Source organism: Prionailurus viverrinus, chromosome B4 (assembly GCF_022837055.1).
Source record: "Prionailurus viverrinus isolate Anna chromosome B4, UM_Priviv_1.0, whole genome shotgun sequence".
Taxonomy (NCBI): domain Eukaryota; kingdom Metazoa; phylum Chordata; class Mammalia; order Carnivora; family Felidae; genus Prionailurus; species Prionailurus viverrinus.
The window spans coordinates 77059451-77330043 of NC_062567.1; the positions used below are offsets into that span (position 1 = coordinate 77059451).

Sequence of the window (270593 nt, forward strand, 5' to 3'; positions counted from 1 at the left end):
TTTTTTTTACCTAAGTGGCTCCCCAAAGATGTGAACTCCTGACACGGGTAATGCCCATCTTTGGCCCACGGTACAGTGATGGCTGCTATGGAGGTTGAAGGTCTGTGCAGTGGAAACTTCCCCTGCCTTCTGAGACATGCACCTGGGCCCAGAAGCTTGGGTTCCACCCTGCCCACCCCAGGACTGAAATCCTGAAGTCCTGTCTCACGTGGACCCATACGTTGCTCCCTCGCCCACCGCAGTCTTCTCCAAGCCAGCCGCCCCACCACAACCCGAGACAAAGATCCCTCCCTCCTCCTCTGCCCACCAAGAGGCATAGCGAGGAGACGCTGCTGGGCACCCTCCCCAAGAAGGCAGGGGGAGTCCCCTCCGTCCCAACTCCCCTCCACTATGGTCTATGAGCCAGCTGTCTGGACCTGCGTTGCTCTAGTCACACCTCATGGTAAGAACACATTTTATTAGAATCGTTATACGTATCATATAAATATATTTGTCCAAACTACAGATCGGGGGAGGGATAATGAGGGAAAGCTCTTATTGCTGGGGGGGGGGGGGGGAACCTGGAGAGGGAGGAGGGCTGAGAAACGGGGACACCTGGGACCCTGTGTTCTCCCCATCCCTCACAGAAGGCACAAATGCATTATTTCTTTCCATGTGAGGACACTGGGGGGTGGTGGCAGGGTGGAGCAGGAGGTAAGAGTACAGAAAACCTCAAAAATACAAAAGAAACATCCAAATTTCATATCTAATGGTGTGGAAAAAGCTGGGGTGGGGTGCAGAAAGCAATGGTGGGGGGGGGGGGGCGGGAACAGAAAGAACCACTGAAGCTCAGAACTGAAAGAGACCTGAAGAGGCCGTGATGTCCATGCTGCTGCCTCCATGCAGGCCCCAGAGAAAACTCAGATAAACCAACAAAGACCCCCAATAAGAGAGGGTGGGGTGCCCCGGAGAATTGGCTTTGGGGCATCAGAGAGTGTGTGTGTGTGTGTGTGTGTATGAGTGTGTGTGTGTGGCTGGTGTCCGTGACAGAAGCAGTCTGCCCCTGGGGAAGTTCTCCTCCATCCTGGTTCCTCCAAAACCGCTTTTAGGGGGTAAGGTCAGCCACCGCTTCCAAAAAGGACCCCTGCTTGGACAAAAGAACCAGGCAGGAGAGGATGCCGGTGAGAGCTTGGGATGAAAATGGCTCAAAGGCAGGGGCGGTTCTTAGGGAACAGAATATCATGGAACCCAGAATATCATGGAGCCCAGAATATCATGGAGCCCAGAATATCATGCCAAGTCTGTGCATGAGTATGTGTGTGTGTGTGTGTGTGTGTGTGTGTGTGTGTGTGTGTGTGTGAGTGCATCTGTGCATGTACTGGGGAGGGGTGAGATCACTCAAAGGTAAAGGGGTCCTGGGTGCTGAAAAAGAAGTGTCCATCCATGTGGTCCTCCAGGGCATCCTTATCACTCTCAGCCGGAAAGCGCTCCTTACAAATAGGGCACTCCTTCCATGGGGGGGTGGCAGGGCCCCTGGTGCTGGCCTCTGACAAGGGACCCACTGCAAAGCCACTGAAGGAGACAGAGGGGAAGGAGAGGGTCAGTGTGCTCCGATGCCTTCTTGCCTTGTGGACCTCAGGGACAGGGACCCATGCACCTGGCCTTCCAGATTACCCTGTTCCTGGCAGCTCTCTCTCCTAGTCTCACCCCCAGCATCGTTCTCCCCACACTACTGGAGCCTTAGTTTCCCAGCTCTCCAGGCCCTCTCTTCTTTAGTCCCCGCTGGTCGCCGCAGTAGTGCACAGCCCATCCCCCACCCCTGCGCTCCTCCCTCCATCTCCGTCTGCTGCCTAATGAGGCTGAAAATGAGTCTGACATCGTCCTTCATCTTCCTGCTCCAGCCGAGAAGGATGACAGCATCGCCCCCTCCCTGCCCTGAGCCCATCTCACATCGAGGCAAAGCTGGGGGCTAGATGATAAAATCTCTCTTCCCCCTGCCTTCCCCTCTTGACCTGCAAAAGAAAAGGGAAGGCAGAAGGGGCGATCTGATACCTGAATCCCCCACCCCTGCAGCTGCATTGCCCAAAGGGTCTCCCAGGAAAGTCAGGGAAGAAGGACAACATCTCAGGGGTGGTCAGATGCTGGATCCCGGTCTTCTCTCTGTTCCCATCCCTGGGGGCACTGGTCACCTCCCTTCCTCCCCAGATGGAGCCTAGGTACCTACCTGGTGGTTGGGGAAGGGGGAGGGGCAGGAGAGAGGGGATGCAGGGCAATTTGGGCTCCACGGAAGATGGTGCTAGAACGACACAGAAGCCAGTTAAAGGCAGGGCCTCTGAGTGCACGTGTGCATTGATAAGATGGGGGGAGGAATTACCTGATGGCACCTGGGACTTGGGGTGGTGGGTGGTTTTCTGTGTCAACCACTCCTATGTTGGCTGGGGCCAAGAAGAGGGAGCTTGGGGGAAGGGCACGGGGACTGTTCACCCGGATGCCCTTTCCACTGGCATGCTCCCACCTCCCTCGTGTTCTCCCCCTTTTGCACTCACCTGGCCACGTCATAGAAGGCATTGCCCAGCTCAGGAAGCAGCAGGTGGGCCTCCTCACCTCCACTCTGAACAGCTGCCATGAGGACTGACTTCTCATCCTCGGCCTCCTGGGTACCAAAGAGATAGGGATGGGTTTGGGGGTAGCGTCCCAAGATAGGGGAGCAGCATGCTGGGGGAGGTAAGAGCAGTCCAGGCCCAGACAGTAGACTGTGGGCTGTAGTAAGAGTGAGGCAGGACAGGAGTTTTGATGGGGGCTAGTGGGTAAGAAGAGGAGGAGTATGGGGGGCAGGGGCTGGCAGCATTGGGGTTACTGGGTCGGACTGGATTTTGGGGCGGTGGCCCTGAAGAGAGGCTGGGCCTGCCTCCTCTCTCCCAAGGGGAAAGCAGAGCCCTGTACGGCTAAGATTAACACTTCCTTTTCCGGACACTGGGCCATTGGGTGTGGCCGTACCTGCCCCTTCCTCCCTAACCCTGCTCTGTCTCCCACCACCGCCCCCATCCACACACAGCTCACCGAGTCAGAGCTACTCTCTTCAGCTGGCCCTGAGAGGTGGGGAGCGATGGGAGCCGGCTGGCTGATGACGACCAGGGGAGAAGACTCTCGTGGCCCAGCAGGAGAAGAGCCTGTGTCTCCACGCTCACACAGGCCATAGGGAGGGACCCTCATGTCTTCTGGGGACTCGTCCTCTGAGTCTGTCAGAGCCGCTGGGCAGCCTGTGGGTGAGGGAGAGGACAGAGAAGGATGAATTGTTAGAGGCTTGGCTCAGCTATCTCCCTTTGGATGAGGGATATGGTTAAACTAGACAGGGGCCAGGGTCTGGGAAGGAAAAAGGCAAAACACAGAGGGCAGAGGCAGCTCCCAGAGGGGTCACATGCAGCTTTCCCCAACGGGGGAAACAGGCGGGGGAAGAGGTGTCACAAGACTGGGGGTGTACAGACTCGGGCCCACAGCCGCCTCCTCGTCCTCTGTGACAGCATCCTCGTTCCACTTCTCGTCTGCCACCTTCTCCAGGCGGGCCTCCAGCTTTCGCATGTACTCTAGCAGTTCCTGGAGTTGGGAGCAAAGACGTGAGGGAGGCTGGGAAGATGCCAACCCCGCTGCCTGCAGAGCCTTCCTTGACCCAAGAGGAACTCTGAGCTCCTTGGGACTGGATGCCTTCCCCAAAGTGGGCTGTGGTGGGGGAGGGGTGGGGTGGGGAGGCAGATCAAAGGAGAGCCTCACTCCCACCCCCACCCCCAGGAGCCCTCCTTCACCTCTTACATCCCTCCCTCGCTCCCACAGTCCTCCCCTGTTCTGCCAAGTCGACCAGTGAGAGGAGCCACGTTCCCATTTTTAGCCTCCGGGCCCTCTTAGAGTTAGCAGTTCTTAAGCCAAGAGATGACAAGACATGAGGTTCCCCCCTGAATCCTCAGCTCTGGCATCCAAGGGGCCCGAGTCCTAGGTTCTCACCTGCTTCTCCTCCTGCAACTGTTCCTTCTCCTTCTGGAGCACGCGCAGGGCTGACCGCAGCTCTGTGAGCTCCCGCTTGCTCTCCGACAACTGCACCTGAGGGAATGTGGAGCCTAGAATGTACCTCCAAGAACCTAGGCTCTGCGACCTGGAACCACCAACCTAGAATCATGCTCCTCTGTGCCCCTGTCCCTCTCTTGCCCTGACACACACAGGGGAAGCCCCAACACTCTTCTTTGATGAGTCCCTTGTCTTGACCACAGGAGACCGTCTCCTGGGTCCCAGTCTCTGCCTCTCCAGTGTGGGCCTGGGTGATTGCCTTTGGCTGGGACACAGAGGCCCTGGTCACAGCCGGGGCATTCTAGAATTCCCTTACGTCATCGCTATGAGGCCCAGAGTATTTGCCATGAGAAGAGAAAGGGACATTGCACATTTCAACCCAATGAGACCTGGGATGTGTGCAAGTAAGATGCCATTCAACATGTAAGTGAGCACCCAGCACTTCTGAGCTGACACCCAGGACAGAGAGAAGGGCCACTGATGTCTCAGGAGGTGACAGGAGCAGGACTCATGGGTGGCTGGGCTTCTCACCAGGCTAGAATCCTTTTCCCGGGCTAGTTCAGTCTTGAACACTTGATTCTGGGTCTTCTCCTCCTGAACTGCCTTTTCCAGTCGAAGTATCTCTGCACTTAGCTTCAGGATCTTATCTTTCTCTGCCTGGGATGCGGCCGAAAAGGAACATGGGAGGGGAAAGGTGAAGGAAAAGGGACACCACTGGCATCAGCCCCATCCCTCGCTGTGTCCTTTCCTTTATTTCAATGAGTATTTTGGGAGCAATTTCCCCTTCTTGGCTTCCTCATTCCTGATACTTCTCAATGAAGGAAGGGACATGCCAGCAAGGTGCCTTGCTGATCAGAAATGGGCATCACGACAGGGCCCGGTGCCTAGGGCAGTAAACGTTTCTGAATCAAGGTGGTAACCAAGGAAGGTGCTACGAAGATCAGGACTGGGACACCCTACTTACGGATGGGTCATACTTGGGACAGTGAATTGTACCTCCCTCAGAGCCCCTCCCCACTCCTGAGTCCTCTAAGCTTCTCATCCCTGTCTCCCTTCCCAGGGGATCTGACTCCATGGAGGTGGGGGCAGTGGCTGTGAGCCTGCCAGGTCCCCCCGTCCCTCTACCTCCATACTCTGCAGCAGCCCTGCCCGCTCCTTGCTCCATTGGCTTTTTTCCTCCTTCAGGTGCAGGCTGAGCTCAGCCAGCCTGCCATTGACTCCAGCCACTTCCAGGCGGCTGCGGTGTAGCTCCGCCATGGTGCGGTCCCTGGCTCCCGCTGTGCTGGCCAACTCCTCCCCAAGAAGGGTGGCTTTCTGCTGGCTTGAGGCTGCGAGCTCCTGGGCTCCTCGAAGCTGCTCCTTTAGGGGCTCCAGCTCAGCCTCAGGAGAAAGAAGGAGATGGAGATTAGGGCTCCCAGTGAGTCATTCTCGAACCAGGAAGGTAACTAGGGTCCCTCTGACCCCGCACCACAACAAGGCTCACGATTTATATTGTTCAATCTTTAGCCATGTCTTTTCCCTAGCTAGCCCTTGGTACTTCCTCTACTTCCCGCTGCCTAGGGGCTTCACTCACCACGCGCTGCTGGGCCTGGCCTAGGGTGTCCTTCATCTGGGCCACCTTGTCCTTCAGTCGCTGGGCCTGGGCACTCTGCTCCTCCTGCCGGCCCTTTGCTTCCTGCAGCTCCAGATTTAAGCGGCGGTTCTCCTGTTGTGCCATTTCGAGCTCAGCCTGATGGGAGGTGGAAAATAAGTAAGGAAAGGGGTATATGTATTTGGGGTGGCTGGCAGGGGCTGAACCACTGCGATGAGAGAGATCAAGGTTCCGCTTCCCAGATTTAACACAAACTCAAGCATTCAGCTCTCGTCAGCCCTTCTTGGGGTCTCAGCTCAAAGGGACTCAGGCCTGAACATCCAGTCTCCAGCTCCCATAATGAGGTACCGGCATCACAGCCTTGATGGGGTCTTACACGAATCTAGGTATCCCATGTACCATTTCTGCTTCTCCGCTCTTCCTTTCATTATTATTAATTTTTTAAAGAAGGTTTTATTGATTTTTTAGGTAACCTCTACGCCTAACATGGGGCTTGAACTCACAACCCCAAGATCAAGAGTCGCTTGCTCCACCAACTGAGCCAGTCAGACGCCCCTCTGCTCTTCCTTTTAGATCAAAACTCAGTCTGGATGTCCATGAGGCCCTCAAACTCAGCATATTCTACTTCCCAGTCCACTCCTTTCCACTCTTATTTCTGCCCATGCTACTAACTACTTCCTAAGCCACTCAGGCTGGATCCCTTGGTGCCGGGCTTGGCTCTGTTCTTTCCTTAGTGACCCCAAGAAAAGCCTTTTGCTTCTCCATCTTCTGTCTTGTTCACAGCCATTTTCTCTTTTCTACTATCACAGCAACCATGTTGACTCAGGATCTGGTCATTTCTGACTTGGATTATTGAATAATCTCATAACTAGTTCATCTCCCAGGAAGAAATCACATTAATCTTCTGTTAAGTCCGGCCTAAGTACATGTCACCCCCTTGAAAATCACGGATGCCTCTCATTTGCTTACAGAAGAAAGACTAACTCCAGATCCTCTCCAGTCTGACCTGGGCCTCATCTCAAACCCTCCACCCACACTTTCAAGTGCCCTGAGTGTTCTGGACTCTCAGCCTTTGCACGTGTCTTTCTCAGTTCCCAGAATGGCCTCCCTCTCATCTCTGTCTACTCAAATCCTACCTACTCTTTACTGCTGAACAAATGGCTTTCAAATACCCTTCCACGGAAGCCTAGGGTTTGGAGGAAGCTGCTGAGAGATTCTGCGAATATGTGATGTGAGCTCCTTCTAAATAATTCAAAAAATATGTGAGAAAAACAACATACAAGCTCACAAATTAACACAATGGGGATCATCAATCCACTGACATGTGCTTCTGAGTTAATTCACTTTTTTTTCAGGTTAATTAATTTTTTTTGTACAAACCTCAGAATAAAGTTCCTATTGGATTTTCTTTTTGTTTGAAAAGCAAACTGAGATGGCATGGTGGACAGTTTAAAAATTGCTGTCATTTGCACTTACTTATTTGGAGACTCAAGGTGTTCTTAGTATTGTACAACCAAAACTCAATACGGAAACATATTAGCTGCTGATGCTGACAGAATAGTTACCTGTAACCTCTGATTTCAAGGTTTGGCATCCATCAGAATTACCTGATTACTTTTGTTACCTTATAAGTTAACATTGTACATTTGAATTTTTAAAATTGGGGTGCATGGGTGGCTCAGTGGGTTGAGCATCTGACTTTGGCTCAGGTCATGAGCTCACGGCTTGTGAGTCTGAGCCCCACATCAGGCTCTGTGCTGACAGCTCAGAGCCAGTATCCTGCTTCGGATTCTGTCTCCCTCTCTCTATGCCCCTCTCCCACTCGTGCTCTGTCTCTCCCTCTCTCAAAAATAAATAAACATTGGGGCGCCTGGGTGGCTCGGTCGGTTAGGCATCCGACTTTGGCTCAGGTCATGATCTCACGGTCTGTGAGTTCGAGCCTCGCGTCGGGCTCTGTGCTGACAGCTCAGAGCCTGGAGCCTGTTTCAGATTCTGTGTCTCCTTCTCCTGACCCTCCCCTGTTCATGCTCTGTCTCTCTCTGTCTCAAAAATAAATAAACGTTAAAAAAAAAAATAAACATTAAAGAAAATAAATACTTGAATTTATAAAAATATATTTATAGTAATAAACTATTGGTTTTATCTATTCAATGAGGTTCCACCTAAGATGTAAAACTTTATTGTGGGGTGGAAAGGAGAGCTAAAAAAGCTGGAAAATACTAGGCTACTTTATGCCCCTCTTTTGCTTTTTTTTTTTTCAGTACACTCTATGCCCAACGTGGGGCTTGAACTCACACCCTGAGATCAAGAGTCACATGCTCTACTGACTGAGCCAGCCAGGCATCCCTGCCCCCTTCTAATGACCCTAATAAGACGTGCTTTTGTCCACTTCTGTGGAGCATCTTAACACTTTATTATTCTTCCCTGGTGATGCTGAATATATTCCACTTTGACTAATCCTGACTTGGGTATACATTTTGTTTCCTAGGAGAGCGTGTGTACAATGTCCTCTTTACATTTTTTATCGGCTTTGGTGCCCGGCACTCAAAAAGGCCTCAACGCAGTGGAAGAACAATTGAGAAAGCAAACCGACTCTGAGCCCCTACCTCGCTCTGCTCCTTGTCGGCCTGCGCTTCTTTCAGTTGACCAAGAAGCTTCTCCTGTTCCCGAGTCAGGGCCTTCACGGTGTCTCTCACCCTGTACGTGGGGACATGGAACATCAGATAACCCGGCTGGTCACCACAGAAGATACGAAGGACGTGGACTTTTGTCTTTAGCACTTTTTCTGGTGCCCCTCTGGGCCCACACCTCCTATTGTCTCTGGGATGCCCAAATCCCCAGACCAAGGTGATCTCGCTAGAAGCCCTGAGTATCCAAGATTCCTGGTTCTAGAGCACAATCCAGAAATAAACAGTTTGTTCTCTTTATGTGTCATTTTAAGGAATGTTCTGCTGATGCCTTCCTAGTTGTTTGCATTCAATCAAGAGACCAGAATCCAGTCTTTTTTTAGACAAGGGACAGCCACGATCAATTATAAACTTTGGATCTAGATCAGAAGTTGGAAGACTTTTTCTGTAAAGGGCCTGATAATAAATACTTCAGGCTTTGCAGGCCATGAGGATTCTGTGGTGACTATTCAATTCTGCCACTGTAGTGTGAAAGCACCACAGACGTGTAAATGAATAAGCACGGCTGTTCCAATAAAACTTTATTTATGAACACTGACATTTGCATTTCAGATAATTTTCACATCACAAAATATTTTTCTTCTTTCGTTTAACCGTTAATTCATCATTAAAACCATTTAAACTCACAGACTGTACAAAAACAGGTGGCCAGGATAGATCTGGCACATGGGCCATAGGTTTACTGACCCCTGGGCTAGACAGTCCCTAATCTTTTCCAGATGCTCAGTCTGATCCCTGCTTTTCTATTCCATGATTTAGAACCTAGACATTTACTATCTCCGTAGGGCAAGACTAACATATCCTACACTGGAGAAGCCTCAGGGAGTAACTCACTTTTTTACTCTGGACCTTGGCTAGAATGCCTCTTTCCTTTAAGGAGTTTAAAAATATACATAAAATCTACTGGTGACGAATGAAAGAGACTTAATTACACGATTTGATGAAAGAAAGAACCAGAGTGTTTCTCCTGGCGAAAATGTGACGGACAGACACGGGAAGTGGTCAGTGTTTGTGCCATTTGGTAAAAACGACAGTGGTCTGGTGGAGGAAAGAAATTCATCCTGTGCAACCCCAGAGGTCTAAACTAGCACTAATGGAGGCAAGTTACAGAAGGGAGGTGTTTAGTTCAATACAAGAGATACAAAAGTGACAGCTGTCTGATATTGAAAGAGGCTGCCTTCTGAGGTAGTGACCCTCTCAATTACCTGACAGTCCTCTGAGGGCTAAGATTCTATGACTTATACCTTTTTTTTTTCAGAGGAGAGATCCCGTAACATTCCTGGATCACCGGTTCAGACATTTCCTAACAGTGAGAACGGAGTCTCATCTTCTTTGCTGTGATAAAATCTGAAATCCATCCTCTCTTATCTTGTCTTGACTGTTCTATCTACTCTTTTCTTCCAAATCCTCCACTCCTAGCTCCTGCTTAGCCTTTGTTGCAGCATAAATAGTAACTATGATTACTTCTGAAGGTGAGGAATACAGAATAGGCTTAGGAAAGACGGAAGAGAGCTAGGCAGGAAAGAAAAGCCGGGGAAGTGGAATACCCTAAGTCTGAAAGGGGAAAGAACCACACCAGACAGAGTGCAGGTTTGCCCGTCTGAAACAGGAGGCCGGAGTCTGGGGGTGACAGGAAATGAAGGGAAGTGATGGGGGTAGAGGGGTCGCCCTCACCTGTCCAGCTCCACCTCTTTTGTCAGCACTTTCTCACTGATGGCCTGGATGTCATCTTCTAGCTCCAGGATGCGTGCCACATGGTCTCCCTGTTGCCGGCTCAGGATGTCCCTCTCTTCTGTGAGCTCCCCGTGGGACCGGGAAAGCCCCTGGAATCAAGGTTCCCCCCAGAAGAATGAAGTTGAGACTCACCTCTCAAAGCACAGAACAAGGGCTTGGGAGGAGCACACGGGGGTTAGCCTGTTCTCACCTTCCTACCCTGTCACCTTCCTTGAAAAAGAAACTGCCAGAGAGCATTCCCTTACTGGCGAATATGGCCACATCCCCCCGTCCCCCAGCACTCCTGTGTGCAAAGAACTGAGTGTCATTACATTTGGGGATGTGTCTCCTGTCATGTCAAGTTTAATCCTACTTGTTACCCCTTAAAGCTATGTTTTTGATACCGGAACCATCTTAAAAGCCCACTAACATCTTTCCTTTCCCATCTTCGCTGGGTTCAGACTTTGGACCCTGGGTGAGCAGTCAGGCCCCGTGCCCCACCTGGCCCGACTCCCACCTTGTACTGCTCCATCAGCTCCGCATGCTCCTGCCTGGCTGTTGCCAGAGCCGTCTCGAGCTCCTGTACTTGACTCCTCAGCTCCGTCACCTGTCCCTCCAGCTGCAGCTTCAGCTGCATCAGGTCATTTCTCTCTTGCTGGCTCTCATCCAGCTGGTTCTACAGGGAGCAGGATGAGGAGGGGGGTGTGCTCGTGAAAGTCCCGTCCCCATCACGCTGCAGGTGCATTCGGGGCCGGAAGGTTACATCGGTACAAGCTATAAAGAGCTGAGTAAGGGGAGGCTTGTGTGTTACTGAATCCTGCCCACCACCAGTCAGACGCACCAGCTCTCGACGCTCTTGGAAGAAGTCTTTCTCGATCCACATAGACAAAAGGAATGGCTCCCTGAATTTTACCTTCTCTATTCTGGAACCTGACAGAGGTAGGTTTAAATCTCCAATATAATTTTTGCTAGCTCTGTTACTTGTTTTAAAAAAAAAATATTTACTTATTTTTGAGAGAGACAGAATGCGAGTGGGAGAGGGGCAGAGAGAGGGAGACACAGAATCTGAAGCAGATACCAGGCTCTGACCTGTCAGCACAGAGCCTGACACAGGACTCAAACCCACGACCTGTGAGATCATGACCTGAGCCAAAGTCAGGCACTCAACCAACTGAGCCACCCAGGTGCCCTGCTAGCTATGTCACTTTGAATGAGTTACATAACTTCTCTGAGTCTCTGTCCTCATTTGGAAAGTGATCTCTTAGCCTAGATTTTTGAAAGGTAATTATAATGAGAATAACAAATGCAAAAACAGAACATGGAAAATATCCAGATGGCCAACAGACACAGGAAAAGGTGCTCAACATCACTCATCATCAGGGAAATGCAAATCAAAACCACAATGAGATACCACCTCACACCTGTCAGAGTGCCTAATATCAAAAACACAAGGAACAACAAGTGTTGGCGAGGATGTGGAGAAAAAGGAGTCATTGTGCACCAATGGTGGGAATGCAAACTGGTGCAGCCACTGTGGAAAATGGTGTGGAGATTCCTCACAAAGTTAAAAATAGAACTACCCTACGATCCAGTAATCACACTACTGGGTATTTAGCCAAAAATATGAAAACACTAGGGGTGCTCGGGTGGCTCAGTCAGTTAAGCATCCGACTTCGGCTCAGGTCATGATCTCCCAGTCTGTGGGTTTGGGCCCCGTGTCGGGCTCTGTGCTGACAGCTCAGAGCCTGTAGCATGTTTCAGATTCTGCGTCTCCCTCTCTCTCTGCCCCTCCCTGCCTCGTGCTCTCTCTCTCTCAAAAATAAACAGCAAAAAAAAATTTTTTAAATATGTGAAACACTAATTCAAAGGGATACATGCACCCCAATGTTTATAGCAGCATTATCTACAATAGCCAAATTATGGAAGCAGCCTAAGGGTCCATCGACTGAAGAACAAATAAAGAAGATGTGGTACATATATACACAATGGAATATTACTCAGCCATGAAAAGTAATGAAATCTTGCCATTTGTAACAACATGGATGAAGCTAGAGAGGGTAATGCTAAGTGAAATCAGTCAGAGAAAGACCAATACCCTATGATTTCACTTAAATGTGGAATTTAAGAAACAAAACAAACGAGCAAAGGAAAAAAAGGGATATAAACCAAGAAACAGACTCTCTACTATAGAGAATAAACTGATGGTTACCAGAGGGGAGGTAGGTAAGGGGATGGGTGAAATGGGCGATAAAGATTAAAGAATACACTTATGATGAGTACTGATTAATATATATGGAACCGCAGAATCACTCTATTGTACATCTGAAACTACCAAAACACTGTATGTTAACAACATTAGAATCAAAATAAAAACTTAATATAAAAAAAAAACCCAGAACACAGGGTAGGAGCTCACACATCTCTGACTTATGTAAGATATAGACATCTTCCTATTCTTGTGTTGATCCCGTGTGTTTAGAGGGTTCTAGAAGGCAAGAGTTTATCTAAATCACAGATCAGGTACCCATTCTCACCCTCTGAGCACTTCCTCAAGTCTGTCCTCTTGTCTGGGGAATGTACTTCCTCCCCAGTTTCCCTATCCCTGATCTTCCTTCAGGAAGTCCTTGCCAACATCTGCCCCCACTCTCTAACTCTTCTCTATTTGGTCTATTTGGTCCCATAGAAAAATACAAGCCACATATATAGTTTTTTAAACTTCCTAGTAAATACTCAAAAAAGTAACAAGAAACAGGTGAAATTTGTTTTAATGGTATTTTATCCAACTCAGCGTATCCAAAGTATTATCATTTCAACATGTGACCAATATAAAAAACCACTGAGATCTTTTACTTTTTTTTTAACACTAAGTCTTCAAAATCCTTTGTGTATGTTCCCCATACAGTACATCTCAATTTGGACCAGTCACATTTCAACTGTTCAAGAGCTTTTTGTATTGGATCGTGCAGGTGTGGGGCCCTACCACCTGCTCTCACTGCTCACCTGTCCTGGAAGTGGGTCTCGTACTCCCCTTCCTCTGAACATTCCTTCCCTGGAGTGGCCTCCCTCTACCCTTTGGATCATCCTCTAGGGCCTAGGACAGGATGTAGCACTTGGGAGAAGGAATGTTTGAAAAGTACTTATGAAATCTTGAGTGACATGGGCCTGTGGGTAGCTTGCTTTCCTGCCCTACATGTTTGTGTCTATGTTAGATCAAGACTTTCTTAATGGCAAGACTGTGTAAGTCCTGGTGAGGTGCTCAGTTGAGGCCACAGCCCAGGGGAAGGTAAAGTGAGAAGCAGTCCCTTGCCATGCAGCCCTCCCCCTCCCCTGCCCCTCCCACTCCGCTGCCTGGGGGCAGCTCTGTTGCTCTGTCTCACCTGCAGCACAGTGGCCTTGGGGACGACCAGCAGGATGTCAGAGCCGCCATCGGCCTCCTCTAGGGTCACCAGTTCGTCCATGGGCCTTGGCTCTCGGAACTGGAAAGGGGGGCTCTGCCCACATACCCGGCCCTGGCGGTTCACATACCGGAACTGGTAGAGCTGGGCTCCAGGTTTGGGCAGGTAGCTGGCTGTGGGAAGAGGAATGGACCCAGGACCCTAATATGATCCCAGGCCCTCAAGTGCCTGGCAGTCTTCCTTTTCCTTGACGTGTCTTTTTAAAAAAATTTTATATATAGAGAGAGAGAGTGAGCACCAGATGGGGAGAGAGGGAGCAGGCTCCACGCCCAGCACAGAATCCTATGTGGGGCTTGATCCCACGACCCCCGGGATCATGACCTGATCTGAAATCGAGAGTCGGATGCTCATTGACTGAGCCACCCAGCCGCCCCCACCTTGATGTGTCTTATCACCCACTGTCCTTGGTTCCAGTCCCTCGTTCCCTGTTCCACATACTGTTTTCTTTCCTCTTTACCTCCCATGGGCTATTTCTGTTCCCTGAAATACTCTTCTCCCTCCTTTCTGCCTAGGCCTGTCCTTCCTCTCTTTCCCAAGCCTACCTTCCCTAATAATAATAATAATAATAATAATAATAATAATAGTTAGTTATCACTTACTGAGTGGCCACCCTGAACCAGGCACTATGCTAACCCTTTACCTGTATCACTTTAAACCTTCATATTGTCCCTATAAGCCATGCATCCCCTTTTCCTGTTAAGATAACAGAGACAGGGAAATTAAGTAATTTGTCCAAGGTCTAATAGCTTGTATTAGAGTTGAGATTTGAGCCTAGGTCTTTCAGAATCTAAGGACTACCTTCTTCTCAATTTATGACACTACCTTTCCCTCCTTCCTACCCCTAGTTCCCTGAGAGGACTTCCTCTTTTTTGGGGGGTAGGTGGCAGGATTACTGGCCCTTGACAGGTCCTTCTATCTCTAAGTCCCTGATTCTGTAATAATCCCACAATTCTATGTCTGCTGAGCCCTACTGGATATAGTTCTTATTTTATTTATTTGTACTTATTTTTTCTTGTTGCCTGTGCCTAACTTTGGTTTCTGAGCCCACTATCTTCCTCCAAACCTCTATCCCCTAGGTTCCTTCCTCCCAGACCTTCCATGTTCCCTCGTACCTTGGAACTGGACACTGGCGTGGACAGGGGAACCATCAGTTGCACTGTCAGGCACCGAAGACCACACAAAAGTGTGGTAATCCCGAACACAGGCAGCCTCCACCTGTGAAGGCCCATGGTGGGAGAGGGGTACGGTGATGGAACTGTGAGCTAGGGATGGCAGAAAGGGCTGAGGGACTGAATGGGGGCGAGGATGCTGTTACAGTGACAAGGATGATGACAGACCGGGAAAGTGGAGGGATCCTTTGTGGCAGGAGAGGGCAGGGCTAAGATGGGGAGGAGATGAGCCTTGGCTTACACAGATGGCTTCTGTCACCTGTGACATCTCTGCCCTTCTTCTCTATCAACATGCGGTTGAGAACCCAAGGACTAAGTCATTCCCCTGATTCCAACCAACCCATGGCTCACAAATCTGAGCCAAAAGGGGTTTCAGGGATACCTTGAAGATGCCAATCCAGTCGCTGGCGCTGGGCATGGCGCCTGGGGGAAGGGTATAGTGACATTCCACCTTGGTGTTGGGGATGTAGGTCCGGGCTACATTCAGAAAGTTGACTCCACCCCGGGAAGGTGCCCGGCTTAGTGATGATTCTTCCATCTTGCCCTCAAGGTATCTGCCCTATGAAATAAAGGGTTAATATCCTAAAACCTCTCCCATCCATCTCTTCTTCTCCCCAACTCCATCCCCACCCACTCACAGCTCCTGCCACTACACTCAGAGATGGAGGCATATTTCGTTCCTAGCCCCTAAGGGCTACAGGACCCTCTAGAGGTATCACTTTTAGTCTCCAGGACACAGGTCTGACCTTCTGAGTCAGTCCCCATCCTGTCTCACATCGTACCCTCTCTGAGTCACAGACTCTTCCTAGAGTTAAGATCTCTCTCATTTCTAATCCCCTTTCATAGTCCCATTGACCACGTCTCAGTATCCCAGGCTCTACCCGCTCAGTTCCTCCTTTCCCACCTCTTAACATACTTGAACATTCCAAATTCTTCAGCCTCCACCTCCCCATCCCATCCCGCTTGTCTTTTTGGCTCTTGAATTCAAAATCCAACTGACCTGTGGGGCCCCCTCATTCCGAGCAGGTCTCTTTGCCCACTCCAGCTGTACCCAGGAGTAGCTTATGACACCTGAACACTCTCTGAAAGTAATGACTGAGTCTTCAAAGCAGGAATATGGCTGGAGGCGGGGACCAACAGCCCGATCCTCAGGCCCCCGAGGTCTCAGTTCTCTCCCCTCTCCCCTCATGAATTGAAAAAAAAAAAAAAAGCTTCTGCTCTCATTCAAGAGACAAAGGGAAAGGGAGGATATAAGGAAAGACAGGTTTTGCCTCTCAACTTCAGGAAGTCAAGAATTCTGGAGGCGGCTGCTTCAAGGGTGGGGTGAAACATTCAGCAGGAACGTGGTGGTGTGGGGAGACGGAATGTGGGAGCCTGGAACCAGGAAAAGTCCCACCCCTGGATAGGGGGTAGATTGGAAGGTGGGAAGTAAGGGGCCCTAAGAAGGGGAAATATATATATGATGTTGAAAGAAGGGAGGATTAATTCAAAAATAACCTAACGTTCTTTTCTTCAGGTCTCGCCAGGAACAGAACTAGAAACCTACTGGTTTGACTATGTTAACCCAGCTGTAGTGTTTTCTCTCTGCCCCCTTTAGCCTCAATTCCAAGTGCCTGGATGTGTAGTTGGAGGCATGCTATAAGATGGGATTGACAGGGAGGGGTGTTCCAAGTTAGGGTGGGGAGAGTTAATTAGGAAACATGGGGATGGAGTGAGGAACAACAACAATAATCAACACAACTCCTCAGCCCTGGGCTGTGAGATGGCTCTCGTCATCGCTCCTCTCCATCCCACTAATCTTCATCCTGTGTCAACCACAGAGGATGGTGTCCAATCAGCCATGGCCAATAGTCATGGGCACACCCCCAAACATCACAAACCCACGCGAGGCTGAAGTCTGGGGCTAGCAACTTTAAAAACAACAGGAATTCAGTAGAGAAGGAAAGGTGGGCCAGCTCTACAAAAAGAAGCAACTTCTCCTTCCAAAATACGGATTGAACTGGGGACAAGAGGTTTCTTTGGGATTTCATCGCTGAAAAATCCCTCGTTAAAATTCGTCCATGTTTTCTCCAAATACAATTCTTCCGGCTTTTAAAATGGGGGATGCATCATCCCCCACAGATCTAAGCCTGTGGAATCCCAAATACTCCCCACAAATAAAATCCTTCACAGCTGGAAACATTCACCAGACTTGAAACAAAGCTCTGGGCACCTAAAGTGTATGTGTGTAGCTAGATTCAAGCGTTCGCGCGGGTGGGGGGACTCCCACCCCTCAACTCTGTAGGCCTCTAAGAGTTCCTTAACATTCTGCCACTTGTAAGGCTTCCCTCCCGGGACTCGGCGTAGTAAAAGGCCTTTGGATTGGGGCGGGAGGGTAAGGAGAAAGGGAAGGTTTGTGAGGCTCAAGTCTTGCGTGGGAGAGAATGAGTAAATAATTCAGTGTCTCCCAACTACCTTAGGCATAACAAGCTTTATAGAGAAGAACTGAGGGGAAGGGGAGAACAGTGAGGGGGCGCACCCCTGATCAGAGCCCCCTCGAGACCAAGAACTCTCAAAACAGAAGGGGTGGCTTTTCCAGTACGGAAAGTGTTAAAACCCAAACGCTCCTGCATCCCCCTTCCACAGTTCCCTTAGATTATCCTTTCACAGACTGGAAATTGGGGGTGACCCCCGCATTAGATCGCCCCCAAATTAGGCCAAGTTTCTTACCCCACACACGGATCAGCTGTTCCCTCACCTTCCACCAACAACAAAAACAGCACTCCGACTCCTGGAGGGGGAGGGAGAAAAGTGGACGTGAGGACTTCTGGGGTTTGTGGTTTCTCTGCCCTCTTTTGTCGGCGAGCCGGCTTGGATATGGAACTACACATCCCAGGAAGCTGTGCAAGAGGAGGGCGGAGCAGAGGGCGGTCGCGGCGGCGGCCTCACCACGGCATCCTGGGAGGCGTAGTTCCCACTTCCATGACTGCAAACGAGGGTGTGGCCACCAAAGGACTTCACGGCCCATGATTCCTTAGGAGGGGCCCGGCTGTATTGGTGGTGACTGCTGGTCTGTAATGTGCGTTGTGGGTTAGGGGGTGGGGAGGAGTTGGGGCTCTAACGTCTCCTGTTTTATGCTTCCCAGGGTACGACGCGTTGCGCTGCACCCTCATGTTTGCTTTTCACGACGGTCTGTGGGATAGATAGTATGGTTATCCACACTTTACGGATGAAGAAACCAAAGCCCAGAATGTTTAAGGAACCGGTCTAAAGTATCAAAGCTATGCGATGGTAGAATTCCAGGGCTGCAAGACTCCAAGTGAAGTGCTCTTGCCGCTACATCACGGGCTGCCCACTATTTAGGGACAGGGAGCTACTGGCTGTGGTGGCAGTTTCTTCTTTGCTTTGACCTCGGGGACAGCCCCTGTAAAACCTGTGTACTGTGCACCGCTATTTCCCCCCTCATCCCCCCCTCCCCCCCACTTGAGGATTTCAGGGCCAGGGGGCCTGTCAATACTCACACACCCGGACTGGGCTCTCCCTAGAGTGGTCTGTGGGTCTACGAAGAAGACCCATTGGCTGAGGTGGTGGTAATGGGGAGGTGAAGGAAGGATGAAGTTGAAAGGGGAGGCTGACATAATTCAGGACTGGTCAGAACTCACAAACAAGCCACTTAGAGGGGGCCGGTTTGCCCAAGCCTTTCAATGAATTAATATAACAATACATGTTATTGCTTCTGTTTCTATTTAGGAGAGGTTTGAAAGAGTAACACTCCTCCCACAACCTAAGTCAAATTAAAGACTTGGGCATCCTTCTGTCTCCCCTTTCCCGCACCGTCCAGGAGTCTCCAGGTAGTCTGAGGCATTCAAAATGATCTCTCTCCGGGTCTCGGTGTTCAGGGATTACAGTCTAAGGATTGATTTGCTCTTCCAGAGTGCCTGCTTTAATACTCTGCTCACTAAGTTACGGAGCCTCTGCCTTTTCCAAGTTTTTTGGTAGTATTTTGCTTTTATGGCTGAATAGGGTGTCTGGTGGCTGCCCTTGGGTGCCTTTCATCTGAAGATCTCCAAGCACTTAACAATAAGTCACTGGGCTTCACAAACATTAAGGTGACATGTCTGTGTCATTAGTCAGGATTTATGAGTTAGGGAATAGCTGCTGGCTGAGGAGCTGGCTCAAGGTCCTGGGGTGGGTTAAGAGTGGGGTGATCCAGGTCTCCAGTGTTCTTGGTTTTTGTCTTCCACCAAGAATAAAGGCTTGGAAAAAAAAAACCCTCAGTCTCAGTGGAGCTAAAAAAATAACATTTTCCACTTTTTTTTTTTTTTGGTGCTTACAATGTGTTTTTGCCAAGAATTTTTCTATTTAATATAACAGGCTTATATAGAAAGCCCTAGTATTATTCTCATTTTATATATGATAAGGATTGAGGCACAATTAAAATGACTTACCTGACATAATCTAACTAGTAAGTGGTGGAATCAGGATTCAAACACAAGCGGAGTATACTAGGCTCCCACCCCAGAAACTGCTGGCATGTGATACTAACTCCCATTGTTCTAAGGAACAGTGCTATTAATTAATCAAGGGAGCATTTATGTGCAAGACACAGGGGATGTGAAACAGGTTCACTCAACAGATACGTGTTTGAGATACTATGCTAGGTATTCTTTTGTGGAAAGAATGAATATAAAATATAGATATTTGAAGGATGGATTGGATTTGGATAGCCTGGCAGGACAAGGTCTAAGAAGGCTAAGCTTATTCCAGCCTGAAGCAAAGATTCAGAAGTGGGTATTTGTAATGTATACTGGAGCCCAGGTGGTCATATAAGAACAGCATATAAATTTCAGCTTTCTTTTTTTCCAGACTCAGATTATTGGCAATGACTGTCTGAAGTGTGTTGAGAAGGATTCTGAGGAAAGAGTGCTAGGATTGACTAGTAATGTCTATCATGTATCCTAGCTGGAAGATGGCAGTTATAATAGATTGACTTATTGTTTGAAATTATTTACTTTCTCCTTCCTTGCCCATTGCTATGGGACTTGAAGTACCTCCTGTAGAAGAGTATACATGTCTCATTTCATCGACTTTGGACTCGATCATGTTTCATATTTTGGCAATGGGATGTGAACAGAGATAACCGATGCTGTGTTTGTGCATGTGAGTTTCCACTTTCTTCTCTGCCACTAGCATGGGTATATTCCACGTGAGAATTATTCCTTTTGCCTGGGTCCTGAAATGAGAAGCCCCATGGAGCAGAGCTGTAGCCTGCCCACAGCCTGCATGAACATAAGTCAGAAATAAACCTTTGTTGCTGTGAGCCACTGAGAGTTTGGGTTTGGTTGTTAATGCAGCAATGCTGACCAATAGTCATAACTATATAAAGGTATCAAGTTTGAAAGGTAAGTTTAAGTCAGAGTGTGGAGAATCTTGAATGCCAGGTGAGGCAGAGACTGACATGTATTTATCAGAATCTCTTTCTTTTTCTTGGACACGCAGCTGGACCCCATTTTTCAGTTTCCTTTTAAGTAATGTGTTCCATTTCCAGGCTTGGCCCATGAAGTCTCCCAAGGGAGATCTCCTTCATTTTGTTTCCTTTGTGGTTTGATGTATATGACCTTAAGCACAGTGACTTCGAAGGCCAAATGTTAAAGATGGTAGGGCCACATGGAAGGAAGATAGAAGGAACCTAATTCCCTGAATCACCACTTGGCAGCAAACTCCCTGCTCATCGGGAGCATGTGTTTGGACTTCAGTTGACCAATAAATCAATTTCTATTTGTTATAACACTATCATTTTGGGCTTTATGTTTTATAGTAGTTAATGTTTTCCTAACCAATACATCAGGTTAAAAGGTTTGAATTTGATTCCCATCAGGAATGGGAAGTTAGTCGCAGAGGATTTTAAAAATATTTATTTATTTTTGCGAGGGAGAGAGTGTGGGTGGGGGAGGGGCAGAGAGAGGGGGAGACACAGAATCCGAAGCAGGCTCCAGGCTCTGAGCTGTCAGCACAGAACCTGACGTGGGGCTTCAACTCAAGAACCTTGAGATCATGACCTGAGCCATCATGACCTGAGCCAAAGTCTGATGCTTAATTGACTGAGCCACCCAGGCTCCCCAGATGATTTTTTTTAAAGAAGGAAATTAATACTGTAAAGACCAGTGGAAGTGACAAGAGTTGAGGAATAGTTTCTTTTTTTACGTTTTTTTTTTAACCTTTATTTATTATTGAGAGACAGAGAGACAGAGCATGAGCATGGGAGGGGCAGAGAGAGGGGGAGACACAGAATCCGAAGCAGGTTCCAGGCTCCAAGCTGTCAACACAGAGTCCGATGTGGGGCTCAAACTCACAAACCACGAGATCATGACCTGAGCATAAGTCGGACGCTTAACCGACTGAGCTACCCCAGGTGCCCCATGAAGAATACTTTCTGAGTGAGGTTGTGAGGTCTTGGGACTGTTGGTGGTGTTAGAATATAAGTGAACTCCTGCCGGGGGCTGGGGGAAGATTGACATGACTTTGACAGTCTCTCTAGAGGCTGTGGAAGGAGCTGCTGCAAAATGAATCCTATCTTCCGGAAGATTAAAGCCTCTTTTCTCTTTCGTAAAAGTCCTGACTCCAGTACTGCTTCATTTAGCCCAGCGCCTGATACATAATAAATGGTGAATGGAAGCTGGTCTTAGACTCTTGGACTCTTGGAAGGCTTTCAGGAGCTACCACGAGCTGAGTGCCTAAGGTGTGGAGAGGGCTCTTTCAACACACTGAACCATCAAAACAACCATGGAAGGTGCTAGCAAATTGGACAGATGAAAAACTGAAACTCTAAGAGTAACTTGCTCAAGGTGTCTTGGAACAGTCTTACTCTGATACCCATACCTTTTCCAATATAACAGGATGCTTTCTCAGAAAATCACAACGGCTAGTATTTACTGAGTGCCCTCCATGTGCCAGGAACTCTGCTGGGTGCCTTACAAACATACAGAAGCAGCTGGTGTATCAGATATTGTAGGCTGTTACTAGTGTTTCCAAACTGCAGACTCTGTGGGAAGTGGGTGTCACAGTCGGCTCAGGCTGCCATCACAAAATATCATAGACTGGGTGGCACAAACGACAGGAATTTATTTCTCACATTTCTAGATGTTGGGAAGAAAGCCCCAAATCAAGGTGCTGGCTGATTGGGGTCCTGATGAGGACGCTCTTCTTGGCTTGTGGACACTTGTGTCCTGTCAAGGAGGACACAGAAAAAGCAACATCTCTGGTCTCTGCTTGTAAGGGCACCAATTTCATCACGATGGCCCCACCCTCAGACCTCATCTAACCCTCATTACCTCCCCAAAGCCCATCTCCAAATCCCATCACCTTGTGTTTTAGGGCTTCAACATATGAATTCTGGGTGGACACAGTCAGTCCACAACAGTAAGGAAAACGTTTAGATAATTTCAGGGCAAAGTTTGATTCTTTTAGACTTTTCTTTAAGGCCTCTGCCCCATTTTCTTTTGTCTTCTTAGTTCTTTGGCTCCATTTTCCTCAGACTGGGTGGAAGGGTGGTTTAGGGTTCTCACTAATACTCAGGTCTCACAGCTCCTGCTTCACTCCACGGATCCACAGACCCACTCTAATCTCACAGTGTTCGTATTGCCTTGGTCCTTCCTCTGGTAGGGAGCAAGATATGTCTCTGAGTACTCCTCCCTCTGTTTATTCATCAGAGTTTTTAAAAATATGTTTTTATTATTATTATTTTTAATTCATTATTTACTATTTTTTAAAGTTTATTTACTTATTTTTGAGCGAGAGAGAGCATGAGCAGGGGAAGGGCAGAGAGAGAGAGAATCCCAAGCAGGTTCTACATGGTCAGTGCAGAACCCAACGTGGGCTTGATCTCACGATTCGCAAGAGACCTGAGCCCACATCAAGAGTTGAGCCTTTGACTGAGCCACCCAGGTGCCCCTTAATTTTTAAATTTTATTATCTTTATTACCTTTATTTCTTTATTATTTATTTTTTAAGTATGCTCCACGCCCAGTGTGGGGCTCGAACTCACCACCCTGAGATCAAGAGTCGCATGCTCTACTGACTGAGCCAGCCAGGCGCCTGTATTCAACAGATTTTTAAATAAGCATTATCTGTCACCTGTTGGAATAATAGCCAATGACATTTGCAGCTCTCTGCTACCAAAGGTTTTTATTCTTGGACTCCTTTGATCCTCACGACCAATCCAATGAAGTGGTATTGTAATAATAGTAATACATATTATTACTATGTGATTTAAATCATTGAAGAAACCAAGGTTCAGAAATATTTAATTTAATTTAAAGACCAGGAAGTACTTCAGACCTCCTGTATCCAGAAGTAGAGGGCCAACCTCCCCCATCCCAATCCCACCCAGAGCCACCCTAAAACCTCCCACCAAGGTCCCCATCTCAAGGACGAAACACTGTCAGCGTAGTCAGGAACCTGGGATCAGCCGTGACTCTTCCTTCTCCCCGGGGTAGAGATGGGACAAGGGACTCCAGTGCAGGTATTAAGTGACTTAAATGACAATTTGCTTCAAAAGCTAAAAGTTGAACTTTTTAAGGGTCACACATCCACAGGCATCAAAATGACTGCACAAGTCAAAAGGTCCTGCCTTCCTCTCCCTCATTGTCTCCACACCCTGTACTTCTGGATACAGAAGGTCTGAGGTACTTCCTGGTCTTCAGAAAGTCATTCCTTGTACCTTGGAGCTCAGCCTTCCAGCCATCTTTCTTTTCTTTTTCTTTCTTTCTTTCTTTCTTTCTTTTTCAATATATGAAGTTTATTGTCAATTGGTTTCCATACAACACCCAGTGCTCATCCCGAAAGGTGCCCTCCTCAATACCCATCACCCACCCTCCCCTCCCTCTTTTTTTTTTTTTTTTTACTTTAAATTTAAATTAAATTTTAAGTAGGCTCCATGCCCAACATAGTGCTTGAACTCATGACCCCGAGATTAAGAGTCTCATGCTCTACTGACTGAGCCAGCCAGGTGCCCCCCTCCAGCCATCTTTCTGTAGCTCCAAACTTGGTCTTAAAGAAAATGAAGGGTGGTTCAGAAATTTAGGTGCTGGGAAAAACAGAGGAGCCAAACATAGGTAAGATATGTAAAGACTGTGTGTGTGTGTGTGTGTGTGTGTGTGTGTGTGTGTGTGTGTGTAAATACCGTCAGGAGCAGGTTGGGATTGTAAAGACAATAGATGTTCATTTGCATTGTGCATAACATTTGCACTCTAATTAGCACACATAAAGATGCATGGAACCCCCCCCCCCCACCCAAGTCTCAGCCCCTCTCCTAACTGAAGAATCATCTTTCTCCTCTTTTCTAGTTATACCCCAAACCTCCTAGTTCCTGTTGTTTAAAGTTGGGTTGGCTATACTTTTTTTTTTTAAGTATAGAAGTTTTTTTTTTTAAGTTTATTTATTTATTTTGAGACGGAGAGGGTGAGCAGGGAAGGGGCAGAGAGAAAGGGAGGGAGAGAATCCTAAGCAGGCTCTGTGCTGCCAGCACAGGGCCCAACTAGGTCTCCATCTCGCAAACTAAGAGATCATGACCTGAGCCAAAATCAAGAGTCCCATGTCCAACTGACTGAGCCACCCAGGTGCCCCTGGGTTGGTTATACTCAAAAAGAAACAATGGGTTGGCTTCCTCCTGTCAGTACTGGGTGACTTCCCTTTGTATCTGGGTCAGAGTTGTGGAGGAGGGAGTGGCTGTTGAGGGGCCAAGATGAGGACAGAGATTAGCTTAGTCTGGTCTCAGGGGATGTCCTTGTCTTTATCTATCTGAGACCTTCTTTCTGTCTCTTTCCACTCACAGATTGCATGGCATTTTGGAGGGTGGAGTGTCTGGGCAACTGGCCCACTACTTCCCGCCCCAATCTGGCCCTGGGCACAAGCCACATGGTGCTGGCCATCAGACTGGCCTCTTGCCCGTCCATTATAGCCTCAGCTGCCAGGCTGGCACAGGTATTAAAAAGAACTTATACTAGGTTCTGCCCTCCCCCCAGTTCTGTTCCCGAGGCCAAAGTGGTGGAGAGTCACATGAAGGGAGTATGCTCCTGCGAGGGAAATCAATGCCCACACCAACCCCTGGATGCTGGAAAGGGGTGCCCGTGCCTTGGGGAGGACTGCTGAGGCATGAGGCTATCGTCCATGGAGGAGGAGCCCCCTAAGCGTGCACTGGGGCTCTGGCAGTGTTGGGAGGAGGCAGCAGTGGTTGCGATGGTGTGAAGGCAGGAAGACCCCCTACTAGATCCTAAGGGATGTTTCTTCCTCTGCCTCCATGCATGTGCAAAGCCTGAGGACTTGTGCACGTTTCCTACTGTGGTTGAATCCCCAGGTGGGAGTGTGGGCGGGGCGCCGAGACCGTGGGGGAGGGGCCTTAGCTGTGCCCCCCCCTCTCCACCCCCACCCCCCCCACCCCCCGCAGTGCCTAGGTAGGCCTGCAGTGAATACTGCCGGTCAGGCCATCTGAATGTGTCCTGTGTGGGCGTGACAGCCGTGAGACTCAGGGCACAGGAGCATAAGCATGGCTGAGGCATGGGTCCTTTCAGTCCCACGGCAGGGACCCCTGTATCTGCTCTATGGGGCACCCGAGCACTAGACACGTGGGCCCCGGCTGCGAAGACGTGTGCCCTCCTCCCAGAGAGCAGCGGCCCAGTCCAGGAGTTGACCGCATCAGTGCACGAACAGTGAGGGGTGGTCTTCCTGAGTGGTATGTCCCTAGGGGGTGCCGGTCATGCCTTGCCTTGACATGTGACTTGTATGTTCAAGCATGTGAATCCCCCCGGAGAAATGTTGGGTGGTGAGGGGGCGGGAGGTCTGAAAAAGATGGAGAATTTATGAGCTGCTTTTGTCGGGAGACAGTCGTAATGAAGAAAATTCAATTTTCTGCAGCTCGGAGAGTCAATATGTTAAATCTCAGAGAAGCCGTGGAGTGACAGCGGAATGGCAAAGTCAATGGGACGTGTGTGGGGGGAAAGCTGTCTATCTGTGTCTACAGTGAGGCTGCCTCCTCTTTGTACCCTTGAACTGCAGCTGGGGGACAGGATGGAGCCAGATACCTGAGTTCCTGGAACCACCCCTTTCTCCCTTCCTCCCTCACCCCAGCGGCCATCTTCTCTTGCCTCTTGGTTATAAGGAGACAGGCTGCTCTCTCCCAGCCCAACCCTACAGTAGCAACACCTCAGGAAAGTCCTTCTCATGGTCTAACCAGTGCTCCCTCTTGCTTCAGTGGCTAATTTCAGAAGGGCTGTTTACAGCCCAGAGTGATTGGTAGGCAAATCCTCTCTTCTTCCTAACTTTTCATTCCCACTCTCCCCTTAGCTCCTCTACGGCTGGCCTCCTGTTTCGCAGCAAGTTTCAACTTTTCCCTAACCAGTTTTCACCTCCTCCCTCTCAGCATCCCGGTCTATGAGGCAGGAGTGTGGGGGCTGGGGTGGGGGGATGGGGAGAGGGAAGCTGGGGATTCCTCTGTGAGCCACAGTGTCACCAGGAGCGGTGATTAGCCGAGCTGCTGGCTGTGTAATTGGTGTGTGCCCGCGTCCCCGGGGGTCTGGTGTGTTAACAGCGGGTCCCTGCGGTGAGTAACGAGATCGTGCCTATGGCTGGTTGCACACGCTAATTAATTAGTTCTCCTCTGGTGTCGAGGAATGAGGAGGATCTGGGGGAGGTGGTGGTGGGGGTGTCTCAGAGCCCAAGAGCCGAGCTCTTCAGAGGCCAGAGGTCACTTAAGATTCTGCCAGAATGGGGGCGTTCAGGTTGGTGTGCAAGGTTAGCGGTCACAGATCTGGGAGCCCTGACCGAAGAGAGGGTATGCGTGTGCCGCAGGGTACAGTGTGGCCTGGGCTCTTGGTGGTGGGTGTCCTGAGCTGGGCTGGGTGGAGGTGGATGGAGGGGAGGACACCCCGCTCAGCTTAGGGAGGACTCCAGGCTCAGGGCCTGTGTTAGAGCGTATTCTCTCCAGGTGGCCCGGAGGGGAAGGGAAGAGAATGGGGAACAGACATTTCAGATGGATCCAGCCTTATTCCTGTCCCCTCTACCCTGGCTCATCTCGCTGAACCCAGCTTCCCCACCGGCCATGTCACGCTCACTGTGTGCACAGAGCTCCAAAGTGCTCTTTGGCCATTCTCACCTCAACAATCACGGCTTTCCTCAGACTCCTTCAGCCCCTGGGTCGATCTTGGAGCCCAGAAGCCTCCACGGAAGCCTGGGACCCCGAAGGAACCTAGATATTCGGGAGATACCTTGGAGAACGCGAACAAGTGGCGGTGGGAGGGGGGGGGGAATGGGAGGGTTGGGGGAGGACCCCACGATTTCCCCGGACAGTATGATGGCTTATAGCAGCAAGAAAGATTCAAGCGAGGGAAGAGGAAGAACTGCCCGTGAGCGAGCAGCCCGTGCTATTTTTCTGCAGCACAAATCCTGTGCCTCCTACACGGAGGGATCAGGATGAAAAGGCACCCACAGAGGGAGGGCCTCTCCCCTCGAGGGTCGGGATTCGGCAAGGTGGGGTGGGGGAAGGGGAGACAAAACAGAGGAAACAGGCCGAGCAGAAGATGAGACTGCGGCGGGGAATCTTTGGCTTCCATGTGGAGGCGCGAGTCCCGTTCCTGCACACGGTAATTGCTAAATTACCCGCCATCTGCTCGGCTCTCAGACATAAATTATCTGCGAGGAGCAAAGACGCAGAGGCTGCGCACTCTCCTTTCTCTCCCCCAAACCCGCGCTAGGAGCCGAGGGGGAGCCTTCCCTCCAGCCGGAGTGGAGGCGGCGGTGGTGGGACGACCCGATGGGCAACAGTCACTAGTAGCCTCTGTCCTCTCCTGGGAGGGGGTGGCTTTGGAATGCCGGAGTAACCAGGCCCGCCGAGGTCCCACCGAGGCCCAGAGGCCGCCAGGGGTCCGGGGCAGGGCGGAGCTGTGGGCTGGCCAGGCCCCGCCCCCGAGGCCACTCAGGAGGGGGCGGGGCTCGCCTCGGTGGGCGGGGCTTCCCCCAGGTGTGACTGACTGGCCTCGAAGGTTTCCCCCCTAGTCGCCCAGTTCCTCCGCGCACCCCCGCCCATCACTTTGCTGATGAGGAGAGGTCTCTTCAGCTCTCGTTAACACCCGTCCGGGTCTGCCGGAAGGAAGGGGGCAGGGAGGGCAGGCAGAGGGCATGAGGGGAGACAAGGGGGCAAACTTCCTTTCATTCGGCTCTGAACCCCGCTCTTCCTTCCCGGATTCTGAAGGGGGGCGGGCAGAGGTGTGAAAGCAGATGTACAGATGAGTTGAAATGGGGCAACGTGGTAGGATGCAGCAGGTTGGCGAGATGGAGACATGGGAAAGTGGAGCCCGCTGCGGGGTGGGGGTGGGGGGGGAGGTTGTCTGGGGAGATGAGCCAGGAGGGGAGGGAGGCAGCCCGGATGGGGTGTCGGGTTGTCAAGGTGGGAGGGGACAGAGTGGGAGGTGGGCAGCGGAGGGGGTCAGAGAGATGGGGGTGGTGGAGGAATCAGGATGGGGCAATGCCAGATGGAAACTCAGAGATGGTCAGGGTGGTGGGTTGTCTGGAACGAGGGCTGGAGGAGGATCTGAGCGAGAGAAGGGGAAGACAGACAGCAGTCACGAGGCAGGTCAGAGCCCGGGAGGAATGTAGGGAGTAAAGGTTGTGGCAGGGGAAGCACGGGTGTTTGTGGGTGTGGTGGGTGTTTGTAAGACCTCCAGAGCCACTTCCCACCCAGGTTGGGGCCTGACTCTGGAGGGGAGCCGAGGAGACCACCTGAGCCGCGGAGGCAGAGGTGCGACCCCTCCCCCAGCAGCCCAAGGCACCTGCAGGGTGTGCCCATGGGGGTGGGGGCAGGCTGGGCCGCTTCCCAGCTCTGAGCGCAGAAGCTAGTGGGGTTTCTTCCGAGCGATTGTTTAGTATTCATGGGGCGACGCAATCTCTCCCACATCTGCTTAGCACAGCAAGTCCTGTCATATAACTGTCTCCCGCACTGTCTGTCCATAAAGAATGTCTCGGAATTGGTGTAATTCAGAGAAATTAATGACGACTTTCCGCGGGACGGCTCCCTGGGGGATGATTAACACTTCATCGTCCATCTGATGCGCGGGGCCCAGCGCTCCATCGCGAACATTTGGGCCGTGGCCAGCCGCATTAAAGGTTATTACGGAAAACGCGACCTGCAAACGGGCGAGAGGCATGATGGACCAGGAGGGGCGGGGGCTGGGATGGGGGCAGGGGAGTCGGATGGAGCCGGCCAAGTCGGAGATCAAGTTTCCCGAGGTGTGCGCACCTGGGGGGTCTGAGGCGGAAGGAGACTGGGTTTCCCTTTCGGCGACAGTGGGATTGGGAGAGTGTTGGGGAGGTACTCACCACAGGGGCTGGGAAAAGGGATGGGGTGGCTTTCCACCGGGACACATTGCTGATGGAAGCTTTCCCTGTCTTTTAGTCCCACGGAATTATTGGGTAAATTTTATTAACTCCACCTTACAGGTGATGAAACCGAGGTTCAGAGAGGTTGCATAAAGCGCTCACGGTAACACAGCTAATATATTAAGAGGCAAAGGCATGATATGAACTCAGTTCTTACTCTTTCCACCACACCAGGGGGCAGAAGGTCTTACTCTCTCAAGTGTCTGTCTCACCTTGAGGCCTGGGCGTGGGGGACTGGGCTCTGGATCCTTAGAAGAGAGAAACAGCATCATGTGTGTACATGTGCACAAGAGTGTTTGATGAGTGTATGAGTATGCGTAAGTTTGTGCGTGTATGCCTATCGGTAAATGTATGAGTCTGTGACTTTGGGTTGCATACATGCGAGCATGTTTGTGACCCATGGGCGTGTACGTACATGTATTTCGAGAGTATGTGTCTGTGTCTATGTATGAGTGTGAACATCTATGTGTATCTGCATGTGTGCAGGGGTGTGTGTGTGTGTGTGTGTGTGTGTGTGTGTGCTGTCCCAGGGAAGCCTGAAGATTCATAGCTGAAGATGTCTTTGATTTGGTTTGTCCACATTTCTAGCAGGTTTTAGGCCGCGGGAAGTGGGGTGAGGTGGGAGGCCAGAAGAGGAGGGCTGTCTGTGCTGGGGGTATAGGGGATTGGGTAGCCTGAGCTATGGGTGTCTCTGCCCTGCCAGGCACAGGGGGACGGTGTCAGGGTCCTGGGCCTGAGGCTGGGTGGAGACTGAGTCCTGAGTCCTCAAGGCTTGCATCGGAAGTGCTTAGAGGCCCTGCTCTGACCAGAGAGGGCCCATAACGAGGTGGTGCCAGGGTGAGAGAGTGCCCGGACCGTGGAGAGTGCAGGACTAACTGTAGGCTCCATCCATTCTGCCTTAGGTCAATCGTGCCCCCAGAAGTTTTTGTGTGCCACCTTCGGACTCTGGGATGACCTGAGTCACCGTGAAAACTTCTCTCTAGTCCGTGCTAGACAGGTCCCAAACCAGTTCTTGTCTCTCAGAGGCCTCTAGTAAGGCCATGTATGCATTCTTACTGAATTTCACACGAGCTTTCAGACCCCTTGTGCCGGGAAGTTCTCACTGAGTCTAACCTCAAGTCCTCTCGTCACACTTTGTGCCAAATAAGCCCAGGCTGAGTTTGTCAAGGGGGAACCCAGCACCAAGCATGGAAGTGGTTTCTTCTGGATAGGAAGGTGGGTCCAGAGTATAGGGACACTGAGAGGATGTGAGGCTAAAGCCTGGCGGGTCCCAGATGGGTCGGACCATTCCTAGGCAGGAGGGCACGATCAACAGGGCAGTTTTGGAGAAGGGAGCTCAGAGATCACCAGCCGCAGCACTCTTACTTCACAGACAGGAGCCAGAGGTCCTCAAGGGGGAATGCTCAGTGTCCATTGGTTCGTGACAGCTACCTTTGGGGCCCTGAGGCAGGCCCCCGACTCCTGGTCTAGGAGTCCCTCTTGTGCCCAGTTGGAGGACCCTAGACTCTGTTCCTATTCCTTTGGCTTTATGGGATGGTGAAAAAGGGAGGAGGACTTCAGCTAGACTGGGGTGCCGCCCCCTTCCTGTTGCTTAAGCCTAGAGTGACTCCTTTCCAGTCTTCCCAACTGGGTGGGCTTCAAGGCCTCTGGCCCACTGACACCTGTTCCTTCTCCTTCTTGCCCTCCCTGCACAGGCTCCTTGGATCTACTCTCTTAGCTCCAGCCAGGCAGCCATCCCAGGATTCAGCCCTCCTCACCTGGCTCCTAGTCTCAAGGTCTGTCCCCAGTCTGAGCCTCCTCTTTCCTCCTCTTCCCGCAGACCAGCCTCTCAGCCCTTTGCAAAATCGCCCCCTATTCTCCTCCTCTGGTAAGTTTTCCTCGATTATTTCTCCTGCTTCTGGATCCCAAATCTTTTCTTTTTAGACCACTGCCAACGTACCTGCGGGCCTTTCCCTTTTCTCCTCTCTTCTCTTTCCTGGCTGTGTGCCTTGCCCCTGCTCCCTCCTCTGACCTTCCCTGCTCCCATAAACAGGGACCTGTGCCTCTCCTTGGGCAGGGCTGGGTTTTCTCCTCCTTCCCAGGACCCTTCTCCAGGCACCAGGAGGGTCAGAACTGCAGTGGAGAGTCGACTAAACCCTTCCCTCTTTTCTGTGTTCTGGGGGCAGCAGAGATAATTGTGTCCAACTGGGTCTCATCCTGAGGAGAGAGATAGCAGTAAGGATCCTCCCCTGTCTGTATCCTAGAGTTTTATTCTGGTTCAGGCCTCACCTCCAGCTCCTCAGCCTCCTCCTCTTCCTGGTTGCCTCTGATCCAGTTAACAGACTCCTGGAGACTCCTGCCCTGGAGCCCTGGGATGCAGGGCCTGGTGTGGGGAGCAGCACGCAGGCCCACTGTGATTTCTCGACTTGGGCTTCACAGGGCACCTGAGAACCTACTTCCTCACTGGGTCGCCTCACACCTGTTTTCTGTCTTCTCTTCCATTCCCCCTTTCCTTCCTCCACTCCATCCGCACCCAGCCCACCTATCCGCAAAGCCTGAATTCTTTCAGCAAGCTCTTCCTTCTCTGAGACCCTTGGGATTGGCACGCTGCTTGGGGAGGAGGGTGGGTGGGTGGAGGTCTATTGGAGGAGAGGGTCCTGGCTCTGGAGAGGCGCCAGGCCTAGCTAGGGACCAATCGATGCGTCGGCCGCCACCTTGTGACCATATTGTGAACTGCAGGGTTGGGGTCCTGCTGGAGAGGGGGATGCGGGTAGGGGTGTGCATTACAGGGTAGCGGATCTCAGAATTCCTAATTGACATTGGAGTTTTACTCAGAGAGCCTTTCCATTCCTAATTGACAGGGGAGTAGAAACCTGGGAGGAAAGCCAAGTAGCAAGGACACATCTAGATGGAGAGGGATAATTGAAACTCTGTCCTCAAGTCTCAAACCTACAATTCAAATTCTCCCTCCCCAAAAGAACCCTAAAAGGGAGACAGTCTGAAACTAAAGCAGGAGTTGATATCTGACCTGCAGAACTTCCCAATAAATCCCACATTGTCTTTTTTGTTGTTGTTTTGTTTTTTGAGAGGGGAGGAGCAGAGAATCTTTTTTTTTTTTTAATTTTTTAATGTTTATTTTTGAGAGAGACAGACAGAATGTGAGCGGGGGTGGGCAGAGAGAGGGAGACACAGAATCCGAAGCGGGCTCCAGGCTCCGAGCTGTCAGCACAGAGCCTGATGCGGGGCTCAGACCCACGAGCTGTGAGATCATGACCTGAGTTTGAAGTCAGACGCTCAACCGACTGAGCCACCCAGGCGCCCCAAGGGAGAGAGAATATTAAGCAGTCTCCAAGAGCTCAGCGCAGAGCCCCATGCAGGCATCAGTTTCACGACTGTGAGATCATGACCTGAGCCCAAATCAAGAGTCAGATGCTTAACCAACTGAGCCAACTAGACACACCCCCCCAATTGTATTTGGATGCCACTGCTTCTGACAATTGCCCAGCTCTTTCAAAGACCCCCCTCCCCCATTCTTAGTGTGTAGCCCCACCCTCTCCAACTTCACTGATATCTTCATGTTCAGCTCATTGGGCCTATTCAGAGAAGCTCAGGTTCCTTAGCCTTGCCTACTCCAGTCTGTGTGTGGTTATGGCCAAGATGCTAATCTGGGAAGTCCCTTCTCTGGTCTAACTGCAGTCCTTCCTGTAGCACTGGAAATGGAGAGAACCACCACATAGCTAGAAGCACGGCGGATGGGAAGATGGTCCAGAGAAAGGAACCTGAGAAAGGTTCTGAGGGAGGGTAGTTCTGCCTCAGTTTCTCCTACATCCTCCTCTCCTCTGCCCCCCTGGATCCTTGGAGATGAAAGAGGTGGGACAGAGTGGTTCACTTCACTGGAGAATCTCTGCTTGGGCTTCAGGATGCACAGGTGCTGGGGGAAAGGTGAGGCTCTGAGTTCCAAACATGGCCCTCGTTACTCTCTTCTGTACAGTGGGTATCGTGGGGAGGGGAGATAGGGGGCAATGTTTGTCTTCATCAGCCTTACCTAGAGTCCCTTGGAAGCCTTTTTCTTTCCCGCCACCCAAATCCTAGTCCCTCAGAAGCCCTCACAGTGACACCTCCTCCTTCACCTCCCTACCCCGACTCCGGCACCAATTTTTGGTGGGCTCAGAGTCTCCAAATCCTCCCTGCCATCTCCCCTCTGTTTCCTCTGTCACTGCTTGGAGATCTTGGCCTGGAGCCCTGGCTCTGCGGGCTCGGGTGGGGGCTGTGCCCTGGCGCCCTCCCTCTGAGGCGCCATTCCTCCCCTGCCTCATTTGCTGCCGCTGACCTTACTGAGTTAAATTAAAAAGCAATGTTCTGTGTGCGGCTCCAGCCCCGTGGAGCTTGACTCTGGGAAGACGAAGACAATTACCGGCCCCTCCGTCTCCCTCTCGTCTGGCTGCCTTATAATTTTTTCCCCTGCTGCCTGGTATGCAACATTTATGTTTTTAATAACACCAGAATGGTTTTGACCTTGGGAATTCATAGCAGAATGGGCACCGTGAGAGGCCCCAACGTGATTGGCGTTTATCTCAGTCCTTCGCAGGGAGGAGGCTCTGTCTGGTGTCTCTTCCGTTCTGGGGAAGGTGTGTGGGGACTGCGCCCAGAGGGTCTAGGGGGAAATTGCAAAAGCCAGAGTGGACAAGGAGGCACATGGGGGAGAGGGAAGGAAGAGGGGCGGGTTTTGTCTTTTCCCTATGGGATGAAAGTTGGGATAAGAGGCTTGCCCGCTTTTTTGGTCTTGTTTTATAAGGACGGAGTCCTGGTTTGGGGAATGGCATGGGGTTCATGTGTTGGGGGGGAGGTGTAGCACATCTGTATGCACACATGCAACCCATCAGCTCACAAGTTGGACGTGTGCATCCTCTACTGCACCCCCCCCCCCAAATGGCTCCATTCTTCTGAATCAATGAATTTAATCCAGTCACTATCACCTTCGTCAACTCTTTAGCTGCAAGGAGAGTGGAAGAAGTAAGGGCTAGCCAGAAGACTGGAGGTAAAGAGAACAGGACAGAGCCTAAAGTTAAAGGAGAGCCAGCATAGCAAGAAGGATATGGTAGAGGAGTATAAGGGTCAGCAGAGGACAGGAGAGGTGAGGAGTAGTGAAGGGCCTGAGAGAGGGGATCCCTGAGAAGAGAGATGTGGGGACCCCGGGTGGCCCCTCGCCTCCATGAGTACAGCGCTGTGGCAGGAGGGACCAAGATGACAATGGGGAGGGTGCTTCCTTGTCTGCTGTTTTGAGGAGCCTCTGCAAACACAGGGAAAAGTGCAAAATAGGAATGAAGAGAAGTTCCTCTTGCAGTTCAGGATGTAGGAAGAGAGGGGCAGAGGGGTGTGTGTGCCAAGGATGAGGGGGTGCGCTATAAGGTATTTACGGCATAGATCTCCGTTGCTCTGTGGTTAGTGGAGTTTATATACATATGCACCCGTTGTGTATATAAACATACATCCCATGGGGAAGGGGTTAGGGCACAGAGAGAGAGGGAGAGAGAATTCCAAGCAGGCTCTGTACTGACACTGCAGGACTTGAACTCATGAACTGTGAGATCATGACCTGAGCCCAGACCAAGAGCTGGACACTTAACTGACTGAGGCACCCAGGTGCCCCTTGACATCAGTGTTTTAAACCAAGGGTTGTGAGCTGGCTTCCCACTGGGGCCTATAAAGTATGCTTGCCTTTTCTTTTTTTTTTTTTTAAAGTAGGCTTCATGCTCAGTGTGGAGCCCAATATGGGGCTTGAACTCATGACCCTGAGAGCAAGACCCTTAGATCAAGTCCTGAACTGAGATCGGGAGGCAGACGCTTAACTGATTGAGTCAGCCAGGCACCCCCAGTATGCTTTCCTTTTAGGAGCAGTGGTCAGCACAAATGGGAAGACCCCTGAACAGGGGATCAAGAAAACTTAGGTTCCAGTTCTGGCTCTAGTTATCAGCTAGGACCCTGCGAAGCAACATCTCTCTGAGCTGGGAAGTCATCTGCTGTACAACCATAAAGGAAAGCCACTGTGCCAGCAGCCCCAGTGCTGGGGGACCATTAAAGGGAAGGGGGCTTGAGCGGGTGATGGCACTTCAGGGGCCAAAGAGAATAAGGGATTCCAGTGCAAAGGGATGCAGAAGGGATTTCCTGAATCCCGAAGTTCGTCGGTTCTTGCTGGAGCCAAAGACTCCCTCAACTTGGACAGTTCAGCCCTATCTCAGCACCCAGGGCCCAGCGCTGGCTCTGCAGGGAGAGCCGTTCTCTGCCGCCCTCTTGTGGCCGCGGAGCCCTTCGCAGGTCGCTGCTGAGAAGGTTCCTCTCAAGTCCGCAGGGCTGCGTCCCCCGCCCCCTGGTGGAAATTGCGTATATTACAAGAAGCGATCTTTGGTCGTCCAACCCCAACTTTTCCCCCCATCTCCCCTGGTTTCTGGAGGTACTCACGACCTCCTTAAGGCTGGAAAAGTCTCCCTGAGATTTAACCCTCTTTTCCATTGCCTGAAGTTTTAAGTTCTTTTGGGGAGGTGCCGTGCAGACAGGGGGCTGAGGTCAAGTAACTGAGCGGAGAGAGCAATTTCTCTTCCTCCTTGGGTTCTATCTACAACCTCAGCTTTCCAGGGTCGTCGGGAATTTTCAAAGAAAGATGGCAGGGGCTAGTGACATTCCCGGAGAAAATGGTTCTGGAGCAGACCAGGCATTATGCATTTAGGCTTCTGCGAATTTGCACCTGAGCTCAGTCCGTCAGCGTCAGCAGGGAGATGGATTGGCAGGAGCCAGGAGGCAAGAGACAGGGATGATGGAGGGAGATGGCGTATTTGACAGATGCTGACAGGACTCGTTATTTGCTAGCTTTGGAATCCCCTCCCACCCACCAGGCTGCCCTTGGCCCTCCCCTTCTAGTACTCGACGCTCATTAGTGACTGTCTTTGGGGAGAAACCCAGTGGGCCAAGTTGCACTGGGGTGGGCGGGGGGGGGGGGGGAGAGCAGGAGGGAGGGACACCGGGTAAATGATGGAGGAGGAGTGGTTGGAATGAGTGAGATTTGAGCTGGGGTCTGGTGATCACTGGCGTGCTTGGAAGGAAACTGTCCTGGGGGCAGACACTGAGTTGCTAGGGGTGAGGGTGTGTGTGTGGGGGGGGTGCGGGTGGGAGGGGACATTTAAGGGAATTGGATTCCACTGATTGAGGCGCGAATTGTGGGAGAACTGGTGAAACACGAGCCAATGATTCTGTTGAGAGCTTCCTATTCACAAGGGAGGGTTATAGGTGCCATGAAGGGATAAAAGAGGGCACGCATATTTCCTGTTCTCCTTCCTGTATTTGAGGGCCTGCCGTAGGCCCTCCCTGGACTTCTTGCTCTAGGCGTGCCTGAGGGGTGCAAGGAGCTGCTGGGCGGGTCTCCGCCTAGATGTAGGGGGCTCATCTCTGTCCTGCACACCCCCGCCCCCTCCGGCAAAGCACCTCCAGTCGGCCCCCTGCCTTTCCTCACTCCCTATCTCATGGAAGGTTCGACACGCGGAAATACCTGAAAGGGTGTGTGTGTATGTGTGTGTGGGACTTAGAGGGCCCTCCCAGAATTTCCAGTGGCTTTCAGGGGACGAACTGGGGAGGGGGAAGGGTAAACCTCAGGAACTGAGAGGCCGGCGTCGCAGGAAGGGAGGGGATCAGTATCTGGAGTCGTGGAGAATGTTCGGTGAGGAGCAGAATGCTGCAGTCGGAGCCCGCGCTGCATCCTAATCAGCGTTGCGGAGGCTGCGCGGCGAGCCGTCAATCTTCCACACAAAGGGCCGCCCGCCGAGTCCTCTCCCAGGCCTCCGAGCCGGCTCGCCCCCCGTAACTGCCGGGCAGCGACGCTGCGAGGCGGGGAAGGGGGGAGACGGACACACAGACAGGGACGGAAAGGCCCAGTAAATGCCAACCGAGACCGATAGAGTGGGACCAAGAAGGCAGAGCCCGTCAGAGCATCCTGCAAAGAGACAGAGAGTGAACAGAGACAGAGAGACCGGGAGACAGACCCAGAGAGAGGAGAGAGGAAAGAGAGGAGCTTCCAGAGAGCAGAAAGACCCGAGACAGACAGACACAAGGAGACACCCAGAGGATAGAGATAGAGGCAGACACAGACTCAGAGACGTGAGTTGGACCCAGGCTCGGGGGTTCTGAAAGCCATGGGCCCAGAGCCTGAGACAGATGCATGGACACGAGGACAGGGCTGAGAAGATCCAGAGACAAGTGCACACAGAGAGGGCGGGAGAGGAGATAGAGAAGGGAAAGGAGGTGATGGGGGCCGAGGCTGAGGCAGTGAGAAGGGGCAGGTAGAAATTTCGGAGAGTAGGAGGGAGGCTCTGAGTCAGGGATTTCTGCTGGCCTCTTAGGACCTGGGACTCTGGTGGGAGGAGAGGTTCGTGTGTGTGTGTGTGTGTGTGTGTGTGTGTGTGTGTGTGTGTGAGGAACACGGTGGTTCAGAACTCTATTCAGAACCAGAGTCCTCTGGTGCTGAAGGAGACCCCACACGCCTCCCTCTGCAGGACTGCTCTGAGCAGGGGAGGGAGAGGTGGGAGAACAGAGAAACAAGATGCCAGTTAGAGAAAGACTGAGATGGGAAAGAAGTGGCAGAGCCCCGACGGAGATCAGACGGAGAGAAACTGAGAGCAAAAAAGGGAGTAGAGAAATGGACAGAAGACAGAGAAAGACCGAGGTCGAGAAAGAGATATGATGGAGGCAGATGTGGGTGAAGGACAGGGAGAGGGAGGGCACCTCTCACTGCAGGAGGGAGAGAAGGGCATGGAGAGACACAGGGCTGTTGAGAAAGCAGAGTAAGGGAACAGGGCACAAGGAAGCAAGCAGGGCACCTATCTCCCCAGAGAGGTTGAGCTGGGATGAAACAACCCTATGGTGAGGTGGGGAGGGGATCAAAGAGTGTTTTTTTTTAGGGCCCCCTTCTTTCTCTTTTTTAAGTACAATGAACCTATTCCAATGCATGCCATCTTCTTCAAAGTAGCACTTTCAACTGCTGCTGCAGGTGCCTGGGTCATTCCGGGCATTCCTCCTTGGGGATCGCCTTTACAGCCTGCAGTACAGCTCTGAGCATCCTCACCAGAGGCCAATTTTTATCCTTTAGGGTGGATCTAATTTTTGAAAATTGCCACGTTTTCTCTGAGGCTGGAGAATGAGGGAAGGACCCAGCTGGGAAGATGTATTTCCAGTTAAAAACAAAGTGAATGTGCGAGGACACAGCGAAGGATGTGCCCTCTTCCATGGCTCTGGAAGGCCATTCGGAAGGAGAAGCTTGCAGGACGTGACAGGAGACATTCTGATTGGCTGCTGGAGCCCCAATTTAATTTTTCTGTCTGTTCGTTAAAACCAGGTAGTAGTTCTCCCACGAGCTTTTGAGGCCTGGTACTGGAAGAGTGAGGCCTGGCATTTGCCAGAAATTCTTGGTTAAATGTCCTGCCCTTGGGGAGCTTACAGTCCCCCTCCCTGCCAACTAGATGCAAAATAACCTTGTGATACTCCCCAGCAGAGATCAACAAATGCAAAGGACTAAAATTCAGAATCAGAGCCAGTCAGTTCATCAGGAAAGGCTGCCTGGAGGAGGGGAGTTATGAGTGGGCTGTAGAAGAAGAACCCCAACGGGGCATAAGATGGAGTAGGAAATGAGGAAGAAAACCTTTCTGTGTTGCTTTTGAAGCAGGATGAGCAAACCATAAGCCAGGTGGGAGACAGCTTTGCTGGCCTGGGATAGTTTGGTTGGGGAACCAGCATAAAGGGGAATGGGGAGGGGCAGATCTTGATGGCCAGGTTGGGTGATCTGAATTTTCTAGGAGAGGAACTGGGCCCCAATGGAGAGTGCACTGACATGTGGTAGGTAGTGATGTGTGTGCACACGTTTGTCCGGAGAAGTGTGTACTAAGTTCGCATGTCTTCCGTGTGTGTGTGTGTGTGTGTGTGTGTGTTTGGGGTGTACATCCGGGTGGCTTTGTGCCAAGTGGCTTTGTGCCCCAGGCTCTTGTCTTTCCATCTGTACGTGTGATTGGCACGTTGGTATGTCTGAGCGCGTTTGTTCACTTGTGTGTTTCCATGTGGTCATGTGTGAAAGGTGTCTCAGCTGCTTCTTATGTATTTTCTTTGGCTGCATGCGGTGGAGGGCACCGTGGGTGCGAGTGTGTGTTTTGTGTGTGTGTGTATGTGTGTGTGTGTGTGTGTGTGCGTGTGTGCGCGCGTGTGCCCGTGTCTGTAAGAGGACTGGGGCCGTCAGGGAGGCCCTGGCTGCCCAACCGTCGCCGTCTGTCTCTCTCCCTCCACTGGCTCCATCTGCCCTCGCTGAGGTCGTGACAAGGAGGTAAACAGCAAACGGCAAACGGCTACGCCCAGAGAGACCAGAAACATTGTAAACCACGCACAGATTCCTCCCGCGGGGGAGAAGCCCGCACGGAGCTAGAGGGCTGACAGGCAGGCAGAGCCCTACACGCACAGGCCGCTCCTCTGAGCAGGTGCACCCACACCGCACACGCTCTCAGGCACCCATAGGCCTACCACGCACAGAAGGACACGCACATTCACTCTTAAGCTCCCTCTCCGCACCCCTCCTCCGAGTCCTGCGTCCCTGCCTTCCACCACCTCCAAACGCCTGCGAGGGCTGGGGGCGATGGGGCTGGGGGCGCTCCCTCGGACCTCGGAGCCAATCACCGGATGCCTAATCGCTCCTTTGGCCGCGGAAGGGGGTGTGTGCGTGTGTCTGTGTGTGTGTGCGCGCCCCCTCCTTCGCACCCTCCCCAGTCCCGCCACCTCCACCCCCCTTCCGGCCCGCGGCAGTTTCCGAAATCGCCCGGCGGCCGAGAATTCATTAGCGGGGGGCGGATGTAAACGCAGCGCGGTGGAACGTTTTAATTAGGCCTGAACAATAAACAAGCTAAACGAGGCGCGCAGGGCTCCCTGGCGGGCCCTCAGCCTCCTCCGCGCGGCGCGGACTCATTACGGCTGCAGCCAATTTCATGCCGTCGCCGAGCGCGGACCGGGCAGGGCCGGGGGCGGGGGCGCGTTCGGGGTCTGCGGGGCGCCGAGCCGGGGCGTCGGGGGCCGGGGCCGGCCACGAGGGGGGGGGGGAGCGCGGCGCGGCTGGGCCGGTGCCCGCCCCGCGGGGGCCGCCGCTCCCCCACTTCTCCGCCATCCATCTGCCTTTCTCAGTGTCCTTGAGATGAAGGTCCCTCCCCACGCCAGCCGGCCGGTGCGAGCTCCCGGCTTTCTTTTTCGGGCCTAGCTGTTCCTCCCTTCTCCCCCCTCCCCTCTTTTCCCTCTCCCACTCTTTGCAGCGGACCCCAGCTCCCCCTCTCCGCGCGCTGCCGCTGCCTCTGGCCCTCGATCCCTCTCTTTGCCGCAGTCTCCATATCTCTTCCGCGGGGTCTCTCCTGCCCTCCCGCTTTCAGACTTTTCGCCTGGACTTTATCTTTCCTCCCCAGGCCCCAGCTATCGTTCCCTCCTTGGCGTGGGAGACGCCGTAGCCTGGTTCCACCGCGTCGTTGCCCTTCGGGGCTGTCTACACCGCCTGGACCCCCCGCCCCCCGCCCCCCGCCGTGTTCTCCTCCGCCCTTCCACGCTCTGCCGGCTCCCAGTCCCAGTCCTGCCCCTCGGTCTGTTTCTGCTTGTGTTTCTGCCCGCGTTCTTTCTCCGACTGGCTCTTCTCCCGGTTTCAGGTGTGGTCCCTGGGCTTTGCCCCCGCCCCCTTTCCTGGGGGCTCCTCCGGCCCAGCCAGAGTTCAAGTTTGGCCTGTCTCTTCCTCTCCCTTCCTGCTGGGAAGCTTCAGGCATTGCTTGCTGGTTCCCAGTCTCTTTCAGTACTTCTTCCCAAGTCGTGGGGGACAGTGGTTAATTAAGCTGGTCTTGGGCTGAGTGTGAATCCTAGCCCTGTTCCTCACCATGTAGCCTCTTCACCTGGACTCACTCACCTGTAAAATGTGGGAAGTAATTTTAGGGGCATCATGGGATTGCAGTGAGAATTGGCGCCGGGGTAAGGAACACAACATTCTCGGCACATAGTATGTACTCAAATCTGCTCCCCTGTCTCCTTAGACTGGAGTTAAAAACAACATTTAGAGGCAAGAAGAACCAAAGTAATAGACTGTGTAAGCCCAAACCGCTTGAATATCAGGAATTTCATTCACACGGTTCAACCTAACAAATGCTCTGAAGTCTGAACACAGGAAATGCCTGTGAATGTGGACAAGAAGGGAGGATGGGGATTGGATTGAACCACAGAACACAGGAAACCATGTGAATGGGTGCACTGGCCGGAGCAAATTCAAACCCAGGGAGGATGGAGGCTGCCCAAAGTCCAACCTGCCTTCATCCTGCGGTGGCAGTGCTGTCCCTGCAGTCCTCTGCCCATGCAGTCCCGGACCTGTGTCTGCTGGGCACTGCAGTGCATATGGGAGTTCAGCTCCCCCCAAATTCTCATCTCCAGACAGGAACTGGACTCCTGGAGCCTCAGGCCTATGTCCTCTTCTCCCTTTCATGCATATGACACACACACACACACACACACACACACACACACACACACACCCCTAAAGGTGCCCTGGAATTTCTAGAAGAAAGCACTACCCCACTAGAGATCCATTCTTTCCAGCTGCTGCTTCCCTGACACAAAGCCTCATGAGGCAGTGTAGGCTTAGAACTCTGTCCCTGCTTGGGTTTCTTTCTCAGTTCCCTCCTTTCTTCCAGGGAGCAGAATCACTGAGTCACACACTCTACCCTCTCTATGTGTGCTGGGCACTGAAGGGAGATCCCAAGGGAGGAGAAGGGGCCTTGCCCTGCGGGAGCCCCTGGGCCACTGGTAAGATGAGGCTTAGAGCCAAGACAGAGAGGTGCACCCGTCTGGGTGCTCCCTCAGCAAATGTAGGTGATCTGAGTTGATTCAGAGCAATGGGACCAGGCCCCATACCTCAGATGATTGGAGCTGGCAATGACCAAAGGAGGGAAGATGGAGGAAGACAGAAGTCTAGAAGTTTTCCATGAAGATAAGGAGACTGATATCCATTTAGTTAGCAAGGAGTGGGAAAATGGAGAGGAGAGGATCAGCTAAGCCAGAGCTCTCAGCAAGCACATGATCTTGGGACCGGAGATGTGAACCTTGGAGACAGGTGAGGAGGAAATGTGTAGGTGTGCATTTGTGTGAGTGTGTGTGTTGGGGGATGTGTGCTAGGGAAGCAGAAGGATGGAGGAAGCAGGGTCCGCTGGAGAGAGGGGGCAGAGAGCTTGGGTTGGCCCTCCAGGGGTGGCATGTGACGGGGTGGCAGTGGTGGTGGGGATGTGAGGCAGCCATGTAAGATGTACCATGGTTGTAGCTCCACGGTGACCCTGGGCTGGGCCAGCAAGATGCTGGGAAGCTAGGCTGACTTCCCTGGCCTTGATGTGTCCTCGTATGCTGCGAGGATGAATGAGCCTGGATTTCATAGGCTAGTGAGCCATGGCTGGGTGGAGACAGCTGCTCAGGCCATGAAACGTGGGGAAGAGGCCTCTGGGGGTCAGTAGACAGAAAAAGGGAGAGGAGACAGGGATGGGGATAGGGAAGGGTAATGAGAAGACTGAAGGCTTTGAGACCTTTATCCTATCTTCTTTACCTACCCCTTCCGTGGATTGAATGATGTGTTTTAAAGCTAAAAAAATCTTCAGTAAAGGATCTGGTTTCGCCTTTCGTCTTCGGAGGGGAAGATACTACATCCACTTCACAGATAAGGCCTAAACTTGGCAAAGCTTCCCTGGGCAGAATATGTTGGAAAGGGTACTAGGGAGGCACGGCTTTTGCCCTCTGGGGAGTAATGTCTCCCTCACACAACTAGGCCGCAAGCTTGGCTGCTTCCCAGGGCAGAAGCTGCAGGGGGGAGGCGCCACGATGCAGTTGTTTGATTCTTTGCTCTGCCCCTGACCAGCTCTGTGACTTGAGGCAAGTTGCTGAACCTCTCTGTGCCTTAGTTTCATGATCTGTAAAACAGCAATACCACCACCTGCCTCTGTAGTTACTTATTGAGGATAAAATGAGATTTCTGCAAAAGAACTGTGTACAGTTGTAAAGATTTGTAAATTCAAATATACTTTGCTATCTTAACTTGTTCTCCACATATCCACTGAGCACGTCAGCCTCCTGTCTCCCAAGCCCTTTGTACCCCCCCCCTGCCCCCCAGCCTCTGAATCTGGCATCTCCTTCTCTCTGATCTTGCTTTATATTTTCAATCTCTGTTTCCAGTCTCCTTTCCGTAGGTCCCTCAGCACTTGAAGGGTGTGGCTACACTCTATTAACTTATATGCAGTTTTTCCCCCCTCTGCCAGGGTTTCTTGTCTTGTGTGTGTGTCTCTCTCTTGTCTCACATCCCAGAGAACAGGGCCTTCTTCTTCTCCTCCCTTGGGATGCCTTCTTTTCCCCCTATGGTGCGTTCACCAGGCAATTCCAAAGAATGGACAGTGAGAGGTGCAGAGAGGTTGAGATCAAACCGGAGAGGGGGGCCTCGGGGGATAGGACAGCAAACGAGGTGTCTACTTGTGGGGCTCTTACCTTGCGTAATTCTTCTTCAGAATGTTTGCCATGACTGGGGGAGGGAAACAATCGTCTCCCTCCTGGAGCTAAGGGTTAGCAGGGAATTATTTTCCTAATGTTTAGAGAGACTATATTTCGTTCCCTGGCGTGGGGATACATCATCTGGAGGTCAATCCCACATGAAAAGAAATTGCAGTCAAGAGGCGGCTTTCCTTTTCCTGTTTGGTGTGTGTGTTTCTCTTGTTCTAGCATTTACCAACCCTAGCTCTAAGGAAATCCTTCCCAAGGTGTACTCTAAATTTCTTTTGCTGAAATTAAGCCCATCTCTTTAGTGGGGGCAGTTTCTAAAATCCAGGATCTTGTTCAATGTCTTTCATAAGAGATGTGTATACGTGGGGGAGGAGGAGAGTAAAGGGTAGAACTTGGAGAAGAAATGTAATTACGCAGCTCCTGGCTTTAATTACATGTAAGCCCTGGACATTCTGAACTTTATTAAACTTCTAAGTGTCCATGGTGGGGGGATCGATCTGGTGGGTTTTATTCCCTGGTCTTCTCTGCAGGACTTCGCTGGAGGGTTCTCTTTCTACCCTCACTCCCCATCCCCAGCTACACATGTTTCGCCATGCTACAGGTGGCGCTCGAATTAGCTCTTCCAGAAAGAAGGCCATCTATCACCTGTCCAGCCCAGGTGTCTCACTGGCTCTCTTTATCTTTCTCAGATTCCTTCTCCCTAAACCCAAATGCTCTCCCCTGACCCCAGGTTTTTTGATAACCCACTTAACTGTTTTGGAGAGAGGGGCTCTTTCGGCAGGGAGCCCTGTCTCCTCCTAAGCTGCTTACTAATTACAAACAGAAAGCCTGGTCTGTGAGGTTAGTCCCTCCCAAGCTCCCTGGCTTGGTGGAGGGAGCCAGGAGCTGGGGGATTTAAAGTGCAATTTCCTGTACCTTTTTCATTTCCTGCTGGGGGTTGTGGAGAGCAATAAGCAAGGTGGGTGGGCAGGCCAGAATGACTGGGCAGGTGGGGGATGGGCTGGGGAAGCATCCCTCCATCCACTCTTCTGCCATCTGCCATCTCCCCCTTTCCAGCTCTCAAGGTGAGTTCCTTGGGGAAGAGGCGCTTGAGAAATCAGTACCTGGCATTCCTTCCCACCCCCCTCTTCCCTCCCTGAAATAAAGAAACTGAGTAGAGAGGACTGGGAGATGATCCAGGTCCCATGATTAGTATAATAGATGACAGGACAGGAAGGAGTCATAGCTATCAGTTGGAGCTCCTCAGGTAACAGATGGGGAAACCGAGGCCTCGGAGAGGGCATGCAACCTGCTCCAAGTCACGTATCTGAGGGTGGGCTGGTGTGACTGGGATTTACCTGACTCCCATGACTCTCACTTCAGTGCTCTTTACTCCATCAGGGTAGGCTGCGGGTGGCTGATGTGTCTGCGTGTGCATGTGCACCGGGGTGGGGATGAGATGGGATAAGGAGTAGGGGGGTATGGGGAGGTACCTAGACAGCTAGGGCTCCAGGTTCTAGAATATTCACTCTTTGGTGGGTTTTGTAGAAGAGCACCAGGGAAGTCCAATCTTGCTGAAGGCTTTTGTGAGTTGGTCCAGGAAACAGACAAGTGGATATAAAAGAGAGAGGGAGGCCCCGTGGCCCTTGGAAACGATTAGCACCGCATCTCATCTTACCCTCTCCACAGTCAGAGGTGGACGGGGTGGGGGAGGGGGCACGGCAGAGGACAAAGGAGCCAATTATTGAGTGAGTGGATTAATTGATTAATTGTCCAGAAGCTTCCAATGCTCCCCCAACAATGACATCCCCTCCCCCCCCCTCCCCGACCCCAGTCAGGCATGGCCTCGGTTGGCCCGGATTATTAATTAGGGCTTGAAGTCATTTAACGATGATTTCATTATCGACGTGCTGTCTGTCTCAGGCTCAGCCCGGTTGCCAGGGCGACTCTGATCGATTGTCTTCCGGTCTCCTACAAGTCAGCCTACCCCTGCCTCTCCGGAGCCTGGCTGTTGGCGAGCACTCCCTAGCGGTCCCCTCTGGTACTGCAGGGCTTCCTAGTTGCCGGCTTTTTGTGTGACCCAGCCAACAAAATAGGTGTAGAGCTGCCTCGGGGGTCCTTTGGCTGGCCTGGAGCCTGGGCTGCCCAACTTTGGTCCCTATTCCAGATATACTGGCCTACCGAGCTGTTGCCAGGGACTCTGGGAATCGAGTCCTCTTTTTTCCCTGGTTTGTGGAGTCCTTCTGACTCTGTTCCCTGGTGGCCATCTGGCTATCTACCCATACCGCTTTGGAACGGGTGTTCCAAAGGAAGAGGAAAGTGACCTCAGTTCTTGTCCTGAAGCCTCTGAGCTTAGCTCTGGGAGGCCCAAACCAGCTGTGATAGGTTCTTCCTGCTGCTAAAGAGACTCCTTAGGCTCTACCTATAACCAGACATCTGGCCTCTGGGACCTGAAAATGTGGCTGGCAGGGAAGGGGGTGAGTAGAACAATTCCTCTTTAGATCGCTTGAGTTAATGTTCTTAGGGTCTCCCTTGCCCCTCAGGGGAGCTAGGGGAGCTGGGCTTTGCAGAGCCCCGAGGAAGCTTGGGGGCAAAGGGCAGGGTCCCACTTGCCATGCTGTGTTAGGTCTTCAGAAATTTGACTGGTTGCTTTCTCACTGGTCCCTTAACACCTAGACTCACTCATGTACACTGGCCTCAAGGTTTCTGCTCTCTGTCTCAGTTTCTCCTTGTGTGGATTTCATATGTATATTCGTGGGGCCCTTTAGTGAAGAGCTGCTTAAAGGCATTGATCGTGACTGCTCAGAATGTGTCTACGTTGTTGATTCCAAATTAACGGACAGTCACCGGCATCTTATTTTGCTTCTACGTTGCATGGTGCTTATTTTGCTCTCAATGCAGACACTGTCCCCGTCCTCACCCTCTCCTCACTCTTCTCCAAGTGATCCCTAACCCCAGTCTGTCCCCAACACTTTCTCCAGACCTTGTCTGCCTCCCTTGTCTGCCTGCCTCTGTTTCACTTTCTCCTTGGCCCCCACTCCCCCTGCGCGCTGGTCGTGCTAGGCTGCATTCACTCTCAAAAATTTAGGGCCGAGCTTCAGGCCTCCTTTGATTGCAGCATTTTGGGGAGGAGGGTAAGGGAGGCAGTTTTTATATCCGAGTAGCGGTCTCTGGGATCCCCAGGTTGGCACTGGGAGGGAGCCTGGGGCAGTGATGGCAGCGGCTTCACCCTATCAGCTTTCTGGGCACATCCGCCACCCAGCAGCACCTGAGAGGAGAACCGGCTCAGCAGCGAGCCGAGTGAGATTGAAGAGAATCATAAAGAAAATATATATCCCCCTCCCCGGCCTCGCTCCCTCCTCCTGCTCCACACTTGCCTCCTTCTCTCTCTTTGTCTTGCTCCCTCCCCCCTCCTCACTGCCTCCCTGTTTTCTTTGTTCCTACTTTGCCTCCTTCACCTTTATCTCCGTCATGCAGGCAGATCTGTCTGTCTATCCGTCTCTCTGTCTGTCTGACTCCAAATATATTTTGGTCGGCGATTTTGCAGGACTGCGCCTGCCCTCAGCTTTTCCGTCTCCCTGTCTCCCTCCCTGCTTCCCTTCCTCAGTCTCTGAGGGTCTCTCTTCCCATCACATCTTTATGAGGTTCACCGTGTGTGCCTTTTAGTTTCTCCATCCACATCTCCTCCGGTCTCTCTAATTTTGCTGCCTCCCCCATCCTCATTCCCTCTCTGGCCCTCCCTTCCTTCTCTCTTCCTTGCTTCTCTTATCTCTGTCTCTTTCCCTGCCTCTAGCTCACATCCCTGCCTCCTCTCCACTTCCCTCCTCCCGCCCCTCAAGGTGCAGATACTTCGTGTGAAATCACCTGGATGGGCTCCAACTGCCAGGTCCCCCCATTCTGTACCCCCTCCTCTGGGAGAGATTTATGGCCCCAACCTCGCATCCTCTGCATTCCGCCCCCCCCCCCCCCCAGCCCTGGGCCAGTTCTTTTCATTACCTGGTGATTATCTGGGGGCCCTGGCATTTCCCCCAGCCTCCCACCCTCTACCCAGCAGGCAGTGAATAGCACAGGGAGAAAGGGGAAGGGATTGCTCTTGGGACCAGATGCAAGGACACGGAGACCCTCCCCCTTCCCCCGCCCTTCTTTCCCTCAAGCAGATGCACATCTGGGAAAATCCCAGCTTGAGGCAGGGGAAGACAGCCTAGGACTGTTGGAACAGACATAAATCAAACACCCAGATGCCCCTCCCCTACTGTTCTGTCATTACAGCCATCCTTCCAATTCCTGCCTGTCTCCTTTGCCCCTAGGAATTTTGGCTCCGTAGTCCTGGCTGGGCCACTCATCCACTACCCAGCATAGTGCCTGGAACAAAGGAGGTGCTCAATTAATACCTTTGGTCCATGCCTAATGGAGATGTGTTGGGCAGGGTCCATGCGATTTTAAGGTTTTCCTCAGTTGGAGGTTCTTTCTGGGATCTGGGGCAATCCTTTCTGCTCCAATTTCAATTCTCTGTCTTAGTATAGTTAGTATAGACTCCATCCCTTGACGGTCCTGCCGCTATCCTCCTCTCCCCTCCCTCCACCTCCACCCCAGTCTTTACCACACCTGATTTAGGGTGTAGAAGAATCTCAGCACTACCAAGTAAAGGCAGTGGTGCCCCCTTTCCCTGACACTGTTGGCTTCTTGGGCCACTCACTTGTGCATTTAGCCCTCGGTCTCTAAATAGGCCCCACCTTCTCCATCTCTGAGAATTCTTGCTTCTGTTTAACGACTAAGGCTCAGGGAAGGAGGAGGCACCTTCCTCTGGTCGCTCTTTCAGCATGTTGGAAGCCCTACGTTTTGAATGTCTAGAGCAGGAACCTCTCCGGGCAGGGACTGTATCTGTTTCTTTATTTCTTGCAGCACAATGCTCAATGCACATTCTGTTAGAATATGCTATGAACGCTGAATGACTGTCTCAGGAAATCCCTCGTGGTGAACTTGTGCCAGTTCCCTTTTAGTTTTATTTCTGGAGTGATTTGAAATGCGGGTGAGGGGGTAGGGATGGATGGTGGTAGTAGAGGAACCTAGTAGGATAACCGGGCGAGGTGGCTGGTGGGTGCTTCTATCTTTGTTTAAAGGACTCTTGAGTGGGTTCCTTAGCTGGATCTGGGATCCCAACTCACCACAGGCTGGGCTCCACTGGCTCCCCACACTCTCTGGTCAACTGGGACCTCCTCCATGCCCAGGACCCTGGAAAGAGTGTTTACTTCTTCTTTTTTTTAGTGTTTATTTTTGAGAAGCAGAGAGAGAGGGCAAGTTGGGGAGGGGCAGAGAGAGAGGGAGACAGAGGATCCGGACGCTGATAGCAGTGAGCCCAATGCAGGGCTCCAACTCACGAACCTGAGATCATGACCTGAGTGGATGTCGGATGCTTAACCGACTGAGCCACCCAGGCACCCCAAGAGTGTTTCCTTCTAAATTCACACCTAGGGGTGCCTGGGTGGCTCAGTCGTTTAAGCATCTGACTCTTTTCAGCTCAGGTCATGATCTTACGGTTTCGTAAGTTCAAGACCCACATCAGGCTCTGTGCTGGTGGCTGGGACCCTGCTTGGGATTCTCTCTCTCCCTCTCTCCCTGCCCCTCCCCCACTCGTGCTGTCTCTGTCTCTCTCAAAATAAAGAAATAAACTTAAAAAAAATTTAAATTCACATCTTGCTGCCCAGACAGGGCCCCGCTAGTCTTCCCTTGCCCACCTCTAGCTTTCCTCCTAGAAGGGGGCTGAGCCACCTTCTTCACACTTTTCACTCTTCCCAAAGCACCCCACCCTGCCCCACCTGCCCGAGCCCCGCCCCCATACCCCCTCCAGGGCCCGCCCACCCCTAAACTCAGCTCCATATCCTGACTCTGCTTGGCCAAGCTTCTTACCTCTTCCTGGGTTTAGCTTGCACTTTCTTCTCAGGTGTCTCACCTCTGAGGTAGAAAAAACCCATGGGTAAGTGATTTCTCATGGTTATGGAGTTGGCAAGAACACTGGGACCGAGCCAGAGAGGAAGAAGTCTGGGCTTGGAGTGCCACTGGCTGTCCAGGCCCTGTGGGGTGTGAGCAGAGGTTATTTGCTGGTGCCCAAGCTAGACTTGGATTGGGGGGTGCAGACCAGTGGCCTTGCAAGTTTGGGAAGGGCAGGTGGCTTTGCTGGAGTCAGAGTGATGGGGAGGCCAAGACTCCGTTCTCTAGACCAGAAAGGTTCTTAGCTGTGCTGAAGAAAACGAGTTAGGGGAGGTTAGTCCCTGGCGCTTCTCCTTCAGCGTCCCTTCCCACCTCTTTGCCCTGCCCTCCTTCCTGGCCTTTCCTTCCTGACCTGGTCCAGAACTTGTTTTGTTCATCTTTGTCTTTCCCACAGGGCCCAGCACATAGTATGCTTAGATGTGTTCTTTGAGGGAATGAAGGTTCTTCCACCTGGCTCTGCTGCCTCTGTCATGTTTTGTCATGCTTTCTCACTGGCGATTCTGAAAGCCTCTGTGTCATATCTTCGTGGGGCGGGGGTGTTGCCGTGGGCTTCGCAGAAGAGCAGGTCCTGTTTGGTAAGGTGGCCCACCATGAGGAGAGAGGGTCCGTGGGTCTTCTTCCTCCATGCTCAAGCAGCTAGATATCTATTTTTACAGCTGTTGAAGGTATCTCCCTGCCTTTCTTATCTAATGTAAACAAGCTGTGGTGGGGATTGATTATAAGCCAAGTCAGGCTATAGGAGGAAAGATTGCTGAGTTCCACTGGGGTGTGGCTGCCTAGTGGTCTTTAAAACACTGTATGGAGTCTTGTCTGAGGTCCCAAATATATTGTAAATGAGCCAGTGCTAAATAAACCTTGCAACTTGATGGCTCTGTTCTCTCTCTTGGAATCTATCAATTTTATGTACATGATAGGCATATTTATTGATTGATAGAGGCTTGGAGGAGAAGCCTGAAATAGGACTGGCTTCCTGGGTCGCCAAGAGACATTTTGCTCTTATTGCAAAACATATTTGCACCTCTTTAATTTCTAAGGCTCTTGGAATCTTATACTGTTCTCCACCCAGGCTCCCCCTACCCCAGTCATGTACCCTGTGGGCAGTACCCCTTCGCCAGAAGCCCAGACAACACTTATCTATGCATGACGCCGGTTTTATTGATTATATGTGGCAAGTGTTTCTTTCTAGCTTGTCTTTATCTTCCCCTCTAGCAGTTTTTGGGCACCTTTTCTCCATTATCAATTGATATGTGTTATGTGCCTCCAGAAGGCAGGCTCATTTTAACCTTAGTTTAAGCAAAATCATGTGGAAAAGTGAATTTCCTTTCCAAGCATATTCCAAATTGATAAAAAATGATTTTTGGATTATATTCTCTTGGTTTATCTTTGTCCCTTTTTATTTTGTTATTGCAGAAATCACAAAGCAGACTGGGGATTAGAAACAACAAGGAAATAGGGATAAAGAGCGTCCCTTAAAAAAGTGGTGGCGGAGGCTCTTTGTTGTACATTACGATGCATGAGCTGGGGTGAGGCAGGTGGGTCTTTTTTGTTTAATCAAAAAAATTTTTTTACTCTTTATTTATTTTTGAGAGAGAAAGAGAGAGAGAGAGACAGAGCACAAGTGGGGGAGGAACAGAGAGAGAGACACACACACAGAATCCAAAGCAGGCTCCAGGCTCTGAGCTGTCAGCACAGAGCCCAACACGGGGCTCGAACTTACCAGCTGCGAGATTATGACCTGAGCTGAAGTCGGATGCTTAACCGACTGAGCCACCCAGGCGTCCCTTTTTTGTTTAATTTTTAAAAAAGCGTCTTTAAGTAATCTCTATGCCCAATGTGGAGCTCAAACTCATGACTCCGAAATCAAGAGTCTCATGCTCTACTGACTGAGCCAGCCAGGCACCCCGAGGTGGGTCTTGATGGAGGAGTCATATTGATCTATATTTGGATAAGAACTCAGGACTTTGAGACATGGTACAACTTTCATCTGACTCAGACAATCTGGTATCTTTCCTACAGCAAAACAACACAAAACAAATTGACTGAACCAGGGAGACGGTGAGAGTGTGGGGCAGCTATGTGGGGCTATGACAGGAATCCAGCACAGTCTGGTGAGAGAGGACAAAGAGGAGACAGTCAAGTACTTAAATGGGAGGACAGAAGGATACATTTAAAGATATGAAGGGAGGGGCGCCTGGGTGGCTCAGTTGGTGAAGCATCTGACTTCGGCTCAGGTCATCGTCTCATGGCTCGGGAGTTTCAGCCCCGCATCAGGCTCTGTGCTGATGGCTTGGAGCCTGGAGCCCGCTTCAGATGCTGCATTTCCCTCTCTCTCTGCTCCTTCCCTGCTTGTGCTTTCTCTCTCTCTCAAAAATAAATAAACAATAAAAATTAAAAAAAAATAAAGATATGAGGGAAGATAACCAGAGAGATAGCCCGCCTTTCCTATGCCACCTTGTGTGAAGTGTATGTATTGCTGAGGGTGTATATTGGGAGGAGGTACATGGAAGAAGGAGCCTTGCGCTATGACCACTCACAACTGCTCGTCTCAAAGAGGAGACAGGGTATAGTGATAGATGGGACCACTGGATGGATTTCTAGATTCTGTACTTACCAGGAAAGGAAGGATTTGGGGGGGAACCAGCTGTTTAGCAAAGCATCTTGGAAAAAATGAGTGTGACTCAGTACTCATTGTAGATAAAGGCTATCCCACCCTTACAGTTGTAGTTTGGAAAATAGGTAGATAGGCAGATCGATTTCCTTCTACTGTTTTTTCCTGAGGACTTTTATTAGGTGTTCTGGATTGACAGGATTTGGGGTTGAGAGAGGTTGGGAGTAGAGAATCTTAGGAAGAAGTAGAGAAGAAATTAATTTTCACTGTTAACATCAATGTATCCCATCACTTTTGAATCCCTTAATTGTGCCTCTTTGGTGGCTTCCCTCAGCTTTCTTTCTGATTCTTGTTTGGAGAATCTAACTGTTTTTTATTTTATTTTATTTTATTTTATTTTATTTTATTTTATTTTATTTTATTTATTTATTTTTTTGAGAGAGAGACAGAGAGGCAGAGAGAGAATCCTGGTCAGGCTTCATGTCAGCATGGAGTCCACCATGGGGCTCAGTCTCACGACCATTAGTTCATGACCGTGAGATCATGACGTGAGCCAAAATCAAGAGTTGGTCACTTAACTGACTGAGGCACCCAGGTGCCCCTGGAAAATCTAATTGTGATTCTTCCTGTAGCCCATGGAGTTTCTGAAGACCTCTAGGAGCAGAAGCTCAGGCTTGTCTGATTTGTCGAAGTTGATCATTTTGTTTTGGTGTGACAGAAGTGTTAAGAATTTCCAAAACTGGATTCTGACAGAAACGAAACCTGTAACTGAGGTCAGATTATGAATGAGGAACACCAGTTTTACCTCTGTCTTCGCAGAAGACACCTTGTTCACAACCATCTCAGAATGGTACTAGATGATATGGAGTCTATACAGCCTCTAGAGAAAGCCTGGCTGTCTGCTTGTTTACCTGAATAATGGTACAATATTACTAGTATCATGTCTGCATGTAGCAGGGAGTCCATAGATATTGAGGGAAGGAAGCAAAAATGTCTTAGTCTACATCTACATAGATTTTGGTCCGCATTTGGGTGGGTGGATTTTATCTACATACATTTGGTCTGGAGTGTGTTAGTCTATGTCAGGATGGGTTTTTGCTGACTCGGAATTCAGCTTCTGCCAGAGTAGGATGGGATGGGAGAGGTGCAGTACTGGGGGCGGTAGGGTAGGTAGATGAGTTGGAGGAGGTGGCTGTGTCTCCTCTTGGTCTAATGAGAAGACAGTTTGGGGTGCCATGCCTTCAAGTTCAAGTCTTAGTTGCCCCTAGTAATATTTACTTGCAGAATAAGGGTTTCTAGCCTCATTGAGAGAACATGAAGCAGGTTCTACCCTAAGGAGTTTTTATTTTACAAAGGATTCTTCTCTCTCTTTTAAAAAGAAATTTAACGTTTATTTTATTTTGGGAGAGGGGGAGGGCCAGAGAGAGAGGGAGACACAGAATCCGAAGCAGGCTCCAGGCTCTGAGCTGTCGGCACAGAGCCCAAAATGGGGCCCCAACTCATGGACCATGAGATCACTACCTGAGCTGGTCAGACTCTTAACTGACTGAGCCACCCAGGCACCCCTAGAAAGGATTCTTCTAAGTAATGTTCAAACAGAATATAGTACAAAGTAAGATCATAGGTGGGAAGATGACTGGTAAGTGATCCATTTGGTGAGGTTGTTCTCAGAAGACTCCTGGGAGATAAGTTTGGATATTTATTTTCTTTAGTATGAGCTGAATTTGGTTACTTCAGCTTTCTTTCCAACCTTTCAGGGAAGCTGCCTGACCTTAACTTCTCTTTTCCCAGGGGAGAAGTAACACATTTATTACTACTGAAATGGTTTCTTTCTCTTTTCCTTTTCTGCACAGACCAAGACTGAGAATTATTATTATTATTATTATTATTATTATTATTTTTATTATATTTTAGTATCTAGATCTGTATTAATCTCTATAGCAAATATTTAACTGGATCTGTATAATTGAGCAAACTGGATTTACTGTTTCAAGGTGTGGTGGATTTGTGTGTGTGTGTATGCGTGTGTGTATGTGTGTGTGTGTGTGTGTGTGTGTGTGTGTGTTTGGGGGCATGGAAGGAAGTCCTAAAAGATGCTCTTTTAATTGGACCATGGCCCAAGGTGAAGATGTAGGTTGAACTGGGAAACAGTCATACAAAATGCCAAGAAGGGACAATTTTCCCAGGCTGACTGATGGTGTACAGAAGATACTCCCTAATCTTGCCAACACTGGAAAATGAGGTCTTTTCTACTCTAACTTTCTGTCAACTATGAAGCCATCTGGGATCTTGACATCCCCTTGCTATGACAGTTCATTTCTGATTTAGGAATAGCCTTACTGATTCATAGTTTATGTATTTTTTACTTATTTTGGCAGGTGGGGAAATATGCACAACATGCCCTTCATTGTGAATTTCCAGAGACGGGTGTTCTCTATTTGCCACCATTGTCTTGCACTGTGTGTAAATGAATGCGTGGTGATTTGGGGGTGTGGTGGTGGTGTTAATAATTTATGGGGGAAATGTTGCTTTTGCTTAAATTCTTTTGCACAAAGAGTTTCTGTGGCGCCTAAATTTTCCAATTTGGAATTTGCGTTTGTGTTCATTTACACTTAGTTGAAATCTGATCTTCAATAGACTGAATCCAGTCTTTTTCACTTAGAAACGTTGTGTGGTTTCCATTTACGGGACCATCCAGTTTCTCGCTTTAGACCCAACCCAAGCTATAGAGAATCCATCTGTGTAGTGATTTCGACAGTACAGGGAAAATGATAGCAAATACAGCACACTCTTTTCTCTGGGAGCTTATAGTACAAGGGCATTTCATGGATCCTTCCCCATCCTCCCGAGACAAGTCCTGGTGTACACACCATTCTGTCCTTTGACTATTGTCCCACTCCTCCATTCTGCAGGCCAGCCTTAAATGTAGTTATTGCAGTTTGAGTATCGTGTCATGGTGCCTACTGCCAAAGCATTAGATGACTTATTTTCCAAATTCAGTAAAGCAGTGGAAGTAATAAAACTCTGTGTTGTCTCTCTGTTGAGATGTCACACATCAAGGGGATGACGCTGGAGCAAATTGTAAATGTCACAGATCATGCACTTGGTCTCAGCCGACGTGGGTTACTTCCTTTATACTTTCACTTTGTTGTGGTGAAAGAGATTTGGACCACAGTTCTTATTTCATATCTCTGACATTGCCAAGCTGGGCTGTAGACCCTGGGGTACTTCCTTGGTTGTGGCCAGTTAGCTCTTTGCACCTCAGGCTTCAGCTGGGGAAAGAGAGGCAAGCCAAAAGCATCACCAGGCAGAAGCTGTGCTTCTCTGCTCCACCTCACCACACAACTACTCTTACCCTCTTTCCTAAAGGGGTGTTCTCCCAGTGTGAAGTTCTAGGCCACTGAGTTATGCCACTGGATAGTAATGAGGAGAGAGCAGGGGCAAGGAAGAGCATGCTGGAGAGATCAGATATCTATCTGTAAGTGTGGCCAGAGAAGCTTCTGGAAGGAGGGTCATGCTGAACAGGGTTTGGAAAGAGCGTGTTCTAGGCAGAGAGGGAGAGTCTGTGTGAGGGCTGATGTTAATGCCAGCAAGATGTGCATGTGTGGGGAAAGATTTGTCCTGGTCAAGCAGAGAGACACAGAAGGTTAGTAGTAACAGTAAATGGTAGAAGAACACTGAAAAGGAAGCCTTGGAAATACAATCTTAGAAGTTTGGATTTAACAGAGAGCAGGATACTGCAGGTCTAGTTGTGGTGGTGTGGGGAGGGGAGGGGGGAGACAGAGAGAGAGAGAGAGACAGACAGAGAGAGAGAGAGAGAGAGAGAGAGAGAGAGAATCTTTGTAAGACTTGAAGAAAGTGTCATTTTCCAGAAGGAGGGTAGAGGGCACTCACACTTCAGTTATCTGCTGCAATGCAGTAGTCAGGAAGAATGTGATTTAGGGCTTTATCCTGCTTCAAGGAAGGGCAGCACTCTCTGATGGCTGCTGGGTGAATCTGACTGAGAGCCCAGAGGATGTGATTGTTCAGAGTTACCAATTTTATGGACCAGGAGGGAGGACCAGAGACTATGGCAGGAGGCTGGCCCTGGATATACAGTATTCGTGAACTGTAGGAACCTAGTAGATGGAGGTCTAGTGTAGACAAGGTGTGCTAAGTGTCTAAGTGACTTCATGTCAGCTGAATTGAATTGAAGGCTGGTTGTTGATCCCCAAATATCTGAAACCAATGATTTCAGTTGGAATTCCTTAGATTTAATCCAAATTTTTAGGCAATTTCCCCCAATAAAGTCAGGATCCTTAGAGGCTGCTTTGTCAATGGTCTTGTTTTTGGACATATTCAGGGTTTTCCTCCTTTTGAAACTAAAATAGAAAGGCAATCCTTTACCTTCTTTTTTGATCTTCCTATACTAATAGCATGTTCAGAATACCCATTATTCTTTATCTTAAGTCCATATTCTTTAACAACTTGAAAAAATAATGAGGAGATACAAAAATAGACAAAGAGGTCCATATCGATGTCTGATGTCCATCAGTCTTCGTGCTTATTTCCAAGGATGATTTAATAAATACTAACAATGCTCTAGGTGCTGTGAGCTCAGAGCTGGTCACAGACATGGGTCACAATGGGGAAGGCTGGTGCTCATTTTTTATATTCTACTCGGTCAGGTGTCTGGTTATCAACAACCACCAAACCAGAATATCAACCTGACACAGCTGAAGTCCTTTTCCCCAGCATCACCGTGAAGTTTTAGCTCTGGAATGGGGGAATCGTATTTTGGAAGTGACTGGTGAGCTGACATTTTTCTGGTACTGGGTTCCTCGGGGTTAAGGATAAAGAGGAGATTGCCATTTTCTGGCAACCATTCCCAGTCTGCTCCTGACTGGGGGCCAAGTCTGGGGAGCAAATGGCCAAGTGAATTAGGGAGGTTGAAAAGATGTTTTGTTAAACCATCCTCATTAAATTGGCACCGTCTGCCTTACTACTCTCTTTTGTCCCAGTTGGGGCTGTCCTTTGTGACAGATGTTTCCTAACGGTGTGTGCCAGCAACATCTGGAAGGCTTGGGTGATGGCTGAGGTTTGGGAGGGCCAAAACTGGAGGTTTTTAGGCTGTCAGGGAAATTGCAACCATCTTCCTGCTATTGGGTTCCCATTTAAAAAAATACCTGCTCCCCACCCCCTTCTTCCTTTATGCGATGAGAATGAAAGTTTCATTACCTTCTCTAGCATTTCCTAACCTCACTGAATATGGTTTTTTTTATTCTCAAGAATGAGGTAGTGACTAGAAAATATTTGGAATAGGACAATGAAAGAGTAAAACGATGAAAGAAGTCTCAGGAGGGTGACTTATATTTGGCATCTAGAGATCTATTATCCTATATTTCTACTAAAAGCCAAGCTAAAGGAGGTAGGTTAAAGTTGTGGGTAGGAATTATAATTAGCTGTAAAATTATATCTGGGAACTATTGGGATGGCTATGGGGATGTTTGGAATCTTTCCCGACATCTAAAAATATAGTCTGGAGACATTTTGGCGCTAGATTGGGTTAGGATTTTCCTTTTTTTTTTTTTTTTTAAAGTAATCTCTACACCCAGTGTGGGGCTTGAACTCAAGACCCTGAGATTAAGAGTTGGATGCTGTACTGACTGAGCCAGCCAGGTACCTGCTCCCTTCCCCAGTCGATTGGATTAGGATTTTAGCAGGACATGGTTTAGATGGAGCTTTCAGATTTAATGATTTCTCCACTTCTAGCTCTGGCCCATCAGTATCTATTTGAGATGAAAGGGAAGACATTGGCAGAGGGTGACCTAGACACAAAGATAAGAACTGGCTCAAACACTCCTTTAAAAGCCATGCTGCAGTCTTGACCCTTTATGGAGGCAAGGTGCCACGGTAGAAAGAACATGGTCTTTGAAGTAACAAGGAACCAAGTTAAAATTCCAGCTCTTCTTTTTACTGACTGTATGAGCTTAGGATAGTTGTCTCACCTTTCAGTCTTTAAAGTTGGAATAATAACACTTATTTCATTGGGTTGTTATGGGGGTTAAATGAAGGAACATATGTGCATTACAGCTTAACAAATTCTGATTCTCCTTCACCCCTTTCTCCATGTATCCCTAATTTTTTCATATATATCTGGTCCCCCTATTTGCCTGATATAATTTTTCTCTGCTTCCAGCCTCTGCACATGTTCCCCCCCATGCCTCTTACAGTTCAAGCCTAGGGCCCGGATTTATTAATTTGTGTTAGTCCCACAAAATGACAATAACTGTATGTAGTTTTTATAACCGTACTAACATGAGCCAAGGTTGTGGTTTCTTTCCAGGCATTTTTGCTTGCTGACAATTTTGGTTGTAAATCAAAGACAAAGGAGTTCTATCTTCCCACCCACTCCTCTGATCTAAAGTTCCTGATTTGGGCTAGATCATTCTGGGTGGGATTTTGTTGCAACCAAAAGTGATGGCAAGCTTGTTTATAAAGGCCATTCAGGGAATAAGAATCCGTAACCTTTACTACTGGGACATTCTTGTTTTCTTCCTAACTTTTTGGTTTGAAAAATATCAAACCTATAGAGAGTTGCAGGAATAGTGTAATTAACACCCATTTATCTTTCACCAGGATTGATTGTTAATATTTTTCTACATTTGCACGCTCTCTCCAGTGCTCCTGTGTGTGTGTGTGTGTGTATGTGTGTGTGTGTGTATGAAATATGGTCCATAGTTTACTAACTGTCCAATTTTTTTAATAGTAAAATGTTTCTCCCTGATCCAGGTCCAATCCAAGGTTTTGCATTGCATCTCATTGTTGTGTCTCTCTCTTTTTAAAAAATATTTTATTTATTTTTGAGATAGAGAGAGACAGAGTGTGAGCAGGAGAGGGGCAGAGAAAAAGGGAGACACATAATCCGAAGCGGGCTCCAGGGTCTGAGCTGTCAGTACAGAGCCTGACATGGGGTTTGAACTGTGAACCACGAGATTGTGACCTGAGCTGAAGTCTGACACTCAACCCACTGAGCCACCCAGGCACCCCTGTGTCTCTTTATTCTCCATTAATCTGCAACAGTTCCTCAGGCTGTCATTCCTGACACTGACAGTTTTGAACAGTTTTATAGAAAGTTAACTTTCTGTAGAAGGTTGTTTTGTAGACTGATCAATAAAATTTTTTTTTAATTTTTATTTATTTTTGAGAGAGAGAGAGTGTGCATGAGCAGAGGAGAGGGAAGGGGCAGAAAGAGAGGGGGAGAGAGGATCTGAAGCAGGAACTGCACTGATAGCAGAGAGCCCGAGGCAGGGCTCGAACTCATGAACCATGAGATCATGACCTGAGCCAAAGTCAGCCACTTAAATGACTGAGCCACCCAGGTGCCCCTAGACTGATCATTTTTATCGTTAGATTCAGGTTACACATTTTGGGCAGTAATATTATATAAGAACATTCTTAAAGACAAGGGGTGCCATGTAAGCAGGGAGCATGTTTTCTTCCTTCCCATTGTGTTTGTAAGATCAAGCACAAGGACTTAGAAGGTGTCCTTCTAAGAAGGTGCTTACTGTTGAATGAATGAATGAATGAATGAATGACCAAAGACTTTTACTGCTACCTAGGTCTATTATTTTTCTACTTGAGGAGAGGAGGAAGAGCAGCCTTCTATATCCTGTTACCATTTTAAAAAAAAATTTTTTTTCAACGTTTATTTATTTTTTGGGGGGCAGAGAGAGACAGAGCATGAACGGAGGAGGGGCAGAGAGAGAGGGAGACACAGAATCAGAAACAGGCTCCAGGCTCTGAGCCACCAGCCCAGAGCCTGACGCGGGGCTCGAACTCACGGACCGCGAGATCGTGATCTGGCTGAAGTCGGACGCTTAACGGACTGCGCCACCCAGGCGCCCCTATCCTGTTACCATTTTTATTAGACATGTTTGAAGGCTTAAAGGAAACCTAAGACCTCTGTAATGAGCCCATGGAGAAGGGAAATGAGGTGGGGACTATGATGTGAGGCAAGCTGTGGAGTCTCTTTACCCTGGGGGTGGGTGGTGATCATACTATGTTTAGACTGGACGGTGAATAAGGTGGTCCTCAGATGGAAAGAAACACAGCATGCAGAACCTAAGAGTACATGGTCTGTTTCCTTACTGAGAGAAATTAGTTATTTAGGGTTCCAGATTTTATTATACTTCCCTCCCCTAACTCCCATTTGAATCCCAAGAATGGCCTGGTGAAAATTGATTTCTGTCCCTCCTCCTTTCGCAGTGGGGACAACCCCATATTTCTCTCCTTCTCTACCCTCCATCTCCCCCCTCCCCACCCACACAAGTGTGTATTTTCTAACATTTATAAACGGTGGTTGGGCGGCCATTCTCTCCGGATTATTTATTGTTGAGAAAATCTATAACTCCTTGGACTTCTCATTTTGATGTAGAAGCTTTCATCTCTGTCGCCTGGGGGAAGTGAGGTTATGAGAGGTACTCTTTGCCTCTCAGAAATGTGTTTTCAGGCTTCCCTTTGGGGCCCTTTCTCTCTCCAGCTCTGATCATCTCAGACATTTCTGACAGTCCTTCCTGAGGCATCTGGGGCTTGGGACTGGATTCATCTATTTAACTCTGCAAGGCTTCCGAGTGCCTGATGCACATGGTTCCTGCCCCCTTTCTGAGAGTCTACCTACCCCTGTCTTTGCAGCCCCTTATTTCACCAGGTTCCAGAAAAAGGGCCCTTTGTATCCATGTCAGCTCTTGATTATCCAGTCATGGTGGGAATAACCTAAAATAGTGAATGATACTAAAATGACTTTTGTTTGATTTTTAAGTGATCAAATCCTGCTTAGAGATAATCCATAAAGTGAACAGCTTCAATGAAAGCAATCCATCATGTTACGCTCCCATGGTTGACTCTATGGCATCTCTTCTTTGGCATCTCGAGAGGGAGGCAGATGCAAGAACGCAGCTTGTTCAGCCCTCACTGTGTTGTTAGACGCGCTGGACATCTAACAACGTCTATTGAGAGTTCTGCAGAAACCGTCTCCATGTCTTGTTTTCGAACTCTGGAGGAGGCCTTTCCTTAGTTTGAGAACCAAATGCTTAGTTCAAAGAACATGAAAATAAGTAGCCAACATATAAAACTATCACTTTTTCTAGGGTTTCCATCACACCCAGAGTAAAAGCCAAAGTCCTCACAGTGACTCTCAGACCCTAAGTGAAGAATCTGGCTTCCAACTTTCTCTCTGACCTCATCCCCTACCTCTTCCCACTCACTCACTCCATCTTGGCCCCACAGGCCTCCTTGTTATTCCCCCCAGATCGCCAAGTATCACTTCACACCCATGAGGATGGCTGCTATTAAAGAAACAGAAAATAGTGAGTGTTGGCGAGGATGTGGAGATATTGGGACGCTTGTGCACTGTTGGTGGGAATGTAAAATGGCGCAGCCGCTGTGGAACACAGCATGATGGTTTCTCAAAAAATTAGATATACAATTACAGTGTGATCCAGCAATCCCACTTCTGGGTATATATCCCAAAGAATTGAAAGCAGAGACTCAAAAAGATATCTGTACTCCCATATTCATAACAGCATTATTCACAATAGCCAAAAGGCGAAACCCACATACTCATCAATGGATGAACAGATAAACAAGATGTAGTATATACATACAACGGAATATTATTCAGCCTTAAAAAGGAAGGACAATCGGATACCTGCTACAACATGGATGAACCTTGAAGGCCTTATGCTAAGTGAACTAAGCTGGTCACAAAAGGACACTATTGTATGATTCCACTTATATGAGGTACCTAGAGTAGTTGAATTCATAGAGACAGAAAGTAGCATGGTGGTTGCCAGGGTCTGGGGGGAGGGAAGGATGTGGAGTTACTGTTTAATGGGTATAGAGTTTCAGCTTAGGAAGATGAACAAGTTCTGGAGATGGATGGTGGTGATAGTTGCACAACAGTGTGAATGTGAGGCTGTCTTGGACCACCCTTTTCATTTTATTTATTTATTTATAAAAGTTTATTTATTTATTAGTAATCTCTACACCCAGAGTGGGGCTCAATTCACAACCCTGAGACCAAGAGTCACGTGCTCCTCTGGTACTCCCCTGACTGAGCCAGCCAGGAGCCCCTGGACCACCCATTAATTTTTTTTATGTTTATTTTTGAGAGAGAGACAGAGTGTGGGTGGGGGAGGGGAAAAGAGAGAGGGAGACACAGAATCCAAAGCAGGCTCCAGGCTCCGAGCTGTCAGCAGAGACCCTGATGCAGGGCTCGAACCCATGAACCATGAGATCCTGACCTGAGCCAAAGTTGGATGCTTAATGGACTGAGCCACCCAGGCGCCCTAAGGATCACCCATTTTATTATTTTTTTAAATTCTTTTTAACGTTTATTTATTTTTGAGACAGGGAGAGACAGCATGAATGGGGGAGGGTCAGAGAGTGGGGGAGGGTCAGAGAATCTGAAACAGGCTCCAGGCTCTGAGCTGTCAGCACAGAGCCTGACGCAGGGCTCGAACTCACGGACCGTGAGATCATGACCTGAGCCAAAGTCAGAGGCCTAACCGACTGAGCCACCCAGGCGCCCCAAGGATCACCCATTTTAAAATCCCAACACACATCCTGAGCACATCTGAACTTTTCCTTGCTTTACTTTTTTCTGCAGCACTGATCGCAAATCCAACACAATATATATTCTTTTTTTTTTTTCCAACGTTTATTTATTTTTGGGACAGAGAGAGACAGAGCATGAACGGGGGAGGGGCAGAGAGAGAGGGAGACACATAATCGGAAACAGGCTCCAGGCTCCGAGCCATCAGCCCAGAGCCCGACGCGGGGCTCGAACTCCCGGACCGCGAGATCGTGACCTGGCTGAAGTCGGACGCCCAACCGACTGCGCCACCCAGGCGCCCCACACAATATATATTCTTATTACTTATTTGTTTATTGTCTGCTTCCTCCTACAGAAATGTAAGCATCTTGAGTGGAGGGATTTTTGTGTTTTTCTTTGATTTATAGCAGTGTTGAATAACTGGGGACCAGTATATTTGTTGATAAATAAATGAATGACCATGGTTAGACATACACTTCTAGAGAAGGCACAGACAGAAAGAGAAAATGGGAAAATCCCATTTTTCATTTCATTTTGTTAACTAAGTTCTACGTTTGGCTATGAGACTCGCCCATGTTCACGGTGGCTTTTGCTCTGTTTACTTTTTCGTATGTATTCTGAACTGTTTCCACTTTGGAAGTGTTTGTGTTCCACATACACCACACTTAATATTCTTTAAGGTTGTTGCCCTGAACTCAGAGCCTCTACTCTTGTATTCCTGACTGCTCCCCAGAGTTGCAGGGCTGCTTGAATTAGGACTTGGGAAACTCTGGGAAACTTAGCTATCCAGGAGACTTTACACTTGTTTGTTTCAGAGCCACTGGTTTGAATGGCTCGGGACTTTTCATTCTCCTGAAATTTTAAGGTGGAGGAGAGAATTTATATAATTTGGGTTCAGGAAGAAGCTATGCTTGGATGGAGAGATTAATATCATCTCTGGAGATGTTGCGTTTCAAGTCCACTTCTCTGAAATTTTGAGAACCTTTGAGAAAATAATTATTTAATAGCCTCATTAGCCTTCCTCCCAAGTCTTTATCAAACTTCTATCCAAACTGTGTTTGAAGCTCTACAGGAGGAGCCACAGGGCCAGCTTCCTGATTGGTAGGGGTAGTAACAGCCAACAATAGGCAGTGGAACTTAACTGCCTTGGAAAAATGTTTTGAAAAGGAAAGGTCCAGAGTGAGGGCAGTACCCTTCTTAGAGACAGAGGAGTGAACACAGTGACCTCCAGGATGGAGGAGAGTGGGTGGGGCTGGCTGGGAAAGCAAGACAGCCTGCAATTTAGTGGGTGGATTGTTGGATTTGACAGGAGTTCTTCTTGGCGACTTGGGATGGAACTTTTGTTTTGGAGTTTGGAATGAGCTCAGAGACTGAGAGAAACACAGGGAGGAGGAGGGAGAGAAGCGGGGAGCCGGGGGGCATTATGGAATTCATACAAGCTGGCTTCATGTTCCCTGGCCTCTCTCTGCATTTCTTTAAGTACCTCCCCTGCGCCAAGCACCTCCTTTGGGAGAGACTGTTTCCTAATTAAACTGAGATTCACAGGCCCAGGGCCCTCATTAGGAAATGTCCTCAGGAAATGCTCTTGAAATAGATGAGTGTGCATGTTCTAGTTGTTCTAGTCTCCTGTTTCCACCTCTGTTTGGCCCTTTCTCTCTTTCCAAAAAAGAAAAAAAAATGAAAAAAACCTTACTTCTAGGAATCTCAAGATATAGCAATCAATCAATACACTATATGTACATTTCCTCTGTCTTATATGCCTCTTTTGGTTTCTTGGTACAATTATGAGCAGATCCTTGTCCTGGGTAGTGATGGCTGGGGATAGGAGTGTGGAATTCAGAAGGAGGAGGTATATGAATCCTGGCCCTGCCCTCTGGAAGCTTTTGGACTGTAAAAGAATTTAAGTGACACACCCAGGACTCCACCAGAAAGGAGAAATTAGTTTCAGCTGAACATCAGGATCGGCTGTAAGTGCTGGTGACAAGGGGAGGAAGGTTGGAAATGGGGGATTAGTCAGAATGGCTTAGGAATGGCTTCCTAGATGTGGGGGGAAAAGTTGTAGAATAGAGTTAAAAAGAGCTGGAGGGTCAAGACTGGAAGAAAGGAGTGAGGAGGGCATCCCTGGCAGGGCAGGTAACTTACCCAGGCCAAAGGCTCATCCCAGGAAGGGTAAATCAGGATGTGAGGAGCTGAGTGAGAAAGGAGGTGATGGGCCTGAGGGTAGGGGGAGAATTAGGGCAGAGCTCTGGCAGCTGGGTAAGAGAGTCTGGACTGAATATAAACTTTTGGAATGATTGAAGATTATTACAAGAGAAAGGGTATTTCTGAACATGACGTTTGAGGACGATGTTCCTCTGTATTGGTATAAGCTGGATTGCAAGGAGACTTGCTTAGGATTCCCAATCATGGGTTTGCTTCTTCTTCTACAAGTTTGTTGTTCATTTGTTTGTTCTGCTTGCTTCTGTTTGAGTCATAAGATATGATTATTTAACTTCCATGTGTTTTGTTCTTTGGGTTGCTTCTCTGGTATCTTTGTACTTCGTCTGTAGCCCACTTTCAGTCATCTTCAGTAAAAGTGGGAAGAGCCCAAGGACCATCCTGCATAACAAAGTGGAGGGAAACAGAAATGATCAAAAGCATGTATGACCCTGCCATTCAGGTGGTCCTCCTTTGGGATTCTTGCTCGGGGCCCATGGCTGAACTTCAGGAGAGTGTAGGACATTTTTTTGAGAAGGGCAACATCAAGGGAGTCTGTGATTCAACAAACGTTAAGAACCACTGTTGTGTCTTTGTTGGGAGGTAGGTGGCTGAGGATGGTTCCCCAGAGAGAGAAACATGGTACAAGCATCCCTAGGGCCAACCACAGGAACGTCCAGAGACAGTTGAAGGAGCTGAGGGAGAAAGAGAAATTGGGAAAAGAGACATGGGTTCAGGGGAACTGGTAAGAAGAGTGCCCCATCCTCCCCTGTTCTCCATCCTCTTTCTAGCAGGTATTCCTTCCCTATTTTCTCCATGTTCTGACGATGGCAGGACTCTGGTTCCCCTTCAGTTTAAATATGTTGAGTGTCTGCTGTTTATCAATCTATGTACCAAGTCCTCTCACAACAGTACGTCATGCATTTCCTTTGTTGAACCTGAAGTGCACAGAGTGGAATCAATCCCTTCCTCCATCATAGCATGTTGGCTCTATCCCTTTCTGTAAGACCCCTTTTTGATTCATTTTCTTCTTTCCTTTCTCTGTTCCCATCTCCCCTCCTCACTGGGGGCACTTGTGTAGTGTCTTTAACAAATGCTCCTCCAATCCATGCTCTATATGTGTATTTAGATACATTCATCCACTCAACAACCACACAGTGCCAACGGTGTCAGGCACAGTCATAGGTGCAGGGAATGCAATCAGGAGCAAAATAATAAAAAAAAGTCCTGTTTTCATGGAGCTTACATTCTTTTGGAGTGAGACAAATCATGAACAAATAAATAAGTAAAACATGTAGCACCTCAAATAGTGATAAGCCCTATGGAAAAAAAAAAGCAGGGCAAGGGGATAAGATATGTTGAGGGGGATCAGGAGCAGACTGCAGTTTTATATGGGGTGATTAAGGAAGGTGTTGCAACAAAGGTGCTATTTCAACAAACACAGTTAAGGAAGAAACTGTGTGGATATCTGGGGTAGAAGTGGTCCAGTTAGAGGGGACAGCAAGTACAAAGGCCCTGAGGTAGGGTCTTGTCTGGTATGTTAGGAGACCAGAATGGTTAGGTTAGACCAGAAAGGTCAGTGGCTAGAGAAAAATGAGTGGGAAGAGAGAGAGACAGAAGGCTGAGAGGTAGCTGGGTGAGTGACAAATAGTGTAGGACTTTGTGATGAACATGCTCACATGGGTCTCCTCATGGACTCAGCAGAGTTTCCTTGGGGTATGTACCTAGGAGAAGGATTGTGGGGTTGGAGGGGGTGTGCACTCTTAATTCCACTAAGATTATGCCTCAAGATGGTGGCACCAGTTATACTCCCACCAGCAGTGTGTGGTAGTCTGTATCTTCTCATAGAATTCTCATGATGATCCAGTAAGGGAAGTCAAGTAAAGTTCCTTATGGAGGAGGAAACTGAGGCTTAGAGAGATTAAGCAAATTACTCTAGTTACATAGCCAAGCGGAAGAGCCAGGGCTCAAATTCAAAAGTTTTGACATAATGTTCTTTGCTCTTACCACTACTGTACCCAGCACTGACTCTTTCAGAAATAAGATGAGGCATCTGTAGACAAAGATATTATTATTATTATTATTAATTAAAAAATGTTTATTTATTTATTTTGAGAGAATGCAAGAGAGCATGTGAGTGGAGGAGGGGCAGAGAGAGAGAGAGGGAGAGATAATCCTAAGCAGGCTCTGAGTTGCCAGTGCTCTATTCGGGGCTCGAACTCGTGAACTGAGAGATCATGGACCTGAGCCAAAATGAAGAGTCAGCTTAACCGACTGAGCCACTCAAGGGCCTTCCAGAGATATTATTGTTATTATTATTATTATTATTTTAATTTTTAATTTTTATTATTATTTTGCATTTTTCTTTTCTTTCTTTTTTTTTTAAACTCTACTCTATTTTTCTAATTAAAATAAAAAAAAATTTAAGTAGGCTCCACACTCAACATGGAGCTTGAACTCATGACCCCAAGTTCAAGAATCATACACTCTACCCATTGAGCCAGCCAGGTGCCCCAAGACTTGCATTTTTCAATGCCTGGTCTAACTCAGTCAGCCTAGGACCCCAAAGTGTTTAGCACTAGCATGTATGTGGGTGTCTAATTAGAGTCCTTAGAATTTCAAGGTGAAATATATGGATTAAGACTGTTTTCATTTTATCATGAAGGCTAGCTAACAGCTTGAATTTTAGTGCATGATTTTGAGGCTAGACATTTATAAAGATTAATTGATTTTCAAAGTTTGGGGACTTTGGATCAGATTTTAATATTAAATATTAAGTAGGTTATATTACATGCATATTGTTGGCTAGGCACCGAGATAAGTACTTTCCAAGCATCATGTCACTTACTCCTGACAACAACTCTGTGAGGTGATTACTTTTACTCCCACTGAGGGGTGAACTCATTTGTCCAGAGTCACCCAGCTATGAGGTTGAGTTGAGTTTTGAACCTGAACAATTTACCTGCAGAGCCTTTATTCTTAACTACTAAACTGTGCTGCCTTCCTGTGAAGGAAGCTTTTAGAATGTCTTCCCTTTGAACTCTTAAAAACTGAGAATGAACTGAAGGTTGATGGGGGGTGGGAGGGAGGGGAAAGTGGGTGATGGGCATTGAGGAGGACACCTGTTGGGATGAGTACTGGGTGTTGTATGGAAACCAACTTGACAATAAATTTCATATTAAAAAAATAAAAAAAATAAAAAGGAAATGCTATGTATACTAACAGTGAAAAATTTTTAAAAATCTGTGAGACTAATAAAAGGCGGGATGACTATTTAAATAAATTACTATTACACACTTGGAAAAAAAAAGGAATCTCTTCCCTTTGAAACTGAGGACAACTTCCTGTCAAGTGGGGTGGTTTAGAGCAGTCATGGGAAGTGAGGGGTTAGGTGGACAGGAATATCCAGAGGGAGAGGATCTGAAGTTTGAAAATGTTCCCCAGTTGTCTTCATTATGTCTCCCTCTGTCCCTGAAGTGAGAACCTCTGCCCTAGGCATCCTACCTGGATTAGAGATTCTGAACGTGGTGCCTTCAAAAAAAAGGAGGACTTCTCTAACTGGGTGTGGGTGGTTCATTGCCTGTAACCCAAGGCAGCCTGATATTTTTATTTTTTATTATTATTATTTTTTATTTTTTTTATTTTTTTAAATTTTTTTTTTCAACATTTATTTATTTTTGGGACAGAGAGAGACAGAGCATGAACGGGGGAGGGGCAGAGAGAGAGGGAGACACAGAATCGGAAACAGGCTCCAGGCTCTGAGCCATCAGCCCAGAGCCTGACGCGGGGCTTGAACTCACAGACCGCGAGATCGTGACCTGGCTGAAGTCGGACGCTTAACCGACTGCGCCACCCAGGCGCCCCGAGCCTGATATTTTTAAAACAAGTGTCCTCAAAGGCAGACAATGTTTTATCACCTATGTATGGCTTATACCTGCCATGAATGATCTGTGGTCAAGGTTTTATCATAGTTGGTTTTCCCTTCACACTTTTCATTTTGATTGCCTTCTACAAGGAGGGTAATGCCATTTATATATTTACCTGAGCCAGGTTTATAAGGTTGCTTGGTTGCAAGGTATGTATCTCAAAGTCAAGTAGATGGGGTATTCTGGATTATGTGCTCTTGCAGGTTTCTCTTCTCTGTGTGTACATTTGTTCAACAAATATTTATTAAGCACCTAACTCACAGTTAGGAGGAGGAGGAGAAGGAGGAGGAGGAGGAGGAGGAGGAGGAGGAGGAGGAGGAGAAGGAGACAGGTAGTTGAACTGGAATTTTGATATATTAGGATAAATGACAAATGAGGTAAGCCCATGTGCTATGACAGTACACAGAAAGGGCAGCATAAGGGTCAGGGAAGCCTTCCTGGGGAAGCAACTTCTGAGCTGGGAATTGAAAGATAAGGAGGGCTTAGCTAATGAAGGGGGCAAAGAGGGCATTAGAAGCAAGGGAACATAATGAGTGTAGAATTTCGCAGCTGGAACATGAACTGCGCAGGGGATGAGGCTAGAGGAATAAACACAGGTCAGGTTATGAAGGAAGGGCAGTAGGGAATCACTGAAGGGTTTGAAGCCTGGGGGTGGGGTGGGGACACCTCAATCACATTTATAGTGTATAAAGGTTCCGTGAGTTAAGAATGGACCTCCTTGTCTATCTCGTGTGCTTGTTAGTAAATCAGAACATCGGAACTGGTGGGTGGCAAATAAGGAATCTTGATGGATTTGTAGATGGAAGGGCTGACCCAATAATCTAAGGGTTCCTTTTGATAATCTTTAGAGAAGAATTTTCAAATTTGACTTGATCCTTCTGTCTTTGAAACCCCCTGACAATGCTCCCTAAAATTCTTTCAAAACCAAAGCCTGAGTAGGGAGGAGAATGGGGGCTGTGTGACTTTGTTTTCTCTGTTCTCCACTACTCATTTCCGGGGCATTGCTGTGAATTGTTCATCCAAAGCCTTGCTCCCCATGAGGAGGGGACCATTTGAATAGCAGCAGGGGAGTAGAGGAAGGAGGAACCACACGCCGGGTTCGTTCATTAAGAAAATATATTTGGCATATTCAGACAATGGTTTGAGCGAGTTAAAAATAACTCCTCGTGAAAAATTAATAGGGAGTTATAAGTGAGTGTTTTAATACAAGCTCACAGAGCAGGGCAGATTCTCCAGGTGGCTGGCGGCTGACATCACGGATGTGTTTATAGAGCACGGGGTGGCCAGAGAGGAGAGTCGTCTGCAGAAGTGAGCTCACCTTCTCTCCCGGAACCCAGAGAGGGAGGAGACAGAAAGAATTGTTTTGGTTGTGAGCTACTGAGCTAGGTGACTTATTTCTTTCTCCTTACCCATCACACTCTCATAACTGTGGACATAAAAATTGTAGTGAATTTTGCCTGGTTGCTTTGGGTGAAGTATATTGAATGTCAGAATTCATAAAATGGCCTTTCTGGTTCTTCTCCTTTCTTAGTAATGGACCCTTGTTGGCTGCTACACTCATTTCTCCAGTGTTTCTTCGCCCGACAGACTGCTCCTCTCATTCTTACAGGTAGTTATAAAGGTCTTGCTTCTTTCTCCCACTTCCTCTCTTCTCACAGCGCCTCTGTGGGCCTAGGTAGGTAAAGCCAAGAGTTGGACTGTACTTTCTTTTCCATCAGTACAGCTAAATGGATGATGCAGAATGAGGAGAAAGGAAACCAAAGTGATGTCTGACCTTGGGTAGCTGATTTTGGGGCTAAGGGTGTTAAGACTGGGGGACCAATATTTGTATTTTAAACTCAGATGATATTTAAAAAATGGTTCTGTAATTGCAATGAGGCCCTCTAGGCCGTGAATTAATGTGTCATAACTCACGCCCAAGCACTGCGCAAACATCCCGCGTGTGAATTATTGCACAATAAATTCATGCCCTGTTGTGTCTTACAGCTTAATTAGTACATGAAGCTACATGAGTTAGACGAACCCAAATGGGATTATGTCATGTGGTGCGTAAAAACGCAGAATGTTGGGAGGTATTTGGCACTTTTTCTGGGGGGAAAGCAGGGCTGATTTTTCTGGAGTGTCCTCTGGTGTCAATTTCTGTGATTTGGGGCTGCAACAGGTGACATGTGACTTCTGAGCTTTGGTTGGTTGGTTGAATATGGGTTCAGTAAATATCTATTGTTTACTATGTCTTAGGCATTATGGAGGGATAGCACATATAAGATGAAATACGAAGCAGCAGCTTTGAAACCTGAGCACCTGAACTCGGCAGCCTCAACTCAACTCGGCTTAACTCAGCCTCACTGAACCCAATCTGAGACTCTCTGCTCACTGGGCTTGCTACAGCACTCTGATCCTAGAACCCTCTTCAATTCCAGCTAGAATGTTGTATCAGGCACTTCGCAGATTTGGTCAAAAGCTGGTACGGAGACATACACTGGAGCAATACGTGGCTAAGATTTCCACTGCCGGAAGGCTGAGCACTCTGGATATAGTGGCCTTGGGTGTGGTCAACACAGTGGGTGCAGGTGTGTATGTCCTGGCTGGTGAGGTAGCCAGTGATAAAGCAGGACCATCCATTGTTATCTGCTTTTTGGTGGCCGCCCTGTCTTCTGTGTTGGCTGCTCTGTGCTATGCAGAGTTTAGCGCCCGGGTTCCCCATTCTGCTTCTGCATATCTGTACAACTATGTCACTGTAGGTGAACTCTGGGCTTTCATCACTGGCTGGAACCTCATCCTCTCCTATGTTACTGGTGCAGCCAGTGTGGCCCGGGCCTGGAGCTTAGCTTTTGACAACCTGATTGGGAACCAGATCTCTCAGACCTTGCATGAGAGCATCCCACTGAATATTCCCCATGTCTTTGCAGAATATCCAGACTTCTTTGCCATGGGCCTGATGTTGTTGTTCACCGGACTGCTGGCTGTCAGGGCTAGTGAGTTTGTCTTGGTTACTACAGTGTTCACAGTGGTGAATGTTTTGGTTCTTGGTTTTGTCATCATCTCTGGCTTCCTTAAGGGGAAACTGCACAACTGGCAGCTTACGGAAAAGGACTACATAATGACCATGTTTAGACTCAATGACACTTCTCCCTTGGGCCCTCTGGGCTATGGAGGATTTGTGCCTTTCGGTTTCCAGGGGATTCTCCGTGGAGCAGCGACCTGTTTCTATGCATTTACTGGTTTCGACAGTGTTGTTACCATTGCCGAAGAAGCCCAAAATCTCCAGCGTTCTGTCCCCATGGGCATTGTGATTTCAGTGTTCATCTGCTTTTTGGTGTATTTTGGGGTCTCTTCAGCACTTACGCTTATGGTGCCTTACTACCAGCTTCAACCTGGGAGCCCCTTGCCTGAGGCATTTCTCCATATTGGCTGGGCCCCTGCCCGCTATGTCGTGGCTATTGGAGCCCTCTGTGCTCTTTCTGCCAGCATCTTGGACTCTATGTTTCTCCTTCGTTGGATGACCTTCGTGATGGCAGATGATGGCCTCCTGTTCGGTGTCCTTGCCAGGATAGACTCCAAAACAAGCATCCCCATTGTGGCCACTGTGGTCTCGGGCATTATCACGGCATTGATGACATCCTTCTTTAGACTCACTGATCTTGTGGACCTCATGTCATTTGGGACCCTGCTTACTTACTCCCTGGTGGCTATTTGTATTCTCATTGTCAGGTATCAGCCTGAATTGAATGATGAAGAAAATGAAGCAGAGGCACAGGAGGAGAATGGGCCTGCAGCAGAGAAGCTGACTCTGTGGAGACTATTTTGTCCAGGCAGCTCCACCCCCACTCCACTCTCTGTCCGGGTTGTCTATGTATGCTTCTCACTGCTTGCTCTGCTCCTCCTTCTTCTTTGCTTGGTGCTGGTCCAGTGGCCAGTTCTACTGCTTTTTGAAAACCCACTGTTGATTATAGTGGTTGTGCTACTCCTGATTCTCATCACTGGGATCACTGGGGTCATCTGGAGACAGCCACAGAGCCCCACTCTCCTTTACTTTAAGGTCCCTGCTCTGCCTTTCCTCCCAATAATGAGCGTCTTTATGAATGTTTACCTTATGATGCAGCTGACACTTTGCACCTGGGCCCTCTTTGGTGTCTGGATGCTGATTGGGTTTGCTATCTACTTTGGCTATGGGATCCACCATGCATGCAGGATTAACCCCACTTGAGTTAGGACCAGAATTGTGGACCTTGAACTCTGCAGTGCCTGTACATATTCGATTTTACATCATCACACCTGGATGCTGTCTGGTTTCCTTGCACAATAATGGAGGGTACTTTGGAGCACAACATCAATGGGATATTGATGGGGAAACACTAATAGAGCTCTGTATGTATTGTGAAGGATGTGTCTTTGCGCTTTCTCATCTTTAAAAAAAGTTTTTTTTTTTTAACTTATCTGCTTTTCAATTGTGTCTGTAACTGTTTACTGGTTTTAAAAAGTTATTATTAAAAGAAACTAGAAAAAGTGTTTTTGTTTTCTTTGGGTAAATACCCAGTAGTGGAATTACTGGATCATATGGTAATTCTATTTTTAATTTTTAAAGGAACCTCCATACTGGCTCAATAGTGGCTGCACCAACAGCCACCAACAGCACATGATGGTTCCTTTTTCTCCACATCCTCACCAACACTTGTTATTTTTTTGTCTTTTTGGTTTTAGCCATTCTGACAGGTGTAAAGTGATAACTCATTGTAGTTTTAAATTGAATTTCCCTGATAATTAGTGATGCTGAACATCTTTTCATGTGTCTGTTGGCCATCTGTATGTCTTCTTTGGAGAAATGTCAATTCAGGTCCTCTGCCCATTTTTAAATTGGATTATTTGTTTTTTTGTGTGTGTTGAATTGTGTAAGTTCTTTATGTATTTTAGATATTAACCCCTTATTGGATATATCATTTGTGAATATCTTCTCCCATTCAATAGGTTGCCTTTTTGTTTTGTTGATGGTTTCCTTTGCTATGCAAAAGCTTTTCACTTTCACTAATTTGAAAATATACATGCATCCTTATTTTTATTGCAGTGCTATTGACAATAGCCTGGATATGGAAGCAACCCATCCATTGATAGATGAAAAAATAAAGTTGTGACACACACACACACACACACACACACACACACAATGGGATACTACTCATCCATAAAAGAGAATGAAATCTTGCCATTTGCAATGACGTGGATGGAGCTAGAGCTTATTATTATTATTATTATTATTAGAGTGCATGAGGGGGGGAGAGAGGCAGAGGGAAAGAGAGAGAGAGAATCTTAAGCAGTCTCCATGCTCAGTGTGGAGCCTGACAGGGGCTCAATCCCATGACCCTGGGATCGTAAACTGAGCCAAAATCAAATCGGATGCTCAACCGACTGAACCACCCAGGAGCCCCTCGAGTATGCAAAATAAGTCAGGCAGAGAAAAACAAATGCCGTATGACTTAACTCAGATGTGGAATTTAAGAAATAGAAGAAATGAATAAACAAAAAGACAAACAAAAAATCCCCCCCTAGATTCTTAAATACAAGGAACAAACTTGGTGGTTACAAAAGGGGAGGTGTGTGGGAGAAAGGGTGAAAGAGACAAAGGGAATTAAGAGTGTACTTATCTTGATGAGCACTGAGAAATGTATAGAATTGTTGAATCATTATATTGTACTCCTGAAACTGTATGTTAATTATACTTCACTAAAAAAGTAAACTAGAAAGAGACAAAAAATATATATAACTGAAATATGGTCCCTTCCCTTAAGGAGCTTATATTCTGTGTTTGTTTTCTGTGTTTTTTAAAAATGTTTATTTATTTTGAGAGAGAGAGAGAGAGAGAGAGAGAGAGCATAGGGGAGGGGCAGAGAGAGAGGGAGAGAGAGAATCCCAAGTAGGTTCTGCACTATCAGCACAGAGCCCGATGTGGGGCTTGATTTCATGAACTGTGAGATTGTGACCTGCCAAAATCAAGAGTCAGATGCTTAACTGACTGAGCCACCCAGGTGCCCCAGGAGCTTATATTCTAATACAAGGAGTAAAGCATAGCTGCAAGTGTTGTCATTAGTAATATACAAATAAAGGGTCTTGGAAATTTGGAGTGGAGGTTGATCATTTGTGGCTGGCACAGTGGTGAGGGTTGATCGGTGAAATCAGGGAAGACTTTGTTGAGGAATGGCATTTGAGTTGGCTCTCTTTAGGGACAGATAGGATTTTGCCATAAGTGGGCAGCAGGGAGAGATTGTAGCAGAGAGAGTAACACCAGGAAATGTACAGGAAAATGAAGCAGAGGCTTGGCTGTCTGAGAGGGCAACAGGCCATGCACAGGTGGATTGGAGCCAGAGCCTTCCTCTGAGCACAAAGCACTTTGGCTTTGAATCCACCACCCATGCTGAAAATCCGTGGGGTTGGTTTTTTCTACTTGCTAATATCTGTATCCCTGGATTTTAAAGTTTCTCTACTATTGTCTGCTTTGGTCCACTTGTTCAGAAAGTGCGTAGTTGAGAGCCAGGTGTCCTGGGTTTTGTCTTGTTTCCACCACTAACTAGCAATGTGGCCTCGAGCAAGCCACTCAGTTCCTTCAACACTCTGCTTATTTATCTGTAACACAAGAGGTCACAACTGATCATTTCTTTAAAAAAATTTTTTTAATGTTTTTATTTTATTTTTGAGAGAGAGAGAGAGAAAGAGAGACAGAGATCGAGCAGGGGAGGGGCAGAGAGAGAAGGAGACACAGAATCCGAAATAGGCTGCAGGCTCTGAGCTGTCAGCACAGAGCCTGATATGGGGTTGCAACTCACGGACCATGAGATCATGACCTGAGCCCAAGTCAGATGCTTAACCGACTGAGCCACCCAGGTCCCCAGAACAGGACATTTCTAAAGTTCCACTTAGTTAAAAAATTCAAGGATTTCCTCTGTTTTTTCTGTCCTGTTATTCTCTCAACTAGGTCTGTCTACTGCACGAAATCTAAACCTGTATCCTGTCCACTTTTCATGATGACTCACTGTTGGAGCAATAGAGGTACAGTAAATAACACCCCATGTCCCCCCTCCTATGTTTGGAACCAATCGATAATCAAGATACAGAGACAGGTGGTTAAACCATCAACTTTAGACAGACTTACTCATCATGAGTAGTACTGAGCACCCCCGGCCATCCATCACAGTAGAGAGCCTGCTTTTATTAGATTTTTTCTCATGTATGAGCAGGTTGAATGCATGTGTCCTGTGGGCAGGTCAGCCCTGGATAAAAAAAGAAAACCAACAAATAACTGGAAGAGGCTGAGCTGGGCATGCTCAGTGCTGTCTCTTCAGCTCACTAATCAGGTACAGTGAGAGAGGGAGTGTGGAGAGAGGCCAGGAATAGTACTCTGCTCAGTGGTTCTCAAACTTCAGTGAGTGTCTGTCACCTCACCTGAAGGGCTTGTGAAAACAAGCTTGTAACAGGTTCCAGGTGATGCTGACACTGCTGGTCCAGGGACCACACTTTAAAAACCAAAGCTCCTGCTGAAGCCCTTCCACATGTAAAGATGAAGTGAGGGGAACAATGGTGCCCTTTTAACATTTACCTTCATTTAATGAAACATTTAGATTAAAATACCATTGTTAAGTCTTTCACAGTGGGGAAATCATAGTGAATCATTTCATAATGTATGTGTATATCAAATCACCACAATGTCCACTTTACATAGCTTTACAATTTTATATGTCAGTTATACTTCCTCACTAAAGCTGAAATAAAAAAATAAAATACTACGGTTATCTGTGTGTCTTTATTTTTTCTACTAGATTGTAGGTCATATGTAAGGAGTGTATCTTGTTCACTCCCCCAGAGCATCCAGCTGGGGGCCAGGCACATAATGAACATTTAATCAATTTATGTTAAATTGAATTAAGCCTTACATGTGTCTTTGGTGTAGAAAATTCTCCCTCTTCTCATGCTAGCACTGTGCTACTCCTTTAAAACTATCTCCTAGGACAGTCTCCTTGACAAATGGCATGTCTCTCCATTTAGAACCCAGCGTCTAGAACTGTACCCAGGCACTTCTACTTTTGCCTTTGTTTGGCTATGCCTGAGTTCTGGTGACTATCCTATCCTGTCTGTTCCATCACAGTGGAATCTTGCTCAGGGCAAGAGGGGAGGTTCTCTCCTTCCTCTAGACCTAGCAGAAAGAACAGTGTTGTTCATTCAAAGAGCAACAGGGAAAATACAGCCCTGGGGCAGGAGAATGCCTGAACCTACCTTCTCTGGTCCCTCTCCATCTATTCCCATGGGATTTGGGGAGGAGCAGGAAGTAGTGAAATTGATAGAAGACCCAACCCATTCTACCTGACTCCACAGAATCCCTGAAGTCTAGACTGTCTCCAGCGTGGGCACAACAGACATCTTTCTTGAAGCAGTCAGAGTTCTATGTTTTGGCATAGAAGGACCAGTGTCTTTCTATTTATGTATGGGGCCTGCCCTGAGAGAGGGGGATAGGAAGCTACTATCTTACTTGTGGAATTTCTCATATTTGCAACAGGGAGCAGTTGACTCCAGAGAAACCTGCTGGAGGGAGAATTACCATATACTTACCAACTCCTTTGGACGCTTTTTGAGAGACTGCTAAAAAAACCTTGTGAGATCATCTAAGATTCTTTGGGGAGAGAGAATTTATACTGCATGGGGAGAAAAATTGGACTGAAATAAAAGGAATTAGGAACTGGTTAAGGATTGAGACATCATGACTTTGGAAGGAAAGGTATGAGTAGAAACTGAGAAAGAGGTATTGGCCAAGAGAAAATTCCTGGAGGAGGATGCCTATGGAGAAATTTGGGAAATAAAAGAAGGATAGGTGAGCTGGAAAAGAAATGGGACAGTAATTCTAGGCTACACAGACCTTTAAGAGTCATGAAAGAATAAGTCTTGTGAGGGATGTGTTTTTTTCACATTTGAAGGGAATTTATGAGCCAGGTTTGTATTGTGCATTTGTGCCATGGAGTGAGATTTCTGAATCAGGAAGATGAGATATGATTCTTATTGCAATCTGGAGGATAGACAGGATATAGATAGATAGACTCTTCCTGGGAGACAGTTGTAGAAACTACTACAGTCATCTATCTAGATCCTTGCTCTTCAAAGTATGGTCCATGGACCACCAGCATGAGTGCCACCTGAGAGCTTGTTAAAAATGCAGAATCTTAGACCTCATGAATCCGACCCAGACCTCATGAATTCAAATCTGCATTTTTAATAAGCTCCCAGGTGATTTGTATGCTCTTTTTGGCTTGAGAAGCACTGGCCTTAAATGATCGATAATACATGTCTGTCCTCACATGAGCACTATAGAAGGCCTGAAAACTTTGGAATTGGGAGTCTAAGAGGAGGGGCCTAGGCTGGGGAAATTGAGTTTGGGGAAGAGGGAGAAGTGTGGGCCCTGGCTCCTCTTCTGTCTCCAGGCCTCCCACGCCAGTCACTATGCCAGGGTTTGGCACTCTGCCCACTTTGGGAAAATACCTTGCCATGCCCACGCTGGAGTCTGCCTGGTCCTCAGGGGCTCCCCTGGGGCAAGCATTGCATGGGTCATGACTGCTGCCAATTTTGTTTCCCCTACTTCATATGATGGACTGGAAGGGACTGGGGAGGTCATATTAGTCATGCTCCGCCTCAGGGTTGTACTGTCCCTTAGTCAAATGAGTGATAATTTGGTGATACTAATTGAAGAGACTATGGGGGTTGGAGGGACTGAAATAGGAGTTCTTAACTGTCCTGGCAGTTAAGATATTATCATGATATTTTCATGTCTCAAAGATATTTATTTTCATCTTTCAAAAGTTTAAGGAGAGACTGGATGACTGGATAAGGGGTTACACCCTGGTAGGGACCAAATTAATGCTTTTAGAGGGATCTTTTGATGATTTTTAATGGGTTAATAGCAAAATGAGTGGGACCTAAAATTTCAGAGACCTAGGGTGATAAGCAATAGAACAATGTTATCATGTGGATGTTGGAGAATTTTCTTAAGCTTTTGAGGGTTTGTGTACCTCACTCCCAATCAGATGAGTCATAAGGAGAGGCCAATGTTGAAAGAAAACAGAATGAGATTGAACATAAGGAAGAATTTTCTGAGATTAAAGGGTGACCAGGGGAGATGGGAAGGTGCAGTATCTGGCCATGTGTATGGCTGTCTCACTTGGGTTTGGAATGCTTCAGATGGTCTCTTGCCCAGAATGAGGGAAATGCACAGAATGAACTCTCATTATCTTTTTTATCCCCAGAATTCTCCAGTCAACGCCTTAAATGAGAGGCTGAGGTGGATGTGTGGAGTATGTAAGACAGTGAGGCATGGGAATGATGAATGACGGAAGAAAAAAGCAATCTTATTAGAACATTGAAATCTGCTAAAAATTTTAAAACAGGGCTTGGATTTAAGAGAATAAATTGCATTTTAGGGCTTGAATGAGAGTTTTAGGTTTCTATGTCTTTCCATTCTCCAGGTACTTATCTTGTTCCATTGATGAGATTTTAAAAACTCATAAGGAAAAAGAGCAACTCTTTTATGTATAACTTCTTTTTTAAAAAAATTACTTATTTTGGGGTGCCTGGGTTGCTCAGTTGGTTGGGTGACCGACTTCAACTCAGGTCATGTTCTCGCAGTTTGTGGGTTCGAGCCCTGCGTCGGGCCCTGTGCTGACAGCTCAGAGCCTGGAGCCTGCTTCAGATTCTGTGTCTCCCCCTGTCTCTACCCCTCCCCTGCTCATGCTCTGTGTCTCTCTGTCTCTCAATAATAAATAAACGTTAAAAAAAATTAAAAAATATATTTATTTAAATTCAAGTTAGTTAACATACAGTGTAGTATCAGTTTCAGGAGTAGAACCCAGTGATTCATCACTTACATATACTACCCAGTGCTCATCCCAACAAGTGCCTTCCTTAATGCCCATCTCCCATTTAGCGCACCCCTCCCAACCTCCCTTCCAGCAACCCTCAGTTTGTTCTCTGTATTTAAGAATCTCTTATGATTTGCCTCCCTCTCTGTTTTTATTTTATTTCTCCTTCCTTTCCCCTATGTTCATCTGTTGTGTTTCTTAAATTCCACATATGAGTGAAATCATATGATATTTGTCTTTCTCTGACTTATTTCGCTTAGCATAATACTTCTTTCTATCTCCAATGCCCATAGAGTGATGATGAAAATATAGCTATCATATGCGAATACTTTGTCCTATACTTTGTTCCAAACACTTTCCATCATCACCTATTTAGTACAGAAGTTCAGTGAGGTGAGTATTGTTATCCTCATTTTACAAAAGTTGAATCTAAGGCTCAGAGAGGTTAAGGTATTTGTGCAAAGTGAGTTGTAAAGCTAGGATTTGTACCAAGTTTGAGCAAAGCTTTTGCTGCTAACCCCTAAGCTGTAGTCTGCATGGAATAGCGGCTTAGTAAGGGATAGATGGCCATTGAAACTTGATGGCATAGAGGTAATTGAAAGACAGCGGATAATTCCAAATAGTGAATAATGAAAACACAATTTCTATTTGTTTTGTGGCATGTAGTCAGAGACACACTTAGTGACACATGCAAGCTTCTACTCAGACATTCTCTCATTCACCTTCACCGTGCCCCACCCTGCAGTCAGGAGCTTGGGAAGGGGGAGAGGCTGTGTATATTATGTTCATAAAGCAACTCATTGAAAGTCATGTGTATGTGCCTACTATATGGACATAAATGTTTGAATTTGAGTGGAAATATGCACCAAGGAGTGGGGTACGTTTATCTCAGTAGGTCTATAAACACGAACATATTTGTTAGACTTTTTGGGTATGAGGTGTGTGTGTGTACAAATCCTGAAGGAGTTAAACCAGCTATAAGGAACTGGCTGCCTTCCACCCCTGGCCCTGGTTGATGTGTTTGTACCAAACCCTGATATTTATTTTCATCACCTCTCAAGGGAACCTCAATGAGTTTTCTTTCTGGGAAGTTTATGGCTAAGATGCTGGGCTGCTTTGGGGCCCCTATAAATCTGCTATAATCAGAGGAGGTTTGTAGAGAAAGAGAAACAGCAGCCGCAAGGCAATCCCCTCCTGTCTTTTACTTTCTAGCCTAATACACAGCCGCCCTTGTATGTACACCACCCACGTAACCACCTCCCCTCTCCTAGACCCCCCTCATGGGAGGTACTAAGAGGAGTCATTTCATTTACTTCTTTGCTTCCAAGTAGGACTCTCTATTTGAGCCATCCCAGAAAAAAGAGAACTAAAAATTATATAATTAAGGAATCTAGGGTTGAGATTGTGAGAAACTGGTCATTTGTGAAACTAATTTCATAGAAAGCAATGAGCTTTGACAGAAGCAGCAATGGTAAGAGGAGTTGAACGTCTCTGTTTACTTCTTTTTTTAAAATTTTTTACATTTTTTATTTATTTTTGAGAGACGGAGTGAGAAAAAGTGAGAGTGGGGGAGGGGCAGAGACAGAGAGAGACACAGGATCAGAAAGCAGGCTTCAGGCTCTGAGCTGTCAGCACAGAGTCCGACGCGGGGCTCGAACCCACAGACCGTGAGATCATGACCTGAGCCGAAGTCGGACGCTCAACCAGCTAACCACCCAGGCGCCCCTCTGCTTACTTCTTTAGAAAACTTGAAGCAAAGCTCCTGGAAGCAGGAGGCAGGACACATGGTTCAAAGGCAAACACAGCACAGGAACTCCCCTCCTCCAGCTTCCAATGCCGGTAGTTGGGAGATTTTTTTATGAGGGATTTTTATGACAAACTTTACTTTACATTTGACATTTAACAGCATCTCTTGTCCAGAGAAGGAGGAAATATAGATATTTATTGACGTAGAGTGTCAGAAGATCGAGGAAAATTGACTATGGAGATAGAAGGAGGAGGAGGGGGTTTCTCTCTTTCTCCAGGTATGCAAATTACCTAACTTAATTTGTGTAGCATATGCGTTTCTGTGCTTTGTGCTCTTCTCGGTAATGAGATTAAGAAATCATTTCATTGTTAATAAAGAACTCAGTGGGGGGAGAGAGGAGATGAGAGACATATAGATGGAGGCATAATGGGTACCCTGTCCCATTTGAACCATATACCCCTTAAATAAGATCAGATGCAAGACAAGTGGGGATAAATGGAACCCAAGGTGGGGCTCAGGTCCTGGCTCCTATCTTTTCTGTTCAAAGCCTCTGGCTTCTGGAGTTTTATCTTGAGTTTCACTGGTCCTTGCATTTCACTCTCTAATGATAAACAGAATTCAATATCAAATGATGCCCAAAGTCAAGAAATCCTTCCCAGTAGCTGTGTCTTTTCCTTGGAATTCCATCCTCCCAATCTCTGACTACTGAATCCTACATAATCATCATGGTCCAGTTTAAACTTTTTAAAAAATGTTTTATTTATTTGTTTTTGGAGAAAGACAGAGCATGAATGGAGGTGGGACAGAGAGAGAGACACAGACTCTGAGGTAGGCTCCAGACTTTGAGCCATCAGCACAGAGTCTGATGCAGGGCTCAAACCCATGAACCATGAGATCATGACCTGAGCCGAAGTCAGATACTCAACTGACTGAGCCACCCAGGTGCCCCCATCATAGTCCGGTTTATTTAAAAAAATTTTTTTTTAACATTTATTTATTTTTGAGAGACAGAGAAAGGCAGAGCATGAGCAGGGGAGGGAGGGAGGGAGGGAGAGAGAGAGAGAGAGAGAGGGAGAGAGAGAGAGATACAGAATCTGAAGCAGGCTCCAGGCTCTGAGCTGTTTGTTAGCACAGAGCCCGACGTGGGCTCGAACTCATGAACTGCAAGACAGTGACCTGAGCCGAAGTTAGACGCTCAACCGACTGAGCCAACCAGGCGCCCCCATCATAGTCCAGTTTAAATGTTACCTCCTGCCCAAGCCTTCCTGGATAATCTGCATCAGAAGCAATTTATTTCCCTTGACCTCCTCCAGTCTTTGTGTCAGTCTTTCTGCACACTGTCTTCAGTGGTAGTTACCGTGTGTCTTCCCTTTCTCCCTTACTCAACTGTAAGCTACTAGAATGGGGAGACTGTACCCTGTATATTTTTATATTCTCTCTGTAGTGCTTAACACAGAGCTAAAGAATTGTTAAATAACTTTTGTGCATGGCATAGAGTTGTAGGGAAAGAGGCTATGGGTAGAGATGTAGAATAGGGGCATTATGAGTATTGATCAAGGATATTATTGTTAATAAATGGACGTGATACTTTCAGATATAGATCATATTATTAGGAAATTTTTATCCCACCAGTAGATTTATTCCCATATAGTCGATTTATTCATCACTAATCCTTTCTCTCATTCAAATACAGAGTTTTCCTAGTGGGAAATAGACAATAAGCAAGAAAACAAATGTTCAAATAATTACAGATTGTGTTAAACACTCAAAGGAAATAAACAGGATCTTGTGATAAAGAATAACAGGGAATTTTCTTTAGGCATGGAGGTTAGGAGAAAGACCTTTGTGGTCTCTGTAATATATATATATATCCTACTATTATTATGAGTTAATTCAATTTGTAACCTGAAGAGAAGTAATAATAAAATCAATAACAGAATAAGAATAGCAGCCTTCCCACCAGGGGGCGTTTTTGTCAACCCAACCTTAGGTTTAGTTTCTTTGGTCCAACTTCCCAGCGTCCCCTCTGCCTTGGGAAGTGGGGAAGTCAAGGCCCTCCCCTTGCCTCGGGATGGACCCTGCCCCCTCTTCTCTAGCCTAAGAGTCGGCAAGCAAAACAGGTGTTAGGAGCTTTGATCTTATTAGAGACTTGGAGACAGATCAAGGTACAGGCCTCTGAAATAATGCCCCAGGATGTGAGAAGCTGGGGAAGAGATGGAGACAGAAGTACACAGAGAGGCAAATTGCTGTCACAGAGACTCCCTTTTACCTCCCGTCTCAGTGTCAGTGGGTTCTGGGCTCTGTACTTCATGGGGGAGCTGGTCAGGGCTTTCGGCTTTTGGGGAGTGGGAAGATATCCCCTGAGTGACTTTTGAGACCTGCCCTGGTCACTCTTGGATCCATGCTCCAAAGTTGAAGACAACCAAGGCTGTGAGGAGCACGGAGTCTGCCAATCTCCCGGCAGGCTCAGGTAGTTCTTTAATTACCAGGATCTCCTTTGACTACTTTTCTGCTCCCCTTCTCATGGCACAAGTTGGTAGCATTAGTTTCTGCCTCTTGTAGAGGAGTGGTCACATTAAGAAAGGCTTGGGAGTGGGTAAGAAGAATAGGAGACTGGTGCCTGGAGCTTTTATACCCACTAACCCTTTCCTGAGCCCTGTCTCCTGTTGGGATAACACATTTTGGTTGCTGGCTCAAGAGTAATGGTTTCCTCCTCACAAAGATCCTGACCTCCTTGGTCATGCTGAGGGACACCTCAGACTGTTGAGAACATCTTACTGAGATTACCGGAAGTTTCTCTCATTGAAATTGTAGCCCTAACCTCTCTTCAGCCTTCACCCACCCCAGCTTCTCTGCAAGTGGTATCCTGCACAAGGGTAAAGGCTGTACTTCTTTCTGCTTCAAGAGGAACCCTACCTCTCTGCTCCATAGTCCAGAATTGTGCCTAGAGGACTCGACTCACATTGCTTTGTTTGAAGAGATACTTGTTGGAAGAGGAAGAATTATGCCTCGTTTGAGTTGCTCAGGGCATACACAAGACACACTTCTGAACATCGGATATGGACAGGCACTTTGGAATTGTGGTACCCACATAGCCCTTGAAGTCAGACAGCCAAGTCCTTGTTCAAGCTGGGCTTTCTGTGCCTGAAGCAGGAGGTATATCTTCTAACATTTGCACTAAGGCCAGCACCAGAGATGAGCTGAAGTGGATTTTACATCTGGCAGGGGACTTCATGCTATGGGTGCAGGGAAATGGGGTAGGATAGAATGAACATTGCTTGAAGAGGAAAAGGAAGAGTGAGGCCAGAACATACATGGAGGCAGGGGAATGGGGAAGCTGATTCCTGAACCCGAGGTGCCCAGATTTATATATGGGGCAGAGTTCATAATCTGTAAGCTGTACTAATACTCTAGTTTCTAGCTGAAGGTCCTTTCTGGAGTCTCTCCCTCAGTGGGCAGCAGCATTATTGGCTCCCTTCTGAGGCAGACAGGATAGGGCATGTAGCTCAGGGCAGGCCAGGGCAGATTCTGGTGCCAGAGCCGACATTAATGCGGGTGAATATGGACATATTTTCTCAAGGAGCTTTGTTCAAAAGATAGAGGACAAGGGGATGGTAGATAGAGGAAGGAAAGGGTCCAATTATCTTTTCTGGGTCCATTGGATTAGGGGATGAGAGAGAAGGGGAGGCTTCAGCTGGAATCACAGTCTCCATTAACCCTTTTCTACCACAATCCAACTGATTGAAAATAGATTGCTAATAACTTCCTTGGTCCTCCGTTCCACATCATGTGAGTATATCTTGTCAAGTTTCCCTTCAGCAGATACTCCTATGACCCATCTCTTCTAGGAAACAGCTTTAAGTCCCAAGTCCTTTCCAGAATAAGGCTCTGCAACACTGAAGCAGTATGTGTATTGGGAAATTTCCCCTTAGACATAAACTCATGTTGTTTTCCTACAGAAAAGCTGTCTGCCTTCCTCTCCATTCCTCTCCCTTCTTCCTCTTTCCCTCCTCACCAGGCCTGTTTCTTTCTATAACCACCAAGTAGAGTTGGGGATAATGTTCTATACATTTTATTCCTGCTACTCTTGCTTCTTCAGTCTTTTGATTCTCCCCCTGCAATGTCTCCCTCCTCACCTCCTATCCTGGTAACTCTGCTGTATTTACTAGTCAGTTATTTGTGCCTTCTTTTTCTCTCCTTTCCACTTCTCTTTCCCTCTCAACTTTCTTAATCTATGATTCCAACTTTGAAGAGATGGGAAGGTAAGTTTTAAGGACTGCATCTGTGAGGGAGTGGGCTTTGGGCACAGTAAGAGGCATGGTGATCAGACATCAAGAAGAAGCTGATAAGCTCTGACTTGTGTGGCCTTTGGGGCAGGTGCCTTCTCACCCATCTTCCCTAGTAGATGGGGCTGAGGTGCAAGTGACAGAGACTTAAATAAAGTTGCTTAGATTAAGGGATCAAAGCAAAGGTTCCCTTTGGTCCTATAGAACATATTCCTTTATCCATTCGTTCTTCTCAGTTTCTTAATTCAGACTTTTGTGGGCTTATAAGGTAATTGGGGATCCTTAAGAAGATAGTATGGGCCAAGGTTATGGCCTCAATTGCAGCTTGATCCCAGCTTCAATGGAGGTTACCCTTTTTGGCCCATATGGTTCCTTAGATATGTATATTCAGCCTTCTGGCTTCACTTCATTGGTAATTAGCTCAGGTTTGAAAGTTGGGTGGCCACATAAACTTCTGGTTTTTTGATGAGTTGTTCCCTATTTTGATTTATCCATTGCCTAAGTATACCAGAATCATCATAATAGGGATGATGGTAATAATGGCAGCAACTATTTATTGAGCACTTATGTTAAGACACTATACATATCATTTCACAATACATACAAATATTAAATAATATCCCACCTTCTGTAATTCTACAAGAATTCTACAAAATAGGTGATATTATTTTCATTTTATAGATGAGAAATGGAAGCTTAGAGAGGTGAAGTTCTTTGCTCAAGAAATTATGTCGATCTGACTTTAAAGCCTTGCTTTTACCCACCACGGTGCTATACTGTACAACTGTATTTTGGAAATCTTTAAAATTTTTTTTAAATTTTATTTATTTATTTTGAGGGAAAGAGAGAGGGAAAGGGGAGGGACATACAGAAAGGAAAAGAGAGAATCCCAAGCAGGCTCTACCCTGTCAACATAGAGCCTGACACGGGGCTCGAACTCACAAACCATGAGATCATGACCCAAGACAAAATCAAGAGTGGGATGTTTAACCCACAGAGTCACCCAAGCACCCCTGGAAATCTTTAGATAAAAAGACTTCTTATCCTTAGTGTTGCTGATCAGCCTGAAAACAGCATCAGGAAAATTTAAGATGTATTTACTCTTGGGAGTAGAAAACTGGCAGATTCTGAAGGAGACTGTGGAATACGTTTTCCTCAGTAATGACAGGAGGACAACTGAGAGACCCTTCTGACCAAAGACAGGGGATGCTTTTGGCCATCCTGAGAACACTATCTGGCATATTATAGGAGCTGTGGGTCTAGTGAAGAGAATGCCCTTAGTCGATTTAGCCATGGGGATACTTATGAGAGCCCACGGTAATGCCCAAGTTCCCCTGAACTAGCCTTAGAGGGATGGTGACTCTGAGGTTACCTGTGAGTTTTGGCAGAAGAATGATTATCTGCCTTCTGGATTATTTGTGGCACAATTTGAATTCTAGACTGGCTTTCCTCAGTGATACTCTCCCTGTTTACCCCTTCAGTTTTTTCTGCTGTATACATCTTCTACTCCCTCTGCAGGGATGTAAACTCCTATTTATTTGAGTCAAATGGAATTAATAAGGTAAATTTGTTATAAAATATTATGTAGTGCTATCTGGTCTATCTGCCTCAACTGAGTGCACAGTCATGAATAATCCTAATCAGCAAATCTTCTGAATTTTGAACAATTAAAATATCATTTTAGTTTGGAAATGATCCCGATGTAGGAATAGGACATATCTTCTGTTCTACAAATTTGCAAAATTTCAGATCAAATGATGGAGCTTCCCTGAGGGGTTCGGATCCTCTCAGGGAGCTGGACACAGTTTGGCTCTACACCTGGCCACCAGGTCCACCCTCTGAACTCAGACCATGACAAATAACCTGCCTAAGCAGATGGGATTTTTCTTTTTGTTAATGAAATTAAAACATTTTAATAATTTGTTTTTAACTGCGTCCTCTGAACCATACATGAGTGCCCATGATGACCAGCCCTGGGCTGGGAATGGGAGATTCTCAGTCACTGGAATCTGCAGCCCTCCACCTGAACAGCTGAGGAAATAGCTCTGCAGCTGGTGAAGGTGACAGAATCAAGCTGCTTTATAGACCTGAGAGAACTTAAGTGAGGGGAGGATGAAGAAGGGGGGAGGTTGGAATAAGCAGGCAGCTTGGGATGCTCCTTGGTACTGGCTCCTTGGCAACGGTTACTTAGCAACCCTCATTCACCTCTCTTGGTTGCCTTCTCCCTCACCAACCCCCCCCCCCCCCCCACTGCAGCCCTCTCCCCCACCCCCTCTTAGCTGCTGCAAGGAGCTAGAGAGCTTGGAGTGAATGACAATTTGGAGAAACAGCCGCAGCCTGAAGATCTAAGAGGCTCTAAAGAAGATGGATAAGAAAATCGATGCATAATAAAAACTGCAGGCAAAGCCACCTTGACGGAGGGCGGGTGGTTCTCTCCTCCCGCCCTCGTTAGTCTCTCTAGGCTCAAGGCTTCCATCTTAGCCCAGTGTCCTCTCCTTCCTTTCCATCTACCTTTTACTGGTTTAGGGAGGGTTGTTTGCCTTTGGGGTGGAAATAGGGAGCAAGGAACCGAGAAGAGAAGAAAATAAAGTATATGCAGGGTATATGTAGGGATGTGGGGATAAGAGAGGGAGAAGGATAAGGTAGGGATTATAAGAGAGAAACTTTGAATGGAAATGAGTTTAAATTGCACCATAAAGTACTGCCTTTAGTCAAAAGGAAAACCTTAATGAAGTAGGAAGACCCCATGTAAAATGTGTGAAGTTACCTTCTCTGCAAGATATTAAAGGAAAAAGTATAAGCACTTTTCTGGAAGGGCTGGGTTGGAATATGGCTTGCATAAATGAAATACTATATTTATAAACATGCCTACTACTGGCACATACTGGGGAGATACCAAGTGTCACCTTCCTTCTTTCTTAGAAGTGAGGGATGGAGGAAAAGACATTTGAGAGGTCTGTGTTGGCCTGATTATCTGTGGAACAATTCTGTGCCCATGAATATTTTTGGCTTTTACTATTTTCCCATCCACACAGGTAGGAAGTCATTTCTGATATCAAATTTCACCCCGTTCTGTTGAAATTAAAACATTTGATCAGTTATCGACCCTTTATTCTCTGGTGTTTATTGAGCACCAGCTATGTGCCAGACATATGAAATAGGAACTAGGAGCACTGTGTCTATTTTGTGATACAGGGTCTAACTATTATGCACAGAGGGTAGAATAGAAATTCAGTAGTGAGTGGGGGTCTCAAATGAGAAGAGACTTATGAGAGTGCTTTGAAAATTGTGAAGTATGCCACAGTTGTAAACGCTATTGGTGAACAGATTTATTTCAGGATTTGAAGTTTTGCACTCCACAAGGGAAGAGAAGGGGTACTAAGGGGTGGAACTCATTCACAGCAGGCCAGTCTTGCTGGGAACAGTGCTCTGTTCCAGGGTGCTATGGGGACCTGGGATTATAGTGCTGACCAGTGTAGGATTGAGATGGGAACAGAACACTGCCCCCAACTTGCCTCCCACTCAGGCTTATGTGCTATAATCCTCTTCTACTTGTTTACGTTTCACCTTTTCTCAAACAGGGTCTGTGCTCTTTAGCAAACCATCCCTTTCCTATCCTTCAAACCATTCCAAAATTTCCTTCATTTCAAGGATGTCTTCTTGGATTAGAGGAGAGCTGGTGACTTCCTTGGGCTCACAATGACTGGACTTGGGCCCCTGACCCCAACCTCATGTTATATCCCTGCCCCACTCCCTTTCTCAAACCCTGTCCTTCCCTCTCATTTTGTATACATCTTGGTCTCTATTCGCAATTACACTTACTTCTAATTTCTGTGGGATATTATTATTATTATTTCATATTTCAACCTTCTGATTTTTCCTTTTTGATTTTTTTGGGTTCATCTGTCCTTTATTATATCATTGTGACTATATTATGAAACTTGAACGTGCAGGAAGCCTATCTATATCATTTCTTTCTGTATAACTCAGCCCGGAAGTAAGTGTAGACAGATGATGGAGAAAAGCTTAATGATTGTGCTCTTATGTCGGGTTGTCTCCTACATCAATTCTACATCCCATATTCCCACCTTCATGATCTTCCACCCATCACTGCCTGCCTCCTCCCTCCCCAGGTTGCCCATTCTGGTTTTTATAACTCTGTAACTTGGGTTCTTTTTATGCTTGATTCCAAACATAAAACTCTCAAACTTATTGAGGGGGAGGAGGAGCATCAGGCTATACAAGTTCAAGTCTGACAGATACATACACATGAAATTGCAAACGGAGTACCAGATACTAACTGGACATAGTGTAAAAGAGAGCTTGGAATTGGACATTTGGCTTACTTAAGGAAGCCTTCCTGGAGGAGGAGGACACTGAGCAGGACTTGAAAGAAAGGAAGGGATAGATTTAGGTAAAAAAGAGAAAAGGATGTGCTATGCAGAAGTCAGTGTGAAGGTTGGGAGGCAGAAAGAATAGAAACAGGTTTGCTTTGCTTAAAGCAAAGAAGGCATTGTGGAATTGCAACCTGAAGCTTAAGCTCTAAAGCTTAAGCTGAGAAATAGTAATTTATAATTTTTAAAAAATGTTCATTTATTTTTGACAGAGACAGAGACAGAGCATGAGTGGGAGAGGAACAGAGAGAGAGGGAGACACAGAATCCCAAGCAGGCTCCAGGCTCTGAGCTGTCAGCACAGAGCCCAATGCAGGGCTTGAACTCACAGACCGCGAGATCACGACCTGAGCTGAGGTCGGACGCTCAACCGACTGAGCCACCCAGGTGCCCTGAGAAATAATAATTTAAAATGAGCGAGGATTATGAGCTACCTCCAGCCCATGAGAAAAGGAAAGATCAGGATGATGGTGAAAGTCATGGTTGATGAGTGTGGAATGGTTAGACCTTAGCCAGAGGCTCTTAGGAAGCGTCTCCTGTTGTCCTGATTCTGACCAAAGACCTGGTCAATGACCTGTCTGGGGCGTGGGGAGAGGAGGTGGACGGGAGGGGGTGAAGATACAGGGAACACATTGTTTCCCCAGAGCTTGCATCATAGACATCTTCCTCTTGAACAAAACCCTCTGTTTCCAGCTCCTGCTGACTCATCCCTCCCTTTCCCCTTCTCCCCATTAGAGGAGCTCTCCTGGCCCCGGTGGAGACCTGCCATGGCTGCTCAAGGTAGCAGTGATGGGAGAGGATGCCTCTGCCTCTACTGGGCCGGGACCCCTGGGTTTTATCCTTTTGTGTTTTGTTTTTTTGTTTGTATTTTGATCCTCACTTGAATCTAAAGAAAAATGGAAGGAATGTTTTAGTCATATCCCCTCCTTCTGGGATGGATGACCCTTGATTTATTTCAGTTGCATGGGGAGGTGCTAGACTTTCCTGAGCCTTCTATGGCCACTTTATTACTCAGGTCAGTGTCTTAAGATTTTTGACAGTATCTGTGAGATTCTGGGAGAGGTGGGGGTTGAGGTTGATGAGGAGATTGGACTTCTTGAAGGGAAGTTAAGACCCTGTGACCTAATACCCTAGAAGGCCTAAGCATTTTCAGAAAAGATTAATAGATGATGTCAGGTCTAGGAAATGGTAAGATGGAGAAAATAAATTCTCCAGACTTGGAGTTCTGGGATTAATTTTATAGCTTGGGGAATCCCAGGTAAAAGTAGAGTGGGAAGCTTCCTAGAAAATAGGGGTTGGCATATGTAATTATAAAACATAGGCTGAATACTGAGGATTTTAACAATAAAGATGGAGAGAAAGCCAGCTGTGATTAAGGTAGTGCTTCTCTCTCTGTTAGCTTCCTGAGACCTGCACAGGCTGAAGCTGGAAGGTCCAGGGAGGTTATTCCATCCAACCTGCTTTCTTACCACAACGAAACTGAAATAAATAAAGGAAACAAATATTTACTGAGCATTTATTTGTAAGTGGTAGGCACTGATCTACTCTTTCCATATGTTTTCTCATGAAGTTAAATCCTCATAAAACCTCAGAATTTAAGGTCTCTAATAACTGGTGGAGCTAGAAAGCAAACTCACTTCTTCTGGGTTGAGAACCATTGTTTTTTCCATAACTCTACACTGCATTTTCATCCTGGAAGTCTGTTTCTTCAGTTGGCCAGTATAGTGTCTCCAATCATATTATATGCACAATCATGTGCTTAAGGCACTGTACTAAATGCCTTGGGGTGACAATAAGAAAGGCAGAGTCCCGGGGTGCCTGGGTGGCTCAGTAGGTTAAGTGTCTGACTTTGGCTCAGATCATGATCTCATGGTTCGTGGGTTCGAGCTCCACATCAGGCTCTGTGCTGACAGCTCAGAGCCTGAAGCCTGCTTTGGATCCTGTGTCTCCCTCTCTCTTTGCCCCTCCCCAGCTCACGCTCTGTCTCTCTCTCTCAAAAATAAAATAAACATTAAAAAAAGAGAAAGCCAGAGTCCCTACCCTTTGGTACTTGAAGTCATTTGGGGTGATTATATGTATATCATATATAGTGTATATAAGCAATATATAAAACTTGTAGTGTATATTTAAGTATAGCATTGGCAAACTATACATCAAGGCAGTAAGACAATGACTAGTGAGTGATACAGACAATTAAGTGCTACTAGAATTCTGAAAAAAGAGGGGAAATCATGATGGGATGGCTAGGGAAGGCTGCATGGAAGTGGTAGGATTTTAAAGACAAAATTTAAGACTAGACAGAACTTTCTGCATGAATGGAATGGCACAAAGTTATGGAAGCAGGAAAGCCAAAGATATATTCTGGGGATAGTAAATAGAGCCTTCTCTGAGCTTCTTAAGGTCAAGGATGATATATATTCACATTTGCTTTCTCAACACACCAAAGATATAGTGGCTAGATGTTAAATGCATATTTGTGGAAGGAATGAATGACCCATTTATCTCGCACAGAACATTCATGTGAAGATCTTTTAAGAGATAGGAATTGAATGGTAGGCTGTAGTGGAGCCAATGAAATGACATGCAAAGTGGTTTAAATGAGATTATTCTTGAGGCAGTGGGAAGATAGCTTGGAGAAGAGACAGAGGCAGAGAGACCAGTTAGTATGCTAATGAAGTCTAGATGAGAGGCACTACAAGACTAAACTAGGCCAATGGCGTGGGAATAGACATGAAAGAGTGGAGGTACCAGCATTGTGAAAGCATGATGGACAGACCTGGTCATTGAGGGACTTTGATGGGCTAGTGGTGGGGAGGGTGTGTAAGATGGGAGAAGAGGGAAGAAGAAAGAGGAGTCAAAGATGAAGCTGGAGGTTCTCAGCTTTGGCGATTAGTAGAATAGTGGTGATTCTAACAAAAAAAGAAGAAGTTAGAAGAAGAGGCTGGTTTTGGAATATGAATTCTGTTTTAGATTAAATTGCTGGTAGAACCTCCCCACCACCAGGAAAATTCATCATACATTGGAAGTGGAAGGCTAGAGAGAATGGGGTCAGGTTTGGAAGGACAGATTCAGAATTCACCCACATAGAAATAATCATTGAAGCTGTGAAAATAGATGGATGAGATAATTGAAAAAAAAATAGGTGTCTAGAGGGAAAAGTAGAAAGTTGGAGGTGTCATCACAAAGGAGAGAGTATATTATAGGACCACATCTAATGTCTTCCGGTGTTGTCACCAGCTCTTTACTTGTCTTGTTCTTGAGAGGTGAGGTTAAATAACTCTCTGGAAACATAAAAGACCCTATGCTCAGCCCTCTGTAAGAGTTCTCTTCTCCACTGAATTCTGGATCTTGACCAGGACAATAATAGGCTGGATTTTCATGGAAAATTTTTAGCTCATCTGGCTGAAACAGAGTCAATCCTAAATAAATGTGTCTGTCTTCCCAATTTTCAACTCCCTAGAGAAGAAGTAAATACTTGGGCAGTTCTGTTTAGGTTAGCTTAAAGTGCTCATGCTTCGATGCAAACCTGTCTTGCACCCATTTATGAAAGACTAAAAACCTCAGTCTGGGAAGTGGGTGGGTGGGGTGGACAGTGATTTGCTTCTGAGCCCCAGACGCTTCAGTTTACTTTTTCACAATTCCCCACCCTTTTTACTTTTCATCCAGAGATCTCAAAGCTCTAAACAAGCCTTGATCCTCCCTGACCCCCTGAGTCATCTTCTGCTTCCATTTTCCCAGATGGGGGCGGGCAGTGAGATACTATGTTTGGGGATGGGTACATGGTGGGTGGGTAGGAAGGTTGGGGGACAGCAGTGGGGATCTAGGTGCCCCTTCCCAATCACAGGGTGGGGCTGAGGGCAGGCATCAAGGTGGTTCTATGCAGTTTGGTTTCAGCTTGTCCTTTTGAGGTTGTTTTATGACTGAAGAGACTCGGATAAAGAGTCCGAGCTGAAGAAATTGAAGAACAAACAAAGCCATAAAAGACGCCGATAAAATTCCTCCCAGCTCAGTATAGTCTTTGGATCTTCTCTCAAAAATCTCAGGGTAATCTGGGAAGGCTAATTAAGTCTCACAGCCCCCATTGGGGGCCAGGGCTGGACCAGGGCAGAACCAAGGTTAGGAGAAGGGAGCACTGAGAGATTTCTCTTCTCTCCCTCTTCTCTCAAGGGACCCCGCTGTTCAAACATCCAGTTTGGAGTTTGAAATAGGACCGTGAGGCAAAAGGGGAATGGATAATGGGAAATATTGATATTTTCTAAGAACTCTTTATTACAGAGTGCTTGAGAATCTGGGGGCAGGATACGTGATGAAGAATCTGAATTGGAGGATATTAAGAATGGAGTCTCTGGAACATGAAAATGGGGGTAGTAAAATGGGGGTGGTATGAAAAAAGGGCCTAGATGGGGGTGAAGGCACATGGCCTCAGAGAATGGCAGTCTGAGGGTGAGTGGGTCTGCGCTGGGGGGCTTATGAAGCTAAAGGATCTGTATTTGGGGACCAATAGAACAGGGAGTTCTAGATGGGGACAACTGTGTGAGAATAGGGAGGAGGGCTCAGAGGTGTGGTAAGATAGCAGAAGAGGAATGATGATCCGGGAGGGAACCTCAGCTCAGGTGAGAGGTTAGAAAGCCAGAGGTCAGCCTTTCCCCTGCAAACCAGTGATTTTTCTGTTCTTTGTTTCAGATGAATTGGTGTATTGGCCACAAAGAAATCTTATGAACTGATGTGACATAAAGGTGGGAGGGAAGGAGGTGCTAGGGGGAGTGTGTGTGTAAGGAGGAGACAGAGAGACTGCCTGTTTCCATGGTGATGGCCAAAATCTTCATTTCTATTCTCCTGATTTCTGCATTAGGTCAGGAAAAGCTATAAGGGAGAATGCTACTTTTTCACCTCCCCCAAAGAATCAAGATCTAGGGCTGGGGAGGTTGGTGAGAGTAGGGGTTTTTGGTGGGGGTAGAGTCTCTAGTTCCAAGATTAATTGAGTTATCTCCTTATATATCTAGTTATATTTAAAAAGTCTGTGGATGGAAGGAAGCAGCAGAATCCAGAGACCCTTCTTGCCAGTGGAGTGGTCTGGGGTTTCAGGGAGTCCTTCAAGTAGTGCCATCTGGTCTGAGTGTAGCCAGCTGGGCCTCTCCTCTGAAACCAGAGACTAAGTTTGGGTACTCATAGTCCAATGATCCCTCCTGAAATTGCCTTCGTGGCAGTAGGAACCTTTTTCTGAGTCTCTTCAAGAACCCTCAACACAGTCTGACTGCTGTTAGGCACTGGGCATTGAATCATGGGAGAAGAGGTTGATGATGGTGGGTGGGTAAGAAAGGCCAGTGAAGAAGCTGTAGCTGCAACAGCTCAAGTGTCACATGTGTAAGGCCTGGATATTGTAAAACTCCTGGCTATAGAATTGTTCACCCTCTCTGTGAGGACCAGAGAACTTGAGTGACTTACCAAAAGATATACCCAGCATACTAAGGATTCAAACTCACTTCCTGTCCCAGAGTATCCTGACTTTTGCTCCAGTTATACCCCTTCATAATCAGCTCTGAATTTAAGTGGGTGCCCAGGTCCCCAGCATAATGAGATCATGTCTTAGGCATAGTAGACTCTGTGTGCTCCCCAAATTCCTTCCACCTGCCTGACTTGTCTAGTGACTTCAGAGTAAGGCAGCTGCCAAAGCTGGCTCTTCCATTCTCAGAGATTTGCTACGGGGATGTTTGCTGAAAAAATATCTGTCTCCTGCTTGTCTGTCCTGTGCTCAGTTTTTCTTAGTCATCATATCTTTGGCACCTAACTTACAGGGTCCCTGAGAAGGTACCTCCTCCAATAGTAGGCACCAACTGTGAGGCTATAAGGGAATGCTCCTTGTGCAGATATTTCCCCCCACCTTCTTTTTATCCTGTGACCCTGCCACATTCTGGTTCCACTAGTATCATGGTGGCCCCTAGGTCTCTTGCTTCTATGCCCCCCAATGCCTATTTCTTCTCCACCGGTAGTTCCTGCACCTTTTCCTATGTCCCCTTAGCTTTTGTCTCCTTCCCCTAGTTTCCTGTCAACTTCTGCTCATGTCCCTACAATGTTCTTAGCCCTGTTTACGCTCCTTTTCCCTCGCTCTTTCCCCTTCCTTCATCAAACATTTACCGAGTACCTATTATGTGCCAGGTCCCCTTGTTGGTTCTGAGGGCACACAGGCTCTAAGCAATTTGAGAAAGCACAAAGAACTCACTCAATTTTGATATAATGTGACAAGCGAAGCCCCTTGGCCTTTTTCCAGAGTCCTCTTTCAGCTGTGACAAGTTGGATTGACTCACATCCCTTAGTAGTGCATTCCAAAGTTTCACAATTCCTACAGATGGTAAGTTCTTCTCAATGTCTGGCCTTAGTTTGTCCTGCAGGTAAGATCATTTCCTGGGCTTCCATTTACTCACCTATACTTTTTTTTTCAAAGACTTATTTTATTTTTAGGGACAGAAAGAGAGGACAGAGGAGAGAGGAGAGAGGAGAGAGAGAGAGAGAGAGAGAGAGAGGTCTTAAGCAGGCTTCATGCTCAGACTGGAGCCCAGTGTGGGGCTTGATCCCATGATCCTGGGATCATGACCTGAGCCAAAATCAAGAGTTGGACACTCAACCTACTGAGCCACCCAGGCACCCTTACTCACCCATAGTTTTTAATTAAAATGGGCATCATAATACTGATGCCTACTTTCCCCAGCCCCATATGGGATGTTTGTGAAGATTGGTTGAAATAATGGGTGTAAAAGTTCTCTAAAAACTTTGTGAATGTTAGATTGTGATTCCCTCTTCTCAGTGGAAATAGAGGACAGTCTTTTCCTCCTACAAATAGTACAGCTCAAAAGATAATTTTAAACAATTATGAGTTGCGTCAACCTTTAGTCTCTTTTCTACTTACTCATTATTTGCAAATGGAAATTCTTTGACCTCTGATGCCAGTAAGATCCATGTCCCAGAGAAAGACAAAAATCATATGACTTCACTCATATGAAGACTTTAAAAGACAAAACAGATGAACATAAGGGAAGGGAAACAAAAAGAATATAAAAACAGGGAGGGGGACAAAACAGAAGAGACTCATAAATATGGAGAACAAACTGAGGGCTGTTGGAGGGGTTGTGGGAGGGGGGATGGGCTAAATGGGTAAGGGGCATTAAGGAATCTACTCCTGAAATCATTGTTTCACTATATGCTAACTAATTTGGATGTAAATTTAAAAAAAACAAAAAATAAAATTAAAAAAATTTTTTTGCCTTGAAGAGAACAAATGCTTTTCAATGTAGTACTAGGGATTGAGGGCAGACTTCAGAAAGGAGTCCTTAACCACCTACATACGAGGACATAAATAACAGAAGAAATCCTCCCCATCACAGTGCAATTCCTTTGCGTTATCGTTGGAGACAGGGGATCGCTATGATGACTGGGGAGGAGCCCGAGGATTACATGGGAGAGTGGTATGACGCTTGATCCCAGATGATGGATTTCCAAAAAGAAATTAAGGGTCTGACGAGGCTGCCCTGAGTCAGAAAATATCATCAAGCTCTGCTCCTATTAATGACTTAAGAGCAGCTGCTGGATTCACCCCATTACCTACAGAGGGTGGAGGCAGAGAGCAGGGACAGAAGCTGCTTAGGGGCAGAGAACTTCCCTGAATCCTAGGGTGGGAAGCCAGACTCTTCCCAGCTCGGTGGAGCCCTTGCTGATGGGGCTCACCCTTATGGATAGGGTGCAGTGGGGGATCATTCTGATGCTTCCACACTGGATGGGTCAGCCTAACTGGCTTCAGGGCAACTGCTTGACTTCTCTAGAGTTTCCTTTCTCCTCTGTCTACCTCCAGACTGACCCAAAAAAATGTTTTTGGTTTTCCAAACTCCCTTCTCTGTCCCCCACCCCCCAATAATCCTGTCAGGAATTTCTTCCTATTGTCTGACTTGAGGCTCATCCTGTATTTTCAGGCCAGCGTACCTCACAGCCTGTGCCTGGTAGAAACGTTTGCACATTGTGCTGGCATTTTGTTGTGTGGTACCTTTGCTAACCTAAGTGGCACTTTTGGGTTTTTTCCACTCTTGTTGGTCTGCGTCTCCCATGTCTCTGACTTGAGGCAGAGCGGTTTCTTTGCTTCTCTGGCTTCTTAGGGCAGACACCACTATTTTCTTCTTGGGAATGTTTCCAATTTTGATGGTTGGTGGGTTCTTTTCAGTTTATTTTCATTCTCCACCAGTTCAGCTTATCCCTTTTCTCCCCAAGTCCCTTATGAAACCAGAAAACAGCTGTGTGTTCCCCGGGACTCCAAGCTTGGGCATTTGCAGAGCTCACCTTTCCTCTTCATAAGCCTGCTTCTGCTGGCTGCTGGGCAAGGAGATGCACACATGGAACCCGCAGAGCAGTGCCCAGTGACTCAAGCCAAGCAGGTCTAGCTCTAGAGTCACAACAGAAAACCATTTGTAATGTGGTTGTTTCTTTCAAATCCTCAAGAACATAAGTGACCTATCTTATGGTGGAACAGTGAAATGGAGGTGGGAGTTTGGGGCTGAGAGGTGGTTCCAGATTTTATTTTGACTTCAGGAGGCCCATTTTTCAGCATCTCCTCAGCCTAGAGGGAGCTTGGATCTTAGTCATATTTAGATTATAGCACCAACTTCTTATGGCCCCTGCCTCCACTATGATTTTTCAAAAAAGTTTATTTATTTTTAGAGGGCGGAGGGGCAGAAAGAGAGGGAGAGAGAATCCCAAGCAGGCTCCGTGCTCTCAGCACAGAGTGTGACGTGGGGCTCAAACCCATGAACCTCGAGACTATGACCTAAGCCAAAATCAAGAGTCAGACACTTAATAGACTGAGCCACCCAGGCGCCCCATCCACTATGATTTTTTATTTTGGTATGACACACATAACATAAAACTGACCATTTTAAACATTTTTGGGTGTGCAGTTCAGTGGCACTAAGTACATTCACATTGTTGTGCAACCATCACTACCATCCATCTCCAGAATGTCTTCATTTTCCCAAATTGAAACTTTGTGCCAGCAACTCCCCATTCCCCCGTTGCCCCCAGCCCCTGGCATGCCTGCACTACTACGATTTTACTCAGTTTCTTAAAGTGCCATTCTCATCACAGAGGCTCTATTTTATCTTCTATTAAATCTCAGCTCCTCTGACAGAATTTCAAGACCCTTCTCCACTGGCCCTTATGGACTCACTCCGATGAGCTCCTATCATTTCTTGGCCCAGAATCTCACTCTGAGAGGCAAATTTAGGCTCATGCCCTTGTGTGAATATCCTTCTTTCCTACCTGACCCTTTGCACATGTTGCCCCTGAGTCTTCCCCTCAGTCCCACTGGCCCTTATCTTCATATTTCTGTTTTAAGACATCCTCCCTGATGTTCTAAGATGTACCAGCCTCTATTATATGCCTCCTATTTTTTTAAAAAAAAATTTAATGCTTATTTATTTTTTTTGAGAGAGAGGGATGGGCAGAGAGAGAGAGAGAGAGAGAATGGCAGAGAGAGAGGGAGACAAAAAATCTGAAGCAAGCTCCAGGCTCCATACTGTCATCATGGAGCTCGACATGGGGCTTGAACCCACGAACGGTGAAATCATGACCAGAGCCAAAATCAGACGCTTAACCGACTGAGCTACCCAGGAACCCCATATGACTCCCCTTCTTAATCTCTGTAGTATTCTGCCTGGTTGCTCTTACCCTGTTCTTGCCTTTTTATCTCTGTCTATGTTCTCTCTCAGACTGGAGGCCACCTCAAGGCAGGAGGTGAAATCCATTCTGGGTTCAGGTACTCTGTTCTAGGTCCTCAACACTCACAGCATGCTCTGGGCTCTAGGGGGATTAGTCTAACTCAGGACCTTGTTAGAAATGCAGGATCTCAGCACCAACCCCCCCCCCCCCCCCGCCCCCGCCAGACCTACTGAACCAGAATGTGCATTTTAACAGGATCCCCAGATTACTGACATGTACATTGAGAGACGCACCTCTGTAGGAGGGGGGAACAAGTAATTTATATTGCAGGTGAGTGTGAATAAAAGCTACTTAAGTAAAGCTTCTAGGCTAGATTCAAACTGTGTGGCTATTTTCGAGGAGGAGGAAAGAGGATATTTTGTGTCACAAAGGAATTTATGAGTCTCTATCAGAATTGCCTAGAAAGCTGAAAAGGAACAGGAGTCAGTGTTCTCAAGGTTAAGGACCTCAAGGGGAAGGACCTCCCTAGGTGTCTATCTCATGGTTAGGCAGACCAGGGGCAAAGTTTCCCATGATTCACTTTGAGATTCGCTGGTGGTGTTCCTCTAGAATTAAGCACTTGTTCCCCAGCAGATATTTGTCATCGAGTGCTAGGGGAAGCAGAGCTTCAGCCTTCAAGATAGCCTTCCTTGTTTCTGTCTCCATGGCTGGTGCTGATTCATATTTTGTGGGAGGTTTGACCATAGCCCAGAATGGCTGAGGAGCTGGTGTAATTCTCTCCTTCCTCACCCCATGGAGAGGGAGTGAGGAGAGTCATGAAGAACAGAGACAGGGTGTGGGAGTCAAACCTGTTCTTCACATAGCAAACGCCTCATCTCACTCTTTGCTCTCACTCCAAGAAGTGGAGTCCACAGCCCGGAAAACTAGGAGCCAGTCTCTGAGTCTGCTTGGCTCTTATTCAGCTTCCCTCTTTTTCTGTTCCTTCTCCCTACTGGAATTAAAGGGAACGGGTAACATCTCCCCCTGCTCTCCCACTTCCAGATGTAGGACAGCTGTAAGGCACAGAAGCATAGGCCAGAGGCAGGAGTTTGAAATTCTTTAGGCTAGTGCCTTGCCCTCCTTGCTTATCTCCAGAAGAGGATGGCAGGATCCATTGGCCCTGCTGCTTACTCTTTAGGTCATGAAGGGATTATAAAGGAGCTGGAGGGCAAAGCAGCTTAGGGGAATTGGGACGACATGGTATGTTGTGTAGGAAAATAATGTAATGAGAGGTTTTTCCCCCAGAGTTATGGAAAGGATTGCTCTGAATCTTTCCCCCATTTTTCTAGGTCTCTGGATTTTGCTGTACTGGTGGAGACATGTATTTCTTGGTCTTCTCCTAGAAGTGATTTCTAGAACAGAGGCCTTCAGATCACATCCAACCTGAGCAAAGAACTCATGTGTGTCTCTTGTCATCTCTGCAAAAGCATTTACCCTCAGAAGCAGTGCCCTTTTACCACATGCTATAATCTAGTCCTTGAGTGTCATTGCAAAACTGGGGGTGGCAGGGTGAGGCCCTGGGCCTGGTGTCTAGGACCAGGAGGAGAGTGTAGCCCAGACCTTTCAGAATACAGTTAGTTTCCAGCATTTCAGTAAATAATAATACCTCCTCACTTCTCTCTTCTCGGGGGGGGTGGGGAGCGGTGCAGCACGGGTTTGGTCATTTCATCTTTCACCGGATATCTCACTCTTGTACTTTGTACCAGATCTGGGAACTTAGAACCACTGCTCTATCATTCGGTGCACTATTTCAGTGTTCTAAACGTGTCCATTTTCTCCATCAGACTGAACGCTTCCTTTAAGGGAATCCCACCTTCCTACTTCAAACAGTACTTAAGATGTTGACTTGTTTACACATAGTTCCATTATGACAGAGGTTACTGGCACTCTTAAAAAACCCCTCAACTTCTGGGTCAGGTCATGTTGGTTTAGTTGGGCAGAACTTGTGACAAGGCTGTAGTTTTGAGCCTGTATTCTATCTCTGACTTCTTTCTGGAGCAGACTCAGTGTTTTGAATATTCAGAGGTGGGGGGATATTGCTGATGACTGGGAAATGGAGAAGTCATGAAATTTTAGCCAGGAGAAGTATCTCAAGAATCTTTAATGACTGTGTGTGTGTGTGTGTGTGTGTGTGTGTTGTTATTTCTTTTCCAACAGGCTGCATAATTTTTATGACCAATTATTCCATTTGTAATGATGCTGAGATAACAGAGATCCCATCTCATGCTCCATGGCACATGCCAGGCACTCATGGGAGCTAGAAGACACCATCCCTTATACAACTGGATGACTGGAGTGCTATGAGCAAGACTCAGTTCTAGCAGGAGAGAGAGACAGGTGTTGCTAAGGGAAACTGTGACAGGAAGGGTGTGAAGTACTAGAAGGGGGGCGTGGAGAGGACTGTAGTTTTAAAACAAAAGAGATTTATTGGGGACAGATAAAAGACCTGTCTTCCAGCCTGAGAATTTTGTGATCCAACATAGCTTTGGTGGTGTTATTTGGCATAACAAATGGACAAGTGTCTTTGGCTGTGGAGATAGTGTCATCTCAAGCCACAAGGAACCAGATCTTTCCCACAAAGGATTTGAGGCCTCAGTTGAAAAGGACTGATTTTAGGAGGTTTAGAAAAGACTTGGCCCAGACAGGGGGGAGGATGCTCCTTTTGGGGCTAGTGGTTCTCTTTTCCCTTCCACCCAACTTTTGAGTTAGGGTAGGGCTGATAATCTCCCTGACAGATCTGGTAATTGGTCTATCAGGCTTTAAGGAATGCAGGTTAAAGACTGACACCTAGTTGCTCCTACTGATTGGTCTGGAACACTTACTTACTCCTGCTTTCATAGTGTTTTCTGGGATCTTTCCCATATACTTGCCCTTTTACTATTTTTATGCCTGTTTTTATCTTTTTTTCCTCGCCCATTAATTGTTAAGGGTTTGATATTGGAAGTCAGCAGGTGTAAGTTTGAATCCTGGCTCTACCACTTACTTAGAATCTTTGATCTTGTTTTCCCATCTGTAAAATGTGAATAATAAGACCTACTTCTTAGACTAGTTGTACGGATTAAGAGACTGTTTGTTAAGTGAGAGCTTGAGTACTTAGTAAAAGCCAGTGAACAATTTTCTTTAGAACTCCCTCTCTGTGCTCCCTGGCCACTTTTTGGTAGAGTGGAGATTCAGAGAAAGAGTGATGGCCAAGTAGATCGACGTAAGGGGATGACTGTAAAAAAAGAAAACCAGGAGGACAACAAGAGGGACAGACACCAGGGAGACAGGGACACAAACACAGTTAGAGTTTGAGGAACAGATAGTGAATACCAGGAGGAAGCAGAGAGACCATGATAGATACGCAGATGGACACGGAGAGAGGAGCAAGGAAAGGAAAGAGAAAGAAAAGGAGAGATAAAGTCAGGTGGAAAGGCAAGGACATGAGTGGAAGCCAGATAAGACTGCCAGAGGACAGGGATGAACGATTCATTTGTGGAAGCTGGCATAAGATCCCTGGGCCAAAAGCATTCCTGCTTTCTTCTTGCCCCTTGCTATTGCGGGACACAAGTTCTAAGTCCCCTTGAGCAGCTTCGCCCCCTGTTCGTCCACGCACCTTGGCCCGCACCATCATAGTTACTCAAGTCCACAGGGATTTTTCATTTTGAACACAACTGTTTGGAGTGCAAAAGCATCATGGTGTCAGCCAGTCAGTGCAATAACCAGGTGTAGTTTTACAGTCACTCCCCCCCGACTGTAACAGAGCTTTCATATATCTCTAGCTGCGACAGGCAATTTTCTTTCAAAGATTGTTTTTTCTGGAGCCTGTGATTTCTACTCTCGCCTCCAACCTCTGGGATATTAAAACGGGGTCAGTGGCTCTTGGCAGGCTGACCGATTTGTGGTCATTTCCCAGCTCCTCTGTTCACCCCCCTCCTTGTTGTCTTGTCTCCAATCTTGGCATCCCTCTGCCTCCGCACCCAGTCTAGTTGGGCTAGAGGGAAAAGGCTTCTGTGGCTCTCCATACTGAGTAGTTTTGTCATGTTGTCTCACCTGAAGAGCGGAGGCTGAGTGGGGTGCGGGTGAAGAGCCGGGAGAGGATTCACCTTCCAAGCCTCACCCCTGTTCTCCGTGGTCCCTACTCTTGCCATGCTGTTCTGGGATGGAGCTGTCGGTTCATTTCCATAAAAATAGTGTGGCTTATTTTCCAGGGGGAACATTTGAAGAAATTGGTGAATTGAGCTAAGATTTAACATTAAGGAATTTTTCTCTGTTAGAGATTGAGGGTGGGGTGGAAAACATAGTGTAATCTCTCTCTTTTTTTTTTTTTCTGGAAAACTCAGAGCGTAGGAGGAATTCCCATAGAGATTAAGGGCTGGATTGGGGGAGATCTGGCATACGGGGAAGAGATATGGCAACCTTTGGATCCCTGCTGCCCTCAAGAGAGACTCTACGACTCTGCTCTTGCTACCAAAAGCAGTCTCTTCCATTGTTTGCTGGTATGGCAGTTGCTAGCCAGCAAAATCGCTTTCCTATTCCACCCAGGTAGGGGTTCTTTTCTTGGAAGAAAGATTTAAACCTGCTTTTGGGGTTGCCCATTTTAGGATTTCTCCATTCCCTTCCTTAGCCCCTGATCTGATGCAAAAATCCTTCCTGAAGTCTAACTCCTGCTCCTCTTGCTTTGCTAACAGATCAAATCCTCTTGAAAAACAACACGACACCACATACTCCCCCCTCCTCACTCATACCATCCCTTGTTTTTATTAAATAAAAGTAAGTGGAGCTATAAGATGTGACTGGCCTGGATCCCGGCTTCATAAAACAAAACTAACACCCTCTTTATCAAGGGGCTGAGGCATCCAGAGAAGATTTCTTAGGCCATTTTGCTGTCACGTAAATGGGAATCAATATTCAATAAGCCCTTGATGCACTACACTAGCGGTTCACTTAATACCGGCTTCCAGTACAGTAAGTGGCGTTGATATAGGGAGGGCTTGTTTGTAAAATAACACTGCAGCCCTCACCTTCTGGATATTGGATCTGGCTTCCCCTAGGAGAGAAGATTCAAGACTCTGAGCAAGCAGAAGAGTCATCTTGCCAGGCCTGCTGCCTCAGGACAGACTCTCCTATGACCTCGCTGGAAAAAGAAAACAGATTCTATGCTTTTAAAGCAACCAGTCTAGGATCCTAGAGGTTAATAGGCCTGCATTCCTATTAGGAAAATTTCCACTGTGCCGGGTCTGATTGCCTCCCTGCTTCCAATAAATTAGTCAAATTGAAAACCAGTTGAAGGATAGAATTGATTCCACCATTAACAGATGAGAGTAGACTCTTCAGTGCTCTCAGAGCCTACTGTAGTTAGTAATAATACCTCATTTGCCTCAGCCCCTGTGTTGGCTTCAGGGGAACATTGCGGGCCGCCTGGCCCCCTGGTGGATGCATGGTAGGTCTGGCTTTCTCCACGCTGAGTGATGGAGAGTTTGGTAGGAAATGACCATTTAAACGTGGTCAATCATTTCGTTTCCATTCTAGGACATCTTTGCAGGGAATTTGTAACCTTAGACTTACCTCTCCCACACAGCTCCAAGCAAGCATGTGTTAAGGAAAAGCAATCTCATGTCTGTCTAAATAATACAGATAAATCTTGTACAAAAATTTTGCATAATACATTTCAGGGCCAAATGGATTTTAGAAAATTTATCAAACATTTTTGGATTGCCTATGTTCTCCATTTCCAGTGTTTATAGAGTATATAGGATTCACAATCTGGGGTGGAAGTGGAAACTTACAGAGAGATTTATTCTGCATTATGGTCTTGGCTATTTCTTATCCCATTTAGGCGGTTTGACAGGAGGGAGCTGGGGACAGAAGACTTTTCCGTTCATTACTGTTTGGGGATACACTGGAGGAGGTCATATCTGCTCTCTGCAGTGACCCTGTAGGTGTCCCTACAGAGAGATGTCCTGGCTTAAGTCTCTCCTAGAGCCATTTGTTTATTTATTTATTTATTTGTTTTTAAAGTTTATTTATTTCTTTTGAGAGAAAAAGAGGGAGAGAGAGAGAGTGAGTGCAATCAGGGGAGGGGCAGAGAGAGAGAGAGAGAGAGAGGGAGAGAGGGAAAGAGAGGGAGAATCCCAAGCAAGCTCCGCACTGCCAGCGCAGAGATCACGAACTGTGAGACCATGACCTGAGCTGAAACTAAGAGTCAGATGCTTAACAGACTGAGCCACCCAGGTGCCCCTCCTAGAGCTATTTATGTATTTAATAATTTATTGTCATGTTAGCTAACATATGGTGTATATAGTGTAGTCTTGGCTTCAAGAGTAGATTCTTGTGATTCATTACTTACATACAATACCCTGTGCTCATCCCAACAAGTGCTCTCCTCAATGCCCATCACTCATTTTCTCTGTCCCCCAACCTCCCACCCCCATTAATCCTCAGTTTGTTCTCTGTATTTAAGAGTCTCTTATGGTTTGCCTCCTTCTCTGTTTGTAATTTATTTTTCCTTCCCTTCCCCTATGGTTTCCTAGAACCATCTTATACCAGACCTTTAGAAAGTTCCCAACCTGTTGCAGACAGCTTTAGTGAATCCAGAGCAAGAGGCTGGCATCTGGCCTCTTTGCTTGGGCACAAAGAACAGGAGTGAGCTGTCCCACAGCATTTGCTTGTATAAAGTTGTTTTTATGGGGTGAGCCCTCCAAAGAGTAAAGGTTCATATTTTGAAGGAGAGGTGTAAATAAACTCTCGTGGGTTTCTTGTCTTCAGAGCTCCTTGCTTGGTATACCTGGTATTCTTGGGAAAAGCCCAGCAAAGAGTACCCAGGAGTGCTGAGTTTAGAACAGGTTCAGGGGTTTGATGACGTGGCTTGGGCTTTTACAACTGGTTTCTGGGGTAGCTAAATGAAGGAGAAGGGTACTTTTCCAAATAAGAGGAAAAGAGATAATCTGAAGCTGGCTTAGCAAAGGACTTGCTGACAGTAAGCACAACATGACCAACTCATTTGGTGTAGAGACCATTCTGGCCTTCCTCCCAGGCCTTATTTTCTGCTGCCCTGCATCTGGTGCAAAGCCCAAGTGTCATTATGGCATCTCTCACCACTTCAGTTTCCAGGGTTGACCAGATGGGAGTCCTTCACTCTCCCTTTCATGTCCATCCCTCTTGCAGCTGCATACTTTAAAAAAAAGGTGGGGGGGGGAGTGCTTGTCTTTGGTTAGAAGTGTCTTCTTTGGTTAGATGAGAGGAGTCTTCTCTGCTAAGCCTCCAAACAAGCTCTCTTGTTTTAGTGAGGCGCATGCAGAGGATGAGGTCAGACCAAGAATATGGACTGAGAGCAAAGATTCTAGGGGATAGACGTCCTAGGGGATAATGAACCTCAAGTTACTTTCCTAGGGAAAGAGGTCATGGACAAGACTTAAACTTTCATCACTCTCTGAGATGGTTGGGCTTCTCTCAGCAAAGGGATACATGGCCACGTTTTCTTAAAGAGTCCTACCATGCCATATGCTAGACTTTTCCTTTGCAGTCTGCTTTATGCTAGTAATGGAGCAGTTATCATGGAGCAAGAACATCTCAACATAGGGTGTTACTGATGACCAAGCCCCTCTTCCCCTCTGGTTAAACTCCTAATCATTCGGTACCTCTGGTGGTTCGTTCTTGCCACAACTTGTGTTCTGGCATCAGTGTTCCCCCACGCAACAGCTGATGACATCTCTTGGCCTCCCCCATCCATTCAGCAACACCTCTCCCCCCAACCCGCCTCCTCTGCCTGCTGTTCCAGCCTGTAACCCTGATCTCATTTCCTCCTACCTCTCACACCATTCTAAGACCTCTTGCCTCAACCTGTGCTTGCACTCCTTTCTTGGGAGCCCCTCTCATTCTTTTGGAGAGCCTACTTCTCTCTGATCTAGAGTCTTCCCTGCAATTTTGCCTTCCCCAAGACTTTCAGGAACCAGAGGATTCTCCAGAGAGGAAGATGGCTCCTATCCTTGAAGTTCCAGCTCCTCAGTGGGATGGATTTCATGCCTGGGTTGTGTGTTGTTTGTCTGTCTCAGACTTTGCAGCCCCCGAGGCAATGGCTCTGTCTTTGCAGGCTCAGGGAAGCTTTGGCAGCCAACAAATAATAAATAATACCCTGGTAACACCACCTGCAACTTGCTAATGAGTGTCTTTACCCTGCCTCCCTCACTTCTTGGAGGTTGGGGGTGGGGACCCCCAATTTCTGGGCAAATGGATGCCTTCTTCTTTTTAAGGTCTGGGAGAATTGAGTTTGGAGGGTGGGGTCAGGTTCTTTCTTTGGGGCAGAAGAATGTAGAAATGGCCTTGAGGAGTATACTAAATAAAAAGAGTATACTCCTAATATTTCTTCCGACTGCAGAGTTTTGGAGATGGAAACCTTCAGGAGTGGGACAACAGGTCTGGGGCTCTTTGGATTTCCGGGGGCCTCTGGGCTTTGGTTCCAGAGGCAAGCTGGTGAGTTATCACTTGACCCCATCTCTTCCCTCAAGGCATATTTTCCTAAGTAATTGGTTCTCTGAGTTTGATACTCACGGAGTCATCTTCCTCCAAGTCCTTAGGCCTCCAAGGCCACTAAGTGACTACTGTCTTCCTTCATTTTTGGAGTACTAAAGTTAGCACACTGAAAGTAGTTTTCTTGAAGGCACCTATACCTGAAATTCCAGCAAGTGCCACCAGGTGAATCAGTTGTGATTTGGCTTTGGGTCATCTAAAGAAAGCAAGACAGGTATGCAATCTTGTCCATTTATGCATTTCCATATTGTCACCAAAAATGCCATTATTTTAAAGTATATTTTTGGATGTAGGTTTGACCCTACACAAGCCACATATGCCATCAGGCAAAAGCCCTTTCAATCTTTGTTGTGGTAGGTGTAGTAGCAAAAAGAAGTGAGGAGAGTATATGATTTGCTGAGATTGTCTAATGACCCAGCTAAATGGTTCATGGAATTAGTTGTGGTCCATTTTTCTAAAGGCAAGCTTTGTGGTCTATATCAGAAAGAGCCATTCAAAATAATTTTGGCTTCACTCCAGTGTGGTGATCTCTCTGGAATTGGGCAGGTTTGTTGGGATGTTTTCATTTACTTGATCCATGTAGCTTTTGGCATTGTGTTACAGAGGCTGTAAAGTGGGGCAGGAGAACAGGAACACTGGTAAACAGAAATCACATTCTGATGTACAAACTGTGGGTTTGCATTCAGGGTTTGTTTTTAGCTACTTCGATAGAAAAATTGGTGTTGCCTCTTTTTATACCCAGGAAAATGAAGACCAGCCCTTCCCTGCTTGGCCATCCAGTGCCACTCCAAAGACTTGAGTTTCCCAGAACCATCCTCCTCAGATCCCTCTTGATTTAGGGAGTGTTTCTTTAGCTATTTCCCATCTCCTTTGAGTGGAGATGTTTCCCTCATTTCTGCTTCTCTCTTCCAAAATTGCCCTTGCCTATGCTCACTCCCCCATGCCTCCCACCAGTTCTTGGGGTGTAAACAGTTCTGTCTGGTATTTGGGGTAGACGAGCTCTGTGTTGGATTAATTCTACATGACCCTACTTGTAGACTGCTGGGGGAGGAGCTAGCCTCCTTTTCATTTCTCTGGAGTCGGCTCCCAGACCTGGGCCAAGGAGGCTAATTTTCCCACGTGTAGGAAGCTGATGGGCCCCCCTCCTCTGCAACATTTGGCTCCCTAGGTTCTCTGAGTCACCCCCTGACCCTGACCGTCTGTAGCTAGGGCTCAGACCCATAGAGCCAACCTCATCCAAGAGGGCTTAATGAGCACCTGGCGGCTAAGTGCTTTGAGATCGTTCAGATGAAAAAGGCTGTCAGTGGTTCGGGGTTATTATTGTCAAGGTGGTGGCGGCGGCAATTACTCTAGATGATCAGGGCATCCAGCTTCCTTTGTCCCTCATGGGAGCGCCAGGCTTGGAGGAATGGCAAATTGTCTTGCTCTATCTGCCTTAGATTCTGGTAGGGCATTAGCAAGGTTTCTTTAATGATCTGCCATCTTCCCTCTGCAGCCTAACAGGTAGCATCATGGAAGCTCAGGAAACTCTGAAATGCTCATTCTCTAGGAGGTGAAGTGGTCTGAGGAGTGTAGAGTTAACAGCAGCTAGACTCTGTTCCAGCTCTTGCATCTCAAGACGGACTGGAGGAGCATTCGGGACTTGAGGATGGAGGATGACCACCTCATTTGACCTCCTGTCTCTAGGACTGAAAGGGGGAGGAGAATGGTTGGTACATGAGAGCTTGAGAAAACCAATTAGATGGATAGGCATGAGAAGAAAAGAAAATTGGTTCCCACTAAAGCTGCTCAGGACTTAGGTTAAGTTTATAGGAAAGAGGAAACATGTCAAACCAGGGAAGTGGTGGAGATGTTCCACCTTCTCTGAACCGTTTTTTTTTAATAGATTATTTTTTAAAGTTTATTTATTTACTTTGAGAGAGAGAGGAAAAGAGAGCAAGGGAGGGGCAGAGAGAGAGGGATAGAGAGAATCCTAAGCAGCCCGGAGCCTGATGCAGGGCTCGATCTCACAAACCATGAGGCATGACCTGAGCTGAAATCAAGAGCCAGTCGCTTAACCAACGGAGCCACCCAGGAGCCCCCGAACTGGTTTAAATAAAGAGAAATTTTATCTCTGACTTGGATGGTTGAAGTGGAAGAGCTTTCCAGAGACAGAAAGTTACTGGGGATAACCCTAAGGGGTATGTGCTCCTAAGTGAATAAATCCACATCCCACGTTTCTGCCTGAGAGGAGTGGGGTTTAGTCCCTAATAATAGTGAAAGATGGCAGAGTATTTTGAGGGGGTCACTCAAATGGAGGTGCCGCTCCATTGCTCTTGCAGCCACCTGGATGGGGCGGGCAGGTAGGAATGTCACTGGCACAGGGACCCAGGGCCCTTGCTGCTTCCCATCTTGCCTGCATCTTTACTCTGGGTGCGAACACCATTCCTTTACCATTTCCACAAAGCCAATCATTTTCCTTGGGAAGAAAGAAAAAGCACAGATTTTCCTTGAGAAGTTACTTTGTCCTATTTTCTCGGAAAGTTAGTTTTACCTCCTAGAAAATCTAACTTAAACATGAGAGATACACTTTTATGTTTAAAAGTTTGAAATGAAGATGTCACACACTCTAGCATTTTATTTTTTTTTTTTTTTAAATTTTTTTTTTTTCAACGTTTATTTATTTTTGGGACAGAGAGAGACAGAGCATGAACGGGGGCGGGGCAGAGAGAGAGGGAGACACAGAATCGGAAACAGGCTCCAGGCTCCGAGCCATCAGCCCAGAGCCCGACGCGGGGCTCGAACTCACGGACCGCGAGATCGTGACCTGGCTGAAGTCGGACGCTTAACCGACTGCGCCACCCAGGCGCCCCCACTCTAGCATTTTAAAAGTCGCACAATAGTCCTCTTTTACCTTGCTTTCAAAGCCACAAATTATGAATAACACCATCTTCTTCACTCACATTCCTCCCAGAAAGACCCTCCCAGTCACAGGTCCTTGGGGTCTGGTTTACATCTCTGCACTGTTTGCTGCCAGAAATGATGATTGTTTGAATTGTATGTTTCACCCCCTCTGATTAAGTGATATTCATTGCAATGATTAAGGATTCTAGAAACATCTTTTTAAAAAGTCACATGGCTTTGGTGAAAGATTATAAATAAGAAAGTTGTGATTGGATGATGGGCATTGAGGAGGGCACTTGTTGGGATGAGCACTGGGTATTGTCTGGGAACCAATTTGACAATAAATTATATTTTAAAAAAAGAAAGTTGTGATTGATATGGAGAAGAGAAAGGTCGGGAAAGGAGGGGAAGATAGTGGAAGAAGGGAGGAGAGCGAATATTGACCAGGGGATTTAAAGTGTTGAAGCTCGAGAAAAAGAGAATGCTGGCCTTCCCTGAGACCAGAGCAGAAACAGCTGGACTTTCAGCCTGAAAGATTAGGAGTAGACTTGGAGAAGCACGGCTTTGCGGGGATGTTGAGGATCTTCTCTCTGAGAGACTGTGGAATCTACTGCTGTTAGGAGCCCTGTGTAAAGGAACAGTGAAGGGGGGCAGACAGTGCAGAAAGAGGGCTCACTATGGTGATCCCCTGCTACCTTCCTCTTGAGCTGTTTGCTGCCCTCTCTTATCAGTTAGGACTGTCCAGTCCCGCTGCCTGAAACAGATTTGATGACTCAACAATGACCAATTAGGCGTTAACACATCTATCTCTGAGGCTATCTAGCCATCTTTATGGAGAACAGGATCTTAAATCTCTGCTCACTGGGACAGCCAGAGGCTTTGCCTAAACGGTGGAAAGAGCCATAGACATTTTTCATAATTATAATGACTTTTTACAGGGAAAGCCATAACTCCTGCTCCATAACTTTAGTGTGGAGAGGAGCCCATCGCAGACTCCATGATGCGGGGAATGGAGCCATCTGATGGCTGTCTTCTTCAGGCACTCTGTGCTTTCCTACCATGAACAACTTCTGGGAGCAAAATTCAAAAGGAGGATAATGTGATTTCTATTCCAGGTGCCCTTCTACTGAAAGCAGACAGACTGCAATCTCCAGAGGTAGACAGTGAGTGACAGCAGGTCCGGAATTGAATGAGTAGTACATAGCTCAGCCAACCTCCAAATAGCTATGTGTGGAAGGGCATGGGGGGGGGGGGGTCATTTGTTCTGGAAGGCTTCCTGGAGGAGGCAAGTGTGCAGAGGAAGAGGTCATTCTTAGAGGAAAATGGCCCTTGTGTAGAGGTGGGTAAGATGGAGATGTAGAGCAACTTGGGAGCATAGATCCCATTATGCATCATCAAGAGTCTTGTCATTTCAGTCTTCCGATCCATTAATCAGGTCATATTCAGTCTCTCCCAGTGATCCCCTATGTTTTTATAACAATTTCATGACACTCCATGAATCAGGCCCAAGAGCTTCCTGTCTCATCACTCCTCCTCTTGGCCCACCTTATTTATTGATGATTTGGTCTCTTTACTCTTCCCCTGTAAGACATATGTAAGAATATGAACATTGTTTCATATTGCACTTCGGTAGTTTGATTTCCCCCAAACTACTAGACAGTCTTTTTCTCATCCTTCTAACAGTCTGTGCTTTCCTCACGACACCTCAGAAGCTCTTCTGGGCCAACGAGAGGGCAGCTTGTCAAAATGTGAATGACCGGCCACTCCTGCTCATTTCCCAAGCCAAGTACCCCAGAGCCGTACCTTGTCTGATGACTTTCTTTGGCTAATTATACAGCATTAATGGTTTTCAGCTTCCTGCTGTTCATCCTCACTGATGTGTTTCAGTCAGGGCGTCCCTGACAACAGAGCCTGCCTTGGCACTTTTTGCTTCATCCCACATCCCTCTTGGTGCAACTGAAAGCCTGACTTCATAATAATCCAAGGTGTTGGGGCACCTGGGTGGCTCAGTCGGTTAAGTGTCCAACTTTGGCTCAGGTCATGATCTTATGGTTCATGAGTTGGAGACCCGCATTGTGCTCTCTGCTGTCAGAGAAGAATCTGTGTCAGATTCTGTCTCCTTCTCTTTCTCTGCCCCTCCCCTGCTCGCACTCCATCTCTCAAAAAAAAAAAAAAAAATTCAAGGTGCTAGAGGTGAATAGTTACCTGGGTAATTTAATCCATGTAGACCATTTTCCTTTTCTTTTTCCTTTTCTTTTCTTTTCTTTTCTTTTTTTTTTAAGACTTTTTCTGAAACATGGTTAAAGAATTTGAGTATCCATGTGATTGCTTCTGCAAGCCTCTTTGGTCAAGTAGACTTAATGTTATGGGTGTATCTTTTGTCATAGAGATTGACCTGTGACATCCTCCTGAAGGATTCTTTCTTTTGTCATAACACTGGAAAGATAAGCTAGTATGCTTCTTGGATTCAGTCGAGAAATGTCCTTCTTTGTGATTGCTACTACTCTGGATAAGGGAGGCAAAAATGAGTAAGACAAAATCTCTACCTTTTGAGTGGAGTGCTTTGAGGTTGGTGGGAAGATAGACAAGTAAACCAGCATTTATAATACAACATGGTCAGAGCTACGATGGAGGTGTGCATAGGGTATGGGGATGAAGGGCATACATTTAACTCAGGTGCAGAGGCTATCATTTACTGGTTCAGGAGGCAGAGGGGATGAGTGGTTGTGGTAGCATAAAACTAAGGCTAGACACTAGAAAGTCTTTCTCAATTAGATTACCATTTTATGCATTCCTAAATGCATTCCTAATGCATTCCTATGCATTCCTGCACTGAACAGTCAGATGCAAGTACTAACCAGGTGCTAGTCACTATGCTCGGTTGTATTTGAAGACAAATAAGCCAGCAGGGAGCTTACAGTCTAGGGTGGTGGACAGAAAAAATAACCACTTAAAATCCAATATGGTAAAGCCTGAGGTAGAAGCTGACACTTTCTCAATTAAAGCCAATTGAAGCATTGCACTGTGTAGGAATGCTTAGGAGGGGAGAAAAAAAAAGAGGGCACTTTCAATGACTTGCCCTTTTGCTCCCTTCTAGTCTGTGAATAGGTTGATTCAAATTCCACTGTGCAGTTTATTTATCATCTGGAATCCCAGCAGTTGAAGGATCCGGAATATATCAAACTTCCTAGGTCTCTGCCTGGACACCCTTCCTAGTTCAGGAAGCAATTAGTCTGAGAGAGACAGAAGTGAGAGTGTAGGAGCAGAATATATATCCTTTTAAAATAATTTAGTAACAACCCTAGGTAAGTGACCAATAATTTATAGAGTCTATTCTTTTTATAGAGATATTTCCTTGCTGCTCAACCAGCGAGCTTGCCGGGTTTAGAGGATTAATCTTTGACGTAGTAAATATGCTCAAGTTGTAATTCAGTCGCAGGGATAAAGGGAACTTAGACTTGTCTTGTATAAGGGAAAAATATTAAATGGATTTGTGGAGGAACCACCATGGCAGTCCTTACTGGCTCTTGTATCTCAGCATCAAGAGTTTTCAAACTGCAAGGGACCCTCTCTCTAGGTCCTCTGATCCAATGGCCTTGTTTTACAGATGGGAAAACTGAGGCCTATGACACCTGAGATGGTAGTAGACCCAAGACTAGAACCCATATCTTTTGAGTCACACACACCTCAAGAGTTTTAATACTGCAGCATGCTACTACCTGTCACATTCGGACTCTGGTTTACTGGCAAGACTCCTCTGTCAACTTCCTTCCACTCAGATCTTTTCTGTCCTCCTCTATTCCTGGCCTCCTACCCATGAAACACCTTTTCTGGCCTCTGAAACATCCTTCACACACTTCCCCTCCTCAGGCCAGAATGCCTTCACTTTTCTCTCCCTTCTGCCCCTTTCTTCTCTAGCCCAGCTTCCTACTCCCTCTTCCAGGAAGCCTTCCCTAACCATCCTCCTGGCTCTTCCTCTTTTCAGCCCAGTTGTTGGTTTGTGTTTGCTGCTTTGTTGTTTTGTAAGCATTTTGAAAGAAGTTTATAGAAATGTATGTTCTACCAACAAACTCAGATGGCAAGGGCTGGAATGCACAGGGAGGATCTTATACTGTTACCTGACAGTTGGGATTGGACAGTCTGAGAAAGTTAAATTATTTCTGTATTTGGGAAGAGGAAAGAAGGAAATGAGACTGTCTTTGAGGTGAGTGGGTATGCTAGAGACAGGGAGGTGTTCGAAATGACTTCTTAAGGTTATTTTCAGTCCCGGGATTCTGTAACCTTGTGCACCACCTTGGATATGCCAGAGACTTAGGCTGATGCTGTTACCAATTCTGTGGCCTGTGTTAAAGAACAAGACATCCTGCAACTAGTAGGTGGCAGATTGGTGCATCCATTGTGTGTTACGAAGAAAAAAACAGCCTGGTGAAAGGGATGTCCCATGTGGAAAGCATTGTTAGGTGGAGCACCTGGCTGCCCAGTGGATGACCTCAGTTGCTGCCTGGAGGTCTCTACCTCAGGGAAGGGAGGCCCTGAGAGCCATTTTGACCCAAGTTCAAATTCTCTAGAACAAACAAGCTGATCTCTTGCTCCAAGGCCCAGTCAAAGAGGCTCCAGTGTGTTTATTGACTCTTGCATGTCCCTGCCCTGGAGAACAAACAAACAGCTCAACCTGACTCATTCCCTCCACAACTGCACTCAGTTGTATTGCTGGGTTTTGCCCGGAAAAATCCCTCAGACCCTATGGAAATAAGAGAGTCTGTGCTTGTGGGTCTCTGGTCATATATTCTTACTCCTCTTTCCCATTGAAAATTAATCCTTCCAAGAGGTGCAGAAGACTATCAGTAACTTCAAATTTGTTAGGCTTGGGCTCTCTCCATTGCTTGAGGCAAATAGACTTGCTTCATAGATTCATTCATTCAACAAACATTTGTTGAATGCCTACTATGAAAAGAGAGGCTCTCTCTTCTCGTGATGGGGGCTTGCTGGCTCCTACTTTGGAGAGTGCTGACGCTTTTACTTTTGACTAAATGATTTGAAAGTCCCCCTTTCCTAGCATCTTGTTGTAATAGCAGTAGTAGTAGTCAGTAATAGTGACAGCTTTTCTCTCCTTTTCCACCACTGGGAGAATTTGGTTTATGAACCCTAACCATCTCCTTTCATTAAGCCTTTGGTGGAATTGTTTCTACCTCTTGGGATATTCCCACCTCGCTTTTCATAGAAACCTGCCTCACATTTTCCTCCACAGAAAAGGAGGCTGTCTTATGCTCACATCTCTGCTCAGCTCATTGCCTCTCTTTTTTAGAAGAAACTCAACTCAGACCTTCCCCGTTGTTGTGTTTCCTAAACTGTGTAATCCTCAGAAGGTTCATGTTAATAGGGGTTTCTTAAAAACAATCACACGATCAACTCAGTTTGGGAAATATAGGACTAGACAAACCAAACTGTTAAACTGCAGGACTTCTCAGAACTTTAACATATTAATATTCATTTTGAATCTCCAAGAGGGGACTGATTTGCGATATCATTAGGTCACAGAACCCCTTTGAGAGAAAAACCTCTTATCAATTTTGGGGACATTTGCATTTCCTGAAATTTCAGTTTGAAATGCTGACGTCATGGAAGGAATATTGGACTAGGAGACAGGAACTTGGAATTGCTTCCCTCTCTGCCACTCACTTTTCTAGGTGACTCTGGGCAAGTCAACTTCTCTAGACCTCCATTCCTTTACTTGGAAAATGAGGAGTCTGACTTAAATCATCTCCCAATCTTCTTCTAGCTCTGATATTATAGAATTTTTTTTCTTTATTATCCCATTTCTTTCTTAATGTTTGTTCCTATGGTCAGTCTGAGAACCCCTAAGATGGATGTTATATCTCTTTTTCTCTGTATATCTTCCTGAAACACCCAAGACAGGGCCCATCTAAAGATAGAGTGGAAATAGAATGAAAATACACAACAGTGTCAGCACTGTGCAAAGGCATCCACAGATAGGCTCAGTATTCTAAGAATCAGAAACTTAAAATCTAAGATAGTTATCTTGACATACTCATAAATGACATGCAAATAATGGAATAGCACATTAAACCAATATGTAACTAAAGACAGCTGGAATAAATGCATTTTAGACATTACTGGAAAGGAAAACTATTTGTGGAAAGAAAACATGGTTGCTCCATGTGCTGCTGAATGTCTTAAGGGAAAGATTGGAGAAGCCTCTTGGAAGAGAGCTTCACTGATATCAAGCAAGGAAAGAGGATATTCTCTTCTTATGGGGTAGGTGAGGAGAGGGGGAGTATCTCTGGTCTATGGAGCAATCTCCTTGACTGAAAATTCAGAGAATGGAAGAAGGTTCATCTGGGAAGTATGATGGGACAGACCAGACACTGGATGTCAAGGAGGGGAAATAGGAGCTTTATCTGGAGCACCTGGGAAAGTAGATCAACACATTTCACTCCCAGCAATCTGTGGTGAAGTCAAAATCCCCGGGTGTTTGAACAAGACACACACATACATGGATGGCCCTAGAGACAGCCGGATTCCCTAGTGGGTGGCCCAAACCTTTTTTGCCTTCTCTTGCTTTGGGTGTGATGGGCTAGAGCCCTAGATTAAGTTCATGCCTCTGGGCACTGTCATTTAGAGAAGATAAGAGCGATGAGCAGAGACGCTTATCTTTATGGCTGTTCTTATTTGATTTACATTCTGTTTGTGTGTGCACACGCACGTGTTTTGATCTCTATGCGCCTGTGTGTGTGAATGTGAGTTTATGTGAGTGTGTACCTCTACGTATCTGTGGAAATGCGTTTTATATGTGTATATGGGTTTGCAAAGTGCTTATATGTCTAGGGTTGTGTCTATTGTAAAAGGGTGAGGCTTAATTTTATGTGTGTGTGTATAAAATGGTGGGTGCACTCCATGTATATATGGATAGTGGTCAATTTTATATACATGAGGACTTTGTTCACATACCTATTGTATCCATGTTTATATGTATTAACAGGCCTATATCTTAGGCTGTATCTATTTGGGTTACTTACTTGTGTATTTCTTTGCTTTAAGGGGTGAGTTTGTTCATTAATTTACTAACTGTAGAGAGTATACAGTAGAGTAGAGGTACATTTGTATACATGTACGGAAAGTGCACATGCACTTTTGTATTATGTCAACACATTTATGAAATGTCTGTGTGTATCCTGATTTTCTCACCTAATTTAAAAACCTTTGCATTTTATAACATTTATTTTGAAAGAGAAATAGAGTGCTGAAGGAACAGAGAGAGAGGGAGAGAGAGAGAATCACAAGCAGGCTCCACACCATCAGTGCAGAGCTCGATGAGGGGCTCCAGCACATGAACAGTGAGATCATGACCTGAGCTGAAATTGAGAGTCAGAGGCTTATCCGACTGAGCCATCCGGGCGTCTCTTGCTTTGCATTTTATCGTAAGCTTTCCCAAATGTTTTTGGAAAAAGCAGGAGAACCTAACTAGATTTAGTACAAGCATCTAATGTAGGTATGTCCATGTGGAGTGAAATGCATGCCCTGCTCTTTATCCTTTTGCGATCTCCTCCTTGGAGGCATCTCACCCTAGACATCCCTTGTGCCTATGGAACTTGGAAAACTACCTGAAACACTCCTTCACCACTATGAATAAATAGCCCATCTCCCTTCCTGGGCTGTCCAACCAGGAAGGAGGGGTAGGAGATAGCCAACCACAGATTTTAAGGTCTAGCTGCTTGAGAAGATTTTTCTCTCTTTTGTCTCTTCCTGGTTTCATCTTTTCTATCCCTCAACCTGTTCTAATCCCTCGAAAGAGAGGACAAGGTTTTCTTTTCCCCAGAGAAACCAGAGAGAGAGAGAGCAAAAGAGATTTTGCTCCGAGGGAATCTGCTCCCATTTTATGGGGTTTGTCAATAATGTTCCTTCATTAAGATAGCATCTCAGCAGAATGAAAGAGGCCTCTGCCCTTCATGAAAAGAGTTGTTTTCTCTTGGGGGTGTGTGAGGGGGGCATTAAATAAACCTGTTTTTTAAAAAAGTACCTCTGCAGCAAGGAAATGTGTTATTATTGTAATTGTCTAATGCTAATTATACTTATTACTATAATAACCATTTTGTTGTAACAAATGATGTAATCCTCTTTATTTCTGTCGCTGCCAGAGGCGAGTGGTGTGTCTACAGCAAGAGGGTACCTGGGAGTGTTCTTAGTGGGGAAATGCAATCAATCCAGGGACAGTGAGGGAGCCTGTGCTGGTGAATGGCTTTGCTGCTCTAGGGGTGAGGGATGCAAGGCGGAAGATGTGCAGATTGTTTTCTCCCCACCTTTCCTTCTCTCTGAAATTCTTCATTTTAGGCCCTTTCCTGAAAAGTATTCAACCATTCAGTGAGACCTTCCTTTATTCATTCAACAAACATTTATTTACTACCTGCTATGCACCATATGTTAGAGTCGGTCATAGCGATATAAAGTAAATAAGATGAGACCTTTACTTCTGAGAAGCCCATGATCTAGTGGTGGAGACTGATATCCGAACATGATTTTCAATGCAGTAGGATAGGTGAGACACAGGAATGTCTATTTAAAGTGCTGTGAGGACATGTGTGGAAGTCATGATTTAGTCTGTATATGGAAGCTCAAAAAGCTGGGTGTTTTGGAGGCACACTAGGAATTTGTAGCACAGAGAAGGGCAGCTTGTCATACCATGGGGAGGGAACTATTAAAGGCATGAAGGATGATAAACCTGTTTGTTTTGTGATATTAATACCAATACCAATAATAGCTAATATCATTTCATGTCATGCGTTGTTCCAGACACTCGTGTGTGTCGGCTCACTTAATCTTTGCAACACTATGAGGTAGTGTTGCTATGAAGGAAGGTTAAGTTGAATTAGTAGATGGAAAGCACTTGGAACAGTGCTTGATATGGAGTAGTATTGGCTATTTTAAAAGTTTTATTTTTATTTTTTGAGACACAGAGAGAGAGAGAGAGAGTGCACGCGCGCATGCACACACACGTGTGTGAGTGGGGGGAGGAGCAGAAGGAGAAGGAAAGAATCTTAAGCAAGTTCCACACTCAGCATAGAGCCTGACGTGGGGCTTGATATCATGACCATGAGATCATCCTGGGCCAAAATCAAGAGTCAGATGCTTAACTGACTGAGCCACGCAGGCACCTGTATTGGCTGTTTTTTATTGTTTCATTAACAGATGCAAAACCTGAGGCTTAGGTTGAATAACTTGTCCAGTTTCACACATACAGTAAGCAAGAAAGCTTGGATTTGAAGCCCGGTTCTGAACAGAGCCCCAGTTTTTAACCACTCTTGTAATTAACAGGTGCATACCAGGGACAGGTAATAATTTGTGATGAGGCTGCCAGACAGTTTGGGGCTAAAGTGTGAATGGCCTTGTGTACCATTAGAGGTTCCTAAACAGAGATCAGGTCTGTGTTTTAGAAAGATTATTCCAGAAACTGGGACTCTGTGGACAAGTGGCATCTAAGACAGCTGGTTCTTACTCTTGATGTGTTCAGCTCAGCAGCTGCTATGACCAATGTGAGCTACAGAACTGCCTTAACTGACTGCCTGTAGGACATGGAAGAAAGACAGGTTGAGGAGATTATCAGGTTAACAATATCTAGAGAGAGGGCTAAACCAAGTTTCCAAGGCCCCATAATTGGGTTGTTTAAATGGGCCACAGTAACATAATGTCGATAGGCCTTCACTTCCCTTGGTGTTAGTAGACACTTCAGGTCTTCTCTATTTCTGGGCTGAGGACTTGTCTGTCTCATTCACCACTCTATTTCCAGTACCCAGCAGAGGGTCTGGCTACAGGATATGTTCATAAATCCATCATATGAAGGACCATTCACTCTTCCTGGAGCTCTATGTACCCCAAGCTTGGCCTAATGCTCCTACAATTGACTTTTTCACTAACAATCAAAAAGGTTATGCCTCTTGTTCTCAGGGCCCTTCTCTCCATCCCACCATACACACAGACTAATAATCCCCTTCTTTTTCCTCACCTGTTACCTTAAGTTCAGCCAGTTCCCCTTAGCAGGATTTGAGGAGTGCAACAAAGGGAATAGTGATAATGGTTAACATTTACTGCATGCCTGCCAGGTGCCAGGTACAATCCTAAGTATTTTACATGTGTTACCTAAGGTCTTACAACACCAGTATGAGGAGATACTATCATGATCCTAACTTTACAGATAAGAAAACTGAGCTATGAAGAAGTCAGATAACTTGTCCAAGGTCATATGGCTTTTAAGTAACAGAGCCATATCCAATACACCAGTGCTTCTTAAACCTTAATAAGAGGGTCTTGTTAAAATGTATATTCTCATTTGGTGAAGCTGTCGTGGGGTCCAAAATTCTGTACTTTTTAATAAGCTCCCAAGTGATGAACATGCTGTTGGCCCATGTCCCACATGTTAGGTACTAAGGCTCTACACTTGATTACTTCTCCATATCAACCATTCTCTGACTCGTGCTGTCATGAACTGTCAGAGTTATTTTCTGAATAGATAGGACATTTTCTTAAAACAGTTCTATGAACCATAGGAGTTACCATCCTCCCACACAAAAAAAGGGGGGTTGGCAGATGGATATTGTATTGACACATCTTTGTGCTTCTTGTGCAAAGAGCTGAGTGTGAGCAATGGGCAGACTTCATGGGTGTGGGCCCTGTCTCCTGCAGGCTCTGAGTGCACCCTAGTTGATGGCCACCAGTGGAGGCACTTCTGCCTCCATTCCACTGAGGTCACTAGTTGAATTAGACCTAGGTATTTCTGGTGAAAGTGTCCCAGCCTCAAGGCTTCTACTGTAGTCTATTGATTGTGCCTTTGGAAGTCCCCAAGCTTAGATGTCTGGAATTCTTTGTTAGCCCCTTCCAAATGCACAAACTAATAGGAGAAGGCAGGAAGTATAGGAGAACAAAGCTTCATGAAAAGAGTAGATCAATCAATTTATTAACAAATATTTATTGAAGCCCTGATATTAAAATACAGGGATTTTACCCTAAACCCCAGCCTCAGATGAGCTGCAGGAATAGTGTCAACTCTCATCTAGTATCTTTTCCTAGTCAATGCTGCCTTCTCCTTTATTTCCCAGCCAGACATAATCCCGAAGACAATTCTAAGGGCAGAGATACATTTTTGGAAGATTAAAAAAATGCTGCATTAAAAGTCCAAAAGAAATTATTTTATTTTTCTACTGACTTGGTGAGAGCTGTGTCACAGCTCTGCTGCCTCAGCCAGGTCCCTGGTAGTTGGCTGTAACCTGAACCTCAAAGGTCCCTTCTGATTCTCTGATTTCATTCCAATCAGGCCTGGAGGCCTCTTGGTGCTCAGGTGAACCCTCATGGGCAATTATAGCTCCCTGACAGCTTGGGCTTACTCTTCGTAAATCTTAGGTAGTTCAACCCTTGGAGAGATGGAGCTCCCAGTGGGAGAAGCAGAGACCTGAATGTTGTGGAATTTCTCTGATCCTTTCCATTGCTTCCTATCCCCATGGCCATCCCTGAAGTCCAGATCAGCACCAGCCATCTGAATGAGGGTTTGCTTTCAGACCCTTCTTCACTTTTCCTATTTAAGTAAAAATTTCAAACTAGGTCATTAATTCATTCAACAAGCACTTGAAAGTGCCTGCTATGAATAACACATTGGGCTAGTTGCCCAAAGGAATATTTAAAAAAATGAATGAGACATAATCATTAGCTTCAAAAATAGCCTAATAGAATAAAAATTGTGAGCTGGAGTGTGCACCATGAGAGAGGCACAGATAAAATTCCCTGCGGTCCGAAGAAGAGAGAGCAAATAAAATAATGTGTGCAAAAGGCATTTTTTTAAACTGTGAATACCCCATACATGTAAGTTTTTAAATTCCCAAAGCAAGGAAAACAAAACAAGGTTGGGAATCAGGAGGCCTGGCCCCAGATTAGAGGTTGGCAAACTATGACCCAAGGCCTGTTTTTGTACAACCCTCAAGCTCAGAATGTTTTGTTGTTGTTTACATTTTATTTATTTACTTTAAAATTTATTTATTTTGAGAGAGAGAGAGAGAGAGAGAGAGAGAGAGAACACGTGCATACACTCACACATGAGCAAGGGAGGGGCAGAGAGAGAGTGATAGAGAATCCCAAACAGGCTCAAGACTGTGAGCACAGAGCTTACTCGAGGCTCTATCTCATGAACCCTGAGATCTTGACCGGAACCAAAACCAAGAGTCAGATGCTTAACCGACTGACCCACTCAGATGCCCCTGTGTTTTACATTTTTAAAGGGTTATATTAAAAAAAAAAACACCAAAGAAGAATGTGCAACAGAGATCACATGCAGCTTGCAAAGCCTCAAATATTTATTGTTTGGCCTTTTACAGAAAAAGCTTGCCAACCTCCTGATCTCAACCAAATTTTACCCTAATTGTATTAACTATGTATAAACCTGCTAAAAAGTTGGAGCTCATCATGTAAGTAAGGGGGGGACTATTCATTAATTGAATAAGATGGCTGGATTTGGTCGCAGTAGGAGGATGAATTGGAATAGGAGAGCGTTTAAAATCCCAATCTTGGGGCAGCTGGCTGGCTCAGTTGGTAGAAGCATGCGACTCTTGATCTTGGGGTTGTGAGTTTGAGCCTCACATTGGGTGTAGAAATTATTTTAAAAATTGGGGCACCTGGGTGGCTCAGTTGGTTAAGCATCCAACTTTGGCTCAGGTCATGATCTCAAGATTTGTGAGTTCGAGCTCTGTGTTGGGCTCTGTGCTGACAACTCAGAGCCTGGACCCTGCTTCAGATTCTGTGTCTCCCCCTCTCTCTACCCGTCCCATGCTCATGCTGTCTCTCTCTCTGTCTCTCAATAATAAATAAACATTAAAAAAAAGAAATTACTTAAAAAATAAAAATCTAAAAATAAAATAAAATAAAATAAAATAAAATAAAATCCCAATCTAAGGTCTGGAACTAGTGGGGGGATATAGATTTGGGAGTCATCAGCACACATCCAGTGATTGAAACTCGAGTGGATAAAATCATCCAAGCAGAAGACCAAGGATGAAAACTTGGGAGTATCTACTAGTTAGTGGGGGCTGAAAGGATGAGAGAGCAGTGAAGGAGCCTAAGAAAGTGATCCAAGCGGTAGGAAGAGAGCAAGAGATGAAGAGTATCATAGATAGAGTGGGTTGTTGACAGTGTTGGATGCCAAACAGGGGTAAAGTGGAGCAAAGACTGAAAAGAAGCCATTGCATAGGTCACCGGAGACTCTGTGAGGACAGTTTCGGGAGAGAGGTAGAGTGGAGATGGGCAGTGCCTTTTAGGATGTTGGCAGTGGAGGGGAGGATGGAGATCAGCTAGTGGGAAGAACACCCATTTTGTCCACCATGCAGGGGTAGTGAGGATCAAATAAATTATGCATGTAAAAGCACTTTGAAAACTGTAAAATACTTACAAATAAAAGGCATTGTGTTATTATAAACTGAGTACTTTCCAGTTCTAAATTTTATTTTATTTTTTTTGAGAGAGCAAGCGCACGTGAGCGGGGGAGGGGCAGAAGAACAGAGAGAGAGAAAATCTTTTTTTTTTAATTTTATTTATTTATTTTGAAAGAGAGAGTGTGAGCAGGGGAGGGGCAGAGAGAGAGAGAATCCCAAGCAGGCTCCGTGCTGTCAGCACAGAGTCTCATGCAAGGCTCGAACTCACTAACTGAGATCATGACCTGAACTGAAACCAAGGCTCTGATGGTTAACTGACTGAGACTTCCAGGCACCCTCTAGTGCTGAATTCTATGAAACTATTTTTCAAAGTTTATAGCTTAGAACCAAAGACTTTCTATTCCCTGTTATCAATTCTAAACATTCCCTTCTTCAACGTTTATTTATTTTTGGGACAGAGAGAGACAGAGCATGAACGAGGGAGGGGCAGAGAGAGAGGGAGACACAGAATCGGAAACAGGCTCCAGGCTCTGAGCCATCAGCGCAGAGCCTGACGCGGGGCTCGAACTCACGGACCGCGAGATCGTGACCTGGCTGAAGTCGGACGCTTAACCGACTGCGCCACCCAGGTGCCCCAAACATTCCCTTCTTCAAGGCCTTTCTCAAAGCTAGCTCTTCTCCCTAGTGTCTGACTTCCCAGTTATGGGACTACCTGTACCAGTTAGCAAATCTGTTGCTCATCTTCCCTGAAAACCTTATTTTCCTTCTCTTCTGAGTCTTCACCCAGGCCATTTGCTTTGCTTTAAGGTTTAAGAATTGCTTGTTTTAGGGGTTGACAGATTTAGCAAATAAAAATGCAGGATGCTATCCATTCATCCATCGATGGACATTTGGGCTCTTTCCATGCTGCTTCCTCTACTCTCTTAGTTTATCCAGATGGGTCTCTTCCTTTAGAACTTAACTCAAAGCTCATGATGATTGGCATTATAATTAATGAAAAGAATATAGCCTTGTTTAGACAAACAGATTTGGATTCAAACCCTGGCCTTCTACTCACATGTTGTGTGAACTTGATTAAATCTCTTCATTTCTCTGAATCTGTAAGTTATCTTTCAAGGCTCTTGTAAGGATTAAAGTAAACAATATTTGCTTGGTTTGTTTGCTTAGGTCTTACGTATTTATTTAAACCTCCCAATTCCACAGGTAAATTCTTTGCTCTGTGTGCCCTCTCAGCTTAAATACTCGTACCTCCTTCATCTGCATTGCTGCTTAGGTTTTCAGCCTGGGTCAGAGTCCTGGGAGGAGGTCTCGTTTGTCCCATCAGTCAGGGGATGATCTATCTGGGCCATTCCTTATAGAACCCATGGCAGGGATCTACCCACAGGGAGTTTCAGGATAAGAATAGACTGCCGGGGGGCACCTGGGTGGTGTCCAACTTCAGGTCAAGTCATGATCTCGTGGTCCTGGGTTCAAGCTCTGCATCAGGCTCTGTGTTGGCAGCTCAGAGCCTAGAGCCCCCTTCTGACTCTGTGTCTTGCTCTCTCTCTGCCCTTCTCCTGCTCACGCTCTGTCTCTCTGCCTCTTTCTCCCTCAAAAGTAAAATAAACAGTAAAAATGAAAGAAAGAAAGAAAGAAAGAAAGAAAGAAAGAAAGAAAGAAAGAAAAAAGAAAAAAATAGATTGCTGGGCTCTCATGTGTCTGTCCTTTTTCTCTGGACTTCTTGGAAGGAACTCAAGGTAGAGTCCCTAGGAAGCTCAAGGGTGAGTCTTACAGCCCACGTTCTGTTGCTACTGCTGTGCTAGCTCTGTACAGGTTTTCTGAGTGGGTTGACAGGGAAGAAGGGCATGGTGAACCCTCTGTGGTGATGGGGAGTGGGGAGCCAGAGTAATTATTAATGCTCTTCTCTGTGATTCAGATCAATTATAAATACTGAGATTCATAAGAATCATAGTGATGGGATACAGGCAGAAAGGTGAAGGCCGTGGATTTCCCCTTTAACTATCAAACTCTCAGCCAGAGGGCTCAGTTGGGCTTCCCTGCCTGCCCTCAATACCCCCAGGTGGCAGGTGGGAGGTAGAGTCTGGTGCCCTTGCTTCCTCTTGCCTGAAGCTCACTTGCAACCATTGCTATTGTAATACTACCCACTCTCTCTCACCCTAGCTGCTGGGGGTATGGGTAAGCAGTCAGGTTAGCTAGATCTCCTAGCTCTGATTTTTATTTCAAGCCCAGAAAAAAAAAAAAAAAACCCGCAAAAAAAAAAAAAAAAAACCCCTACACTTGACAAAACTCAGTAATAGAAGGTGTTTTCTCCCCCTTCCCTTCTCTGGTCCCCTGGAGCTTATTTCACTGGAAGGGAACGCAGGTTGATGTATTTTTAAATGGCTTTGATTTTATCACCTTGCTTAATGATTTGGCACGTTATTTATTAGATGGGGAGCTTCCCAGAGGGGCCTGGCCCATTAACGTATAAATAATGTGGCAAATAGTTCAATAGAGCCGTAAAAAAAGTGATTTAGAAATAAATTGACCTCTGTTTGTTACATGTAAACGAAGGCCCAGGGTCATAATGTATTTCGTGCCCTTAAGCTGGGTTGGTGGGGTTGGGGTGGGAAGGGATAAGTAGGGGGCTAGTGCAGACACTGGGGAGATTTTTTTTTGTCACAGCTCTTTTTTCCTCTGCCATGTTGAGGGTGTGGTGGATATGATGTGGGCTGCATGTGGTGTGTCTGTGGCAGAATGAATAGATTGATACCTATGGTCTGGGGCAGCAATGCGGTTGGTTGGTAGGGAGGGAGATGGGTGGTTTGAGATGGGGGTTTCCTTCAGGACAAAAATCCATTTGTAATTTTATTATTGAGGAATTAATATTTAACCCAGGTGTGTGGAAAGTGAAGTAGATGGTTTGAAAAGCAGGCTCTGTCTTGGTGCATCCGGGTCTCTGTAGTAAGCACCTTTGATGGGGATTTGTTGTCCATCTCTGCCTAGTACAGCATGCAGCACGTAGTAGGTAGTCAGTAAACGTTTCCTGAGCACATATCCACATATCTCCAGTGATTGTGGTAGGGAAAGAACAGTAAAGATCATTTCTGAAGTAGAGATGTGAAAGAATGGGTACAATAGCTAACATTTACTAATCACTTCACATATGTAGCCTAATTAAATTTTTTTGTGTTTAAGTTGTTAAATGACACATATTCACAAGAGTGTATAAAAATGTATGTGCATTTTAATGAATTAATGTGGCACTTAGAAATACCCATGCAAGCACCATTTATTAAAAAAAAAAAAGAACGTAGCCAGGGCCCCGGGACCCCCCTGCATGTCCCCCCATTTTTTTAGAGAGAGAGAGAGAAGGCAGAGCAGAGAGAGGGAGAGAGAGAGTCCCAAGCAGGCTCTGTACTGTCAGTGAGGAGCCCGATGTGGGGCTTGAACTCATGAACATGAGATTGTGACCTGAGGTGAAATCAAGAGTCAGATGCTTAACTGACTGAGCCACCCAGGTATCCGTGTTATGTCCCTTTTTGATCACAATCCTGTCCCTTCTCCAAAGGTAACTATCTTGTATTTTGTAATAATAATTTTCTGGTTTTTCATCATGGTTTTGGTACCAATGTATGTATCCTTAAACAATATCATTTTGCTTTTTTTTGAATCTTATATAAATATACTTGAACTGTGTGCATTCTTTTGTGTCTTACATTTTTTTACTCAGCATTTAATTTGTGGGATTCAACCATGTTGTTGCTCATCACTGTAATTTGTTCATTTTCATTGCTGTACACATTTTATAATATGAATATACCATGACTTATCCATTCTACTGTTGATAGACGTCTTCACCTTTCAGTTTTTATCACCTGAAAACAGTGCTGCTCTGAACATTCTTAAACATGTATCCTAGTGCGCCTGTAGCATGTTTTATAGGGTCTATATCTAGTGGTGGAATTTCTGGGTTATAGGGTATGTGAACATTCAAGTTTACTTAGTAATATCAAATTGTTTTCCAGGTAGTTATACCAATTTTCCCTCTCACCAGGGTGTTCCTGCTGTTCTAGCATTCTTGCCAAACTCTTAGTAGCCCTAGAATTTTCCAATTTAAGTTTTACAATATCATATCAAATTGGAATTACTATTATTCCCATTTTACAGATGATTAAACTGAATATCATGGTGTTTCAGCAACTTGCTCCAAGTTGTATAACCGGTAAATGGCAGAGCCAGTATTTGAACTTGAATTTGACTCCATAACCCAGCTTTTAATCTCTATGTTTATATTTTGTCTTGATGATGAATACTTGATAGATTTTGGATAAATTACATAGAAAATATTTTCTGCACATTTAATTTTGTTAAACAATTGAAACATTTTTTGTTATGTGTGAAATGGACTATCCCTCTTATGCTTAGTACCAACTTGTGTAGTGGGAAAAGTGGCTTGTTTCAGATTTGGGGTGGGATAACCATTTAAGATTAAATATTTAATCTTGAATATGAAATATTTGTCAGAGAGTATCTGACATGGAGTTGACTGTAGGATGTCCAGATGAAGCTTCCAGAGATGATCCGGACCATCCCTCTCTAAAGGCAGGTGAAATATCTGTAAACAACTCTTGGGTGAGGGACTCTACCCAGGAGCCAGAAAGTCCTTTTTTCATGCTACTTCAATTCCTGCTGCTGTTTCAACTCATTCCCTCTAGTTCATTCTTCCAAAGAGAACCCTTAATACATGATCAAAGGCCCCCTTTCTGGTTTCAGGGTATCATGTTGGCTGGGCAGAGCTTCCAATAGAGTCAGGGCTTTAGGATGTCTTTCATCCCAAGAGCTCAAAGCCTCCCACGAACATTAACCCATTAATCACCATGCTGCTCTGTGAAGTTGAGAACAAGTCAGTGGGAGCCTCCCCCGCTTCCCAGGTAGAGAAACTGAGTCCATGACTTGTCCAGAACTGCCCAGGGAGTCAGGGTGGAGCCAGGAAAGGAACTCAGGTGTCCAGGGAGACCATCTCCTCCACTGTTAGTGAATCAGAGCTCCAGTTTTCTGCACATTCAGCAGAAAAAAGGACTCATGATTGAATGGTGAAAATTGAAGCCAGTGTTACAGAACATCAGAATCCTGGGATCACTGAGACAGACAGCCTTGCCCAAGGAGACATGCATTCTTCAAGACCAGGGCCAGGGTTTTTACTTCTGTCTCATTGATGTGCCTGGTAGACTATGTCCAGTACATGGAAGGCCCTTGATAACTATTAAAGCTGAGTGAGTGTAGAAACAAGCAAGTGGCAAGATACCTGAATTTGTCTTATTATCTGGGCCTCCTCCCTACTCCCAATTTTTCCTTCTAACAAGAACATCTTTGGCAAGGGGCATGAGGAAATGAACCTTCAGCCCAATGTCGCTGGGTGACACATGAGCCTAGACAGAGCAGTGGGTAGAGAAGCCTTAGGTCCACAGGCTGGGAATGGAAGAGAGAGGGGTGGAACTCACTCTTACTTTGCCTAAGAAGATCTATAAATGAAACTAAATTTTAAGCTTATTTCAAGAATTCTGTGAGTTCCTGCCCCTCACCTGCCAGTGTAGTCATCTGGGACAGACACCTTTGCCAATTATAGCCTTTATCCATTCCATGGCAAACAATAGAGCTCTGGGCCTTGTGACCAGATAAAAACATGAATTTTGTTTTCTCCATGTCCTCATCATTTTGTTGACATTCTCAGTGGATTGCTGTTTAGAGGAAGCAGTGAGCATATGTCACTTTGAAATATGTCGTTCTCAGGCACCTGGGTGGCTCAGTGGGTTAAATGTCTGACTTTGGCTTGGGTCGTGATCTCGCGGTGTATGAGTTTGAGCCCCACATGGGGCTCTGTACTGACAGTGCAGAGCCTGCTTTGGATTCTCTCTCCCTCTCTCTCTCTCTGCCCCTCCCCCACTTGTGCTCTCTGAGTGAATAAATAAACTTTAAAAATTAAAAATACAATAAAATAAAATAAAATAAAATATGTCATTCTCGGGGTGCCTGGGTGGCTCAGTCAGTTAAGTACCTGACTTAAGCTCAGGTAATGATCTCACGGTGGGTTTGAGCCCCGCGTTGGGCTCTGTGCTGACAGCTCAGAGCCTGGAGCCTGCTTTGGGTTCTGTGTCTCCCTCTCTCTCTCTGCCCCTCCCTGGCTTGTGCTCTGTCTCTCTCTCTCTCTCTCTCAAAAATAAATAAACATTAAACAGAATAAAATAAAATATGCCATTCTTAGTGTGCTCAGAGATCACAAAATCAAAGACTCTTCTAGGACTAGAGGACCTCCCTGGTCATGGCTTATGCATCCCTGTGTGTCAGTAGAAGATGTCTACCTCAGTTATGGGATGAACTGGAGGAGAGTTATCTGTTTAGAATGTGTATGTGAGACTCCTTAGGTACGTCTCTACACATGACTGGATGTGTATTTGCAAATCGATTTACCTATTATATGTAGGAATCTCTGTGAGTGAATATGTCAAGAGAGCGGACATCCACATTTGTGTAGGTGACTTTGCTCCCTTTGCTAGCACCTCGTGTAGCTTTTCTCTATCTTCAGACCCTCCTTCCCTTCACCTCCCCAGTAGGTGCTAGTTGGCAGCTCCTGAAGAATCTTGAGGCTGGGGTTGAGGATATTTGCTCCCAATTCTTCTCCTGGCATGTCTTTATTTCAGCCACCCATCTGATCCCATCCCCATCCCTAGAAGGGCTTCCCGCTGCCTGCGTTTATCTCCCTGTTTTATGATGTCATTTAATTAGCTCGCACATGGTGGTTTTATGGGACAAACACGGCCTTGTTTGCCTTATAACTGGATTTCACAGCTCTGTGGGGACAGGTCAGGAAATCTCAGGCCTGTGGTGTGTGGAGTTCAAGAATACTGGATCTTTAGGGACCCTAGGAATTTTGGGAAGGGTCTGACTTGGAGTTCTATCTTCCAAACACTAGAAAAAAGTCCCCTGTCACTTCTCCAACTCCCCATCCCATAGCATGTGAATTAACCTTGCTGGGGAAGTGGGAAGGCTGTGCCAATCACAGCCAAGGGGATACCAATTCTTTTGCTGTCCTGAATCTCTGTTGCCTGTGTGACTGTCCTACTACTTGTGGCCCATAGATAGAGTGACCGCTCATAGGGTAGTTATCAGCCTTCTGAACATCAACTTTTGGGGAATGAGATGTGGATACTGTAGGGCATATTCTAAAATAGGGACCTGGGGCGCCTGGGTGGCGCAGTCGGTTAAGCGTCCGACTTCAGCCAGGTCACGATCTCGCGGTCCGTGAGTTCAAGCCCCGCGTCAGGCTCTGGGCGGATGGCTCGGAGCCTGGAGCCTGTTTCCGATTCTGTGTCTCCCTTTCTCTCTGCCCCTCCCCCGTTCATGCTCTGTCTCTCTCTGTCCCAAAAATAAATAAAAACGTTGAAAAAAAAATTAAAAAAAAAAAATAAATAAATAAAATAGGGACCTGTGAGCTCAAGGTCCCCAAATGAGAAAAATGGAGAGAATCTTATTCCTTTAACAGAGGGCCTAGTGGGACAATTAGGGTGTTGAGGAAGCAGGGTTCATCCACATGTTAACTAGGGAATTGGGGCTACTCTTCATGCAAATTTATATTGGGACTGCCATGTGCTGGTTTTGGTTTGTGGTTGTTGTTTTGTTAGCTTCTTAGGTCTGGAAGGCCTGGGAATATATAAGAATGAACTATCCAGAACCATTCTAGAAAGAGGAGTTCCATCTGATTTTCCTGTATCTCCAGTGAAGGAGACCCTGCCCTCTGCTTCCATATATGCCTTTTGTGGGAAGCAGCTTTTCCTTCTCCTCTTGCCCACCTCACCAAAGTATCTATACATGCACCCTTAGAAATGTCCATGAGAAATTTCTTGGTCAATGCACTATTCTTTTTTTTTTTTTTTTACACTATTCTTTTCTCAGCCTTGGACAGCACATTTCTTTGGCTTGGTGTTGGTGAGTAACCAGGTACATGTGTGTGAAATGTACATGGGAGCGAGGGATGGGCTGGAGGAGCCCCGGGCAACTTCTGCTTTTTCATTCCCCCATTGCCCTCCTCCACCTCTCTGCCCCTCGTGGATGAGATTCTCAACCTCAGGCCCTCACTCTTGCCCTCCCTTTACTGTTCTTCACCCTCCCCTTACTGTGGCTCCCATCGTTCATGTCTCCTTCCTTGGCTTGTCCCTGCATAGGACATCCCTTTGGGCCCCTCATTCTGAAACCCATCAATCTTGTTTTCTCCAAAACCACTGCAGAAAGATGGATAAGAAAAGTAGCCTGGAAACAGGTAAGCAGTGCTTCTAAAAGGGAAACTGAGGCAAGTATCAGTCTGGGGTTGGGAAGAATGTTAAGATAGAGTAGCAACTGGGGGAAGAGCATGCCAAATTGTAACTATAACTAAGTAGAAATTTAAAAATCCTAATCTCAGATACAGAGACTTATTTGAATATGATATGTCTTAAATGGGGTATTCTAAACATCACTCCCCTGCTGGAATCGCCTGATCTAGTTCTGCCTAGATGCAAAAGGTTAGACCAGATGAATCCTAAACTCTCAGAGGAAGGAAGGACTCAATCTCTCTAGGGCCTCTGTTTCCAGAATCTTCCTTGTCAGGATATCTTCAGAAAATGTAGCCAAAATCCCTCCTGCTGCTGCTTGTAACACGTTAGGAGTCTGATGATGAATATAGTTCATCTTGACTGTCCCCTCCTCCCTGGGAGCTTGTGACAGCACATCTCACCAAAAAACCATTAGGTTCTGAAAGTGTTGGGACTGGCCCTGGCATGTCTTTGCCCTTCTGTGCTGTCCTATCTCCGGATGACTTCAGAGAAGGTGAGGGTGGTGTTCAATGGATGCTCCCGCCTCCCCCTCCTCTTTCCTCTCAATCGCCAATATATTTTCTCTGACAGTTTGCACAGATAGTTAAGATACCGTGTAATTACTGTTGCATTTGAAAGCCAAACATGATTTATATCTGACAAGCTCAGTCATCTTTGGGATGACTTGGGATGTGTGTGTATGTGTACTTGTGTGTGTGTGTGTGTGTGTGTGTGTGTGTGTGTACATATGTTGGTTATGTCTTTCTGTGGGAGCAGAGTAGGTATTGGGCCCTCTGCCTCTCTCCCCCACTCAGTTACCTTCTTTTACTGAATCAAGAAACTGGAATATACAGAGCACTGGAAGGAGAGGCAACATCCCTATTATCAGGAGGCAGATGGGACTGATATGATACCCGGGACAACAGCAAACACACAGACAGAGGGGATGAGGGCATTGGTGGAGAATGGAGAAATACTACTGGAAGCAATATGGGTGACTTATCGACAGAGGACTTCCTTCAGGAGGGGCTGGTGGGGGGATGTTTGGAAGAAGTGGATTAGCACCCAGAGAAAGGAAAGGTGGGTGCCTTGGAGGAGAGAAAGAACCACCTTTAAGGTAAAAGAAGAGAACCTTGCAGGGAAGGAGGCAGTTTTGTCTAGCTGGAAGGACATGTCTGAATGAGGGGGTCACAGGGAAGGGGAGGGTTGGGAGGAAGCGTATACCAGTGGGCAGGGGGGTGGTCAAAGCACTGTTGATTTTTCATCAAACTGTTGTCGGGAGGCATTTGGTCAGCACCTTTGAAAGCCCAGATCCGGGGTGATGGGGTTCTGAGGTGGGAGACTGGGCTTGAAGATAGCAGGGGTTATAGCAAGTGGGGAGGGCAGCTAACAGGAGTGGGGATAGAAGACTAGAGAAGCCACCACCAGGGCCTTCCTGAATATTGCTTCTGAGCTTTGTGACAGGGAAAGGGTAACTGCTTCTTTTCCACTTCCCTTCGAATTTCAGTAGGAGAACTTAAAGTTGGACAAGAGAAAGGATTGTATAAATTCCTAAAGCAAAATGCACCACTGCATCATTTCTGTGCCCTAACACAGGTTTGGCCCGTGAGGAGGGTGCTTGGCTTTAAGGCAGAAAGATGCACAGGGATAGATAGGGCTCATCTTCAGCCCCTGGGGTAGAGTGGGAGTGGGGGTGGTTGGTGTTCTTAAGTTTTGCTCTCGGCGTCTCTGGCTCAGGCTTCTGTCAGTACAGACCTGCATCCCGGCCCCGCCCCAACTGCTGATTATACCCCTTGGGATGCATCATTGCTAGGAAAGCAGATGTGCCAGATGTGACATGTTTGAAAGAAGAAAAAATCCCTTACCTCTGAGCCTTGGGGAGAGCTGCTAATCACCGTCTTGCTGCTGCTCATGGAGAGGGCGGGGCTCAGGTGGGTTTTATGCCAGCTTCGAACTCTCGTAGCCCCTCTGCAGGAGGATCTCCAAGCACCTATGGAGCCAGATGTGGAAGAAGGAGACTTGGGAGAGGAGGAAGAGAAACTGAGGCCCATGCTAAATGGAAAAGATTTTGGTTGCTCAGTAGCGGGTGGGTGCCAGCTAGTTTATTGTTCTGGGTTGAGCAATTTATGTAAGAAGGTGTTGGTGTGTGTGTGCATGTATGTGTGTTTCTAGGAATTCAACCCAATGGCATCACTTCAGTTTATCTAGCGACTTCTCCTGGAAGACCTCTGTGATTTGCTGAGAGCCCTCCTGCTCCAGGCCCTCCTACTGCTCCGCAGTCTCTCCTAGTTTTATTTTCCTCCTCTCCTCAGGAATTGAGCTCAGAACTTGCAGTATGTCTTGTCCTTTGCCTGAGGGGAGCCTCCTGAGCCTTGCTGACAGATGTCTCAGTCTGGGAAGCTCCAGCATGCTTTGCTTAGTGTCTCTCCGCCAAGACGGCGCCCGAGGTACCCAGATGTCAGGGCCCCAGTGCTTCAGCTATTCCCCTAGCCATTTCCTGATGCTGATGGGATAAAGGAACAGTTCCTTTGATAAGACTAGGAGGGGCTTAGGAGAAGAAATACAAGAAAGACTCTTGGGTGCACTAGAAACTTCTAAGTCTGAGGTCAAGGTAAAGTCACACAGTACTGCACAGTGCCTAGAGAATGGACATAATTGTTCCATGGTATCTACAATCCTTAGGAATGTAGTTGACTCCAAAAAAAAAAAAAAAATCTCTGCTCAGATTCCTAGGAGGTGATTCTTGATTACATCTTTCCTTAGGTGTTGACATTTTCTATTTTCTAAACCAGATTATAACTCTTCTAATCTGAGCACAAAGAAAGTGGACCCACCACTAAGACATCTAGGCTAACCCTAGGACCTTAATGCATGTAAGTAAAATAGTAGAGTTCTATTGTCTCTACCAACTAAAAGTCCACTGACTAAACCAAATTCCAAAGTAGCTCTATCCCAAACCCAATCCTTAATCCTGATCCTGAAATTAAGCCTAACTCAAATCCCAATTCTGCTCCCCTCCCCCGCTTTCACTGCATAGAATGATTTCAGGGGAGGAGGGGTTGGGGAGGAGAGGGCAAGATGAGGAATGCCTCTGGGGAGAAGGAGGAGGAGGAGATCCAGCCAGAGCGACCTAGAGGAGCCAGTGTGGTATCTGGGAGCCTGGGGCATGATCCCCGTACCTGCCAAGCCATGAGTCACGACATCATTCTCCATGGCATTTTGTTGGGGGTGTGTCTGGGCTGGCACCTGGTAAACAGCCTTGCTTGGAATGAGGTGCTTCCCCTCTGCCCCTCTCCCTAATTTGGGGACAAGAGAGAAGTCTTCTGTCCTGAGGGTCCTTCTTTTCTCTTTTCTTTGAGATTTCGCAAGACTCAAGCAAAGCAAGAGGAAAGACTTGGCACTTTGTCATTAGTTGCAAAGAGATCATGGAGAGACTAAATTACTGAGAATGCAGAGTCTAGAAGCTTCCAAACGTGAGGTGACCTCGTCCAGCTCCCTGAGCGTCATCCCCCTCAGGGACGCAGAGTTGCTCCACTTTGCCCTATGCCCTCTCATGACAGGGCTCATGCTCTACCACACCTCCCTTCCACTGTAGCTATTGCCCAAATCCAGATAGGCATCCAGGGTGGCTGGATAGAGATCTTTATGGGAGTAAACCTGTGCCTGTGGATGAAATAACAACCGGAAACACCTGGAGCTTTTTCCTGAACCTGGTACCTCTCCCCGGCTAACTTGAGTCATGATGTGTCACTTTTCTGTCTATCTGACCCTTACTCTTGGGAAGGGAGAGAAGGAGCAGGACACTAATGACTGTTTCCTGATGTTAAAGCATGATTAGGACCATTATTGTTTAGTCCTTGGGGAAGCCAGACAACCATCAGCCTGACTCTAAAGACATGTAGTTCAAGACAGTTGCTATCCTCAGGGCTCATGGAAGCTCCACTCCTCCCCCCCTCTATCCTTAGCCCACAACTGCCAATCCTGCTGCAACCGCTGTAGATAGGACTTGGGGGAAGGGAGGTGGTGTGCCTGGTTCTTTGGTGTATTCCCTCTAGGCCTCATTTTCATGCCTGGAGCAGAATTTACACTCCTCTCCCATTGCAGGTTTAGCTCTTGTCCCAGCCTCCTCCACAGGGTTTGGAGGCTAAAAGTCCTCTAAAACCAGCTAGGAAGTGACAGTGGTAGGTATTAACATACAGTTCTTTATGAAAGACTGCAAAAGCTCCATTCTTTGAATGACACACAAAACTCACTTTAACCAAACCTGACTCCCAGGTGCAACCCACTTGGAAAAGACCAGCATTCCAGTTTGTTGAGGATTTCAAATATGTAATATGATTTAGAAAAAAGTCAAAATATGGGAGTCAAAAGGGGCTTGGGGTCAGAGTTCCTGCCAGCTGCCTCCTTTTTCTTTCTTATAATGCTGAAATATTATAGTAATAATAATAACTAACATTTAAATGGTATTTTACAGAGGTGCCTTGGGGGCTCAGTTGGTTGAGTGACCAACTTCAGCTCAAGTCATGATCTTGCAGTTTATGAGTTCAAGCCCCATATGGGACTCACTGCTGTCAGCCTGTCAGCACAGAGCCTGCTTTGGATCCTCTGTCCCTCTCTCTCTGTCCCTTTCCCGCTTGTGTTCTCCCAAAAATAAAATTTTTTTAAATGGTATTTTACAGTTCCAGGGTATTTTCATTTATAATCATACAATAACCTTGTATGCTTGGAATTCTTACCCTCATTTTACACACAAAGAAACAGAGTACTTACATGATTTCCTTAAGGCTATGGAACTAATAAGCAATAGAGGGGGCATTTGATCAAAATCTAGTGACTGTTGTCAGGTTGTCGAAGATCATATGTCCAACTATCACAAGAAGAGTTAGGGAACCTTTTCTGAAGAATTTCCAGGGTGGGGAATACAGTTTCTAATGAAATCATAAATGCGTTCCTAATTCATAGGTTTAGGATAAGATGGTCTTGGTGTGCCTCCCCCCCCCCCCAGATGAGGTATAAAAAACTAAATCTAACCCCATTGTCAAGACAATATTAAGAAAACTGGGGAAGACGTGCCATCATATGCAAGCTAATAATATTTTATTGATGAAAATTTGGATGTTCTAATGAGTGCGATTTAGAAGGAAACTCCAGAGGCTCTAGGTCACCATTTCTAGTCCATACAATCAACATGTGGATGCCCTGTTCTTAAACAATCAGAGGAATAGGAGCCCACTGCAATTTTTGATCCACCTGCCAATTTTATCTTAGCCTAATCTAAATCTCTTTTGCTACCTTCTCACTAGATCTGTTAGTGGGATTGGGGGTAGGGGGGATATTTCTGCCTGTCTGTCTATCTCTCTCTATCAAGATTTGGAAAGCTGTCTAGAAGCTTCTAGTGTAATATCCACTTATGGGTTTATAAATAATTCATTCTTTTCAGACTTCTTCAGCCTAAATAATGTCAACTCCCCTGGCCTTTTCTTCTCACATCCAGCTTTTGAATAATACTGGTTGTTTCAGGTCTTTCGGAGAGGTCAAGTCTCCTAGAATATGAAGTGCTATTATTTCCTTCCACTCTGATTTGGGCTGTTCTTGCTTTTGCTTCCTTGTTGTAAACACTTCCCAACAGGACTTCCCTCCTTCGATTCTCTCCCTCATAACCATCCCAAACTCTGTTGTTGTCTCCCTAAAACATGGTGTCAGGCACTATCACTATACTAAGTGCTCCATATGCATCATCTAATTTAATCACCACATCAACCCTATGTTGAATGCACTTTTGTTTTCTCTGTTCAAAGTTGAGGAGACAGAGGCATAGAGTAGTTATAGAACCTGCCATGTCTCATGACTGGAAAGAGGAGAGCTTAGATTTAAACCCAGACCTTTGCAACCCAGAGTTCATGCTATCCCGATACTGTCTGTATATTTTTAAATGTATCTGTCATATCTCTGATGACAGGACCTATGATATCTGTCATATCAAGTGCTCGGACACCACCCTATTTAGTGATGTTCAATAAATGCTTGTTTATGATTATGATGATGTAGGAAAAAAAGCAGTTCTTGGTGAACATGATAAGGAGGAAGGGAGAATTTTAATTGTGATTATCCAATTTGCTAAGGAGAACTTAGACTTCTTGTTTCATATGGACTTTGCTGAATCCATTTCAAGAGCCCCAACTGTGCACAGAGCTCTCAATTCAGTGGAGGAATCCTCTAGGAACAAGACTTAGTTTCTGTTCTTGGGGAACTCCCAGGCTAATGAAGCCCCCAGACACAGGCATTTTTATGGAACTTGCATGACTGTTGCAGGTTCAGACACCACCTAACAAGAGGTTGGAGGCTCTGTTTTGCATGATGATAGAGAGAGATGGTAAAAGAGAGACTACAGATACTCTTTGGTGTCTCTAGCTGTCCTTCAAGACATGTAGCCTGGCTGCAGCACAGAGAATTTGGCTGGGCCATGTGGATTGCCTCCACTGGTGGTCTCCAGTCTGCCACTTAGCAAGGTGAGGGGAAGGGCAGTGATGATTTACTCTAGAACAAGGTAAAGAGGCTGAGGGGACAGGGAGAAGCTGCTTACAGTCGCAGGGCAGCAGAACCGAAACTACAGCCAAGGTCTCAAACGAACCCACCTGAATGTCTTGGCTTCACGAGAGTAGTGGAGATAGAGAGGTAGCCCCATTTCCAGGTCAGAATGGCTCCAAACCCTGTGTGTCCTCCTAGCTCTCGCCACATGCACTTTGCTTCACTGCCTGCCCTGAAGCAAGAGCTGAGGTCTCAGGTTTTGGGGAAAGTGAGGTGCAGCGTCGCCTGACAAATGGGTGGGTCGCCCCCACCCAGTTTACAAGCCCAGGGTGGCTCCCTCCTAACACCCTCCCTCTCTTTATGGCTCTGCCGCAATCTTTGATGTCTTCTTCTGGTGAAGTGGTTCTGGGGTAGAAAGAAGCCAACCTCAGCCAAAGACGCCCTGCGCACAGTGGTGCTCAGGCCAGGGAAGGGGCTCCAGTGAGGAGGTCAGGGATTTAGCATATGGAGCCGTCAACTGGACAAACTGACACTCAGTGTCTTTTCAGATCTGTGCCTCTTTGGGAAATATCAGTGTTATATTCGGTCTCTTTCATGGTGATAGAAAGAATATGCTTGGGCTTTGGAGTGACCCAGACATGGTTCAAACCATAGATCCTCCATATTTGAGTTTTTTGACCTTGGGCAACTTACTTGACCCTTTGAGCTTCAGTTTCCAAATCTGAGTTGAGTAATAGACAATTCATCTCACAGGATGTCATGAGAAAGGACTAAAATGTGTACAGAAAGTGCACAGTAGTGTCTCATATCCAAACTTGCTCTGGTAATTAAAAGATAAGCTCCTCTGTGTGCAGGGATCTCACTGGCTTGCTCTCCTTCATATCCCTCTCCCTTCTCCAGCACCACAGGCCTCTCTGCCCTTTCTCTGCTTGGGTGGAATGGCGTTTTCACTCAAGCATCCCCCCTTTCCTCAAAGATGCACAAATCCCAGGATCTGCACCGATCTTCTCTGTCATCAGCAGGCCCCCATCTCGAAAGCCATTTACCTGGAGAATCCTGTAAACAACCTCCTCTTCATAGTTGGCAGTTTTTCCTCTTCTCTGCCATGCTCCCTCTCTCCTCCATTAAAATGATTTTATTTGCTTTGCTCCTATTCTTATCCATCTATAATTTTTATTTTATAGTCACTCCATAATGGTCTGGGGCCATCCCTACTGAATCACCAACTGGTCTTACTTTAAGATTTAATTTGGTTTTATTAAAATTACCAAAATTCTCCCTGGGCAGGTGTAGACCTGGCCAGGGCAAAGCTCTCTAGGCTGTTGACTATGAGGTCCCTCCCCACTGGTAGATTTCCAGGCTCTTCAGTTTTTCATTCAGCCACAGCAGGTGAATGTTCCTGGTGCAGGCAGAGAGAGAGAGAGAGAGAGAGAGAGAGAGAGAGGGAGAAAGCGCACACACTTGCTTTACTTTGCCTTATAAAGTCTCAGAAAATGGGTTTCCCACTCCCACTACTTTTACCTATCCACTTCTGCATTTTTTGAAGGACGAAAATGTTCATCCACCTTCCTTTTGCCTTTCTAAGATCATAAATGGGTGCTCCTGGGTGTCTCAGTCAGTTGAGTGTCCCACTCTTGATTTTGGCTCAGGTCACAATCTCTAGGTTAGTGAGATTTATCCCCACAACAGGCTCTGCTTTGACAGCACAGGGCCTGCTTGGGATTCTCTCTCTTTCCCTTTCTCTCTCTGTCCCTGCCCTGTTTGCACGCACTCTCTCTCTCCCTCAAAAATAAAATCAACACACTTTAAAAAATCATAAATGGATCCCAGGGTATCTGATGTAGATGCAACTGAGATCAGTGAATGCATCTCAAGTGTCAGGATTATAGGGAGGAAACATGTACAAGGATGTGTGTGTGTGTGTGTGTGTGTGTGTGTATGTCTAAATGTAGTTTGGAGTGTAGATGTCTCCCATTTAGCTGTGAGAACATAGATCTACACTGCCTAGGGAAAGAGCTTCAATGTATTTTAAGTGGCTAAAGAAGCTGCCCACTATTAGCCACTATGCCTGCCCTTGGGAGTATAGACACATTCTATGAGAATGTAATCTTTGGTGTGAAGTCAGTGACAGTAATAGGTTTTAGCTCCTTTACATCTTTACTTTTTCTTTTCAGGGAAATGGGGTAGGAAAAGCTTGGGAAAAATAGGATTTTCATTTAGATCTTCCAATATGTTACTTATTCTCTTAAAAAAAAAAAAAGAGAGATCTTCGTTAGATGCATAAATTTCAGTGATAGGGCCGTTGGACCCAGAAAAAGTAGAAGAGGAAATAGGATTCAAAGAAAATGAAAATAACAAAAGAAACGTCCTGCATTAGATGTCTTCTGTTTACCTTGGTGGATGATCACGGACTGTCCCTCAAGGCCGCCAATACATGTAGATCCCTTTGAGAGGTAGAATGCAGGATGAAATCCCTCCCATCCCAATTCCATGGACATCTCTGTTTTGTTCCCATGTCTGAAGAGAGACATTTTCAGTTAATAAAAGAATGTGCCTCTGTCTACCTTCCCCTCCCTGCCTCCTCCATAGTCCTAGGATGCAGGTGAGTATTTGCTCACTTCTGTCTGTGTATCCACATCCCAAATACCTCCTAAGGAGCCAGGGAAGAACTCTACAATGGGAACCATGAACAGTGCATGAAGCATGAGGCATGAACAGTGCATGAAGCATGAGGCATGAACAGTGCATGAACAGAACAGTTACTAGAGAATCTCATAAAAGTCGGTCAGAGGGCTGTTGGGCTCAGAGCTCCGTTTTGGTCTCAACTTCTGCTCCCTGCCTGCAGTTTTGCTTGGCTGGCATCAATCGACGCTGAAGCTGCCTGTTGCTTTTAAGGGAAGAGGGACTACAGCTGGGGTGATGAAGAGTTAGCTTCCCACCCGGAACAGTGGAGGGTTTCCACCTCTCCCGTAAGGACCCAATTTTGAATCTAGAAGGTTGAATGAGAAACAAGACCGTTTGAGGTAGCCTAACACCAGGCATTTAAAATAGACATTTTTCTCACCATCCTTCTTATCCTTTAAAAAAATAATGTAACTTGGAAGAATATGATTATCCTAAAACATTTTTATTTTTTAATTAAAGAGGGTTCATTATGCTACCCGTCTCATCTCGTCCCAGAGGAGGGAAACCCTGTGTTCAGCAAGTTTGCTAAGAAATAATTATAGGTTCAGATCTTCCCCAGGCCCCGAAATTCAATTAAAAAATTTTTTTTTGTTTTAAGTTGCTTGCAGTCACATGGTGTGTATGTGTGCACGCGCGTGTTCGTGTGTGCGCGCACGCCCCAGTTCTCCTCGTAACTGCTCTGGGAATGGGTTCCCGGATGTGAGGCTTCTAAAAGACAAGCATCCCCCTCCCCCCTCCCTGACCCACTTCCAGCCCAGTTTCTTCAGCCGTATCTTTGTGAGCGGATATTAATAGGGTGAAAAATGTTTCTGTGAAAGGAACCTTACTTTGTTTTGTGTTGGTTTGTTTTCGGTTAGCATTGCCCTGATCGTCTCCCAGCCCCCAATCCCTGGGATACCTCTCTGGCTTATACTGAATTAGGTCAGTGTACATAAGTGGCTCTCAACGCTCACTATGGATCAGAATCAGCTAAGGGAACGTTTAATCAGCGTAATGCCTATTTCGGGATGTATGGATTCAGCTGGTGTGGAGTGGGGTCTAGGCATCAGCATTTTTTAAATGTTTATTTATTTTTGAGAGCGAGAGAGAGAGAGAGAGAGAGAGAGCACGAGCAGAGAAGGGGCGGAAAGGGAGGGTCAGAGGATCTGAAGCGGGCTCTGCACCCTACCAGGGAGTCCCGGGGCGTAGGTATTTTTTAAAACTCCTCGGTGCTCGTGTGCAGCTAACATGCAGGGTTAGGGACCCAGTGGTGGGGATTTGGTGATTAGTAAAGACACGCAAACATGGTCATGAAACCCAAATTCAACTGCCTAATTTGACTTTTTGGCTCATTGTATAGTTATTTTAAATAATGTAAGTGTAGGGGCAGAGTGCTTATCTGTCACTTCTTTTTTAAAATTTTTTAATTTAATTTTTTATTTTTTAAAATTTACATCCAAATTCGTTAGCATATAGTGAAACAATGATTTCAGGAGTAGATTCCTTAATGCCCCTTAACCATTTAGCCCATCCCCCCTCCCACAATCCCTCCAGTAACCCTCAGTTTGTTCTCCATATTTTTGAGTCTCTTCTGTTTTGTCACTTCTAGCCAAACTCTGAGTTACCGTTAAACTTGGGTGGGACGGAAAGTCATGGTTGCTCCCCTCTTCCGTCATTCCAAGAGAGGGGGCCGTTCTATTGTAGGACTGTCCCAGTTTACATAAAGAAAAAAGATTATTTAGAGCGGTTATTGTATAGAGGACAGACCCTGCAGGAACATTCCAGGAACTTGGGCAGCATTTATGGGTTCATTTAAGCCATGCTTAGCCTTCTCCCCAGTTTAAAGAAAGTAGCTAAAAACCCCAGGCTTCAGGGTACAAACCCTCCTGGCAGCCAGGAGTATGAGAAGAGAGAGGGCAGGACTGTGTGAGGCCAGATTCACACTAGATAATAAACCAAAACAGACATGTCTAATAGAAATCCAATAAATGAATTAATAAAATAAATAACATAAATGAATCCCCATATATCTCAGCATATAAACATATATAGGTTATACATATTGGTGGCTTACCTAATGTTTATGTGCATGTGCATAGATTTAAGTAGAGTGGTATATAAATATATTTATATAACCTCACTAGCTCTGTGGGGCATGGAGGTAATTATGCAGATTTCTCAGGCATAGGTTTTGGAAATTGTAGCTATTTTCATATTTTGACTGAAAATTTCACTGATATCTTGGTGCTTCCAAGTACTTAGATATATCAATTATGTATATATTTTCTATTTTGTAGATAGATGTTTGTTGTCCATGTAAACTTTTTTCAGAGAGAGGGTACTAAGTCTTTATGGATAGCCAGAGTGAGCAATTCAGACTCAAATAATCTACTTTGGGTCTTAGCTAATCTGTGCTTACAAATTATGTAAAATCCAGTTCTAAAATCTTTACTTATTTGGTGTTACGTAGAGGTTCTCCCTAAAAATGTGAACCAGTTGAATGAACTTTATTTTGCTTTTGGGGGTGCAGGTGTGTGGTCAATAGCTAGTAGGACCTGTTGGGTCCACTTTCAATTATTTTTGCACTCTTGAAGGGAGAAATAGCAGACAACTATCCAAGAGAGAGCTAAGAGAAAAAATTCAGTTTGGCTTTGTGATGAAGTCAGAATCGAATCTCTCATTCTTTATCATCCTCACACACATAAGCGCAGGTTGGCACACATGCAGGTGCACGCACACTCCCTTTTGTCAGACTGTACCTAATGTCTTTCCAGGCTGGAATGACAGAAGCCCGATGGAGGAAGCAAACCTAAGCAGTCTCCAGAGACAAGAACAGACTAGCACACATTATCCACATAGGAGATACATGCTTACATATGTAGAGATGTGCTTTTGTCCCAAAAGGGCTTGTCTAAGACATTGTTTACAAACAACTACAAAATCATTATCTAATTTCTATGACATTTCTGCTTACCTCCCAGTTTGATTCTGTATCTGAAGCTGGGACAGATATTGGAACTGTGTGTCTCCAAACTGCCTCCAGAGTCACACGGTGGAGAGCAGGAGGGAAGCCATCCACTACCACCTTCTTGTCTCCTGCAGACAGACTGGGCTGAGCCAACTACAGAGTTTTCCAAGACACAGCTTTAAAGGTCCATTTATGACTATTTTTTATGAAAAATAACATAGATGAGTTTTAATAAGATTCCTCTCTCTCTGGGTTGGCTCAGCAACAACTTAGCTTTAAATATGCATCTCATTCCCCTAACTGTTCCTTTTAACTTGTTGGCAAAACCAAAATGATAAGATAATATAGAAGAGAGTTTTCTGAATTGTTTGGTCACAAACATCCCACTTTATTAAATACATCCACATGAAACACTTTTGTTGTTTTATTTGAATCTGCTTTGGCTTGGGTATGTAGGAAGAGAGAGTCAAATTGCTCTGTTAGTTTTCATGGATGCTGTTCTATTTCATCCATACTACTGGTGATGCCATTCATCAGAATGTGGACATATCAGATTTCCAGTTTTTACCTGGGATGTATGTGGTCACATACCAATAGGTTTGTACCAGCAGAATGAAGTGGGGCAAGGAGTCCTGTACCAGCTATTCATTTACTCATTCAGCAAAGATTTATTGAGCTCCCATTATGTGCTAGGTGCTGTGTGCAGTTCTAGGGTAGCAGAGAACAAGGTCCTGTCCGCAAGGTACTCACAGTATTCATGGAAGAAATGGACATGTTGACAAATAGGGATAATACAATGTGTAAGGCATAGTGAAAGAAACAATGCATGAGGTATTATGAAAGCACAAAGGAGCAATCGGGGTGGGGGCAAGGTGAGGGTGGATTCTCAAGGGGGAGCAATTGATGAGAGTTAGAACTTTATTTCATTCGTCGTTGTTAGCTCCTACTCCTTCGTATGATACCATGCTCGTTGAATGAATTGATCAAGGATTGGTTAAGTCTCTTTTTTTTAGTGTTTATTTTTGAGAGAGAGTGAGAGAGACTGCTAGTGGGGGAAGGGCAGAGCGAGAAGGAAATGGAGGATCCAAGCGGTTCCTGCTGACAGCGGAAAGTCCAACATGGGGCTCAAACTCACGAGCTGTGAGATCATGACCTGAGCCAAAGTAGGACGCTTAACCGACTGAGCCACCCAGGTGCCCCGATTAAGTCTCTCTGCAGTGGCAAAAGCACTGTAATAGGAGTCAGTAGGTCTAGGTTTTGGTCCAGGGTCTGCAATTGCAGTTTGTGACTTGACCCTATCACTGTTTGTCAAGAGGAAATTAGGAGAAGATCCTGGATGAATTCCACATCTCCACTTCCCTGGCTAAATAAAATATACTGTCCCTCCACCCAGTGTATGAATAATACATAAGAAATAAAGCCAAGAGGGGCGCCTGGATGGCGCAGTCGGTTGAGCATCCGACTTCAGCCAGGTCACGATCTCGCGGTCCGTGAGTTCAAGCCCCGCGTCAGGCTCTGGGCTGATGGCTCAGAGCCTGGAGCCTGCTTCCGATTCTGTGTCTCCCTCTCTCTCTGCCCCTCCCCCATTCATGCTCTGTCTCTCTCTGTCCCAAAAATAAATAAACGTTGGAAAAAAAAAAAAAAAGAAAGAAAGCCAAGATTTTCATTCTATGATCCATTCATGAAATGTTAGCTCCCTATAACCTTTATCCTTTCCCAATTTTCTGTAAATCTTTTTAAAGATATTTTAAAATTATTTGGAAGAGGATTTATAACTTCAGACTGATTTTTTTTTTTTTTTTGGCAAAAGTTAGGACAGATTGACTAGTACAGAGAAGGCTGGAACCTGGGGAAAATGAAATATTATAGAACTCATTTGACTTAGTTCACCCAGTGCTGAAAAACAGCTTAAAACCATGCAGTGCTTAGAGCAGAGAAGCAGCAGGCAGGGTTCAGAGACCACATAGTGTCCTACTTCATAGAATACTGTTTCTCTCTGCTTGAGTCTAGCACAGAAGGAGACTGGTGGCCAAAGGGTCCTGACCTGGTTGCAACAGGACAACTCGTATCCCTGTTGATCATGTTGCCTCTTTCTTTCCCTTACCACAGGCCAAAGGGAGGAGACAAAAACTAAATGTTGTAGGTCTAATCAAACAACTCAATGATAAAGCTGAAGGGTCTAATCCTTCTTATAGAATTCTTACTCTTTCTGTCTAGAATACTCTTGTTTACCTCAGTTTTCTCTTCTGCAAAATAGGTGTAATAATTCCTACCCTACTTACTGTTCAACCTACTTGCTTCCTTACCTACTTTCTTTTATGATACTTATCACAATTTGTAATTTGTATTTGATTAATATCTGTCTTTCTTAAAATTTTTTTTTTCAACGTTTATTTATTTTTGGGACAGAGAGAGATAGAGCATGAACGGGGGAGGGGCAGAGAGAGAGGGAGACACAGAATCGGAAACAGGCTCCAGGCTCTGAGCCATCAGCCCAGAGCCCGACGCGGGGCTCGAACTCACGGACCGCGAGATCGTGACCTGGCTGAAGTCGGACGCTTAACCGACTGCGCCACCCAGGCACCCCAATATCTGTCTTTCTAATTTGACAGTAGTACTCATGAAGATGGGGACTGTGTTTGTTTTTTCCTCTCCATTTAATTGCCAGCATCTAGCAAAGTGCTTCCACGCATTAGTCATTCAGTAAATACCTTTGAATAAGTGAATGAATGGTATTTTGGGAATCATGAAAGATGAAATATTTGAAATACTTTCAAAAAATTTTACAGGTGAAACCTGTGTAAAGCATTGTGTCTAGTTAGGTAGGTTGTACATTCCTTGAGTTTAGGAACTAAGTCTTAATACTGTTTATTTCCCATTCAACCTGGCAGCGTACTTTTCACATGGTACGTGCTCTGTAAGTAATTATGCTTATCACTATATTATTTAAAATAAAATTATAATACTTGCAATAAACAATCATCTGAAAGTGAACTTAAGACAAATAATTCCATTTACAATAGCATCAGATATAATAAAACACTTAGGAATAAATTTAACAAAAGACATATAAAAATTATACTCTGAGGGAGGCCTAGGTGGCTGAGTCAGTTGAAAGTCTGACTTCGGCTCAGCTCAGGTCATGATCTCATGGTCCATGAGTTTGAGTCCCACATCGGGCTCTATGCTGACAGCTCAGAGCCTGAGCCTACTTCAGATTCTGTCTCTCTGTCTCTGTCTTTCTCTCTGCCCCTTCCCCACTCATGCTGTGTCTCTCTCAGAAAATAAACATTTAAAAAAATTTTTTAAATACTTGTAATCAAGAGAGTATGGTCCTGGCATAAAGATAGACCTACAGATCAATGGAATACAATGAGAGTCCAAGAATAAATCCTTACATTTACAGCCAACTGATTTTCAACACAAGTGCTAAGACAAACCAGTGGAGGAAGAATAGTCTTTTTAAGTGGTCCTGTGACAACTGGCGAGCCACATGCAAAAAAAAAAAAAAAAAAGAATTTTGACTCCTACCTCACACCATATATAACAACTAGCTCAAAATGGATCAAAGACCTAAATGTAAGAGCTGAAACTGTAAGATTTTTAGAGATAAACACATGCAAATCTTCATGACCTTGGGTTAGGTAATGGTTTCTTAGATAAATGCACAATAAGATAGGAAAAATAGGTACACTGGACTTCATCAAAATTTAAAACTCTTTTCTTCAAAGGACACTATCAAGTGAAAAGACAACCCACAGAGGAGGAGAAAATATCTGCATGTCATATATCTGATAAGAGACTTGTATGTACAATATACCAAGAATTCTTATAACTCAATAATAAAAAGACAAATAGCCCAATTAAAAATGAGCAAAGTATCTGAATAGGCATTTCTCCAAATGCCAATAAGCATATAAAAATAGGCTCAACATCATTAGCTCTCAAGGAAATGTAAATCAAAACCACTAGGATGGCTATAATAATAATAAAAACAAGATAATAATAACTGTTGGTGAGGATTGGACAAATTGTAACCCTCACACATTGGTGGTGGGATTATAAAATGATACATCTGTTTTGCAAAACAGTCTGACAGTTTCTCAAAATGTTACACCTAGAGTTACCATGAGACCCCAGCAGCTCCACTCCTAAGTATATGCCCAAGAGAAATGGAAACATATGTTCCTGTAAAAACGTGTATATGAATGTTCATAGCAGTGTTATTCATAATAGCTGAAAAGTGAAAACAACCCAAATGTCGATCAACTGAAGAAATAAAAAGGGGACTATTCATATAATGGAATATTATTTGGCAATAAAAAAGGAACGAACTATTGATACATGCTACAACATGGATGAATCTTGAAAACATGCTAACAGAAAGAAGCCAATCACAAAAGACCACATATCATATGATTCCATTTACGTGAAGTGTTCCAAGTAGGTGAATCTATAAAACGAGACAGTATATTAGTGGTTGCCTAGAGCTAGGAGTGTTGGGGGCAGTGGGAAGCTAACAGATACAGGATCCCTCTTTGGGGTGATGAAAATATTCTAAAATTGATTGTGATGTGGTTGCACAACACTGTGACTATGTTACAAATCACCGAATTGTACACTTTAAATAAGTGAATCATATAGTATGTGAATTATATCTCAATAAAGCTTTTATTAAAAGAGAAAATTATAATAATAGTGCCTGCCCTTAGGGAAAATACAAGGTAATTGAAAAAAAATTTTTTTGTTGATTCTCCATCTTAAAAACACCGGCTGCTCCATTTTGAAAGTTTATGTGTTTATTTTCTATGGGCGACTATAACTTAGTACTTTGGAGTTTAGGGTGAAGTTGCAGGAAGACATTAGAGGAGAAAAAAGGGCAGAGAATAAGGGCATAAAGAAACTCAAGGAGCTAAGTCTTTTGGGAAAATGTCTGGGAAACCTGTTCACTTTCCTAGTCAGTCTAATAGTTAGGAATGACATCGTCAAGACTCCCTAACATGAATATTTTTTATTGAGATTTCTAGTTTTGGTTGTGGTGTTTGGCCCAGCCACCTTCTTTTGGACGAAAGCCACTAAAAATATGAAACATTGACCTCCTGTCCTACTCTAGCCTCTCACATCTGTCTGAAGATCTGGATAATTGGTGGGTGTGGATAGAAAGCCATGGAGGACTTATATCCATCTGGAGAGTGGAAAGGTGAGAAGGAGCTGGGGAATGACTCAAGACTGGAGTCTAGAACAAAACACTCCGAAAACCTCCCTAAGTATATAATGGGAAGGAAATCTGACATCTTGATGACTGAATTGACTCCTACTATGTTGTAGTTTTGATTCTAGTCTTTGTTTCCTTCCTTTCTCCAGAATCCAAATTTCAGTAGCTGTTACACCCACATGTTCAGAACAGCCCCTTTGAACAGAGCCTGTCCTGACTGAGAGGAGAATAGGTAGGTGTTTGAGGCAGAGAGATCTAAGAAAAAAAAAAAAAAATCTCTGCTCTTCATGAAATTCTCAGTCTGCTGAGGAAAATAACATCCTTATCTTGAATTTTAAAATAAAGAATTAACAAATAGGAAGACTTTCCTTATTTGAAAAAAAAAAAAAAAAGCTTCCTGGATGAGAAAACATTGAGCTAGATTTTAAGGTAAGTTCAGAATGTGGTTTGGGGAAGCATTCCCTCCATGTTAGGACCCAACCACAGGAATCGCTCTGCCCAGAGCTGGTTAGTCATAGCCCTTTGCCTGCATATCCTGAGTGATTTGATGTGAATAGGTAAAGTCCAGTTAAGGGATGACTGAGTGGGCATGGTAGGGGATACTTAGGAAGTAGAGTTTTGGTTTGACTAGAGAATTCAGTGCATTTGCAGTTGCCTTTAAGGGGAGCTAGGAGCTCTTGTGGACATGTGGGTTACTTACACCAAAACAGACTTGTTCTGCTCTCTGGCCAGCCCTATTCTCTGCTCTTCTTATCCCAACTTGCCTAATTGATACCTTGGCCGATGGTGTCATTAACAATGCTTGAATAATACCCTGACCGGCTGATTTCAAAATGGGAGAGGTGATTAATATGTTGGAAATCTGGCTGGGGGGTGCAAGGAAGGGGATGTCCCCTGAAATAAAAAAAATGGGGGAAGGGTCTGTTTGTGCCCCCATGGTGCATCTGTGGACTTCGACCAAAGGGAAGAACTTGGAGATAGGAGTCTGATTTGCAGCTTCTTTCTGGTTTGCTGATCCCTCTCCATTTCCACTCCCTTACCTCCCCCAACAGCACACGTTCTGACACCTACAAGCTCGTTACATGATGATGACCTATATTTTTATCTTTTTTATGAGCATCAAACACACATCGTCTTGCAAGCACATGTGTTTTTTTTCCCCTATTGACGTGTGAGTGCCTTTGATGGTAATTTATTGTAGGGTTCAGCAGCCAGGTCTTAATTGTACCCTAAAATTGCTTACCATTTTGATGCCTCCAAACCATCCCAAAATGTACCTTTTTTCTGCAGAAGGGTGTGGGGCAACCTCCTTTTTACTGTCTTCTGTGGTAGAATGTGGAGCTCAGAAAGAACATGAGGGAGAGATTCCCCAGCTGGGTTTCAGGGACGCCTTAGTCCCCAGCTTCTAATTGCAGTTGGGCTGTACGATAGTTTTGCTCTACTCAGCAAAACTGAACTCAGTTTTTCTTCATGGTTTAGGGCTAACATGGCTTCACTGATTGTTCACAATGGTCAATGAGCAGTTTCTTCTCCAGCATTCAGACTTTTCAGGAAATTTCCATGGTAGCCACTTGCATCTGTGAATGCAGATGGGATTAGAAATGAGACTAGGGAGTCTGGGCTATGGCAGGCAGCTAACCCAAATCATGGAAGTCATTCTGTAATAACCTCTGCTTTGACATCTAACCACTCCCTTACCTGGCTTGAGTAGAATTCAGCATTCCCTTAAGGGATGTTCAGCGGAAACAGAGGAAAAGGAGGGTGAGGAGTGAAGTTCTAATAATGTAAATTTAGCCCAAGCAGAGCTTAGTTCTTAAGTATAATTTGAATTTGGTTCCAACAGTCTTCTCTTCCCTGGCCTCACTTTATCCCTCAGTACAATAGACAGCATCATACCCTAGGACACTCAGATTCATTACAGGAGGATGAGTCAATGTCCAGAACAACCAGGAATGTAACCCACATCTCATGAAAGTGTAAGGGGAAAATGGAGACTAAAACCCTTACCTCTCTTTCTAGAGAGGCCAAGAGTAGCATTCAGTGTTGACTCTTGCTTTTGTGCTGGAAACTGGTCTACCTATAGACTGAATCCTTGTTAGCTCTTGTTACAGACTGTCCATTCCAGCTGAGTTCATTTGTTCTGTGTCTCCCACACATGACACTCACCACATGTGCTTGCTGGGACTTGTCTCCAAACGTTTATACAGGCAATTCCCTCCTCCTTCAAACTTAGGAAGTTTCTCTGTCCTCTCTGTTCAGCCCTGGCCTTTTCCTCTTTATATAACTGGCCTTAAAGTCTCTTCCACCAGAGAGCTGCCTTATTGGCCTTAGGTGGCCTCTAGGACTCCATTATTCTATAGTTCCTCAACATTGTATTATTTTCAGTTAGTATCTGTCCTATTGTCTGCCTGTATCCATGAAAAGACTTTTTGTGGCCAGCTGAATGAGCCTTCTGACCGAAAACAAAACTATTACCATCACCTTTGAGGTGAATAAAAATTTCTTTTCTATTAAAGGCCTTTCAAAGTGGGAGATTTTATAGTCCTCCTTGACCCCCCATTTTTATGTCCAGTGAAATTATATAGGTGCAGATGAATTTAGTAAAGACAGTAGCTTCCATGGTGGAGTCCATGTGAAATGTCATTTTCCATATGATAACTTGAAGTTTATTTGTCCTCAAACTTCAAAGGTTGAATCAGTTATCTGGGAATTTCAAAGAAACATGGATCATCATAATTCATTGATTCTCTATTATACACTGAATAAAATCCAAACTCTGTTGTGACACTACTTATATTTATGTCTCCATCCCTTCATATAACCTGGACTATCCCTCATGTGTCTATTTGAGGTTCTTGAACTTGTTCTATGCTCTTCTGCCCTCAGACCTTTGCACATGCTGTCCTTTCTCTTTAGAATGCCATTCCTTTCCTTATCAACCTATCAAGGTCCTATCCTTCATTTAAAGCCCAGCTTAAAATCTTATTTTCCAAGAATACGTCTAGATCTCTCTAGTGACAATTATTTCTGTCTCTCCCCCAACTATGATGTCACATTATTTGAACCTGTATGGTAGCACTGTTTTATACTGGAGTAATGTATATATGTTTTTGCCTCTTTTACTAGATGGTAAGCTTTTGGAAGGTGGAGTTTATATCTACTTTAACTTTAAATTCCTTTCTGTGTTTAGCATAATGCTTTGCACAGTGGGTCCTTAAGAAATATCAGTTCACTGGATGAAAAAGCTGTGTTTTTATGTTTATTTTACTCTTATAGCTTTTCCCCAAACATGTCACCATCTTGCGCTGTCCAAATCAGTCTTTGGGTATTCTCAACTTCTGTCTATGGTAAAAACAGAGCATCTAAAGTAATCTAAGTTAGACTGCAGGTAGAGCTGAAAAGTTTGAGAAGGCCCTGAAAACAGATTCACCCTTGGAAGGTTTCTGGACTGGGTTGAGATTAGCTTTCCTGCTTGACAAAGGCCTTTTGAAGGGATGTCGTGCAGAGACACTCAGGGAGAAACAAGGATCAAGGGAGAAGCAGCTGAATATTGGAAGAAACTGATTTCTAGGAATGAGATTAGTTTAAGGATTTTGTATGTCGCCAAAAAGGGCTGTGTCTTTGCTTAGAGGTATTCACTTTGCTCTTGGTGCCAAGCTTGTTTCTTTATGCTATGATAACGTCGCTGAGAGCACTTTTCCTGTCAGGTGTCTAAGGAAGGGATCACAGCTCTGCTCCCATTTGCTTGTTGGTAGGACGTGAAGAATGGGCTACTTTTTGACTGCTTATGTTTCATATACTTAAGAGAAGACAAAACTAAACTTCCCAGGCCTCTTACCAGTTCCTCCCATCAACTTCTCACTCTCTCACCCCATTAGTTCTCCTGACTTCCAACAAGGCCTTTCTGGGTTTTGTTTTTGTTTTTTAAGTTTATTTACTTATTTTGAGAGAGAGTGAGAGAGCGAGTCGGGGAGGGGCAGAGAGAGAGATTGAGAGGGAGAGAGAATCCCAAGCAGGCTCCGCCCTGTCAGTGCAGAGCCCAATGTGGGACTCAAACCCACAAAGTGTGAGATCATGACCTGAGTCAAAACCGTGAGATCATGACGCTTAAGCAACTGAACCACCCAGGTTCCCCAAGGCCTTTCTGATCTAAGATAAGCTGATAGCCTCTCTTGTTGCCAATGGCCCACATGGGTCACTTCTTCAGTACCACTCCTCGGTGCTCAATTCTGTAGCTACCTTCTTGCCAAACTCTGGCTTACTATCTCCTCTTTTTCCTCCAGAAAGTATCCTCTGACTCCTTTCCAGGAATGCCCTTAACCTTTCCTCATCTTCTATAGCATGATTACTAGACCTCAGCCCAAATCTTTTAGTGATGTTTCTGTTTATTCTCTGTGTTTATCTGTATCTTATTTCCTGTCATACAGCACATTTCCCCACATTGATACTACTTTTTTTTTTTTAACTCGGTACCCACCCCATAGCCTCCAGTTTCTCTAGTCAGAGAAGTCATTGACCAGCTTTCTCTTGCTTGGAAAGTCAACCAACATTAACAGGCAACAATAAAGAGAAATTTAGAATCTGCTGACTTTCTTTATCCCTCCCTTTCACAAATACTGGCGGAGTGTCTACTATGTATTAGACACTGCTCACATTACCATGCTTTTCTCCTGTACATAGCTTATGCTCCATGTTCTTTTTGAGTGGGAGTTTGGATATTGGCCTGATTTGGGAAATTACTTAATCAAATGTTCCCAAACAATATCGAAAGTTTGGAAGTCTCTGATGGAGCACAGAATTAGGATGTCTATTCTTTGTTAGCCATTCTCTCCATTCTTGATATTGCTTTCATTATCTGTCCATCTCTCAGAACTTGATACAAAAAGGTTATTTTGTGTCTCATTCTGTGATGAGCAGTTAGTCCATCTCAACCATAATTTTAGCATTTACTGAAGAACTCTAAGGATTGGAGTGGGGAGACTAGATTTTTTTTTTAAACAAGATGGGGCTCCTGGGTCCTCAGTCAGTTAAGCGTCTGACTTCAGCTCAGGTCATGATCTCACAGTTCATGAGTTTGAGTCCCGCATCAGGCTCTCTGCTGTCAGTGTAGATCCCACTTCAGGTCCTCTGTCCCCCTCTCTCTCTCTGCCCCTCCCCTTCTGGTTATTTCCTCCTCTCTCTCAAAATAAATAAATAAATAAACTTAGGGAGGCTGGGTGGCTCTGTTGGTTAAGCATCTGACTTCGGCTCAGTTCATGATCTCATGGTTTGTTAGTTCAAGTTCCATATCAGGTGAGCCCAAACCCTGCATTGGGTGAGTTCAAGCCCCGCTTCTCTCTCTCCTCTCTTTCTCTGTCTTTCTCTCTCTCTCCCTCTCTCTCTGCCCCTTGCTCCCTTGTGCCATCTCTCTCTCTCTCTCTCTCTCTCTCTCTCAAAATAAATAAATAAATAAACTTTAAAAAAAAGAAAGAAAAAGGAACCGTGGTCCTCACCCTCAAGGAACTTATAGTATAACAAATGAGACAGAAAACGTCATTTCTCAAGCTATCCTATAAAACCACACACATGTGCTAATTTATGCAATTAAATATTTTGGAAACTAAATACCAAGATGAAACAGGGACAAAGAAGTCATTTAGGTCAGTTGGAGTTAATAAAGAAGACTCTTTCGAGGAAAGAGTTTTGAGCTGGATTTTGATGGGAGACTATGGGAAGTAGAGGCCAGGAAGACAACATTCTTGGGGATAGGAAACAATGTTCAATCACAGGCTTGGATGTGGGGATGAGTCAAGGTGTGGGGCTTGGTGAATGGGTTATCTTGGTTGAAGCACAAAGGTCTAAGCAGAAAAAAATCAAAAGACATGGGTCCAGTGAGAGATTAAGGTAGAAATGGTAGAGAAACTAGATGACCAACACAGCTGGAGGCAGGGGAATAAATAAGATAACTTTAGGAACACTAAAAAATTTTTATGTTTATTTATTGTGGGAGAGAGAGAGAAAGAGAACAGAGAGAGAGAGAGTGGAGGGGAGGAGCAGAGAGAGAGAGAGGAGAGAAAGAATCGAGAGAATCCTGGGCTGAAAATCACAGATCTCACGAGCTGTGAGACTTGACCTGAGCCAAAATCAATAGTTGGCCACTTAACCCAGGCTCAATTTTGGAACACTAAAATTTTTATTCTTTTCCTTAGCTTTTAAGAAAAAGGGATGGAAGTTTGGGAGACTCTGGTTGCTATCTACTAAGGTCCTTTAAATGTGGTAAAGAATAAAGGCCAGTTATATTAATAAGGGCCTACACCTGTCTCTGCTCTACTCTTAAGGTCTAGGGGTTTCTTTCTTTTTCTTTTTTTTTTTTTTTTTGCTTGTTTTTTTTTTTTTTAAATATTGCTTACATATCAGCTGTAATTATCCAAATGGACTCTGTACTTCATTTTGCTTGGTTCTATTCTGGAATCCTAGAATGACTCTGCAGAAGTTAACTTACCTAGTCACATTGCTTCTTGCATTCTTTAGTCTACCCATTTTTCCTGTAAAACAAGATTTAGTGGTAAAGCAAAGAAACGTTCACACCTGCTATCTGTCCATTGGCCTTTAAAAAAAATTTTAAGTTTATTTATTTATTTTGAGAGAGAGAGAGAGGGAGAGTACAAGTGGGGGAGGGCCAGAGAGAAAGGAAGAGAGAGAAAATTTGAAGCAGGCTCTGCACTGTCAGCACAGAGTCTGACTCGGGGCTTGATCTCACAAACCATGAGATCATGACCTGATCCGAAACCGAAGAGTCGGACACTTAACCAACTGAGCCCTCTACCCTATGTCAGGCACCCCATGTGCACTGACCTCTACCTTTCTGGATGGATCATGCTTGAAGGGAGGAAATATACACTGCCTCTAGATCTTCCCAGCCTGTTACAGGGAGGTCTTCCTAATATGATTATGTAAACTAACTAATGGGTTATGTGAACTAACCACTTGGAAGGAGAGTCCTGGCTCTAACTTCCCAGACTTAAATATTTCCACCTTGGATGTCTTCTGGTCTCTCCTCTGAAGCAGAAGGAAAGAGTGACCACTTTTCATATAATGTTTACATATGAATGAGGGGGGAAAGATAATAAATAAATTTAGGTTTAAAATTTGGCTTAAAAGACAAAATACCAGGGTTCCTGGGTGGCTCTGTTGCTTGAGTGTCTGACTCTTGAAGTTGACTTGGGTAGTGAGATCGAGCCCTACATCGGATTCCATGCTGAGCGTAGAGCCTGCTTGGCATTCTCTCTCCACCCCCCCACCCCTCCCCTGATATTTCTCTCTCTCAAAACAAATGAACATTTAAAAAAAAGACAAAATACCAAAAAAGAAATTAAATTTTATAGAGAAAGAAAAAATGTTATTTTTTTTTCTATTTCCAAAGAAAGAACTTCCCAGTAGAGTGGATTATTGAGGTGACGGAAGGAAATTGTATAGTTTATCTGGGGAGCTACAAGAATTAGGTCAAATACCAAATATCTGTATGATTTTGGAGGCAATGGAATGGATGAAACTATCTCCGAAGTTCTGCCTTCAGACCTATACCTCAATGAATTTTGAATAAGACATGGGGAGAGGAAGCTAGAGTGATTTGCACTGATCTTTTCAGGCCTCTCTCTTCCCTAAGACTGCATGACTCTCTGGTTCCTCAAAGATTTTTTTGCCCTTCTGCTTCAGAGATGGAAGACCTTGAGGAATTGAGGATGAAATGTATTCAACCTAGATGTGCAAATAGAATTTTGTGGCCACTTTTGATATGATTTTCATATCTAGATGAATAGCCAAGGTGAATTCTCATACTAACATTGGGTCAACTCTTCATTCCTGATTTGCAGACTCCATACTTTCACTGCCTTGGGTTTGGCAGAAACATTGTGTTAGGACTGGGGATGGACACAGATGGAGTATTTGCACATGTATGTGTATGAATGACTCTGTGTAGGTAACATAATGTGAATTTACTTCACTTTTTTAAATACCAATTATATTTGAGCTTATATATTTATTTATGAATCTGTTTAATTGTGGTCTCTGCCACTAGACAGTAAGCTACACAGAAGGCGTACATCTATTTTGTGCATCATTGTATACTCACCACTTAACACAGGACTTGACACATGGTAGACAATCAACAAGTGAAAAAATTGTGTGTGCCTCTGCTCTTATCCATTGACTAGGATAATGAGAATCGCCTACTTCTCAGGGGCTTGGAGGATTCTGTATTATGGCAAGTGGAGGAATCAGAGGTGAACCACAGAGACTGATCAGATCTCTGCAGATGAGGCCAGCAGCCCTAGGGTAGACCTCTTGTTGACTGTCTTCTGCCCATCTCTGGCTGCATCTTATCATAATACCTGGGGCACAGGCCACAGAGTGTTCCAAGGCTGGGGATGAGAGGAGGTGTGTCCTGGCTATCAGAATAAGCATCTTATCCCAGCTGCAATTGTTCCAGATGTGGCAGGGTTCCCAGCCCACTGACCTGCAGGGCATGGTGGGGGTTTGGTGGCATGAGTCAGAGAAGAATGTGGGGCTGGTTGTTTGGGAGTTTCACTTTGCGAAGAGAAGCCAGTTCCCCATACCTGCCAGTTCTCTAATGGTATCTCCAGGGGCTGAGCCTAGAAACAACTAGTTGAAGAAGACAGACTGAGCACCCATACTCTTTTGAATCCCCCAGGATGTTGGCAGTAGAGGAATTTAAATGGATTTGAATGGGCAAAGGACAATTCATAGACCAGCAAAGTATCATAGAGTGTTTCAATTGAAGTTTGAGAGATAATCTCATCCATGCTTCTGCCTTCATTCCAGATAAACAAAAATCTCTCCCCTTGAAGATTTTCTAGCCTATAACACAGAGGCTACATCAGGGCAGTGGAGGCTCAGCATAAGTTCTCCAAGATCCCATTTCCTCTCATTCTCCTGGTGGGAATGAGTGGACACACCAGAGAGACCCTCACTTCTACTTCCCTCAATTATGTGCTTCATCGAGCACACAGCGGTGGACATGTCAGCAGGTGCAGAGAGGCCCTCATTCTTGTGTCTTACTGGAAAGGGGACCTATGAATCTTGTAAATGTGATGACATCGGCAATGACAGACTCTTCAGCCGCCTAGTAGTCTGTAATTGAAGCCAGGAATTCAGCACACGCTCTGACACACCCTGCCTTCACTGTGGGTTCCCAGAAGCAGGTTCTTACATAGCCACTAGGCTGGGAGGACCCTTAACCAACCTCCTCTGACAACTATCAAGGCCTCAGAGCCGAATCCGAAATTCCCAAACCAAGTGATAATTTTATCCCTCTCTCTGTTTCCATTCCCAGTTGTGTCTAGTTATTGCAAGTTATTCCTAATTGCTAAACTTCCTAGTAAGAGAGATCCAAGTCTCACTGCAGTACCGTAGGAGTTCTTTCATTTTGGCTTAACTGAAATCTTTTTTTTGTGAGAATCAGAGCCTAAAATTGATCAAGCCAGAGAGCTTCTACACTGCTTTGAAGCCCCAGGCAAATAGGTTGGGGATTTTTCCTGTTGTTCTCCACCTCTCTCCATAATGAGACGCTTTGTTTCCATGAATCGGCCCTGATCCAGACTTCTAGACTCTGTGACAGGACATTTCATCCCTCCCTCTGCCTCCAGGCAGGACTGAACTTAACCCATCCCAGACTGAAGGGTGTCTCCTCCAGACCTTATTTCAAGATTTCCTGAATTTTCAGGGTCTTTTGGTTAATGTGCACATCTGTTTGCCTTGTTGTCCTGTTAATTTCCTATGGCAATTCTAGCCATTACTTCCCTTTGTGGAAAGGAGATCCATGTCCCTCATATCTCTCCAGATAAAAGTGTCTTAGTTCTTTTATAATGTTTCTTGAATGTTAGTTTGTTCTCATATCTTCCTTATGCCAGAAGAGGAAAGTATTATTTGAAATTTTCCTCGTTAGCCGAGCATTGTTGACTTGAATTAGAATTCCATATTTTTATCACTATTGTTATTGTACTCCACCCCCAACATATCTCATCCTTGCTTTGGACTGAGATTCCAAATATTGGTTTTCTCCACCTGGAATGCTTTTCCCTCTCTCATCAGTCCTGACCTTCCATTACTTCCTAACCCTGCTCCATTCTCTCTCTCTCTAGCCTGCTTTTTCTAACTCTGCAGACCTTCTATATTCCCAATGCTTCTGATTCCCCTAGCAATGTAAAGAATTTCATTCAGCTGGCCTCAATATCTGCCCTCACCTTACTGTCTCCAAGTATGAAGTCCAGATGAGAAAAGCCCTGAGGTGCATATAGGGAACTGGCAGCATAGTGTAGAAGGATATGTAGTGAGTGGCAAGGAAGTCAAGAAGTCCAGGAGTCTAGTGTGGACCTGTAACCTTGGAAAATTCATAACCTCTCTGGCCTTTTGGTTTAATTATTTGGACAAGAAAGTATTTAATTAAGTCATCTCTAAGAATTCTTCAAACTTTAAATATGTTATGAATCTTTTTTTTTTTTTTTTTTTTTGGTCTCCTCCAATATGGACAGAACTCTGCAAGCAGGGAAATCACAGAATAGAAGAAGAAAGAATTAAAAGACATCATTGGAACTTACAGAAGAAGGGCCATGTGAAGACACAAAGAGAAGATTGCCATGTACAAACCAAGGAGACAGGACTCTGAAGAAACCAAAACTGCCAATGACTTGATCTTGGGCTTCTAGCCTTCAGAACCATGATAAATATTTTTGTTTAAGCCAGAAATAAAAAGACATAATTGATTTTTTTAAAAAGCCATTTTAATGTGTAAGTTGTTCTGGTGATAACAATTATGAATCTTTAGTGAGGATGGGGGAAGGCTCCTATGCCTCCTTATCCTCTTGCAATCTTAACAAAAATTGCTGTGATGTGTTTTAGATGATGGTGGAGTGGCTATGGCCTAAGCCTTACATTCTCTGCCCAGTGGCCTGGTATCTAGACATATGCCCCTTCTACCGTGGAAAGTCTGGCCCACCCTCACTAAATCACTGAAGAAAGGCACTACATTAAGTTCTTATTCATTTCTTTCTTAAAACTTCACAAGTCCTATATAAGTGAAAAAAGAAGACTATTTCTATTTGGAACTAAAAATTTTATTTTCTAAATGAAACTCAAGTTTCTTATATAATATATTGGTTGTTATACTTCCTAGTAATCCCTGTAAAACTCAGTAACTTATAAAGTTATATGGCCACATATATGTATGTGTGTGCGCGTGTATGAACAATTCATGTGATTACCAATGTGGACTGAAAGAAACAGAGAAATGTCATACTGACCATGCTACTTACCCAAAGCAGGAACAGTCTTACATTATTTTAAACAACTGGACCACTTAGATTTTTTATAAAGGGGAGTTCCTGAAGAGCTGAAGAGAGGTGGGAAAGACTAATATTTCTTAAATACTTGCTCTATGCTGGGTATTGTGAAAGAAACTTCATATACCATATTTCCTTAAAAAATATAAGGTGAAGTTTTATCTTCTCCAAATAATTACTCAGAAAAGAGGAAGTTGCTTTGTATTTGAATTCTTACAAAGCCTCATATTATATTATAGAATATGTTCTCAATTACTTGATTTTGAAAAAAATTACATTCTTTTTGGAAGGATACATTAATTGGCAAAAAGAACAACCAAAGAAACAAAAACTCCAAAACAAAAAAGTGAATCAATGCTAGTTTGGATTGCTTACAGAGGCAATTTGATGGAATCTGTTTTCAAAAAACCCCAAAACCACTTTAATTTTTGGGAACATGACAAGGTATGTTATTCGAATCAACTTTCCTGCTGAAAACAACTAAAATGCTGGATAAAGTATTTAAAACACCTAAAAGCATCAAAAATCTGACAAGATAGTAAGAAAATGCCGGGCCAAATTTAATGGAAATTGAAAACTCAAACTGGTAGGTAGAACAAATAGGTCACTTTTCACCAGAGAGTATTTGCTGATCAAGGCAAACTTGAACTCTGGTTTGGATGGATGGTCTCAAGAGTTAAAACTCGATGTGATCTTAAAGTGGGGAGTCTAATAGAAGATGTTCCCCACATTAAACTGTAGAATCAAAGGGTTACACCTTTAAGGTAGGGGTGAAACAGAAGTAAACCTATCCCCTCTGCTTCCAGCCTAAGGACTGCAAAAAGGTTTCTTTGGTGCTGAGCAGAGCAGGGGGAAATTTTCCAAGCCAAACTGGTTTGCAGCCTGAATTTGCATTACCTAAGTAGTTGGGGAAACACCTCAACTCTTGAATTTGGTTTAAAATGATTCCAGTCAAGCATTTCCCCTCAGCACCTGGCAAAGGCATATATGAGAATCCTCCCTCAATGAATGCACCTTCATCCTAAACTTCGAATCCCCACGAATAATCTTCAAAGGCAAGGAATAAGCAAGCACACAGGGAGAAAAGGCAAATGAATGAGAATCACCAAAAACAATAGAGAACAAAAACAGGTTCACAAAGGCTTTGGACAATATCAAAATTGTCAGGCATGTATTATAAAACAAGCTTGAAAATAGTTGCAAGGAACAAGAAAATATGAAAAATGACCTAGTGGATTTGAAACAGAACCAAGTAGATTGAGTCTGACAGCAGACTGGATTCAGTTGAAAAGAGAATTAGTAAACTAGAAGAAAACCAGAATGCAGCACAGAAGACAAAAATATGAAAATATGGAACAGGGTTAAAAGATATGGAGGACAGAGTGAAAAGACCTACCACACGTTAATTAAAGTTCCAAAACAAAAGGAGAGAAAGAATAGAGCAGAGGCAATATTTGAGGAGATAATGACAGAATTTTCTAAAACTGATTAAAGTTACTAGGAAGCTCAATGGCCTTTAAATAAGATAAAGAAAAAAATATCCACACCTAACATGTGAAATTGCAGAACATGACAAATGAAGGTGTGTGTGTGGGAGGGGATGGTGAAAGAGCCAGGTAAGAGACTTCTGATTCTGGCCACAAAGAGGTAACTGATATGGAACTTGTCTTCCTGCTATTAAAAAAAAAAAAAAATCACCTAAAAAATCTATATGAAAAGTTGTTTTCAGACATTGGAATAAGAAGCGGTGCAGGACTATGATCCTTGAGAGAGAGAAAACAAACAAGATGAACTCTATAATTTTCTGGATTCTAACCTGGAGGCAATTTTCAAACAATAGAGAGGAGGCATCAAGCAGAGTAGAGTGGTCATTCTAAGTTGAGGAGATAGAAATTGGAGTTCAGAGAAGCAAAGGAAGCTAGAACTGGTGGGTCAGAATACTTGAGAGGAGGCCTCTATGTAGGGAAGGAGCTTCAGAAGTCTGAATACAGTCTCCTGGAGTCTTTGGCTGAATACTAATCTGTGCATGGGTAGGGTGAAACTCCTTGATGCTGAACAAAGAACAGCAGGTAAGTTGAACAAATCCTAGAGTTTACATGGGGCTGGGAAACATTCCAATTCCATCCACTCAGAGTAGAGACATCATTAAACATCTGTAGTAATCAGTAGAGGCTCCAGAAAGGTGATACCTGAGTATTAAGGCCAAACTAGCCCAGGCTCATCCCTAACAAAGCTTAAAAACAAGCTTCAAAAAGGTAAAGCTTGTCTGTAAGTAATTTAATATTTATCAAAACAAACTTCAACATTTTTTTAAAGGAGGAAGCAAAATCCAAATGTTCAGCAATGTAACATTCACAATGTTAGAATTCAATGTAAATTACTGGACACACACAAAAGGAGGCAAATTTTGATCCATAAACAGAAGGAAAATCAGTCAACAGAAACAGACCTAGGAATAACAAAGATGATGGAATTAATAGACAATGACCTTAAAAGAGTGATTATAAATATACACAAGGATTTAAAAGAAGACATGAACATAAAGAAGACAGAAGTAGATTTTTTAAATATAGTTTCTGTAACTGAAAATATAATATCTGAAAGGGAAAATTTACTTGATGGGCAGATTAGACACTGCAGAAGATAAAATCAGTAAGTTAAAAACATGGAAACCATACAAACCATAGCACAGAGGGGAAAAAATGCTGAAAAACAAAAAGAAAGAGCCTTAATGACCCATGAAGCTATGTCAAATAGTTTAGCATCCATGTAATGGGACCAAAAAAAATATTTGAAGATACAATGGCCAATTTCCCCCCAATTTGATAAAAACTGTAAACCTACAAATTCAAGAGCCTGAACTTCAAGCTGGCCTCATACAAAGACAAGTAGGGATGTCTGGGTGGCTCAGTCAGCTAAGTGTACAACTCTTGATCTCAGCTCAGTTCTTGATCTCAGGGTCCTGAGTTCAAGCCCTGCATTGGGCTCCACACTGAGTGTCAAGCCTACTTAAAAAAAAAAAAAAGAAAGAAAGAAAAGAAAATTACACCAAGGCACATCATAATCAAATTGCTTGAAATTTGAAAGTAGCCAGAGAAAAAGACATTAAATATAAAGGAACAGGGATAAGAATCATTAGAGATGTTTTCCCAGAAACAGTGAAAGCCAGGAGACATTGGAAGAACATTTTGAAAATGTTGAAAGTATGTGTCAACGTAGAATTCTATGTCTAGTGAAAATGTTTCTCAAAATGAAGATGTAATAAAAAAAATTTTCTTTTTCCAAACAAACTGAAGCTGACTGAATTTTGAGTGTTAAAAGAACTTTTTCAGATTGAAGAAAAATGATACTGGATGGAAACTGGGACCTATAAGAGTTCTAGAAATGGTAAACATGTGGGTAAATATTCAAATATTCTTCTTAAAAAATTGCTTTAAGGGGCACCTGGGTGGCTTAGCCTGTTAAGCGTCTGACTTTGGCCGAGGTCATGATCTCACAGTTTGTGGGTTCGAGCCCCGTGTTGGGCTCTGTGCTGACAGCTCAGAGCCTGGAGCCTGCTTCAGATTCTGTCTCCCTCTCTCTGCTCCTCCCCCTGCTCATGCTCTGTCTCTCTATCTCTCTCTCTCAAAAATAAAGACACATTAAACATTTTTTTAATTGCTTTAAAAGATAACTGGAAAAAATAAAAATAAAAAAAGATAACTGGATGTTTATTTTATTTTTTTTTAAATTTTTTTTAATGTTTATTTATTTTTGAGACAGAGAGAGGCAGAGCATGCGCAGAGGAGGGGAGAGAGAGAGAGACGGAGACACAGAATCCGAAGCAGGCTCCGGGCTCGGAGCTGTCAGCGCAGAGCCCGACGCGGGGCTCGAACTCACGAGCTGTGAGATCGCGACCTGAGCTGAAGTCGGACGCCCAACCGACCGAGTCACCCAGGCGCCCCGATGTTTATTTTTTTTTAATTTTTAAATGTTTTTATTTATTTTTGAAGGAGAGAGAGACAAAGCATGAGCGGGAGAGGAGCAGAGAGAGAGGGAAACACAGAATTCGAAGCAGGCTCCAGGCTCTAAGCTGTCAGTACAGAGCCCGACGCGGGTTCCAAACTCACAAACCATGAGATCATGACCCAAGCCGAAGTCAGACGCCCAAGTGACTGAGCCACCCAGGTGCCCCAAGATAACTGGATGTTTGCAGCAAAAATAATAATACATGATGGGGATTATACATAGAAATAAAATGTATGAGAATAACACAAAGGAAATGGAAGTAAACTGTTGTCAAGTTCTTACATTATATTTGACATGGTATAATATTTGAATATAGACTTTTAAAAGATTTTTATTTATTGGGGCGCCTGGGTGGCTCAGTCGGTTGAGCGTCTGACTTTGGCTCAGATCATGATCTCATGGTTCGTGAGTTTGAGCCCTGCATCTAGCTCTGTCAGGTTCTGATTGTTCAGAGCCTGGAGCCTGCCTCCAATTCTGTATCTCTCTCTCTCTCTCTCTCTCTCTCTCTCTCTCTCTGTCCTTCCCCCGCTCATACTCTGTCTCTCTCTCTTAAAAAATGAATAAATGTTTAAAAAAATTAAAAATTTTATTTTATTTGTTTGTTTGTTTGTTTATTTATTTAGTAATCTCTACACCCAATGTGGGGCTCAAACTCACAACTCCAAGATCAAGAGTTACACACTCCAAAAACTGAGTCAGACAGCATCCCTGAATATAGACTTTGATAGTTAAAGATCCATATTGTAAACCCTTAAGCAACCAAATAAAATAATAACATAAAAAGTATAGCTTTTAAGCCAGTAGAGAAGATAAAAATGGAATCTTAAATGAAATTAATTCAAAAAGAAGCAAGAGGAAACAAAAAACAGTTGAAAACAATAGAGTTCATCTCAATTATATTGATAATTACATTAAATATATATGGCCTAAATATTCCAATTAGAAGATAGGAATTGTCAGAAAAAATGAAAAGATCATGACCAAACAATATGTTGTCTGGAGAAAATGCATTTTATTTACTTATTTTTATTTATTTTGAGAGAGAGAGAGAAAGCAGGGGGGGAGTAGAGAGAGGGGGAGAGAGAAAATTCAAGGAGGCTCTGTGCTGGAGCTCCATCCCACGAGGTGCGAGGTCATGACCTGAGTTGAAACCAAGAGTCAGATGCTCAACCAAGTGAGCCACCCAGGTGCCCCCAGAAAATGCATTTTAAATATAGGGATACAGACAGGTTAAAAGTTAAAGGGTGGGAAATGATGTGACATGCAAATGCAAATTACAAGAAGAAGTTTACTTTCTCTGTTAATCTCAGAGAAAGTAAACATAGAATAGTATCAGAAATAAAGAAATATTTTATAAATAAAATATTTAGGTCATTGGAAACACATAATAATAATAATAATAATAATAAACAGTTGGCAAATTACAGAATATCAGAATGCATAAAGCAAAAACTATCATAACTGTAAGGAGAAACAGACAAATACACAATTATAATTGAAGATTTTAACTCTCATGTCTCAGGAATCAATAGAACAAATGGTCAGAACATTAGTAAGGATATAGAAGGCTTGAACAATATTACTAATCAATTTGACCTAGTTATTTATAGGATATTACCCTAGTGACTGCAGAATATATATTATTTCCAAGTACTGGTACATTCACAAAGATAAACCACTTACTGGGCCATAAGACAAGTCTTACTAAATTTAAAAAGATTGAAATCTTACAGAGTATCCTCTCTGACTACAACAAAATTAGATTAAAGACCTAACAAAAAGTACATCTGGAAAATCCTCATATTTTATTTTTATTTATTTATTTATCTATTTTTAAAGTTTATTTATTTATTTATTTTGAGAGAGACAAAGAGAGCAAGAGCAGGGAGGGGCAGAGAGAGAGGGAGAGAGAGAATCCCAAGCAGGCACCACACTGGCAGCACAGAGCCCGACTAAGGGCTCGAACCCATGAACTGTGAGATCATGACCTGAGCTGAAACCAAGGGCTCTCTACTCAACAGACTGAGCCACCCAGGAGCCCTGAAAATCTCCACATTTTAGAAAACTAAATGTGATATTTCTAAATAGTCTGTGAAACAAGGAGACATCACAAGATAAAACAGAAAATTCTTTGACTGTAAGAAAAGGAAAACAATATATTAAAATTTGTGGGATCTAGCTAAAGCAGAACCTAAAGCAAGATGTATAACTAAGTATTTATATTAGGAAAGAAGAAAAGTCTCAAATCAGTGTTCTAAGATTCCATTGTAAGGAGCTATAAAAGAAGAGCAAAATAAACCTAAAGTAAGTAGAAGGATTAGATAGATAGTAGATAGATTAGAGTGGGGATCAGTGAAATATAAAATAAACAATAGAAAAAATCAATGATACTAGAAGTAGATCCTTTGAAAAAGTTAATAAAACTAATACACTTCTAGCTAGATTGATTAAGAAAAACAGAGGGAAGGGACACCTGACTGGCTCATTCGGTAGGGCATGTGACTCTTGATCTTGGGGTCATGAGTTTGAGTCCCACATTGTTTGTAGAGATTACTTAAAAAAAAAAAAGAAAGAAAGAGAAACAGAAGGAAGATACAGATTATAAATATCAGGAATAAAACAGGAGATATAATTATAGAGTCAAGAGAATTTAGAAGGCTAATAAGGAATATTACAAATAACTTTTATATCAATAAATTTGATAACTTAGATAAAATGGACAAATTCCTGAAAGACACAAGTTACCAAAACTGACCAATGAACACAAAATGTGAATAACTCTAGTTCTATTAAAGAAACTGAGTGTTGCTGGAGGGAAGGTGGGGGAGGATGGGGTAAATGGGTAATGGGCATTAAGGAGGGCACTTTTTGGGATGAGCATTGGATGTCATATGTAAGAGATGAATCACTGGGTTCTACTCCTGAAGCCAAGACTGCACTGTATGTTAACTAACTTGAATTTAAATTAAACAAAAAAAAAAAAAGAAAAAAGAAACAATTTATAATTAAAAACTTTCCTCTGAAGAAAATACCAAGCCTGGATAGTTTCATTGGTGAATTCTATCAAACACTGAATGAAGAAGTTATACCAATGCTAAAAATTTCAGAAAATAGAGGAGGAGGAAACACTTTCTAACTCATTTTATGGGGCTAGGGTTACCCTGATATCAAAGCCATACAAAGACATAAGAAAAGAAACCTACAGGGGCGCCTGGGTGGCTGAGTCAGTTAAGCATCTGACTCTTGATTTTGGCCCAGGTCATGGTCTTACAGTTGTGAGATCAAGCCCTGTGTCGGGATCTATGATGACAGTGCTAAGCCTGCTTGGGATTCTCACTCGCCTTCTCTCTCTGCCTCTCCCCTACTCGTGCTATCTCTGTCTTTCTTAAAATAAATAAACTTAAGAAAAAAAAGAAATCCATTAGAGGGAGGGATTAGAGTTGGGGGGAAGGGGGAAGCAGTACAAGAGGTGAGTTAAAGCCAAACCGAGGAGCTCTGATGTGATATGATGAACATTACTCTACAGCATAATGAGGGGACCCCATTAAAACAGCTTTTTTTTTTTTAAATATGAAATTTATTGTCAAATTGGTTTCCATACAACACCCAGTGCTCATCCCAACAGGTGCCCTCCTCCATATCCATGACCCACCCTCCCCTCCCTCCCACTCCCCATCAACCCTCAGTTTGTTCTCAGTTTTTAAGAGTCTCTTATGCTTTGGCTCCCTCCCTCTCCAACTTTTTTTTTTCCTTTCCCTCCCCCATGGTCTTCTGTTAAGTTTCTCAGGATCTCACTTAAGAGTGAAAACATATGGTATCTGCCTTTCTCTGTATGACTTATTTCACTTAGCATAACACTCTCCAGTTCCATCCACGTTGCTACAAAAGGCCATACTTCATTCTTTCTCATTGCCAAGTAGTATTCCATTGTGCATATAAACCACAATTTCTTTATCCATTCATCAGTTGATGGACATTAGGCTTTCCATAATTTGGCTATTGTTGAAAGTGCTGCTATAAACATTGGGGTACAAGTGCCCCTATGCATCAGCACTCCTGTATCCCTTGGGTAAATTCCTAGCAATGCTATTGCTGGGTCTTAGGGTAGATCTATTTTTAATTTTTTGAGGAACCTCCACACTGTTTTCCAGAATGGCTGCACCAGTTTGCATTCCCACCAAGAGTGCAAGAGGGTTCCCGTTTCTCCACATCCTCGCCAGCATCTATAATCTCCTGATTTGTTCATTTTAGCCACTCTGACTGGCATGAAACAGCTTTTATGGATTATTGAGTTTTTACCAGTGACTGGTTAATTTAAAGAAGAGAAAGACTGGATGCGTGAAAGGTGGTTAGGAGTCTGTCAAGATAATCCAGACATAACCAGTTTGGTCTAGACCACGTTTAGGACTGACGCAAATGTCAGATTCAGTTGATGGGCCAGGCCAGGCCAGATCTATGTCTTGCTCTGCCTTCTGGCTGGGGTGTCTGCTGTTGCTGGAGGGTCAGGCAACTTGATTACAGTTGAACAAGGTCCTTCAGGTAATTTGTGGGCATGCACAGACTGGCCTCACTTCACACCTATGCTGTGTATCTTTTGTCCCCCACCCTGGGTCTTCCCTGTTGCCACTGATGAGTAAGAAGCTTGTGCACAGTACATATGGGTACAACACACAGAAGTGTAGGGTAGTTAGTTAACACCTCAAGGAACACAAATTGAATAATAGCTAGACGTTAAATCTTTCTCCTACTTCCCTCAAATACAGTTTGGCGACGCATTGCTTCATGTGGCCTGTAAGAAGACACCTTTCCATGTGAAGAAACCCACTTTTCAAGAAGCTCTGGCCAGCTATGTAACACATTCCTTTTGATTTGCTCTTTCTTTTTTCCTGCATTGTTTTCCTTTTCCTACACTCTTTCTTCCCTGGGATTGCATTTCTCAATAAGGTATTGTCCCATAAACTTCTGCTCCAGGCTCTGATTTCTAGAGCCAAGAAATCAGAAGAGTAGAAGTCCAATGGAGAATATGATGGAGGAATGAGAAGGATTTGGTAATGACTTGACTATATATTGCAAATATTAAGGTAAATTTAAAAATTAGCTCCAAGTTTGTGGACCTGGGGGCCTGGGGATGGAGGTGGGTAAAGGTATGCTTTATAGCAGTGAGGAGATAAGCGTCAACCCTAGTGCTCCTTAATGTGTGGTGACTTAAGTTGTCTGTATCACAAAAAAGGTGGTTCAAAAGTCTCCGGTCTCCTGGATCAGAGTCCTTCCCTGTATCCTTGTATTACTATTTGATATGTGTACATTTGCAATGGGGTTTGAACAAGCTGGGTTTGGCTCTCGATCCATTTTGTGGCATAAAGTTGAATAAAAAGAAATGCAGTCAGGATGACAGACTTATGAAATCACCTTCCTTATCTTCAGCTTAATATCTAGTTTAACAACTTAACCCAATGACTAGATACACCAGTACCATCTCAAAAAAGAAAATGAGCAGACCAAAGCAGTAAAACCTTTTATCTAAACTGGGCTATGCTGGGTCCAAAGAAACACTCTCCCCTGAGACAAACAAACAAGCAAACAGACAGACAAACAAAGGATTGGAGCTGTGAGGGAGGAGGCTTCTCTTTAAGGTCATTCAAGTATTTTTTTCCAGCCTATTCATCAACAACAAGTATTAGCTCCAACTGCAAGCTCTGAAGCTGAATACTAAAGAAATATTAGCCCTCTGACTTATCCTCTGAGGATGTGAAGTACCAGACCATGTGAATGAAATGAACCCGAATATGTACACAGAGCAAGCAAGTCTCGTGCAGACTGAAGTATCCAGCTGCTGTCCACCCTCAAGTAGCTCAGATTTGACGGTGCTCAAAAGCACAACATCTCTGCTTCCTCTAAACCTGTTCTCCCTTTTGACGTCCCTACTTCAGTAGGGCACATTCAGTTGCCTGTGCCAGAAACCTGGTCATCATTCTTGACTCCTTCTCTCTCTTTCCACCATTACTTAAATGATGAAACCCTCTCGGTTTTAACTCTTCATTGTTTCTCAAATCTACTTCTAGGAGAGGAAGGCTGTTTTGATGGGAGTCTGTGCTAAAATCTTCCAGCTTAGAGATCCCCATGGTGAGGACTCACGTTCCTCATCTAGGTGAGTAACATACATTGATTTTCAAACCTAGCAGATAAAACCAGGAGCTTGTCTGCACCCTTCCATCTGTGGGACATTGACATAGGCTCTTGAAGGTTTCTGTGCGTGTCAAAACAAATGACAGAGAGAAAAGGGGGTTGAGGGACCCAAAATACCCCACACAACATCCACACAGCCATGTTTTATTGCAGGTTGTTAGGTTGTCCAAGAGTTTGTGCTTTGTTGCTGGTCTCAGGATAGTTAGCTGCCAGGGTTCTGGGAAACAGAAAATTGGATGGAGGAGCTTGATTATTCAAATAAAGTAGTTTGACACCTAAATTACCTGGATAATTGCCTCATTGTGGTCTAGGGCAACCTGAGCCCTAGAACCATTGGAGCCACAGAAAATCTGAGAGCCATAATTGTCTGTGAGAAACTGAATGGGGCATCTGAGGAGGTGTCTGCAGCATAAGAAATGAAAACAGACTGTTCAAAGTGGCCAATGAGTAACATGTTCATTGTGGTAGGCAAAAAATCAACCCAGGTCGGAAGTGAGTCAGGGGGACAAATTCTGGCTGGTCTCTGACAATTTTCTCACTCTATTATTTGACCTCAGGTTGATTCATTCCCAGGTAACTCTATGTGGTGTACACATACTCCAGCATTTCCAATAATTAAATTTCCATCATCCAGGAAGCAGCCCCTAGTCCTCCTCACCCAATTTTGGTTTCTTGTGTGTTCCATGTTCACTAGGGGACTCAGTATGTACTGTATTTATTTACACTTACTTATATGTTGCTTTGCAAGTGTTTTCAAGCCATTTTTCTACCGTGTCCCATGTACCCTTAAGTGGATTTATGTTCTTTCAGATGGTCTCTATGGTAGCCATTTCCCTTGTTCCTTTCATTTGCATTTTATAACTCTGTTCATTTGATATTGTCTCATAAAAATCACCATGTAACTTCTTAAAACCTTTCTCCACACATTGCTTCTTTCTGCTGTTGACTCCATGTATGAAAGCAGTGTCATGTGCAGCTAGGATAGAGCACATGTGCTGTTAGGTTTTTGCTTTATAGATAATCTGACTTCAAGACAACATCTCTAGGAAATCTTTGCATCTAAAAACCTAGGTTCCTGGTACATTCTCTGTGTCATTGCCTCCAGCACAATAAGCTGAGCCCCTTCCTGTTGGACTTGGCCTTACTCTGCTTGGAAAACCCTTTCCCCTTCTATACTTGCCAAGTGAAGGAGAACTCATGCTTCAAAACCTAGCTCAAATAGTTTAAAGCCTGACTCCTCTCCCAACCTATCTGCTCCTATGACACTTTTTACAAACCTCTGCTAAGGTCTATGTCCATTTTTAAATGGTTGTATGTTTTCATATTGGTCTTTTCCAAAATGCATACCTCAAGACCACAGCTTTTTCAGGGCACCTGGGTGACTCAGTGGGCTAAGTGTCCAACTTTGGCTCAGGTCATGATCTCATGGTTCATGAGTTTGAGCCCTGCATCAGGCTCTGTGCTGACAGCTCAGAGCCTGGAACCTGCTTCGGATTCTGTGTCTCCCTCTCTCTCTGCCCCTCCTCCACTTGTACTCTGCCTCTCAAAAATAAATTAAAAAACAATTTAGGGGCACCTGGGTGGCCCAGTCGGTTAAGCGTCCAACTTCAGCTCAGGTCATGATCTCACAGTTTGTGACTTCAAGCCCCACATCCGGCTCTGTGTTGACAGCACAGAGCCTGGAGCTCACTTCGAGTTCTATGTCTCACCCTCTCTTTCTGCTCCTCCCCTGCTCACACTCTGTCTCTCTCAAAAATAAATAAACATTAAAAAAAAATTTTTTAATAAAAAAACAATTTAAAAAAATTTTTAAAAAGACCACAGCCTTTTCATCTTTATAACCATACCACCAAATACTGAGTCCTCCACACAGCAGATACTCATAAATGTTAGAGAATAAACACTCAGTGGATAACTTGTTGCATAGAATGTTGAGAGCTGTCTGTTCTATCCCTCCATCCCTCCAAGGTGCCTGCCTGGATTGAGTCTTCCAGCTTCATTCCTCACATGCCTTCTCTTCCTCAAGGATCAGTGTTCATCTGATTGTAGTCTGTCCTTGCCATCATCCCAAATCCCCATTAATTGGCAGGGCCAGAATGGGCCCACGGGTGGTTTAAGTAAATAATGTGTTCATTTATAAGATATTTATTCTAATATCTATCTCAATATTTATTTCACATGTACTATGTGCCAGGTACTCTTGGTTCTAGGTGCTGAGGATACATCAATTAACGAGATAATCAAAATCCTTGCTTTCATGATGCTTTTATTCTAGTGATTTAGTCTGAAATTAGGTTGAGAGACAGACTGAGAATGGAAAAGTGAGTTTTTTTGCCTTTTGTCTGATAAATTAATTCCAGGTCTCTCTCTCTCTCTCTCTCATCTCTCTCTCTACATATCTTTGTCTTTCCACTTTGATTTGTTAATTGAGTTCTATCTCCATGTGGCTTTCTGTCATCATATTTCCCAGTAATGAACACTGACACCTATGCCCATGCCATGCTAAGTAGACAGTGGTATCTATATACACACACTACACTTCAATAGTTACCTAATGTTTTCACTCACTAATCATCCATTCACCCAAATATCAAACCTCCCAAGATACAAATTACAAGATATGAGATACAAATCATGCCACCTTCTCTCTCCATTCAGATGCATTTTCTAATGTGTGTGCATGTGGGTGCACCTGGAACACACCTGCAGACTTTGGCTTTTCCTCCACTTTGCCTTCCTCCTTTCTCTAGCATGGAATGGGATATGCAAACATGGTCCATTTTTTCAGGGGCAGAATCTCAGAAAAGTATCATGTACTCACACCGGAGCAACTTTTTAAAATATTTATTTATTTATTTATTTATTTATTTATTTATTTATTTCAATATATGAAATTTATTGTCAAACTGGTTTCCATACAACACCCAGTGCTCAACCCAAAAGGTGCCCTCCTCAATGCCCATCACCCACCCTCCCCACACTCCCACCCCCCATCAACCCGCAGTTTATTCTCAGTTTTTAAGAGTCTCTGCTTTGGCTGTCTCCCACTCTAACCTTTTTTTTTCTTCCCCTCCCCCATGGGTTTCTGTTAAGTTTCTCAGGATCCACTTAAGAGTGAAAACATATGGTATCTGCCTTTCTCTGTATGACTTATTTCACTTAGCATCACACTCTCCAGTTCCATCCATGTTGCTACAAAGGACCATATTTCATTCTTTCTCATTGCCACATAGTACTCCATTGTGTATATAAACCACAATTTCTTTATCCATTCATCAGTTGATGGACATTTAGGCTCTTTCCATAATTTGGCTATTGTTGAGAGTGCTGTGAAGCAACTTTTAAAATGAGATGGTCAAGGAGAAAGAGAAAGGGAACAAATACATAAAGACCATTCCCAATAGACCAGGCCCTTTATATATTTTATTTTATTGAAACTTCAAAACCATACAAATGGTAGATATTACTTATCTCCATTTTGTAAATGCAGAAACCAAGATTAAAAAATATTGGGGCGCCTGGGCGGCGCAGTCGGTTAAGCCTCCGACTTCAGCCAGGTCACGATCTTGCGGTCCGTGGGTTCGAGCCCCGCGTCGGGCTCTGGGCCAATGGCTCAGAGCCTGGAGCCTGTTTCCGATTCTGTGTCTCCCTCTCTCTCTGCCCCTCCCCCGTTCATGCTCTGTCTCTCTCTGTCCCAAAAATAAATAAAAAACGTTGAAAAAAAAATATTAAGTAATAGCGGTCGTGGCGGGGGTTGCTTGGGTGGCTCAATCTGTTAAGAGTCTGACTCTTGATTTTGTCTCAGGTTCATTTCACAGTTTGTGAGTTTCAGCCCCACATTGGCTCTGCACTGGCAGCGTGGAGCCTGCTTGGGATTCTCTCTCTCTCCATCTGTCATCCTCTCTCTCTTTCTCTCAAAAAATAACTAAATAAGCTTAAAAAAAAAGTGGTATTGGGATTTGAACTCAGACCTGACTGACTCCTAGCTTATGATCTTTCTTTTCCCATGCTAGGAGTGAGCCACCTGCAGGGATGTGTGAGTTTTTGGTTTGGTTTTTCTTCAGCAGTGCAGGGGTGTTGTTCTGAGCCAGTGGAAAGCATTATGGATATAGCCCACATTCATGAAACAAAGACACTGACCTGTAACAAAAGGGGTCTGTGTATTGTGGCAGCTGGTAAAACACTGTCACAGAGATCTAAGGACAACATATGCCTTTGTGTGCAGTGGTTTACAATTTCTAAATGTTTCCCATCCATTGAGCCCCTTTGATCTTCATACCAAGCCCTCTGAAGGATATAGTCCATGCCCATTTTATTTAAGAAAACTGAGGGGAAACAAAGAAAAAGGATCACTACTTGCTGAGGAAATGATTTTTTCCTCTGTCACACATACGCGCGCGCACACACACACACACACACACATACACACACACCTTACTGGGGCCTTTCGTAGAGTTATGCATTTTCTCACACATCATCTCTGTGAAAAGTTATTATTTTACCCATTTTACAGATTTTACCCATTTTACATATGTTTGGATCGTATGATGAAACATTGAATTTAACACTATTTTCTAATAAGCTCTGCTAATTGGTGTCTAAGTCATCCTGATAGGTGGCTGTGATGTCTGCCCTATAATCTACCAAAGAGGGGGGTTGTTTCACTCAGAGAATGTTTCCTGTAACTCAATCCCTGCTTCTGCAGCTTTTTTTCTATTTCCTTATGATTTTTATTTCCCCAGAAAGAATGAAGAATAGCCGCTGGTGGTCTTGTGAGTAATAATTCTTCAGAGTTCTGAAGGACATTGTGCTGTTGAAGACTGTTGTCCCCCAGTCCCCATGATTTCACATGAGAGTGGACTTAACTCCAACCAAGTGTTTCTCAGTGGAGGCTAAGAGGCATAATGTAAGTGGGTCCACTCTTTTTCATTCTCTGGACCCAGAAGACATACTTCACATGGGTCAAAAAGCCTTGCGAAAAGCTACGCCTGCCCGCTGGTGGTGAGTGTGGACTTGAATAGACAGTCAGGGAGGACAGAATGTTGGTGGCCTGGTTTTCCCCACCCTTTTCAACTTGCCCTCCTGTCTCGTATCTCCTAGCTTTCTTCCCTGGACATAGGACCCTTTCCTTGCTTCTCTCTACAGATCTAAGTTCACTCTTTTTTCACTGCTTTTTCCTGCCACTCCTTGCAAAACACACATGTAGACACACACATAAAATTTTGTGCATAGGCTTCCATTTTAATCCTTTACTCCCTGACTTGGCTTCTCTCAATTTAGTTTTTCCACAGCTTTCCAGCACTTATCTCTGGAGCTCAGTAAGGTGCCTCCTGGGCTGTCCTTGTCTCCCTTTATTGTGGTCCCTATGTCATGAGTGCCATCCCATCTCCACCATAGGACTGAACTCTGGTGGAAGGGACTATATCCTTGCCTACCGCTGGATTTCCCTCTACTCCCTGAACACAAGGTGGTCATCTCAGAAGTGACTGGCCCACACATCATCTGATGATTCTCCAAGTCAGCGAATTATTGCTGAAATTCTTATTTAAGTTCTGGCTCTAATTTTGGATATGAATCTAGCATTTGTCAAGAACAATTTTTCTTGCTTATGACATTAGCTCAGGGTGACAGGGGAAATGTGAGAGAGAGAAAAATATGATTCTAGGGTTGAACACAATTTCTTGGGCCAATTAACAGAGGCAGTTCACATGTTTATTATGTTTAAACTATTGGGTGATTAATTTATGGAGTTTTATAGACAGTTTAATACTCTACCAGCATAAGGAATAAGCCAGTTTATATAAAAGAAGACAGAAAGAACACTGAGATATATCTGCCTCTGATGATGGATATGACAAATGAAAGATGGGGACATTAGAAAAATTTCTATAAATTATATAGTTCAGAATGTGGGTACAAATAGTCAACTCATAAATATTGGCATATAAATTATCTTTAGAAAATTTAAAATCCTAACCTGACTGTTCCTTGCCTGTCAGCATGCATCTTGGCTACCCTACTCCGATCATTCCCAAATTGGCATTGCAAACCCTTTGCAATGATGCTTATGTAAAAATCATAATTGCTCTGGTAAACTCCTTGGGCAAAGCCAAATTTAAAAATTAGTCGGATAATTTCTAATATTTTGTTGTCCACTTCATTTTTTTTTGAATGATCAAGACTTGCCTGAGATTAGGGCACCTGGGTGGCTCAGTCTGCTGGGTGTCTGGCTTTGGATCAGATTATGATCTCACGGCTCATGAGATTGAGCCCCTCTGCACTGACAGTGTGGAGCCTGCTTGGGATTCTCTCTCTCTCTCTCTCTCTCTCTCTCTCCCCCTCTCTCTGCTCCTCCCCACTTGCAATCATTATCTCTCTTCCTCAAAATAAATAAACATGAAAAAAATTTTAATCTTATCTTAAAAGAGGTAAAAATGCCTTTTAGTGTTGTCAACTCTGTCATGCAACTGGTAATTTTAGTAGGGGAAAAGTGCTTTCCTGAAAGGGCAGCTTGATTCAAGTAGCCCAACATAGATCCACTGTCAATTTGCTTTTTGTATGCTTTTGCCTCTTTTATTTTGTTTCTCTGTAATCTTTCATTTATTCAACAAATACCTATTAGGTGCTTACTATGGACCAAGAATTATATTGTACTCGTGGTTTGATAGTGACACAATATTGCTGTTTCTCCTAATTAGCAGATATTTAAAAAGCCTAATAAAGGGACGTCTCGGTGGCTCAGTCGGTTAAGCATCCAACTTCAGTTCAGGTCATGATCTTACAGTTCATGAGTCTGAGCCCCACATCGGGCTCTGTGCTAACAGTTCAGAACCTGGAGCCTGCTTTGAATTCTGTGTCTCCCTCTCTCTCTCTGTCCCTCCCCTGCTCACACTCTGTCTCTCTCTCTCAAAAATAAACATTAAAAATTAAAAAAAATAAAAATCTTAATAAAGAAGGCTATATTAGGAAAACAGCTGTAAGAAGAAGTTGATTAATTTTCCCTATCCCTGGAGGTTTTGCTATTTGGGGGGCAGGCAGTGGTGAGAGGGCCAATATTGCTGGGCAGAAACTTCTTCCTCACCTTAGCTCCTGCCCTGGATAGCAGGAGTAGGGGGGTTGCCTGTACTCATAATTCCCTCCCCCATACCTTCTCATCCTTATTTTCTTGCCCCAGCTCCCCCCCTCCCCGCCAAACAAGAGGGAAGCTGTCACTGTAATTAAGCAGTCTGTAATCAACAAGGTCCCATTAAGAAATAATGAGGCCAGTAATGCAGTGGGTACTATTGATGGGGGATTAGTGAAACTCATGTGGTTTCCTCTAACTCCCCCACTTACTGAGGAAGTGGGAGTGGAGAAACTGTTGACTCAGCACTCTTAGCATTAATGTCTGTGTTCCCTTTACACTCCCAAATTAACTTCCTTGCTGAAAGTGGATGTGTTGGATGGGACACAGCTCCCCACTGTAAATGGGAGCACCTTGCTGGTAGGGTCACATCACAGTCATATCTGTATTCCCTGTACTTGCACACCGTAAGTGCCCAGTAAATGTTCCATGAATTCTGGGAGAGGGTGGGCTTAAAGCACAGGACCCAAGTGTCCTGCTTTCTTACTCAAAACTTTCTCAAATAGATTATGGCTCCACTGGCATCTAGGTAAATATCATTGACTAAAGAGGTTGTTGGTACTAAGAGCCAAGGGCTGTTTTCATACTCTTCCCATATTGAATCCTGCCTCTATTATAATTACCCATGTATAGGGGCATACATTCTTGGACAATAATGACTATTTTACATAGTTTTATATTTCATGGAGTGTATATTGAGTAAAACTCTTGTGCTTGTTTTGCAGCAGCAAGGATTGGGACTAGACATAAGGAAAAACTGCCTGCTAGAAAGTCAATGGACAGATTCCTAGACTATCCCTTTCTGTTAATTTTCCTGAGTCCAGTGGAACAATGAAAGCTACACTGAGGACTAATCAATCTAGTGGTTCGTGAAATGTTTTATGTGATCTTCTCTGTCAAAGGAAGTTGCTCTGTATTAGGATGTAGTTCATCCACTTTCCTAAAGTGAATACCATGGAGTCTAAAGAGGTTTTTATGTGAAAGCAGGAGAATGATTTCTCAAAGTGCCTTTTAGCCCAAAGCTTCTGGAAGCTCATGCAACCTTAATAACTCTTGAGCTTATAGTTTTTTGTTTTTGTTTTTGTTCTTCCCTCAGCTCAGGGGTTAGTGCTGGGTGGGCCCATCAGGCAACTAGAAGATAGAAGTTCATACAAAATATTTCTCTACTTTTACACTATTGCCTCAGAGTTGTACAGCCTCTTCTCAAGGAAAGTGTTTATAACTTCTTTTAAGATAGGAAGCTCCTCTGAAGAAGGAGGCAATGCGGCATGGTGATTAAAGGCATAAATTTCAAGTCACATACATCTGGATTTCAATCCAGGAGAGCTCCAACTCACATTCCTGGGCAAGTCACTTAATCTTATCTCTGAAATGGTGGTAACAATACCTACCACAAAGTTTTGTGAGGATTAATAGAAAAGAAGGACATAAGGTACCTCCTAGCACAGTGCCTGGCTGATGGTGAATGCTCAAAAATGATAGTTAAGAGGAAAAAAACAAACTAGCTTCAGTCCCTCCTTTTCTAGTGTGCATTATGTAATTTTGCCTAGATTTGTATGAGCTTTGTGATTGTTCTCATGTACCTTTGTGTTTTGTTTTCCCACTTAGACTGTAAGCTCCTCTAGGAGCTGTTATGCCTTGATATTATTCTTTGATATATTTGAATTACACAAAAGGTTTTAGGGCAGGGTTCCTGCCCAGGTACCAAATAATTATTATTGGCCCACCTGCCAGTTTAAATCCATGAAATGTGTTATTTTGATCTCTATCAGAGAATCTTGCTCTGTATTAAGATACAGTTGATCCACTTTCCTAAATGCATCTAGGGGAGTCCAAAAATCTTATATGTGGTTTGAAGAAAACAGAAGGTAGGAACATACATGTACACTGAAGGTGGTAGGGAAGAATAGAAAACTTGTGCAGTAAATAGGGGTGGATGAGAAAATCTGGCCCATTAGACTTGGCTGAGCCCACACACTGAATGGAATCTTCTCTTCCAGGGCTACAGGCATGAGCTTTGCCAGTCTGAAAACATGAACTCTGGCCTGAAAACACAGCTTCAGGGTAATCCTGGTGCTGGGGGTCATCTTCTTAATCCCTTTCCCTTCCCCAAACTAGACTTCTATTTTCCCTTGTTTCTTCTTCTGATGAGTTTCCTTTTCTCCTTGTCTGTTCCTTTTTTCCCATATCTGTGTGTGTTCTCCATTTTTGGAATCATTGACAGCAAATGTCTTGTCTTGGTCCAGCTTGTCCTTATTACTTTGCATCTTTGAGCTTGGCAGTCTGCTTACTCTATCATGTTGTGAGCCCACAATGAAACAAATCCCTCCTGATATCCATTACTAGTAGAGAAACACTTCTTGCTAGATCAGACCCTTTCCACACTGCATCAGAGATCTCCTATCTTGGCTATCAGTGTCGTAGTTTGCCACCAGAAGTGTGGACAATTGAGGGGCGCCTGGGTGGCGCAGTCGGTTAGGCCTCCGACTTCGGCCAGGTCACGATCTCGCGGTCCGTGAGTTCGAGCCCCGCGTCAGGCTCTGGGCTGATGGCTCGGAGCCTGGAGCCTGTTTCCGATTCTGTGTCTCCCTCTCTCTCTGCCCCTCTCCCGTTCATGCTCTGTCTCTCTCTGTCCCAAAAATAAATAAACGTTGAAAAAAAAAAATTAAAAAAAAAAAAAAAAGAAGTGTGGACAATTGAGACAACAGAGAACCCATCCTAAAATAGTGAAAGGCCTTGGAGGCCTTTGGCTTAAAGAATGTGGAACTTAATCCCTGAGAATTTAGGAGGTGTAGACATCTCTGCCAGCCTTAATCCTCCCTGCCCCATGATGTCAGCATTTGTACATTTGAGACATGTAATAAAGAATATTAAATGATATTGCTCACCTGGTAGTATACTGACAAGTTCCATGACATGTCCCACAAAAGGGTATGTTGATTTGGATAGTAGAAGGCTTTTGCTATTTGGGATATGGGAAAGGGGTAAATGAAGCCAGAGAATGTTTTATAGGACAGTGAGAGAAGAAATGGCAGAAACACCCAAAGTACAGTTGACCTACTTAAAAACTGGACATAAGGACCTCCAAACTGAGGCTTTTGTAACATAAAATATGTTAAAGCCAAAATTCTCCTGCCCATAACATTTTTCTAGATATGTCTCCTGAATCAAGGGAAACAAAAATAAAAATAAACTATTGGGGGGCATCTGGCTGGCTCAGTTGGTAGAGTATGCATCTCTTGATCTCAGGATTGTGAGTCCAAGCCCCATGTTGGACATAGAGATTACTTAAAATTTAAAAAAATCCTTAAAAATAAACCATTGGGATTACATCAAAATAAAAAGCTTCTGCACAACAAAGGAAACAATCAACAAAACTAAAAAACAACTTACTGAATGGAAGAAGATATTTGCAAATGACATATCTGATAAAGGGTGAGTATCCAAAAAAATATAAAGAACTCCTACATACAACTCAACACTAAAAAACAAATAATCCAATTCAAAATGGGCTGAAGATATGAAAAGGCATTTCTCCAAAGAAGACATCCAGATGGCCAACAAATATATGAAAAGATGCTCAACATCACCAATCATCAGGGAAATACAAATTAAAACCACAATATACCACTTCACACTTGTCAGAAAGGCTAAAATAAAAAACTCAAGAAAAAGTGTTGGTGAGAATGTGGAGAAAAAAAGAATCCTTATTCACTGTTGGTGGCAATGCAAACTGGGGCAGCCATCTGGAAAACAGTATGGAGTTTCCTCAAAAAGTTAAAAACAGAACTACTCTACATTCCAACAATCACACTACTGGGTATTTACTCAAAGGATATGAAAACACTAATTCAATAAGATGTATACACCCCCTGTGTTTATTGTAGCATTATTTACAATAACCAAGTTTTGGAAGAAGCCCAAGTGTACTGATAGATGAATGGATTAAAAAAAAAAAAAGTATGTGATATATATATATATATATATATATATATATACAGTGGAATATTATTCAGCCATTAAAAATAATGAAATCTTGCCATTTGCAATGACGTGGATGGAGCCAGAAAGTATTATGCTAAGTGAAATAAGTCAGTCAAAGAAAGGCAAATACCATATAATTTCACTTATATGTGGAATTTAAGAAACAAAACAAATGAACATGGGGGTAGGGGGGAAGAGACAAACCAAGAAACAGACTCTTAACTATATAGAGAACAAACTGATGGTTACCAGAGGGGAAATGGGTGGGGGGATGGGTGATATAAGTGATGGGGATTAAGAAAACACTTACCTTGATGAGCACTGAATAATATATAGAATTGTTGAATCACTCTATTATACACCTGAAACAAATACACAATGTATATTAACTACACTGGAATTAAAATAAAATTTTAATTTTAATTTCAAAAAAGCCAAAAGGCTCCTGCTTTCAAGTAGGGATATTCCTAAACCTACCAAACAAAGAATCCATAACACTTGTTATGGGTAGGAAGTTCTTCTGGAGTCTAACCTTAATCCTTCCAGTGCTTTTTCATTTGCCTATAGTAATGTGTTGCTTTGTAATTGTTCTTGGGTTGCTTTTATTGTGTGTGTGTTTTGCCTTCACAGGTAAACTCCTGGGTAGGGCCTGACTCTTCAGAGGAATTTTTTAATCTCCCCCCAGAGGTGCCCATGTCAAGGAGATGCTAGAGCAGAAGCTCAAGAGCAGTGATTAACCAACCACAGCTGAAAGCCCAGAAAATAAAACAATCAACATCCTGCATCTGAGGACTTTGCTCCAGTCTAAGACATAATCCAACCATTTCCTTTTCCTAAGATAAGTATTGACTTAAAGGGTCTGTGTGTGATTTTAAGGGGAAAGGGCAAACAGAGCTGCAGAACTCAGGTACCGCTTTGCCTTGTGTCTGAGGCTGTGAAAAGGGAAAACAAGTGAACTCTTCTTTGAGATAGATGGCTGAACAAACAGGAAAGAAAGAGCCTTAAGATTCAGTGGAGAGAGGCTTATTGGAGCCTTCTGTAGTGCAAGTCAACTACCCTAGTTTTAGTTTGTTCACATTCCTTGCCATTCCCACCTGTAATTCTGTCTTGGCAAGAACCCCACACTGAATGTTCTCAAAGTACTTTGTAGACTTTAATTAGTTCTGTGGGAAGTAAGGCAAAACTTAGCCTTCATTCTGCCACAGAGATGATGGCAGTGGGGGTGGAGGGAAGGTAAGTAGAAGAGGGACAAGCAGAGCAGCTGAGCAATTACTGAAGCCCACGTGGTACAGGAGGGGCTGGGGCTAAAACCCCTGAGTCCTGAGTCCCGAAAAATATTTCTCAGCATTCCAGATTCCTAAACAGGTAGTGGGTTCATCCTACTAACCTACTTTGTTAGGGTGTTGTTGATGAATCTATCCTAGATGATAGGTTTGGAAGATTGTTAAGGAAAGCATGTCATTAAGTCCCTACTCACCCCCTCCTCGACAAATAGCCCTGGAGGGAAGTGGGTGTTAGCCAGAAATGGAAGGCCTCCACTTCAATGAAGGACTGAGATTCAGCCACAGGAGGAATTTTCCAAGAATGAGGGAAATCAATGTTGAGGGTGATGAGTAGGGGTGGGGAAGGCCTAGAATAGGTAACACATGGTCAGATAGTCCAGAAAAGATCATCAAGAAGTGATTGAATTCCACTAAAGTCATTATGGATGGCTGCTTTCCTAAAATTCAGGACAGTTTTGGTAGTAGTTTCTTTTTCTCCTTTTCTAAAGGAGGAGCCTACCAGAAGAGAATTGAGTGTTTTGCAAATTATGGACAAGGTTTAGGCCTGGGATTGCTCTGTGCCTCTCTAGAAGTCATTAAGTGTTTGAGCTCTGAAATCAGAGACCTAGGTTTGAATCCTTCTTTGCCACGTCCATCTATCTATTTGAACTTGAGTAAGTTACTTCTCTAAGCCTTGATTTCCTCATCTATAAAATGGGCCCAGTAATGGTAATTAACTCAAAGGTTTGTTGTGAAGGTTAAATTCAGCAGTTCAGGTACAACCTCAGCACAAAGCCTGGAATGTACCATCAACTCACTCTCTTTTCTGTGTGGGTTATCCACTTTGGAGTTTATCCATGGTCATTTCTTTGGTCAAGTATCAACCTTCTCCTTGGCCTCTTGGCTATCTTCTCCCACCCTTCATCAGGGAGAAGTCAGGGAACACTAATACCAAATTCTTTCTCATGTCATTAGGACGGAGCGGAATTAGGAAGGTCAACCTGCCGCTGTAAAAAATATTATGTAGATTAATACAGCTCTGCACCCTAGATATGTTCTTATAAAGCTTGGTAAGTGGCTATTTTTATGTTGGGTAGTTTTTAGATGACTTTCTTTATGATTCTGAAGTAATATCCTCATAGAAACAAGAATCACAGTTAAGGGAAGAGGAACTAATATTTGAATGTGAGACACTTTCCATATCCACGTCTAATTGAATCCTCCCAGTCACCCAATAAAGAGGTCATTATTTTCCCCATTTTATGGATTAAACAACTGAAACTCAGAGTGGCTAAGTAATTCATTCAGAGTCATTCTTGTATAGCTAGGGGAAGCTAAATGTGAATGTAGTTCTGCCTCCCAAACGTGTTCACTTTCTACTCATAGTCAATCCTTCAAAATCTGCACAATACTCACACTCCAAGTAATTCACTTTTGCCAATGGTTCATTTACATGCATTTAAGTTTCCCACACAAATTCCCGAAGAACTTGATTAATCAGTTCCCATGATCTTGAGTATTAATTTATTTTTTAAATATTTTCCTTATGATTTAAACAACAGATATCTACTTTAAGAAAGTATCCACATTTCCTTCCATCAATATGGTCTGTCAAAGCTGACTGTTGCCAAATAATAAAGAGAACATACTGTGTGATTCCATTTATATAAAATTCTAGAACATGCAAGTTATTCCATAGTAACAGAATTCAGATCAGTGGTTGCTTGGGCAGGGGCTGAGTCTGGAGGGGAAGATGGCAAAGAGCAAGAAGAAGAAACTTATGGTGGTGGGGGATATGTTTTATTACCTTGACTGTGATGCTGGTTTTGCAAATGTATACTTATGCTAAAATTTATAAAATTTTTAAAAAGCTATATATTAATAATCTGCACACAGATGTAATGCTACATTAAAAGTAAAAACAGAGTATCAATTTCACTAGATCTCATTGTATGTAAAAACATACTGCTTTCTACACACCACAGCAAAACTGCTCCATTAGGCTGTAAGCTGCGGGAGGACAAAGGCTACCTCTTACTGGTCTTTAATCTCTAGCATCTAATGCGGTGCCTGGGACAGACATTCTCAATAAATGGTGAACAGAGGTCGTTGTTTCTTAGGAATTCCCACTGATTCATTAGAATTCAAACGTTTAAGCAGTTTGCTAAACACTCATTGGATTGCCCAAACTGAAAGAGCCACATCAAGATGCTTTTGCAAGTGTCTCAGTTCTCAGTGGTTCCAATTTTACACTTAATCATAAAGCTGGGAAGTAATGACACTGGCATGTTAACTAAGCTTGTTCTGGTGTCAACTAACTTTGTGAGTGTCTGTGTCTACTTTGAAGACAGAAGTTCTAAGAGAAATGAAGACTGATAAGCCAGACATCTATGAGAACAGTAAGCATTTAAACTGTAGGTTGTAACTACAGGCTTACAATTTCAATCTTGTTAATATATTCAGATGGGGAAGTCCATGCAATAGTGCTTTCTCACACCTCCTATGCATGCACCCTCAACACTTGAGCTCCCGTCCTACTCCCCCTCCACCATTAAAACCTTCTAATGCTAATTCCTACAACTTCCCTCCCCTTGACCTCTAAACTGTTATAATCATGTGGCTTTGCCTCCAAGTCTCATGTTAATTAGAGGATTATATGGCCTCTCTACCTTCAGAACAAACTCTCCACTTTTGTTCCCACTCCATCTTCCTTTTTACCCATTCTTGACCCATGTTCTCATTTTTCTCACCCAAAATAACCTTTCTTTGAATCTCTTTCCCCTGAAACTTCTTCAATTCCCTCTCACCCTTCACTCCATCATCTTTCTAAAGCCTCCTTCTCCTGCATTCCTGATCTTGGTTTATGGAAACACCATCCACAGCCTTTCAAGCTAAAACCTTTGCAGTTATCCTCACTTATATCAAGTTGATCATCCGGGCTTGTGACCAATGGAATTGTATTTCAGAATCATTTCTTAAAGACATTTCTCTTCTCTGCCCTGTTTTGGTTCAGGCTCTGATCACCAATACCCTGAACTATTGCAACATCCACCATTCACTTCTTTCTACTAGGTGTCTTCCATCTCCAGCCCAACTTCCACACCACGACTACCACCAGAATTATCTTTCTAGAATATGAATCTGATGGGTTCACTCCTCTGCTCAAACTTTGGCTTTGTCTCTCTGTGAGATACAGGCAAGCACCTTGGTGTGCCTCTAACTGCCCATCAGTCCAGCTCCCCATGGGTCACTCTAGGCTACTGCCACATTGAGCTTCCATGTTGTCCCATGCTCTGTGAAGCCACATGCTTATTTCGTATGGAAAATTCATACCTGTCTTCCAATACTGCCCAGCTATCACCACGTCCAACAACACTACACAGATACATTCCCTTCCAAGGAGTTAGATGCTCTCTCCTCTGTGTGCCCATAGCAATTTGCTTATATTTTCATTTTAACATTTATTGTGTTGTTTTCAAGTTTTTGAAAAAAATCTCTCTTTCTTTACTACCCTCCATAAACTAATCTCATTCAGGACAAGAATCAAATTTTCTTTGTCTTTGTATCTGCCCAGAGCAATAGTTGACATGTTACTAGAGGCCAATAAGCATTTTGTTGAGTGAGTAACTGAACCAGCAGCAGTTTTCTACTGGGCAGTCCCAGGCAGTTGATGTGAAATTAACATCACCACCTTTTCCAATGTGCAAAAAAAAAGTGCAGTAAGATACTATGCTACAGTTGCAGGGCAATATACCCCAAAGACAAATGCAAAAAGCTATTTGCTCTTTTTCTATTATTTGGATTAACTGATGTTTTCTTTTTTTTTTTTCCTTAAGTTTATTTATTTACTTTTGAGAGAGTGAGCACAAGTGGGGGAGGGGAAGACAGACAGAGGGAGACACAGAATCTGAAGCAGGTTTGAGGCTCTGAGCTGTCAGCACAGAGCCCAATGTGGAGCTCAAACCCACAAACCATGAGATCATGACCTGAGCTGAAGTCAGACACTCAACCAACTGAACCACCCAGGTGCCCCTGTATTAACTGATGTTTTCGATTAACTACTATTTTGTGTGAATTCTGCTTCCACCTCCTTCCTGTAATATTGATCTAGTTGAGTATATAAATCCTTCTCTGAGCTTATCCACACAATTGTACTTCTTGCCCAGGATAAGAAATTGGAAGTTAGTTATAAATACTGCCTCATTCTGAAATAGCAGATTTGGGTGCTCTCTCCTGGCCTATTGTCAGTCATACTTAACAAATTTTGGTATGGATATACTAAAGCTTTTCCTGGCTGGAAGATTTATTTTTTGTGTATGTATGTATGTATGTTTATTTTTGAGAGAGGAAGAGAGAGACAGAGTGTGAGCAGGCGAGGGGTAGAGAGAGAGGGAGACCCAGAATCCGAAGCAGCCTCCCGGCTCTGAGCTGTCAGCACAGAGCCCAACGCGGGGCTGAAACCAAAGACCGTGAGATCATGACCTGAGCAGAAGTCAGATTCTTAACTGACTGAGCCACCCAGGTGCCTTTATTTATTTATTTATTTATTTAAACATTTTTTAAATGTTTATTTTTAAAAGAGGGAGAGAGAGAGAGAGAGAGAGAGCAAATGAGGGAGGGGCAGAGAGAGAGGGGGATAGAGGATCTGAAGTGGGCTCTGTGCTGACAGCAGATAGCCTCATGGGGGCTTGAACTCACAAGCCGTGAGATCATGACCTGAGCTGTAGTTGAATGCTTAACCACCTAAGCCACCCAGGGGCCCCTATTTTAATTTTTTTAATTCAAATTTTAGTTAACATACAGTGCAACATTGGTTTCAGGAGCAGACTTCAGTGATTCATCACTTACATACAACACCCAGTGCTTATCATAACAAGTGCCCTCTTTAACATCCATCACCCATCTAGCCCATCACCCACCTGCCTCCCTCCATCAACCCTCAGTTTGTTCTCTATCATAAAGAATCTTTTGTGGATTGTTTCTCTCTCTCTTCTTTTTCCCCCCCTTCCCATATGTTCATCTGTTTTGTTTCTTAAATTCCACATATAAGTGAAATCATATGGTATTGGTCTTTCTCTGATTGACTTATTTCACTTAGCATAATACATTTGAGCTCTGTCCATGTTGTTGCAAATGGCAGGATTTCATTCTTTTTGATAACTAATATTCCATTGTGTATATACCACATCTTCTTTATCCATTCATGAGTCAATGGACATTTGGGTTCTCTCCATAGTTTGGCTATTGTTGATAGTGCTGCTATAAACACTGGGGTGTATGTACCCCTTTGAAACTGTATTTTTGTATCCTTTGGGTAACACCTAATAATGCAATTGCTGGATCCTAGGGTAGTTCTATTTTTAGTTTTTTGAGGAAACCTCATACTGTTCTTCAGAGTGGTTGCACCAGTTTGCATTCCCACCAACAGTGCTAGAAGATACCCTTTTCTCCAAATCCTCACCAACACCTTTTGTTTCTTGTGGTGTTAATTTTAGCCATTCTGACAGGCGTGAGGTGGTATCTCATTGTGGTATTGATTTGTTGACTTATTTTAAATGTGTGTTGTTTTCACCTTCTAACTCCAAAATCTTTTTTTTTTTCTTTCTGCTTTATTTACTCCTATATCTCAAGCACTTGGAACAGTGACTAGGACATAATAGGTATTTTATAATTATTTTTTGAATAAGTGAATATATTTTTATTATTCTCAGATATTTAATATATTTGAATACATTAACATATATTCCATATATAAAAGAATAAATATAAATATAAATATTAAATAAGTAAAACAGATAACTATGTGCCTCCCACCCAGCTAAGAAATAGACTGTTATTAATATTAGTGAAGTCTCTTTTGTGTATCTGTCTGATTATATCCCTTTTCTCCTGGAGAAAACCTCTATTCCAAATTTTGTGCTTACCATTCCTTGCATTTCATTATGTTTTACTACATACAGATCTTTTGACAATAAATTACTTAAATTTTAATGTGTTTGCACTTTTCTAAATACTCTGTCATGATGTATAAATTCTTTGGTGATTTCCTTTTTTCTCTCATCATCATGTTTGTGAGATTGATCCCCATTGCAACATATAACTTTAGTTCATCTTAACTGCTGTATTAAATAGTTAAATAAGTGAATATGCTTCAACTTATTTAGCCATTCTCCTGTCAATAATCAAGTTGTTTTCAGATCTTTGTTTTTACAAACAATACTGTTATAAACATTGCTATATAGGTCTTCAGGAATGCACATGCAGAATTTTCTCTAAGATATATATTTACAAATAGAACTGCTGGTCACAGATAATATCATACTCAATGGTGAAAAACTGAAAAATTTCTCTGTAAGATCGGGAAGAAGGCAAGGATGCTCACCTTCATCACTTCTGTTCACAAAAGTGCTTGGAGATCCAGCCAGAGCAATTAGACAAGAAAAAGAAATAAAAGGCATCTGAATAGGAAAGAAAGAAGTAAAATTATCTCTGTTCATAGATTATATGATCTTGTATGTAAAAAACCTGAAGATTCCACCAAAAAACTGTTAGAACTAATAATCAAATTCAGCTAAGTGGCAGGATACAAAGTCAACACACAAAGATCAGTTGTGTTTCTATACATTAACAATCAACAGGGGCACATGGATGGTTCAGTTGGTTAAGCACTCGACTTTGGCTCAGGTCATGATCTCGCAGTTTGTGCTGTCAATGCAGAGCCTGTTTCAGATCCTCTATATCTCTCACTCTACTCCTCCTCCAGCCTCTGTCTCTCAAAAAAAAATAAACATTAAAAAAACCAATCAACAATTAAAAGGGAAATTAAGAAAATAATCTCAGGGCACCTGGGTGGCTCAGTCGGTGGAGCGTCCAACGAGCTCAGGTCATGATCTCACAGTCCATGGGTTTGAGCCCCGAGTCGGGCTCTGTGCTGACAGCCCAGAGCCTGGAGCCTGCTTCGGATTCTGTGTCTCCCTCTCTCTCTGACCCTCCCCTGCTCATGCTCTGTCTCTCTCTGTATCAAAAATAAATAAAAACATTTAAAAAATTAAAAAAAAAAAGAAAGCAATCCCATTTACAATAGCACCAAAAGACAGGGGTGCTTTCCTGGTTCAGTTAGTAGAGTATGCAACTCTTGAGCTCAGGGTCATGAGTTCAAGCCACACGTTGGGCACAGAGCTTAATTAAAAACAAAAAACAAAAAAAAAACAAAAACAAAAACAGGGGCATCTGGGTGGCTCGGTTGGTTAAACGTCCAACTTAGGCTCAGGTCATGATCTCACGGCTTGAGTTTGAGCCCCACATCAGGCTGTCTGCTCTCAGTGCAGAGCCCACTTTGAATCCTCTGTCCCCCTCTCTTTCTGCCCTTCTCCTGCTCACACACACTCTCTCTCTATCCCTCTTTCTCTCTCTCTCAAATATAAAACATTAAAAAAAGAATAACATCAAAAAGAATAAAACACCTGTGTTTACATTTTCTTCTTTATATTATGATGTCTTGATATCTTAATTTTTTTTTTTTTTTTGGCTGGGGAGGGACCACCCTTCCTGTAGTTAGCCAATTCTTAGAAACAGTAAAGACCTCAGCTGGGACCATGACTTTGATATGCAAATTAACCAATTCAGAGTCATACCTCCTCTATCTAGCCAATGCACACAGGAAGCAATATTCCCCTGCCTTAATCATCCCAAGGCCAGCTACCAGGAAACTAGAGACATACGGCTCAAAACCACCAAATTATTCAAACTAGCCAATCCTAAATTGTCCACCATGCCTTGCCTTGCCTTTTGCATGGAAACCCCAATAAAGGCTATGACTTAAACCTTACCCTTACTCTTATCTTCTGTATTCTGACCACCTTGATGTTTTTCCATGTGGCTTTGCAGGTCTTGTCATGCATCCTGTTTCTATGACTTGTGGGCATGAGAAACTTTGTTTTCCTGAGCCTCTCCTCTGTCTCCTTTAGTGGCCACACCTGACTGACAATCTCATAGACAAAATACAAAACAATAAACCTAACCAAGGAGGCAAAAGACTTATACACTGAAAACTACAAAACTGTGCTGAAAGAAATCTAAAAAGACACAAATAAATGGGAAGACATCCCATGTTCATGGATTTGAAGCATTAATATTGTTAAAATGTCCATGCTACTGCAAATGATCTATAGATTCAATATATTCCTCATCAAAATTCCAATGGCATTTTTTGCAAAAATAGAAAAAAAACCATTCTAAAATACATATGCAACCTCAAAAGATCCCCCCAAAGCCAAAACAAGCTTCACAAAGAAAAACAAAACTGGAAGCCTCACAATTCCTGATTTCAAAACATATTATAAAGTTGTAGTAATCACAACAGTGTGGTACTAGCATAAAGCCAGACACAAACCAGTTGGTTCCATAAACCAATGGAACAGAATAGAGAACCCAGTAACAAGTTCTCACAAATATGGTCTAATGATCTTCAACAAAGGTGCTAAGGCTACAGAATGGGGAAAGGGTAGTCTGTTCAACAAATGATGTTGGGTAGATTAGCTATGCACATGAAAAAGAATAAAGTTGGACCCTTACTTTACACTATATAAAAAAATTAAGTCAAAATGAATTAAAGACCTAAATGTAAGGCCTGAAACTATAAAACTCTTAAAAGAAAACATATAGGAAAAGTTTTGGCAATGATTTCTTGGATATGACACCAAGAGCACAGGCAACAGAAACAAAAATAGACAAATGTGATCACACCAAACTTAAAAATTTCTGCACAGCAAAAGAAACAATAAACAGTTGAAAAAAACCTACAGAATGGTAGAAAATATTTGCAAACTATATATCTGATAAGAGGTTAATATCTAGAACATACAAAGAAACTGCAACTCAATAATAGATCCAATTAGAAATTGGGCAAAGAACCTTAAAAGACATTTATTCAAAGAAGATATATATATATATATATATATATATATATATATATATATATATATACATATGGCCAGCAAACATATTGAAAGATGCTAAACATTATAATCATTAGGGATATGCAAATCAAAACCACAATGAGCTATCACCTCACACCTGTTAGGATGGCCAATATAAAAAACAAACAAACAAACAGAAAATAACAAATGTTGGTGAAGATATAAATAAATTGGGAGCTTTGTGCTGTTTCTTGTGGGAATGCAAAATGGTACAGCCATGATGGAAAACAGTATGAAGTTTCCTCAAAAAAATTAAAAATAAAACTACCATATGATCAAGCAGTCCCATTTCTAAGTATTTATCACAAAGAGTTGAAAACAAGATCTCAGAAAGATATTTTGTACACCCTTGTTCATTGTGGCATTATTCATAACTACCTAGACTTGGAAACTATCTATCAACAGATAAACGGATAAAGAAAGTGTACATACAATATACATACAAAGGAATAATGTTGTAATCTTATCATATGCTATAACATGGATAAATCTTGAAGACACTATGTTAAGTGAAGCAAGTTAGTCACAAAAAACGAATACTACATGATTTCACTTTTAGGAGATAACTAAAATAGTCAAAGTCTTACAAACAGAAAATAGAAGGATGGTTGCCAGGGTGGGGCTGGGAGAAGGGGCAGAAGAGGAGTTATTCAATAGCTTCAGAGTTTCAATTTTGCAAGATGAAAAAGTTCTAGAGATCTACTGCACAAAGGGTGCCTATAGTTAATACTGCTGTACTATATACCTAAGGTTAAGATGATAAATTTTCTGTTATATTTTAAACCCTCCTCCCCACACAAAGGATCAACAGAATTACTGGATAATAGGGTATGGGTAGCTTCAACTTTAGAATATAAAACTAAATTGTTTCCAAATTGGTTGTGCCATTGGCACTCTCACTAGCAGTGTATAAGAATTTTGCTCCACACCCTCATCGGCATTTGGTGTTGTCATCTTTTTTTTTTTTAATTAAAAATATTTTTTAAGGTTTTTATTTATTTTTGAAGGAGAGAGAGACACAGCATGAGCAGGGGAGAGTCAGAATGAGAAGGAGACACAGAATTCGAAGCAGCTCCAGGCTCCGAGTTGTCAGCACAGAGCCTGATGTGAGGTTCAACCTCATGAACCGCGAGATCATGACCTGAGCCGAAGTTGGATGCTTAACCCACTGAGCCACCCAGGTGCCTCGGTATTGTCATTCTAAAATTTGGCCTCTGGGGCACCTGGGTGGCTCAGTCAGTTAAGCATCTGACTCTTGACTTCGGCTCAGGTCATGATCTCTTGGGTTCGTGAGATCAAGCCCACATCAGGTTCTGCCCCCTTCTCTTCCCCCTTCTCTCTCTCTCTGTCTCTGCCCCTCCCCCTCTTTCTCCTCTTTCACTCTCTCTCTGCTCCTCCCCCTCTTGCACACATTCTCTCTCTCTCTCAAAATAAATAAACTTAAAAAAAATAAAAAATAAACAAAATTTCACCTCTGACAGTTTTAATTCACATTTTATTGATTACTAGAAGGTTTGAGCATCTTTTCAGTTGTCTATTGGCTATTTGGATTTCCACTTAAGTGAATGACATATTCATGTCTTTTGCCTATTTTTCTATTGTTCTGTTTGTCTTTTCAATTGATTTTTATCAGTTCTTTGTATATTCTGTGTGTAAATCCTTTATAAGTCAACCGAGTAGCAAATATCCCCCAGTTTGTGGCTTGTCTTGTCACTTTTAAAATGGAGACAGTTGAAGAAAATAATCTTTTTTATGTAGTCAAATTTCTCCATCTCTTCCATTATGAGTTACTCTATTTATATCTTGACTTAAGATTTTTTTTTTTTACCCTGAGATCACAGAGACATTCTATGTTCTCTCCTAAAAAATTAAAGTTGTGGTGGAATTGAATTTTGAAGAGGTGTGGGAACCTGGAATGGTAAATCAAGAGAGGCTTTCTTTCTTTCATGGGAGGCAGATGTCCAAAGTGATCTATCTTACATGGAGTTAGAGCCAAAGCTGGTGTAAGAGAGAATTGGTCTAACCTCAGGAAGGGTTTCCTGTGGATGAGGGTTTGCAAAGTTTCATTGGCTTATTGAAGCAATGGAGTCTATTTCATTTTGTTTGGTAGCAGGGGGTGGTTGCTTGGGGGTTGTTGAACACTAGAGAGATTATAATTCACTTGGAAGGGAAGAGACGAAGAGGCAAGGAACAGACAAAATGATTACTGGTTCTCTGTGAACCCATATATATCGCTAACAGGCTGCAAGGCACAAAGTAAAAATAAGTGTTACAGCTCTGTCTCTGTTTTCATACTTACCCCTTATCTTTCACTTAGAACTTCCTATATAGCAAAAATAAAACAATCTCAAGAGAATATGGTGAAAACCATAGTGGAAAGGATAAAAAGCACAGCACTGAGAGTTAGAAATACTCTACTTGAGGACCAACAGAAGTATGAACTCATCTTCTCTGGAGCCTTTGAAAGTCCAACTAAAATGGCTTTGAGTGGATGAAGGAGACCTTTGGAGCTATTTGGATCTTGGCAGAGGGTTTTTTTCTCAGTCTCATGATTGGATCATCTGAAAAATCCTTCTTGTTCTACTTAACCCAGGGTGGCCGCCCCGACAAGGAGGACATTTCAGAAGGAGCCAGTAGAGAATGTTTGGGAAAGACAAGAAGACAGAAAGCAGGAGTGGAGTGAGAAGAGAAGCTCTAGAGGAATAGACTGACAGAGTGGGGATGAATGACACTCCTGGCTCCTCCAAAGGGACATCACCATCAATCTTTAGTTTTTCATCCTAAGCTAGTGAAGGGGAGCAAGAGAGGAAGGACAATGCAGTGTAAATTATTACACAGCCCTTGGCTTTCAGAGTACCGCCAGTAAAAGAGATTTATGGAGTGAAAACTCCAAGCATAGGGTGCTAGAAAATGCTCACACCACCTTCAGGCACACTTACCAACTACATCTCATGCGCTCATGCATGCGCCCCTCCCCACATGCATACACATACATTCACCCCCCATAGAAACAGTGTGTATGTAATAGTGTGCAACATGATTTCACTACACTGCAGAAATAACCCTGACCATTCTTGTTTCCACCAGGTTCCAGGGTAGATCCAACCACTGATGTGAGTTTTGTTCAGGTTGACATGGGATGAGAGGGGCACCTATAAAAGAGATGAGGAGTTGCAGAAGTTGCACTAAGGATTTTAAATTGAATATGGGCAATTATTTTTCTTGAGGAAGGACATGAAGAAAGCAGTGTTTCATGCAGGTTACTCCTTTAACTGTATGTAAAAGGGAGTTAAGTTTTCATCACTAGAGACAGGAAGACTGAGAAGGAGACTCTGCCATTGAACAGATACAAATAGTGGCTCCTGGAAACTTTAGATAAAAATAAGGACTGGGGCACTTGGGTGGCTCAGTCGGTTAAGTGTCCAACTCTTGATTTCAACTTAGGTTATGACCTCACAGTTCATGAGTTTGAGTCAGCATCAGGCTCTACTAGCGTAAAGCCTACTTGGGATTCTCTCTCTTCCTCTCTCTCTCTCTACTCCTCCCCTGCATGCATGCTTTCTTGTTTTTTCTCTCTCTCAAAATAAATAAATAAATAAATAAAACTTAAAAAAAAAGGACTAACTGCCAAGATGAGACAGATTGATTCTAGGGTAATGTGTATCTGTCTCCTGCCTTCTTCTATTTCCAATTTCCTGGGAGTTGGGGTACAGCCAGGAGCTGGGGAAAGGAATTTTTGCTCTCATGCCCTTGGGTGCTGTAATAAGGAAGCCTACTTCCCTGTCTGGGTTTCTCAGGAGTTCACTCAGAGGCTTGCAGACAAGGACTTCTGAGCTAAACCCATGGCTAAGTCCTGGCTGGTGTGAAGCAACCTCTTAAACAAACAGAGAGGCAAAGGGAAGGGAGGCTTGGGCTGTTGAGAGGGCAGCTCAGCTATGCTCCTGCTATGGTTGGTTTTCACACACTCTGTACTGATTGTGACCACTCTTCCTTTCTTCCCTTGATTCAAATATTAATGATTGAGAATTAACTTTGGGCATTTAACTTAACTCTCTCATGCTTTAAGGGTAACAACATATAGGACATGCATGCATAAGACTTTAATATGTTTAAGAGCAATTGCAGAATCATCATAGAGCCTTGTGACATAATAATTTCAGTTGTATTTGTTTTTATTTGCAATTTATTAGGTTGGACCATATGTGATTGCTGACATGTTTGAAAATTTTGATCTACAAAATAGTAACCTTGTAAATTTCACCTGACTATTAAGAACCTACTGTGTGTGGGGAGCCTGGGTAGCTCAGTCGGGTGAGCATTCGATTCTTGATTTCAGTTCAGGTCATGATCTCAGGGTCATGGGAGGGAGCCCCTCATTGGGCTCTATGCTGAGTATGAAGCCTGCTTGGGATTGTCTCTCTCTCCCTCTGCCCCTCTCTCTCTAAAATAAAAAAATTTTTTTTTATTTTTTTAATGTTTATTTATTTATTTTTGAGAGACAGAGACAGAGCATGAGCAGGGGAGGAGCAGAGAGAGAGGGAGACACAGAATCCGAAACAGGCTCCAGGCTCTGAGCTGTCAGCACACAGCCCAACGCGGGGCTCAAACTTACAAACTGTGAGATCATGACCTGAGCCGAAGCCGGACGCTCAACTGACTGAGCCACCCAGCTGCCCCTAAAATAAAAATTTTTTTAAATGAATCTACTGTGTGGTCAATAAGAATATAGGACAATGTGGTAGAATAGGTAAAAACAAGAGCCAAACTGCCTTTTTTTTTTTTAATTTTTTTTTCCAACGTTTATTTATTTTTGGGACAGAGAGAGACAGAGCATGAACGGGGGAGGGGCAGAGAGAGAGGGAGACACAGAATCGGAAACAGGCTCCAGGCTCTGAGCCATCAGCCCAGAGCCTAACGCGGGGCTCGAACTCACGGACCGCGAGATCGTGACCTGGCTGAAGTCGGAGGCTTAACCGACCGCGCCACCCAGGCGCCCCTGCCTTTTTTTTTTTTTTTTTTTTAAATCAGCTTCACCACTAGTCTTACATAACTTTTCTGTGTCTCCCTCTCCTCATCCTTAGGATGGAGATAAAAATACTACTCACCTCCCAAGTTCATTGTGAGAATTTAAATTAGCTGTCATATATAAAGCACTTAAAATAGTGCCTAACGCAACGCAAGCTCAGTATAAATATTGACTATTATTACATGCTAGTCACTGCTACCTCATTTAATTTTATTATTAAATATTTCAGGCACACAAAAAGTGTAGATAATAAGAAAATTAACACTTATGTGCTCACTTTCCTGCTTAGAAATAAAACATCGCAGATATAATGGAAACCCATAGAAACCTTGCCCCTATCACAGTACTGTCTCTCTGTTCTCAAAAGTAACTCTGTCCTGAATTTGATGCTTATCATTATTATCAAAGTTTTTATACTTTTACTACATATTCATGTAACATAAGCTATATACAGTATTGTTTAATATGCTTCTTAATTTTTATAAGTGGTGTCATACCATACTTATCCTTCAACTTGCTTTTGTTGGTCAGTATTATGATTTTGATATTTATGCGGATTCATGAAGCTCTAATTTATTCATTTTAACTACTGTGTAGTATTCCACTACAAAGAATGTGCCACAGTTTATTTAGCCATTTTCCTTTGGGGTAACATTGAAGTTGCTTCCAAATCTTTGCTATTATAAACTCATTGTTTAATTTCATCAGCCAATTTATATTGAGAAAATGGCAAGTGGGGTAAGCAGCATGATCAAGGGGAAGAGTGATAAGCAGTTTCTTCAGGTAAGTAGCCAAGGATTTTCTTCAGGAGAATATTGAGTTAGGGGAGTGATTTATTTTTTTTTAAAGGTTATTATGGCTACTGTCATAAAACCCAACAGGTAAAAATGGAGACAGAAAGACTGGCTAGGAGTTTATTGCTATATTTTAAATGAGAGGTAATGGTGACTTAGATCAGGGTAGTAGCAGAGAAAATCACGGAAATGGACAGATTCAGCATATATTTAGAAGTTAGACCTAATAAGATTATCCAATGGATTTGATAAATATTATGTCAAAGAGAAGCCAAAGATAACTCAAGTTTTTTGCCTAAGAAAATGGATGAATGATGGTGCTATTTTTCTTAAATGGAGGAGGAGATTTGTGTGTGGGGGGGGGGGGTGGTGAATGAATACTGTCCTTTGTATTGAACATGGTAATTTTGAGATGCCTATTTTTTTTTTAGTTTATTTATTTTTGAAAGAGAGAGAGTGCAAGCATGAGTGGGGAAGGTCAGAGAGAGAGGGAGAGAGAGTTGGGCACCCAGCTGACTGAGCTGCCTAGGTGCCCCTTGAGATGTCTATTAGACATCCAAGTGGAAACTTTGAATTGGAAGTTGAATATATGAGTGTGGTGTTTAGGGGAAAGGGATAAACTAAATATGTTAATTTAAAAGTCATTAGCATAATAATGTTTCTTGCCTTGAAATCTCATGTATTTTCGTCTAAAGGTGTTAAACTTCTGCTTTTTACACACATTTAGACTTTTAGTCCTATTGGAATTAATTTTTTTGTGAGAGAGAAGGATTTCATTACCCCACTAAGGGTGGCCCATTTTCTCTAGCAGCATTTAATACATATGTAGTCCTGCCTTTTCTCCACTGGTCTGAAATATCAAACATCAAATTTAAATAGCACATGTCTGTTTCTGGGTTCTCAAATCTTTTAAATTGGTCAATTTGACTCTCCTTATACAAATACCACACCATCTTAATCATTCTGTGATTTAGTCAAGGGTGCAAGAACAGAAACAACTCTAGATATTCCAGGCAGAAAGGAATTTACTACATCAAATTAAAGAATTCAGTGCTTACAAAATTGTTGGAAAGGCTGAAAGAACAGTCAGAAGGTGCCACTAAACTCATTAATTGAAGAACATACCTCTGTGGTTGATCAACAGGCCAGTAAGAGGCTGCTCCCACCATCATAGCTGCCAACACTACCTATATATGCCCCAAAGCTTTTGAGAAAAGGCTGTAGTTGCTATTTATAACTTTCTTAGTCAACTATCCATTCTTTTCTTTTTTTTTTTTTTTTTTTTTTTTTGTCCTTAGTCACCTCCTGGCTGATTCTAGTTCATTGTGGAGAGACCCAAATCTTTATTCCTGAAGGAGCTGCTTGCACTGGGTCCTGCCTGCACTAGGGTGCTCTAGTTTTCCTTAGTCATGGAGGTACTGTGAGGCACCTTAGAGGATCCCGTGGGTTTTAAGCACACTCCTCTTTGCTGTTATTATGAGGCAACAACTCCCTTTCACCCAAGCTGGTCCAGAAACCCTTTTGCCTGTTAGTTCAGTGGCATGAAGAATACAAAATGACCGGGGCGCCTGGGTGGCTCAGTCGGTTAAGCGGCTGACTTCGGCTCAGGTCATGATCTCGCAGTCCGTGAGTTCGAGCCCCGCGTCGGGCTCTGTGCTGACAGCTCAGAGCCTGGAGCCTGTTTCGGATTCTGTGTCTCCCTCTCTCTGACCCTCCCCTGTTCATGCTCTGTCTCTCTCTGTCTCTCAAAAATGAATAAACGTTAAAAAAAATTAAAACAAAACCAAAATGACCAGGAAGCTGCAAACATCTTCTGGAAATTTATACCTCTAAACCAGCAGAATCCAAAGTTAAAGAAATTGGAGGTAAGAAAAATGTTCAAGGAGGTCATTGTGTCTTAACAGTGAGAGAAGTCAGCCTTATATACACTCCTTAGTGTTCAGATCCATATATTTCATCCAGGGGGAAAATATCTCCAAATATGGCTCACCCAATCAGTCTTGAAAGATAGCACCCTAACCTCCAAAGGTGTTGTCTCCCAGCAGGCTCCGTAATTGAGTCTTCATTAGGCCATTTTATCATTCCATAAAATCAGCCACCTATGGATGACAGAGTGTATGATAAGGCTATAGAATCCTGTGAGCATGAACCCACTGCCTCACTTCTTTTGTATGAACTTTGAATGGAAAGGTATAATGTGGGATATCATGGTGGTGAATAAGGCATTTAGTAAGTTGGTGGATAATGATGCTGACAAAAGCATTGTAGGCAGAGAAGGCAAATCTATATCCAGAAAAAGTATCTATCCCAGTGAGGACAAAACACCACCTCTTCCATGATGCAAGAGATCCACTATTATCAACTTGTCTTAGCTGATTCCCTCCGGTACAGTACTGTATGGCTCATTATTGGTCTGTGTTGTTGGCAGATTAGCTTTAGGAGGTATATAGTAGCCAGATCTGCCTTGGTGAGAGAAAATCTGTTCTGTCGTATAATTTCCAATCTTGCTCTCATAGCTACAGTATTAATGAGCCCTTTTAGCAAGCCCTGGGTGTCTTGATATAGAGGCTTACTGACATTTACAGATCCAGGTCATCTTGTCCACCTGATTATTGAGACCTGCCCTTTGGTGAGTGAGCATTTACTAGTTTGTTCTTTGTTGATTATTCCTATTGTATCTTTGCTATCTAATTTTTACTTTTTTAAAGTTTATTTATTTATGTATTTAGAGAGAGAGAGCACAAGCAGGGGAGGGGCAGAGAGAGAGGGAGAGAGAGAGAGAGAGAGAGAGAGAGAGAGAATCCCAAGCAGGCTCCTCACTCAGTGTGAAGTTGATGTGGGGCTTGAACTCATGAACCGTGAGATCATGACCTGAGCCAAAGTTGGATTCTTAACCAACTGAGCCACCCAGCTGCTCCTCTAATTTTTACTTTTATTTCTTTCCATATGCTTTGGTGGGGAGAGTTTGCTGTGACATTCTTTTTGTAACTTCTTCAGTTGGGAACTTAGCTCCTTGTTTTTCTTTCTTCTTTTCTAATGTATTATAGAGGGGCTATAAACCCCTCCCTGATGCTACTTTAGCTGTATCTCACATATCTTGTGAATTTTCTCTATTGTTCAGTCTAAATATTATCTAATTTCCATTATTAGTTATGCTTTGAAATTTGTTCTTAAATTGCTAAATATGGGATTTTATGTTTTTGTTATCTAAACTAATTGCTTATGTTCAGAGAAATGTCGTCTGTATAACACTGATTTGTTTTGAGATTTGTTTTGTGGCCCAGCGTATGGTCAATTTTTGAAATGTTCTGTACATTCTTTTATTTTTATTTTTATTTTTATTTTTTAATGGTTATTTATTTTTAATTTTTTTTAACGTTTATTTATTTTTGAAACACACACACAGAGAGAGAGAGAGAGAGAGAGAGCATGAATGGGGGAGGGGCAGAGAGAGAGGGAGACACAGAATCCGAAGCAGGCTCCAGGGTCTGAGCCATCAGCCCAGAGCCTGACGCGGGGCTCGAACTCACGGACCGCGATATCGTGACCTGAGTTGAAGTCGGACGCTTAACCGACTGAGCCACCCAGGCGCCCCGGTTATTTATTTTTGAGAGAGAGAAACAGCCAGAGTGGGGGAGGGGCATAGAGAGAGGGAGATCCAGAATCCAAAGCAGGTTCCAGGCTCTGAGCTGTCAGCACAGAGCCTGATGCGGAGCTCAAACCCAGGAATGGTGAGATCTTGACCTGAGCCAAAGTCAGACATTCAACCAACTGAACCACCCAAGTGCCCCCATTTAGTTTCTTTTTTTAATGTTTTTTTTTTTTTTGAGAGAGAGAGAGAGAGAGAGAGAGAGAGGAGAGAGAGCAGGGAAGGGGCAGAGAGAGGGAGACAGAGAACCCCAAACAGGCTCCAGGCTATCAGTGCAGAGCCCACTGCGGGGCTTGAACCCATGAACTGTGAGATCATGACTTGAGCCAAGGTCAGAATCTCAACTGACTGAGCCACCCAGGCACCCTCATTTAGTTTCTTTTTAAACTTTTTTTAAAAAATTGAAGTATATGGAGTGCTTAGGTGGCTCAGTTGGTTGAGTGGCCAACTCTTGATTTTGGCTGGGGTCTTGATCCCAGGGCCGGGGGATCAAGCCCCGTGTCAGGCTCTGCACTGAGTGTGGAACCTGCTTAAGACTTTTTCTCTCCCTCTGCTCTTCTCCCCCACTCACTCTCTCTCTCTTTCAAATAAAAATATATAAATAAATAAAATAAATTTTAAAAATTGAAGTATAACACACATAACATACATAAAAATGCATATAATTTTAATGTATTTTGTATTCATTACTGTAGTTACAGAAAAAGAATGTTGCCAGACCCCAGATGCCCTCCATATGCCCCTTCCTGATCACAGCTGTCTTCTTCTCCACTAGAGGTAACCACATTCCTGACCATTATGGTAATCACTTCCTTGCTTTTTTAAAAAAATAGTTTTACCACTTAAGTATGCATTCCTTTTTCTTTTTAATTTGAGACAGAGACAGAGAGAGAGAGAGAGAGAGAGAGAGAGAGAGAAATTGCAAGCAGGGAACAGGGGCAGACAGGAAGAGAAAGAGAATCTTAAGCAGGCTCCACACTCAGTGGGGAGCCCCATGTGGGGCTAGATCCACAACCTTGGGAATCATGACCTGCGCCAAAATTAAGAGTCAGATGCTCAGCCAACTGAACCACCCAGGCACCCCTTAAGTATGCATTCCTAATAGGTTAGTTGCATCTGTTTGGGAACTTTATAAAATAAATACTGTATATAAATGTTCATGTCTTGATCTTTGGACCAATATTATATATTTAATATTCACCTTTTAATGTGTTTACCTATAGCTCATTTATTTTTTGTCTGTGTTTGTATAATATTCCACTGTTTCATATACCAAATATTTAGCCATTCTACTGCTATGTACATTTTGTAGTTTCCAATTTGGTGCTATTATGAACACTGCTGCTATGAACATTATGGTACGTTTATAGTGGTTAATACAGAAGTGCATTTTTGTAGGTTATATAGTATGAAAAAGAATTGGCAATTCCAAAGGTATGCATACCTTCAATCTTATCAGATAATGCCAAACTATTCTTCAAAATGTACTGTTATACTTAGTATCAGTAGTGGATCGGTATCCTCATTGCTTAACCTTGTCAATACTTGGTATTATAAGGGCATTTTTTATTTGAGCCAATACAATGCATATATAATAGTGTTTCATTATGGCTTTAATTTGTATACACTTCTATCTGTTTGGTTTTTATATTTAGTGATCCTCCTAGATATGACCTATTGGCACTGAACATCCATTCCCATTCCCTTCTACTTACCTTTTCATACAAAAGACTCTAGAAAGCAAAACAAATAAACACCTACCTACATTTCTCAGGTTCTGGATACAAATTAGGTTCTACCAAAAAGATATACTCATGAAAGATTTAGAAGGCAGAAACAAGGTAGGAGCCACCTTTCTGATACTTTCAGTGCTGCATTTATCTTTGTCAGTGTGAAAGGCAGGTATGATAAAGATAGTGAGGTGACTCTGACTTCCACTCCTCGAGCCCATTCAGTGATTTGTAAATGCCTGCTTCCCTGATTCCCTCTTGTTTAAAAAACCTAGAGAGATTTCTTTTCAATCCTTAACCCTGTCTGATACAATGACCATTGCACTTCATGTAATCTAAGATGATATCAAAGGTAAGAAACACCATTATTTTATTGACACTAAGAAAGCCACTGCCGCAATTAAACTAAGATAAATGTTTTCCTGACACTTAGCAATTTTCCCGACCTATTTAAAGAGCCATTTTAGACTTTAGACATGGGTTTTATAATTTATTACTCTTGTGTATTTATAAGAAAAGAAAATATAAAGGAAATAAATGAGTTAAGACACTTCTAACACTTCTGCACATTCAGAATCCATCTCTTCTTAATGTCTTTTAAATTCCATGCTTTTCCACACAATGGCATCTTCTGTGACATCAACAGCATTAGTTATGTAGCATTTCACAAGAGTGCTCCATATTTGTTCAAAGTCACTGTCATCCATTCTGCAAATTTTGATGTATATGAACAGGCAATGACAGCTACATCAAAAAGTCTGCCTAGCCAGCAGTTATCATAGGCAATATCCTAATTTCAGAGATGCTAAAATGTGAACAAAGCACATCTTAGAGTTGGTGAAATATGGTAACTTTTTCTCTTTTTTTTAATGTTTATTTTTGAGAGAGAGAGAGAGAGAGAGAGAGCACAAGTGGGGGAGGGGCAGAGAGAGAGAGAGAGAGAGAGAGAGACAGAATCTGAAACAGGCTCTAGGCTCTGGGCTGTCAGCACAGAGCTTGAAGTGGGGCTCGAACCCATGACTACTGAGATCATGACCTGAGCCGAAGTCAGACTTAACTGACTGAGCCACCCAGGCATCCTGGTATATTTTTCATATTTAAAAATTCTCCTAGCTCCTTTTTCAAAATTGTTCTTTTTTTTAAACAGTATTTTGTTTTTTCTTATTTTAAAATTCTTTCTTTGTAGCCTTAATCACATAAGTGTAATTTACTATCTGGATCTGATAATGTATTATCTCAAGTTCTGGGGAGTCCAAATCTGCCATTTGATGTGTGTGCTGACATTTATTCTTTTGGATAGTTTCTTTGCACCTCTGTAATTTTGATTTATGAGCTTATCTTAAGCAAGATTTTATCTGTGGGAATTCTGTGTGGCCTAGTTGAGTTTGTCTCCTTTCAGAGATGTTTTATATATTTGCTTCTGTCAGGCAATAAAGCCTGGGATCACTTTTTTTAATGTTTATTTATTTTGAGAGGGAGAGAGACAGAGACAGAGAGCACAGAGGGGGAAGAGCAGAGAGAGGGAGAGAGAATCCCAAGCAGGGTCCATGCCATCAGCACAGAGCCCAACTTGGGGCTCGATCTCACAAATGATGAAATCATGACCTGAGCTGAAATCAAGAGTCCATCGCTTGACTGACTGAGCCACTCAGGCACCCCAAACCTGGGATCACTTTTTTTTTAAGTTTATTTATTTTGAGAGACAGAAGGAGAACATGTGTATGTGAGAGCAATCTGAGGAGGGGCAGAGAGAGAGAGGGAGAGAGAGAATCCCAAGCAGGCTCTGTGCTGTCAGCACAGAGCCTGACTTGAGGCTTGATCTCACAAACATGAGAATCATGACATGAGCCAAAATCAAGAGTCAGATGCTTAACCAACTGAGCCACTTAGACGCCCACCTGAGATCACTTTTAATATTAATTTCTCAGCTAAAGAATCCCTACACTATACATATGATATAATTTTGAACCCCAAGATGGCATAAAGGGAGGCAAAAACATCTTATTAGATAATGTGTTTTCATATGTTGGAATTCTTTGCCAGAATCCTGACCAAGACAAACTTCTTTGTCTTCTCCCCTTTACCAATAAGCAGATATTTTTCCTACTCTTTCTTTTTATTTGGGCCAAATTTTGATTTCCTATTTCTGTATGACCATTAAAACCTAATCCCTAGGGGTGCCTGGGTGGCTCAGTAGGTTGAGCATTAGACTCTTGGTCTCTGCTCGGTTTATGATCTCACAGTCTGTGGCTTCAAGCCCTGCTTGGGATTCTCTCTCTCTCTCTCTCTCTCTGTGTGTGTGTGTGTGTGTGTGTGTGTCCCTCCCCCTAGCTCACAGGCGCTCTCTTTCTCTCTGTATCTCTCTGTCTCTGTCTCTCTCTGTCCCTCCCCCCAGCTCACAGGCACTCTCTCTCTCTCTCTCTCTCTCTCTCCCCTCTCTGTCGTTCTCAAAAATAAACTTGAAAACAAACAAACAAAACCATCTAATCCCTAAAAAAAAGTAAAGAGATGTATTGACTGGAGAAATGGAATGTAATATAAATGATACTCCAGTTAAATATATCAAATTGGAAAGAATTAATAAACCAATCTAAAGTTTGTATTCATGGGCATCTGGCTGGCTCACTTGGTGGAGCATGTGACTCTTAATTCTGGGGTTGTGGATTACAGCCCCACATTGGGTGTAGTGATTATTTAAAAATAAAATCTTGGAAAAAATAAATAAAATAAAGTTTGTATTCATGTAATTATAACATATAAAGACAAAGATTCTGATTAGTGTGTAACCATAAAACAAAATTAAAAAAACCTCAATCCCTTTGATTAATGAGATCAACAACTACTCCCAAACACACTGTAGGGAATATTCAGGAGCAGCTTTCCCATTTACCATTCAGGTGTTTCGGCTCTCTTATTTTTGATCCCTTAGGAGATTTTTCTGTTTCTATCAAGCTCAGTTATACATTTATATATTTTTTATGTTTATTTTTTATTTTTGAGAGAGAGGAAGAGCATGAACAGGGGAGGGGCAGAAGGAGAGGGAGACACAGAATCAGAAGTAGGATCCAGGCTCTGAGCTCTCAGCACAGAGCCCAACGTGAGGCTAGAACCCACAAACCATGAGATCACGGCCTGAGCCAAAGTTGGGTGCTTAACCAACTGAGCCATTCAGGCACCCCTCAGTTATACATTTAACAGAATATTTTAGGGGCACCTGGCTGGCTCAGTCAGTAGAGCATGAGATTCTTAATCTTGGGGTTGTAAGTTTGAGTCCTGCATTGGGTGTGGAGACTACTTAAAAACAAAATGTTTAAAATAAATAAATATTTTATGTTTTATCTAGTATTTCCAGGTGCTTTATAGTAAATCATTCTTTTGAGAGAGAGAGAGAGAGAGAGAGAGAGAGCTTGTGCCTGCACAAGTGGGGAGAGGGACAGAACATGACAGATAATCTTAAGCAGGCTCCACACTCAGTGTAGGGCCCGACATGGAGCTTGATCTCTCGACCCTGGAATCATGACTTGAGCTGAAACTGAGAGTCCGACACTCAAATGAGTGAGCCACTCAAAAGTCCACCTCGTGGGGCGCCTGGGTGGCTCAGTCGGTTAAGCGTCCAACTTCGGCTCAGGTCATGATCTCACGGCTTGTGAGTTCGAGCCCCGTGTCGGGCTCTGTGCTGACAGCTCAGAGCCTGGAGCCTGTTTCAGATTCTGTGTCTCCCTCTCTCTCTCTGACCCTCCCCCATTCATCCTCTGTCTCTCTCTGTCTCAAAAGTAAATAAAAACATTAAAAAAAATTTTAAAAAAAAGTCCACCTCGTTAATATGTACTGCAAAATTTCCATTTAACAAATGAGAAAATTAAGGTTCAGAGAGGTTAATCATTTCCCCCGAGTTCACACAGATAACAAGTGGTGGAACCAAATTTCAAACTGAGGGTGGTTTTTTTTTTGTTTTGTTTTTTGTTTTTTGTTTCCAAACTGATGCTGTTCTCATTGAACCAGTTAGTCAGCCCTACTGTTTTCAATCTCCTAATACTACAGTGACATTCCCATATTTACAGTTAATTGAATGATTACATTCTTGTCTATTACAGCAGAAGGTTTTAGTTATTTGCACTTCATAAAAATGCCACAATGAAACTTTTGAATGAATTTTTGAATATTCTATTTTTTAAAAAATAGACTCTGGGCTTGGAATCCACTTTAAAAGGGCAATCTTGTCCCTCCCTTTGCCTCCAGACAGAACCACCCTCCAACAATTACTCACAATCTTTGCTAGATGATAATTTCCCTGGGATTTAAGATGCTATAGAAGACAAACTACAAAGTCTTTAAGTCAAACTCCTAGGCTTAGCAAGTCCCCTGGCAGGGTTTTTCTTCCTTAAGTCTGAATTCATTCTCTCCTTCTGCACCTCAGTCATCCTGTTCACAGGGGAGAGACAAAAGAGCTTTCCTCGTCCTCTATAAATAGCATCTTTGTCCCTCCCCATTCCTGAGCAACCACAAGCCCCTACAGAATCACTGATACTTTAAGCTTTCCCTTCTTTCTTCCTTTTTGGTCATGAATTTTTTTCTCGGCTGTAACTCCTGGTGAGTTATCTCCCCTTAATGATGCTGACATACAGGACCCAGATAAAGTGCTATATAAATGCTAAGTAATCACAGCCAGGCTTGGCTTTGTGATACAGGTTATCTCAGGCTGTTGTATTATGGGATCAGCTCCCTGTTGACATTCAGGATGAAGTTTACCAGCTGTAGACCATTTTTTTTTCTTTCTTCCTTTCTTTCTTCCTTTCTTTCTTCCTTCCTTTCTTCCTTCCTTCCTTCCTTTCTTTCTTCTTTCTTTCTTTCTTCCTTTCTTTCTTTCTTTCCTTTTCTTCTTTTTTTCTTTCTTTCTTTCTTTTTCTTTTTTTGTGCAACGGAACAGTTTTATAAGTACTGGAGCTCTACTAGAGCCGTCAAAAGAGAGCATGCTATTATTTGCCAGTCTGTGTGTGCTTCCACACGCACACATATGTGGAGCATTAAGGTATAGCAGCATACTAATAGAATTTCAGAACATGGCTGCTTTGGAAGATGGGAGCAGATCCTCTGCTGGGTGTTGGGGATGAAAGTGGGGAGAAATCCAGAAAGAAGAGGGATTATGGTGGAGATGGGTATGTAGTCATAACACAAAGACTGGATCTGCTTAAAATGTTAAAAAGAATTATGATTATGATTATGATTTTAAACAGAGAGCATGTGAGTGAGGGAGAGGGCATAGGGGGGAAGAGAGAGAGAGAGGAGAGAGAGAATCCTAATCCTAAGCAGGCTCCACACTCAGTGCCGACTCCAACGTGGGGCTTGATCCCACAATACTGGAGCCATGACCTGAGCCCAAATCAAGAGTCCGTTGCTCACCCAGGTGCCCCATTCAATGTGGCTGATTTTTTTCATTGATTTGACTAAGTCATCCCATTGTTTTGACATTGTATAACTTTGTAATCAAAGAACCCATTTCCAACATTTGTGTAGAACAAGTGACTATAGGCCTGTTCGTGCTCAGGTGCATTCTCTGTATGACACCAACCAGTTCTGGAAAGGTGAAAATGTAAGTCATTAATCCCTTGGACTTCCCAATATCAGAAAACATACTTGGAATTTTGTCATTAGAGAACTGAAAAGCTGTTTGGGCATTTTGTAGTCAACTATGGTTATCTTCTAATTTTATTCCCCACCCAAAACTTCCAGGCACTTGGATAACATTGTGTGTGTGTGTGTGTGTGTGTGTGTGATATAATATAAAATATTTTAGGATTACAGGTAGAGGGAATCTTAGATTTTATAAACAATTTTCACATTTAATAGGTAAAGAAACAGAGTCAGAGAGAAAATTACTTACCAAAGGATGTTCTGCTAGTAAGGGACAGATGTGAACTAATAATCATATTTTTGACTCCTGCAAGATTCAGTGCACTTTCCTCTACAGTACTGTGCTAGTGAGGGTTAGAGACTGGACTAATTTCCTACAGTTCTTTCAGAAAAGGGGCATTATATTGTTTGGAGTAATTGGTTAGCTGTTCTTGTTTCTTTTTTTAAGTTTATTTATTTTATTTTTTTTTTTTTGAGAGAGAGATAGCACAAGCAGGGGTGGGGCAGAGAGAGGGGGGGACAGAGAATCCAAAGCAGGCTCTTGCACTGACAGCATAAAGCCTGATGTGAGCTTGAGCCCACAAACCATGAGGGATCATGACCTGAGCCAAAGTTGGATGCTTAACCGACTAAGCCACCCAGTCACCCCTGCTCTTATTTCTTATAGACAAAAATAAGATGATTTTAATGCTATTTTAAGTCTACTATTCTCTTAGTCTTTTTTATAGTATACTTATGAAATGAATACCAGTAACTCCATATCTTGTATCTTTATCCATATCTGAAATGGTGTATCTTTTTATATATGTGCATTTCTAATAGGTACATGAATGTTATTCAGCATCTCTGTGTGTGAATATGTATATGTGTATGGGGCAGAGGGGTTAGCGTTATGCTTTCCTCCATGGGTGTATGTTACTCAGAGCCTATCCATCAGTCTACTTACTAACTTGATGTCTAATGTCTATTGTTGGTGGCTATTTTGCATGTTCTTCTAAAGTTTCAAGAAGAAACATAACCAGAACATAAAAGCCTTAAACACACACATATATGCACAGACCACAGAGACATATGGGTAGGCACATGCCACAACCCAATCCCTGGCTCTTCCCTGGATCCTCCTGTTATAACTGGCAGATACCATTGCCACTTCAGACTGATACCAATGAGGCGGCCTGTTTTTTCCATGTTTGTCCCATAAAGCTGACCAGAAGTGACTACATCACTCTCATTTGCTTAGATTTTACCTCTTTTCTGAAAGATAGGTAGAGCAAAGTCCTCTTCCCCTGTCAGCATGTTTGTTATAAATACCTTTACCCAGAAATTCATGTTTGCTTCATCTTCTCTTGCCAGCTTTTCAATTCATCTGCTTCCCAGACTTTTCACCCATGATTCCCTGATGCACAATTTCCGTTCAACCAGACTCCTGTACTCTCTCCACCAACACACCCCTTGTCTTCTCCAGGCTCTAAACTGCATAAGCCATTGCCCAACTGTGGGACACAAGTCTCCTCCCACTTCTGCCCTCAACTCCATTACAGGTTCCTCCCCAGCTCTGAACCATCTCCCCTCCTTGGGGATCACTCCCTTATTTGATTCCTCCCACCTTTCTGCAGCTCCCACTCCTCCCCCACTTCCTCCTCCTGCAGGGATGTCCCTCTGCCCTCTTGTCTCTCAGTCTTCTCACCTTTCCTTCTGTGTCCCGAGTCTCTGTCCCATCTCCACACACAGATGGGGGTAGGCTCCCCAGGGGAGGGATTGGCCTGATCTCTTGTTCTGTAGTGGTTCCCTCCCCCCTGCAGGCAGTGCCTCCTTCCTGATAGGGCATTTATTGACAGACTGGCTGGAGTAGAAGCTCGGCCTTGATACTGCTCCTATCTCTTTTCTTAATTAATTTGATGTGTTTGGCATCAGCTCTGCTGCTAGAGGGGTATTTGCTAGGAGGCAGAGGAGTGTCGGAGGCCTTGCTCCTGTTCTTTCCCTTCCCAAATAGACTAGTATTTCAACCTGACAGCTCCCAGCCGGTCCTCTGGCTATGGAGCATTGAGTGTTTATTTTCCTGATGTTTTTATTCCAAAGTCTTTGCCAGGGTCATGTTGTTGAAGTCTGCCAAATGACAGCAGCCCCTGACCCTGCTACTGAATCTGACACATTTTACAGGTACAGCTGTTGTCAGAAAATTATAGAAGTCAAAGGCAAAAAAAAAAAAAAAAAAGCCTTGAGAGGTCATCTTGGACATGCCCCTGTCTCTGGCCTGGTACCCATAGATTTCTGCTCAGGTAAATTAGAAAGATCTGGTTTTCAAAGTGCTACACAAAGGTAATATATGTCATACTCTTCAATTCTCATTCCATTATCTAACAGCCCTCACTGTCAGAATAATATTTCGTTATATGGACCCACAACCTTTCCTTTCTAATGTCAGGCCTTTTCCATGACTGTTCCCAGAAAGAAGATGATGGTGAGAGCATAACCTGCTGTACACTTGAAAAACTAAGAAGACTGGATATAATCCAGAGAAGGTGGGCCAAGTGGTCAACCATGATGAGTAACTCAATCTTTAACACAATCTACATTCTTTGCAGAGACGAGAGTAATTTCCAGATGGACTTACCTGTTAACGAAATGTAGACATTCAAAATTCTTCTTGGATCACAATGGTAAGCAGATTTCCAAGTTCAGATGAGTCTCACCCCCAGATTTCAATGCTTTTCGTCTATGTACATTCCAGTCTACAGCTCTTTCCCCAGCTCAGGCTCAGAGAATGCTGGTGCCAGTCAAAAGTACACACACTTACCAATGGCCTATGTAATGCCAGGCAACTGGTTGGAAGCAGAGGAAAATGTCATCTGGTTAATCCGTCTACTCGCCTCCATATATCTAGATATTTGGAACTGACCAAATGACCAAAGAAATAATCCACTGAAGTTCTTCTTTGTCAGCACGTAGATAGCCCTAAAGTGTTGTAGCCAAGCAGTATCCATGGGCAATGGATAGCTGCATCATTAATACTTCTTTTCTCCACTTGGCATGCTGTGACTGGACGGGGTTACTCTTCACCTGGTGACCCCAAGGCTGGCCTGAGTGGCTTGGCACTGGTCATAAAGAGAGATGCCAATATCTCCAAAGTGCCAGGGAGTCTGGCAGGCATCCTGACTATCAGACAGCTGCTGTGATTCCCATAAAAGAATAAGCAGAATGCAAAACAGAACTGCAGGAAGGAGACTGCCCAGTTGCTAGTGTTGGAAGGAGCCAAAAAAAATGGGAATTTATTTCCTGAGAGTGAGTCTAGTCTATATATCTTAGGAAGACAATGGGGGTTGGGGCGGGGTTATGGGTGAACCAATTCAAAGTAATATATCTTCATCACCTTTGGAGAAAATGCTTTCATACCAGCCATCTTTGCAAGGGACCAATTGGGGCCGTTTCTACACAGTCTAGCGAAGCAAGCAGTGATTCTGTATTTAGATATGGAAATATACCAAACCAAATAATTCATAAAATCTACTTAAAATTCTAAACCATCTAGATCTACACTCCCTTGTCTATGTACCAAATTAACTAATTGCTAAGGTTCTGCTTCATTTGGTGATATGTAGTTTCCACTACAGCAGCCCTGATTTAATTGGTTTATCTCTCCAACTCCAAGTCACAAAACATTGCTTGAGCCCATCCCCCACTCCTCCACCTCTCAAACTGCTAGTGAGTCTGAAACGGCAGCTGAGGATAGAGGAAGAGAAACATAAGGTTAAGAAATAAAGAAAGCAAAGGGCACCTGGCTGACTCAGTCAGCAGAGCCTGTGACTCTTGGCCTCAGGGTTGTGAGTTTGAACCCCATGTTGGGGTATACAGATTACTTAAAAATAAAAATCTTTGAAAAAATAAATAAACAGAGAAGCCAAAATCATCCCCTTTCTCCCTCCACAAGCATCTGGGCTACAGCAACCCAAGTTAGGGAAGGGAGAAGATTTCACATTAAATCAAACTCAGAGTCTTGAAGATACATCGGACTGGACATTCTAACTATAGATTTGAAATTGTGTATATAACTTGAAGTTGTTATAGGACTATCTGTTACCTAAGAATGAACAGAAGAGTCTTGGGGCTTCCTAGGGTTTAAATCCAAGGGTCAAAAAGGATTGCCTAGCATCCATTGACATTTACAAGGGGTGATGGAAGATAAAAATCAAGTTGCATTTTGTCTGTTAAAGGGTGTGTTAGTGAAGATGGACTATGGGTGGCCATAATACACTCCAAAACGTACAGTGGCTCAAACATAATAGAAAATTACTTATCCCTTAGGTAAAGTCCTAGGCAAATGCTTCTTGTCAGTGGAAAGCTCTCCTCTACATGTGATTCAGGGGTCCAGGCTCTTCCAGTATGAATGTCCACTATTCCCTAGGGCCTCGAGCCCAGCATCCATACTGAAGAAGGAGACAGAAAGCATGGGAGAGGTGGATGGGGACACATCCACTTGTTAAAAGGTTTGGCCAGGAAATGGCATATACATTCCATTGACTAGAATTCAGTCACATGGCCACATCATACTACAAAGGAAGCTGGGGAATGTAGTCCAGCTGTGAGCCCAGGAGAAGAGCTCCCAGATTTGGAGCAGTTGCTATAGAGACCATCCTGGAAGACCCTCATGGAGAACCAGTGGTTCAGGCACAACAGAGAGCATAACTGTGAGAGTGCTCTTTTCTTCAAAAGGAAGATCATCACTCCCCAAAGAGACTTTTTGCCAGGTCATGTGTGTCGACGAATGGGGGAGAATAAAAGTAGAATGGAGTAGAAACAGAGCAAACACCAGGGGAAGATCAGCAGTAACCACAATCAGGTACCATGAAGATGGGCAAGGCTGGTGTAGCTTGACTACTGAGACCTTCCACTTGCAAGAGACTGGTTCCTTCCCCCCATGGAACCTCTGACTTCTTGTATAGTGAAATGTGCCTGTAGCCCCCAGGTCTTCAGGAGCCTGGAAGTGGACAGTACTCTTAAAACAAAAAACAAAAAAAATATGCCTTTTTGCTACCAAAAAGAATTGCCAGTGAAACTTGCCAGTGGACCCAGAAGCCAGTAAAAACCAGTGAAGTCAGAAGAATTGCTTGGCTCTTTGACCCTAAACAAAATCATGTATCACGTTAGATTAATTCCCAAACTGAATTTAATTTTTTTTTAAGTGCCTCGTTTTGGTAGGATAAGAAGACACATCTGGCAGGGATGAGGTCATCACAAGAAGAGTTTGAATATGTGCAATAAAAAAAATAATAAAACAAAACAAAACACCGCCTCTTCTTGAGTCTTGCTTGAGGTAGAGCAAACAGCTTGGCAGGAACCATCACGGAGGGCAAAGTTTCCTGCAAGTCAGTCTCCTCTGTTACCTATATTCTGGGCCTCCAGCTTGCTCTTAAAAATCAAAGGGCGCGGACCCACCATTCTGAGCGACACTCACGACCTTATTCGTGTCTGTGTGAAGTTTCAGTGGACTTTTACATTAAGCGCCCTCCCCTGCCCTGTTTCTCGAGAAGAGCTGGAACATACTCTGGTAAAACAAAAGGGGAAAGAGAAGACGGTCTGTCAAATCCTAAAGCAAAGAGCAACCAAGGCTTCCTAAGTAAATGAAAAGGACTTGGGGGAAAGAAATAATCCGTTAGTGTAGATACCGCGGGGTTGAAATGACTCCCCATCCCTGCAATGCCATACATAATTAAGAAGGACCCGATCTGAGCGGCTCTGGGGGTTGCAAAGCGGCAAAGAGCGGTCTTTGGAGGCTTGGGGTGTCAGCAATCCCTCAGTTTACCACGCCCCCCCCCCCTCCTCCCAGCCGTCCACGCGAAAGCCGGGTCCGAAGGCTTGCAAGGTCCGGAGACCTGCTCTCCGGGCTCGGCTGCGGGGCTGCGTCCCCGCGCCACCGCCGGCCAGCCGCCCACCGCCCGCAGCGGCCGCAGCTCGGACTCTGCCTGCAGAGGGGGCCGCCCCTCTCCAAAAGCGGCTTTGGGGAGCTATCTGTCCCGGGAGGGCCAATGCGGGAAAGTGACTGGGTCCCCCACCGTGGAGACGTAGCAGCGGGACCCCGCTCCAGGAAAGGGCGAGGAGGCGCTGGGCTCACGCCCGGCCCCAGTGCGGCGCCAACACGTCCAAGTTCCGCTAGGAATGTCTGAAAATCAACTTTCTCCCCATTCGGTTCCCCACCCCCCTTTAAGTCTATTCCCTTCCAAAAACCAAACACTTTGACGGGCGGTCGCCACCCGGTCTGGGAACTGAGGTTCTGATTGGGACAGATTTCGTTTGGTTCAGGTTGAGGAAATAAGGGTCGACCTGTCCTAGGGTGGGAACGTGGGGACCTCTGCCTCTGAACTGTGCAAACCTCTGGGGCTCCCTCGAAGAGGAGTGCGCTTTCCCAATTGCCCCAAGCCTCGTTAGGTTCCGTGGAGACCATGGGCACCACTGGACCCCGGACCACTGTGGGGGACAAAGAGAAAGCACTGAGAGCCGCTGCCCGCACCCCTCAAAGTCGCCCGCGGGAAAGCCCGGTGGAACGCGCGCCTCTGCGGGGCGAGGAGAAGCCGAGTCTTCAGCCTGTTCTCCTCCCTCAGCTTCTGCTATTCCCTCCGCCTGATTTCGGCTGGAGGAGGTCGTGGGTGTTGGAGGGCAGAAGACGAAGCTGCTGGGGAATTAGATAGGAAGGCAATACTCCTGAGTTCCTTGACCGGCCCTGGGAGAGAAGAAAAGGAAATAACCGACTGATATCAAAAATAAAGATCTGGAGCGAGATTATGATCGCACTGGCTTTTCTGCTGACGCTCCCCATGCATGTCCGAGCTGGCTCTGTCCGGGAGGGCACGAAAAGATGCTTTTTTGGCATTGAGCAGGAGGAACGCCCCCCCCCCCCCAGCTTTGGATACTTAAAATTCAAGTGCGAAATGACAGCTGAAGAAATGGTGGAGAGGGAGGTGTTGAGGGTTTTTTTTCATTGTCCTAGGGGTGTGTAACAAAGCGGATTTTGAAGCGACTACAAATACTTTCCCTGTTCACGGAGAGGAGCGTGGACCTCACTCTTCAGGTCCACTGTGGGGGGAGGGAGGGCGGGTCACAGCAGCAAGATTCTCCATGGACGTGGGCGGACAATATTCCAGCATCCTAAAAAACATCATCAGAGCGACATCGTGGAAAAATTCTGGCAACCTTTCCTGTCACTTGCCTTTTGGTTATTTGAGTAATTCAGGAAAAGGAGAATTTTGGTTGCTTGGGGAGGGTCCTCATCGCTGGAGAAGAGAAAAAAAGGAAAATCTAATAGAGAATGGTGGATTGTGTTCTGAGATGGTGCAATAGGTCCCTCTGTGCATTTTTTTTTTCTGGTGTAAAAGAACCGAGTCCACCTTTCTGGGGCATCCATTTTTCGAACGAGACTGCTCCCACTGTGGTAAAAGACATAGGGCTAGATAAAGTTACCAAAATGTGTGCGTGTGTGTGTGTGTGTGTGTGTGTGTCAGGGGGAGAACAAAGGTTTTCTACTTATATCGATGGAAAACATATTTCTTGATGGAAATCATTCTGGGGCTCTAGTTTTTTTCCAGGGTGATCAAAGGTGGGTAGGACCAGCCCCCTCCACATAATCCTTATTCTGAATATGCACTTGCAGGTGAATCTGGGGCATTACTCCCTGACTTGAACCTGTAGATTCAGATCCTTATTCCAAGGTGGGCAGGGCATCTGAGAAATCCCTACTGAGTTCAGAGCCTGGGGAGTGAGCCCTCACAGGCCAGCGTGGAGACCAAGGGGGTGTCTCTGGACCCAACCAGGAGCTAGGCTGCACCCAGAGGGCCTGAGACCAAGGGAGCAGTTACCTTGGGGGTGGGGGTGGGTGCTTAGGATTGGGTTTTCTTCTTCCCAGGATAAATCACTTTGGGGAAACTTTTTTCAAGGAAGGGACTAAGCTTTGATGGTAGTGAGCCCACTTTTCTTACTGGCAATATTCGAAGAGAGAAACTCACCGCTCACTCAATGCTCTTTGGAAGAGCATCCCAAAGAAAAGATTTAATATAGGAAATTTGTAGACTCCGAGTACAAGTGTAGAAGTACATTTGCAGTTATGTCCTACTGGATGGGGATTTGTCATCCTGGGTTTCTACACAAAACGTGACCATGCCACCTCATATGCATGTAATACGTTGCAGCAAATGCCACAAATACATAGCCATACCGAATTCATACTGAGATTTCCATCATGTGAATAATTTGCTTTTCTCCTTTACCCTTGTGCCAGCTAAAACTTACGCAGCTTTGAAGAAGTCTTTTCTCCTGGCTTCCCTGCCTGTCTTTTATCCCTTTCCCTCCACTGCTCCCCATTTTTCTTTTTGAGCCAAGAATTCTCTCCAAATTTTTTGAAAAATCTTAGTAGGTGCATGATTTTTTTTTTAAACCGCTTCCTTATCCTAAGACTGGGCATAAGAAACAGAAAATAGGGTTTTCCCCCCTTTCTTTCCCATTTGGGAGATGCCCTCTTTACAGGAACAAGCAGACGGAGGCTGAGAAGGAAGGGAAAGCTGGCCGATTCCTGGTCCCGCGGCGTGGCGGTTGTCAACAGAAAACTGCAATTAGGATGTGACCCTGTAAATGGGCACGGGAGCCCCTGGAAGTACAGGGACCTGACTCCCAACGACCCCCCCCCTCCCCAACACAAGGCTCACTCAAGCACTCCCGGGAACGGCCAGGCACTGGGTAAGCCCACGTCTCCCCCACGCCCAGAGCTCTCAGCAACCTCGTTAGTCTGCCGTAGCCATAAACGAACGTACCCACCTGTGCGCTCAGCCATCGGTGCCCACCGAGTGCACGCAAGTGCATCCCTCGGGATTGCGGGGGCGATCGCGGCCGGCTCGAGGGATCCGGCCGACCGGCCGCGGCGAGTGGAGGGGGCGCTTCCCGATGCGGGCGCGCATCCCGCGGTCCTCCCATGTCGGCCATTTATTGTCCTGTGTGCAAGCGGCGTTCGCCAAGCTTCAGCTTGGCCAGAGTTAGTGAAATCAAATACTCAATAATTACTACATGCAAAACAACAACAACCCCCCCCCCCCAAACCAGCCTGTTAAAAGAAACCAAGGAACTCTCCAGGTCTTGGGAGCAATCCAGAGAGAAAAGGGAAAGGAGTCAGAGGCTTGGCGCCGGGCTCCCGGCGGAGGCAGGCGGCCGTGACTGCTCCGGCCGAGGGGACTCACCATCCAGGCTCCGGAAGTGACCCGAATCTCCTAAAATCTGTGCAGAGAAAAAAAAAATGCGCTGAAGGAACCCTGTCAACGCCAGGATTCTGCCAAGTTTGGCGAGAGGGCAACTTGGTTTCCCGCAGGCGCGGAATTCCGCTAAGTGATAGCTGGGGAGGGGTGGGGGACGGATCTGAGAATCACACACTGCGAAGTTGCTCCTGGATAGCCTCACACCTGGGGTCTTTATTCCCTCTTAAAAATAAAATTGTAAAAAAGCGTTTATGCCTTACATATGCTTGAATACCATTTCCCCTTAATAGCTAGCTGCATCAGAGAAAACACCGGTGGAAGTGAATTAATAAACAGGTCTGTGCCCACGTATATCTTTATCCACAAAACCGTAGGTCTTTCCCAGACACACATATCAGCATGGGTATAAAGACAATTAAAGGCTTCATATTTTAAAAATTAAACGTGAGTATGTTTCATAATCAAGGGAAATATTTTCAAAGTTTTAACAAAGATTACTTAATTATCTGGATAGGGGTATCTGAGGGCACATATCTTGTGTTAATATTTATCTAAAGCTCCCTCGACACCTAAGAAAGCATCTATTATGTGCTTACTTGTCTGAAGATGATAGGTCCATAATAGAGGAGAGATAAATAAATCTGTATTACTTCTTTGGAGGGAAATTCATTAATAAGCCAAGCATTGAAAAGAGAGTTGCAAGTATTTTAAGTCACAACGCAGATGCTGGCAGAAAAGGATCTTCCTAAGGCTTCAGAGTAGGCAAGGAATTGCACAAGTCCTTCCCTCCCCATGCCTTAAGAAAGCATCTCTGCAAACCTTGAGGATGGTCTTTTGTCACATCCATTTGTTTATGGTGGCTTAGAGGAAGGAGGGAAGGCCACCTCTGGGGACAGCTGGAGTTGGTGGGTCCACAGAGTCTCCCCAAGCTCACGTTCTTTCCTTTAACCCCTACCCACTCCATCGGTCCGCCCCAACTGGCACCCCTGTCATGACTAACCCGTAAATGTCTCCATGCTATACAAGCACTATACACACCCATCACAACACATGTTCCCCAGCACGGGCACTAACTGTCCAGTAGCGCGTCCAAAAGCCGGGACTCAACAGTCAGACTCCCTGGAAATACTGAAGTTCACCAAGTATGAGGAGCATGGGGTGGTCTCTTTGCCTTGAAAGGTATCTCTTCTTATTGGAGTTAACTTTTCCCTGACTATGCAAGTAAGTGTGGTAATTTTGGGGAAGAGAGAAAATGGATGTTCCCGTTCTTTCTGGTTCTTTAGATTTCATCAACTTTGCTGAATGTACAAGGCAACACCACAACTAAGAGAGAGAAGAAAAAGTGATCCTAAAATACTTCCCGAGGGAAGGGAAATTTGGGTGAGAGGGAGGAAGCAGTGAGGGAAGGAAAGTCTAGCAGACTCTCCCCAAGGATATCATCCTAGCAATAGTTGCCCACCAGTCACTAAAACTGCACCACATTACATCTTTTCAGGAAGATTGAATTAATTACCACCAGTTGGAATCTTGCTCCAAGGACCCAAACACTCAAACTCCCTCCTGCCTTTCTGCTCCACAGATCTCAGGCAAGGTTGGCTATTTTGACCAAGAGTGGTTTATTCCCCCCACCCTGCCCCTTTTGTTGAGTCCTTGGGTCTTCACTTCCATCTTTGTTGGAGATGGGGGAAATTACATTTTCTTTCTTTTGATAAAGCATCTTCTGAAGGTCCTTTAGTTACTTGTCTCCTGCTTGATTCTTTTCAAATTAGAATGATGAGACTCTATGTTCTTCTATGGCTTCTGGAAGTGTCTGGTCATGTGGAGAATGAGGCTGTAATCCATTTAGGGTGCAATTTCCCCCCTTCCTCCTGATAAAATGTACATGTACCCTCCGCCATCTGCCTCTTAGGGTTCCACCATATTCCGCTTCCCAGCGGTGGCATTAAGGGGGTCTGTCACCTAGTTAGAGGTGAAATGTCTAACCTTTCAGCTCTTTTATATTTTGTCATTCTTTGGGACAGGTTTAACAGTCCACTTTGACACAGAAGAATGATGTGTTGGGGTCCACAACCCCTCCTTGTCCTGAGGAAAAAAAATTATAGCTTCTGCATAGCTTCTTTTAAAGTAACTGGAAGTTAGACAGACAGACAGAAAAAGAGAGAGGGAGAGAGACTGGTCAGCCTCCTTTCTAGAAGCCCCAAATCTAAACCCTAAAAGATGGAGGAAATTATTGAAAGTGATAAATGCCTTTTCCAAGCATTCGGTGTGTTGGCTTTCTGACCAAAAGGGGCCTTTGTTAGATCTCGGCAAGAAAGCCAAACCCAGCTCCCAGCAAACACTCCTCCACCTCTTCCCCACCCCCCTCACTCCCTTGTCTAACTTGAAAATGAACTTGGACTTCCCTCGCAGACAGGCCCTAAAACCAGGAGAGATTTTATTTGTCTGTTTCTGAAGGGCTTCCTAAAAGGGGGAGGTGTTTGGGGGGGGAGGGGATGGGCACAGAGGGCTCTCTCCCACAACAGAGGATGGGGTAGGGGTAGAGGCTCTGGGGAGGCAAGAAGGTGAAGGAGATACTTTGTGAATTTCTTAACTCCATATTAATTCTCTGAATGTCTTTTGTTGGCGGAAGGTGAGGAGAGGGCAAGTGACAGGCTGAGATGTTGCTGAAAGAGAAAAGGGAGTAGGAGGGATGAAGATTAGAAAGGAGATGACCCTAGGGAAGGAGAAGATGAGGAGGGCTGGGAGGGGTTCTGAGATGAGCTTGCCCAGGCTGGGAGGGCAGGGCCTGGGAAGCAGTGGAAGAAAGAGGGCTGGGGTAGGGACTCCGGAGGCCACTGGAGGAGGTTTCCTGACAGTTCTCCATGGACAGCGCTGATCTCCCTACCCACTCCAGTGCACCACCAGGAAGGGTCTACAATTGTGGGCAGGCTGGAGGAGAATCCAGGAAAAGATCAGTGATAACAGCTTGAACCCGAACTACTGTGTGGATCCTTGCAGGACCAGACAGGAATGTTTGATATGGCTCCCCAAACTCGGGGCCATCACCACAGGTCCTAAGTTGGCAGCAGAAGGGAGTGGATTTCCCTCATGTCTAAAAGAGGGAAGTGAATGGGGTCTTGAGCAAGGCAAGGTTGGGTTTGAGAATGGAAAACCCAGAAACTAGGAGCAAAGTGATGCTCGGCCATCTTGGTCTCATCTTCCCTCAAGCTGGGGGCCCAGGGAGGGAGAATAGAAATGGAAGATACCAGGATGGAAACCACTGTCCAGGAGGTGAGTTCCCATACTGGGAGGAGAGGTCTGGGTGGCCCTTTTCTGAGGCCAGGCAGTGGGGGTGGAAAAAATAAAGTAGAGGAGGTTCCAGAAGGATCCAGGTGCCTGGGAGGTGGCATCTGTGTCTCCATACTCCTTGGGTCATCCCAAACCTTCCAGAGCCCAGAGAGGTGGAGGGAAAAAGGAGAAGAGAAGACTGGGCTGGGCCAGGGAGCTTCAGGGTCAGTCACTTTTCTTTCCTTCTTCACCTGCTTCACCTTTGCAACCCACCAGGAATTTTCTCTGCATGTGTCTCACTCAGACACACACTCAGGGGTGCCTTCCCATAGGCCTTCTCTGACTCCCCAAACCCTTCCTCTATGTGGCCTCTCCATCCAGAACATCCCTTTCTTTCCTGGATAGTTCAAGCCCTATGTCCTCTGTCATCCACAAATCTCCTTTTCCATTCTGCAGCCCAGCCCGTGTTCTGGACAGGGAAGGGCCCCCCAAACTATGCCCGCCCACCAAGGCCCCCAGTCTGGGCCAGAATCCAGACCCCATGGTGGTGAGGCTCTTTGTTCTCCAGCAGCCTCAACCCACCCCCTCCTTTTTTTTAAACTGGAATTTCTCCCATAAAAAAAAAAAAAAACAACCGGGGGGGGGGGGGGCAGGAGCTTAAGAGCTTCAAGTTTTTTTTTTTTTTTTTTTAATCCTGGGGAATATGAAAGAAACAGAGGAAATTAAGGGGAAAAGAAAGGAGAATCAACTGAGGCGTAATTTCCAGAAAGAAGAATCTGGAAACAGGGGACACGTCAACTTCATTCCTCTCCCCCTGCTCCCCAGCCTGGCATTTAAGCTACACCCAGTGCTCAAATGTGCCCTTGAAGCTTGCACCCTCCTGCCACAGGCGCTGCCAGCTTACATCTCGGACTTTGTCTTTAATACAGTGGGCCAGGAATTCCAGCCTCAACTTCAGAAAGGCACAAACATTTGCCTCTTCGTTTTTCTAGTGTTTTCCTGGGGGGAGGCGTAGGTAGCTAGGATGGGCATGCAAATGAAATGTGTATAGGGAGAGAGAAACAGACCAGTAGAGAGCATTATTTGCATACAGAGAATTTTGGCCAGAGCTAGGTGTCTTCATGAACACATTGGGTTGTGTCCACAAGGGCATGAGCTGGAACAGTGCATACAGCCTGCACACGGACCCAAATCCACGGGCCTGGAGCAAACACACACACACACATACACACACACACACGCACTTTCACTGAGAAGGCACACTGAATATCTCTTTCGTATGTTAGAGACTTAGAAAAGAAGAATTTCAGAGTCGAGCTGAGCCTGGAACTCAGTCTCCAGAGGAAGCAGAGGACGGAGTGGCTCCGCCGCCCAGCCCTGACACACACACACACACACACACACACACACACACAAAAAAAAAAAAGTCCCTTTGAGAAAGAGGCCCCAGAGCGGAGCCCCAGAGCGGAGCCCGGTCTTCCCGACGGGGGCCGAGGGGCTATTTTCCATTTTCCTTTGATTTAATGAAACGCTCTATCTTTACTCCCACACCGGCAGCTCGGCGAGAGACGGAGGAGTCACGTTTCTTTTCCTTTCTCTTGATTTCCTCTAAACTTCCTCCACAGTCCAGCTCCATCGCCCCATCCACGCGGCCCGGCGGGCGAGGTGTGGCGGTGCGGTTGGGGGGGGGGGGGTTGGCGAGCGCCGGGCCGAGGGTTTCAGCGCCCGGCTTTCTAGGGCGGGATCGCCTCGGAGATGTAATTACTACGTTTCCAGTGGTGCACATTCTCCTGGAGTGTTTAATTTGGTTTTATTTGTGTCTCAGCGAGATCCACATTTTTTTTTTTCGGGGGAGGAGGGAGAAGCGACCCCAGGCTTAAAGTTAATTAACCAACCAGGCTTTACTTTTCACCGCCCGTCCGAAGGCGCCTGCACAGCCGCCTCCCTCCCCGCTCCCGGCGCGCCCCTGTCGTAGAACCAGTTTCAGGCGCGAAATGTCTTGGGGAACCCAGCGGAAGAGCCGGGAATGGTTCAGAGTATGCGGACACTTCTCCGGACGCTTTTAACCCCCGTAGCCCTAGACTTTCTCTTCCTCCAGCCTTCCCACACCCGCAGATCTCTTGGGGGGCCTACATCTTCTTTGGCTGGTCTTCTTGATGAAGGAGACTTTGGTTCCCTCTCCTCTCGTCGCTAAAATTTGGCCGCATCGTGCCCCTAATAAATGGAATTGTAAAATTGCCGGGTTAATTAAATCTATATCTCACTGCAATAGGAACAGTTAATGTCCTTACATAAACCTGGAAAAGAACATACTATTAATTTTATTTATTGCTGGGCCGCCCTGCACCCAGATCCTTCCCGCCGTTCTGCCCCCTACTCCCAAAGGCTGGGGGAAGCGTGTCTTTGGGTCCGGGTCCGCGGAAGAGGCGGCTGGCATTGAGCTAGAGCAGTCCTGGACTGGGGAGGGAGCCCCAGGAATGGGGTGGGCGGTTCAGGCTCTTTGTTTCTCCTGGCGGCTCCGCAGAGCCCGGTCCACGTAGCTCCGGGTTCTCCACTTCACAGGAGGAGAAGCCTGGGTCTCCGCACTACCTCTACACCTGCGGCTGCCAGCCGGCAGGCCTCCTCACCACCCACCCACAGCAGCAAGGCAGCAGGCCGACGGGGGCCAAGGTCACACGACCCAGTCTAGACTGGCCAGACCCTGTTTGCGCTCCTTGTTTTACCTTGACCTTGGACCCTGAGGCAGGGGAGCCAGATTCCTAGCCTAAAGCCGGCTCTCAGCGAGACCCCACCTTCCCCTGGCTCCCCTCCTCTCCCTCCACCATCCTTGCCCTCAACACACTTTCAAGCGAAGGCAGCTTACGTTTCAAGCCTCCCTCCTGTCTTTTCCGCCTCCTGCCAGCCCGGCCCAAAGCCTGTTTTTCAGCCGCTGAGGTGACCCTGCCGGAGGAAGATCACACTGATAAAGATTACTCGGTTCTCATCCTAACTCACCGACCCCAGGGCGCTCTCCATCGTCAAATACCACCTTCCCCTTACAGGGAGAAAGGAGGCGGCCAGTGGGCCAGATCTCAGTACAAACCTGGCATCTGCTCTCAGGTTTGAGGGATCCAGTGGGTCCGGACTAGCCTGGGGCTACCGCGCGGCCCCCGCTTGTGTGCTGTCTGGACAGGAGCACCCAGCATTTAAAATCCGTGGCAGTGGCAGGGAAGAGGGAGATGCTGCAGCCCCTCTCCCCTCTTTTCCTCTCTCTTTATTACCTCTTCTCCTCAGGGAGGCCCTGTGCTGAAAGGGAACTTGGCTCAATTCCACGGAGATGCGCTCTGGAAAGGGGTGACTCTACTGATGAGCTAAATTAGGCATAGGAAACCCAAGTCTGGAGACTGGGAAGGAGGAGGGGAGCTTTTGGGGGGGGGACCCCAGGAAGTTGGTACTAATTTTTTCTTTGAAATAGGGGGCAATTTTTAAACATGAAGACACTCCACACTAAAAAGGAGCGACCCCAAGAAAGCGGTGGGAGCTAAACTTGGCGTTGTCCAGCTGAGAACTGTGTTGATCCTGGCTCTGCCCCTCGGCCTTCTTCGGCCGATCAGCCCAGGCCATGGAGGGCGGAGACGGGGCCCCGGGGCTTAGGTCGGTCCTTCTGGGGTCTTACTGAGTTGTGCCTGGGAAGGATCCCTCCAAAGGGGCAGCTCCGCCGCCTGTCTCGCTTTCCACGTTTCCTTTTGTACACCGATCTGAGAGTGCTTGCTCTTGTTCTCATCACGGGCTTTTTAGCTTTTCTAGACCGTATCTTTCCCCTACTCCCTACCCCCCACGCCCCTGCCCTTTTCTTTGAAAATCTCTCTGAAGCTTTTTATTTCTATTGTACATTGAAATATCAGTCTATTCTATTGCCCTCATTTTCCTCCCTTCATTCTTTCTCCATTTTCCCTGAGAGCATCCCTCCACCCCCTCCATGTAGTGGTGTGTGTGTGTGTCTGTGTCGTGGGTTGGGGCTATCACATCCTCCCAGCCCTCTCTGCCCTGCGGTCAAGGAGCCGAAAGGGTCCCTCTCAGACAACCCGGGCTTTGGGGAAAGTGGCTGAAAGTCGGAAGTGGAAATACAATCCCGACACCAAAGTCTCGGTGCGCGGTGTCAGGTTCTTTCCATCCGTGAGCTCCAGGGGATTATGCCAGGGCCAGAACCAGGGCTCCCCACGCCTTGCCCGCGCGCTTCCGCCTGTCTAGTTTATCTATTAAGAGAGGAAAAAAATCAGTTTCTCCCCTATCCTTAGCCCCAACCCCAATCCAGTCCCAGGGATCGTTTTTTGGGGTGGGGGTCGGTCTTCCCCACAGACGATCTAAACCTAAACCTAGAGGGAGGCGCCCAGGAACAGTCCTAGCGTCTCCAGACCCCTTTGCGTCGGCCAAATTCAGCCTCCCCCTCCTCCCTCTCCCTCCCTCGGGCCTGCCAGGGGGGCGTTGCCCTGTCCCTTTAAATCTCCCAGCTCCCTCCTCTTTGCCCCTCCTGAGAGCCAATCAGAAGAGACCAGTTTCCCTTTGCCCCGCCCCACCGCCAGGGGTGGGAACCCCAGGAGACCTGGCTCCGGCGTCACGTGCACCGGTCGCGTCACACGGGCGCGGGAGGGGTGCAGAGGGGAGTCGGGCGGGAGACGGTGGATTTCTTAATGAAGTGTCCCCGCATGCGTAGAGGGACTGTGGGGAGGGAGGTGGAAGCACCCGGAGGAGGAGGGGAGGGGAAGGGAGGGAAGGGAGGAGGGATGGGGGAGGGGAAAAGAGAGCGAGGTGTCTCCCTAGCTCGCAGCCTCTGGCAAGTGGAGTTTTTAAAAAGCTCGAGCAGATCATGTCATGACGACTTCGCTGCTCCTGCATCCGCGCTGGCCGGAGAGCCTTATGTACGTCTATGAGGACAGCGCGGCGGAGAGCGGCAGCGGAGGAGGCGGCGGGGGAGGCGGCGGCGCGGGCGGCGCGGGGGGCGGCTGCAGCGGAGCGAGCCCCGGCAAAGCCCCCAGCATGGACGGGCTGGGCAGCAGCTGCCCGGCCAGCCACTGCCGCGACCTGCTTCCGCACCCCGTGCTGGGCCGCCCGCCGGCTCCCCTGGGCGCCCCACAGGGCGCCGTCTACACGGACATCCCGGCCCCAGAGGCTGCGCGCCAGTGCGCCCCGCCGCCGGCGCCCCCCACCTCGTCCAGCGCCACCCTGGGCTACGGCTACCCGTTCGGTGGCAGCTACTACGGCTGCCGCCTGTCGCACAACGTGAACCTGCAGCAAAAGCCTTGCGCCTACCACCCGGGTGATAAATACCCGGAGCCATCGGGCGCCCTGCCGGGTGACGACCTGTCCTCCAGGGCCAAGGAGTTCGCCTTCTACCCCAGCTTCGCCAGCTCCTACCAGGCGATGCCCGGCTACCTGGACGTGTCGGTGGTGCCTGGGATCAGCGGGCACCCAGAGCCGCGTCACGACGCGCTCATCCCCGTCGAAGGCTACCAGCATTGGGCTCTCTCCAACGGCTGGGACAGTCAGGTGTATTGCTCCAAGGAGCAGTCGCAGTCCGCCCACCTCTGGAAGTCTCCCTTTCCAGGTAAGGAAGGGGCCCGAGCGCCGCCGTCGCCAGGGACCCCTCCCCGCCCCGCCTGCCCCGGGGCTCCGCGCCTCAGCCACCCCCGCCGTCTGGCTCCGGCGCGCCGGCTCTGCTGGGCTGCCGATGGAGCCGGCCCGGCGAGCTGCGCTGAGGAATGCGCCGGGGAAGAAATCTGCTCCGACACGTTCCCCGGAGCTGCCCGGCCGAGAGTGAAGCAATCAGAGGCGCCCGATCGCCGGGCCGCCGGCTCCGCTCTGGTAGGGAGCTCGCCTCCTCCTCCCCCAGCCTGCTCCAGTCTCACGCGCGGCTCTTGGCCCCCCGTAGCCCGCTTCCAGCCAGGAATGGGGGTGGGGTGGGCCTTGGGTGCTTTGGAATCTGAAACCACCAGGACAAAACCCTCAACTCACCGAAAAATTGGAGGGGGGGGGTGGATAAGAGCTACCTCGCCTGAATTTTCAAGATCGTTCAGGCACTAGACAGGTTTTTTTGTTTTTGTTTTTTTGGATAGGGGTCTAATTTGCCGGTTCTAAAGAAATGCAGAATATTTTCTTTCATTGATTTATTTTAAGAATTCGGCCACGAATGTCCCGATCATGAAGGGATCCCAACTAAAATCTCTAGAGAGGGTGTAGAGAAAAGGGAGTTTGCATCTCTCTCCAGGGATAGAAAATTTTCTTTGCCTCTCTGGCATACTGAGCTCAAATCCTGTGGGTGTTCCCCCACCAACTCCCCCAAATGTCGGGGGAGAAAGAGAGTTTTCTATGTTTCAAACACAGAAAAAGGGGAATGAGGATGAGAAGTAGGGGACGGAAGACCTGTGCTGGATAGAGCTGGAATCCAGGCCCGGGTTAGGGACCCCTAAGTCTTTGCCTGTGTGTGCTGGGGATTTACCAGTGTCCTGTTGGTTTTTTTTTTGTTGTTGTTGTTTTGTTTTGTTTTGTTGTTTTGTTTTTTCCAACTGAGGCTATTACTGAACCAGAGGGGATCCTGCAATCCTCACCACTCCCCAGATGAGAAATGTCAGTTCCAGGTTTGTCAAATTCACATCAGGAGCTTAGGATTCAGCACTGCGCTGACAAATTACATATCCAGAGCCTAAGTCTGCTCTAGTTGTATGCAGAGCCTGGTGGGAGAGGGTTGACTGGCTCCATTCTATTGCCTACAGGAGTCCTGGGGGGCCCAGAGAAGCCACAAATGTCTCCCCATACTATGTAAAGGGGCCCCCAGCTCTACATGTGAGCCCAGGGACATTTTCACCGGGAATTATAGATCTGAAGACCTCCTAAGGGTGGGCCTGAAATTCCTCTGCATCCGGGATTGGGGAAAGGGCAGATGGTGAAAAAAAAAATCACTGAATGGTGTTAAAAGCTGTAGAAACTAACATTCTTGCAAATATTATGAGATTACTTAGTATAACACAACTGAATATCAGGGTGGGACCCACACTAAACACCCCATTTCTGGCTGCCAAAAGAAAGATTGCAGGATGATAGAATTTTAGTACATTGGTATCATGCGTTACCAACTCTGTATTGGCCATAATATTTTTATAGAATAATTTCTGTTATTAACTACCTAATATGAAACACATGATGACACATTTCTAGACGACAGGCAATTCACATGTAAGTATACAATCATGTATTACAGAGAGACGGCCCTTTAATTCTCCATCTCACCCAAATGGAAAACTCCTTTGGAGACAGGGGTCCAGCAGGAATTCCTGGAGCAGGGGGAGCTGGTAGGCCATGCTAAGGGGCCAAGGGGCAGGGGAGCAGATGGCCACCTGGCCCACTGTGGGCAGAGGCACAGGTGTAGAGCAATGGGCAATGGGTTTAGCTTAGAGAGGTGAAGAGAAGGATACTCTGGCATCCTTGTGTATGTGGAGGGAGGTGGGGGTGAAGGATTGGAGAGAAGCTCAGAAATATCTTTGAGCAAAATATACATCTTAAAGATTCCCGGGGCGGGGGGGGGGGGGGTGGAAACTGCTCAGAATAAACACTTTTTGATCATAGCCTCCTAGAGAAAAATATCTTTGAAATAAAAAAAAATACAGCCCAATTGAGATTTAATACACTTGCAAATTACGGCATGGAAATGGATATAAAACCCACTGTTTCTCAGCAGCTATGGGCTCACACACTCCCTGTGTAGAAATAGAACCAGGCTGGTGTATCTCAGTGAGTGCAGACGTCCAGGCAAAAAAGCAGATGAGAAAGAAATTATCTTCAGACACCCTCCACCTTTCTACCCACACAGAGATCTTTTAGAAGTAGTGAGATTTCCAGATAACTCTGTCTATGCAATTGTGGTTTTTTCCGGCAGCATCTAGGCATAAACACTACTGTCTCTCTTTAGCGCCTCTGGCTCTGAGAAACCTCATCTATGGCAGTCTGGGCTGGTGTGGGATATGGAGGCAATTGTTCAGAAAGATCCAGATAATTAGGGCCAAGATGTGTTGTGGCTTCTTCCTTCCCCCAATTATAGAGACCCTTGTTTCATTGCTCTTTTTTTTTTTTTCCCTTCCTATGGTGAGATAGACACTTTTTTTTTTTTTTAAAACAGAGAGAGGCAAAATTTCCAGAAGAGAATCAGCAAAAATTCCAAGATAGAATCAGAATGGGGAGTGGGGGGCAGAGAGGACAGGGAGAGACAGAGTCAGATAGGATTAGGGGAGACCAATAAAATGAAATAGTGGGTTCTTTGGGTCATATTGGAAGTCCCTACTGATAAGCTTTGGATTATGGTTGAGAAGAGGAGCTAGGATTCCTAGCTGGACAAAGTCCTCTACAGGGCACAGAGCTCTGTTGTAAGAGTGGGTGGTCAAGAGCCAGTGGGCAGTAGGAACCATACACAGGACCCCAAGAGTAAGCTAGAGCTGAGCATTGATCTGATTTTTATTCACTTTTCAAAGGTGTCTGTTAGATCCTCAGGTATGAAGTGGTGTGTGTGTGTGTGTGTGTGTGTGTGTGTAGATGCTCTGGAGGGAGGTTAGGGAAGGCCTGATCGTAAAATTAATAACCAAGTCCCCTACTTACTTTAGGCAGCATAGACACAACTCGAGGTCTAAACTTCCAGATGTTTCTACATCTGTGGATCCCAATTCCTTTCCAGACAAGACAGCGGACAATTAAAGGAGGCTTCTTTGAGAAGGCAAGACTGAACGTATTTTTCCAGGAGGCCAAAACAACCAACATTTTGGTCAGATCCATTAAAAACTTGGGCAAATCAAGCCTCGGCATCCTATAGAGAAAAATAACCAATTTAGACCAGTTACCTGTGTTTCAAAATGGATTTTTAAGGATTGTGTTGATTGACCCTCATCAGAAATTTAGAGTTGGGTTTAGGGGATCCAAAATTGGGAAGGTAACTATGAGCATTTTGAGAAAATGAGGTAAAAAAAAATCAGGGACAATTAGCTGGTTAATTCAGGAACCCAAACCCACTTTATCTCATTTTGTTCTCCAGTGAAAAGGAGGTATTTTGGAGCTGGATTGTACAAGATACGCTATTTCCATTTCAGAACTTACTACATCATGATGTCGAGTCAGAAAATCTCGGCTTAAAACCTGGCTCTGCTTCTTAAGTCATTTTACCCACTCTAAGCGTCACATTCCTCCTCTTGTAAGTTGGGCTTAATAACATAAACCTGAAAAAAATGTTCTAAGGATTTTTTTTTTTAAGACAGATACCTCATGGTATCACTACTTACTGTCTTCGTGTTACTCTTGTCCCAGAATCGCCCATCTCCTGAATCGTGGCTACATCTGTAAGAGTAAAACAGATTTGAGCACTGAGAGACGGTTAAAAATTATCTTGTACAAAAAAAATCCTTTTTAACCCAAAGGAGCTCTGTGAAAGTGAAGTTGTTTTGTGTTTCAGATTTTTTTAAAAAGCCTTGGCCCATTCCTACATAGGCAGACACAGGTGACAAGTCCAACAATTTTCCTGGGAAATTGGCATCATGACGACAGCTAAACCAGGCCATTGGAACCCCCCTTTTCACATATTCTTCCTGAGTGCTTTATTTCCCCGCTGCATTTGATTGTGACCCTCTTCTCTTTCCAGCCTGTGTAGACAAGTATTCCTGGATGAGAGCAGACCCAATGGCAATGGTGTAGAGAAGGTGTTTTATGAGGGTGGGGTGAGAACAAGCATTTCAGGAAGAGCTTTGTGTCTATGTTCTGGACTGCCTCTCTATTTCCAAAGGGCACTAAGAATGAAGGGGGGGGCTCAAATATTCAGTCCTCATCATTGGCTTTTACCTGAAGAAGTCTAACAATGACATTTTTCTTAAATTGAGGGGTGAATTATTCAGATAGTCCCCCCCCACTCCCCACTTCCCCTTGAAAGTGTTGCCATGACCTTTTTATTAACAGGGATGAGAGTGGAGTGGAAGGGGGATATAAGTGAAATATATTGTTCTTAGTTCCTGGGAAATTCACAGAGCATAAAGAAATTGAACTAGCAGTGGTTGGGATAACAAGGTACTTAGGGTTTAAGGTTAGTGTTCCTGCATGCGATGGCCACAATTTCCCTCAACTTTGGAGGAATGGAGAGGAGAGGTCTTTGGAGCAGAATTTGCTGTCTTGGTGAGTGGACGCTTGTAGGGGCAAGAGGAGGGGCACTGAGTTCTTTTTGTAGAAGACTTATGTGAACAGTGGGTTTTAGCCCAGAGGTCTCTCCTGGTACTTCCTTTGGTGGGCAGACCCTGGGGTGTGGACCACTTAGCTCCAGGGGCCTGATGCCCTACAACTCAGGTTCAGGACCTCCTACCTTGGATGTAGTTAAATGGCTCACCACATTGGACTTCTAGAGGGATGGGCTCCCAGGCAGGCTGGCTTCACCTGGATACTTTTCTTCTCTACCTGTTCGTACAGGTCTCCGATTCCTAGGGTAGAGGCAGTGACCAAAGGCATGAGGCCCCACTTGGTGGCCTGTGCCCACTGAAGCTGTCTCTCAGCCATGCTCTCCCTCAAACACACAACAGAACATTTTCCCCTGATAATGGCACACAGTCTATACTAATGGTTGCCCAAATAATCTAACTGCAGGAAGGAGGAATTTCCCTGAATACCTGCAATCCTCTAGACCCTCAGACCAGGGTGGAATTTGTAGGGACCCTTTTACAGGTACAGGAGTCTCATAATGAGTGCTGTGCAGAGCCATATTGGAGCCTGAGGCAAAAGAAAAAAGTCAGTACTATTGGTCCCACGTTTATTTTAAAATTTGTTATTTTGTTTATCATGGATTTTTTTGCACTTATTTTTTAAACATCGCCTGAAAATGTTATTTATTTCGATTCCCAAGTTTTTGGCGCCCCCTCCCCTCTTTTCAAGTTGGCATTAGGGGCAACACACCCGTGACCTCGCCTTAGCGGTGGCCTTGCTCATAACAGAGGCACAAAGGACTGGGGGGCAATCCCTCTGTCCCCTTGGAATCCCTGCCGCAACCTTGCGCCTACACGGTGGTGCGACCTGGGCGCACAGCCTGGTCGGTCCAGGGTCCAGACACACGACTCACTTCCCGCCGCCCGCCTTCTTTCTCTACCCCCAGACGTGGTTCCCCTACAGCCCGAGGTGAGCAGCTATCGGCGAGGGCGCAAGAAACGCGTGCCCTACACCAAGGTGCAGCTGAAGGAGCTAGAGAAGGAGTACGCGGCCAGCAAGTTCATCACCAAAGAGAAGCGCCGGCGCATCTCTGCCACCACGAACCTCTCGGAGCGCCAGGTCACCATCTGGTTTCAGAACCGGCGGGTCAAAGAGAAGAAGGTGGTCAGCAAATCGAAAGCGCCTCATCTCCACTCCACCTGACCGCCCATCTGGCCACCCGCCCCATCTATTTATGTCGCCGCTTTGTACCATAACCGAACCCACCGATGGACGCTTCGCCGGTGCGGACGAATATTTAATGTTAATGAGAAAGAGTAACCGCGTCGCGGGAGGCAGAGAGGAAGAGAGGATCCGAGGGCGAGCTCCGCAGCCCCCTGCTCCCCACCCCATCCTCAACCCCCACCCCATGCAGATGGGACCTACTAGCCTCTACAACTTTGGAGGTGGGTGTGGGTGGGCTGTGGGAGGAAGGCTAACTGCCTCCACATCCTTTTGCCCTCGACCTTGGCTTGCCAGAAAACCTAATGGCAGCAGAGAGCCCGATCATTCCAACCAAAGCAGGGTTGGGGGACCCCGAATGACCCCATTCTTGCCTCATCCTTTGCCCAGGCAGGTTGATGACCCTCCTGAGGGTGGGGCCTCGGTGCAGGACCTGGTGAGCTCATACCATCCCCCCCAGTTCCTCCTCCTATTCCCAGTCCCTCCCGTGCTCCTTAGTTAGGCAAGATTTCCCAGTTAAGATTTTCTGTGCATATTTTAAAAGTCGCGTTAATATTAATGATACTTGTTAGGGATCTGGCATCGTGATTGGAGTACAGACAGCGGGTAGGTTTTCTTTCTTCCCTGTTTCAACAAAAGCTGGAATTGGTGGGGGAACTGCCCGCCCCCACCTCAACCAGGAAGCTGAATTTCTCCGGAGTCCCCACTGCCTCCTGTGTTCTGCTCTCCATCAACTTGCAGAGATCCAAGGAGATGGAAACCCCAACCACGCTGCTAAATCTCTCTCTCTCTCTCTCTCTCTCTCTCTCTCTCTCTCTCACTTTCTGTCTCCTTCCTCTCTCCCTCTCCCTCTCTTTACTGGGGATCAGGCCAGGCACAGAAGCAGAACGTTTTTCTAAGGAAAGGACAAACTTCTCTTCCAATGGGATGGAGAGTGGGTCCCCCAGCACAGCCCTCTCCAGCTGCCCGTCCATGGAGGCAATAGCTGAGGAGACAGCCTCACACTTTCACTTTTACTGGTTGTCCAGAGGAAAGCAGTTTTCTTCCAGAAGGCCAAAATAACCAGCCCCCAATTAACCAGCTAATATAGACACCGCCTAACATTTCCCTCCTCAAAGGCCAACTCACTGCTGAGGGGGGGGAGGCCCCTCACCTTCTCCCTTCCCACTGGTGCATTACAAAACAGTGTTCTTTTGAAATGTTCATCAGAAATAGGCTTTTTTAAAATGTGTGTATCTGTATATAGTATTGTGATGTCTGAATTACAACGTACTGAATGCAAAAAGAAAAAGAACCCCACAAACCTGTTTTTAAAATAAAATCTTTTTTTTTTTTTTTGCCTTGATTTTATCGCTCAGATTCCTTCTGAAGGCGCTTCTGTCCGCTTGCTTGTTCAGGGCCATCCCTGATACCCTGACTCAGCCCGGGCGAGCAAGGGGAGGAGTGTAGACATCACCCCCAGCCGGGTAAATTCCAAACTCCTATTTTGTTCCGCTTACATTTCTAAAGTGAGTTACTTGGGTTGTTGACGTGATCTAGACAGGAGAAAAACGCCATCCTCAGAATAGATGAGTGTATGTTGGGAAGAAACGGGTGTGATTAGCAACTGGGAAGGCCCGGAAGCAGGTGAGTGAGAAAAGTACGTTGCCATTGACCTCCGGTTAATAGTTGGGGGTCAGGCCTGGATTTAGGAGGTGAGAAGGCAGCGAGCACCCAGTTGGAGCTGGATGCTGTGGCGGTAGCGGACGGTGGTAGGGGCCCTCCTGCCCCCAGAAGGGTAGCCGGTTCAGGGCTGGGTCTAGGAAGGGCCTGCACAGCCTGTCCTGATGGCGTGTAGCCCGCTAGCGCAGCATTCTTGGGCTGCTCTCTTTTGTCTTCCATCAATCTATGCCGAGACATCAGGCCGATAGGACCCTTTGGTCCTGCAGTTCACTAAGCCCACCCCACTTTCCCTCTCCAGCCTTGCTGGGAACCACAGTCTTCCAGGCAGTCAGGAGCCGCGTGGACTCTGCCACTAATTTGTTTCCCCCGTCGCGTCCTTCCGTGCCTATCTCCCTATCTGGCGGAGTTAATGAGATCGTTAAGTTGTCAGGTTAAGAGACTTTTAAAAAGCAGTATAGCCTAAAACAATGTTATCTCAGATTAAATCTTTACTGCAGCAATTTTTATTTATATATAATTTTTTTTTTCTCTCCTGAGACACAGAAAGACCGGAGGCGTTGGGTTGGAAATCAGAGTTCTCCGATCTCCCTTTGCCCAATGGCTGAAATTCTTACAATTTTATTTAAATAAACATTTCTGGTGGTGAGACACATGCACGCACACACACACACACACGCCACGGAGTCTCACAGACAAAGAGCCTCACGAATTCACTCTTGGTAGAGCCTCTGCTACTGATGCGGCGGCCGGTCCTGGTCCTGTTCTACTCCATTTCAACTCCGGGTTAGCCATCAAAGAATCACATGCTGGGAAGTGGGGGGGTTTAGGGGGGAATAGGTGAACCTCCCAGGAATAAGGCTGGTTCTGAATTCCATCTCCCCACCCACCACCTTAACCTCTTCCCAGAACCCCGAGTCTCTCCTGAGGTGGAAAGAGGCGAAGACTAAATGTGTGTCAGAAAAAGGGACTGAGTAGACAAGAAGCCTGGGGCTCTCTTGATATGGTCCCCCATCCCTCTTGAGTTAAGGGTACATTGGCTAGTCCCATGACAGCCAGAGAAGTGGAAGTTGGAGACTGGGAGAAAAGAGAAGTCTGGAGTTCTCCAAGGGATCTCTCCACTCCTGCATGCAAACCCACACCTATGAGCGAGTCTTCCCACACAGAAGGACCCTCCGTAAGGCCCCAGAAGGGGGCGATGGAAAAAAGGAGGAAGCTCATGCAGACTCCTGGGGACACTGGAAACCCAGGCAAAGACTGCAGTTCCTTGAGACCCTGGGAGCCCCAGTGTGCCAGGGTGTTTAGGACCCTCTCCTGCCCTGGATTAGATGTGGCTGGATGAGTTTTGGAGGATTATCGTGCCTGGATCTGTTTTGGAGATGCCTCTCTCATGAGAGTAAGCAAGCATGAGAATGGCCATTCCTGTGCGAGACAGGTATCCTGTGAGTGTGTGTTCTGGGGAGGCCAAGTTGGGAAGATGTATTATTCTTTTCCCGATTGTGTCGGTCCCTTAACTTTTCTTCCTCCAAGAATTGGCATTGTCTTTGGGGACTCAGTGAGACATTCCTGTGAAGGTGTATGTGTGCATGTGCACACTCGTGTGCAGCCGCGCGTGTGTGTGTGTGTGTGTGTAGAGCTTTTGACGAGTGGAGAATTTCCTCAGCCTTCACTGCCCCTTGTGTGTGTGCAAGCATGTAAGTAGGAATGTTGTTATCTCAGAGTGTAGGGTGTGTTTTCTTTTCTGTATTCAAATCTATAAGTAGCCTTTCTTCCCAAGGCCAGTCTCCTAGTGTTGGTGTGAGAGGCTGCGATACACATTAGGTTGCAAGGGGATACAGGAGGTGTGAAGGGCTGTTTCCCCTGGAAACAGACAACAGCCTTTCTCCTCTGGGACTGAGGATCCTGCGATCTTTCTCATGATCCAGTCTCACTCCCCACTCCCCATGCCTCCCCCTGTCCCCCAGGCCAGGACTAAGGAACCTGGCTGGGTGGGAACCCCACAGGACTCTCCATCTGGAGGTCACTTTACCAGGCTGCCAGGGAAGTCTCAGTTAGATCCTTTCCTGGGCTTGGGGGAAAAACCCTTCCCCACCCACATCTTAGTCCCCAGACCCAGGGCCAGGAGAATAGGCCTTTCAGCCGATAGTCCCACAGCCAAGAACCCACCTGAGAGAGCAAGGCCAGTAGTTCTTAGGGAGATCCCTCCACGACTGTCTCCAGACCATCTGCTCCTGAGGCTGATCCACAGGCGGCTGGGTCAGCAGGCCAGTGTGGGTGTGAGGCAGGAGCAGTCCCTGGGCCAGTCTCCATCTTTCAGGGATTGGAGCTGGGAACCCTGAGGCAGGTCCCCCTGTTCAAAAACGAGCTCCCCACCCTAGGATCCACCTGTGTCCGACTTGAATGGTGTCGGGAGCCCACCCCTCAAAAAACTCCAAGTGCTGGTTCGGGCAGATGTGTATCCAGACCTGTGCTGGTGGAGGATTGAGGGGCCCTGGGGAGCGAGGGGCTTCTGGGAGGAGGAGGGGGCCAGAGCCTTTTCACAACCAACCAGGCTCTTCCTCTTTTAGCCTTGACCGTGACTAGGTCTTTCTGACCTTGACATCACAGGGAACACAGGGAAGGGGGGCAGGGTGGAAAAGGCCTTGATCTTCCGGTGGCCAGAGAAGGGGAGGGCCGCTCGCCCCCTTGACGCGCCATCCCCCTTCCCGCCAGGGTCCGCCGCCTCTGTTTACACACAGAGGAGGTGTCGTCTCCAGTCTAGACAGGGGCGCTAATAACGCCCATAAAAGGCGGCCTCTCCAGAGATGTTCTGCAACTCAGCTCCCGCGCGCCTACCGCTGGCCGCTCCCTCCGCCTCCTCCGCCCCGCCCTTCTCAGATACCAGGCTGGGCCCGCGGCGGCCTTGGGGAGGGGGCATCCAGAAGGTTTCTAGAGGCTGAGAATCCCTGCCCCGCACCCTTCTGAACCTCTTCTGTCTCCAAAGGTAAGTAGACTCCCGCTCTTCCAGCCCAGCCTCGAGATTCGTAGCACAGTCTCCAACCTCCACCCGTCCCCTGGGCCGGTTGCCCCCACCCCAGTCCGCCCGCGCACCCCCCCTTTACCCCCTCCCAGCCCTGGACTTGGGGCTTGGATTTGGGAAGCAGTGGATGGCTGGGCAGAGTAGACCCCATGCATGTCTTGGCCTCTCCCCAGGGCTAGGCCTTGCGAGAAGCCATGGTCACTGCGAGCCGCTGGCTGTGGGGCAGAGGGCACTCGGGTAGTCCTCACCCCTTACGGAGCTTCGAGGTCGCGGAGACCAGGCCCTGGGCTCCCGGATACAGTGCAGGCGGCTGTGGGTGTGGCGTTTGATGGGAGTGGTTTTTTTTCTTTTTTTTTTTTTAAACTTGGTCCCCACACCTTTCCTGACACTCAGTAATTCACTAGGCGGAGGAGATCCTCTGCTGGCGGAGGGGGAAAATGTCAGAGCCGGGAAACTATTTAACCATTGGTGCGCCGAAAGAACGGAGAAAAGGGGGGAAGAGGGCCCATTTAGGGATGCTCAGGTGAGAGGTGGAGACATGGTCTTCCAGATGTCCCCGCTTGGGACCCCCCCTTCATTTCCTGAGTGGCCATTGTGGTGGGAGCATGCCGCGGAAGGATTAGAGGAGGTAAGGAAGCTCGCTGCTGATCCCAGGCCTCTTGTGTGAGCTTGAAAGCCTGACTGGGCCCCTCACCCAAGGTTCCTTTAAAGCCTCCCCCCTTCTTCCCGTCAGGCTGCAGATCCCTAGAAAGCAGCACCTGGAGAAGGGGTCTCCCTATTTTCTTCTTAAGTCCTGGACACCCGGAGGGGTGGCTGGGAACCAAGGTGGGCTCCATGGAGGAGTTAGGGGAGGGAAGAAAGAGGAGACGGAGTCCCCCTACCTCCATCCCTCAGCCTTGTCTGAACCCGACAAAGATGCTGAACCAAGGCGGACCCGCCCCAAAGGAACGAAATAGAGAGGTCTGAAGGGTCGGATGGGGGTCCAGACCTTCCTCATCGGCCGCTTTTCATCTCCCCTATCCCCGCCCGCTCAGTGCCAACACACCCCCCATCGGGGGCCCAGGCCCTGACTCATTTGCATACGCGGCAGAACCGCTTTCTGCAAACTAGGCAGTGACCTTGAACTGGGCCACCGAGGCCTCTCAAGTGACCGTGGAGAAGGCAGCACCGCGCGGAATAATTCTGACCTGGGGTCGGTGGGGGAGCCAGATCACAGCAGCTAGCAATCGCTCCTCGGTGGCCTGAGCCTCACGCAGCCGCTTGGCCTCTGTCACCCGAGCCCTCGCGGACGCGGGAGGGATGCAGACAGGCGGCGCGGGGGCCAGCTGGTGGGTGCGCCGGAGCACGAGGGCTGCCTCGGGTCTTCAAGGAGAGCCTTGGGCCGCGTCCTAGCCTTCAGTTATAATTAACCCCTGAGTTAATGAGCGGGGCATGGTGGAGCCAGGCCAGCTACAGCAGGAGCCCGTGGCTCAGGGGCCAGCAGGCAGGCCGCCTCCACTAACCTTGTGATTTGATGAATGTGCGGGCGAGCCGACGCACAGATCGCTCCGCGGTTCCAGAGCCTGGGTCTGGCCAATTATAGTTTTGCATGTGGGCTGCGAAATGTGGCTGGATAAAACTCTCGGTTAGACGCAGCTACCCCGGCGCTTTGAGCTGCGAGTCCCTCCAGGTCCCCCTCCCTCAGCCCCAGTCGGTTCCCGCCGCCGAGGCCGGTTTTAAATTTGAGGCTTCGCACCCGAGCCTCCCGCCGGCCCCGGGGACCCAGGCTGGGCGCGGCGCTCAGGGGCCTGTTCGTGGGAGCTTGAGTTAAGGCAGGGGCCGAGCTGCGTGTGTGGCTGGGTTCCCTGAAGGTGGGCAGATCAGCGGTGGCGCACTGGGATTGCCTGGGTCCTCGCCGGCATCCTGAAAACCCTCAGGCTCACGATGGGCCTCGAGGAGCTGGACCGGGGATGCGAACGTGGCTGGTGGTTCTCGGCGGCTCTCCCTGAGAGGAAGCAGGGCCAGCTACACGGAACCAGGAGGGATGTGTGCGTGTGCCACTGCCCACAGAGTCTGAAACCTGGGGAAAGTGGCCTTTTCGGTTGGGGCCGGATCCGACTGGGAGACACTGGAAGAAGGAAGCCCTCACTCCCCCAGCGTTCTATCTGCCGCCCTGTGGCCGCGGCTCTGGGTGCTCAGCGGCCTGGCCGGAGGGCAGCGTGCCGGGCTCTGGGCCTGAGATTTTCCAACTAGGGAGGGACACGGGAAGGCTGAGGCCTTCCTCCTGGGGTCCCCTGTCGAGGACACTGGAGTCATCTGGAAGAGTAAAAGAGAATGGGCAGAAGCCTCTGCCCCACACGGACTAGTGATTACTCCGCGCAGCTCAGCTCTGCATCCCTCACGCCAACAATAGCGGCTGAGCACAGAGGCCTGGAGGCCTGGAGACCTTGCTGCCTGCTCAGTGTTCTGGTCGAAAACAGCGACAATCTTCAAGTCACACACACCCCCCTTTTTTTTAATCTGGAGGACCCAACTCACCCCCAAATAAACGTTTTAAAAATTAAATTTTCAGTGGTGCTCATCAATGCATCTCGGAAAGGGGGCATAAATAGAATGTTGGAGATGCTGTGACGTGGAACTTGCGGCGCAGGGATGCTTCCTTCTGCAGCCGCGCAGCCCCGTAATCAATTAGGCACCAAAAGGCCAATCCAGGCGGTCTCCTGCCCGCCGCTCGGCGCCCCGGCTCGCGCGGTTCTGACTGGAGGTGACTGCGCGGGGCTAGCATCTCACCGCTCGGCCTCGGTTCCGGCAAGTGGGCCCGGCGGACGTGGGGCGGGCTCCTGGGGGCGGGAGGGGCCTGGCTGGGCAGCCGGGGCAGCCGGGGCGGGGAAGGGGAAGGGGAAGGGGAAGCGGGGCGAGGGGCGGGCGCCGCGCTGGGAGCTCTGAGCTGCGCCGGGCAGGGCGACGCTCTTGCAGACAAATTTCTGTCCGAGGGAGCAGTTCGGGTTTAGGAAATGAAATCGCCTGGCGAGCTGTGGAATTCGAAGAATCTAGTTTCTCTCTTGCCGCGTCCTGCAGAGGAGAGAGGGAGAAAAGGGGAGATGAGAAGCCTCAGCTTAGATCTGCTTTTGTAGGTTCAGCTCATTCTCAGATACTTAACTTTCACCTACGTGGGTTGCTTTCTGCCCGATTCTCGCGGAGACCCTCGGTTCCTCCATCTAGCTCTTCCGATGCTTCCCCGTATGTAGACGTTTGCTGAACTATCTGTTGGACTTTGTATTACTTAAAGCCGTTCATATTGTAGAGGAGCCTGAAACAATCAAATAGAAATCCGAGTATTTTGTCTACTAGGCACCAATAGGATACACCTAGTGCTGAAGGCTTTGTTTTGTTTTTCATTTTAATCCGCTTATCTGTATTCTGTGGACCTGGTTGAGATCAGATTGTGGTTTCCAGATGTCGATTAATCTCATCAATGGCCAGCGTCGGGTTCTCAGCCTTTTCTGAAAGGAGCTGCCGAGGTTAGCACCGTAAATATAATATTAAGCCCCCAACAAGATCATTCTCCGGATCCCTCTCCCTCACCCCCAGCACACCTACTGGCATTGGCACCGCCATCTGATGGTCCCAGCGGCAGGCTTAGATGGTTCTTGGTTCTGGAGTGGGGGGGGTCTACTCCGAAGTGGGAATCGGGAGCCTCTCAGGCCAGCCCAAGCTCTGCTGGAGTCCCAGAGTCTCTTGCTGCAAAAACTCCGGAAGACCCCCCAGAAGCTCATGTGACCCACAAAAGTCACAAGGAAGAGTAGTTCAGGCCCCCAGGTTTTCAAGAGCAGGTAGTCAGGTCCACATCGAGCTGGGCACCTCCTTTTCCTGCTTCCTTTCTGCATGCATCCTATAATGGTGAGTGGAAATGTAAGGCTAGGGTGGCTTCCAGCTTGGGGGGGGGGGTGAGGAGGTGGGAATACCCAGCATTGCAATTCTCTCATAGTCCTTCCTGGAGGAAAGGACCCCAAGTGTCCCCCCAAATTCCTGTGCAGATAGAGCTGAGGAGGGGGAGTACCGCAGTAGCAGGGCTGGGAAAGACCGTGGCAGGGAAACCTGTCCTTACCCCCACTTCGCCTCTACTGTAAATAAACCCCGAGCCAAAGGGCTCATCCGTCTCCTTAAACAGCCAGTAAACTTTATATGACACAATATCTAATAGTAATTTATTGGGGAGATATTGTAAATTCCAACGGTTTTAGTTAATAAAGGAGCTAATTAAAGAGGGACAGGCTGTGCTTGGCCAGCTGTTGGCGAGAAGATAATACATGGGGGGGGGGGTGCATGGTGCAGAAGTGTGTATGTGCGGGGATTTTTGGTGTGGCTTTTTCCCTTTTGCCCCGGGTCGGGCGATTGACTCACTGTCTGCATTAGGTTTTATGATATTTTTAAAAACCAGAAACCAGCGACTAAATCTGCCCCCGAGTTTTGTCTCTCCCCCCCCCCACCCCAGAGTGGGGAAGGGGGAAGTTGGAGTTGGTGCAAGGTGGGGGGATTCGCTGTCCCCACCCATCCCCCTGGCGGCGGCGCCCACGTGAGCCGGATGGCCAATGGGTGGCCGGTGCAGGTTTAACTATGTTTAATGTCAGATAGCAATAAAGTAGAAGCTGCCGGCCGGGCCCCGCGGAAATGGGCGAGCATAATCTCCTGAATCCCGGGTTTGTGGGGCCGCTGGTGAACATCCACACGGGAGACACGTTCTACTTCCCCAACTTCCGCGCGTCCGGGGCGCAGCTGCCAGGGCTGCCTTCGCTGTCCTACCCGCGCCGTGACAACGTGTGCTCGCTGCCCTGGCCGTCGGCGGAGCCCTGCAATGGCTACCCGCAGCCCTATCTCGGCAGCCCGGTGTCGCTCAACCCGCCCTTTGGCCGCACGTGCGAGCTGGCGCGCGTGGAGGACAGCAAGGGTTACTACCGCGAGCCGTGCGCCGAGGGCGGCGGGGGCCTGAAGCGTGAGGAGCGCGGGCGCGACCCGGGCCCAGGAGTCGGGCCGGGGGCGGCGCTGCTGCCGCTGGAGCCGTCGGGGCCCCCTGCGCTCGGTTTCAAGTACGACTACGCGGCGGGCGGCGGTGGCGGCGACGGGGGCGCGGGACCCCCGCACGACCCGCCCTCGTGCCAGTCACTGGAATCCGACTCCAGTTCGTCCCTGCTCAACGAGGGCAACAAGGGCGCCGGCGCCGGCGACCCGGGCAGCTTGGTATCGCCTTTAAACCCCGGCGGCGGGCTCTCGGCCAGCGGTAAGGACCCCGGCCCACTCTTGAGGCGTACTCAGGACCGGACAGCTCACCGGGGCGGGCAGGGTAGGACTGAGCTAGGGCCGCCTGGGGTGACAGAATGTGTGGTGAGGAAGGGCTTCTTTTAAAAAGAAGTGCGGGGTGGGGAGAGCGCCTATAAACATGTAAATATCCCCATAAAAGAACTGGAGAGATTCCCCTTTTCTGGACCTGCGGCTGGCTAGAGGGGGCAGGGAGCTCCGGCCAAGGGGATTCTGACCTAGACTTCCCCAGGCCTAGGGGTGGGGGGTGGAGACCGAGAGCTTGGTCTCTGCTCTCTTGGACCTCACCCCCCGCCTTCGCACAGACTCTGTTACCTACATTTTTTTCCTCTCTCTCTTAAGAAACGCCAGTGGACCTGGTTTACTCTGGCCACTGGCTCATTCATGTCTGTTCTAGCTGATCAGGGACCCAGCACATCCTGGAGAAGGTGAAAGGAAGGGGCCAGGATATCCGGGAGCAGAAGAGCTTTGGGGAGAAGTGAGGGGTTCGAAGCACAGAGGGTCCAGGGATACTACGGTGGGAAGTCCAGTCGAGGAGGCCAGGAGGAGCGAAAGGGGGGAAAGAGGATGATGAAGGTGGGAGAGTTGATGGGGATGGGGGTCTGCGTAGAAGAGAGGAGATGGGAGATGGGAGAGCAGGGGCCTGGGGTTGGGCGGTTAGGCCAAGGTGCAAAGGGCTGGGGAAGGACCGAGGGCACTGGGCTTGTCACCTCTTGGTCCTCTGGCCAACGCTGCCGGTTCGTCTCCACCCAGGCGCGCCCTGGTACCCGATCCACAGCCGCTCCCGGAAGAAGCGCAAGCCCTATTCGAAGTTGCAGCTGGCGGAGCTGGAGGGGGAGTTTCTGGTGAACGAGTTCATCACGCGGCAGCGCCGGAGGGAACTCTCAGACCGCTTGAATCTTAGTGACCAGCAGGTCAAGATCTGGTTTCAGAACCGGAGAATGAAAAAGAAAAGACTTCTGTTGAGGGAGCAAGCTCTCTCCTTCTTTTAGGCGGCAAGACACGGGCACCGGCCCCGGACTGAGCCTGTCTCTGGCAGGGAGCAAGAGGGGGCGCTGCCTGGGACCCAGTCCCCGCTTAGAACGCCAGGCATCTCTGGCAGGCCCTCCCTGGACATCCTCTTGTCTGTTTTGTTTGTGGTTCCCTCCCACACACCCCCAGCAGGCCCTGCCAGGTCCCAGAGAGAAGGGGAGAAGCCAGCCAAGGAGAGAGGAAGCCCACAGCTGCAGGCAGGGGATAGGGGCAGGGAAGGCTGAGGTGCTGGGGAAGGACTGGTTTGCAGTGGGACCGGGGCACTGGGCCCGGGGCTGAGGAGCTGGAGCAAAGGTAATCCAGGCGCCCCCCTCCCACCACTTTCCTTCCGTGGTCGGAAGTCAACCTGCAGTAGGCAAAAGTGGGGACAGTGGAACCGAGGCTCCCCAAACTCCCAGCGGTTGGGGTTAAGAGAGGTGGAGAGGAGGGAGCAAGAGTGGAGCCTCGGCGGCGGAGAGATTGGCAGGGGTCAGCGTAGCTATGCAAGGGCAGGAGGAAGTGGAGAAACCTGGGAGGAAGTGCGGTTTGGGAGAACAGAGTGATCATTAATGCCCAGTAAAGTCCGCTGGGGTCTGGTCCTCTAGGCCTGGAGGCCGAAGGGGCCGGCCGAGGCACAGGCGTTTGACAGAGCCGGCTGCGGACAAGGCGACCATCAGCCTTAAGTCCCCTCTGGGGCGGGCTGCCTGAAAAGTCTCCTAGTCTCCAGCCCTCTCCCGACGCCTCTGCCCGCCCATTCGCTCACAGGTGTGCTGCCAGGCACTCTTCCTGCCGCCTAGGCGGCTGCGGACCGGAAGCCGCAAGCGCGGAATTGAGAGCCCAGCGGACGCAGCCTCGGGCATAGTAGCCACCCCAGGGACCCCCACCTGGCCCTCCAGGAAGCCCAAGAGGCTGTGAAAGAGTCTGCGAAGCGCGGCATTGATTGGCCGGGAGAGTTTCTGGCAGCCGCGGCTACCGCCGCTGATTCTCCCTTCCCCGCTGGCGTTCACGGTCACGGCCGGCCAGAGGCTGGACCGGCATAATTTACGAGGCAGGAGGAGAATCTGCCCCTAAAGGGGCTACCGGCCGCAGAGGCCCCTGCTCAGCCCTGGTTTCCCAGGCTGGTGACAATGAAGGAGGGGGGCGCTGCAGTCCCCCACACAACTCCTTTCTCTCTTTTACCCACCCCCATTCCACCCGCCCCCCCCCCCCACCCCACAACGTCGCCCTTTGTCTCAGGTTCCTCTGCCTCCGCCTCCCCCTGGCTGGCGAGGCGCCCAATACAAGGACCAGAGCTGAATGAGGGACACATCCTCAGAACCGGTCGGAAGCCAAAGAGTGGCTTCTTCTGCAGAGGGCCTTTTATTCAAAGCCCCCTTCAGGCCCCAGCCCCAGCCCACTATATCTAGGCTGGCTTAGGAGAGAGAAGCAGTGGAGAAGCTCGGCACCTTCCTGCACTCCGTTTTTATCCCTCTTGGTGAGAGTTCCCCCGACTTCCCCTCTGCCCACCCACCCACCCTTGCAGGGGTAAGAAGGGCAGAAACAGGGAGCTGATGAGAGTTAAGCCCAGCCTGGACACTGTGAACTGGCCTGCCAGCTTGGGAGTTCTTCCTGCCCTGGAAGAGTCTCTCCTAACACCCCCTCCAATGGCAATCCACAGAGCCTGCCGCTCTCCCACCAGCACACAGCGTCAAGTCCCTGGACAAGACTGTGCAGAGGCATGGGCAAACGCAGGCACAGCGGAGCCCGGCACCCCCACTGGACCCCCCCCCCAACAGTACTTGTAAGCAGGCAGCCTCATGTCCCCAAATGCAGCCCTGCAGAGTGGCGGTACAATCACATGCCCTCATCGCCACTGGGCACCTGCCACACTTCCCCACTGACATAAACTTGTTTCACCCATATACAACAAGTTCACAGAAATCAGCGCCATTCCTGCTGTCTGCACAATCCCTTGTGGGCTGGCCCTGAGTGTGAGGCACTCTCCCCTTTGCCTGGTCATCCATGTACCCCTTCGTGCAGCCCCTCCTGTGACCTTGTGAGCTCTGGGGTGCTGGATTCAAGCTTCACCCCTCCAGCCTGACTCCCACAGCCTACTAGAGAAGAGAGACCAGAACACTCCAAAGGGGGTGGGGGTGTAAAGATATGCAATAGTCTCTTCCTGTCGCTTTAAACTTGACTTCCGTGAGCTTCTCTGTCAGTCTGTGTCCTGTTCTCTGTGTCCCTTGCTAGTACCTAGTCTAGTCTCTGTGGGTAGATGCCCTCCCCAGCTCTCTGTAGTGTGCCCTCCTAGTCAAACGTCTGTCTTTAGCACGTTTTCCCTTTATAGAGTCCTTGTACAGAGTTGCTTCATCATATTAATATTAATAATAATAATTAAAACATGACTGAATGATGATGTGATTTTTTTGAGAAAAAAAATTGAACTGGGTCCCCATACATGGTCTTTTCTGCCTAGAAAGAATGGGATTCCCAGGCTCCTGACTGTCCCCTACTTTATTTTCTCCAGTTCAGGTGAATAATAAAAATAATAAGTGTATAATAATAAAGGAAGAACGGTGCAGGGGCAACAAAAACATACGAGCAACCAAGATCTGTTCATGAGCTGCCGTCTCTAGTCCCAAGCAATTACTAGCAGAGAGAAAATTGGGGGATAGTAGGTTGGGGGGGAAGAGAGGGACAGCTAAGGAGTCATGGGGCCATAAAAAATAATGTAGACAGCCCAGAGGAGACTGTAACCACTTTCAGGGCCAGAAAGAGGAAGTCTGGGCTGCAGGATCCCCAGAAGTGAAGCCAGAGTAGGGACTCTAGCAGGTTGGAGCAGGGATGGCAGGAGTGCCCTGGGATAGGGGGCAGGGGTTGGTGGAAGGACACTTCAAGTCCATGGTCTAACCCCATGGCTTCACTCTGAGAGCACATTTTGAACACTGCACAATGAATAGGCAGGGGACTAAAAACCCCTTGGAGCTGGTGAGATAGGCTCCATCTTCCCCAGCCAGCAACTTCTTCTGGGCCATGCCAGAGACCCAGGGCAGAACCAGAGTCCAGGTCCCAGCAGAGCCCAGGGGCCCTCTGTACCTCCACCTTGCCCCTTCCTTCCGGGTGGGTCATCCTTCCTCTGCCTCCACGCTTGTGCCTCTGGTCCCTGAGTTTCCCTTTTTCACAGCCTGGCTCCAATTATGGAGTCTCCTCCAAATTCCTTCTCCACCCTTCTGGGGCTACTTTGGAATAAGGAGCCCCCACAGAGCCCAGTATCCAAGCCACACCCCTGCCTTGAAATCTCTCTCTCTCTCTCTCTCTCTCTCTCTTCTTTTCCTTACTCCTGCAACTAGAAAAACTAACAGATTTAGATTGAATCCCATTCTCCTTTAGCCCCTAACCCACAGCTTGTCTTGTGCAGCTGAGGGGTTTGGACAGGAAGGAGATCCCAAGCTTTGGGAGTTACTCATACAAAGGCCCCCACAGAGTATAGGCAAAGCTGGGGACAGGATAGCTTCTGGCAGCCATGAGCTGGGAGAGGGACTGGGTGGCTGCGCCTGCGTCTGAATTAAGGCGGGGGTGGGCGTGTTGAATCCCAGTGAATCCAGGCCAGAGACTAAGGTCTTCTTAGGACACATCTATACGGGGGGGGAGAGTTAACAGTGAAGGCATTTCTGGCTAAAAAGAAAGGAGTAAATTTAAAGAAGTTAGGAATAACTGGCCTTTAATTTATTCCCTTGATTTAGTCCCAGAGACACTGCAGATCTGAGAGAGGAGGTACTTTGTTGGGTGGTGTCTACACAGGTCCCAAGAGTCAATAACTGAGAGACTATCAGAGAAGGAGAGACACTATAACCTCCTCCCCATGGCTGAACAACAAATCCTTGGGTCTCTCTGCCAAGGAGAGTGTAATGGTGGGAGCGGCAACCCAAATACTCAGGGTAAGGCTGAACTCTGCATCTGGGCAAGGATTGCATCTATTTTCCAACCGTTTGTCTGATTTAAGCCCTCAAACTACTATTTACTTCACGGACTTTAAGACAAAGAGCTCCGTGTCACAAACTGGGTCTTGAGGGGCAAGAAATGGAGAGAATTATCTGGATAATGCAATGCGGGTGGAAATAATTCTGCTGCTGTGTATTTGTAAGCTTATATCATCCAAATGAGCTGTGTATTTGGCCCTGGCTATCCACCCAGTTCTACTCCACTCTGACCTGCATAGACACAGCTAGGGTATTTAAGGCAGCTATTGAGCGAGCGGGCGGGAGATGGGCCAGGCAGCCCGGGTCCGTGGATAGTAATGCAGCCGGAAACCGGGCGCGCGATCGATGGCTCAGACCCAGAGCAGAGCAGGGACCGCCAGCTCGATCTCCGAACAAAGCAAACCCCCGGGACCTTGGGTTCCGGACAGGCCGGAGCCCCCGCCCATCCTCCCCGCCATTACCAGGAAAGCAGGAGCGGTTCTTAGGCCCCGGGCCCGCGCGGGAAACGCACTCCGGAGCCCCCAGCCCTCTCCGCGCGGCGGGCACATGGAGGCGCCGAAGGGTCCGGTGTAATTCAGAGCGAGGTGGGCTGCAGGAGGCGGATCCTGCAGCCGCGCGGATGCCGAGCCTTAGACCCCCGCGGCCGCCTTCCGGCGGCTGCCTCCGTCGAGACGGAGTTGCGGGTTTTCCGTGGAGAAGCGTGCTGCCGGCGCCCGCCGACCCGAACGCCGCGCACCACTTGCAGCCCGGCGCCGAGCTCGCGGTCGCGGCTCTCGGGGACGCTCCGAGACAAAGGCGCGGCGGCCGCTGGTGGATGACGCGGGCGCCTGGAGCTCCCAGTGGCCCGGCCCGGTGGAGAGGGCTCTGGGAAGTCGGTCCACTTCGCCGGCCGGCCGGGCCCCGGCGCCGGATCCGCTGCAGGGTCCCGGGGAGAGGGGACCCGGCGCGCCTCTCAGCCCCTGCTGCCCCGCGCAGCTCGCCGCGCCGGCAGCTCTGGTCGGCGCCCGAGGGCCGCCGGGCCCCCGCAAAGGACGGGATGACCCCTGCTGGCGGGAGCGGTGGAGGCCGCCGAGCCCCGCCCCGCCCGGCCGCCCAGCCCCGAGCACCCTAGGCCTGGGGGCGCCCCGCGAGTTCGTGGGAGACCTGGAAGGACAGCCCGAGTCGAGGCGCTGCCGGGCTGTGGGAACCAGGCCTCTCTGCTAAGTGCCCTCCCTCTGCTGGGCACGCGGCGTCCCCACAGCGGCGGCCCGCCCTCCCGCTGGGCTTCTCACCGCCAGCGGCGGCGGCGATTCCCGAAGCCGGTGGCTCCTAAAGGAGCCGGGGAACTGGGCTTGGATGAGACCAAACACAGCCGGACCTTTAGCCAGGGTGACCCAGCCGGCCGCCGGTAGGTGATCCCTCCTCTCTGAGCCAGAGCCACTTCCTGGAGACTAAGAGACAAGCCTTCACTTTGTCAGTTTCCATATCCCAGAGTGGAGGACTTCTTTCCAAGGACAGGTCTGAGCGGAGGGAATTCGCCGGTAGTTCCTGCTAGGAGAGCTCCCCGTGAAAGATGCAGAGTCCGTATACGGGGCACGAGAGAGATGTTTCTGCCAACATAACCGATATAGTGAAACAGTCTCGAACGCACAGATATCCATGTTATATGTACACCCTGGGCATGGAAAATATATTTCTGTAGAAAATGTACATACAGAGGCACTTTTATTTGCACAGGAAAGCAACCTTCTGGGAAAAGGTTACACTTAGCATGGATAAACACCACATGTAAAGATTCATTTACATAAACAGTACACTCGCATATCCATCCCACACCGGGAATACACAGTCCCGCATCTCTTGAGCTACATAGATGTATACACTCCATAGGACGTATAAAATCATGCATGGAAAATGCATCCCGATATTAATGTAGCCACATAAAAAGTACATGGAAAAGGCATCATTATATATACAAATTGAATATCTACCCAATGTGTGAAAAATATGCCCTGTAAATTAGTTTGTTTACATGGTGTGCAGGTACCAAATCCAGGGAAGTAAATTCTTTGAGCTCGCATATTATTGTATTTATAATACGCGTTTATTTGGCTGTTTTGCAAACAGGAGCTGGAGGAAGCTCGCGCTTTGGCAATGACAGTCTCCATCAACGGAGCCTCTTTTCTGTTTTCCTGTTTTTCTATTATTTCCATCTTTTGAAAACCCCTTCTATGTCTACATGGACTATTTATACAATAATCGCTGGTCGCTGATCTCTATTTCCCTGTTACATCTCTTGAAGTCAGGGTCTATATTTAGAATCCTAAGTCCTGTTTGCAGCCGAGTCTGACTGAGTAATCACAGCCTGGTAAAGAATTAACATTATCTAATTAGGTTACTTCCCTTCCCTCCGTGTCTCAGGACTTGTTCTTTTAGACCTAAGGTAAATATATTACAGTTACCCCAGGCTGCCAGTTGGAAAGGGGGGGAGGGGGCGGCGGGAGGGAAATGCAATGGCCTGACAAGGTGTGTAACAGGCAGGTTGGGGTAACAGGCAAGTTTCAGGTGTGCACTGGGCATGCACTGCTCCTGAAAGCCAAAGTCTGTTTACATTTTTTAAAATTTATTTTTAAAATCTGGAGTCCAGAGAGACAGCCTAAAGCAAAGGCTGGACCTGGTCTTCTACTCTTCTACGACTCTCTCAAATCACAGAGCAGCTCCACTCCCTCTCAGCCAACCAGGGAGAAGATTCTGGCCCACCTAGCCCCTCAGCTCTGACTCCCATCCCTAAGGTTGGCCAGGTCTACACCAGCAGCAGGGAAAAGTTATCGCATGACCCAAGTTTTTCTCAACAAAATCCACTCCTGAACACTTTCGGAGAGGCAGTAAGAGCTTAAAGCATTTTCTGACACTGAGCTAGCTCTGTCTCGCCCCGGAGAAATGAGTCCCACTTGGGTCTTTCTTTAGTGGCGAAAAATCCGCTACTTGACACACGCCTATGGAAAAATTCTTTGAGAGACAATGCACTCACACCCCGCAGAGATATTGTTTATGGGTTCCGTGTAGACGCTGCCATATTTTACTGTCCAGAGGAATCAATTAATTAGTGCCTCGCTAGTCCCCGCGCCGGCCGATGCTTGGCTGAGCGTGAGCGCTGAGATAGATGTGCGTGGCCAGCTCGCTGGTCTTGTTAACAAGCCTCGTCATAAAGATGGAGATGATAAGGAGAGCGAGGAAGCCCTGGCGGCCGCGAGGGGGGGCTTGGAGGGCCCAGCCCTCAGCGTGTGGGGCAGCGGCGGGTGGGAATCGGAGCCAGGGCCGCGGCCCGGTGCTGTCCCGGCATCCGCGCGCGGTTATTCCGTCTTCTCCCTTCTCCCCTTCTGGGGTGTTCGTGCTGTGATCTCGGATAATTCCCTCTCCACTCCCCCGAATCTTCCCTTTTCTTCATCGAGCCCCGAATTAAAAAAAAAAAAAAGTTAATACAAATACGTAAACCTCTGTCTGTGAGTGCCTGTCTCGCTCTCGGCCACGTTTGTTCCGAGACCTGCCGCCTCCTCCTCCCCCCCACCCTCCGCCCCGCATTACTTAACCGCGTGGTTCCTTTTCATCGCTGTCTGGAGCTCTCTTCCCTCTCAGGCTTCGTGGTTGCTTTTTCTACCAGGTTGGTGCTGGCTCAGGCCCCAGTGAGCTTGTAAAAAAAATAATAATAATACAAATAACCCCTGGTTATCTCGCGGCAGAGTGAACACCCCCCAGATAAGCCAGACCCCATGGAAGAAAAAAAAAAACCTCTTGGATGTAATTGCTGGTTTGGGTTGCAACACTTAATTCTGTTTATTCTCACCAATGTGCATATTTAACGAAGAGATATTGATATTAAAGGGCAGGGGGGAATTAATTTTACTTTTATAGTCATCTATTAAGAGCACAAGATGATCTGAGTCTCCTTTAAAGGGACCAAAACAGGGGGGGAGGGAGAGAGAAAGAAAGGGAGGGGGAAGGGAGAAATATGACTGAAGGAGAACAAAGATCTTTGCCTGAAGAAACAATGTAACACTAGACAGAACTATAAAGTCTGGGAATGTAACAACGCAAGACCCTCTCAACTTCCCCCCTTTGGAATCCTGTCCCCTGCGCTAGGGAGGGAGAGAAGGCATTTCCCTTTTATTGTCTGATCCTCTCTGGTGTCAGCTCAGAGGAGGGGGGGGGAGGTGCTAGATGGCATATAGAGGAAAAGGAGGTAGTAGGGTCTCCCAGTGTCACCCTATCACCCACACCATGGTGACTCCTAGACCAAGGAGGTCCTAAGCAGGAGCTTATAGATTCTTAGAGATTTCAAAGGCCCCAGTGATCCAGGCTCATTTTTCCAAGATACTTGTCTGGCTTTACTTTGTCTGTATAGACCTGCCTCATCTAGTATTGTAATTATCACAAGTAAGCGAATAATAGATAATTATAGGGGTGTTGATAATATCATTTATTTTATAGCCACACAAGATATGATTAGAGTTAATGTCAGAAGCTCTGTTGGAGCCTGGTAGGCAGCAAGAGGCAAGGTAGAGAGGCCTGATAGCATTTCTCTTTCCGATTTTTACATGAGTGTGAATCTCCAGAAATCCCTAATTCTCTCAGTTCCCTGTCCAGATGTCTTAAGGGAAATCTCTAAAATTTTAGGGGCTGGGAGCTCAGAGAAGGGCTGAGTACTTAACAATTGGTACTTAAATCTCCCCTTTAGTCTCAGGAGCAGTGGTCTCTGCTCTCCCCATATTTCCCCACAATGAAGGGCTTCGCCCTCAGTTCAAGACTACTAGGGTCACAGAGACTTAGGTTAGGCCAGTGGGAGGAAGACAGGGTCTTACCAAAACCAAGTTCATTGTCATCCCCAAGTGGGCACTGGGTCCAGAGTGAAGCCTCCTTTGATCCCAAATTGCCTTCTTTTCTGCACCTCTTCCCCAGGGACACCTGGATGGGGGCAGAAGCCAGGCTAGGACTGTGGAGATTGGTGGGGATGGGGATGGAGACAAAACTGAAAACATGCTTTATTGTTTCTGGTATGCAGAAGACCAGAAGGCTGGGGTGGGGGGGGGGGGAGTGAGCGAGTGAGAGAGAGAGAGAGAGAGAGAGAGAGGTTATGATAGAGAGCCAGGCAAGAGGGAGTCAAGGGAAACCATGAAATTGGAAGGCAAGAATAAAAGGAACGAGTGAAAAAAAAGAGCAGGAGAAACCTGGGGGCGGGGGGGGGGGGGGAGAAAGGAAATAAAAAGGAAAAGGTAAAAAAAGGAAATAAAAAGATGGGAAAGGAGGGACGTTTAAAAAGGAAAGAGAAATTTGGAAGAAAAAGAGAGGAAACAGGGAGGCAGAGGCCAGGGTCTGCAAGGCGCTGGCTGCCTCAGGCTGCCTGCAGCAGTCTGGGTGGGCGGGGGGCGCCATGACAAAGTGAAGGTCAAGTTAGCATCGTACCTTATAAGGAAGGCGTCGGTCCTCCATTTCAGCCTTTCTTTCGGCCAGGACATGGCTGTAGCATTTCTAGTCTTGTAAACACCGGACTCTTTGGGGCCTTAGAAAAAAAAATAAAGACCCCCTTCCTTCCTTTATTGGGGGTGAGCCCTGCTGGCTGGGGGAAGCCGCGGACAGAGAAGTCAACTAATGACTCCAGGAAACTTTTCTCTCCTTTTTTCTCTCTCTCTGGCTCTGCTCCCGCCAGCTGGGGCTCCCTCCCTCCCACCCTTCTTCCCTCCCTCCCTCTCTCTCTCCCTCCCTCTCTCCCTCCTCTCCCCAACCAAACGTCTCTTTTGCTCTCTGTATCTCTCGGTCTTCTGTATCTCTCACCACTGTCTGTAACTCTGGGCTCCGTCTCCCCACACCCCCCTCCCCTACTGCAGACTTCTAAATCCTTTCCATTCCACCGTGAAAAGCAGCAGGACGTAAGAATTGGAAAGCGAATTAGCCATCTCAGAGAAAAGTTCATTTACAGCCTCTGTTCTATTAAAATTTCCTTCTGAAAACAAGGCGGTTCGCTCGGTAAGGAGGAGGAGAAGTGAGGCAGCGCCAGTGGGGAGGGCTGATGAGGTAGGAGACTTGGATTTATTTATTTCTCAGATCCAGAGGCGGAAAGAAAGGGGGAGAAGCAGGAAAGGAGGGAGAAGCGTTTTACCCGGCTGAATGGAGAGACTGCGGCGGATGCGGTTGGGAGCAAAGCCGCCGGCCAAGGACCCGGTCCTCCCGCAGCGATCATCCAGCATAAGCCGGCTCAGCCTAGGCCTGGGGTGCAGAGAAACAAGTATATCAAATATTTGTTAGCCTGAGAAGGGGGCGCGGGGGAGGGGGTAGCAGCAAGGCCGCAGGGAGGCAGGGAGAGACCGAGGCAGGCGGCGCCGCAGCCAGCCAGCCGGAGGAAAGTGAGTTCCGGACCCGCAGCAGCAGTGGCGACCCCGACTGGCTGGCTGGCTGCGGGCCGGGGTCAGCGCGCTGCTCAGCCGAAAACGAGGGGCGCGGGAGAAAGGAACCTGAAGTGGAATCCTCCAGCTTTTCCCTGCAGGGTAGCAGTGGAGGAGAGAGAGAGAGAGAGAGAGAGAGAGAGAGAGAGAGAGAGAGAGAGAGAATATAGCATAGGGGTGTCTGTGAAGGGCTCACCTCCTTTTTCCTGAACCTGACAGCTTGTTTCCTCCTGCTCTGCGCCCCACAGAGCCCTTTTTAGGGCTAACCAATGCTTTTAAAATGGGAACTCTAGGGCAAGGGTAGGGAGGGATACTCAGAAAGCAATGCTGGGGGCCTCTGGTTCAATCTGGTGCTCCACAAGGGCCTCATTTTGTCACCTCTGGCCTCTAGGATCAGTCCCCTCCCACTTTACCTACCTGGTTAAGGTGCTCAAGGGCTACTGGCACCTGAAATAGGGCCTGGGACCCCGGTAGGAGCAGCAAGAAGCACTGGGGTGGTCAGTGGAGCTCCAGGCCTAGTGTCTAGAGCCCTCCCACCCTGCGTTCTCATAATGAAAAACAAAGGGGGGGATGATTTGATTATTTCTGGCGGTGTTAAAGGAGCCAGGCTTTCAAAAACAGTCTCTGACCCTGAGATCTAAGGTGATAGGCATCTCTCCCACAGACATTTAATCTGGGCAAATGTCCTACTGGCTGAGCTCAAGAAGAGGTGGCCAGGGTGAGGACATTTGCTGCCAGAAAGCCCCAGGAAGGGAGAAGCAGGCCCACTTTGGTATTATTCAGTGTTGTGTGGAGACTATTTTAAAAGGTCAGAATGAAATGGGGGAGGCCTCTCTGATGTCCCTTTCAGCCCTGGGAAGGGGAGCCCTAGGAAGTGAGGGAGTTTATGAGCTGGGACGTTTCCCCCTAGTTTGGGAAAGACAGAGATAGCCAGACCTCATCCTGCAAAAATGTGTTTCGTCCCTGTCCCTGTGACAGAAAATTGGTAGCCGCCTCTGGACTTTCAGGGAGTAGAGCAAAGCCAGAGGCTCTGGGGAAGGCAGAGGCTGAGGTGTGATTTAGGGGAGGTGGGGATCTGAGGGAGCCAGACTAGAAAGGTACCACCTAAATCCGTTCCCTTAAGAAAAGCCAAACACGTACACAATGGGCCCCAATATTGAAAAACACCAGATGATCTGCTTCGAAGGGACATAAACAGGCCAAGCGGATGCAGGTTCATAAAACCTGCAAAAACCCAGACAGGAACACTTAAAATGCCCCAGAAACAAAGCGCACCGTGACAAATTCTCACCCAACACAAAAGTACATGCACCAGAATGTTCCCAGGCACAGCGAGACCCTCCCCACCCTGAGCCTCCCCACTTGGACACCCAGGTGTACCTGCCCAGCCCCAGGAGCACACACAAATTTGTGCACTTTCCTAAACCTACCCCCCCCCCCAAAAAACCCTTGGGGGCAAAGGGCAAGCGCTCAGCCGCACACACACCCCACAGAGCCAGACCCGTGTCTCCTGAGCCTCAATAATGCACGATCCATACCCGGAGATAAAAGTCTAGACAATAGATGGCTGTTTATGACAACGGGGCTCTCCAAGTTTGGAGCCAGGCGATAAATCTCTGGTGAATCTTCCTGTAACTCAACTTCTGGCCGCAGTGACGAGAGAACCACGAAGACCGCAGAGAGGAAAGCAGCAAAATGGGAGAGACTTTTAAATCCTGAGCCGAAGGCGACTTCCCCGCCGGGGCAAGAGAGTGCAGGCGGCCACACTCGCCCCACATGGAGCGTCCACACTGTGGAAGCTTTCGCATCAAGCTTCAGAACACAGGCGAGTCAGGTTTCCTGGCCCCCCGGAAATCGGAGCGAAGCGTGCAGGCAGATGGCGGGGCCTGGAGGCTGGAAGAGACCCACAAACCATTTCTGCTGCAAGCAAGGGGTCTTTTTTTGTTGGTGACCACGATCTTCCTGCTATGTGTCACCTGAATTTTTTCACCCCAGTCCCCTCTTCTCCCTCTCCCTCTCTCTCTCTCTCTCTCTCTGTCTCTCCTCTCTTCTCACTCTCCCCTCTCTCTCTTTCTCTCTCTCTCTCTCTCTCTTCCTTTTCCTTTTTGGATTGATGGGCTGTTCCCTTTTGCATTTTCGACCTAGGCATCTGATTACAAGTAAAGAGCCACTGAAGTTCATCTCATAAAAATGCCGCGAGCTCACTTTGATCTGCGCGGACTGGGTCCGAGCCTAAGTAGGCGCTAAAGCCAGGGAATGGCGGCTCCGGCCAAGCTGGGCTCAGCGGCGGCCAGGCCAGGGATCCGGGTGGCCCAACAGGGCAAATCCCGCCCAGAAGGGGCATTTCTGTGCTGCTGCGACTGGGTTTGGACACCAAGGTCCAATGGCAGTGGCTCCATTTCAGACTGCTTTTAAGGCATTTCCCTCATTTTAGAGCATTTGGTGAGGGGCCCAGTGAAACTGGCTCGTAAAATGGGACTTTTATGGGGAGAAATGGGGTCGCGTTGCTAGCCTCCTGGGACAATCCCTCAGCGGAGGAAGGTGGGTGGGGCTGTGGGGGCAGAGGAGCTGCCCTTGTCCTGCCCCTATCCCCTCCAGGAGCCCGAGGAACTTCGGAGCAGCGGCGGCCGGCTTGGGTGACCTGTCTTGGGCCCCTGGCCTTGGGGCGATGGCCAAGGCTGAGAAGAGGTGGGGGCCAAGAACCAGCAATCCCACCCCTTTCTAATTCTCCGGCTGGGATTATGAAAGGGATTATGAAACGCCTCAGTATTGCTCTAAGGGAGAAAAATTCGCGCAGAAAGTGCATGCCGATTTCTAACGGGGGCTCACCCTGGCCGGCCAAGCCTCTGGCCCGCTGAGGTTGTTCACGCTCCTGTTGCTTATCTTTTACTGACTCCACATGGGACTGAAGTTACGGTCCAAACCCACCGGAGCTCTAACGGCCCCTCTTTTCTCCTTCCTGGCTTTCCCTCCCAGTGCTCGGTCCGTGGGATGGGACCCTTTCCCGGTTACCCCAGTCTGCTCTCTAGAATCGGGAGGTGGGCAAGCTGGAAGGCCAGCCAACACCGTGTGTGGGGTGTCCCAGGCGGGAACTGGGAATTCGGGAGCTACCGCCCCCTTCTGAAGCCGCTTCTGGTATCCGTGTGTGGACTGGAACATCTCTGGAGTCTGTCACGGCCCTGGTCAGGGTACCGCATCAGCTGCCCAGACTGAAGCAGCTGCCTGCTAGGGGCCGGGCAGGCAGGCAGGCTGGAGGTGGTGACTGAGGCGCCCAAGAGCCGGTGAGGTAGGCAGGATGGATGGTTCTGCCCTGGAGGATTTCGGGTGAAAGATGGGACTCCAGGATTGTGGAAGGGCCACAGGCACCCGCGAGGTGGGGGAGGGGAAGCCACCTCCGCACCGAGGAGTGAGGCTTGCCAGGGCTCTTAGGGACTGATTTGGGGCCACAACTGAGTCTCATGTTGGGGGAAGCACTCCTGGGGTGCAACCTGGGGCGAACAACTCAGTGTACGCTTTGGAGGGGGCCTGGACCTACGGTTGGGCAGGGAAGGGGCCAGCCCACACCATGGGCATTCTTGCCAATCAATGCCTTGCTGACCTCAGCAACTAGGGCCTTCGTTCCTTGACCCCAGCAGCAACCTCCAGTTGCTAGGATCTTTAAAAAGTCGTTGAAAAATTAAAAATCAGACCAAAACTGGAAACAAAACATTGATCTTCATGCCTGACTTTTAGGGGGAAGAATATTAATTCTCAGAAGCCTCTGTTGGGAGACCCTAAGAGTTTCCTGGACATCAACCTCTTTGACATTCTTTCTTGCCTTCGTTTTTGTTTCAAGGAAATAAAGCTGCCTGTGGCTCTTTGCAGCCGCCTTGCTCACTTTTATGGTGGCCCTGGAATAAACTTTGGTGGTCAAATTCAAGTGCTCAGGCCCACAGCTGGCTCCTCACAGGAAGCATACCCCCTCCCTACTGTCGGCCCTGGCAGTACAGAATTTGCCTTGGGGGCTTAGGCCCCACAACACCCCGGAGACCAGGATGGAGAGGGAAGCAGGGCCCTGGGGGGGGGGGGGGTGGGGAACTGGGGAAAAGCTAAAGCTGAGACTCTGATCCCTTATCCACACCTCTGCAAGGGATAGGGGTACCTCTCACTTCCCTCTTGCTGGTTCCTATCACTGTTTGGGGAACATTTTGCCTCCAATAAACTTGAGTTTAATGAGGTCAGCACGAACCCCATAAAAGCCATAGTCCATAGTTCCCCATCATTATAATTAAAAACGCTAGCCTCAGGTCACCCTATAAAAAGGGGTAGAGGAAGCAGGAAAAGCAACAGGATTTTCTTCTTGCAGCCCCTCCCTGACAGAGAAGTCCTACACTTTAGCAAAGCCCCAGTCCCGGTCCTCTTTGCCCTCATTTAAGATCCAGCTGGGACTAAAGAAGGGCTCAGGAAGAATGGCCCAGCAAATAATGGGTAGAGGGGTGCTGGAGGCCTACCCTTGGGTATCCCAGAGCTAGCTCAACAATGGGACCCGCGGCCAAGGTAACTCCACCCTGGGTGATGCTCTAAAGGCTGGTCAAATCTGGGGAGGCAAGAAGGCTGAGAAAGAATGGATTTGGGGAATTATATCTGGGAACAGGATGCAATTTTTTGTGTCTTGTCCATCTGGTCTGGGGGCCGCAGTACCTCACCAAGATCAGAAAGGAAAATAAAATCCAAATAATATTTTTAAAGTGGAAATCAATTTTAGCCAAGGGTTAGGAGTAAAAAAAGAGAGAGAGAGAGAAGGAGAGGGGTTGGGCCATTTCTGCCTTTCCTGAGTCCTTGGGGACGGTGATCCTCCCCTCTTACCTGAACAGATCATGCCCTGGCAGCTTCTCCTGGGATCCAAGGGTGCTTTCTGCTTGTAGCGATTGCTCAGGCCCCTTGGATCCAGTCCAGAACCTTTCAATAAAGTGATTCACAGCTGCCTAACTGTGTCCATGGTGCCCAGAGGGATGAGAGGCAGAGGGGGAAAGAACCACTGAGTTCACCTCTTGGGCCACAGCTATCTAGGAGGCTGGCAAATGTGGATGAGGGCAAGGAAAGGCTGAGAAATGGGAAAGAGGCACCAAGGCCTGCCTACAGCCCCCTTGGGAGCAGGGCCTGGGGGCCTCCACTAGGGAGTGGCCCCGGCCCTGCCCTGCCCACCCAGGTTCCTCAGCTCCTTTCCACTGCCCTGCTAGTCTGTCCAGTGGACCCACAGCTGGCCCCACTGGCCACCCCCAGCCCCCCAATCACTCAAGGACAGGAGCCCCAAACCCAGTCCCCCATCATGTCCTTCCTGGACCCTGACTCTGGGCTTCTTTTCAGCCCCCAAGCTGAGGCTGAGCCCCAGACCCAAAGGACCTGGGACAGAGAAAATACACAGATCTCATTTCAATCTTTGTCTTTGGGGTTGGAGATTTAAAAAATCCACAGTGGATGTAGCTTTCTGCACATTGATTGACAATAAAGGCAGGCATGAAATATTCACCCAGGGCCACTCTCTCATACTAAATATTTAACACAACATTAGAGAAGGTTTTTCCCAGACTTCGCCAGGCACCGGCTGGGCGGCTGGCGCACTGCTTACCACTCGTTTATGACTAATCTGAGTCCCTAGCCGCCGGCAGCACAGCAAGCCAGACAAAGTTGGGACACTGGCTTGCTGCTGGGCTGCCTCACCTTTGGAAAACTTCATATACTCTTCTGGGGAGTCTCTCCAAAGGGGAAAGGGAGTCTTAACATACAGCCCTGGCCAAGAAAAGAATGGACTTCTTCAAACTCTTGTAAACAGGCACTGGCCCTCTGCGGGTTGGCAGGGTAAGAGTCCTTGAGAGTTGGGGGGAAGGATTCACATCTCTTGTGGGACCAGGCAGTGGGGAAAGAGGTCTTCATTCCCCTCCTCAATCTTGGGCTCATCACCGGGAGGAGGCAAGACCCCCAAACGTGGCAGCCCTCCTCCTTTCCCCAATCCTGGGTGGGGGGGAAGAGCAGCGGCTAGAAAAAAAAATACAATTACCCCCTCCCAGCCACCGCCCCCGCCCATCCCACCGCCCACCCCACCCCAACCCTCTCTCTCCTCCTTTGCTCGCTCTGTGGAATGGAGAGGAGGGGAGTGACGAGAGAAAAACGAATACAAATCTGCAATTGATTTTCATAATGTTTCTGCGGTGTTTGCAAACCAATCGCCTGAACGTCCCCATCTTACCTAAGAGAGAACCCCTCCTACGTCTGCGAAGTGCTCCGAACTGATATATGACAATATCTACTTTGGATCACGTGCTCGAGGAGAGAGACTAAGACGGATAACGCGTCATCTCGCCTTCCCAAATTTTCCCCCCTCGCTAGATCGGGTCCAAAACCTCCATCTGGAGCCGGCAGGAGAAGAGAACGATGTTTAACTCGGTCAACCTGGGCAACTTCTGCTCGCCGTCGCGCAAGGAGAGGGGCGCTGATTTCGGCGAGCGAGGGAGCTGCGCCTCCAACCTCTATCTGCCCAGTTGCACTTACTACGTGCCCGAGTTCTCCACGGTCTCCTCCTTCCTGCCCCAGGCCCCCTCTCGACAGATCTCCTACCCCTACTCAGCCCAAGTGCCCCCGGTCCGGGAGGTCTCCTACGGCCTGGAGCCATCCGGCAAGTGGCACCACCGGAACAGCTACTCCTCCTGCTATGCGGCGGCCGACGAGCTCATGCACCGGGAGTGCCTGCCTCCCTCCACGGTCACCGAGATCCTCATGAAAAACGAAGGCTCCTACGGCGGCCACCACCACCCCAGCGCCCCGCACGCAGCCCCCGCCGGCTTCTACTCCTCAGTCAACAAGAACAGCGTCCTGCCTCAAGCCTTCGACCGTTTCTTCGACAACGCCTACTGCGGCGGCGGCGACGCGCCGGCCGAGCCCCCCTGCCCGGGCAAGGGCGAGGCCAAGGGGGAGCCTGAGGCGCCCCCGGCCTCGGGACTGGCGTCCCGGGCTGAGGCGGGGGCCGAGGCCGAGGCCGAGGAGGAAAACACGAATCCCAGCTCGTCCGGTTCAGCCCACTCGGCGGCCAAGGAGCCGGCCAAGGGAGCCGCCCCCAGTAGGTAGCAGCGGCCGGGATACAGGCGGGCAGCGCGGGAGGGAGCGGTTGAGGGAGGGCGAGAGCAGGGGGGAGGCGAGGGGAGCGGGGACGGCCTCGTGTTTTGGGTCAGTCCGATTTTATGTGGAGTTTTATAAGCATTCAAAGGATTTTATTATAACCTACAAAGCCCTCTCTCCCAACGACTCGACTTTTTACGATGGAGAAGGGGTGGGGAGGGAGGGAAAAGGGCTCTTTGGAAAAGCCGGGTGAACCCCCCTCCCCGTTATCTCCCTCGGTCTGTGAAATTTTTAAAAGCGCCACCATCGCGAGCGATATTAACTTTGATCGTGAACTTAGAAGAGCATTTAAGGAAGGATGGGGAGCCGGGCTGCCGGGGGGTGGGACGGAGGGGAGGGGTGGAGGGGGAGAAAGGGGAGGGCGAGGGAAAGACAGGGAGAAACTCAGAGAGGGGGAGTGGTGGGGGAGAGGCAATGGAGCAGAACCTGAGACCGGAGACGCCAGCCGGGACTGCTCTGCTTCTTTTAAAAACTATTTTTGAAATGTTCAAACTATGTGTTCGCGGGTCCTTGAGCAGAACTCCAGCCAGCCAGCCGGGGAGCCTGGCGACAGGGGGTGGGGAGAGGCGGCTCAGGGGGCTCCCTAGGCTCCAGGCCTGGGTCTCCGTGTTTCACTGCGGTCCTCGGCCTCAGCGCCGGCCTAGCCCGGTAGCTGGGCAGGCGCGGCCCCGCCGGGCGTCCTGGGGCGCCAGGGCCCCCGGAAGCGGCTCTCGGGTGGCTTTGGTGCCTGCTCGCTCGCTTCCTCCCCTCCTCCCCACTGCTCCCGCCCGATCTCACTTCTTCGCGCCTGTTCTCCGCGGTCCCCCTAGATTTGGGGGGGGGGGGGGAAGGGTGGTGGGTTCTCAGAGCCACTAGGAGGGCAGCGCAGGAAGGGGCAGAGGACAGCGGCTGGGCAGGCGCCCCCCCCCACCCCGGGACGCACTTGGCCCGGTGGCTTCCTTCTCCCCCAGACTCCGTCAGCCAAGGCTCTCTCCCGAGGGGAGGGGCGCCGACCCTGCGGTGGCCGGGATCGGACGAGCCGGACCTGGCAGGGGGTCCGGGGCTTGCCCCAGCACCGCGGCCGGGGCGAGGAGAGCAGGCCGGCCCGGCGGGAGGGCTGCCTGGCGGTGGGCTGGGAGAAGGGCCGCTGAGCGCTCAGCGGGCTGGGGTCGCCCGGGTCTCACGTGTCTCTCTCCCCTCTCCTCGCACTTGCCCCCTCCCCTCCCCTCCAGACGCCCCCCGCACCCGCAAGAAGCGCTGCCCTTATTCGAAATTCCAGATCCGGGAACTCGAGCGAGAGTTTTTCTTCAACGTGTATATCAACAAAGAGAAGCGGCTGCAGCTGTCCCGGATGCTGAACCTGACGGACCGACAAGTGAAAATTTGGTTTCAGAACAGAAGGATGAAAGAAAAAAAACTAAGCAGAGACCGGCTGCAGTATTTCTCGGGAAACCCTCTGCTGTAACCGCAGACCGGGCCCTTTTGGGGGAGGGGGGGAAAAGGGGGAAATTATTTTATTTTATTTTTATTTTTTATTTTCTCACTCGCCTTCTTTCCGCGGGTGGAAAACTGGACTGTGGCCAGGGCTGGCCCCCACTGCCGTCGCCCGCACTTCTTTCTGGAACCTCCTTCACCTTCCGTCTGACTCTCGCTGTGGGACAGGGACCGAGCCTGGAAAGAGGGTGGAAGGGAAGTGTCCGACCCAAGGCGAGTGGACATAGCTGGCGCCGAGGCCAAGACTCTTTATTTAAAAGAAAACACACCTCGCGACGATGTCTTGCTGCTTGGATTGGGTGGGGGAGGGGCGAGAGTCGTGGGCGCCTGAGAGAACAATCCTTGAACCAAAAGCCTTCCCTTGCCCAAGTGAAAAGATCTGCTAAGACACCGTGTCTGCGAGGGGAGACATCTCGGGCTCCCCGCCCCTATCCCACCTAGCCCCACTGCTAGGGGGCAGCTAAATGTGATCCTGCCTTGCTGTGAAATTTCTGTACCTTCGACCTGGTGTTAGGTGTGCAAAGTCCTTGTCCTACCTCCGTCTGCGCCCAGGCCCCGCCTGAGCCTAGTTGTTCTCCCCGTGAACGTGTAGAGTCCTTTTTTGAAATTTCTTAACTGGTGCATTGAGGTTTCCTAACCTATTTCCAAACGTGCCCCACTCCATGGATTTATAGCTATATAGTCTATGCAGTTGTTACTTCCCTTTTTTTTTTTTTAAGGAAAAAAAAAAAGATTGGGGTGGAGGAAGCCGTAGGGAGGTGGGATTGGGCGCCTCCCCCATGCTGGGGCCTGAATTTTTGTAAATAAATTTCACAAGCGTTGCTTTCTACCCAGAGGGGACGGGGTGGGGGGGGGGGAGGACTCGCCTGGAATGAGATTCCAATCATCTATCTCTCTCCATGTGCGTGAGTGCGCGTGTACGTGTGCAATCCCCACCCTACTCCCGTCCCAGAGGGATTGCTGTGAATTTTTTTTTTTTTGGTGGCAAATAAAGATATTTCATTCTGTTCAATATTATGATTTTATTTGACCCTTTTATTAGCCCCCTCTCCTCTTAAAATCCTCAGTGCTCCCAAGGCGGAGGAGGAGGAAGGCGGGGAGAGCCCAGCTGGTGAGGACAGGCTGGTGAAGTTGAGGTAGGCCGGAGCTGGTGAGCCTGCACCCTCACTCCGCTGGCTGGGGCAGAGCCTGGCGGTAGCTTCCTCCTGCTCTCAAGCTGAGGACATTCCGGTGCTACTCTTAAAGCTCTCCTTTCTCACGTGCAGCCCGAGCCGCGTCCAAACTCCCAGCAACGCTTTCTGTTTAAGTACACGTTTGTTGTGGAGTTAATTGTAACCATCATCGAATTTAAATTTATAGGAATTTTCTTGGCTCCACCGCCCTCCCGCCAGATGTCTCCGTCTGTCGCAGTTAAATGTGCAGGGTTGAGGGTAGGGCTTTCATTTTTTTTTTCTCTATGAGAAGACTGTATTGGAATTTTTATATACAGTTTTGAAGGAGGGAGGGGAGAGGAGGAGAAACCAGCCCCCTCCCTTTCTTCACCAAGACTGGCCCCTGAGGGTGGAAAGGTAGGGCCGGGCCCCCCTCCCCTCAGGCACAAATGGCCAGGGTCCGTCCTCCAGACACAACTAGATGCCAGATTGGGGCCACCCTGATGTTTATACATTGGGTCTCCCAGAGTAGAAAGCCCCAGAGATTTGTTTTGTAAAGGGTTGGCATGAGGTGGGGTACCGGATAAGGAGGTGACCCATGGGGAGATTCACCACACCCATCTATATTTGCTGCTTTTTTTTTTTTTTTTTTTTTGGTATAAAGATAACCACAGTCCTTTCAAGTGCTTTCAGTGGGGGCACTCTGTCAGTCTCTGCTCCAAATTCGTTATTTAGGGGCAAAGATTTGGAACTAATTCTTCTCATCTTTTCCGTCTCTTTGGAAACTGTTCTTATATAAGTCAAAGAAAATGTTTTGGTCAGTACACCTCTGTGGAATGAAAGGCAAAACACCTTGAGGGTGGACAATCACATCCAGGCTCCGTCGTTGTTTTTGATGACAGGGATCCATGCAGCTTAAGTATCTGAATCTGTAATGTGTACATGTGAGTCTTCAGATGGAATTTGCAAGCTAAGGTATATAGGCAGCCCCACAATTCCCTTATGTGCCCACACACAAATATTTTAAGTCAGTGTACCTATGGGTGCACATGAGAAGGGATATTATATGTATACTTCTTGCTGTAGGATGGAGTAAACCTGACCACATGCACATTAAGGGCTTGTGTCCTCTGTGGTGTGTAACCACTGGCAGTGTTTATGAGCGTCAGCAATAATGCAACTAAGGGTCCTCTGTGTGTGTATGTATGTGTATGCGCAAGACCCCTCTAGCCATGATATTTATCCCCTAGTCGTATGAAGGAATACTGTTGGCCTGCTGGCCATGTTGCCTATAAAATAAGATGGAGATAACTCTATAGAGCAAACCTGTTTATAAGGCAAAATATTAATCTCTGAATGGATAGTGATTTTGGAGAAAAAGATTTAAAACCTACAACTACCACTTTCCCTGCAAGATGCATCCCAGGAAAGATCCCTGGCCCCAGAAGGGATTTCAGAAGGCTGGGGGTGTGTGTGTGTGGGGGGGGTCATAGCAAAAGAAAAACAAAGGCTTCTGTGACCCCGGCCCAGGAAACTGCCAGTCCTTGGCGACCCTCTAAAAAGAGAAAAAAGGGGTCTCTGTCCCCCAAACAAACCCACCTTCTGGCCCCTGGGACGTCCAACCCCCCTCGCCGGTCAGGGGCATTCTGGGCTCAGCCTCTCTGGGTAATCCCCTCCAGCCGAGGAGCTGGCCGGGAACAAAAGATCTTCGTCTAGACGCCGCCATAAAGCACCCCCCCGCGCCTCTAAACCCAGTTTCATTTCGCCCTTAACGACCCAGTCTGGCCTGTGTTAGAAAATGCTTCCGCTCTAAATAGTAAACAAACCCACAGCGGATGGTCTTGGCTCCCCCAACACACCCCAGACCCCCACGCCATTACCCTCTTGCCCCGCATTTTCCCCCTCTTCTCTTCCAGCTTTTCTCAGTTCCCAGCTCCCCACCCCCCCCCACCCCCCCCAGTAAATAAACCCGAGGCCGAGTTCAAAGTTTCTCGGAGCTAAGGAGGAATGTTGGTTGTAAAAATCCAAGTTTATAGCGCACGTGGGAGTTTACAAGGGTATTAAGTGGTGTGGGCTGAGAGAGAGCACTCTGGGCCCCTCCCCCTCTCGCTACGGGCTTTAGGGGTGCAGGGGGAGCTTTGGGAATTTGCAGGGAGAAATAGGTTGGGGCCAGCCTTGCGCTGGGGTTTCTTTGTCCCTCAGACCCCTGGGTTGCTGAGGAATTGGGATGCCAGGGCCCCTTGAAAGACAGCTCACACAACCCCACCAAGCACCCCTGAGAGAAAGCCCACACGTTCTAGGTGTCCCGGATGGAGAGGACGGGCAGTTCTGCTTTGGGGAAGCAAGAAAGATGCAGACCAGGTGTCTGAAAGGTAAACCGACATGGGCATACCTAGAGCCACTTCTCCACCAGAGGGAGAAAAACTACTTGGGGCTTTTTTCTCGAGTGGACTGAGGGCAGAGAGGGATTTTCTCACCAGAGCAAAGAAGAACTTTGAACTTCAAGGAAGTCAAGGGCGCCACCCCTTCCCTCTCCCCGCCCCTCTCAGGAATCTGTAGGGCAATTCGTTTCTGGGCCAATATTCCCTCAAGGGGGCAGTCCCAGGGGTTTCCTGGTGCCCCAGGGCGGGATAATGCTGTTTGCTGAACGCTCCCTGCTCCCAGCCCGCCAGAACCCTGTGCACGCGACTACACTCTTTATTATTCATATAAACCTTTGGAAAAGGCAACGCCCGGGAAGTTTTTATAACTTTGTTTGGCATAAAAGTTTTACAAGATTCCTCCTCCCTTTTTAAAAAACTTAAAGTTTTGGTTTTGCCATGGAATGAAATTTCAGGATCTTTGGGAGGTTGTGGGGAGAGAGGTTCTGGGGCCCTGGTGGGGGAGGCAGTGGTGTCTGAAGCTGCCTCGCTCTGCCTCGGGCAAAACAAGGCTTAAAGGTTGGAGTCCGCTTCTTCCTGAAGCCCACCTTGAACCCAGCTTTGGGGGCTACCGGCTAACAGAGGCTGTGGGCCTGCAAGAGTCCCCGCCACTCAGCTCTTGAGACACACCCTCACAGACCCCCAAAGTTTGGACAATGTCAGCAGGCCCAGACATTCCCCATTCCCCATCACACCCTCTTGTTCTCTTGCAGACATCATTCCCCCCCCACACACACACACAGCCCCAAACACTCCCTCAACCCACTGCACAAAGTAGAGACCCATAACCTTGACTCAGACCGCTGATTTGGGAGAGTCTACACACATAGTTTTGCCTCCCTGTTTCTTGCAAGGTCCACACTGGGTTTTGAAGAAAGACAGGATTCAAAACGCCAAGAAATTCCTGCCCAGAGGTTCCAGGGCTTGAGTGGTTGCAAGACTGAAGGAGAAGGAGGGCCAGCAGGCTGCAGTCCGGAAGCTCAGAGAACAAAGGTGCTCATGTGGGAACATGGCTTTGGGCTGCTAAGCCCACCAGTGACCCCTTGGATCTGTCCCCCCCCCCACTCGTCTGGGACTGACAGAACCCCACTCCTTCATTTCCCCAGCCTTGGGGATGCCAGTTGGGCTCAAGTCAAGGCTATTTTACTGCTCAGCTCTGGAGATCAGGACAAAGGTGGAGCGACTTCTCCAAAGACAGACCTGGTGGACGAGCCTCCTTTGCGATGATGGAATTGAAGACACCTGAGCCCTCGAACCGGGCCCTTCAGGGAGCCATCGGAGTCAGTAGGAACGGGCCCCAGCGCCCGCTTTTCTTTTCCTCTAATGGCGACTGCTGAGGCCTGGCCGCCGGCCGCTGGCAGCCATACACTTCGCCTTGTAAGGAGCCGAGTTATTAAGGCTGAAGGCAGGAGAAGGTCAACTCCAAGCCTGAGCAGTGAGGCTGGGGAGAGATGCGACCGAGCCTGGCGCCTTCCCCTCCCTGAGCCCTGCACAACAGAGAAAAACAAGAAAGGTTGGCAGTGTGGGGGGGGAGGGTATGGAGAAAGTCAGGGGGGGGGAGGAAAATATTGAGGAGGAAAGAAAAGAGCAAAGAACAAATTGTGTAATAAAGGAAGAAAAAGGGAAGAAGGACATGAAGAAAATGATGAATTAAGAAAGAGGAGAGATCAGAAAAAATGAAGGAAAAAATAAATTGCAGGGGGAAAAGAAGGAAAGAAAAAGAGAAAGAACCAAATAAAGGGAAAGAAGGATGAACAAAAAGGAAGGAAGGAAGGAAGGAAGGAAGGGGAAAAAGAGATGGAAAACCGATCTCCGAAAAGGAATTTAGTCGGTAAGGGAGGAATGGGGTTTTTCTCCGGAGCAAGCCGCCCGACCACAGCCCTGACTTCCCGCTGGAAACCCAATCTACTGGGGCAACTTGGGAGCAAATCGCTAAAGTGGGGGGCAAGGCTCCCCCTGACAAAGACACACTCCCATCTGTCTCCTTCTCCCCAAGCTTCTTTCCAAAGTCTTTTCTGTCTGGTTTCGATTCAAGAGGCAAAGCAAAATTACTGGCGGCTTCGGCAGGGCAAGAATGCAGTTGTGCTGGCTTAGATTATCAGACTTCAGGATATGGGGAGTGCAGGGAGCGTGTTTTTTAGGTAAAGGTGACTGTTTCTGGCGGTGTGCACACAACTAAGCGCAATTTCGCCAAGTACGTGAACGGGTAAATTCCATAGCATCTGGGTGCAAATGTGTACAATGTCCAGATGTGAGAGGAACTCTGACGGCCGGGTTGCCAGGGTGGCTGTGAGATCCGGAGTGGACTAGAGGTCCCTCCAAGTGTCCTGGGTCTCCCATGTCTCTCTCATACCTGTTTGAAAATCGCCTTCCTGGGCTTCTGAGCATTCTTCAGTTTGCCCAGGATTTCCCTGCTCCCAGCTCAGCCTGGCCAGAGCCTTGTGTCAGTGAAGTCAAAAGCAAATTTTTCCTTCAAGTTTTGGGATGAAAATGATTTGTCTGGGCCTCCAAAACAAGAGGGAAACCTCCTGCAACTTTCACCACTGGTGTGATTTTGTTTTCCATTTCACTTGAAGAGATTTCAACACACAAACTTCATTATTATTTTATTTTATTATTTTACCCCAAAGGGAGAGACACTCTTCCTTTTTTCACTTCACCTTTGGAATTTCCCAGATGATTTCCTGAACCTCTTGGGGAAACTCTAATTTTTCCTTGGAAAAATCGGGGTGTTTCTGGGGGGCACTTGGAGGGCTAGAGCCCGGAAAACAGTCGCGGTCCCTTTCTGTTCGTTGAGCACTACATTTTCCTTCTTCTGTTTTCACATGGGGACCCCTAGTGCCCCAGCCCTCAGCCTGCCCTCTGGAACCACCGATCTTCCTGGAATATGCAAGGAGCTAGCAAGGAGCACCCTTGTCCGCTCTCTTACTCCCAGTCCCACAGGCCCAGCCCCCC

The 270593-nt window shown here is 46.3% G+C and overlaps 5 protein-coding genes across 18 annotated transcripts; 4 read left to right on the top strand and 1 right to left on the bottom strand.

Moving 5' to 3' along the window:
- Nucleotides 1-437: 437 nt before the first annotated feature.
- On the bottom strand, nt 438-17446 carry CALCOCO1 (calcium binding and coiled-coil domain 1). 9 transcript variants are annotated; one of them, XM_047867480.1, is made up of 18 exons: nt 17360-17446; nt 15033-15209; nt 14594-14696; nt 13404-13594; nt 10544-10702; nt 9988-10136; nt 8233-8323; nt 5609-5764; nt 5161-5415; nt 4567-4692; nt 3976-4071; nt 3465-3573; nt 3040-3239; nt 2526-2632; nt 2354-2434; nt 2204-2275; nt 1930-1991; nt 1413-1551 (listed from the first exon to the last, which is right to left on the bottom strand). In XM_047867480.1, the coding sequence occupies exons 2-17, from the start codon at nt 15186-15188 to the stop codon at nt 1949-1951; spliced, it is 2094 nt and encodes a 697-aa protein (XP_047723436.1). In that variant the 5' UTR covers nt 15189-15209; nt 17360-17446; the 3' UTR covers nt 1413-1551; nt 1930-1948. The 9 variants fall into 9 exon arrangements, 8 of the variants coding, with proteins under 8 accessions (XP_047723433.1, XP_047723434.1, XP_047723437.1 ...); XM_047867477.1 differs by lacking the exon at nt 1930-1991 and having other exon boundaries at nt 438-1551; XM_047867479.1 differs by having other exon boundaries at nt 1409-1991.
- A 32017-nt stretch (nt 17447-49463) lies between these two features.
- Nucleotides 49464-161198, top strand: LOC125169484 (cationic amino acid transporter 3-like). Of its 6 annotated transcripts, XR_007153696.1 has the most exons (4): nt 56859-56970; nt 70429-70506; nt 75862-75935; nt 79172-79304. XR_007153696.1 is itself a non-coding variant. In XM_047864879.1 (3 exons), exon 3 carries the CDS (start codon nt 71323-71325, stop codon nt 73102-73104), a length of 1782 nt encoding a protein of 593 aa, XP_047720835.1. In that variant the 5' UTR covers nt 49464-49559; nt 70429-70506; nt 71136-71322; the 3' UTR covers nt 73105-73339. The 6 variants fall into 6 exon arrangements, 3 of the variants coding, with proteins under 3 accessions (XP_047720835.1, XP_047720837.1, XP_047720836.1); XM_047864879.1 differs by lacking the exons at nt 56859-56970; nt 75862-75935; nt 79172-79304 and adding exons at nt 49464-49559; nt 71136-73339; XM_047864880.1 differs by lacking the exons at nt 75862-75935; nt 79172-79304 and adding an exon at nt 71136-73339.
- A 66263-nt stretch (nt 161199-227461) lies between these two features.
- On the top strand, nt 227462-234610 carry HOXC13 (homeobox C13). The gene is made up of 2 exons (XM_047867225.1): nt 227462-228252; nt 233809-234610. The coding sequence occupies exons 1-2, from the start codon at nt 227520-227522 to the stop codon at nt 234063-234065; spliced, it is 990 nt and encodes a 329-aa protein (XP_047723181.1). The 5' UTR covers nt 227462-227519; the 3' UTR covers nt 234066-234610.
- Nucleotides 234611-243411: 8801 nt separating this feature from the next.
- Nucleotides 243412-245048, top strand: HOXC12 (homeobox C12). The gene is made up of 2 exons (XM_047867942.1): nt 243412-244018; nt 244810-245048. The coding sequence occupies exons 1-2, from the start codon at nt 243412-243414 to the stop codon at nt 245046-245048; spliced, it is 846 nt and encodes a 281-aa protein (XP_047723898.1).
- A 16805-nt stretch (nt 245049-261853) lies between these two features.
- Nucleotides 261854-264038, top strand: HOXC11 (homeobox C11). The gene is made up of 2 exons (XM_047867941.1): nt 261854-262535; nt 263806-264038. The coding sequence occupies exons 1-2, from the start codon at nt 261854-261856 to the stop codon at nt 264036-264038; spliced, it is 915 nt and encodes a 304-aa protein (XP_047723897.1).
- Nucleotides 264039-270593: the final 6555 nt, after the last annotated feature.

Bases quoted from the DNA above. Each gene is read 5' to 3' on its own strand.
- CALCOCO1 (XM_047867477.1), bottom strand. From the start codon at position 15,188: ATGGAAGAATCATCACTAAGCCGGGCACCTTCCCGGGGTGGAGTCAAC. The intron at 10,137-10,543 runs GTGGGAGTCGGG...CCTTGATTCCAG, and splicing joins AGCTGATGGAGCAGTACAAG to GGGCTTTCCCGGTCCCACGG. The intron at 4,693-5,160 runs GTAGAGGGACGG...GCCGCATCCCAG, and splicing joins GGCTGCTGCAGAGTATGGAG to GCAGAGAAAGATAAGATCCT.
- HOXC13 (XM_047867225.1), top strand. From the start codon at position 227,520: ATGACGACTTCGCTGCTCCTGCATCCGCGCTGGCCGGAGAGCCTTATG. The intron at 228,253-233,808 runs GTAAGGAAGGGG...CTCTACCCCCAG, and splicing joins CTGGAAGTCTCCCTTTCCAG to ACGTGGTTCCCCTACAGCCC.
- HOXC11 (XM_047867941.1), top strand. From the start codon at position 261,854: ATGTTTAACTCGGTCAACCTGGGCAACTTCTGCTCGCCGTCGCGCAAG. The intron at 262,536-263,805 runs GTAGGTAGCAGC...CCTCCCCTCCAG, and splicing joins GGCCAAGGGAGCCGCCCCCA to ACGCCCCCCGCACCCGCAAG.
- LOC125169484 (XM_047864879.1), top strand. From the start codon at position 71,323: ATGTTGTATCAGGCACTTCGCAGATTTGGTCAAAAGCTGGTACGGAGA.
- HOXC12 (XM_047867942.1), top strand. From the start codon at position 243,412: ATGGGCGAGCATAATCTCCTGAATCCCGGGTTTGTGGGGCCGCTGGTG. The intron at 244,019-244,809 runs GTAAGGACCCCG...GTCTCCACCCAG, and splicing joins CGGCGGGCTCTCGGCCAGCG to GCGCGCCCTGGTACCCGATC.